Source organism: Rana temporaria, chromosome 9 (assembly GCF_905171775.1).
Source record: "Rana temporaria chromosome 9, aRanTem1.1, whole genome shotgun sequence".
NCBI classification, from domain to species: Eukaryota; Metazoa; Chordata; class Amphibia; order Anura; family Ranidae; genus Rana; species Rana temporaria.
The window spans coordinates 146,565,779-146,854,136 of NC_053497.1; the positions used below are offsets into that span (position 1 = coordinate 146,565,779).

At 44.2% G+C, this 288,358-nt stretch overlaps 3 protein-coding genes and 1 non-coding gene across 27 annotated transcripts in view; 2 read left to right on the forward strand and 2 right to left on the reverse strand.

Annotated features, from left to right (window-relative positions):
* Positions 1–9,856: 9,856 nt before the first annotated feature.
* TRNAR-UCU lies at positions 9,857–9,947 on the forward strand. The gene is given in 2 exon segments: positions 9,857–9,893; positions 9,912–9,947. It is a non-coding gene; the product is annotated as a tRNA-Arg (tRNA).
* An 8,029-nt stretch (positions 9,948–17,976) lies between these two features.
* On the reverse strand, positions 17,977–46,079 carry SWI5 (SWI5 homologous recombination repair protein). Its single transcript, XM_040325282.1, has 6 exons — positions 45,735–46,079; positions 40,440–40,645; positions 36,909–36,957; positions 26,581–26,702; positions 21,610–21,704; positions 17,977–18,315 (listed from the first exon to the last, which is right to left on the reverse strand). Exons 1-6 carry the CDS (start codon positions 46,077–46,079, stop codon positions 18,251–18,253), a joined length of 882 nt encoding a protein of 293 aa, XP_040181216.1. The 3' UTR covers positions 17,977–18,250.
* Positions 46,080–46,318: 239 nt separating this feature from the next.
* Positions 46,319–165,151, forward strand: GOLGA2 (golgin A2). Of its 8 annotated transcripts, none has more exons than XM_040324772.1 (28): positions 46,319–46,421; positions 69,100–69,216; positions 76,498–76,578; positions 94,048–94,155; positions 96,820–96,863; positions 99,802–99,865; positions 102,845–102,901; positions 104,777–104,857; positions 107,681–107,719; positions 109,064–109,126; positions 109,235–109,328; positions 111,784–111,890; positions 118,860–118,918; positions 119,004–119,145; positions 119,564–119,653; positions 121,892–121,999; positions 129,584–129,671; positions 129,754–130,100; positions 138,292–138,405; positions 138,489–138,713; positions 139,009–139,108; positions 139,714–139,802; positions 141,800–141,956; positions 147,783–147,850; positions 151,041–151,143; positions 154,972–155,078; positions 155,162–155,318; positions 162,803–165,151. In XM_040324772.1, exons 1-28 carry the CDS (start codon positions 46,377–46,379, stop codon positions 163,051–163,053), a joined length of 3,105 nt encoding a protein of 1,034 aa, XP_040180706.1. In that variant the 5' UTR covers positions 46,319–46,376; the 3' UTR covers positions 163,054–165,151. The 8 variants fall into 8 exon arrangements, with proteins under 8 accessions (XP_040180706.1, XP_040180708.1, XP_040180707.1 ...); XM_040324774.1 differs by having other exon boundaries at positions 129,757–130,100; XM_040324773.1 differs by having other exon boundaries at positions 96,823–96,863.
* Positions 165,152–191,526: 26,375 nt separating this feature from the next.
* The window catches only part of DNM1 (dynamin 1), a 226,670-nt gene continuing 129,838 nt past the window's right edge, over positions 191,527–288,358 (reverse strand). For 5 of the 17 annotated variants that reach the window (XM_040324782.1, XM_040324796.1, XM_040324797.1 and 2 more), the window contains exons 12-23: positions 281,704–281,790; positions 279,528–279,598; positions 277,003–277,054; positions 272,437–272,448; positions 258,333–258,446; positions 244,276–244,385; positions 236,959–237,070; positions 232,985–232,996; positions 230,870–231,040; positions 225,544–225,785; positions 222,969–223,184; positions 191,527–194,643 (exon numbers count right to left, since the gene is read on the reverse strand). In XM_040324782.1, the coding sequence (XP_040180716.1) occupies positions 194,574–194,643; positions 222,969–223,184; positions 225,544–225,785; positions 230,870–231,040; positions 232,985–232,996; positions 236,959–237,070; positions 244,276–244,385; positions 258,333–258,446; positions 272,437–272,448; positions 277,003–277,054; positions 279,528–279,598; positions 281,704–281,790 (1,269 nt within the window). In that variant the 3' untranslated portion in view covers positions 191,527–194,573. Of the gene's footprint in view, positions 194,644–204,900; positions 204,938–220,947; positions 220,994–222,968; positions 223,185–225,543; positions 225,786–230,869; positions 231,041–232,984; positions 232,997–236,958; positions 237,071–244,275; positions 244,386–258,332; positions 258,447–262,952; positions 262,965–272,436; positions 272,449–277,002; positions 277,055–279,527; positions 279,599–281,703; positions 281,791–288,358 lie in introns of those variants that run through there. The other 12 variants (XM_040324788.1, XM_040324787.1, XM_040324791.1 and 9 more) reach the window with 11 other exon arrangements.

Here is a 288,358-nt window from a genome sequence, read left to right on the forward strand (position 1 = left end):
CACGGCTTCCCCGTGCTTCACTGTGGCGGCTGCATCGATCAAGTCATCCCTTTTATAGGGAGACTCGATCGATGACGTCAGACCTACAGCCACACCAGTTGTAAACACACTAGCCTAACTCCTTCAGCGCCCCCTGTGGTTAACTCCCAAACTGCAACTGTCATTTTCACAATAAAGAATGCAATTTAAATGCATTTTTTGCTGTGAAAATGACAATGGTCCCAAAAATGTGTCAAAATTGTCCGAAGTGTCCGCCATAATGTCGCAGTCATGAAAAAAAAAACGCTGATCGCCGCCATTAGTAGTAAAAAATGTTTTTTAAAAAATGCAATAAAAATATCCCCTATTTTGTAAACGCTATAAATTTTGCGCAAACCAAATCGATAAACGCTTATCGCATTTTTTTTTTACCAAAAATATGTAGAAGAATACGTATCGGACTAAACTGAGGGAAAAAAATTATTTATATATGTTTTTGGGGGATATTTATTACAGCAAAAAGTAAAAAATATAGCATTTTTTTCAAAATTGTCGCTCTATTTTTGTTTATAGCGCAAAAAATAAAAAACCGCAGAGGTGATCAAATACCACCAAAAGAAAGCTCTATTTGTGGGGAAAAAAGGACGCCAATTTTGTTTGGGAGCCACATCGCACGACCGCGCAATTGTCTGTAAAAGTGACGCAGTGCCGAATCGCAAAACCTGGCTTGGGCATTTAGCTGCCTAAAGGTTCGGGTTAACCGGTTATTGAATAAAATAAACAACTTTAATGAACAGAAAGTAAAAAGAAAAAACACATACTTAGCAGTCCAAGAAGTCCAGCTCTGTCCCAAGCCCAAGCCACCATCTTGGATTTGGGAGCTGGCTGTGAATTCCTGATTAGTCATAGCCAGCCCCCTTTTGCCCATTCATGATATGCACCAACTGGGGACTAGACTCGAGCTTTATGAGATGTATTACAGGAGGCAGCAGACGGGAAGTCAGACACAGCCCAAAGTCATCCTCATCTGACCAAAGAATGAGGAAGTGGGGGCAAGTACCTTCTGGAAAAGAGAAAAAAAACATCCACATTTTTAAAAGTGAGAGGGGAGGGCATGGACTAGGATAAAAGGTGACTGAAGATCTGCTTTAAAAGCCAACTTCAACCACTTAAATGTTTCTCTATATAACTATTTGTACTTAACTTGAAACCATAGTTAATATAAATTATACATAAAAGCTAACTCCACCTTTTGGACCGTGTTTCATGTTACACACATATTTCGGGTTTAGCATGAAACATGGTCAGAGTCCACAGCCCCTGATTCCAAAGAGTCTACATCCATGATCAACTGGTCATAGTTGCAATGCTTTGCAATTCAAATGCAAAAAAAAATGCACATTTTTGCTTATTGCTTTTTATTTTGCAAAATGTTGAATTCTCCTTTAATCTGCTAAAGCAGGGGTGCCTAACCAGTGGCCCGCGGAGCCCTCTGATGTGGCCCGCAACCTCCTGCTCTGGGATGGAATGGAATAGAATAGAATACGGTTACTAAAGGTCAGTTTATTACTAAAATCACAGGGTATATATGGGCATATATGTTCTTACATAGTTAGTCAGGCTGAAAAAAGACACAAGTCCATCCAGTTCAACCACAAAAAATAAACAAACAAAATAAAAAAACACAATACAATCCCATACACCCAACTCCATACCCACAGTTGATCCAGAGGAAGGCAAAAAACCCCAGCAGAGCATGATCCAATTTGCTACAGCAGGGGAAAAAATTCCTTCCTGATCCCCCGAGAGGCAATCGGATTTACCCTGGATCAACTTTACCTACAAATCTTAGTACTCAGTTATTTTATGTACATTTAGGAAAGAATCCAGGCCTTTCTTAAAGCAATCTACTGAGCTGGCCAGAACCACCTCTGGAGGGAGTCTGGTTCCACATTTTCACAGCTCTTACTGTGAAAAAACCTTTCCGTATTTGGAGGTGAAATCTCTTGTCCTCTAGACGTAAAGAGTGCCCTCTTGTCCCCAGTGTTGACCGTAAAGTGAATAACTCAACACCAAGTCCACTGTATGGACCTCTTATATATATTTGTACATGTTGATCATATCCCCCCTTATTCTCCTCTTCTCAAGAGTGAATAAATTCAGTTCCTCTAATCTTTCCTCATAGCTGAGCTCCTCCATGCCTCTTATCAGTTTGGTTGCCCTTCTCTGCACTTTCTCCAGTTCCCCGATATCCTTTTTGAGAACTGGTGCCCAAAACTGAACTGCATATTCCAGATGAGGTCTTACTAATGATTTGTACAGGGGCAAAATGATATCTCTGTCTCTGGAGTCCATACCTCTCTTAATACAAGAAAGGACTTTGCTCGCTTTGGAAACCGCAGCTTGGCATTGCATGTTATTATTGAGCTTATGATCAACTAAAACCCCCAGATCCTTCTCCATTACAGATCCCCCAGTTGTACTCCCCCTAGTATGTATGATGCATGCATATTCTTAGCCCCCAAGTGCATAACTTTACATTTATCAACATTAAACCTCATCTGCCACTCAGTCGCCCAATTAGACAGAGCATTGAGGTCGACTTGTAAATTGGCGACATCCTGCAAGGACGTTATTCCACTGCATAGCTTGGTGTCATCTACAAAGACAGAAATGTTACTTTTGATCTCAGACCCAATATCATTTATAAATATATTGAAAAGTAAGGGTCTGCAGTGGTTACTGGGCTGCTTTCAAACTGATTGTAGGTAAACTGCTCTGCACCTGTCAATGAGCCATAGACTTCTTGTCAGAAACCATGAATCAGACCGAGACAGAAGTACAGTTAAATCACGCTTGTTTAATAATACTAATAAAAAGATAAACAGAGTAAGCGTAGTCAAAACATATAAAACAATATATGCTATCATATAATATATTAGGCAGCGCTTCAAAAAATACAGTGCCTTGCGAAAGTATTCGGCCCCCTTGAACTTTGCAACCTTTTGCCACATTTCAGGCTTCAAACATAAAGATATAAAACTGTAATTTTTTTGAAGAATCAACAAGTGGGACACAATCATGAAGTGGAACGAAATTTATTGGATATTTCAAACTTTAAAAAAAAATAAAAAACGGAAAAATTAGGCGTGCAAAATTATTCATCCCCTTTACTTTCAGTGTAGCAAACTCTCTCCAGAAGTTCAGTGAGGATCTCTGAATGATCCAATGTTGACCTAAATGACTAATGATTATAAATAGAATCCACCTGTGTGTAATCAAGTCTCCGTATAAATGCACCTGCACTGTGATAGTCTCAGAGGTCCGTTTAAAGCGCAGAGAGCATCATGGAGAACAAGGAACACACCAGGCAGGTCCGAGATACTGTTGTGGAGAAGTTTAAAGCCGAATTTGGATACAAAAAGATTTCCCAAGCTTTAAACATCCCAAAGGGGCACTGTGCAAGTGATAATATTGAAATGGAAGGAGTATCAGACCACTGCAAATCCACGAAGACCTGGCCGTCCCTCTAAACTTTCAGCTCATACAAGGAGAAGACTGATCAGAGATGCAGCCAAGAGGCCCATGATCACTCTGGATGAACTGCAGAGATCTACAGCTGAGGTGGGAGACTCTGTCCACAGGACAACAATCAGTCCCTGTATACTGCACAACTCTGGCCTTTATGGAAGAGTGGCAAGAAGAAAGCCATTTCTTAAAGATATCCATAAAAAGTGTTGTTTAAAGTTTGCCACAAGCCACCTGGGAGACACGCCAAACATGTGGAAGAAGGTGCTCTGGTCAGATGAAACCAAAATCGAACTTTGGCAACAATGCAAAACAGCTCATCACCCTGAACACACCATCCCCACTGTCAAACATGGTGGTGGCAGCATCATGGTTTGGGCCTGCTTTTCTTCAGCAGGGACAGGGAAGATGGTTAAAATTGATGGGAAGATGGATGGAGCCAAATACAGGACCATTCTGGAAGAAAACCTGATGGAGTCTGCAAAAGACCCGAGACTGGGGCCCCGTACAGACGAGCGGACAGTCCGATGAAAACGGTCCGCCGGACCGTTTTCATCGGACATGTCCGCTCGGAGATTTTGGTCTGATGGCTGTACACACCATCAAACCGAAATCCGCGCGGACAGACAGCGTGGTGACGTGGCGGTGACGTTGACGTTGCCACGTCACCAAACCAGGAAGTAAAATACTTCCACGCAAGCGTCGAATCCATTCGACGGCGCATGCGCCGTTCGTTAGGCGCGTTATTTACGTGGGGTCACGATTAATTTAAATACAACACGCCCACAACCTGCCTACTTTGAATTACGCGCGCTTACGCCGGCCCATTTACTCTACGCCGCCGTAACTTAGGACGCAAGTGCTTTGTGAATACTGCACTTGCCTCCCTACGTGAATCTGGGCCTGAATGTGACTGAAAAGTACTAAAAAATTATTGACACATGTAGCGCTACTCCCTCAGGAGCCGCTGGTTGTTGTTGGGATCGGCATATTAAGTTACCTTTCAGTGTTGTCTAGGGGTGTAAGTTGATCAGTAGAGTAGCTTAGAGTAGTGAGCGAATGTCCAGTCATTGAATAAAGGTTTTCAAATGCTTTCCAGGCCCAACATGGCCAACATCAACATGAGGTATAGCAAGAAGGTTGATGAAGCAGAAGAGAACTTTGCAGTATCAGGCCTGGATATGAACCGAACAATCCTGCTCTCAGTAGTATCAATCGCAATTCGTCGCCACTCTAGCCAGAGTGGGTGAAGTGCCCCCGGACAGACTCCTGTCATGAGCCTGGCAGCCAAAGTGTCACTTTAGGTTACTGGGAGGAACAGGCCTCTGCCACAGGCTTAGTAATTAAATGAACTGAATAGATTGAGCGAATCCTCCCAGTAGATTAACCACTTCCCGACCTCCTCATGTACATTTACGTCGGCAGAATGGCACGGACAGGCACAATCACGTACCTGTACGTCCTCTGCTAGACGTGGGTGGGGGGTCCAATCAGGACCCCCCCCCCCCCGGTACATGCGGAGGTCGGGTCCGCTCGGGGAGCGATCCGGGACGACGGCGCGGCTAATTGTTTATAGCCGCTCCGTCACGATCGCTCCCTGGAGCTGAAGAACGGGGAGAGCCGTGAATAAACACGGCTTCCCCGTGCTTCACTGTGGCGGCGCATCGATCGGGTGATCCCCTTTATAGGGGAGATCCGATCGATGACGTCAGTCCTACAGCCACACCCCCCTACACTAGTAAACACATGCACAGTGATCCCTAAATGTTACAGCGCCCCCTGTGTTTTTTTTTTTTTTTTGAAAAATATTTTTATTGGAGATTTTTATACACATTAAACATCACATTTTAGACAAGACTAGACACAGACAGCTCAACCTCATACGACTCTTAAGGAGAGGTAGTTGGTACAACAGAGGGATAATATCATCTACCGTGCAAACATGTTAAATAGGCTGAAACCTGCAGTGAACGGCATATAGATACAGGGGGGGAGAATGGGAAAAAGGAGGTGTCACATCTCAAACCCTCAACCCGCAGTCTCGGATTCTTCCACCCAGACCCGCCATACCTTATCAAATTTCAGCGGGCAACCGCGATTGGCATACGTGTCTTTGTATAAGGGTAAGCTGGCATTCACCAGGCGCCGCCACTGCGCAAGGGACGGGGGCGAGGGCTTCTTCCAATGCATAGCTATGTTCTTGCGGGCATAAAAAAGCAACAGGCTCACCAGGGTACGTCTAGCTGAGGATCGGACAACATTCTCAATTATGCCCAGGAGGCATACCTCCATAGTGAAAGGAAGTGATGTGCCAGCAATCCTGTTGGTCAGTTCCAGCACAGCCTCCCAATAGTGCATCACCTCTGGGCACCGCCAGAAAATATGGGGGAAGTCGCCCGGGGAGGCGTCGCAGCGCCAGCACTTCTGTGAGTGTGAAGGGTTCATCTTGTGTAACCTGTAGGGGGTGAAGTATGCTCTATGCACTATTTTGTATTGGACCAATCTATCACGAACAGACACCAACGTAGTGAAGGGAAGGTCCCATATGTCATCCCAGTCGTCCGTATCTAGCGTGGGGATGTCCCTCTGCCACCTGGCTCGCAGCCCGTCCAGGGGAGGGAGGGACACAAAGAGTAGGTAGGAGTATAGGTGTGATGTGGGCTTTACACAACAATTAAATCTGAGTGTCCTCTCCAGCTCCGACTGGGCCACGATACAGGAGGACGAAGGGAACTGCGCCGAAAAAGCATGTGAAAGTTGGAGGTACCTGAAACAGTAGTGAGTGGGCAGGTTGAACTCAGATGAGAGCTCGGCAAAGGACTTCAACGTGTTCTGCGACACAATGTGGGAGATCAGTTTTACGCCGTGCTTCGACCACGCGAGGGGATCTAACAACCTATAGAGGTGATTCAGGGAGGGGTTTTTCCAGATTGGGGCGTTAGGTGAAATTTCAGTGGGCTTGCATTTTTCGATGGCTAGGCCGGTCCGCCATGCCCTCAGGGTGGTAAGCATGGAGGGAGTGAGAGAGTATGGCGCACGGGGGCCCCGAAACAGCAAGAGCTGGAGGGCCTCCAGCGAGCCAACCACCGACGCCTCGAGAGCAGTGGAAGTGTTGGTGCCATCCGGCCGCAGCCACCAGGCCGCCGTTACCAGTTGGGCGGCGAGGTAGTACTTGTAGCAATCAGGAAATGCCATCCCACCCTGCGTTCTCGGCCTCATTAAGGTGGATAGTTTGTACCTCGGCGGGGAGGACCCCCAGATAAAGGAAGAAAAGAGTTGGTTCAGTTTGGCAAAAAAGGCCCTAGGCACCCACTGCGGCGAATGACGAAAAAGATAAAGAAGTTTGGGAACTATTTTCATTTTAAGCAGGTTCACCCTCCCCCAGACCGATAGAGGGAGGTTGCCCCAGGCTTTAAACTTGGATTGGGCGTCCACCAGAACCGGAGTAAGATTAAGGGGGACAAAGTCAGAAGCCGAGGTTGAAATATGTACCCCCAAGTATTTGAACGTGTCCACCCAGCAAAGGGGGTTATCAGGGGGGGATGTGGATCTGGCCGCCTGGTCTATCGGGAACAGGAGAGATTTGGACCAATTCACTTTGAGCCCGGTGACCGGGGCAAAGGTGTCCAGAACAGACAAAGCGCCTTGCAGGGAGGGGCCTGCGTCATTTAGGAAAAGCAACATATCGTCGGCGTATAGGGCCACCCTCTCCTCTAACATACCTACCCTGAGCCCCTTAATATGGAGGGATGTGCGAAGAGCCTCTGCCACAGGTTCGATGGCAAGGGCAAATAGGGCCGGGGAAAGGGGGCAGCCTTGCCTAGTACCACGAGAAAGCTGGAAGGGAACAGAAACTCCACCGCCCAAACGCACCGACGAAGTGGGGGCCCTGTAAATTACCTGCAGCCAAGTTATAAAAAGCAAGGGGAATCCCATCCGACGCAGGGTCTCCCATAGGAAGGGCCACTCGACCGTGTCGAAGGCCTTTTCCACGTCCAATGAGGCCACAGTCCTCGTTCCGGTGTTTAGGTGCTGGGTGTGAATGTTTGTAAAAAGCCTCCTAAGATTGACGTCCGTAGACCTTTTGGGCATGAACCCCGTCTGGTCAGAGGCGCCCCCTGTGTTTAACTCCCAAACTGCAACTGTCATTTTCACAATAAACAATGCAATTTAAATGCATTTTTTGCTGTGAAAATGACAATGGTCCCAAAAATGTGTCAAAATTGTCCGAAGTGTCCGCCATAATGTCGCAGTCACGAAAAAAAACGCTGATCGCCGCCATTACTAGTAAAAAAAATAAAAAAAATAAAAATGCAAAAAAACTATCCCCTATTTTGTAAACGCTATAAATTTTGCGCAAACCAACCGATAAATGATTATTGCGATTTTTTTTTACCAAAAATAGGTAGAAGAATACGTATCGGCCTAAACTGAGGAAATTTTTTTATATATATATATATATATATATATATATATATATATATATATATATATATATATATATATATATATATATATATATATATATATATATGTTTTTGGGGGATATTTATTACAGCAAAAAGTAAAAAATATTGATTTTTTTTTAAAATTGTCGCTCTATTTTTGATTATAGCGCAAAAAATAAAAACCGCAGAGGTGATCAAATACCACCAAAAGAAAGCTCTATTTGTGGGGAAAAAAGGACGCCAATTTTGTTTGGGAGCCACGTCGCACGACCGCGCAATTGTCTGTTAAAGCGACGCAGTCCCAAACTGTAAAAAACCCTTGGGTCTTTAGCCAGCATATTGGTCCGGGGCTTAAGTGGTTAAGTTGAGGTCACCGGGTGACAGTTAAAGGGTCACTAAAGGAAAAACATTTTTTTGCTGAAATGACTGTTTATTGGGTATAGAGACATAAAAGTTAACTGATTCCTTTTAAAAATGATTAAAAATGTAATTTAGTCTATCATATAATGTGCCTCTAGTTTCACTTTCGGTTTTAAAGGACATACATGAAGTTCCGGGTGAGAGGTGAGTCGGGAAGACTCACAGAACAAAAACAAACAAATCCAGGGCAGTGTTTTGTTTTTAAAATAAATCTGATTGGTTCTGAGGAGTTTTAGACACACAGTAATGACAGCTTAGACCACCGTGAAAAGCTCCCAGTACCATGGTTATAAGGAAACGGGCAACTAGGAAGTGTGGAGATCACAGCAGAATTACATCAACTTCAAAGCAAAAACGAACAATGAGGACATGAAACCAGTACTGCAGTAAGGTAAAGGAAGCTATTTAGCTAAAAAAAAAAAATCCTTTAGTGACCCTTTAAAGCGTACCTGTCAATGTCCCGGTCACCAGATCCCTGATGGTTCGTTCAAGCCCTATTGGACAACCTGCCTCCGGGTTCTCCTCATGCCGATCCCCCAATCGAGCGGCATCCAGCCTGGGAACCTTTCAATAGAACTGGGGACCCAGTATGTCACTGGGGCCCCTGTCAGCAACATGGAACTCCGCTCTATAGATCCTCACGTGTCATGCTGGGTATTGCAGGATCTGTAGATCCTCACGTGTCATGCTGGGTATTGCAGGCTCTGTAGATCCTCACGTGTCATGCTCGGTATTGGAGGCTCTGTAGATCCTCACGTGTCATGCTCGGTATTGGAGGCTCTGTAGATCCTCACGTGTCATGCTGGGTATTGCAGGCTCTGTAGCTCCTCAGGTGTCATGCTGGGTATTGCAGGCTCTGTAGATCCTCAGGTGTCATGCTGGGTATTGCAGGCTCTGTAGATCCTCAGGTGTCATGCTGGGTATTGCAGGCTCTGTAGCTCCTCAGGTGTCATGCAGGCTCTGTAGATCCTCAGGTGTCATGCTGGGTATTGCAAGCTCTGTAGCTCCTCAGGTGTCATGCTGGGTATTGCAGGCTCTGTAGCTCCTCAGGTGTCATGCTGGGTATTGCAGGCTCTGTAGATCCTCACGTGTCATGCTGGGTATTGCAGGCTCTGTAGATCCTCACGTGTCATGCTGGGTATTGCAGGCTCTGTAGATCCTCACGTGTCATGCTGGGTATTGCAGGCTCTGTAGCTCCTCAGGTGTCATGCTGGGTATTGCAGGCTCTGTAGATCCTCAGTTATGTATTGCAGGCTCTCTAGATCCTAAGTTATCATGTATTGTAGGCTCTGTAGATCCTCAGTTGTCATGTATTGCAGACTCTGTAGACTGATCTTTAGACTGCTCTGTAGATCCTCAGTTGTCGTGTATTGCAGGGTCTGTAGACTGCTCTGTAGATCCTCAGGTGTCATTTATTATAGGCTCTATATATCCTTAGCTGCCATGTTTTGGAAGCTCTGTAGACTGACACAACATACAGCGGCTCTGTGGCGCAATGGATAGCGCATTGGACTTCTAGAGAGGATGAGTGAAGACATTCAAAGGTTGTGGGTTCGAGTCCCACCAGAGTCGACTTTTACCAAAACTTCTCATCATGTTCTCAGGAGTGAAATCATAAATCCCGACATGACAGACTCGCATCCGCTTTCTTCTCTGTGTAGATCGGCCGGTTGTATGTAATAATAATGAATATAATTGTGTAATATGAGTATAACTTCCTACCCACAGACTGCACTCACTGCTGCGGCTCCTATTACATGTGTGAGTTGGGAAACCTGCTGCCTGTCTCTTTGTAGTGCTATATCGATGAGAAGGATCGGACCCGATGCGTCCATACATTGCATTGATCGGATCCCCCTCTGATCACACTTCCACGTGTTACACTCACTCTGCTAAAACAAACTTTCAGTGACGTCACTGCCCTCTACTCGCTTGTGTGCACCACCGCCATCTAATGGCGTCTGTTAGGAACTACCGCACAGAGGAGAACCATTTATTTCCTTATCATACAACCATAATGGGATCATAATCAGCAAGGGTGACTTGATGTGATGTGACTTTACTAACCCTCTGTCTGCCACTTGGCTACCAATGCAATAATGCCAGGGCATAGAAAAAATAAATAAAATAGAACTACAAGCGAGTCAGCACTAAGGTCCTCAGTTTAAACCACAAAACAAAGGCATATCTGAGCGTTGGAGATCACGCAGAATCGCGCCGATTCCCAAAAAGCTTTGCAAAACTGACAGATCGCATTCATTTTCAATGGCACCTAAACGCGGGATAAATCACCCATCAGACGCGTCTGCACAAGGATCTCTAGACCTGGCCACGAACCTCTGCACCTTGAGATTGAGTCGAGAAGCCAGGAGATCCACGTCTGGAGTGCCCCACCTCCGGCAAAGGAGTTGAAACACCTCCGGATGTAGCGACCATTCCCCCTGATCCAGCATCTGGTGGCAGATGCACCCTGGCGGCTGCCAATGAGGAAGGACCTTCTGTCTCAAGGTCCCATACTTCATGCTGCTTTAGTCGCTGGCTTAACGGCATGGTCAGATTTCAGCCTTGGCTGTTTTCTTTTAAACGACCCTTGGTGACACACTCGCTGGTAGGTACTTTTGTGCAGGGGATTCGACATGTGCTTCCCCCAATTAGACCACCGCTTCCTATGCGGCATCGGAGGTCGCTCACATCTTGCGGTGGGCGGAAAGGAGCGTACTGGCACTGTCAGCCGTTTACATTCTGGGCGTAGAAAACTGGCAGGCGGATTACCTAAGTTGTCAGATGCTGGATCAGGGGGAATGGTCGCTACATCCGGAGGTGTTTCAACTCCTTTGCCGGAGGTTGGGCACACCGGACGTGGATCTCCTGGCTTCTAGACTCAATCGCAAGGTGTCGAGGTTCGTGGCCAGGTCCAGAAAACCTTGGGCAGACGTGTTGGTGGCCCCGTGGGGTCATTAATCGGCTAATTTATGCCTTTCCCCCACTGAAGTTGCTTCCTCGTCTACTCCGCAGAGTAGAGGCCGAGGGGATCCCGGTAATTCCAATCGTTCCGGATTGGCCCCGATACGCCAACCTCGTGCGCCTGGTGGCGGATGCATCCTGACGGCTGCCAATGAAGGAGGACCTTCTGTCTCAAAGTCCCATACTTCATCCTGCTTTACAGTCGCTGGCTGCTTTAACAGGATGGCTATTGAAAGCCAGGTACTAAGGGACCGAGGTCTGTCGGATTCGGTCATTTCAACCATGCTAAGTGCACGAAAGTCTTCTTCGCAGAAGATCTACCATCGTACTTGGAAGGCCTACATCTCCATGTGTGAGGAGATGGAGTGGCATCCACGGACGGATTCGGTTTCCAGGGTCCTGCTGTTTTTACAGCATGGAGTGGATCTGAGACTTGCCTTAAGCACCATTAAGGGTCAGATTTCAGCCTTGGCTGTTTTCTTTTAAACGACCCCCTCGTTGGTAGGTACTTTTGTGCAGGGGGTTCGACATGTGCTTCCCCCAATTAGACCACCGCTTCCTCCATGGGATTTGAATCTGGTGCTCTCGGCTCTTCAGGAGCCTCCTGTTGAGATCAGAGAAATTACTTTCTTGACGCGATCTCAGAAAGTGTCTTTTCTAGTAGCCATTACATCTGTCAGACGTGTTTCTGAGTTGGCGGTCTTGTCTTGCAAGTCTCCATACTTGATACTCCACAAGCATAAGGTGGTGCTACGCCTGCAGCCTTCTTTTCTTCAGAGGGTAGTTTCAGCTTTTCACTTGAATGAGGACATTGTACTTCCGTCCTTGTGTCCTCGACCGTCTCATCCTAAAGAGGCTGCGCTACATACCTTGGATGTGGTACGTGCTCTGCGGGTGTACCTGTCTGCCACGGCTTCGTTCTGGAGGTCGGACTCACTGTTTGTGGCAGAAGGGCCTGGCGGTCTTGCCAGCCACCATTTCTCGGTGGATCAGGCAGACCGTCATCCAGGCCTACGCCCTTAAGGGGCGGGCGCCTCCTTTCTATGTCATAGCGCATTCCACCAGGGCAATTGGTGCTTCCTGGGCTTCCCGACATCAAGCGTCTGTTTCACAGGTGTGTAAAGCGGCGACTTGGTCATCCGTTCACACTTTTTCCAAATTTTACAAGGTTGATGTGAGTGCATCTTCAGATGCTTCCTTCGGCCGCAAGGTTTTGCAGGCGGCTGTTTTTCTGACACTGCTTGGGGACGTCCCAAATGTCAAGATTTAAGGAGCTGTGTCCGTCCATGGACTAAAAGTGAAAAATAGGATTTTTTTGTACTCACCGTAAAATCCTTCTCTCTGTCGTCCATGGACGGACACAGCACCCACCCCTCCTTTTTAAGTTTGTACTGCTTTTTGACGAACTGAGCTGCATGCTGCAGGGTGAGGGGTTATGACCGGAGGGACTGCCCCCTGGATGGGGCTGTTCAACTCTGTTAAAGTTACATGTTTTAAGATAACTAACATGTTCTGCCTAGTCCTCTCCTATGAACAGAAACATAACCCAAATGTCAAGATATAAGGCGCTGTGTGCGTCCATGGACGACAGAGAAAAGGATTTTACGGTGAGTACAAAAAATCCTATTTTTATTGTCAAAGCTTAATTGAACAAGCTTAGAATCTGACCAGATTCTGAGTGTTCCAGTTTTAGTAAATCTCCCTCTTTAAGTCCTGTAATTTGAGAGGGCAGTGCCTCTATGGATCAGACTGTTTTTTTCAGCACAGCCCACAGATGCTGAATTGGACTGAGAGCTGGAGGCCAAGTCAACACCTCAAACTCATTATGTTCATCAGACCAGGCAACCTTCTTCCATTACTCCATGGTGCTGATGTTCATGTACCCATTAGAAGTGCTTTTGGCTGTGGACACGGATAATCCTGGGCAACCTGACCATGCGCCAGCCTTCGCTCCACATGTGCATCAATGAGCCTTGGCTGCCCATGACCCTGTCACCGGTTCACTTTCCTTCCTTGAACGACTTTTGGTAGGTTCTGACCACTGCAGACTGGGAACATCCCACAAGAGCTGTAGTTTTGGATTTGCGCTGACCCTGTCCTCTATTACAGTTTATGTGGCTAAAATCCCAACACTTGTCCATTTAATTCTACTTTCAACACATCAAATTTAGGGACAACATGTTACTTGCTGCCTAATACAGTGGAACATTGGATTACGAGCATAATCTATTCCAGGAGAATGCTTGTAATCTAAAACACTTGCATAACAAAGCGAGTTTCCCCATAATTCGTTCTGCATTGACTTCTATTGCATGCAATACCGCATGAGGCCAGAGGTGGGGGGGGGGGAGCGCTGGAGAGACTCAAATACTCTGAGACAGCTCAGCTGCACTCGGAAAGGGCTTGAAAACAAAAATTATTTAAAAGTATTTCCAAACGGCTCCAAATGTCGCAGAACGGCTCCGAGTGTCAGTGGCGCCCCTGCACCTCTGGCCAAATGCGGTACTGCACACCGCACAGGCTTAAATCCTGCTTTTGCGAGACAAAACTCACAAAGATTGTCAGCATGATATAAATACTTGAAATAAATTCAAGTTTTCTTTTAAAAATACATACAAAGACACAGAACTTCTAATTTGTCAAATAAATCATGTCTCGGTCCCGGTTCACATAGGTGCGATACGGGAACCCTGCGAATCCACTGGGGGTTCCCACATCGCACCTAACTCACAAGGCAGTTCACACTGCCATATGCAAACTGCTGGGAGTGTCAATATAATGTTAATGAAACCCCCATTTCACTTCACATATCGCACTGCGAACTGACAGTTTAGACAGGAATCGGATACCATGGGTGTCAACACCCATGGCATCCGATTCCGGTGCAGACCAAAAAATGGGTCCTGTGCGAGTTTGGTCTGAATGCGATGCAAATTCAGCCATACTATCTGTATGGCCGAAATGGTATTGCATGCGATTTGCAGTGCAGAGTGAAACACATGTGATCTCGCACAGCACAACAGTGTGAACCCAGCCTCAACTTCAATAAGGAAATTTCCTCTGCAATATGTCTGCATCTAGAATGTTGAAGGAGAGGCTGCATCCACCAGTCATTCAGAGGTTGGGTAAAGCCTTACTTCCTTAAAAGGGTTGTAAAGGTACAATTTATTTTCCTAAATAGCTTCCTTTACCTTAGTGCAGTCCTCCTTCACTTACCTCATCCTTCCATTTTGCTTTTAAATGTCCTTATTTCTTCTGAGAAATCCTCACTTCCTCTTCTTCTGTCTACAACTCCACACAGTAATGCAAGGCTTTCTCCCTGGTGTGAAGTGTTGTGGTCGCCCCCTCCCTTGGACTACAGGAGAGTCAGGACGCCCACTAACAAACAGCTCCTTTCTCTATCTGCAACGTAGAGAGCGTCCTGACTCTCCTGTAGTCCAAGGGAGGGGGCGAGCACGACACTCCACACCAGAGAAAAAGCCTTGCATTACAAAAAAAATTGTACCTTTACAACCCCTTTCAGCAGAAGAAATCAATCAATTGCCAGTTAATCACCATGGCCAGAGCAATCTCCCCTGCCCTCTATTGCATTCTGACAGCAGCTGTGTGAAGACCCAGACAGTGGCTGCATCTGATGTCACTTTTTGGGCTAACAATTTTCCACCCGGCTCCTTCACCTTTGTAGGTATATATATTTTTTTAATTTCTGGCTCGGTTTGCGAGTGTTGTCTCACAAAACTAGCAGGATTCAAGCCTCTGCATTTGTCCAGAGGTGCGGGGGCCCCGGAGCCGTTCAGAAATACTTCTAAACACATTCAGAAATACTCTGTTCCCGAGCCTTTCCGGGGGTTTTCAGAGGGAAGTCAAACGATCTCAGAGTATTTCCGAGTCTCTCCGGCGCCCCCCCCACCTCTGGCCGCATGCGGTATTGCATGCCATAGAAGTCAATGTGGAACTAATTATTTTAGTTTCCATTGACTTCTATGTGGAAACTTGCTTTGATTTGCGAGTGCTTTGGATTACAAGGATTCTCCTGGAACGGATTATGCTCGTAATCCAAGATTCCACTGTAATCTGCTTTATTTATGCATTTCCATGTGCAATACTTGAAGACTATGCTTACTCTATATGAAATGCAGTAACGGTAGGACTCTAGGTAAGGGTGTGTATGTGGGTGGACAACATCATCTCTTTTTAAGGCGGAAGAGATGGGTGTGCATTTGCATATTTATTTTTGTGATATTACATGATACATTTTAGTCATTTCAACTTGGGTAGGAAGTGATGCTCTGGGTGGTGCTCAGGCCCCCCCCCCCCCCAATTTCCTCTTTACATAGCTGTAGCCCGAGATGCTGGAGGGTACATTCTCCGAGTTCTAAAACTAAACTACAAACTGCATTTACCCTGACCACCACAGGAGGCGCTGATGTAGAATACAAAGCCAAATTCTTATTTGCAATGTTACAGCCACAGCTAGATGGCAGCCAACAATTTACTGAATTTATCCCTCGCCTCGACAGACTGGGGTAAAAAAAAATGCCAATAGGTAGCACCAAAGGTCAGGACTAGTGCGGCCTAAAGAACAGTACTTGAATAAACATGGGTAGCACATAAAAACGAAAACTTTTGCTTCTCTAGGACTGAAAGTAAAGGGTAACCTCTATAGGCGGGCACACCCTAAACATCCTGTACGGTGCCAATTCCCCTGCTTCCTCTCTCCCCTCTCCAGTGCTGCCAGCTTTCCTCCTCTTCTCACAGGAGTGGGGAAGGGGCTGGTAAATATTAAATTAACCAGCACCTTCATTTTCTGAATGAACACAAGTGATCAGTACCAGTCACGCCTGTCTTCATTCTTACCTGATGAAAAGTAAAACTAGGTTGGCTGCAGAAAAAGGGAATCTGAGTCCTCAGTTTCTTTCTCTGTCTCAAAAGTGAGACATCAGGGGCCTGTTTAGACCCTTGATATTTCACCAAAGCCCAACAACGGTGCTCCTTGAAAAAAAAAAAAAAAAAAAAAAATGTATGTAAAAAAAACAAAAACAAAAAACAAAAACTTGTAAAAAATAATAATAAACAACTACTGACAGTCTCCTTCTCTGCCAATATACAGTACGTGCTGGGGTGCACACTCTAATGCTATAGGCTTCACCACACCAATGGTAACCTCCCCAATATAATACAGACAGCAAAAAAAAAAAAAAACACTTCTCAACCCATCTAAAAAACATTTTCCTGGTGCATCATGGCTGCATACAATGGGGGTGAAGACACATTCCATTGCATGATACCAGGAAAGAAAATTATGGAAAGGCGAGTATACAATTTTCTATTTTTCTGGTGCATCATGGCAGCATACAATGGGTTGTTGCTCCGCCCCCATTGTATGTTGCCATGAAGATGCACCAGGAAAGAAAAATTACGAAAAGGCGATTATACAATTTTCTGTTTTCCTTCACGTTCCTTTGACTCCCAAATTCCCCAAAACATGTTAGGTTCAAACATACTCTGCACCCAGACGAACTAGCATTGGTTCAATGTTCCTTAAAGTGGTTGTAAACCCTTATTTTTCACTTTCACTTTAATAAGGCTTACTTGTAGGTATAAAGAATATCTCCTAAACCTGTACGGTTTAGGAGATATTCCCCTCGCAATGTGCCGCTGATTGCAGCGGCGCATGCGCAGGGGGAATCCACGGTGAAAGATCCGGCAGCCGCGCGGGAGTGACGTCATCGCTGCTCACAGCGCTGGAGCGGCGATACCCGGAAGACATGCCGGAGCAAGATGACATCTCGCTCGGCGTGGACCAGGTAAGTGTTCTTCACCTCGTTCCGAGGTAAGTATTTCATAATCAGCTATTATGCGGTGCATACTAGCTCATTATGGCTTTTGCCTTGCAGGTTTAAAAAATAAATAAAAATAAATTATATATGCGGTTTACAACCGCTTTAACCACTTGCCGACCACCGCACGACTATTTAAGTCGACAACATGGCACGGGCAGATTGGCGTACAGGTACATCCCTTTAAATCTGCCGCCCAGCAGCATATTTTTGGGGGAGATTTATTATAGCAAAAAATTTAAAATGTCGAATTTTTTCTCAAAATTGTTGCTCTTTTTTTGTTTATAGCGCAAAAAAATAAAACAACGCAGAGGTGATCAAATACCACCAAAAGAAAGCTCTATTTGTGGGGGAAAAAAAGGGTGCCAATTGTGTTTGGGAGCCACGTCGCACGACCGCGCAATTGTCAGTTAAAGCGACGCAGTGCCGAATCGCAAAAAGTGGCCTGGTCTTTGACCACCAAAATGGTCCGGGGCTGATTGCCATACATACCCATGCATTTCTATGGCTAAGAACCTAGCTTTATTCATCTCTGGCCTACCCTAGCAAGGATGGTTTCCGAGTCGACATGGATTTAAAATATATGGTCACACCACCAAAGGTCTTTAGGGCCATAAGGTTTTCGTGTCTTCACAATCACTGCTGTGAGTTAGACATTTCAAATTGTGTTCATAGAGGGTTTTAAATTATTACACTAAGAAATTGCAGGTCAATGTATCAAAATTAATGACATTTGACCCAACACACCTCAATGCAAGGAGTTGGTAGGAGTACCAGCGGGATTCTCATGACTTTGCTGCAAATACCAGAAATGGTTGTTGTATTTTTATCAAGCGCATAAATCACAGGGTTCCAAATTGCAATAAAGAAAAAAAAAAAAAAAACGTTTATATAACGAATAAAGCATTGTAGATTTGAACCGGGTCCAGCAGCATCTTCTTTTTAAAACGCATCAAAAACAAACACCTCGTCTTCAAACAAACCAAATGGAGGTAGAAAACTTGAAAGTCGTTTTTTTAATGAAATCCACAATGGGCAGCAGAATGGAGAATGAAAATCCTGAGGTTGTCTTCAGTCTTCCAAGTCCAAGCCAAACTCTGAATACAGGTCTTTGGTGGTTATGCCACGGACAACAGCTGTTCACAGGGAAGAAATAAACTGATATCATGAACCTAAAAAGGATACTAAATACACATTTTATTTACATTGTCCCTTCTATTTCTGCATGTGGATGATGGCACTGTAATTATTTTCTAATTGATATACAGCCGTCACATGCCCCAGCTTTTTCCCAGCCTGTCTGCAGGGAAATATAAGCAGAAGGAGTCTCTGGGGGGGGGGGGGGGAAGAAAATTAAAGAAAAAGAAAAAAGAAGAAAGAAAGAAAGAATTATAGAAAGAAAGAAAGAAAGAATGATAGAAAGAAAGAAAGAAAGAATGAAAGAAAGAAAGAAAGAAAGAAAGAAAAAGAAAGAAAGAAAGAAAGAAAGAAAGAAAGAAAGAAAGAATTATATATACCGTATTTATCGGCGTATACCGCGCACTTTTTTCCCCTTAAAAAAAAAAAGGGGGGAAATCGTGGGTGCGCGATATACGCCGATACCCGCGCTCAGTTTGAATGCCTGCGCCGACATATACCTAGTGCAGTACACTCGGCTACTTTCGGCCATGCTTGGCTTCGCTCGTGCTCACGCATAAACGTCACAGAGCGTGAGCACGAGCGAAGCCGAGCCTGGCCGAATGTAGCCGAGTGTACTGCACTCGGTATATGTCGGCGCAGGCATTCAAACTGAGCGCGGAAAGGGGCGATTCGACGGGGGGAGATAGCGCGGGAGAAGCCGGGAGGACACCACCGAAGCCACAGATGGACGCCGCGCAAGACACCAAAACTAAGTACTAAAATGTTTTTTTACAGAAAAAGCAGGAGTTCACCCATAAAACAATTTTTCCCCTTAGATGGATGCTAGATGGATGCTCGTTTTCTCTAGGGGAATCGGCTAGTTGTTTTAAAATATGAGCTGTACTTACCGTTTTCGAGATGCATCTTCTCCGTCGCTTCCGGGTATGGGTCTTCGGGAGCGGGCGTTCCTTCTTGATTGACAGCCTTCCGAGAGGCTTCCGACGGTCGCATCCATCGCGTCACTAGTAGCCGAAAGAAGCCGAACGTCGGTGCGGCTCTATACTGCGCCTGCACACCGACGTTCGGCTTCTTTCGGAAAATCGTGACGCGATGGATGGGACCGTCGGAAGCATCTCGGAAGACTGTCAATCAAAATAGGAATGCCCATACCCGGAAGCGGCGGAGAAGATGCATCTCGTAAACGGTAAGTACAGCTCATATTTTAAAACAACTAGCCGATTCCCCTAGACAAAACGAGCATCAATCTAAGGGGAAAATGTGTCATGTACGGGTGAACCCCCGCTTTAAAAAAAAAAAAGTGTGGGGGTCACCAAATAATCGATTACCAGGCCCTTCAGGTCTGGTAAGGATATTAAGGGGAACCCCCGCAAAAAAAAAAAAAAAAGTGGGGTTCCCCCCAAATATCCATTTGAGACCTTTTCAGGTCTGGTGTGGATTTTAAGGGGAACTCGACCCCAAATAAAAAAAAAAAATGGCGTGGAGTTCCCCCAAAAATCCACACCAAACTCTTTATCCAAGCATGTTAACCTGGCAGGTCGCAGGAAAAGAGGGGGGACGAAAGAGCGCAACTCCTGAACCGTACCAGGCCACATGCCCTCAACATTGGGAGGATGCTTTGGGGGTCTGCAGCATCAACCAGGTTTTTTGCAGAATACAGAAAACAAATCTCATAGTGACCGAGTGGATATGTACAGAATATAATACACAATTTATTGATATATTTTTATAATGTGGGTTTAGTGACACTTTAAACAGATGGGACACCCTAATGGCTCGTTCACACTAAACTTAATGTGGCAATAAGCACTAAAATGCACAGTAGCACATCACCCATTAACTTTAAATAGCACCCCAACATATGTCCAGGAACACACCTGCGTTATAGCACATCACAATGCAACATTGCAAAAAAAAACAAGCAGCGGGACCTAAATGTGAACGTGCTGTCGGCTTCCTGAAGGTAATAGTGGTAGAGCATGCCCTTGCAATGAGCGTGGGCTGAACAAGAGAAATCTAATACAGCCTTTCTCAATTTTTTTACCCCAGAGGAACCCTGAAAAAAAAAAAAAAATTCAGGTCTAGGGGAACCCCTGATAAAACCAAGTCATTGGGGGTCAGTGGGAACAATGCCCCTTACTTTGGTGTTCAGTGAGAAGAACGCCCCTTTTTTACAGCGGTGGTAAAAATGGCCCCCTTAGGCCCTGTACACACCAGAGGATATCCGCTGGAAACGGTCCACTGGACCGTTCCCAGCGGATAAATCCTCTGGCGGATTTGGATCTGATGGCTGTACTCACCATCAGATCGAAATCCGCGCGGAATACATCCGCGGTGACGTGTCGCGCCGTCGCCGCGACGACGACACGGCGACGTGCGCGACGCTGGAAGGTAATTACTTCCACGTATGCGCCGAATCATTACGACGCATGCGATGGAGGGGAGCGGACGGACAGATCCGGTGAGTCTGTACCGACGACCGGATCAGTCCGCTGGACTGGATACCAGCGGATAAATTTCTTAGCATGCTAAGAAATTTTTATCCGCTGGAAATCCGTCGGCTGGAGAAATCTCCGCCGAAAAATGTCCGCTAGGCCGTACACACGACCGGATTTGTCTGCTGGAACTGATCTGCGGATCAATCCCAGCGGATAGATCCGGTCGTGTGTACGGGGCCTTACAGATAGTTATAAAGTTCATTGGTGTGATACCACTGGCTCCTCCAAGTGGGCATTGGCTCAGAACTATGTCCAACAGGAGGTAAATCAGCCAGCCACAGCTCAAGGAACCCCTAGCCACCCTTAGCCACCACGGAACCCTGGTTGAGAATGGCTGATCTAATAGGTTCTCCTATCCACACTGTGTAACCCCTACCAGCTATTGTATTCAGGCAGCTGCAGCACATGCAGGGCTCTAAAAGCACTCAGGCTTTCACATTGGGATTGCAGATGTGTATGGCAGCTGGTCCAACAGAAGACGGCCATGCATGCTGGAAAACCAACAGCCGACCGTCTCCTGATCACCCCCTTCATCCAATTGCTGAGAGCGCTTGCTGGAGTGTTCTGGTGGGGAAGTCCCCCTGTCAGAATACAATAGAACAGCAGAGGCGATTGTTGTACCAACATCAGATTGTTAGTACAGCGTCTCCAACCAGTGCGGTCAGTTTTTTTATTTGTTCAACCCAACAAAACTAGCGGTGTGTACCCGGATTTACTCTTTACTCGCAGTCTAACCCAACACAAGCAGTAGCCGACCTTATAAGGTTTTTAAACTTCTCACAGTAAAATTCTTACCCAAGTGGCCCAACAACATCTGTCCGGTATCTTTTAACTCATTGTATTCATGAAGGAGAGTGATATGCTTGTCCAATTCTGCTAGACTGTAGCCTCTGCAAGAAATAAAAATAATTAAAAACAAAAAAAATGCTTTCTTACCAATTCTTAGATGTCATGGCCACATTTTTTTCCCTTTATTTTCACCTGGTGATGCAGCCAGTAAGTCTGTTTTTCCAAAAGAACAAGCTCTCTTGCAGCTGTAGTCGAGACAAACCATTTAATACCGACAGGGGTGCCAACAGTGATCAGCTTCTATGTTATTTTTTTCTGTAAATCCTTTATCCCAAAAAGGGAAAAACTTTTTTTTGGCCATTACTGCATAAAAATGTGTGAGCTACAGTGTGGCTTCATTTTGTAAGTGTATTTAAATCTGCTAGTACGTCTACAACTCCCCTCCCCAAGACTGACAATGAGGTTGTCCAAAGGTGCCCTGTGCTCCTCCATCCAGCGGGGGGCTCTATTCACACCAATGCCTTTTTATATGCTTTAAAAGGAAAAGCTGTAATTTTCGTAATTGGAAAGGTTCAGACTTTTTAAGTGCAAAACGCTTTTTTTGTGTGTTTTTGGTTCAATAGACTTTAATGAAGAAGTTGCAGAACAGCATGTTGTGCAGTTTACCACAATTTGCGTTTTTTTAATCACTTAAGGACTGGAAAGGTTTTCCCTCTTAACCACTTGGGATCCGCACTATGGACGAAAGACGTCCACAGCGCGGCTCTCAAGTGCCAAATGGACGTCTTTGGACGTCCTATTGTTGTCATTCCCTGTGCGCGCCGCTGGGGGTGCGCAGCGGAGAAACAACGTGCCCGGCGCATCGCTCAGGAGCCGATGCGTGTACCTGGCGTCCGTGATGTCCGCCAGACACCCGCGATCGTCGGTGACACAGCAGGGACGTGGAGCTCTGTGTGTAAACACAGAGCTCCACGTGCTGTCAGGGAGAGAGGAGACCGATCTGTGTCCCTTGTACATAGGGACACAGCATCGGTCACCTCCCTCCCCCCACACAGTAAGAACACAATGAGGGAATACATTTAACCCCTTCCTCACCCCCTAGTGTTAACCCCTTCACTGCCAGTCACATTTATACAGTAATTAGTGCATTTTTATAGCACTGATCGCTGTATAAATGTGAACGGTCCCAAAATTGTGTCAAAAGTGTCCGATACGTCCGCCGCAATATCGCAGGCCTGACAAAAAAAATAAATAAAAAAAAAAATCGCAGATCGTCGCCATTACTAGTAAAAAAAAAAAATCATAAATCTATCCCCTATTTTGTAGGCGCGATAACTTTTGCGCAAACCAATCAATATACGCTTATTGCGATTTTTTTAAACAAAAATATGTAGAAGAATTACGTATCGGCCTAAACCGAGGGAAATTTTTATTTTTTTTAAAAAAATTGGATATTATTATAACAAAAAGTAAAAAATAGTGTTTTTTTTTCAAAATTTTCTGTTTCTTTATGTTTATAGCGCAAAAAATAAAAATCGCAGAGGTGATCAAATACCACCAAAAGAAAGCTCTATTTGTGGGAAAAAAAATGAAAAAAATATAATTTGGGTACAGTGTTGTATGACCGCGCAATTGTCATTCAAAATGCGTCAGCGCTGAAAGCTGAAAATTGGTCTGGGCACGAAGGGAGTGCCCAGTAATGAAGTGGTTAATGACCAGGCCATTTTTTGCGATACGGCACTGTGTCGCTTTAACAGACAAGTCGTGCGACTCTGTACCCAAACAAAATTGACGTCCTTTTTTTCCCACAAATAGAGCTTTCTTTTGGTGGTATTTGATCACCTCTGCGGTGTTTAGTTTTTGCGCTATAAACATAAAAACAAACAAAAAAAACAACCATTTAAAAAAATGCGATTAAATATGCAAAAAAAGAATTCTTCATCAGTTTAGGCCAATATGTATTCTACATATTTTTGTTAAAAAAACAAAAACAATAAGCGTATATCGATTGGTTTGCGCAGAAGTTATAGCGTCTACAAAATAGGCGATAGATTTCTGGCATTTTTATTATACTTTTTTTTTTTTTTAACTTATATAGGCGGTGATCAGCGATTTTTAGCCGGACTGGAACATTTCAGCAGACAGATCGGAAACTTTATTCGAACCATTGATATTTATACAGCGATCAGAGCTAACAATATCCACTGATCGCTGTATAAATGTCACTGGCAGGAAAGGGGTTAACACTAGGGGGAAATCAAGGGGTTAAATGTGTTCCCTAGGGAGGTGTTTCTAACTGTGGGAGGAGCGTAGTGACTGGAGGAGGAGACAGATCGCTTAATCACTAGGAACAGCAGATCTGTCTCTCCTCCCCTGACAGAATGGGGATCTGTCTGTTTACATTGACAGATCCCTGTTCTGCCTCTCTCAGGAGCAATCGCGGGTGGCCAGCGGACATTGTGGCCGCCGGCCACACACATCGGCTCCAGCGTCGCAGGCGCACATGCCCCCTAGTGGTCTTAAAGCGAACAAAGTACAATGACGGCAATTCGCCCAGGAGAGCAAAACTGCCGCAGTAAAACAGCAGCTTTTAATCTGTCCAACAACAAATTTGCCCCCAAAAAATACCAGAAAATGCAAAACACAAATCACGGTGAAAATGCGGAAAGAACAGCAAAAAGCACTGCAGAAACGCTGAAAAGCAACGTGCACAGATGTGAATATAGCCTAATATAGGAAGGATGTTACTGGCCAGGTCAAAAAACTGAAGGAAACAAAAAAGCAAAAGAAAACAAAACAAATGCAGCCACCCCGTCTAATGATTGGTAAACTGCAATATATTTCTTTTTTAGTTTTGGTTTTAATATAACTTTAAAGCATATCTAAAGAGAAAGCCTTTCATTTTGATTATAGAAAGGAATTGTTAGGTTCATGGTCAGAATGTCTTGTTGAGGGGATTTACCATCACTTCCTGTTCCAAAGCTAAAAAAGGAAACAAATAAAATTCCCCTCTTAGACAGTTATCACTGGAACAGGTGTTCCCAAGATCATTCCCCATCTCCTGTTCTTGCAACAGCTGGTAAATTCAGGATTTGCCATCGCGTCCCGTCTGGGGACAATGGTCAACCGGGCAAACCTTCCCAGCAGGAGCACAAACTGGCAGAGGTTCCAACAATTCCACAGGCTATGCAAAAAAAAAAAAGTGATCAGGCAGTCCTTTACAGCCCCTCTTCCAGGGTTTCAAATGGTTGTAAACCTCAAACATGAAATATGAACAAAGCATATACCTCTATAGTGTGTACTTGTCTCTATCCAGAGCAAAAAAAAGCGTAATTTCTGTCTACTGCCAGCATGAATCACTTCTGGACAAGCTTTCCTGACACCCAGAGAAAAATGGTGACAGGGGAGGGAGCTCCAGCTGTTTGACAGCCTCAGCTCTGTTCCTGTGTGCTAGGAGGGCGTGTCCATTCCATCCAATCAGCTATCTGAACTCTGCAGTATGTAATGTCGGCTCTCTGTCCCCCTTTTTTTCTGGCTCCTCAGACAAGCTTTATACATTCTGCACTTTAAGGCCCCTTTCACACTTGCGGACCCTATGTCTGCTTTTTCATCCATCCGCATGTGAATGAAAAAGGGACATACATTGGTCCCTATGAGATCGCGGGTGTCAGCCTATGAACATCCGCTGAAACCCGATCTCGCCCGCCTCCGCATTCCTCCGATCCTGTAGACGGAGGAAAACCCTATTTTTCCATCCATCTGCAGAGCGGATCGGATGAACACGGACAGACGGTCTGTGTTCATCCGATCCCCCTATAGGAGAGCGGAGAAAAGACAGGGTGGTCCCTACACAGTGTGCGGGGATCGCCCTGTCATGCGCCGGCTCAGCGGGAATCAACGGAGCGATCCCCGCTGAGCAAACGGAGGTTCACGGGGCGGATCATTACTAATCCGCCCCGTGTGAAAGGGCCCTAAAACAGGGCTCGACAAATCCTGGGCGCCAGGTCGCCATGGCGACTAGAAATAGGGTCCTGGCGACTTGGCTTGGAAGGGGGGGCAAAAAAGCAGGCGCCATCTGGTGGTGGCCGTTGGTATTACAAGTTATTACCACCAGATGTGTAAGCTGGCGCCATCTGGTGGTGGCCGTTGGTATTACAAGTTAAGCATTACAAGTTAAACAGCAATTCTAATGTCATTTTTCACTATTTTTACTGCCATCTTCTTCCCTCTAATTAGAACCCCCAAACATTGTATATATTTTTTATCCTAACACCCTAAAGAATAAAATGGCGATCGTTGCAATACTTTCTGTCACGCCGTATTTGCGCAGCGGTCTTACAATCGCACTTTTTTGGGAAAAAATTACACTTTTTTTAATTAAAAAATAAGACAACAGTAAAGTTATCCCCATTTTTTTTAATATTATGAAAGATAATGTTACGCCGAGTAAATTGATACCCAACATGTCACGCTTCAAAATTGCGTCCGCTCGTGGAATGCCGACAAACTTTTACCCTTTAAAATCTTCATAGGCGACGTTTAAAAAAATCTACAGGTTGCATGTTTTGAGTTACAGAGGAGGTCTAGGTCTAGAATTATTGCTCTCGCTCTACCAATCGCGGCGATACCTTGTGTGGTTTGAACACCGTTTACATATGCGGGCGCTGCTCACATATGTGTTCGCTTCTGCGCGCAAGCTTGTCGGGACGGGGTGCGTTTCCTGGCTCCTAACTTTTTTAGCTGGCTCCTAGATGCCAAGCAAATTTGTCAACCCCTGCCCTAAAAGATGTAGAGAAAAGAAGACTGCAGATAAAAAGGCACTACTTATTTAGGAGGATTTGTTTTATCTCTGTATCACCTGAGGCTAGTCACTTCACTGGGTATATGTAAGGGTTTACAACCATTTTAAAAAGGGACATGGGTTAAAAGTATTACCGATAAAATAAAAGAGTAATGCAGCTTTGTATACAAACATACTCGGCCTCGAGCTGTGCCATTTCTTTATCCAGAGAGGCCTCTTTTTCCTCAAGTTCCGAGATGGCATTTCCCAAAGCGTCTTCATCGCCTGCAGGTGACTGGCTGATATTAGGTTGCTGAACCTGTTGGAATACAAGACAGAGGAAAAGTACAGAAACAAAAAAAAAAGAAGCTTTTATATAATCTGGGCAACAATAGAAGTCTTGTCTATAGAAACCAATCAGCTTTTAGGTGTAGAGAGTTTAGGATAGAATAAAACAAAGATAAAACATTAACCGCTATAGCCAAGACATCCAAGTTTTAGTGTATGCTCACTAAATACATATGGTTTACTTCATTAACCACTTAAGCAGCTAAATGCCCAGGCCAGGTTTTGCGATTCGGCACTGCGTCGCTTTAACAGACAATTGCGCTGTCGTGCGACGTGGCTCCCAAACAAAATTGGCGCCCTTTTTTCCCCACAAATAGAGCTTTCTTTTGGTGGTATTTGATCACCTCTGCAGTTTTTATTTTTTGCGCTATAAACAAAAATAGAGCGACAATTTTGAAAAAAATGCATTTTTTTTTACTTTTTGCTGTAATAAATATCCCCCAAAAACATATATATATAACATTTTTATTTTCCTCAGTTTAGGCCGATACGTATTCTTCTACCTATTTTTGGTAAAAAAAAAAAAAAATCGCAATAAGTGTTTATCGATTGGTTTGCGCAAAATTTATAGCGTTTACAAAATAGGGGATAGTTTTATTGCATTTTTTTTTTTTTTTACTACTAATGGCGGCGATCAGTGATTTTTTTCGTGACTGCGACATTATGCCGGACACTTCGGACAATTTTGACACATTTTTGGGACCATTGTCATTTTCACAGCAAAAAATGCATTTAAATTGCATTGTTTACTGTGAAAATGACAGTTGCAGTTTGGGAGTTAACCACAAGGGGGCGCTGAAGGAGTTAGGGTTCACCTAGTGTGTGTTTACAACTGTAGGGGGGTGTGGCTGTAGGACAGACGTCATCGATCGAGTCTCCCTATAAAAGGGATCACTCGATCGATACGCCGCCACAGTGAAGCACGGGGAAGCCGTGTTTACATACGGCTCTCCCCGTTCTTCAGCTCCGGGGAGCGATTCCGAGGGGGCGGCTAGAAACTAATATCCGCGCCGTCATCCCGGATCGCTCCCCGAGGATTTCCGACCGCCTGGGGGGGGGGGGGGGGGGGGGTCCCGATCGGAACAAACAAAAATAAATTCCTGCATCCACACAGGAGAGGTGAGAATCCTCCCCTGCCAGGACATTATATTCTAATGACGGGGACTCTCCGCTGTCAGAATACAGTGATCAGAGCTGCAACCGATTGAGTGCAAGCCTTTCGATCAAAGGTGGCTTTCCAGGGGATCCATTTGGCTTCTGTCAAGCAGAGGGGGCTACACACAGATTGAAGTTTGGCTGCTACCTGCTGAACCAGCCACATTTTGTGATCTTTTTGCACCCAGCCTAAGACAGAAACAATGATTTGCAAACATTCTTAAAGCGGAGGTCCACACAAAAAATGAACCTCCGCTTTTTGGAACCCTATGCCCCCCCCCCCCCACCACCTGTGTCACATTTCCCTTCTTTCAGGGGAAGGTGCAGATACCTGTATAATACAGGCATTTGCACCCAGTTCCGGGAAAAGACTGTCGCTGTCTTCTGGGAAACACACTGGTCCCAGGAGACAGCGGGGACCAGTTAGGGCACGGATTGCGCATGCGCAGTAGGGAACCGGGCAGTGAAGCCGCAACGCTTCAGTTCCCGATTCCCTCACCGAGGATGGCGGCGGGGGCAGCCGAGAGACTGCTCGGCCTCGGCTGCTGACATCACGGGCACGCTGGACAGGCATATACATAAAATATCAACAGAGGTTCATTAGCACAGTTTATAATGTAAAAATAAGCACTACAAAATGTATCTTCCCTATTTAAAACAATGTAGCACTTCTGCACTTGTCTGTGCAACTTGCTTTCTTTTAGACCCCTGTCACACTGGGGCGTTTTTCTGGCTTTTTTAAGGTGCTTTGGCGTTAAAAAAAAGCCTGTAAAGCGCCTGAAAGAAGCCTCATCTGCAATCCCAATGTGAAAGACTAAGTGCTTTCAGAGCCCTTTCACACTGCCAGCGCCCGAAAAACACTGGTAAAGCGCCGCTAAGACCCCTATCACACTGGGGCGGTTTTCAGGCGCTTTGGCATTAAAAAAAAAAAGAAAGCTTACAGCTATGTGCAAAACCCCTTGCTGCCACCAATGCATGACATAATGACATACAGCGGTGGCAGCAAAAGGGTCAAACTAAACCAACATAAAAAAAAAACATTAAAAGAACAAATTCTCCCCCTAGTCTACTTTCACATAGCCCCACTGGGGCGTCGGCGGCAAAGCATCGCTATTTTTAGCGGCACTTTACAGCCATTTTTGCAGAGCTTTTCGGCCTCTAGTAGGGTGCTTTTAACTCCCGTTAGTGTCCGAAAAAAAGAGATTTTTAATACAGCTTACCTGTAAAATCTTTTTCTTGGAGTACATCACGGGACACAGAGCGGCATTCATTACTATATGGGTTATATGGAGTACCTTCAGGTGTAGACACTGGCAATCTCAAACAGGAAATGCCCCTCCCTATATAACCCCCTCCCATAGGAGGAGTACCTCAGTTTTGTAGCAAGCAGTATGCCTCCCAAAATGGTCCTCAAAAAAGAGGGGTGGGAGCTCTGTGTCCCGTGATGTACTCCAAGAAAAAGATTTTACAGGTAAGCTGTATTAAAAATCTCTTTTTCTTTATCGTACATCACGGGACACAGAGCGGCATTCATTACTATATGGGATGTCCCAAAGCAATGCTTACAATGAGGGGAGGGAGAACATCTCCAAGACAAAAGCATTTAATTTAGAGATATACTCAAATCATAATAAATCCAACTTAGTTGAGAAAAATAATTTTAAATTTTAAATTTAACTCAAAAAAGAGGAGCCCCCGGAATCCGAGGGTCTCAAACTGCAGCCTGCAGCACTGCCTGCCCGAAGGCAGTATCAGTATTCCTTCTTACGTCCAACTTGTAGAATTTTGTAAACGTGTGGACAGAAGACCAGGTTGCCGCCTTGCAAACTTGAGCCATAGAGATCTGGTGGTGTGCTGCCCAGGAGGCGCCCATGGCTCTAGTAGAATGAGCCTTTAATGATACTGGAGGAGGCAACCCTTTCAAGCCGTAGGCCTGAGTGATTAATTGCTTAATCCACCTAGAAATGGTGGACTTTGCAGCTGCCTGCCCCTTCTTGGGCCCATCCGGTAGAATGAACAGCACATCTGTTTTCCGGATCTTCTTTGTAGCTTTAAGATAGGCCTTCATGGCCCTGACAATATCCAAGGTATGCAGCAACCCTTCCTTTCTGGAAGTAGGTTTAGGGAAGAAGGATGGTAATACCAAATCCTGGTTCAAATGAAAACTGGATATGACCTTCGGTAGGAAGGAAGGATGAGGGCGGAGAACGACCCTGTCCTTATGAAAAACAAGATATGGTTCCTTACAGGATAAGGCCGCTAGCTCCGAAACTCTTCTTGCGGAAACTATGGCAACCAAAAATACTAACTTCCTTGTCAGTAGAACCAAAGGAATTTCAGCCAACGGCTCAAACGGTTGTTTCTGTAAACTTGACAGAACAAGATTTAAATCCCACGGACAAAGCGGGGATTTAACTGGAGGTCTAATACGTAAGACCCCTTGAAGGAAGGTCTTAACCAGCGAGTGGGTGGCCAGCGGCCGCTGAAACCACACTGACAGAGCAGAAATCTGTCCTTTGATTGTGCTTAATGCCAATCCTTTATCCACTCCTAGCTGGAGAAAACTTAATACTCTATCGATGGTAAATTTGCGAGAAAAGCCATCGCTTGGACTCACACCAGCCTACATAGGCCTTCCAGACCCTGTAATAAATCACCCTAGAGACCGGTTTCCTGGCTCTGATTAGGGTAGAGACTACTTTCTGAGACAGACCTCTACCCCTGAGAATCAGGGATTCAGCTTCCAGGCCGTCAAATTTAGATGCCGTAAGGCAGGGTGGAGGATCGGACCTTGCGATAGCAGGTCTGGCCGTAGAGGAAGAGTCCAAGGGTCTCCCACTACCATCTTTAGGATGAGTGAGTACCATGCCCTTCTGGGCCATGCTGGAGCTACCAGGATGACTGGTATGTGTTCCACCCGGATCCTGCGCAGCAGGCGGGGTAGTAACTGGAGCGGGGGAAACGCATAAAGAAGTTTGAACTGATGCCAAGGGCAAACCAACGCATCGGTTCCGCAGGCCATCGGATCCCTTGAGCGGGATATGAACCTGTCTAGTTTCTTGTTGAGTCTCGATGCCATGATATCCACGTCCGGCACTCCCCATCTTTGGCAGAGTGCTTGAAAGACTTGTGGATGCAGAGACCATTCCCCCGGCCATAGAGTCTGGCGGCTTAAGAAGTCCGCCTGAAAGTTGTCCACTCCTGGAATGAATATTGCCGATATGCAGGGCACATGCGCCTCTGCCCATAGGAGAATCAAGCTCACCTCTCTCTGAGCGGCTTGACTCCTGGTTCCCCCTTGGTGATTTATGTATGCCACGGCCGTGGCATTGTCTGATTGAATTCTCACCGGGAACCCCTGCAATTTTGACGTCCAAGCCCTGAGGGCTAGTCGAGCAGCTCTGAGCTCCAAGATGTTGATGGGCAACTGCTTCTCTGGCTTTGCCCAAGTACCTTGGCGAGTGCAACCATCCAAAATTGCTCCCCAGCCCGTCAGGCTGGCGTCTGTGGTCACTATCTTTCAAGCCACTGGGCTGAAAGACTTCCCCTTCAGTAGATTCTGAGGGTCTAACCACCAACACAGACTTTGTCGGACTCTTGATAAGAGCGGCAACGGGATATCCAAGGCCTGTGGCCTTCTGCTCCATGCTGACAGGATGGCTGCCTGTAGGATGCGAGTGTGGCTCTGGGCGTATGGTACCGCCTCGAACGTGGCCACCATCTTGCCTAGTAACCTCATACATAGGCGAATAGTCGGTTCTTTCTTGCTTAGAACCAGTAGGATTAATTCCTTGATGGCTTTTACCTTCCTCAGAGGTAGGAACACTCCTTGTTGTTCTGTGTCTAATCTCATGCCGAGATATTCCAACTGCCTTGTGGGCTGGAAAGCTGACTTTTCTCGATTTAGGACCCAGCCGAACCTCTCGAGGTATCGGACCGTGAGGGCCACTGCTCGCTCCAAGCCGGGAGACGAGTGGTCTATGACTAGGAGGTCGTCCAGGTATGCTAGGATCGTGACCCCTTGGATCCTTAGCTTGGCTAGGATCGGAGCTAGGACCTTCGTGAACACCCGGGGGGCCGTAGCCAACCCGAAGGGAAGCGCCACGAATTGGAAGTGACGCGAAGCCACCATGAAGCGTAGATATCTTTGATGTGGCTGATAAATTGGAACATGAAGGTAGGCATCCTTTATGTCTATGGACGCCATGAAGTCGTCCTTCTGGAGTGTGGCAGCTGCTGACCGCACGGATTCCATCCGAAATGAGCGGATCTTTAGATATGCATTTACCATCTTTAGGTCCAAAATTGGCCTGACATCTCCATTGGGGATGATGAATAGGTTGGAGTAGAAACCCAGCCCCTGTTCCAGGACTGGCCGGAATCCGAGGCGGATCGTTTGGAATCCTCGACTCCTGGAAATGAGGAGGAGGAAACCTTAGGAAATCTAATTTGTAGCCTGTGGCCACGGAAGACCGTACCCACTCGTCGGGAATGCTGGCTTCCCAAATCTCTGAAAAGAGTCGCAGCCTTCCCCCCACCTTCGTGGGTGGGGGCGCCCCTTCATAAGGTTGGCTTGGGGGCTGGTTTTGCTGGTTTGCGAAACCACTGCCTTTTGCCTCTAACAGCCTGTCCTTGTGATTTGCTGTTGAAGCCGAAGTTTGCTTTTGCAGGAGGCCGTCGATACTGCTTGGCATTAGAGGGCCCCTGCCCAGGGGAATACTGTCGTTTAAACGCAGGCCCCTGAACCTTCTTCTTAGTTGGCAAGAGAGTACTCTTGCCGTTTGAAATGGTCTGAATGTATTTATCTAGGTCTTCTCCGAAGAGTCGTCCTCCATGGAAGGGGAACCCTACCAGGAGCTTCTTGCATGGGGGCTCAGCCTCCCAGCTTTTTAACCATAAGAGTCTTCTCATATGGATAAGGGATAACGATAAACGTGACGCTTGCTGGATAGAATCCTTGATTGCGTCTACCGTAAAACATATGGCCTTAGGGACATCCGAAAATTCTTCTGCCTGCTGGGCAGGAATAAGTTTAAGCATCTGCTTAAATTGATCCGATAATGCTTGAGCGACCCCAATCGCAGCCACAGCTGGCTGTACTACTGCCCCTGCAGTAGTGAAGGAGTTCTTAAGTAGTGCTTCCAAGCGCTTATCAACTGGATCCTTAAACACCTGTATGTTTTCTACAGGGCATGTTAACGATTTGTTAACACATGAGATGGCTGCGTCCACTGCAGGAGTAGCCCATCTTTTGGAAAATTTTTCTTCCATAGGATATAGGACAGAGAACTTCTTAGGTGGTAAGAAGATCTTATCTGGCTTGTTCCAATCTTGGAACAAAACTCCCTCTAATAGAGGATGGATCGGAAACACAGCATTGCTTTGAGGCGCCCTCAGTGAGCCCAAAGCTGAAACCGTCGATACCTGGAGATCTGGTACTGGCAAGTTGAATGCCCTATGGACCAAGTCCGACAATCCTTGAATCCACCAGCTCTCCCTCAGGGAGACTGCCCCAGACTCCTCTGTATCCGGATCTTCGATCCCTGAACCTACTTGGTCCTTGTCCAAGAGGTCGTCCAATTCCCCTGAGGAAAGGACCTCCTCTTCCGAGGGTCCGCGCTCGGGCGACGGAGATCTATTCCGCTTACTGCCCCGCATAGCTGCGGCTATCATTTTACCCATGCTTTTCTGCATCTCTTTTAAAGAGGTGAGTAATATCTCCTCCGTGACCATCTTAGGGTTGGACTGACCCGCGTCAGCTCCAGCCCCAGATCCCGATGGCCCCAAGGCTCCCTGTGGGGAAAGCAGCGGCATAGCATTGTCCGAGACCTCAGACTCTCTGGCGGAATCCCCACCTCTTGTACCCTTGTTTTTTGATGCCATGGTACAATACCGAGGTACACCTGCTACTTATTGGTACCTGGGACTTATAAATAGTTAAATGCCCAAACACCTGTTTGGGGGATAAAAAATGCTTCCTCTCCCCTAGATGACACTTTTTTTTTTTTTTTTTTTCAAATCTAGGAAAGAAAAAACATTCTGTCCCCCTGAGTAGTATTGCAAGAAAAACTATGAGATGGAAAAGAAACAGCCTATTTCTAGGCTTGAAAACAGTCTTTCTGAAGACTGCAATATTCTTTCTGGCCACTGTGTGTCCTCGGCGCCCCGTGCTTGCCGTTCTGGTCTTTCCTCCTCAGTTCCAAAGTATTGAATGAGCTATATGGAACAAACAAGGAAGGGCCGCCCCTTCCTTAAGCCACTGACCCGCCCTTCCCCCCCAGCAATCTCAAACAGGAAATGCCCCTCCCGACAGGGGGGGGGGGTGGGGTTGGGAGGAAGGGACCTCTCTGCTCCAGAGGTCGGCGTTTTGCCTGCTTTGCAGGCCGTGAGGAGGAAGACTGAATGGAGCATCGCCTGGAGGCTTGCAGGTAAGCACAGCTCTCTGACACACACATATACTTTTATATCACACAGGCCCCACTCAATGCTTTTCCAACACTACAAGGGAGGTCACATCTTATGGGGAATAATACATATAGAGCCATCCTATCTTTATGATATGTGACTAGTTTGCCAGATGCAGTGCATAACTTTAGGCATGTCCCCTGTGACCCCCCAGAAAAAACCTGCTAAGAACCAAGTTCCGCAAGTTTTCCCCTCACTTACCTGCTCCATGCCGCAGGACTTTGCCAAGCAAGAGGCCCAATCTTCCCCCATCTCGGTGGGGATGTCTAGACCTTCAGGCCCTGGGTTCCTATGAAGGATCCACTGTCCTGGGCCCATATAGCACTCTGGCAACAGAAACATTAGGCACCCAAAGGTTTCTAAGTTCTGGGCCCAGGGTCCAGCTCTCTAAAAAGAAAAGCATTATGGGCTATACCCCAAGGGTTTGGGGTCCGGTTACTGACCACTTTAGCGCTGAGGCTTTTTTGGACAGAACCGGTTAGCTCACCTAATCCCAAGGATGTGGAGGCAAGCTAAACCATGACTAACACCTAAGACACTGGCGGAAAAACTGAGGTACTCCTCCTATGGGAGGGGGTTATATAGGGAGGGGCATTTCCTGTTTGAGATTGCCAGTGTCTACACCTGAAGGTACTCCATATAACCCATATAGTAATGAATGCCGCTCTGTGTCCCGTGATGTACGATAAAGAAAGTATTAGAAGTGCCCGCAAAGCGCCGCTACAACGGCACTTTCCATTGATTTAAATTTGGATCATTATGTTCTCCTGGCAGGGACAGCTTTCCACGACCCCTGCAGGGAGAACATAATAGCTCTGTGGAATGGAATCCCCTATCAACTATTAGAGGTTGACCGATATATCGGCCGATATTCGGCCATTTTGGAGAAATCGGCATCGGACGATTATTATCCAAATATGGCCGATATTTACACATCTGCATCTGTGTCAGCAGAGTGTGGAGAGTTCCTCCTCCCTTCTCCACACTGTCTACAGAGCAGCGCCGCGTGTGTGAAACATTCAGGAGAGAGAGAGAAGGGAGCTGTCATTAGCAAGGTCTGATGTCGGGGTGGGCGGGACCCAGCTTTCCAACACCAGCCAATGGGATGAGGTCTGGGCGGACAGCTACATGTATGTGGCCCTGCCCCTTTATTTAACGGCCCGATCATTGGCTGGATAGCTGCTGGTGCCCGCCCACCCCGGGTCCCCCCCACCTCCGACATCACGCTAAATCTGAGCTCCTCACTCCATACAGTTTCACATGGTGCTGCAGAGAGTAGCTTCACACAGCTACATTATCGGCTGTGAAACCTGCCAATGCCATCCAGTGCCAACTAGTGCCACCTGCCAATGCCAACTAGTGCCACCTGCCAATGCCATCCAGTACCACCTGTCAATGCTATCCAGTGCCACCTGTCAATGCTATCCAGTGCTATCCAGTGCCACCTGCCAATGCCAACTAGTGCCACCTGCCAGTGCCACCAGCTAGTGCCCTCCAGTGCCAACTAGTGCCATCCAGTGCCACCTGCCAGTGCAAACCAGTGCCACCTGCCAATCATTACCATCCAGTGCCATCTGCCAGTCAGTACCAACCAGTTCCACCTGCCAATGCCATTCAGTGCCACGTGCCATCCAGTGCCAGCTGCCAATGACAACCAGTGCCATCTGCCAGTGCCAACTATTGCCATCCAGTGCCACCTGCCAGTGCCAACTGCCAGTGCCAATTAGTGCCACCTGCCAGTGCCAATTAGTGCCACCTGCCAGTGCCACGTGCCAATCAGTGACATCTGCCAGTGCCAACCAGTGCCACCTGCCAATACTAAATAGGCAGGTGGCAGATGGTCCCAAAAATGTGTCAAAAGTGTCCGATGTGTCCGTCATAATGTCGCAGTCACGAAAAAAAAAGAAAAAAGGGAAGGATGATCACCGCCATTCCTAGTAAAAAAAATAAATAAAAAATTAACAAAAATGCCATAAAACTATCCCCTATTTTGTAAACGCTATAACTTTTGCGCAAACCAAGCAATAAACGCTTATTGCGATTTTTTTACCAAAAATATGTAGAAGAATACGTATCGGCCTAAACTGAGGGAAAAAAAAAGTTTTTCTATATATTTTTTGGGGATATTTATTATAGCAAAAAGTAAAAAATATTGTTTTTTTTTCAAAATTGTCGCTCTATTTTTGTTTATCGCGCGCAAAAAAAAAATACTGCAGAGGTGATCAAATACCACCAAAAGAAAGCTCTATTTGTGGGAAAAAAAGGACGCCAATTTTGTTTGGGAGCCACGTCGCACGACCGCGCAATTGTCAGTTAAAGCGACGCAGTGCGGAATCGCAAAAAGAGGCCAGGTCCTTTACTTGCATAATGGTCCGGGGCTTAAGTGGTTCAAAAACCCCAAAAATGAATCTCAAATCTCCATTGGATAGCCTATACATTAGGATTATTCACCATTTCCACGCAGTAAAAAAAAAAAAAAAAAAATTCAGTTCTGGAGTATCAATATATGAAGAGAATTATAGAAAATATTTATATATCAGTCTAATATAGAACTTACTGGTGACTTGAACACAGCATTGACATTTTTTCGGTTTCCCAGCGGCGTCCTAGATGAAAAACAGATATAAAATGTGATAAGTGTCATGGTGACAACTGAATATATATTTTTTCCAAAATGTACTGAAAAAAAAAAAAGTGACTATGTAATTGACCAGAGTTAGGCTTTACAGACTAAATTCACTTTTTGTTACAACTTATTTTGGGTATAACCCCTCCCTCAAACCCCCCCCCCCCCAAATTTCAAACTCAACATGGCTGTGTGGGGCTCCTCCCATAGAGCCGCGTCATTCATTCACAGGAATCTGTGAATGAAGAAACTACAAATCCCATCTGCCACAGCAGACAGCTTGAAGTTATCATTGGACATTGAGGGCTCTGATGAATGCCTTCATAGTCCATTGACTTTTCTTCCAGCTTTTCCATACAGCTGGAGGAAGAGTCTGCAGGAGCCGGACATTGCACCTGCGATCCACTAAACACGGGTACAATGCTTTGCAGGCTCCTGGGGGGGGGAACAAAAAATAGAATTAAAAATGCACTTTTTTTGCACATAAAACATGCCGGCGCAACAGGTTTCAAAATCACAAAAAATACCGTATTTATCGGGGTATTGCGCTCTCCGGCGTATAGCGCGCACCTCTAATGTGGACCCGCATTCCTGTAAAAAAAAAAAAAAAAACATTTTAGTACTTACAGTTTTGTTGTCTTGCGCGGCGGCCTCGTCGGGTCCGTCTGCGGCTTCGGTGGTGTCCTCCTCGTCGTGTCCGGCGTCCTTCTGCGGCCATCGTGGTGTCCTCCCTGCTCGATCCCCGCTTAGTTTGAACCACTGCGCCGGCATATATCGAGCGCAGTACACTCGGGCAGGCTCGGCTCCTCTCGCGGTCACGTCCTGTGCGTCCTGTACATCCAGGACGTGACCGCGAGAGGAGCCGAGCCTGCCCGACTATACCCGAGTGTACTGTGCTCGGTATATGCCGGCGCAGTGGTTCAAACTCGGCGCGGGAAGCGGGTATCGGCGTATATCGCGAACCCACGATTTTGCCCTGATTTTCAGGGCAAAAAAGTGTGCGGTATACGCCGATAAATACGGTAAGTATTTTGACCCTTGATGAAGTCTGTACAATAATAAAAAAAAAAGCTTAAAGTGTCACTAAAGGCAAAACTTTTTTAAAAGTTTGGATAGGGTGGAGAGGGAATATATTCATTCCTGTCTGTGCCCCCGTTAGGGAGATTCAGCCTCTTGATTACCATAAAAGTAAAAGAAAACCTCAAAGTTTGGGTTGTCACCAGAACACAATGGAGGGGAAATCTTTCAGTGGGGACACCCTGAATTCCCTCACTTTGGAGAGATTTCCTCTCACTTCCTGTTTTGGCTATGGGACAGGAAGTGAAGGGGTATCTCCACAAAAGGGACACAGATGGGAAAAATAACTATTCAAAGAAAAAAAAATGCTTTTAGTGACGCCTTAAAGTGGACGTTTACCCTAAAGGTCATCTTGTGCTGCTCTGCCTCCTCCCTCTCTTACACATGGACATTATTATATGTGTACGTAGAAGCTGCACTTCTGCTTTTCCCTCTCCGCAGATGTGCCACAGGACATAAAGCGAATGTATATTGTATACCTGCAGATTAAAATGTTATTTTATTTTTTAAAACCTGTAAGGCAAAAGGCATAGGGCTAGATTCAGTAACACTTACGACGGGCGTATCAGTAGATACGCCGTCGTAAGTCCGAATCCCCGCCGTCCCAACTTTAAGCGTATGCTCAAACTGAGACACGCTTAAATGTTGCTAAGATACGACCGGCGTAAGTCTCCTACCCTGTCGTATCTTAGGGTGCATATTTACGCTGGCCGCTAGGTGGCGCTTCCGCTGATTTCCGCGTAGAATATGCAAATGAGCTAGATACGCCGATTCAGAAACGTACGTGCGCCCGGCGGATTTTTTTTACGTAAGGCTTTTTCCGGCGTAAAGTTATGCCTGCTATATTGTAAGCTCTAACGAGCAGGGCCCTCTGACCCCTCCTGTATTGAATTGTATTGTGACTGTACTGTCTTCCCTGATGTAAAGCGCTGCGCAAACTGTTGGCGCTATATAAATCCTGTATAATAATAATAATAATAATAATATTATGAGGCACAGCCAATGTTAAGTATAGACGTCGGGACAGCGTTGAATTGTACGTTGTTTACGTTGTTTGCGCAAGTCGTTCGCGAATAGGGCTTAGCGTAAATTACGTTCACGTCAAAAGCATTGACCATTTGCGACGTGATTAGGAGCATGTGCACTGGGATACGTTCACGGATGGCGCATGCGCCATTCGTTAGAGACGTCATTTACGTGGGGTCATGTTTTATTTACATAAAACACGCCCACCTCTTCACAATTTGAATTAGGCGCGCTTACGCCGGCAGATTTACGCTACGCCGCCGTAACTTAGGGTGCAGGTTCGTGGTGAATATAGAACCTGCCTCACTAAGTTACGGCGGCGTAGCGTATCTGAGATACGCTACGCCCGCACAAAGTTATGGCGGGCTATCTGAATCTAGCCCATAATGAGCTAGTATGCATGGCATACTAGCTCATTATGAAATACTTACCTTAGAAAGAGGCGTTGGCGGGTGATCCCGGTCCATGCTGAGGGAGATGACATTTTCCCTCGGCGTGTCTTCCAGGTATCACGGCTCCGGCGCTGTGAGTGGCCGAAGCCACGATGTTGTCCCTCCCACGCATGCGCACGGGAGACTTCTTTCCGGCAAGGTCCAGCAGCATCAGTCGGGCATTCAGAGTGCATGCGCCGCTGACGTCAGCAGCTGCATGCAAAGGGAACATCTCCGACCTAAACCGTACAAGTTTAGGAGATATTCTTTTTATCTACAAGTAAGCCTTATTATAGGCTCATCTGTAGGAAAAAGTAAAAAAAAAAAAAAGGGGTATACAACCGTTTTAAAACCAGAGAGAGCCCTGTGGCACATCTATGCCTGTGCCCAGATTCCCTGGCTGTCAATGCACATACAAAGACTGCTACCAGAGAACCCCGAATCCTTTATTGTCTTTACAGGTCTGTGGAAAACCCCCTGCATGTTCACAGATGCACCCAGGGAACCCCAAAGGCTGGGCAGAGCCCATGGAGTACATCTGCAATAATGGCAAGGCGGGGGGAGGGGCACAGAGCCTATACAGCACAGGTGTCAAAGTGGCAGCTCGCCAGCTGTTGCAGAACTACGTGAGGCATTGCCAGGCTGACAGCGGCAGCATGACTCCCACAGGCAGAGGAATGATGGGACTTGTAGTTCTCCACCAGATGGATGGCCGCCAATCAGCTTACACACACACACACATATATATATATATATATATATATATATATATATATATATATATATATATATATTTTTTATATATATGCAGACATAAATATAACTATACATAAAGAACAAATCAGGTTCTAGAGAAGTGATCACCCCCTATGACTGATACTCCCCAGGATCCACCATTCATGTATTACAGTCTCCCTCCCCATCTCACCTGCGGAGACTGCCCCTGGGTCTGGGGGTGAGGAAGCAGGTCTGTCTGGGAGTCCCCGCAGAATCCTCCCTCTTAGGGGCCCCTGTGCTCCGGGGAGACTCCAGCCTGCAGCTCTGGGGCGACACACTGCTCTGATCACACGAGGGGCACCATGGCAGAACACAGCACCCTCCGATCACAGGCAGCCTCTGGGAGAAGGTACGACTCTGTCAGCTGACCGGTCACATGACTCGCCGGCCCACATGATCAGGCCTGGCATCTGTCAGGATGTGTGATCCGCTCACTGCCAGTACTTGTGTACACAGTGCTGCTGGTGTATACCCTCTGTGATCAATCATATACCAAGCATCTGCTACAGTAAATAAAGTGCAATTAAAGACAAAACTTTAGTTTTGTTTAAAGTGGAGAAAGATTAGAACAGGTTTTTCTGTTGTCTAGGGCTCCATCAGAGAGGTTTTTCCTCACTTCCTGTTTCGGGGACAATGTTTTACCTGACAGGAAGTGAGAGAAACACTTCAATGGACAGAAAACTGTCAGGGGTCCTAGTGTTTCGTACTTATAGCTGACCTTCGCCCTCTACATTGAGTTTCTCACACCCCCCCTCATACACATAGATAATGTTATTATTTACTTATACTGTATATTTTTTAGATAATAATTGTCTTGGGGACCCCCACCCCCTCTTCCTGGTTTCTCACCTGAGAGAGACCTCATTCTCACGGGTTGTATGAATGCGTACCCTGTGTGAGGGCCGTGTCTACCTGCACAAGGGTGCCATCTTTTTGTTCAGGTCGAATCTGAACACTTTAGCGTAAGATGACCAGATTTTTATAATGAAATCCGGGGACATATTTTTTCTTTACTAGTAATAACAGCAATCAGCGACTCTCTGCCCGTCGCACAGCCTCTCAAGTATCACTCTTCGGGCCTCGGCTACTACTGAATGGGGAGCGGAGGAAGATAACTCCGCCAGGGAAGGCAAGGAGATAGGCAGGTGGCTGGCCAGGATTTGAGCCAAGGCAGAAGAACATGCGAGCAAAGCTGAATGGGCATGCGCCCGAAACTGAAGAAATATTCCCTCCGCTCCGACCAGCACATGATCATCAGAAGGGGGCACAGATAATGGGAAAAATACGCCCCCCTATGCTAGTAGGCACGGCAGAGCGGGGGGGGGGGGGTGTAATTCTAATTTTTTTATTTTAATGAAATTGCCCGTGCCCCCTATTAAATCCAATCTGGGGACAAAACCAGGGACAGACTTGTGTCCTCAATCAGGGGACTGTCCCCTGAAACTGGGGATGTCTGGTCACCCTACTTTAGCGGTGCAGCCAATTTTTTTTCCGTAGTATACACTATAGGATTATAAATGACCTGGGACACCTTTGGGTGTAAATAATGTGTGTAAATATAAAAAAAAAATCACAAAAATAAAAATGCATGCTAACAAAAGCACCATGCATTTTGATGCAGCGGCATTAAAAAATAAAATTAAAAAAAGTCCCATGCACTTTGGTGCTATTCAGGGGTGGCAGGCAGTTCATTCTCGAATTAATAGGCTGTTCTGCAGCAAGGCACATACTCTGTGCGTGTAAATAAAATAAAAAATCACAAAAATGCATGCTTACAAAAGGACCATGCATTTTTTTTGAGAATCGTGAGAGAATCGTGATCTTCATTCTAAGCAAAAGAATTGTGATTCTCATTTTTCCCAGAATCGTGCAGCTCTACTGCCTTTAGGAATTAATATGAGAAACACCAGCAAATCTATTGACGTAGCTTTAGGTGCACACTGTACAGAGGACACAGACAGTACACCACGTGAAAATACTGCAGCTAGCACAATCACCTGCCTGCCTGTCACTGTCAGTATATTAGGAAGAGCTGATCTAGCTAAACTCAATACAGTGTATAAATATATATACAACACCTGGGATGCATATATATCCTCTACACACTGAAAACAGTCTGATAGATTTTTTCATCAGATATCCGATGAAGCTGACTTTCATCAGTCTTGCCTACACACCATCAGTTAAAAAACGATCATGTCAGAACACGGTGACGTAAAACACAACGTGCTCAGAAAAATGAAGTTCAATGCTTCCGAGCATGCGTCGACTTGATTCTGAGCATGCATTGATTTTTAACCGATGGATTTCCCCACAGACGATCGTTTTTTTAACCATCAGATATATTTAAAACAGGTTCTAAGTTTTTTCATCGATGGGAAAAAACTGATGGGGCCCACACACAATCGGTTTGCCTGATGAAAACGGACAATTTTCATCAGACGAACCGATCGTGTGTACGCGGCATAACTGACTAGCCTGCCTGCCTGCTCTATCTAACTCCAAAAAATGACATTCTCTCTCTCTCTCTGTAAACCACCAACACACTACACAAGGCCGACTTCCAGGCAGCATTATATAGTGTGGGGCGTGTACTAAACCCCCTGAGCCATAATTGGCCAAAGCCACCCTGGCTTTAGCCAATTATGGCTCTCCGTTTTTTTGCGGGCTGTAATTTGCCAAGCATGCGGGTCATAGTGCATGCTTGGCCAATCATCAGCCAGCAATGCACTGCAAAGCCGCAGTGAATTATGGGCCGTGACACGCCACTCAAATTTGGTGCGAACGGCCCAAAACTTTCGTAATTCGACGAACGATCGAACATACGATGTTCGAGTCGAATATGAGTTTGACTCGAACACAAAGCTCATCCTTAGTAAGGACTGATTTCCTGCAGTGACATCATTGTGTGGACTTTGGAAGCATCTACTTCCAGGGGCTAATGCCCCGTACACACCATCACTTTATGTGATGAAAAAAAACGACATTTTCTGTGAAGTTAAAAATGACGTTTTTGAAACTTCAATTTTCAAAGACGAAGTTGCCTACACACCATCGTTTTTCTCACAATGCTCTAGCAAAGCGAGGTTACGTTCTCACCACTTTTTCCATTGAAGCTCGCTTCATAAGTAGCTTCTGGGCATGCACGGGTGAAAAAACTTCGTTTTAAACGACGTTTTTTGCTACACACGGTCAATTTCTGTGAAGCATGCTTCAATTTTTTTTGGTCGTTTTTTACAAGACATAAAATGACGTTTTCCCACACACACGGTCAATTAAAGTGACGTTTTTAAAAACGTCGTTTTTTTTCATCACATAAAGTGATGGTGTGTACGGGGCATAAGGCTCCACACACACTGGGCTTAAAAAAACTTCTGTTCTTTGTGGAGTAAAAAACTCCCCAACTGGACTCAATGGGGCAGATCCACAAAGAGTACGCCGGCGTATCTACTGATACGCCGGCGTACTTTCAAATTTCCCGCGTCGTATCTTTGTTTTGAATCCTCAAAACAAGATACGACGGCATCTGGGTTAGATCCGACAGGCGTACGTCTACATACGCCTTCGGATCTTAGATGCAATTCTTCGGCGTCCGCTGGGTGGCGTTCCCGTCGAGTATGCAAATTAGCTATTTCCGATTAGCTATTAGCTATTTCCTATTTACGATCCACAAACGTACGAGCGGCCGTCACATTCTTTTATGTCGTCTCTAGTCGGCTTTTCCCGGTGTATAGTTAAAGCTGCTATATGGTGGCGTACTCAATGTTAAGTATGGCCGTCGTTCCCGCGTATAATTAAAAAAAAAAAATTAGTTTGCGTAAGGCCTCGTACACACCAGCGGACAGTCCGATGAAAACGGTCCGCTGGGAGATTTCGGTCTGATGGTTGTACACACCATCAAACCGAAATCCACGTGGACAGACAGCGCGGTGACGTGTCTGCGCCGTCTCCGCGACGATGACGCGGCGACGCTGGAAGGTCAATGCTTCCACGCATGCGTCAAATCACTTTGACGCATGCGAGGGATGGCGGCCGATCGGACATGTACGGTGAGTCTGTACAGACGACATGTCCGGCGGACAGGCTTCCAGCGGACATGTTTCTTAGCATGCTAAGAAACATTTGTCCGCTGCAAAACAGTCAGCTGGACAAATGTCCGCTGGAAACCTGTCCGGTCGGCCGTACACACGACCGAACATGTCTGCTGAAACTGGTCTGCGGACATGTTTGGTCGTGTGTACAGCCGACTGGACCGGATTCCCGGCCGAGCAGACTTTTTCCAGCGGACAAATGTTTCTTAGCATGCTAAGAAACATGTCCGCCGGAAGCCTGTCCGTCGGACATGTTCGGTCGTCTGTACAGACGCATGCGTGGAAGCATTGAACTTCCAGGGCCGCGCACGTCGCCGCGTCATCGTCGCGGACACGTCAGAGCATATCGTGTACGCGCGGATTTCTGTCTCATGGTGTGTACAACCATCAGACAGAAATCTCCGAGGGGACATGTCCGCTGAAAACGGTCCGGCGGACCGTTTTCAGCGGACTGTCCCCTCGTCTGTACGGGGCCTTAGTCGGGATGGACGTAATTTATGTCCATGTCAAAACAATGACGTCCTTGCGACGTCATTTAGCGCAATGCACGGCGGGAAATTTAGGGACGGGGCATGCGCAGTTCGTTCGGCGCGGGGACGCGCTTCATTTAAATGAAACACGCCCCCTACTCGCCGCATTTGAATTGCGCGCCATTACGCCGCGAGAGATACACTACGCCGCCGTAACTTACGGCGCAAATTCTTTGTGGATTCGAAGCTGGGAACAGTAAGTTACAGCGGCGTAGCGTATCTCACATACGCTGCGCCCATGCAATTGTTTGTGAATCTGCCCCAAAAGGAACAATCTGAAATGGGAAAAAAGTTTTGCCTTTAGTTCTACTTTAATCTAGAATTATTGTTATTGCACCTCTGTAATCAGAGATATGCCAGTTCTCAGTGTGCCCCTCCAGCTATCATGTAGAGGGATTTGCTTGGCACTGACTTTGCTGGTAAGGCAGGGTCATTATTGGCTATACTAGCTACACAAATATGGCTGGCATGACCCATGGGGTCTTAGACATAATTCAGCAGCAGTTATTATATATAAATATGATTTGTCCAGATGTCATGACAGGCTGGATCTTGTAGTACATTGTACAGATGACATGCTGGGTTTTGTAGTGCATTGTAAAGATGACATGCGGGATTTTGTAGTACATTGTACAGATGACAGGCTGGGTTTTGTAGTACATTGTACAGATGACAGGCTGGGTTTTGTAGTACATTGTATAAATGACATGCTGGGTTTTGTAGTGCATTGTATAGATGACATGCTGGGTTTTGTAGTGCATTGTATAGATGACATGCTGGATTTTGTAGTGCATTGTACAGATGACATGCTGGGTTTTGTAGTACATTGTACAGATGACATGCTGGATCTTGTACAGATGACATGCTGGATCTTGTAGTACATTGTACAGATGACATGCTGGATCTTGTACAGATGACATGCTGGATCTTGTAGTACATTGTACAGATGACATGCTGGATCTTGTAGTACATTGTACAGATGACATGCTGGATCTTGTAGTACATTGTACAGATGACATGCTGGATCTTGTAGTACATTGTACAAATGACATGCTGGATCTTGTAGTACATTGTACAGATGACATGCTGGATCTTGTTGTACAGATGACATGCTGGATCTTGTAGTACATTGTACAGATGACATGCTGGATCTTGTTGTACAGATGACATGCTGGATCTTGTAGTACATTGTACAAATGACATGCTGGGGTTTGTAGTTCTCCAGTTACTGGTAGCCACCCATCCCGGATCCCGGTGATTGCTCTCACTGCTGTGGAATCCTCTGACATAAAAGTGAGTGATAATATTTCTGATGACAGCTGAGGACTGTTCCCGCCCCCCTTCCACCCTGCCCCGCCCCTTTCATCCCCGCCCCCTGGGACGGTCCAGCTGGCAGTGACGTCTCGCGGAGCGCAGCTCGCGGTGTATTGTGGGGAGGCGGTGACGTGTTCCCCGGCCGGACCCAGGATGGCTGACGATAGACAGCACAAGCTGGCGGCGGCCCGGAGGAAGGTAAACACCACACGGGGGGTCCGGGGGTGTCACTGTATGTCAGACTAAAATTAGAGAGGCCGGGGGGAGGAGAGGAGACACGGCCGGGGGAGGACAGGGGCGCTGTGTGCGGACTGGGGCCGGGTGACAGCACAGGACAGGGAATGGGCGGACACGCAGGACATAGGCAGAGAGACGGGACATGGGATAGAGAGACAGGCCAGAGAGACAAGACCTGGGATAGAGAGACAGGTCAGAGAGACAAGACGTGGGATAGAGAGACGGGTCATAGAGACAAGACGTGGGATAGAGAGACAGGTCAGAGAGACGGGACATGGGATAGAGAGACAGGTCACAGAGACAAGACGTGGGATAGAGAGACAGGTCACAGAGACAAGACGTGGGATAGAGAGACAGGTCACAGAGACAAGACGTGGGATAGAGAGACAGGTCACAGAGACAAGACGTGGGATAGAGAGACAGGTCAGAGAGACAAGACGTGGGATAGAGAGACAGGCCACAGAGACAAGACGTGGGATAGAGAGACAGGTCACCGAGACAAGACGTGGGATAGAGAGAGACAGGTCAGAGAGACAAGACGTGGGATAGAGAGACAGGTCAGAGAGACAAGACGTGGGATAGAGAGACAGGTCAGAGAGACAAGACGTGGGATAGAGAGACAGGTCATAGAGACAAGACGTGGGATAGAGAGACAGGTCAGAGAGACAAGACGTGGGATAGAGAGACGGGTCAGAGAGACAAGACGTGGGATAGAGAGACGGGTCAGAGAGACAAGACCTGGGATAGAGAGACGGGTCAGAGAGACAAGACGTGGGATAGAGAGACGGGTCAGAGAGACAAGACGTGGGATAGAGAGACGGGTCAGAGAGACAAGACGTGGGATAGAGAGACGGGTCAGAGAGACAAGACGTGGGATAGAGAGACGGGTCAGAGAGACAAGACCTGGGATAGAGAGACGGGTCAGAGAGACAAGACCTGGGATAGAAAGACGGGTGATGGAGACGGGACCTGGGACATGGAGATGGGACCTGGGACAGAGAGACGGGTGATGGGACCTGGGACAGAGAGAGGTGATGGAGACAGGACCTGGGACAGAGACAGGTGATGGAGACAGGACCCGGGACAGAGACAGGTGATGGAGACAGGACCCGGGACAGAGACAGGTGATGGAGACAGGACCCGGGACAGAGACAGGTGATGGAGACAGGACCCGGGACAGAGACAGGTGATGGAGACAGGACCCGGGACAGAGAGACGGGTCAGGCACACAGCACAGATACACAAGACATGGGATAGAGAGGCAGAGATATAGAATACAGGATGTGGGGTAAAGTGACAGGCTATGGGACAGAGAAATAAAGGGATCAGGGGGATACAATGCAGGGGGATGTTGATAATTCAGGGGGAAAGGACACGGAGCATAGACATGAGAGGGGGATATATGAAACAGGAAAACATGACATGACAGAGAAATGCAGGGAGATGTAGGTGACAGCACAGGGCAGAGATATGCAGGGAGTTCATGGTGACAGGACATTGAGCAGAGGAATGTAGGGGTCCAGGGAGTGATGGAATGCAGGAAGACGCAGGGAAGAGAAATACAGAGGCGTGGGAGTGGCAGCACACAGGGCTGAGAGATGTGGGGAATTTGGGGTAACAGGACAAAGAGCAAAGAAATGTGGGGGAGGGGGTGTGGGAGGATTACTGCAGACAGGGGTTGAGGAACAGGGAAATATGGATGATAGGACACAGAGCAAAGGAATCCAGAGGTGGCAACACCCAGGGCAGAGAGATGTAAGAAATTTGGGGTGACAGGACATGGAGCAAAGAAATGTGGAAAGGGGGTGTAAGTGGAGACAGGTACAGAACAGACAAAATACAGGGAGATGGGGGTGACAGGACATGGGAAGAAGGAATGTGGGGAGATGGGGGTGACATGACATGGGAAGAAGGAATGTGGGGAGATGGGGGTGACATGACAAGAAGGAATGAGGGGAGATGGGGGTGACATGACATGGGAAGAAGGAATGTGGGGAGATGGGGGTGACGAGACATGGGAAGAAGGAATGTGGGGAGATGGGGGTGACGAGACATGGGAAGAAGGAATGTGGGGAGATGGGGGTGACGAGACATGGGAAGAAGGAATGTGGGGAGATGGGGGTGACGGGACATGGGGAGATGGGGGTGACGGGACATGGGGAGATGGGGGTGACGGGACATGGGGAGATGGGGGTGACGGGACATGGGGAGATGGGGGTGACGGGGCATGGGGAGATGGGGGTGACGGGGCATGGGAAGAAGGAATGTGGGGAGATGGGGGTGACGGGACATGGGAAGAAGGAATGAGGGGAGATGGGGGTGACGGGACATGGGAAGAAGGAATGAGGGGAGATGGGGGTGACGGGACATGGGAAGAAGGAATGAGGGGAGATGGGGGTGACGGGACATGGGAAGAAGGAATGTGGGGAGATGGGGGTGACGGGACATGGGAAGAAGGAATGAGGGGAGATGGGGGTGACGGGACATGGGAAGAAGGAATGAGGGGAGATGGGGGTGACGGGACATGGGAAGAAGGAATGAGGGGAGATGGGGGTGACGGGACATGGGAAGAAGGAATGAGGGGAGATGGGGGTGACGGGACATGGGAAGAAGGAATGAGGGGAGATGGGGGTGACGGGACATGGGAAGAAGGAATGAGGGGAGATGGGGGTGACGGGACATGGGAAGAAGGAATGTGGGGAGATGGGGGTGACGGGACATGGGAAGAAGGAATGAGGGGAGATGGGGGTGACGGGACATGGGAAGAAGGAATGTGGGGAGATGCGGGTGACGGGACATGGGAAGAAGGAATGTGGGGAGATGCGGGTGACGGGACATGGGAAGAAGGAATGAGGGGAGATGGGGGTGACGGGACATGGGAAGAAGGAATGAGGGGAGATGGGGGTGACGGGACATGGGAAGAAGGAATGAGGGGAGATGGGGGTGACGGGACATGGGAAGAAGGAATGAGGGGAGATGGGGGTGACGGGACATGGGAAGAAGGAATGAGGGGAGATGGGGGTGACGGGACATGGGAAGAAGGAATGTGGGGAGATGGGGGTGACGGGACATGGGAAGAAGGAATGAGGGGAGATGGGGGTGACGGGACATGGGAAGAAGGAATGAGGGGAGATGGGGGTGACGGGACATGGGAAGAAGGAATGAGGGGAGATGGGGGTGACGGGACATGGGAAGAAGGAATGAGGGGAGATGGGGGTGACGGGACATGGGAAGAAGGAATGTGGGGAGATGGGGGTGACGGGACATGGGAAGAAGGAATGAGGGGAGATGGGGGTGACGGGACATGGGAAGAAGGAATGAGGGGAGATGGGGGTGACGGGACATGGGAAGAAGGAATGTGGGGAGATGGGGGTGACAGGACACTAAGCTCCCCTAAACATTCATGGTGGTATTTGTATATCGTCCTTCAGATGCTTCAAAACACCCCCCTCCTTTTCCATGTAGGACAGTTTCACTTGGGCTTCAGCTTGTATAAGAGATGTGCGATCAGCAAGCTTTGTTAAACGTTTTAAAGTACCAATCAGACCCAATATTTGAATGTTGAATGCAGATCTTAATAGGTGTCCTGAAAGTCACTTTAAAAAAGCTGCTAGCAGGCTTCAGCACTACTTGAAGCTGGTTTAAAGTAAGGTGACCAGATTTTTAAAATGAAATCTAGGGACATATTTATTTTTATTTTTTAATGGCAAATTGCACAGGACTGCATAATCCGGCCATGAATCGGGCAACAAAACCGGGGACTGTCCCCGGAAACCGGGGATGTCTGGTCACCCTAGTTTAAAGGGGTTGTAAAGGTTTATTTTTTATTTTCTAAATGGGTTCCTTTAACCACTTAAGACCTGGACCAAAATGCAGGTAAAGGACCTGGCCAGTTTTTGCGATTCGGCACTGCGTTGCTTTAACAGACAATTGCGCGGTCGTGCAACGTGGCTTCCAAACAAAATTGGCGTCCTTTTTTCCCCACAAATAGAGCTTTCTTTTGGTGGTATTTGATCACATCTGCGGTTTTTATTTTTTGCGCTATAAACAAAAATAGAGCGACAATTTTGAAAAAAAATCAATATTTTTTTCTTTTTTGCTGTAATATATATCCCCCAAAAATATATAAAAACAACTTTTTTTTGCCCTCAGTTTAGGCTGATACGTTTTCTTCTATCCTATTTTTGTTAAAAAAAAATCGAAATAAGCGTTTATCGATTTTGGTTTGCGCAAAATTTATAGTGTTTTACAAATAGGGGATATTTTTATTGCATTTTTATTAATATTTTTTTTTTTTTTACTACTAATGGTGGCGACAATATGGCGGACACATGACAATTTTGACACATTTGACACAATTGTCATTTTCATAGCAAAAAATGCTAGAAAAATGCATTGTTTGCTGTGAAAATGACAATTGTAGTTTGGGAGTTAACCACTAGGGGGTGCTGAAGGGGTTAAGTGTGACCTGATATGTGTTTCTAACTGTAGGGGGGTGTGGCTGTAGGTGTGACGTCATTGATTGTGAATCCCTATATAAGAGGGATCACACGATCGATGACAGCGCCACAGTGAAGAACGGGGAAGCTGTGTTTACACACAGCTCTCCCCGTTCTTCAGCTCCGGGGACCGATCGCGGGACTCCAGCGGCGATCGGGGGCCGCGGTCACAGAGCTTCGGACCGGGTCGCTCGCCCGTGACCCATGGCTGGGCACTTAAAGAGGACGTACAGGTACGTGCATGTGCCCAGCCGTGCCATTCTGCTGACGTATATTTGCAGGAGGCGGTCCTTAAGTGGTTAAGCTAGTGCATTGTTGGTTCACTTACCCTTTCCTTCCATTTCCCTTCTGAATGTTATTTTCTTTGTTTTTTTTACTTCCTGTTTCTCCTCAGTAAGCTTGCCCCCATCACCCGAGCCGTTCTGGCTGGGGGTTAGTTAGCCAGAATAGCTTACTGAGGAGAAACAGAAAGTGAGAAATTTAGAAGGGAAATCGAAGGAAAAGGTTAGTGAACCAACAATGCACTAGCTTAAAGGAACCTATTTAGAAAATAAAAAACAAACCTTTACAACCCCTTTAAAGTCAGCACTCCCATTAGGATCTGTGTATAACATTTTCCAAACGGGAGCTGAAGGGCGCTTTAAAGGCTTAGAGAAAGCTGCTTGAAGCTTGCTGAATGTTTAATAAAAGCTTGCTGTTCATGTTTCTCTATACAAACTGAAGCTGGTGTAAAAGAGACCAAACTGTGGGGACGGAACACTACTGGTCCTGATATGCATATTTAGACTTCTTTTCAAAGGTCTACACTGAAACCCTTCATCCCTCCACGATAGTGTCCAGTCAGAGAGTATTTGAGCCTCGGGGGTTGGGCAGACTGGAGCTCAGTTCAGAATTGTTCCTATTCTATTTGGCAGTATTTCTCGAGTCGTCTTCCAGGACGGCACCTTGAGAGTAGACTGGCTTCACCTGACAGGAAACACAATCAAAAAGAGGTTTAAAAACCCCGCCCCTCCCCGTGCACCTCAGTTCATGATTGTGTTTCCCCCAGCGAAACGTTTTTTTGTTTTCTAAAAAGACCTAAGGCCTGGGGCTGGTGGTCCCCCTCTTGGAAGGTGAGCCATGGGTCCTGGGAGGCCTTGAGCTCAGTGAGGCTATTGCCTGTCCAGAGGGTCTCCCCGTATTGAGGGGGGGGGGAGCTGAAGGAAAACTTTGTTTTGGAAACCCCCCCCTGCTAGGTGTATCTGGGATAGTGGCTACCTCAGAACACCTAGGTGGCTGGAATCCCTCTCTCCCGAGCGTCTTCCTACCTGCTGGGCCGGGTAAAGACGCATCTCCGCGCTGTGGACTCGGCTGCTGTTCTCCCAGGCTCGTTTCTCGGTGGAGCCAGCATTTCGACGCTGCATCAATGGCGGCGCATGGTGATGACGCACTTCCAGTTCCGGTCTTCACCAAAATGGCGGCCGCCATCGGCGTTAGCTCACACGCACGGAGCGCAGCAGGGGAGAGAGTGGCGCCCGATTCGACGGTGCCATGGAGCGTGAGGACCGCCCGGCACTAACCGCTGCTGCAGAGGATCCACCAGGGGTGAGTCTAACTCCAGAAACTTCATTGGGGCACTTGGACTGGGTCCTTATTCCCCACACACCCCCCTTCCCTTCCCCTACTCCTTTTGTATTAAAGCCTCTGTCTTTTACTTTCAGGGGAAGAGGTTATTGCCCAGGGGGAGGCTTCTAGTGTTTCTGCTAAACATACATCTAAAGCTAAAAGATGTGGGAATTGTAGCATTAAGCTAGCCACAGACTATTCCAAGCTTTTGTGTGCTAAGTGCATTCAAAAGCTCACAGGGAAGGAAACTTCGCTAATAATGAAAGAATTCCTGATGGTTCAGTCAGAGATGCTTTCCACATTAAAAGAGTTTAAGGAAGTCTTAAAAACCAAAGAACCTGATCCCCTAGCAGCTGGACCCTCCTCACAGGAAAGCTTATCCACCTCGGCTCCAAAATTGTTGAGGGCTAGGGACGTTCTTCTGTCAGACTCTGAGGATTCAGAGGCTCAGGAAGAAGGTCTCATTGATAGCCAGACAGATGAGGAGGATGAAGATGCTAGATCAGGCAAATTCATTTTTTCAGCGGATTACATGGGTGGTTTACTGGCGGCTATCTATACCTCTGAGGGGATTCAGCAGCCGGCCGAACTAGTGTCAGCACAGGATAAGATGTACCAGGGTTTGGCTAAACCCCAGCCAAAGGTTATCCCAGTTCACCAATCTCTTCAGGACTTGGTTCTAAGAGAATGGGCTGAACCTGAAAAGAAGTTACTAAGGTACAAAACCTGGAAAAGGCGCTGTCCCTTTAAGGAGGAACTAGAAAACAAATTTTTCAAAGTCCCTAAACTAGACGCTTCCCTAGCTCAACTGTCTAGACAGTCTGACCTTTCCTTTGAGGATGCTGGGAATTTAAAGGATTCACTAGACAGACGGGCAGAGACCTCCCTTCGCAGGGCCTGGGAGGCTAATGCGGCAGCCCTTGGGCCCGCCCTGGCCTCATCCTGCATTGCCAGGAATACGGATACCTGGCTATCCAGGATGTTGGAACATATCCCGCAGACTTCAAAGTTTAAGGATGTCCGAGATTCCCTTAGAGTCATAGGTAGCGCTGTCGCTTATCTAGCAGACGCATCAATTGAGTCCGCTCGAGCCTCTGCTAAAACGGGCGCTCTTATTAACGCCTCAAGAAGGGCACTATGGCTCAAAACATGGGAAGGAGATTTGGCCTCCAAATCCCGTCTCTGTGCCCTGCCCTTTGAGGGATCCCTCCTCTTTGGGACAGGTTTAGACCAGGCTCTAACTAGGGCCTCAGAAAAGGGTAAACGGTTCCCTCCCAAACCTAAACAAAATAGGAGGAGATTTTTTCGAGGCCCCCAGAATAAAAACCGACCTTCAGACCGAAGAGCGGCCTTTAATAGGAGGTGGATCACAGGAAAGGATAAACCAAAAGGGGGAATCCTTTTCCCTGATCCTAAACCCGCTGGGAAAGACTCCAAGTGACTCGAGAGTCGGGGGAAGGCTCTCCCGATTTCTTCCAGCTTGGGAAAGCATAACACGGAGTCCTCATATTTTTCAGATAGTGAAGGAAGGCTACAGATTGGAATTCCGTCATCTTCCCCCACCAATTTTCCTCCTCACTCATTTACCCCAAAATCCCCTCAAAGCGGCAAGCCTTCTAGGGAATGTGTCAGACCTAGCACAACAGAGGGTCATAGTCCCAGTTCCGGTAGACCAACAGGGTCAGGGGGTGTACTCTCACATCTTCGTAGTACCAAAACCCTCGGGAAAATTCCGTCTAATCATCAACTTAAAACCCCTGAATACTTATCTCCTCTACAAGAGGTTCCGCATGGAGAACATTTACAGTCTCAAAGGACTTCTTTTAGAAGGGGTATTTATGATAACCATAGACCTGAAGGACGCCTACCTCCATGTCCCCATTTACCAGGACCATCAAAGATTCCTGAGATTCGCCATTGTTTCCCCTCAGGGGATCCAACACTGGCAATTCACTGCTCTTCCCTTTGGGCTTGCCTCCAGCCCAAGAGTTTTCACGAAGGTGCTAGCAGAGGTGGTCGCCTTTCTACATCTGAAGGGCATCTCCCTTGTTCCCTACCTCGACGATCTGCTGCTGTTCAATCCCAGTCGAGCACTTCTTCTCACGGACCTGACCACCGTCCTGACTACACTGGAATCCTTAGGATGGATTATAAACAGAGAAAAATCTTCTCTCCTCCCAGAACAGAGAAAGATCTATCTGGGATTCTTAATAGATTCCTTAGAGAAAAAGCTTCTCCTACCAGTAGACAAGGTCCAGAGACTCATCTCAGTGGTCAGGTCTGTCAGGGGAACAGCAGATATTTCACTCAGGGAGATCATGAGGTTGTTGGGACTTATGACCTCATGCATCCCAGCAGTTCCGTGGGCCCAGCTCCACTACAGGCCACTACAGGCCTTCCTCCTCTCCTCCTGGGACGGGAAGGAAACATCCCTAGACTCCAGGGTCTCCATTCCAGAGTCGGTAAAGAACACTCTAGAGTGGTGGCTCATTCCTCGGAACTTGGGAAGAGGCCTTCAGTGGAACCAGTCAAACCCCCTCAGGATAACCACGGATGCCAGCTCCTGGGGATGGGGAGCCCACATGGAGGGCCTACAGGCCCAGGGTTCCTGGGATCGACACCAAAGGGAGTCGTCTTCCAACTTCCGAGAATTATCAGCGGTCGGAAGAGCCTTGGAAGCGTTCGAGGAGAGAATCCTGAACCAGGAAATACAAATTCTCTCCGACAACGCGACCACGGTGGCGTTTCTGAACCATCAGGGAGGCACCAGGTCCCGTTCGCTCCTAAGATTGTCCCTAGAAATTCTAGGCTGGGCAGAACAGAGTGTCCGCTCCCTGTCAGCAGTTCACATCAGGGGAGTCCTAAACCTAGAAGCAGACTTTCTAAGCCGCCAACCCATTCTCCAGGGAGAGTGGGAACTAAGTCAGGAGGTCTTCGATTTGGTATGTCATCATTTCGGCATCCCAGAAATGGACCTCTTTGCTCACAGGAGGAACAAGAAGATAGAAAGGTTCTTCTCCCTCTCCCGGGATCAGGGATCGGAGGGTGTGGACGCGTTGGCCCAGGCCTGGACATTTTACCTAGCCTATGCCTTCCCTCCCCTGAATCTGATCCCGAGGGTATTGCAAAAACTGAGTCGTTCACAAGGGAAGCTGATCCTGATCGCTCCCTGGTGGCCCAAAAGATCTTGGTTTCCAATATTAGAACAGTGGTCAGTACTTCCTCCCCTCCCTCTCCCGGTCCAGGTGGACCTTCTGCGGCAAGGGCCGATCTTTCATCCAGAGCCAGGCTTTTTCAGTCTGACGGCCTGGTACTTGAGAGGTGGAACCTGCAGCGGAAGGGTTGCTCAGAGAAGGTAATAGATACCCTCTTAGCGAGTCGTAAGGAAGTTACCAGGAAGATCTATGCCAAGACCTGGGGAGTGTTTTCACGCTGGTGCGCGGCAAGACAAGCTCCACTACCCGAAATATCAGTTATCTTGGAGTTCCTTCAGGAAGGGGTAGATCTAGGTCTAGCTACGAGAACCCTAAGAGTACAGGTTGCCGCCTTGTCCTACTTTTTAGACAAGAGGCTGGCTCTGGATCCTCTTATTAAGAGGTTCCTGACGGCCAGGGATAGGTTGTCTCCTATACAGATATCCAGAGTTCCCCCTTGGGACCTCTCCCTGGTGTTAGACCAGCTATCCAAACCTCCGTTTGAACCGATAGACAGCATTCCGGTTAGGCTGTTAGTATTTAAATTCTCCTTTCTTTTGGCCATCACCACGGCTAAAAGAATAGGAGACATGCAAGCGCTCTCAATCAAAGAGCCTTATTTTCGTTTATTCGAGGACAGGGTAATCCTAAGTCAGGATCCCCTGTACCTACCTAAGGTGGCAACGAAGTTTCATAGGTCACAAGAAGTTATACTTCCTTCTTTTTGCGCAAACCCACAGAATGAAAGAGAACGAACCTTTCATTGTTTGGATGTAAGACGCTGTTTGTTAATTTATTTAGAAAGGGTGAGCGAGTTCAGACGCTCATCACACTTGCTAATCAACTTTTCAGGACAGAAAAAGGGTTGCCAAGCATCTAGAGCCTCCATATCTAGATGGATAAGACAGGCAATTTCAATAGCATACAGTAAGGCTGGCAAAACAGTACCTAAAGTGAAGGCACATTCCACGAGATCTATAGCAACCTCCTGGGCAGAGAGAGCAGGAGTTTCAGTGGAACAAATCTGTAGATCAGCAACGTGGTCAAGCCAGAACACCTTTCTAAAACACTACCGAGTGGAACTCCTGTCACCCCAAGACTTGACGTTTGGCAGAAGAGTCCTGCAGGCAGTGGTCCCACCCTAAGGTAGGCCTGAGGGTTACTTGCTTATCTCTCAAGGTGCCGTCCTGGAAGACGACTCGAGAAAATACCAGTTACTCACCGGTAGCTGTTTTTCTATGAGTCTTACAGGACGGCAGGCCTATTTCCCACCCTGATGACTTTGTATGGTTTGTATTTTCATATACTGGTTCCCGTGCTCTTATGGTGGTTACTTTATCACGAACTGAGGTGCACGGGGAGGGGCGGGGTTTTTAAACCTCTTTTTGATTGTGTTTCCTGTCAGGTGAAGCCAGTCTACTCTCAAGGTGCCGTCCTGTAAGACTCATAGAAAAACAGCTACCGGTGAGTAACTGGTATTTTTCTGTATATATTAGAAATAGGAAGGCTTACCTTAGAAGCTCATGCACACAGGGCGTTCAATTTTCTCCTCTGAATGCCCTTTACTCCTGACAGGAAAAAGCGGCTTATAAAACCTAAAGTCCTTTCCATTGGCCAGAATATTAAAGGTGTTGTAAAGGTTTTTTTTTTTTTTAAATAACAAACATGTTATTCTTACCTCCTCTGTGTAAGGGTTTTGCACAGAATGGTCCGGATTTTCCTCTTCTGGGGTCCCCCAGCGGCGCTCCTGGCTCCTCCCTGTATTAAGTGCCCCTTCGGGAGACCTGCATTCCAAGGGGACACCCGAACAGGCGTGCTCCCGAGTCCTGCTGCTACCTCCATTGACGCAGACAGACTCCTGCTCCCGAGTCACTGGACTTGATTGACAGCAGCGGGAGCCAATGGCTGTGCTGCTATAAATCTATCCAATGAGGACCAGAGACAGTTGATGACACAATCGGGTTCAGGTAAGCAAAAGGGGGGGCTCTGGGGGCTGAAGGTTTTTCACCTTAAATACTGTGCCGGCCGGTAATTGAGGCCGCGGCTTTGCAGCCTTCTGCAGGCTTATGATTCCTTCTGTGATCTGGCGCCATCTTGTGGTGGCCATTGGTATGACAAGACAACCAGCAATGCTAATGGAGCTTCCCCTGTCTGTTTTCACTGCCATCTCCTTCCCTCTAATTGGAACCCCCAAACATTTTATATATATATATATATATAGATAGAGAGAGAGAGAGAGAGAGATATTTTATTCTAACACCCTAGAGAATAAAATGGCGGTCATTGAAATATTTTCTGTCACATGGTATTTGCGCAGCGGTCTTACAAGCGCACTTTTTTTGGGAAAAAATACACCTTTTTTTATTAAAAAATAAGACGCCAGTAAAGTTAGCCCAATTTTTCACACTTCAAAATTGCGTCCGCTCGTGGAATGGCGACAAACTTTTACTCTTTAAAATCTCCATAGGCGACATTTAAAAAATTCTACAGATTGCGTGTTTTGAGTTAGAGGAGGTCTAGAGCTAGAATTATTGCTCTCGCTCTACCAATCGCGGCAATACCTCACATGTGTGGTTTGAACACCGTTTTCATATGTGGCGCTACTCATGTATGCGTTCATTTTTGCGTACGAGCTTGGCGGGACAGGGCGCGTACCTTGAATGGTTTTTCTGACGGAATTCCACTCAAGCTTGGCTTGCGTACACACAGTGACGTACAATACTACAGCAAGTCGAGAAAATTAAGTTCAGTGCTTCCAAGCATGCGTCAGAATTTTGCGCGTCGGATTTGCTACAGACGATCGGCTCTCAATCTTTTGTTGGCGGAAATTCCGACCGCAAAAGTCCGATGGAGCATACACACAGTCGTAATTTCCGTTCAAAAGCTCACATCGGACTTTTGCTGTTGGAATTTCTGATCGTGTGTACAGGGCATTAGAGTTTCAATTTGTATGCAATCAGGCATGCCCTTGCACTCCATGGTTTGGGTAAATCTGAAGACACAAATCTGCAGAAAATCTATTAGTGTGTATGGGGCTTTAGATATAAAAGGTCATGCTTGAATATTCTATAACGGGCGCTTTGGCAGGTTTTTTGTAAGTTGACTTTACATATATTGTTACATAGATGGCAGGGCTGTATAAAGACACTGATCCATCCAGTTTAACCTGAGTATGTGTGACATACTTATAACAAAGTGACTGTTCATAAAGGCAAATTTGTGAAAGATCTGTACATACAAACATTTGTTACTGTGAGATCTGCCTTTCTATCCATACAAGTCAGTGGGAATAAAGTTGGATGCTGCTCTGGTGGAGGCCCAGCTGTTTTCTATGGGGTAGATGTTACACGTTCCTCCCGTTTTTTATAGAGTGGAACATGTAACGTGTTCCCAATGCTGCAGCCGCTGCCTGATTTCCACCCCCCTACTGTGACAGCTGTATAGGGAGAAGTTTCCCTTACCAGCTGTCACTTTTTAAAATCAATGTAGCCATGTGGGTCATCCATTTGTATGTGAATGAACTTCAAGCCCCCACATCCTTTGTGGCTGTCGGCGTGTAATTCTCAATAAAGTACCATGGTAGTTCATTAATTCTTCCTGTCAGTGTATCCGCTTCCCCTTACGGGATGACCTGCATGGCACCAGCATCAGCACCGATCTGCTGATTGCGTGTGCAATGCTTTATAGCAGGGGTGCCCAACCAGTGGCCTGGGGGGCCACATGTGGCCCGCGGAGCCCTCTGATGTGGCCCGTGATCTCCTGCTTTGGGATAGCAGGTTCACAAGTCCAGATCGCAGGTTGCCGTCCCGTGTGAAAGCAACCTTGGGCCCATTTCACATGATCGGTTCAACCCACACGGACCCTCCATTCATCGCTATGTAGAGGCAGATGTAAACAGACTTGTGTCCATTTGCACTCCCCTACTTCCAATCCACAAAAAAAAAAAAAAAAAAGAATGTGATCGATCTATTCCCTTCCATCTGGTTGGATTGGATGGGAGGGCCCACAGAGTAGAGTGTGATGTGTCCGTGTCTGCTCTGCATATACAGAGCAGACACAGATTCTGTCTTCCCTCCACTCCACGTATTGTGGCCCACCACCAGTTACCAAGTCACTTATGTGGCCCTCCCTCTTCAAAAGCTTGGGCATCCCTGCTTTATAGGCTCAAAAAATTATAATGATAAATGCACATTTTTTTTTTTACCTGCAAAAAAATGTGCATTTATTGTTTTGTTTTAGAAAAGTGATGATATCCACATCTAGAGAGATGGCTAGGAATGTGTGTTTTTTGTTGCCTATTTCGTATTGACCTTTATTTGTTGGAATCGTGTTTTAATTGTTGAGCTATGAAAATGATTGAGCTAGTTTAGTCCCCAAACATAATACATATGGGCAATTTATAACAAAGGAGGAAACTTTTTAGATGAAGAATGTTCACATAAAACTTTTGCCTCGTGTGCAGATTTGCTTTGGTGGGATTATAGTTTCTTTATTGCGGACTTGATACAATTCCTCTTTTGTCCTTTTTAAAGAATGCCGTGTTTCTTGTCCTCACACTAGGAAAAGCACTGACTTGAGAAATGTATCCGGTCAGTGTATGAGATTGGTGGTGACAGCGATGTCGCTCCCTGTGGCTTGTTCCTTTACTTGTTACTGTTATTCTCCCTCCAACCACGAATCGAGGAGCTCAGTTGGCGAAGACTAAAAAGTAACTTCTGGAAGTTTACTTACAGCAGAGATACTCCAGGGAATTCATAAAGTGATGTGGATGCTCTTTAGACTTCCCTCGCTGCTTTTCCTGTAGGGATTGGGTACATAAATCGGATGGATGGGGTGGCACTGAGGCTGGAGTATTCATAACACGGGCACCCCCATCATCCGTGCATGATTGGTCCCTAGTCAGCTCTGCAGCCAACAGCATGCGAACAACTGATGACACATCCCTGGCCCCAGTTAGTTACCAGTGACTTGTTGTTAAGGTTCCCCTAACAAGCTGGTTCCTCTAAGGCAGGGGTGCCCAACCAGTGGCCCGGGGGCCACATGTTGCCCGCGGAGCCCTCTGATGTGGCCCGCGACCTCCTGCTCTGGGTTGGCAGAACCGACATCCCAGAGCATCAAGTGTTCTGAATGAAGCCAGCAGTAGGGCAGTGTGAAAGCTGCCTTAAGCCCTTTTCACACAATTGGTCCGACCCAGTCGGACCCTCCATTCACCTTTTAATGTGAATTGCTAAAAAAATAAACAAAAAATAAAAAGGGGATCCGTCCCCTTCCATCTGGGTGGATCGGAGGGCCTGTAGGGTAGAGTGGGCTGTGTCCGTGTCCTCTCTACATATGCAGAGTGCACATGGACCTGTCATCCACCCGCTCCGCATATTGTGGCCCGCGACCGGTTACCAAGTCGCTTAAGTGGCCCTCACTCTTCAAAAGGTTGGGCATCCCTGCTCTAAGGACTGCGCAGGCGCAATCCTTGCCGACGGAAATCTCTGAACCTCGGCCGGCATCCAGGCTCATTCTTTAACATCCCTGTGGATTGGAGGATGTTAAAAAAAAGAGCCAGGAGGCCGAGCGAAGCGAGGACGTGAGGCCGACTGGCCACTTTCCTCAAATTCCACGTCACCCTGGATGCCGGGCCGAGGTTCGGAGATTTCCGTCGGCAAGGATTGCGCCTGTGCAGTCCTTACAGGAACCAGCTCGTTAGTCGGAACCAGATCACCGGCAGTTACATTTCCCAGCTGAATGTAAACAAAAGGATATGGATGATGGTTCATGTCCTACCCAGATATCGCCACGACCATATTTTGATGATGTCCGCTAGCATTCTGCCCCTTTTTGTTTACTTTCAGCTGCCAGACAGGAAATATCCCAGCTGGCAGCTGAATGGGGTCATGGATTTTTCATCATCTGCTATGACATTGGTGACTGCTGGCATCCTAGCAGATGTCAATACTTGTACTGGAAGCTGTCACAGCAGTACTTCCCAGCACATATGCCCAACTCCGAGCACTGGCATCTTTCTATACACAACTCAGAGTTGGTCTTAAAGCGGTTGTAAACCTGGAGACTTTTTTTTTTTTTTTTTTCTAAACCTGTAAGGCAAATGCATAATGAGCTAGTATGCATTGCATACTAGCTCATTAAGAAATACTTACCTTAGAACGAGGTGTCGGCAGGTGATCTCAGTCCACGTCGAGGGAGCTGACATTTTTCCCCTCGGCGTGTCTTCCGGGTATTGCGGCTCCGGCGCTGTGAGTGGCCGGTGCCGCGATGTCCTGTGCGTGGGAGACTTATTTCGGGCAAGGTCTGGCAGCGTCTGCTGGACCTTCAGCCGGGCACTCGGAGTAAGCCTTATAATAGGCTTAACTGTAGGTAAAAGTGAAAAAAAAAATACTTTACTACCGCCTTAATTACTGCTAGTTGGATTCTAAAGGTATAACCTTTAGTTTCCAGAACCAGTTGGAGCCATAGCAACACCTTCTAAAAGTGGTGGTAGTATGAACCACCTGAATCGGGTGTATGAGTTGGTGCTGGTATAGACACTAGCACACAGCTTTCATGAATTCGGCACAGGCCATGTTAAAGGGGCCATACCACCAGAAAAATGCCATTGATTTATTGAATTCCTTCCCCCCACTGAGATAAGAGACAAGTCGTTGCGTTGAATTTGGGGGAAAAAAAGCAAATGTCAAATATTTGGTTCAAAGTTCTTGTTTTCCGTTTTCTCATCTTTAATTTAATTTGCATCTCAGTGGATTTTAAGGGGAACCCCGTACGCCGAAAAAAACGGCGTGGAGGTCCCCCCCAAAATTCATACCAGATCCTTATCCGAGCACGCTGCCCGGTCGGTCTGGAAAGGGGGTGGGGACGAGGAAGCGCCCCCCCCCTCCTGAACCGTACCAGGCCGCATGCCCTCATCATGGGGGGTGGGTGCACTGTGTCCCCATGTTGATGGGGGACAAGGGCCTCTTCCCAACAACCCTGGCCGTTGGTTGTCGGGCTTTGCGGGCAGGGAGCTTATCAGAATCCGGGAGCCCCCTTTTAATAAGGGTGCCCCTAGATCCCCGGCCCCCCTGCACTAGGTAAATGAGTATTGGGTACACAGTACCCCTACCCATTCACCTGGAAGAAATAATAAAAAAAAAACATACTACACAGGTTTTAAAAGTCATTTATTAGGCAGCTCCGGGGGTCTTCTTCTGACTTCGGGGGTCTCTTCTGCTCTCCGGTGCCTTCTTTCTTCTGCCGGGTTTCTCCGCTATATTCTTTCAGCTCTTTTACTAGCGGGGGCCCGGTCTTCCGCAAAGTCTTCTTCTTTCTTCTCTTCTTCGATATTGACACAACGCTTCCTCCCGCTGTAATGGCGGGTGTGCAACGATTTATATAGGCCTCTTATGACGTCACAGGCCCATCATGCTCCGGGTGGTGACTTAAGGGGGCGGGGTCACCGGGTGATATCCTCCCCCTTATGTCGTCACCACCCGGAGCAAGATGGGACAGTGATGTCATAAGAGGCCTATATAAATCGTTGCGCACTCGGCATTACAGCGGGAGGAAGCGTTGTGTCAACATCGAAGAAGAGAAGAAGGAAGAAGACTTTGCGGAAGACCGGGCCCCCGCTAGTAATAGAGCTGCAAGAAGATAGAGGAGAAGCCCGGCAGAAGAAAGAAGGCACCAGAGAGCAGAAGAGACCCCAGAGCTGCCTTATAAATGACTGTGTAGTGTGTGTAGTGTGTGTAGTGTGTGTAGTGTGTGTGTGTGTGTGTGTGTGTGTGTGTGTGTTTTTTTGAAAAAAAAAATGTTTTCCTCCAGGTGAATGGGTAGGTGTACGATGTACCCCATATTCATTCACCTAGGGTGGGGGGGGCCGGGATCTGGGGGCAATCTTATTAAAGGGGGCTCCCGGATTCCGATAAGCTCACCGCCCGCAAACCCCAACAACCAACGGCCAGGGTTGTCGGGAAGAGGCCCTTGTCCCCATCAACATGGGGACACTGTGCTTTGGGGTGGGGGGGACGCAGGGTGCTCCAAAGCACCCCCCCCCATGTTGAGGGCATGCGGCCTGGTACGGTTCAGGTGGGGGGCGCTCGCTCGTCCCCACCCCCTTTCCTGACCAACCGGGCTGCGTGCTCGGATAAGGGTCTGGTACGGATTTTGGGGGGGACCCCCACGCCGTTTTTTCGGTGTACGGGGTTTCCCTTAAAATCCATAGCAGACCTAAGGGCCTGGTATGCTGGTATGGTATGCTCTTGGAGGGGAACCCATGCCGTTTTTTTATTTAAACTTTGACGTGGAGTTCCTCTTCATTATTCATACCAGACACAGTGCCTGGTATTGGCAGGGATCCAAGTCAGATCCCCGTTCAATATCGTGCCGCAGCTAAAAGCACTGTACAAATGCATCTGATCGCTGAATTTCAATAGACAATAAACTCGATTTTAACTGCGGCAGAACAGTCGTCCGTGTGAAAGGGGCCTAAAGGATAGACCCATTTGGTTTGTATTCACTAATCTGAATTGTGTATTCCCAGAGGAATTCATTAGATAGTGGAGTGTAACTATTGTAAATTGTGTCCAAAGAAACTTTTGTTGTGTCCTTTTGTATTACGTTCTCATAGGTTACTTTTGTTTTGGTATTGTATTGTATTGGGCTTTTACACTTTTATATGGAATATATGGTGTGCTTTCAAATATTTATATTGTTTAACTTTTGATATGACTTTTGATACAACGTGCACATTTTGCATTCTACCTTTTTTGTGTTATTGTATTCAGCATAGTGATTTGTAGATTAGCAGATGGTTTCTCAGGGAGGCTCAGTGTGATTGTTCTCTCATATCTGAGATAAGATAACGGCCACGCGGGGGAACATATTGTCTCAGTTGGCCGGCTTGCATTGTGACAAAAAGCACAACATCATGTAACACTGCAAAGCAGGAAGCGGAGTCTGCTTATGTAGTGAGCAAATATGACTGACTCCCATGTATATACAGCATTACAGGAACAAAAATTGTTTCTGGACAGCCGCACTCTGAACAAGTTGTAGCCTTTATTAACCACTTAAGACCCGGACCTTTAGGCAGCTAAATGCCCAGGCCAGGTTTTGCGATTCGGCACTGCGTCGCTTTAACAGACAATTGCGCGGTCGTGCGACGTGGCTCCCAAACAAAATTGGTGTCCTTTTTTCCCCACAAATAGAGCTTTCTTTTGGTGGTATTTGATCACCTCTGCGGTTTTTATTTTTTTACGCTATAAACAAAAATAGAGCGACAATTTTGAAAAAAATGCTATATTTTTTACTGTAATAAATATCCCCCAAAAACATATATAACATTTTTTTTCTCCGTTTAGGTTGATACGTATTCTTCTACATATTTTTGGTAAAAAAAATCGCAATAAGCGTTTATCGATTGGTTTGCGCAAAATTTATAGCGTTTACAAAATAGGGGATATTTTTATTGCATTTTTATTAATAATTTTTTTTTACTACTAATGGCGGCGATCAGTGTTTTTTTTCGTGACTGCGACATTATGGCGGACACTTCGGACAATTTTGACACATTTTTGGGACCATTGTCATTTTCACAGCAAAAAATGCATTTAAATTGCATTCTTTATTGTGAAAATGACAGTTGCAGTTTGGAAGTTAACCACAGGGGGCGCTGAACGTGTTAGGCTTCAGCTAGTGTGTGTTTACAACAGTAGGGGGGTGTGGCTGTAGGACTGATGTCATCGATTGTGTCTCCCCTATAAAGGGGATCACTCGATCGATGCGCCGCCACAGTGAAGCACGGGGAAGCCGTGTTTACGTACGGCTCTCCCCATTCTTCAGCTCCGGGGAGCGATCGCGACGGAGCGGCTATAAACGAATAGCCGCGCCGTCGTCCCGGATCGCTCCCAGAGGTAAGCCGCACGCAGCGGAGGGGGTCCCGATCGGATCCCCGACCCGCGGAAAGGCAAGGACGTATATATACGCCCATCTGCCTGTCTGTGCCATTTTGCGGACGTAAATAGTCGTGCGGCGGGCGTTAAGTGGTTAAAAAAAAACAGCACTACAAGTCACAGCAACATAAAATAAAACCCGACTGCTGACGCGTTTCGCACTGAAACTAGTGCTTCGTCATAGCTATGACTAAGCACTAGTTTCAGTGTGAAATGCGTCAGCAGTCTGGTTTTATTTTATGTTGCTGTGACTTGTAGTGCTGTCCTTTTTTTTAATAAAGGCTACAATTTGTTCAGAGTGCGGCTGTCCAGAAACAATTTTTGTTCCTGCTTTGCGAAGTGCATTGCCTGCACCCGAGTTGTCTGCAATGGAGGATATTCATCTGGGTTCCCACCTAGAGCGGCTATTCCCTTTCCCTATATACAGCATTACAAATTATACATAGGGGGGGGGGATTTTAAAAGATGAACATGTTAAAGCTGAAGTTTTGGTATGGCAGTTTGTATATAGTTGCGTTGGTCTCATTTGGACAAACATAGGTTGGCTTGTTCCATACCTGTAGGATCCCTGTGGAAGCTGGAAATCGTACAGTAGGTTCAACTGCTATAGGGATTGCTGCGTGCGTCTGGATGCTGTGGCTACATAGTGAACACATCACCACCCCGCTTCTCCTCCTCCCAACAGAGAACACTTTGGGAGTTTTTTACGAAAGGCAAATCCACTTTGCACTATAAGTGCAGTCGCTGTAGATCTGAGGGGGACATGCAAGGAAAATAAACGCATTTTGGCTTGCACATGATTGAATAATTAAATCAGCAGAGCTTCCCCTCATTACAGATCTTCCCCTTAGATTTACAGCGACTGCACTTCCAAGTGCACTTTCAGTTCAATTTCACGTGCACTTTGCACTTGTAGTGCAAAGTGGATTTGCCTTTCGTAAATGATCCCCACTGTATTCAAAGTGTTCTGTGAACTGCACACATGCCAACAGTTAGACCAAGCTGAACAATGTAACGGTTGTTATACTTAAAGCCTTACTAAACCCACAAAAGCCATGGCGACTAGAAATAGGGTCCTGGCGACTTGGCTTGGAAGGGGGGCAAAAAAAAATATTTTTTTTTGTGAGCTGGCGTCATCTGGTGGTGAGCCGTTGGTATTACAAGTTACTACCACCAGATGTGTAAGCTGGCGCCATCTGGTGGTGGCTGTTGGTATTACAAGTTAAACAGCAATTCTAATGTAATTTTTCACTATTTTCACTGCCATCTTCTTCCCTCTAATTGGAACCCCCAAACATTATATATATTTTTTATCCTAACACTTTAGAGAATAAAATGGCGGTCGTTGCAATACTTTCTGTCACGCCGTATTTGCCCAGCGGTCTTACAAGTGCACTTGTTTGGGAAAAAATTACACTTTTTTTAAGTAAAAAATAAGACAACAGTAAAGTTATCCCCATTTTTTTTAATACTATGAAAGATAATGTTACGCCGAGTAAATTGATACCCAACATGTCACGCTTCAAAATTACGTCCGCTCGTGGAATGGCGACAAACTTTTACCCTTTAAAATCTCCATAGGCGACGTTTAAAAAATTCTACAGGTTGCATGTTTTGAGTTACAGAGGAGGTCTAGGGCTAGAATTATTGCTCTCGCTCTACCAATCGCGGCAATACCTCACGTGTGCGGTTTGAACACTGTTTACATATGCGGGCGCTGCTCACGTATGTGTTCGCTTCTGCGCGCAAGCTCGTCGGGACGGGGCGCGTTTTCTGGCTCCTAACTTTTTTAGCTGGCTCCTAGATTCCAAGCACATTTGTCAACCCCTGCACAAAAGTAAAATCAGTGTGTGTGTGTGTGTGTGTGTGTGTATGCAGCAAAGCACGCTTGTTATACTCACCGTGGAATCTAAGAGGGGTTCATCCTCTGCATTGTGTAAAAAGCCTGTTTGATCCTGTCTTCTCTGATCCTCCCCTTCCACTGTCCCCAATCCATCTGCTGATAGAAAAGAGCCTTGGAGGCACTCTGTACATGCTCAGTTTGGTGTGTATTGCTAGAGTGTTTTTTGGGAGGGTGCATGTGATCAGCACAGGGCCAATCAGCACTGTCCAGATAGAGAGGGTCAGGGGTCGTGCAGCCTCATAGGACAGTCAGAGGAGGATGAAACTCCTACAAGCTTTAACAAGACTGCTATATACTGCTGATAAGAAAAGATATTTACGGTAGCTGTTTATATTTACAAAAATAATTGCTTTTCCATGTTCTGCGTACTGTAGGAGCCCAGTTATGGTGAATGCAGGGTCCTGGGTTTAGTAGCGCTTTAAACTTCTCTAATGCATTTTGGACAGAGAATGGTTATAACCTCTGTCAGATTGTTTTCCACCATCTATGTCCCATTGTGGAGATCCCATAGCCAAATGGAAAGTGACAGGATATTCCTGCAAATGAAGGGAATTCATTGGGGATCCCCCAGGTCACCAGAAATGGTGTCCCCCCTATATTGCTTTTCTGGGGACGACCCAAAATATGGGATTTTCTTTTACTTTCACTTTCAATAATGGCAAACAAGACACAGAGAGGGTGAATCTCCCTAACAGGCACAGACAGCAATACAAACTGACGGGTGTTCTAATCCCTCTCCACTCTATCCAAAACTAAAACCCCTTGGGTCTTTAGGCAGCATATTGGTCCGGGGCTTAAGTGGTTAAAGGGCCGGGAGGCAATCAATGGGAAGTGGTTAAAACAATCTACTGAGCTGGTTCTTGAGGGAGCCTTTTCCATATTTTACAGCTCTTGCTGTGTCCCAATCCTTGCCCCGCCGCCAAAGCTGCATATGTAATGGAAAGCGGGAGCAGCAGTTGAAAAAGGAGCACCAGTATGTACTATTCAGGTTATCTAGAGTTGCACAGGTTTTTTTTAGAAAATGTTGCTAAACGTGAACTTTTACTTTAAGTGGCTACATCAAAGTACATGTCCATAACATTGGGGAAGAGGGGACCAAATAATGAGGGGATGGGACTCATCTCTGAATTACTAAAAAAAAAAAATGATTAAAATTTGATTTTATCTACATTATTGAATTTTAAATTGACTGACATGTGGGAATAACATTGTCGGGGTTTTTTTTTTTTTTTTTTTGTATTCCCACTTCAGAAAACTCTGTCAAGAGACTTATTCTGATTTTCGTTCATTAAGATTGTGTCTAATTTCAGTTTCTCATTATTGTGGCTTTACAAATATTTAATTTCTTCTACTTACAAAGTGTGCATCTTTTATTGTTAAAATCTTAAGTACCGTTACTCACAGTGGTTGTACCTTCATTCCATGTTTTTACTATACACAATCGGCATAAACATGTAATTTCACTGTAGTCTGTCTCTAAATTGTGCTCTGATGTTTTCCTAGCTAAAGGAGTTCCAGCAGAAGACGACCCCTCCAGCACCTGCAGGCGGCAAGAAGAAGAAAAAGGGGAAAGAGTCGAACAGCCATCCGGATACCCCAAATCGCCTCTCTCCAGATCCAGTAGGTTTAATGAAGGCCTATAATGTCTGCATATCTGTGTCGTTTCTTTATCTCTACCATTCAAAACCTGATTCCCTTTTTACTACATAAGTGTAGTTTTACACTCTAAGCAGTAAAGGTAAATAAAGCCCCCTCACATGCAAACATTGTTCTCTCATACTCCTGTCTTCATAAACTGAGATATTGGTAGCATGCATTCAGCATGGTGTTCACTTCAACATGAACCCGTGGCTCTCATAGATTGTAATGGGGCATTTTTTTTTGTTTTTATTTATAATTTTTTATTTTATCTGGTGTTTTTTTACATGTGTCATACATCAAAGAAGCAAATGGGGAACCTTTTAGAATGTTAAAGTATCCTAAGTCTCCTCCTCCTTACCTGACAAATCCACTGGAAGCCGCTGCACACTGTCCTGGGAGTGTCTGCCCGGTTGCACTGCAGTAAAGTAACATCAGTAAATAAATGGAAAATAGTAGTGGCACAAGGTGTCTTAAAGAGGAAGTAGATCCTGATGGTTTTACTTCTTCTTTGTTCCCTGCAAAGTAAAAGCATAATGGGCTAGTATGCATCGCATACTAGCCCGTTATGTGCCATTTACCTGCAAAAGAAGCCTGCGATGTCACCGCTGTGTAATCGTGTCCATCTCCAACCCCTCTTCCTTCTGGGGCCATGGACTCCGACTCTGCTATTGGCCGGAGTCGTGTGACATCACTCCCATGCGCATGGGCGTGGTAGCCAACGGTCAAGGCACAAGCACTATAGAAACGGTACAATCGCGCTCTTTCTTCAGTGCGCATGCGCCAATGGTGTCGGCGCCAGCGTATATGGCGACCATCTCCTAAACCGTAGAGGTTTGCTAACAATTGTGAACAGGCAGGCTCTTTATTGTAGAAAAAACTTGCAATGCCACCGTCATCTCCACTAAGGAAAACCGGCAGTGAAGCCTTTTGGCTTCACAGACGGTTCCCTGCTGCGCTTTCTGATTGTCGCGGAGGAAGGAGGAGGGGGCTACCTTCCGAGGGATGGTGCAGCGACTCTGTCTCCCGGGAGTGGGGACAGGGACCTGTTAAACAGATGTGGCATCGGAGGAGGGGAGGAAGCAAATAAACGGAAGTTCCACTTTTGGGTAAAATTCCGCTTAAATTATTTAGCAAACTTTTGCCACCATAACACATGGGGCTTTGCCACATACGCATATCCAGTTTTCCTGCCCCAGCTTTACTGGTTGACTTATTCATATAGGGATTTTGTTTGCACATCTGACAGCCTGCTAGGAAATGTGTTGTAGCAAATGCATAAAACACAGACCCTTGAGGTTGAAGTATAACTGAAGGCAACATTTTTTTTTTCTCTTTTAGTTTAGACAGAGTGGAGAGGGATTAGAACCCCTGACAGTTTTTATTGCTGTCTGTGGCGGTGACCCCCCCCCCCCCCATTCATCCATCCTCTATTTGTCCTGTTTACTATTTTCATTGAAAGCAAAAGAAAATCCCACATTTTGGCTTGCCCACAGAAAAGTAATAGATTGAACACATGGTTCTGGTGACCAGGAGGGACCAAAGGGATTCCCTTAATTTGCAGGGACTTCCTTTCACTTCCTGTCTTGGCTATACGCCCACAAAAGGCGATTCTCCCCAATGGGATACAGTGTACAATTTTGACATGCTTGGGGTGTTACATTGTCATTGGCACAGCCAATCAAGATGGCTGAAGATTCTGAACCTAAAAGACCAGGCAACGTTGTTGCCATAAGCGACAGCAAAACACTTAGATTTGTTTGCATCTTAAATTTCACTGAAAACTACACGTCCATCAATGACTACCCTGTAACTCACTGCAGAATGAACAGCTTTGTAACCCTATTACTGGAAATGTAAAAATAATTGATCTACTGGATGATCAATAGGTAATACGACTGTTGCAGGGAGGACATGGAACATCCAATTGCTGTTAAAGCAGGTTTAGAAATTGGTCACTGCAGTCAAGGGGACCCAGTAGGTATTAAAGGGGTTTTCCAGCCATTTTTTTAGTTTATTAAAAGTCAGCAGCTACAAAAAGTGTAGCTGCTGGCTTTTAATAAACTGACACTTACCTGCTGCGTCTTCATTCTTACTGTGGGCACCCAGCAGTGACAGCTTTCGGCTTCACGGCCGGGCACCCACTGCGCATGCGCGAAAGGCGGCGCGCATGCGCGAGCGGCGTGGCGCCGTCCGATTGGACAGGCGCTCGCCTACAGGGAGGGGCTGTGAAAAGGCGATTAAGCTAATCGCCTTTCCAGCCCCTCGGCGGAAGGAGGAAGTGGGACAGGAAGTCCCCTTCTCCTGAAGCCCCCCCCCCCCCAAAAAAAATTACATGCCAAATGTGGCATGTAAGGGGGCGAGGAGTGGGTTAAGCGGAGGTCCATTTTTAGGGTGGAACTCCTCTTTAAGCTGTGCAGCTTTGTAAAATGTTCATTAAATGTGTAATACCTGTAGGCCATTTAGGTCCCCTATGAAGCCTGGACTGAAAACTCCCAGTTAGCAACCCCCACACCCTGTCTTGTAGCTACATGGGTCTGACCATAACATAACCATAACATTTTAACAAGCTGCATAGATTTTTAATACCTACTGATGCCCTTTGCTTGCATAGGTGTGTTTTTTTTTTTTCTGGAAAAGGTAAACTTGGCCTTTGAACCTCTGCAAAAAAATGTTTTGAAATTGGGCCTCAGGAATTTTTAGACATAATGTGCTATTGTGCACAGCAAATTGGCACATAAGTGCAGGCTTACCTGGCTAGTGATCCCCCCTCCAGTGCTGCACTGTCAGGACCTCCATTGGTCATGGGCGCTGCTATATTCTCCTGGTCTTTCTTCTAGGTTTAACTCTTCAGCCACTTGAATGACCGGGACACAGTGATGTCACTACTGCGGATGCAGTTTCATCATCATCATCATGACACAGAGCTGTGCCATTAGTGTATATTGAGCTGTGCGTGCACGGCTCAAAGTGTACACAAATGCTAACAGGCAGGGAAAAGGAGTTATGACAGAAGAGACTAATGGGATCTCTTCTGTCATTAAAATTCTACACCTCAGTGCTTTTTTATTTTATTCTAGGTTCAACTCCACATTAATGCTGGCGAAAGACTGCAACAAAAATGTAATTTTCAATGTTGCTCATAACTATACTTTATTTTTGGTAAAAAACAACAAAGCTAAAAAGTCTGACACTTCATGAAGTAGAAAACGACAATGCTTCTGCTACTGACGTTTTACTGGCAAGTCAACACGTCCCATACTACTACTACTACGTAACTGATCAGAGTAAGAACTATTGTCGTCTACGTTTTGTTGTAAAATCCCTTTAAGAGATGATGTGCTTTGAGTTGTGTGCTTTGAGTTGTAGGCTTTTATTTGTTGTAACACGAAATACCGGTTTGCTAGATGTCCTGTTCAAATCTGTTTCTGGAGATTAGAGTAGGACGTGACACATGTCAGTAGAGAAAAGCCCACTTATTTTCTCAGGAGACTGTCATTGGTACCTACCTGCCAGTTATAGATCCGGAGAAGAACCACTTCCAAGGATTTCTGAAGTTTACCATTCATAGTCCTCTCTATTGATCTTCTGGTCTCTTTTTGCCTCTTGATTGGCAGCTTTCTGCAGCATCGCCCAAAATTTTATGTATGGGAATGATAAATGAAGAGACTGAGCAGGTTTTCGGACTAGCTCATAGATTGTCTACTGGGGAGCAGTGAAGTACAGTATAACCCAAATGCTAGAGACAAGGCAGAGGAACGGGTTTTACTGGGTATAATTGTAGTATTCTATAGTATATTTACAAAAATGATCGGATCACACAAATACAAACCTGACTTGCTCCCCACCCCTTTCTCTTCTGTGTCTGTGTGTGTGTGTGTGTGTGTGTGTGTGTGTGTGTGTGTGTGTGTGTGTGTGTGTGTGTATGTATGTATGTGTGTATATATATATATATATATATATATATATATATGTATGTATGTGTATATATATATATATATATATATATATATATATATATATATATATATATGTATATAAAAAAAAAAAAAAAAAAATTCTCTCCTGCCTGTGCCTTCTGCATGGCAGTGTATATTTGCCTCCACTTATAATTGAACCTATGTGCATCAGAATTATTGTCTGCATTGTTTTGAAAGAGATCAAGAAGCACTTTTTAGTCCATGTTAACCACTTCCAGACCTTAGGTGTTTTTCAGATTTGGTGTTTGCAAGACTAAAACAGTTTTTTCTGCTAGAAAATTACTTAAAACCCCCAAACATTATATATATTTTTTTTCTAACACCCTAGAGAATAAAATAGTGGTCATTCCAATACTTTTTGTCACACCGTATTTGCGCAGCGGTCTTACAAGCGCACTTTTTTTGGAAAAAAATCACTTTTTTGAATTAAAAAATAAGACAACAATAAATTTGGCCCAATTTTTTTATATTGTGAAAGATAATGTTACGCCGAGTAAAATGATGCCCAACATGTCACGCTTAAAAATTGCGCCCGCTCGTGGCATGGCGTCAAACTTTTACCCTTAAAAATCTCGATAGGCGATGTTTAAAAAATTCTAGAGATTGCATTTTTTGAGCTACAGAGTAGCTCTAGGGCTATAATTATTGCTCCCGCTCTAACGATCGCGGCGATACCTCACTTGTGTGATTTGAACACCGTTTTCATATGCGGGCGCTACTCGCGTATGCGTTCGCTTCTGCGCGCGAGCTCGTCGGGACGGGGCGCTTTAAAAATTTTTTTTTTTTGTTTTCTTATTTATTTTTATTTATTTTATTATTTTTTACACTGATAAAAAATAAATAATAATTTGATCACTTTTATTCCTATTACAAGGAATGTAAACATCCCTTGTAATAGAAAAAAGCATGACAGGTCCTCTTAAATATGAGATCTGGGGTCAAAAAGACCTCGGATCTCATATTTGGGCTTAAATGCAAAAAATAAAAAAAAAATAAAAAATGTCATTTTTTCAAATGACCAAAAAAAAAATTTGTCTCTTTAAGAGGCTGGGCGGGACTGACGTTTTGACGTCACTTCCGCCCAGCCGAGCTATGGGGACGGGCGAAGGAGATTTTTCCTTCAGTCTCGTCCCCGCTCACCAGCCGACAGCACCCGTTCGCCTCCGCCGCTACCGACGGCTCCGGTAAGCGGTGGAGGGAGGGGGGGGGGGAGGGGTTAAAGGGGCCCTCTCCCGCCACAGATAACGGCGATCTCGCGGTGAATCCGCCGCGGAGACCGCCATTATCGGATTCCAGACCGCGCACACTAAAGATTGATACCTCGATTGTGGCAGCAGCTGCTGCCGTTACCGAGATATCAATCTTTAAAAATAGGACGTACATCGTCGCGCGCAGGTCTGGAAGTGGTTAATAAGGGTTTTTAACTGTGTCGGTCCCTTTTTGATATCACCCTCCTTTTTGAATTTCCTGATCTTCCTTGTGGATACTTTTTCCATCTGCAATCTTCATCATTCGATCCACTAGTGTCACCGATGGAAGAAGAAAACATAAACTTGAATATATTTATTAAATAATAAAGACTCACTCACAAAGTGAACATCATTCATCTTTGGCTTCTGACGTCACTTCTTTTCTCCTACCTACGCGTTTCGGCCAGTGGATCAATAAGAAGCGCACAATGTCTTGATTATAAATGAATACTAAAACCTTTTAGAGATTATAAACCCCTTTCTCCATTGAACCACCTCTTGTGTTTACATCTTAAAGGGAAAGGAAAGCATTATTACATATTGATCGACTGTTACTAATACCAAACCGATCCTAGATGATGTTATACGTTCCCTAAATATTAGCTGTTTTAGTATTATTCATTTATTACTACATCTAGTGTTCAAATTGTTTAAGTGCAGCTTTAGGTTTTCCTATATTAACCTTTTATTGGCATTCGGCAGACAGTTTTGACCTTGACCAAATTTCCTTCAAACATTTAGTAAATAAGCTGCTTTTTAGGGCTGCAACTAACGATGATTATTTAAATAATCGATTAGTTGGCCGATTTATTGTTTCGATTAATCGGATAATGGCTTTAAAAAATAAAATAAAATTTGCATTTAAAAAAATATTTTGGGCCAATTTGTTGTTGGGCAGATTACAAAACACAAATTGCCGCAAAAACACATTACATGCTTTTCTGCAGCTTCTCCATTGAAGTATATTGAACCAAAAAAAAATAGCACCGTTTTGCGTTTAAAAAGTCCTTCCCTTTCCAAATACGCAGCAGCTGAAAAATAATCATGGATGTGAACGTGTCCCATAGGAAAACATGTAAATGAACTGTAATGTTTCTGCAAAAAGCACCAAAAAACAGAGGTGTGAACCCAGGCCTGAGATGGGGTTTAAAAAATACTGTATTTATTGCGGTATAACGCGCTCCCGCGTATACCGCACACCCCTAAAGTGGCCCCCAATCCTGTGGAAAAAACGTTTTTTTTTTTTTTTTTTGTGCTTACAGTTTTGGTGTCTTGCGCGGCAGCCTCGTCGGGTCCGGCGTCCTTCTGCGGCTTCGGGTGTCCTCTTCGGCGGGTCCGGCGTCCTTCTGCAGCGTCCTCCCCGCTCGTTTCCCACGCCGAGTTTGAATACTGCGCCGACATATACCGAGCGCAGTACACTCGTGTATCGTCGGGCAGGCTCGGCAACTGTCGCACTGACGTCCTGTACGCTCAGGACGTCAGTGCGAGAGGCGCCGAGACTGCCCGAAGATACCCGAGTGTACTGCGCTCGGTATATGCCGGCGCAGTATTCAAACTCGTGGCGGGAAAGCGGGTATCGGCGTATATCGCGCACCCAGTACAAAAAGAGCAAATAATCGAAAGTAATATTTACAGTAGCGATTTGCTTTTTTGTACTATAAAGGGCTAACTTTAGTTATTTTAACTCCATTATGTTACTGGCCGATTAATCGATTATGAAAATTGTAATTGATTAATTTCATAATCGATTAGTTTCCGCCCTACTGCTTTTACAAAGCTGAATGCAGTGGGTAGAATGCTATCTGCATCAACACTTTTTTTTTTTTTTTTCTGTAACGTTTTACTCGGTAGATAAAAAAGGACAGCTGCTGTGCTTTGGTGACTGCTTTGTACTTGTTCCTCTCCCTCGCTACTATTTTAGAAGATAGTTTCTTGAAATATGGATTGCTAGATTTTGTTAAAAATTAAATAGCTTTCTCCTTTCTGCTTATCTGTCTTTCCCTTCTTTCTCTGTTTTCCTTTGCTGCGGTCAGATTGAGGCCATTTTGAAGGGGCTGGTATCAGATCTTCATAGAACCAATGGGGTATCCATCCCCACACTGGCCGATATGAAGGTGAGCTTTTATTTGGGGTTCTGGCTTTCTGCTTTTAGTAGCTTTGCTTGTGCTTTTGTGCTTCTGATTTTGCTGGCTGTTTTTTGTTTTCATTTTGCACTTTTCATTTTGCACTTTTCATTTTGCACTTTTCATTTTGCACTTTTCATTTGCATTGGGGACTGTTTACCATCAAATAACAGTCTACATCAGGGATATGCAATTAGCGGACCTCCAGCTTTTGCAAAACTACAATTCCCATCATGCCTCTGACATCCACAAGCATGACACCCAAGGACAGAGTCTTGCTATGCCTCATGGGACTTGTAGTTCTGCAACAGCTGGAGGTCCGCTAATTGCATATCCCTGGTCTACATGCTTGTATCAAATTTAGTATGGTGAAGTCAAAGCGCTAAATACATAAAACGGTGTGTTTACCTTCCAAAGGATTGGTATTTCTGTCTATACAGTCCTAAGATTTACACCTCTCCATTCAAGCACAATCCTGTCTGGCAGGGGAGAAGACCTGATTTTTCTTTGCTGTAGTTCAATAGCAGTGACAGGTCTTGTCCCTCCCCCAGCCTGTGACTGGACAGTGAAGGAGAAGCAGCAGACTGTTGAGCCCATCTCTTTTCAGTATTGTTAATAATAAGCAGTGCAGAAAAACTCAGGAGGATCTGCATGCAGAAATCGGTACAGTATTCCACTAAAACTATCTGTAATATTTTTCTGACTTTTACAATATTTTTATTGAAAGTTTCACACAATAAAAAGAACATGCAACAGGTACACACGTTGATAATAACAGTGAGCAGTGGCGACTGGTGTCCCGCACTTCTTACCCCATCTAGGTCGTGTGTGGCGTCACCTGGTGTCTCCTCTTCGGCTTTCCAGAAGCTTCCCCTGCGTCTCCTCTTACCTCTTCTCTCCTCCAATACGAGCGCTCCTCCTCTCAGCCAATCGGGTCTCAGGACCCGCTTCCTGATTGGCAGGGAGGAGAATCAGGAAGACAATAGCGAATATTAATTTGCTATTGTCACACAAGCGGGTGGGCTCGGGGCACAATGCTCTGCACCTCGAGCCCAGTCTTTTTTAAAGCCAAGTAGAGCTTCAGGTTCCAATCATGTGCTTCTAAAAAAACAAAAAGCCATTAAAATCCATGCGTCCAGAGCCCTGCATGTAGATTAGGGGGCAGGCGCATGGATTAGGAGGGCGGTATTCCTGCGCCCTGTATGGACAGACGGTGAGTTAAACCCTATACCTAACATATTTCTGTCTCTATAGCAAACAAGATCTTTATTTTTTCCCACCATGTTGGTTATTACTTTTACTTTTTATGTGAATATTCATTTGCGTATCCACTTCTTTTCTTTGAATTGACTGTGTAATGGGCAGTATTATATTATTTAAAACCACGCAGTTTCAGGTCCTCACGTAACAATTACAATATACAAACTTTCCTTGTTGGTGATCCAGCTTATTCTTTTCTTTTTATACAGATATAGCCAAATGTTACCTTTTTACGTTGTTCTAAATTCAATGTTTTTTACCTTTTTAATACATTCTCTGCATTTTTTTATAAATACCCCCCCCCCCCCAAAAAAAATAACTTACCTGGCTCCTGTCACTGTTCCAGGGCTGTCGGTTTCCCCTATGCAGGAGAGCAGTGCTGGAGCACAGCAGAGTAATTGGCTCTTGCCGGTGTCAGTCAAACTCCTTGTTTGAGGAGGGAGGTGGGGGCTGGCTTACCTGTGCCCTGTCTATGGATGTGCCCAGCTCGGTAGCACTCGCACATAGGTGCCGTCTTAACACCTAGCATACTGGTGGTGGTGATGAAATTTCACCAAAAGAAAGCTCTATTTTTTCATATGGGTACAGTGCTGTGTGACAGTGCAATTGCTATTCAAAGTGCGACAGAGCTGAACGGTGAAAATTGGCCTGGGCAGGAAGTGGGTGAAAGTGCCCAAGTAGGCAAGTGGTTAAAAAGAAAAAAATATAAGCCTTTCGTATAACTTGTACCCCCTTCCTTACCAGGTAATTTAAGCGATGCAGCACTGCGTTGCTTTAACTGACAATTCCGCGGACATGCGACATGTTTTTTTTTTATTTTTTTTTCACAAATCGCTCTCTTTTGGTGGTATTTGATCACCTCTGTGGTTTTTATTTTGTGTTATAACCCAAAATAATATATTTTACTTTCTGTTATAAAACGCATCCTATAAAAAAATCTATGTAGGCCATTATGTAGTCTGCTACATATTTTTGGAAAAAAAAAAAAAAAATCCCAGTGAGCGTATATTGATTGGTTTGCGCAAAAATTATACCATCTACAAATGATGGGGTAGATTTATGGACTTTTTATTTTTTACTAGTAATGTCGGTGAGCGGCAATTTTTGTGGGACTGCGACATTGCGGCAGACAAATCTGACACTGAGTGACCCTTTTTGGGGACCAGTGATACCAATAGTGTTCAGTGCTGTATAAATGACACTGGCAGGGAAGCGTTTAGCATCAGGGGTGATCAATGGGGTTAAGTGAGTGCTTTCTAACTGGGGGGGGGGGGGGAATGCTGACTTGAGGAAAGCAGAGATCCGTGTTTCTGCTTGGCGGAAACGCAAGATCTTAATTGTCCTCCCTCACAGAACGGCGGTCTGCCTTGTTTACACTCGGCAGACTGCTGTTCTGTCTCTACTTTGAACGATTGGCTGGTCCCGGCGGCCATCGCAGGCGCGCCCCAGAGCCGACAACAGCGATCATTTACAAGTACGTGATTTTACACTTTAGGGCCTCACTGCCACGGTAAATGTACGTATTGTAAGGGAGGGTTATCACCCCTGTCTGTTTTTTTTTTTTTTTGCCATCTGTGTCCCATTGGGGAGATTTAACCTTCACTTCCTGTCCCATAAACAGACAGGAAGTGAGAGAAAATTCCTTGAGGACCCCCAGAACTAGTGTCCCCATTGGAAAATGTCCCCCATGTTTTTTGGAGACAATGAAAACTTAATAGGTGTTCTAATCCCTTCTCTCTATCCACAAAATGCTGTTTGTTTGGGTTTATATATACACTTTAAGTAATAGTTTGTAATTTAGATTAAGCATCACATTTATTTCAGTTCTCTCTGGATTGATAGCCTTGTGTTGAACACAAATGCCTAGATGTCTGGTGAGAATAGATTTAGGAACAATGAGACGGTGTACATACCCTGACCACTTACACCATGGGCAGCCAAAACCTGCAGAGTGTGCCTGAGTAGGATTATTGGTTTCTTCTGCTCTCTGTACTTGGCATGGGTGCCTGCCAGAAGGATTTTATCTGTCACTGGCTTTTCATGACTGATCCTGCCATTTGCTGGTTTGCTCCACTGAAATAGCCCTGGGAGGATATAAAGCTTGTTTCAAATCAAGCATATCGGTGTCACTTCTGTTCAAACAGTTGTCACAAGCAGCAAGCGGACATTCCTACAGTTCCTGTGCAGATAATGACGATGCTCTCTGGGCCTTCTGTACTGAGGGGGTCTGTTTTATTTAATGTTTTCACCCAAGATTCGCCCATTTTTACTGTAAGAATCAATTAGAAATATGGATGAGTGTTGGATGGAAACATTGCTAGCCCTCTGATACCTGCCCAGCTCTGATATACATGGAAGCCATTCAGCTGAATTTTTTAGAGGATACTGTTGAAAGCTTGCTGTGGCTTACAGTGGCTTCCCAGTAGATTTACTAATTGAAGACCTTAAAGTGGATGTAAACTCGAAATTTTTTATTTATTTTTTGCTGTCACAATGTAGAGTATAAGATTTCCTATCATCTGTGCTCAGTCTTGGCACAAAGAGTTAATCCAGCTCTGAGCAATACTCCTTTTTTTTCTTTCTTCTTTTTTTAGTGAGATAAACGGACAAACAGGAGAAAACTTTTGTCTGTTCCGCCCCCTTGCTGTGAGTGACAGGTTATTTACATATCTCATGCACTAGCCTGAGACGGGCATTATTTTTTAATTCCCACCCCCAGTCCTTTTCTGAAGTCATGTGGTTACTTTTCTAGATTTTTGACTGGATGTTAGTGATCATAGCAGAATTTAGTGTAAGAAATAAATAGAAATAAATGCATGTTGACAAGGGGAGTGTAGAGGTGGGCGGGGAGTCTACTGACATCACGGCTCCACCCACCGAGATCCAGACAACAAACCCACCCACAGAATGCAGTTTTTCAGTTCTTATAACAGACAGAGGGGAGACATTTGACAGGTAAGGATACATGCAGGAGGCATCTATATCCTTATAGATCAGCACTATGACAGTAGCTAAGAAAGGATGAGAGTCGGTTTACATCCACTTTTTAAAGCGGAGCCCCACCCAAAAGTTGAACTTCTGCTTTAAGCACTCCTCGTCCCCTTAAATGCCACATTTGGTATGTCATTTTTTGGGGGAGGGGGGTTGATTGGGTACCTGGTTTTGGCAGGTACTTCCTGTCCCACTTCCTCCTTCCACTTCCCCCTTCCCTCCCTCTCTGCAATCTTCTGGGACACGTCGCAGGGTCCCAAAAGATTTCCTGGCCACTAGTGCCTCGTTTCTACTGAGCAGAACGGTTCGGGTCGGTACAGTTAGAATGGTCCGGTCTATTCTGGTGAGCGTTTCCACTGCAAGTCGCACCGTCGGGGGCCATACAGGGTTTAGAAAAAATGGCTAGCGTGTAGCTTCTGACTTTTAATAAACTGAAAGAAAAGACTGGAACTCCGCTCGTATCTAAATTCAAGTACAAACATGTAATATATTGCTGCTTACCTGTCCTTGGGTAAGCTACCTGGTAATCCTGCAGATAACACTTCCTGTCTGAGTGACTACACTCAGTGTCCTGGTTGTCACCCAGGCTGGGATTTAAACATGTCTGCCTTTGTTCCTCATCTTCATTACCTGGGAGTGATGGGTTTAGTAGTTTGCACAAGAAGAATATCATGGTTTGTAGGGTTGTCCCGATACCACTTTTTTAGGACCGAGTACAAGTACCGATACTTTTTTTCATGTACTCGCCGATACCGAATACCAATACTTTTTTTAAATGTGTCCCCAAATACAGCCATGTCCCCCCACATATTCCAGCCATGTCCCCCCACATATTCCAGCCATGTCCCCCCACATATTCCAGCCATGTCCCCCCACATATTCCAGCCATGTCCCCCCACATATTCCAGCCATGTCCCCCCACATATTCCAGCCATGTCCCCCCACATATTCCAGCCATGTCCCCCCACATATTCCAGCCATGTCCCCCCACATATTCCAGCCATGTCCCCCCACATATTCCAGCCATGTCCCCCCCACATATTCCAGCCATGTCCCCCCCACATATTCCAGCCATGTCCCCCCCACATATTCCAGCCATGTCCCCCCCACATATTCCAGCCATGTCCCCCCCCACATATTCCAGCCATGTCCCCCCCACATATTCCAGCCATGTCCCCCCCCCACATATTCCAGCCATGTCCCCCCCCACATATTCCAGCCATGTCCCCCCCCCCACATATTCCAGCCATGTCCCCCCCCCCCACATATTCCAGCCATGTCCCCCCCCCACATATTCCAGCCATGTCCCCCCCCACATATTCCAGCCATGTCCCCCCCCACATATTCCAGCCATGTCCCCCCCCACATATTCCAGCCATGTCCCCCCCCCCACATATTCCAGCCATGTCCCCCCCCACATATTCCAGCCATGTCCCCCCCCCCACATATTCCAGCCATGTCCCCCCCCCACATATTCCAGCCATGTCCCCCCCCCACATATTCCAGCCATGTCCCCCCCCCACATATTCCAGCCATGTCCCCCCCCCACATATTCCAGCCATGTCCCCCCCCACATATTCCAGCCATGTCCCCCCCCACATATTCCAGCCATGTCCCCCCCCACATATTCCAGCCATGTCCCCCCCACATATTCCAGCCATGTCCCCCCACACATTCCAGCCATGTCCCCCCACACATTCCAGCCATGTCCCCCCCACACATTCCAGCCATGTCCCCCCCACACATTCCAGCCATGTCCCCCCACACCTGGATGATGCCGCACGTGCCGCCGTTAATCAGCGTGCGGGGAACAGCTTTCGTTTGAATAGCTGTATCCCCGCCGCGTATAGACACTCCCCCTTGCACGGTGATTAACGGCGGCGGCTTTGCGGTTTGCGGCGGGGGGACGACGACGACAAGTATTCTATTTTAGTATCAGGGGTATTTGCGGGAGTACAAGTACTCCCGCAAATACTCGGTATCGGTCCCGATACTGATACTGGTATCGGTATCGGGACAACCCTAATTGTTTGTTTTCTTTTCAGCTCACAGGAAGTGACCAGGACACTATTTCTGGCAAGATCAACAGGTATTTCCTGTACTTGCTGAAAATGTTCTTGGCCTGAAAAATGGAAACGAATACAGCTACATCATCTCAGGGCTGGTAAGCTGCAATATGTTACATGTTTGTTATCTTCTAATGCTCAGTACACATTGGCTGAAAATCGGAACTGGGCAACTTGCAGTCTGTGTTCACCGCTGTTTTCTACAGAAGCTGGTCTAATGGGCATGCTGGTAAACCAGAATTTGATCAGCGCTCACAGCCATTGGCTGCAAGCGCTGATCGGTGTATTCTGGTGGGGGGAGAGAGAGATGGTAGTCCCCCTGTCTGAATACAATGTCCAGGCATCAAAATTGCTTGTGTTGATGCAGCAATCTGTTTTTTCTTTTCTTTTTTCATTCATTGTGTACCCAGCTTAACTCTTCCTGGAAACCAGTCTGGAAAGCTGAAGAAAATGGCATGTAGATGGCGTCTGTTTCACAGGTGTGTGAGATCCTTCCCTTTCATCCTATGTTCTCACAACTCCCTAACTAGTCAAACAGGAACTTCTCACCGATACGCACGTGAGTCACTGCTGACTCCTGACACGTCGCTCGCTGCTGCAGGAGAAGGATGACTTCATTATGAAGAGCGCCTTCTATTTCCAAGTCTAAAGATCTCAGCAAAGGCAAGAAAACGCCCATTTACTGGATATTCATCCTTCTAAATGTCTGAGTTATAAAGTGGACTGTGTTCAGACACGCACCTTCAGTGCTTGGTGGAGTCTTTGGTCCGTGCTTCAAGGAATATCCATCTGTGGCAAAGCTGAATTGTAGGGTTAAAATCCTAATCCCAGGATCCCAATAACGTGTCTCCACACCTATATATCCTGCCTTGCTCTTAAAAGGGTTGTAAAGGAAATATTTTTTTTTCATAATAAGCATCCTTTACCTGCAGACATTCCTCTTTTCACTTCCTCATTGTTCGCTTTTGCTCAGAAGTCACTCTATTTCTTCTCTGTTTACTTCCTGCTTGTCTGATTTTACTGAACACCGTGATGGGAGGCTTTACTGCGGTGGTCAGTAACGTGCTCACCCCCTCCTGGGAACTACATCTGTGCGGCAGGACACTCTCTATGTGTTAGAGACTTCAAGGAGGTGCGACTTTCTGGGTGTGCCGCAATGCATACTGGGAAATGTAGTTCTTGCATGAACGAGTGCCGCAAACCAGGAAGTGAATGAGAGAACAGAAACTAGAATGCCGGAGGTGATATAGATGAAGGAATTTAATAGGTATTTACTCGTTTTTTAACAGAATCATTACACTATTCTGTCTGTCTACCTTGCAGACATTAAATTTAGGCAAAACATTTTTTTCCTTTAGTGACCCTTTAAGCCTCATACACACGACCGGATTATTCCAACGGGAATTGTGTGATGACAGGAAAATCCGACCGATCGTACGCTCCATTGGACAATTGGTTTTTCCACGGACAAATGTGGGATAGCATGCTTTAAAGCGGAGGTTCACCCTAAAAACTATTTTCTAACATTACATTGAGCTCACTCTCGACAATGACAGTATGCCGTTTTTTTTTTTTTTGCTATACATACCTCGTATAGCTATTTCTTTATCGTACATCACGGGACACAGAGCGGCATATTCATTACTATATGGGTTATATGGAGTACCTTCAGGTGTTGACACTGGCAATCTCAAACAGGAAATGCCCCTCCCTATATAACCCCCTCCCATAGGAGGAGTACCTCAGTTTTTACGCCAGTGTCTTAGGTGTTGGTCATGGTTTAGCTTGCCTCCGCATCCTTGGGATTAGGTGAGCTACCGGTTCTGTCCAAAGGCCTCAGCGCTAAAGTGGTCAGTAACCGGACCCCAAACCCTTGGGGTATAGCCCATAATGCTTTTCTTTTTAGAGAGCTGGACCCTGGGCCCAGAACTTAGAAACCTTTGGGTGCCTAATGTTTCTGTTGCCAGAGTGCTATATGGGCCCAGGACAGTGGATCCTTCATAGGAACCCAGGGCCTGAAGGTCTAGACATCCCCACGGAGATGGGGGAAGATTGGGCCTCTTGCTTGGCAAAGTCCTGCGGCATGGAGCAGGTAAGTGAGGGGAAAACTTGCGGAACTTGGTTCTTAGCAGGTTTTTTTCTGGGGGGTCACAGGGGACATGCCTAAAGTTATGCGCTGCATCTGGCAAACTAGTCACATATCTTAATGATAGGATGGCTCTATGTGTATTATTCCCCATAAGAAGTGACCTCCCTTGTAGTGTTGGAAAAGCATTGAGTGGGGCCTGTGTGATATAAAGTGTATGTGTGTGTCAGAGCTGTGCTTACCTGCAAGCCTCCAGGCGATGCTCCATCAGTCTTCCTCCTCAGAGCCTGCAAGCAGGCAAAACGCTGACCTCCTCGTGGTTCCAGGCTGGAGCAGAGAGGCTCCCTTCCCCCCAACCCCCCCCCTATCGGAGGGCGCGCGCGTTCGCGTGTTATAGGCGCAATTCGCGCCGTTTAGCTGAGGGGGGAAGGGCGGGTCAGTGGTTTAAGGAAGGGGCGGCCCTTCCTTTTTTCGTTCCAAACAGCTCATTCTATATATTGGAACTGGGGAGGAAAGACCAGAGCGGCAGCACGGGGCGCCGAGGACACACAGTGGCCAGAAAGGATATTGCAGTCTTCAGAAGACTGTTTTCAAGCCTAGAAATAGGCTGTTTCTTTTCCATCTCATAGTTTTTCTTGCAATACTACTCAGGGGGACAGAATGCTTTTTCTTTCCTGGATTTGAAACAAAAACAAAAAAAAAAAAAAAGATGAAAAAAGTCATCTAGGGGAGAGGAAGCATTTTTTATCCCCCAAACAGGTGTTTGGGCAATTAACTTTTATAGTTCCAAATACCAATAGGTAGCAGGTGTACCTCGGTATTGTACCATGGCATCCGGGTCAGAGGGTACAAGAGGTGGGGATTCCCCCAGAGAGTCTGAGGTCTCGGACAAAGCTATGCCGCTGCTTTCCCCACAGGGAGCCTTGGGGCCATCGGGATCTGGGGCTGGAGCTGGCGCGGGTCAGTCCAACCCTAAGATGGTCACGGACGAGGTATTACTCACCTCTTTAAGAGAGATGGAGAAAAGAATGGGAAAAATTATAGCCACAGCTATGCGGGGCAGTAAACGGATTAGATCTCCGTCGCCCGAGCGCGGACCCTCAGAAGAGGAGGTCCTTTCCTCAGGGGAATTGGACGACCTCTTGGACAAGGACCAAGTAGGTTCAGGGATCGAAGATCCGGATACAGAGGAGTCTGGAGCAGTCTCCCAAGGGGAGAGCTGGTGGATTCAAGCCTTAACGGACTTGGTCCATAATGCATTCAACTTGCCAGTACCAGATCTCCAGGTATCTACGGTTTCAGCTTTGGGCTCACTGAGGGCGCCTCAAAGCAATGCAGTATTTCCGATCCACCCTCTACTAGAGGGAGTTTTGTTCCAAGATTGGAACAAGCCAGATAAAATCTTCTTACCACCTAAAAGATTCTCTGCCCTATATCCTATGGAAGATAAATTTTCCAAGAAATGGGCTACTCCTGCAGTGGACGCAGCCATCTCATGTATTAACAAATCATTAACATGCCCTGTAGAAAACATACAGGTATTCAAGGATCCAGTTGATAAGGATCAAGGATCCAGCTGTGGCTGCGATTGGGGTTGCTCAAGCATTATCGGATCAAGTTAAGCAGATGCTTAAACTTATTCCTGCCCAGCAGGCAGAAGAATTTTCGGATGTCCCTAGGGCCATATGTTTTACAGTAGACGCAATTAAGGATTCTATCCAGCAAGCGTCACGTTTATCGTTATCCCTTATCCATATGAGAAGACTCTTATGGTTAAAAAGCTGGGAGGCCGAGCCCCCATGCAAGAAGCTCCTGGTAGGGTTCCCCTTCCATGGAGGACGACTCTTCGGAGAAGACCTAGATAAATACATTCAAACCATTTCAAATGGCAAAAGTACTCTCTTGCCAACTAAGAGGAAGTTTCAGGGGCCTGCGTTTAAACGACAGTACTCCCCTGGGCAGGAGCCCTCTAATGCCAAACAGTATCGACGGCCTCCTGCGAAAGCAAACTTCGGCTTCAACAGCAAATCACAAGGACAGGCTGCTAGAGGCAGAAAGCAGTGGGTTCGCAAACCAGCAAAACCAGCCCCCAAGCCGACCTTATGAAGGGGCGCCCCCACCCACGAAGGTGGGGGGAAGGCTGCGACTCTTTTCAGAGGTTTGGGAAGCCAGCATTCCCGACGAGTGGGTACGGTCTTCCGTGGCCACGGGCTACAAATTAGATTTCCTAAGGTTTCCTCCTCTTCATTTCCAGGAGTCGAGGATTCCAAACGATCCGGAGAAAGGAGCCGCATTAATGTCGGCATTAAATCATCTACTTTCCCAGGAAGTAATTGTAGAGGTACCAGTCCTGGAACAGGGGCTAGGTTTCTACTCCAACCTATTCATCATCCCGAAGTCCAATGGAGATGTCAGGCCAATTTTGGACCTAAAGATGGTAAATACATACCTAAACATCCGCTCATTTCGGATGGAATCCGTGCGGTCAGCAGCTACCACACTCCAAAAGGACGACTTCATGGCGTCCATAGACATAAAGGATGCCTACCTTCATCTTCCAATTTATCAGCCACATCAAAAATATCTACGCTTCATGGTGGCTTCGCGTCACTTCCAATTCGTGGCGCTTCCCTTCGGGTTGGCTACGGCCCCCCGGGTGTTCACGAAGGTCCTAGCTCCAATCCTAGCCAAACTAAGGATCCAAGGGGTCACGATCCTAGCATACCTGGACGACCTCCTAGTCATAGATCACTCGTCTCCCGGCTTGGAGCGAGCAGTGGCCCTCACGGTCCAATACCTCGAGAAGTTCGGCTGGGTCCTAAATCGAGAAAAGTCAGCTTTCCTGCCCACAAGGCAGTTGGAATATCTCGGCATGAGATTAGACACAGAACAACAAAGAGTGTTTTTACCTCTGAGGAAGGTCAAAGCCATCAAGGAATTAATCCTACTGGTTCTAAGCAAGAAGGAACCGACTATTCGCCTATGTATGAGGTTACTAGGCAAGATGGTGGCCACATTCGAGGCGGTACCATACGCCCAGAGCCACACTCGCATCCTGCAGGCAGCCATCCTGTCAGCATGGAGCAGAAGGCCACAGGCCTTGGATATCCCGTTGCCGCTCTCATCAAGAGTCCGACAAAGTCTGTGTTGGTGGTTAGACCCTCAGAATCTACTGAAGGGGAAGTCTTTCAGCCCAGTGGCTTGGAAGATAGTGACCACAGACGCCAGCCTGACGGGCTGGGGAGCAATTTTGGATGGTTGCACTCGCCAGGGTACTTGGGCAACGCCAGAGAAGCAGTTGCCCATCAACATCTTGGAGCTCAGAGCTGCTCGACTAGCCCTCAGGGCTTGGACGTCAAAATTGCAGGGGTTCCCGGTGAGAATTCAATCAGACAATGCCACGGCCGTGGCATACATAAATCACCAAGGGGGAACCAGGAGTCAAGCCGCTCAGAGAGAGGTGAGCTTGATTCTCCTATGGGCAGAGGCTCATGTGCCCTGCATATCGGCAATATTCATTCCAGGAGTGGACAACTTTCAGGCGGACTTCTTAAGCCGCCAGACTCTATTGCCGGGGGAATGGTCTCTGCATCCACAAATCTTTCAAGCACTCTGCCAAAGATGGGGAGTGCCGGACGTGGATATCATGGCATCGAGACTCAACAAGAAGCTAGACAGGTTCATGTCCCGCTCAAGGGATCCGATGGCCTGCGGAACCGATGCGTTGGTTTGCCCTTGGCATCAGTTCAAACTTCTTTATGCGTTTCCCCCGCTCCAGTTACTACCCCGCCTGCTGCGCAGGATCCGGGTGGAGCACATACCAGTCATCCTGGTAGCTCCAGCATGGCCCAGAAGGGCATGGTACTCACTAATCTTAAGGATGGTAGTGGGAGACCCTTGGACTCTTCCTCTACGGCCAGACCTGCTATCGCAAGGTCCGATCCTCCACCCTGCCTTACGGCATCTAAATTTGACGGCCTGGAAGCTGAATCCCTGATTCTCAGAGGTAGAGGTCTGTCTCAGAAAGTAATCTCTACCCTAATCAGAGCCAGGAAACCGGTCTCTAGGGTGATTTATTACAGGGTCTGGAAGGCCTATGTAGGCTGGTGTGAGTCCAAGCGATGGCTTTCTCGCAAATTCACCATTGATAGAGTTTTAAGTTTTCTCCAGCTAGGAGTGGATAAAGGATTGGCATTAAGCACAATCAAAGGACAGATTTCTGCTCTGTCAGTGTGGTTTCAGCGGCCGCTGGACACCCACTCGCTGGTTAAGACCTTCCTTCAAGGGGTCTTACGTATTAAACCTCCAGTTAAATCCCCGCTTTGCCCGTGGGATTTAAACCTTGTTCTGTCAAGTTTACAGAAACAACCGTTTGAGCCGTTGGCTGAAATTCCTTTGGTTTTACTGACAAGGAAGTTAGTATTTTTGGTCGCCATAGTTTCCGCAAGAAGAGTATCGGAACTGGCGGCCTTATCCTGTAAGGAACCATATCTTATTTTTCATAAGGACAGGGTTGTTCTCTGCCCTCATCCTTCCTTCCTACCGAAGGTTGTATCCAGTTTTCATTTGAACCAGGATTTGGTATTACCATCCTTCTTCCCTAAACCTACTTCCAGAAAGGAAGGGTTGCTGCATACCTTGGATATCGTCAGGGCCATGAAGGCCTATCTTAAAGCTACAAAGAAGATCCGGAAAACAGATGTGCTGTTCATATTACCGGATGGGCCCAAGAAGGGGCAGGCAGCTGCAAAGTCCACCATTCTAGGTGGATTAAGCAATTAATCACTCAGGCCTATGGCTTGAAAGGGTTGCCTCCTCCAGTATCATTAAAGGCTCATTCTACTAGGGCCATGGGCGCCTCCTGGGCAGCACACCACCAGATCTCTATGGCTCAAGTTTGCAAGGCGGCAACCTGGTCTTCTGTCCACACGTTTACAAAATTCTACCAGTTGGACGTAAGAAGGAATACTGATACAGCCTTTGGGCAGGCAGTGCTGCAGGCTGCAGTTTGAGACCCTCGGATTCCGGGGGCTCCTCTTTTTTGAGTTAAATTTAAAATTTAAGATTATTTTTCTCAACTAAGTTGGATTTATTATGATTTGAGTATTTCTCTAAATTAAATCCTAATTTAGTAATGAATATGCCGCTCTGTGTCCCGTGATGTACGATAAAGAAAAAGGGATTTTTAATACAGCTTACCTGTAAAATCCTTTTCTTGGAGTACATCACGGGACACAGAGCTCCCACCCCTCTTTTTGGGGACCATTTTGGGAGGCATACTGCTTGCTACAAAACTGAGGTACTCCTCCTATGGGAGGGGGTTATATAGGGAGGGGCATTTCCTGTTTGAGATTGCCAGTGTCCATCACCTGAAGGTACTCCATATAACCCATATAGTAATGAATATGCCGCTCTGTGTCCCGTGATGTACTCCAAGAAAAGGATTTTACAGGTAAGCTGTATTAAAAATCCCTTTTTTCTTCCCCCTGGCTTCCGGGTAGTGAATCCCGCGGGTCAGTTCGTTTAGAAGAGCGTGATGACGTCGGGACGCAGGGTGTGGCCTGCATCCCGACGTCATCACGCTCTTCTAAACGAACTGACCCAGGAAAAGGAACCAAAGAGGACGCAGAGATCCCGTTTTTATACCGCACATGGTGCACTTTATTGGGCTTGTTTTCCCCCGAATACCTGTAAGTGCAATATATTTCTTTTATATTAAACTTGTTTTGCAAAGCTGCACTATGGGCCCCTTTCTCTCTTTTTGCATTTGAGACCTCCACTCGTTTTGATTGATTGCATCTGATCCGAGGCAGCTCCAGCACACAGTCGTTTGGGTGACTTTAAAATAACCCGTGCTTAGTCTGACCGCCGTTTGTGGTCAGTATGTCTGGTAAGGAGATTATACTTCTGTCACTCGGGTGTACCCTTGGTGGAAGGTGGTGCCAATATTAGAATACTCTCCATTGGAAGACTTTTTGGAGTTCACTTTTCACAAATGTTTTTCCAGATATTTGGGATTTCTCTATGGACATTTAATACTGTTTTTATTTGAGTTTAAAGTCATCATTTTTTATATTTTTGTACTAATTGTATTTTCACTCATTTATTTATTTTCACGGGTAGTCAATATTAGATGGTCACGATACATCTTATATTTATTTTATATAGCCATCCTTGGCACGCGGTAGTTGGTACTGCATTACTCTCTTGTTTTTATTTGTATATATTTTTATTTGTCAGTATCATTTTTTCTGATTTATACATTTATATTCATCACAGCCAATCATGTTCACACCAATTGGTTTATAGTGTTTGTCACACACTATTTATTCACTTATTTATAATTTTGGATTATCGGAATTTTCATGTATATTGGTTTTGCGCTGTACCTCACTTTTTACCAATGATAGGTAATCGCTCTAGCAGTTTCGTTTTAAAGGTTAGAATTTCTCATGTTATGCAGCTATTGGTTATGTCCCATTGGGGAGGTGCTTCCTTACTGGAGATTTACGCTCTAAAGCCCGGTACACGCGATCGGATTTTCTGAGGACAAAGCGTAGGACTTTTGTCCAGCGAGCGTTAGCCATGAACTTGTATTGCAAACAAACTGCAAAGAATTGTCGGCCAACAAACGTGAAACTACGTGGTTTTTCAGCTCTTTAGCGCCACCCTTTGGGCAACTTCTGCTAATGTTGTGTTATGGTGAGCATTGCTTCTGAGCATGCGTGTTTGTACTTTGGAGTCTTGTCCGACGGACTTGTGTACACATGATCAGAAAATCCGACTACACACAATTGTTGGCAGACAATATAAACCACTTAAGATCCAGACCATTATGCAGGTTAAGGACCTTGCCCTTTTTGCGATTCGGCACTGCATCGCTTTAACTGACAATTGCGCGGTCGTGCGACGTGGCTCCCAAACAAAATTGGCGTCCTTTTTTTCCCACAAATAGAGCTTTCTTTTGGTGGTATTTGATCACCTCTGTGGTTTTTATTTTTTGCGCTATAAACAAAAATAAAGCGACAATTTTGAAAAAAATTCAATATTTTTTACTTTTTGCTATAATAAATATCCCCCAAAAATATATAAAAAAAATGTTTCCTCAGTTTAAGCCGATACGTATTCTTCTACCTATGTTTGGTAAAAAAAAATTGCAATAAGCGTTTATTGATTGGTTTGCGCAAAAGTTATAGCGTTTACAAAATAATGGATAATTTTATGGCATTTTTATAAAAAAATGTTTTACTAGTAATGGCGGCGATCAGCGTTTTTTTTTTTCTTGTGACTGCGACATTATAGGTGTGGCTGTAGGTGTGACATCGCTGATCGTCGTTTCCTAAAACAGGGAACAGACGATCAGTGACACTGTCACACAGAAGAACAGGGAAGGTGTGTTTACACACACACCTCCCTGTTCTTCAGCTCCTGTGACCGATCGGGTCCCGCGGTCACGGAGGTTCGGACCGGTTCGCGCGCGCAACCCACGGCTGTGCAGGAGGTGGTCCTTAAGTGGTTAAAGCAATGCTATCCAACATTTGTTGGCGGAAAATCCGACAACAATTGTCCGATGGAGCATACAAACGGTCGGATTTTCCGACAACAGCCTGTCATCACACAATTCCCATTGGATAATCCGATCGTGTGTGTGAAGCTTAAGTCTTCACTACTTTGGGCCCATTGACATCTACCCAGGTTTGTGTTAAGGCAGCTTGTTCTGTTGAATGGGCTTCCAGTACACTGCAGTGAACCTAAAAACCAACATGGACTTTTCTTTCTAATGCAGTGCACCATAATGCACAGTAGTGCATCAGAGAATCGTTGCCTTAGTGTGTTGGTGCGTCATTGAAATTAAAGAAAACACAAGGCCCTCCTGTGCGCATAACCCAGGAGTGCCCAACCTTTTGAGAAGCGAGGGCCACTTAAGCGGCTTGGTAACCGGTCACGGGCCACAATGAGCGGCGCCGGTGGATGACCTGCTCGTGTCAACTCTGCATATGGAAAGAGGACACAGACACAGCCCACTCTACTCTATGGGCCCTCTGATCCAATCCGCCCAAATGGAAGGGACACAAGACCGTTTACATCACTGCTCCATAGGGATAAATGGAGGGTTGGACCAATCGCGTGAAAGAGGCCCAAGGCTGCTTTCACACTGATGCGCTGCAGTTTACCCGAACCGTGGGTGCAGCTCAGTGCACCTGTGGCTTTCCTATGGGTAAGCTGCACTTTGCTGTAGAATTCTCCAGGCAAAGTGCATTTGGGATTTGGCCTATGACCGGAGACAGTGCTATACAGGAAGCATCAGTTTATGTGGCTCTGCTGCGCAGCCGCTTGCTTGTGCTACTGCTGGCTTCATTCACAAAACTGATGCTCTGGGATGGCTGGACGGCGACCTGCAATCTGGGCTTGCCGACCCACCATCCCTGAGCAGGAGGTTGCGGGCCACATCAGAGGGCTACGCAGGCCACATGTGACACCTGGGCCACTGGTTGGGCACCCCTGGCATAGCCCATCTAAATTAGCTAGGTAGGAGACAGTTGAAATATTGCTGCCCATTGTATGAGCCCTTCCCACCAGTTCTGACCCGGAACCACTTCTGGTCTGTAAATGTAGTTTATCAGTGCTAATATACGTTTTTTTCCTTTTTTTTTTTTTTTTCTTCTTTTTTCCATCTATATGCAAAATGGGCATTTCTAGAACAGGAAAAATTGCATTGCTGTAGCCTCCCTTACTGACCTGGAGATGTTTAGTTGCGTATACATGTATGTCTTACTGTAGAGATATTGGATTGTAAGCTCCACTGGGGCAGGGCCCAACCAGACTAATGCAAATTTATCAGCTCTGTGTAAATGTAAAGAAAAAAAAAAAAGTTAATGCAGCTTTTTAAGCGAGGTAATGAATTTTCAAGGTAACGGCTTGTGTATTTTACTATTTGGTTTGTTTTATAATGTTTTATGTCTGTACATTCTCATTGTTGTCTTCTAATTTAAAACTGTCTTGTCTTTGTGTAAAGAGATCATCTACACCACTAATCCATGTTGTGTACCCCGACAGGTGATCTTGGAGCAAGATGTTGCTCACGATGTTGAAATCCTAACAGAGGATGTCTACGATAATTCTAATACCCCAACCGAAACCCAATTTGATAACCCACTGGCTGAGGTGTGCAGCAGCCACACGCTGCCCTGTCTGAGTAGTGCTAATTCTAGTAGCAATATTTCTAAATCCTATTTCTCTCCAACTATCTTGGCCCCCTAAAAAATAAATCCTCTGTTTTGGCTGTGGAATTGTAGAATTTGCTTTGTATTGTGGACTATCTTTTTACCTCCGCTCATACCTGTTCAAATGGAAAAGGACAAGGCCTTGCTTTCCATAACACACAGACAAGCACACAGACACTGTAGGCAAATACAAAATGGATGATCAACTGTTTACATCCACAAGCCCATAGGAATTAATTGCTGTCTGGCACGTCCTTGTAAGGCCCCTTTCACACTGGGGCGGGAGCCGCCGTGGCGGTATAGCGGCGCTATACCGTCGGATTTGCCACGTGATTCGGCCGCTAGCGGTGCAGTATTAACCCCCTCTAGCGGCTGATAAAGGGTTAATACCACCCGCAATGCGTCTCTGCAGAAGCGCATTGCGGGCGGTATTGCCGCGGTTTCCCATTTTAAATGGGAAGGAGCGGTATACACGCCGCTCCTCTCACCGATCCAAAGATGCTGCTGGCTTCCCATCCGTTCCAATTCTGGCACTTCACTCCTACATGTAAAAATCTTCATCTTTTTTTTGTTCCTCTTAAAAATGACTCGGAACCCCCAAACTTTTTATTTTATTTTTATTTTTTTTAGCAGAGACCCTAAGGAATAAAATGGTAGGCGTTTTTTTATGTTGAACAGGATTTGCACAGCGTTTTTTCAAGTGCCTTTTTTTTTGGGGCGAGAAAAAAGGTTTCATGAATTTAAAAAAATAGCAGTAACGTTAGCCCAATTTTCGTAGTATAATGTGAAAGATGATGTTACGCCAAGTAAATGGATATCTAACATGTCATGCCTTTAAAATTGCGCACACTCGTGGTGCCAAACTTTGGTACTTAAAAAATGTTGGTACTTAAAGCAGAGGTTCACCGCTAAATTGCTATTTTTACCCTTAGATGATGCTCATTTTGTCTAGGGGAATCGGCTAGTTGTTTTAAAATCAAAGCAGTACTTACCTTTTTAGAGAGCGATCTTCTCCGCCACTTCCGGGTATGGGCTGCGGGACTGGGCGTTCCTTCTTGATTGACAGTCTTCCGACAGGCTTCCGACGGTCGCATCCATCGCGTCACGATTTTCCAAAAGTAGCCGAACGTCGGTGCGCAGGCGCAGTATAGAGCCGCACCGACGTTCGGCTTCTTTCGGCTACTAGTGACGCGATGGATGCGACCGTCGGAAGCCTGTCAATCAAGAAGGAACGCCCAGTCCCGAAGACCATACCCGGAAGTGGCGTAGAAGATCGCCCTCTACAACGGTAAGTACTGCTCGGGTTTTAAAACAAATAGCCCATTCCCCTAGACTAAATGAGCATCCATCTAAGGGTAAAAAAACATTTATGGGAGAACCCCCTCTTTAAGTTTAGAGTTACAGAGGAGGTCTTGGGTTAGAATTGTTGACTTTGCTCTAACGCACTCAGCGATACCTCATGTGTGATTTGAACATTGTTTACATATGTGGGCGCGACTTGTGTATGTGTTCACATCTGTGAACCTGGGGACGAGCGTTTTTTTAAATAAAAACATATTTTTTTCATTACTTACATTTTTACTTAATTATTATTATTTTTTTTCACTTTATCTTTTTAAAAAAATGTTTATTTTTTGATCACTTTTATTCCTATTACTAGGAATGTAAACATCCCTTGTAATAGGAATAATGCATGACAGGTCTTCTTTATGGAGAGATGTGGGGTCAATAAGACCCCATAGTCTTTCCAGCTTGAAGGAGAGATGAGATAAAAAATAAAAATAAACACTCGGCCTTTCCAGCTGCATCCTCGGCTTTACTTCCGCCGGCCCGGACATGACCTCATAACGTCACGCCTGGGCCCCTGAGGGTCATAGAGATGACTGGGGACCATCTGGTCACCAGAAGTCTCTTTGGTATACTTCCGGCGGCGAACAATTTTTCTCCGGTTGGCCGATGGCATGGGCAAGCTGGGAGAAGCACCAGAGGGCAGCAGGAGAAAGGGGGGCCCCCTTCCTCCACCTGTAAGAATGATTGTTCTGTTGCACAGAATCGCAGTTGAAGAAGATATCTGGATGATGGCTGTAGCTGCACCCGTCATTCAGATCTCCCCACTCAAACGCCAGGACGTCGTATGACAGCCTATGGGTGGCAAGTGGGTAATGGGAACCTTGCTGCTTTTACATTCACTTGCTCTTTGAGTTATCTGGATGCGATTTTATGTTCCCTCATTTTGGAGTAAACTGCAGAACATGTGATGAAAAGCGGTAGTATTGGGACTTTGAAAGTGTCAGACTGATGTTTGGAAACGTATGAACGCTCTCTGAATAAGCAGATACACCCAGTACAACGCAATTTCATGTTCCAGCCAATTATGGTGTTTGTTTTGGCATGAAGTAGGTGATGTGTATTTCCTGTTTCTTGTATCATCCTCTGCCATTGGCAGTCCTCTCTGCTTATAGCATGCTGCTCTGCTTTGTGGTGGCTGGGAATAGATAATTTGCTGGTACTGTCATTTCTCCTTTTCTGGGTTTTGCTTTCCTGATCTTTTTGATTTTTCTTTTGCTTCCTCGCTTTTGGTGATTCCCGTTTTCTTGTTCTTCAGCAGAATGACTACGATGGTCCAAAGGTGACATCAGATGGACACAGGTAAGTGTTTTCTTCCCAGTATGGGTCCTGCATTACATGATTTTAAAATGAGTTCCTCTGTAATTCTGGAGGATATAACAAAATCCCAGAGGCATCTTCTTGTATGTTTCAGTAGATTATGATTTGATGTTGGCTTATGGCTGTAAAGTGAAAATTGTACAAACAAATGGCAACCCTAGCTTTTACAGCAAGGAGAATATGGAAGGGCGACGCATTTAAAAAAAAAAAAAAAATTCCCAGCTCACTTGCCAGCCTGCAACAAACTGAATTAACCCTAACAGTTCACGGTAAAACCAAAGGGTTTAGTTTGCACATATTTGCAAATATATGTGTAAGCCGCAGAGGTCACGGCACCTTGGTGTACTGCAGTCCTTACTCTATAAAGTTTGAGAGTCTCCTGGTTTGGATCATATATCATAATAATATACAGTATATAAGGGTAGGTGTGCCTGGAGGATGCCCTCGCCTCCTTTAACCATAATCCTCCCCGCATATAGCAGAATGACGGCCAGGCGGGGCATCAGTTATCCTGACTGGGTGTCATATGACGTCCAGCAGAATAAGCCGCTCCTGCGTGCAGCGTGGTGATTGGTAGTGCGGTGTGTCACTGGACACACTGCATCTCATAACTTGGTAACAAGCCTATGACATAGACTCTTTACCATCGGCCCTCCTCTACTCGCACCATGTCAGCGCAAATAGAAGAAAAGCCGGATAACAGAACTTCCTGGTTACAATTTGATCAGCTGTGCTTGGACACATCGAAACCAGGATGTTCTGTCATCTGGCTTTTCTTCTATTCGCGCTGACAAGGTGCGAGTAGAGGGCGGCCGATCTGCGGCTCTCCTGATATGGGGGGGGGGGGGGGGGTATCTGCGCTGATAATCGGTGCATCGATTTATCAGAGCAGACCCGTTAAGGGTGCCAACCCGAGCCCACCAGGGATGGCAACAGTGCCCATCAGTGCAATCTATCATTGTCCAGCAGTGCCCACCAGTTCTGCCTATCAGTGTCCATCATCAATGAAGCCTCATCAGTGCCCGTCAGTGAAGGAGAAAAACAAGAGGAAAGATTATTTATTATTATTATTATTATTATTATTATTATTATTATTATTATTGATTAGATACCACCAAAAGAAAGGTCTATTTGTGGGAAGAAAATTATAAAAAAAAATCCCTTGTCCCCACTGTATTACAGCTTTTTGTTTTGAGACTGTACTGTCCTTTAGGTTCAGACATTGGACTATTAAATAATGGACAAAGTCTTGGTGTTATTAGGAATCAACAAGGCCGTCCTTACCATGCAGGAATTAAATTTGTTGGGCGCTCTCTGCATTAGTGGAGTCATTTGCAGTTATGAACAGCTATAAACACTTGAAAGGGTTGGTCCATGAGCATCTTTGTACACTTAAAGGGTTGGTCCTCACCAGGGCCGATCCACCCTATAGGCTCACTATGCAAGCTGCGAAGGGCCCCCAAATTACTAGAGGCCCCGCCTGGTGAGAAGTCATTTTCGCCCCCTCACCCCGCTTCTCAACTCGCTGGCTGCATGGGAGAAGAGGTAAGAAGTCAGCACCCCCTGCTTCTCAATTTAATGTAAGATGTCATTTCCGACAGCAGAACACCCCCTCCCCCGCTTCTCAACTTTCTTTAATGTGACATGTCACGGTCGTCCGCGCCCCCCGCTTCTCATCTTTAATGTGCCATGTCATTTTGCTTAGGGCCCCAAGGAGGTCAGGATCGGCACGGGTCCTCACAAATGTGTAGGAGTTCTTTATTTCTCTTTTCCTGTAATGCAGGCTTCCTCCTACTGCAGAGGGATGCATTAGGCTTCCTCCTACTGCAGAGGGATGCATTAGGCTTCCTCCTACTGCAGAGGGATGCATTAGGCTTCATGTACACTTCTGCTGATAAACGGACGTTTAGGAGCAGTTGGTCTTTTTTTTCAGCTTCCCCTGAACTTTCCTCTGTTATCTTATCATTACATGTACACAGGGTCGTTTATAGTCGTTTCTAGGCAAAAACATGCATTCAGGATTGATGTTCAGAGGCATTTGAAATACCAAATGCCTGCAACGGCTTGTAAACGTGGTAACTCGTGTTTATTCATGTTTCGTTTACAGGCGTTTTTAATGGAGAAACATTTTTGACCGTTTTCAATGAAAAAAACGCGTCTAAACACGGCATGTAAATGCAGCACAATGGACATTTTTTAAAGGGGAGTTCCAGCCGTTTTTTATGTTTATTAAAAGTCAGCAGCTACAAAAAGTGTAGCTGCTGGCTTTGAATAAACACACTTGCTTGTTCCACTGTCCAGCACCGCGCCGCCCTGGAGCTTCGCTCCACTCCCCCCGCCTTCTCTGCCGGCGCCTCCTTTTTTACTGTGGGCACCCAGCCGTAACAGCTTTCGGCTTCACGGCCGGGCACTCACTGCGCATGCGTGAATGGCGCCTATGGCCCTCAAATCACATCAGTCGGACCAAAGTAGTGCAGGGACTACTTTCAAGTCACTACGATTTGAAGTCGCACAGATATGAATGGTACTAATTGGAAATCATGGGGTACAACTTGTCATGCAAATTTGCAGTCGCAGGGAAAGTCACAGAAGTGTTAAAGGGGGCTTAGTGTTAGTCTGAATTCCCTATAATGTATTTGGGAAAAAATCCTATTATAAGCGTGAGTCCCATTACAATTGCAGCAGCGGTTGGGAGATACGGGGAGTAGGTTTGTGAAGATCTCTTCAGTGGGGTCACCAAAAACCTGTTGAGTCAACCAGAATCTCCCAAAACTGATTTGGGTGACTGCACTGTAAAAAAACTGCTTGTTGTCCCAATAGCAGGAAAATAATTTCTTGCAGTAAACTGCATTATTATTATTATTATTATTATTAGGTGGAAAAGACTATGCCTGTGCTTATAACGTGTACTATTTACTAGGTTTGTCTCATCAACGGACAGTCTGCGACAGCTTTCCGAACAACTGAATGGACTCGTGTCACAAGTAGGTAAACCTTCCGTTTCCATCCAGAGAACATAAAGTGCTATGTTGCATATGTTGTGCTTGCATGCTAAAGGCCAGTCGAGCCGTGCTCAACTTTTCATGGGATTTTAGAAATCTGAAATAAGGACACATTGGGGGTGATTTACAAAAGGCAAATCCACTTTGCACTACAAGTGCAAACTACAAGTGCACTTGAAATTGCACTTGGAAGTGCATTCGCTGTAAATTTGAGGTTTATGTTATCTGCTACAACTTTGCATGTAGAAATGTTTTGCTTGCACACATTTTTGGTTGAATAACGGTTTATTGAAGGTCTTCAATTGCTCACATACAAAAATGTATAAGATTGCTATAACGCAGGGGTCTCCAAACATTTTAAACAAAGGGCCGGTTTATTGTCCTTCAGACTCTTGGAGGGCCGGACTTTGGCCAGCAGGAGTGGAAATTTTCCTGGCATCATTGTTAGTAAACACGTAGTATTGGGGGGAGGAATAGTGGCCCATTGCTGGTATCATAGGGAGGAATAGTACTCTATTAGTTGTGTCAATGGGAGAAATGGTGCTCCATTGTCGGTGTCAGATGGCAGAATAGTGTCTTGTATCAGTGGGAGGGATAGTGCCCCAAGGGCCGGATAAAGGCAAGCAAAGGGCCGCATCCGGCCCTCGGGCCGCAGTTTGGAGACCACTGCTATAACGTAACAAACGCATACAAATACAGAATATCTAGGATTGAAACCATATCAAAAATATACCATAACCTTGCAACAAGTGGGGTGCTAGAAAACCATATGTAGAAGGGGAGAGGAAGATTCAGAAAAATGTTCAAAGAAACGGCAAAGGGAATGAACCAATTATTTCGCTACTAGGCCTCGGAAAGTGTAAGAATCACTAAAGACCCCCTGGAACGTCCAAGTGGTGCACACCTCATCGGGACTGAGACCGTTTTAGGCGACCAGAGTTTCCATTGGGTTGCACACATTTTTAGCTGTGAATAAAGCACGAGTTTGTAAAGTTCCAGGAAGGATTAGAATCCCTGTTGTGTTTGAGCCCAGGTTCACACTGAGCTGCGGGAATGAAGCCGTGCGAGTTCAGCTAAAATCGCACAATTTCACTCCCGCGTTTCGGCCACAATTTCAGACACATCTGTGCGGGTTTCTACACAGATGTCAATGTAAATGTAAATTGCAGTCCAAAATCACAAAAAGTAGTACAGAAATTACTTTTTACGATTAGGCCGGTGCCATTGCCGGCAATTTGACATGTCAAATTTCACCAATGTGAACCAAGGCTTACTCGTATGTGGGGCTCTCTTTAACCCCTTAACGCCCGCCGCACGCATGTTTACGTCCGCACAATGGCACGGACAGGCAGATGGGCGTATATATACGTCCTTGCCTTCTAGCGGGTGGGGGGTCCGATCGGGACCCCCTCCGCTGCGTGCGGATCCCCTCGGGGAGCGATCCGGGACGTCGGCGCGGCTATTCGTTTATAGCCGCTCCGTCGCGATCGCTCCCCGGAGCTGAAGAACGGGGAGAGCCGTATGTAAACACGGCTTCCCCGTGCTTCACTGTGGCGGCGTATCGATCGAGTGATCCCTTATATAAGGGAGACTCGATCGATGACGTCAGTCCTACAGCCACACCCCCCTACAGTTGTAAACACACACTAGGTGAACCCCAACTCCTACAGCGCCCCCTGTGGTTACCAAACTGCAACTGTCATTTTCACAATAAACAATGCAATTTAAATGCATTTTTTGCTGTGAAAATGACAATGGTCCCAAAAATGTGTCAAAATTGTCCGAAGTGTCGCATAATGTCGCAGTCACGATAAAATCGCCAAACCAATCGAAAAACGCTTATTGCGATTTTTTTTTATTTTTTATTTTTTCCAAAAATAGGTAGAAGAATACGTATCGGCCTAAACTGAGGGAAAAAAAATTTTTTATATATGTTTTTGGGGGATATTTATTATAGCAAAAAGTAAAAAATATTGCATTTTTTTTCAAAATTGTCGCTCTATTTTTGTTTATAGCGCAAAAAATTAAAACCGCAGAGGTGATCAAATACCACCAAAAGAAAGCTCTATTTGTGGGGAAAAAAGGACGCTAATTTTGTTTGGGAGCCACGTCGCACGACCGCGCAATTGTCTGTTAAAGCGACGCAGTGCCGAATCTCAAAACCTGGCCTGGGCATTTAGCTGCAAAATGGTCCGGGGCTTAAGTGGTTAAGAGAATTCCCTCATTTGGTGTCCTAGTGACAATGGTTTTAGGAAGTGAGGGGGAAATTTCCAACTTCAATGTAGATACAAATTATTTTATTGGTAGAGTAGAGGAAGGCTAGAACTCCTGACCAAGCAAAATGTAATATTGGGACCCATATTGATTCCAGCCACGTTACAGCTTCAGTCTGGACATCGTTGTAGGTAAGTGCAGGGTGTCATAGTGCCGTACTTGGTGAATGCAGGGCACCATGGACCCATCCCAAAGTCCTCAGTCCTGAAAGAACATCTAGTGGTGGAAATGAATTATTGAAGAGGAGGTTGTATCGTGGGCTTTTTAAAGCAAGCCCACGTGAAAATTGAAAGACGGAGCTCAGAATAGTAAAAAATAAATCTTGGATTAAAATAAATAAAAAGATTATTTTTGGTAGCCAGGAGTGCTTTCATCTAGAGCTGGTCTTCTCTCTTTCAGTGAATGCAGTAGTTTGCAGTATCAGCAACAGCTTTACTACTACAAAAAACTTCAACTGTATGCAGTACTAGCCCTTACGCATGTTCAATTAGACATGGCTAACCAAACTTTATGCATGCAATATGAATAATATATAAACTTTTAGAGTAAGTTGCAATATTATGATTGTTTTTGTTACTAAAAGCAAAGTAAAAATTACCCTCTGACTATTTTTTTTTTTTTTTTTTTTTTGGGTATGTGTGATCCCAAAACCTTTGCTCTGACCCGAAAATATAATTTATTTTTCAGAGTAATTCCTATATGAATGGGGAGAACACCATCTCAGCCACGAGTCCAGAATTGGAAGTAAGTTTCTCCTAGTTAGCTGTGGTAATGCATGCTTGTCGGATGTCATAAATTCCACGGGGGGGGGGGTTATAATAAATGGAGATATATCTATCTATCTATCTATCTATCTATCTATCTATCTATCTATCTATCTATCTATCTATCTATCTATCTATCTATCTATCTATGTGTGCATCCAGGAAAGTATTCACAGCACTTCACATTTTATGTTGGTCTTTTTCCAAGATGGCTTTAATTTTATTATTTTCCTCTAAAATCCTACCTACAATACCCCATAATGACAATGTGAAAGAAGTTTGTTTAAAATCTTTGCAAATTTATTAAAAATTAAAAAAATCCCATGTACATAAGTATTCCCAGCCTTTGCTCAATACTTTGTTGAAGCACCTTTGGCACCAATTACAGTTTTTATTTTAGTATGATGCTACAAGATTGGCACACCTATTTTGGGCAGTTTCTCCCATTCTTCTTTGCAGCACCTCTCAGTCCATCAGGTTGGATAGGGAGCGTCGGTGCAAAGTTATTATCAGATCTCTCCAGAGATGTTCAATCAGATTCATGTCTGGGCTCTGGCTGGGCTATTCAATGACATTCACAAAGTTGCCCTGTAGCCACTCCCTTGCCATCTTGGCTGTGTACTTAGGGTCTTTGTCCTGTTTGAAGATAAACCTTTGCCCCAGTCCGAGGTCCAGAGCAGGTTTTTATCAGGGATGTCTCTGTACATTGCTGCATTCATCTTTCCCTCAATCCTGACTAGTCTCCCAGTTCCTGCCACTGAAAAACATCCCCACCGCATGATGCTGCCACCACCATGCTTCACTGTAGAGATGGAATTAGCTAGGTGATGAGCAATGTCTGGTTTCCTCCAGAGATGACCCTTTTTTTTTCAGGCCAACAAGTTTAATTATAGTTTCATCAGACCAGAGAATTTTGTTTCTTGGTCTGAGAGTTCTTCAGGTCCCTTCCCCAGATCTGTGCCTCAATACAATCCTGTCTCGGAGGTCTACAGACAATTCTTTGGACGTCATGGCTTGGTTAACTGTGGCACCTTATATAGACAGGTGTGTGCCTTTACAAATTGTGTCCAATCATTTGAATTTGCCACAGGTGGACTCCAGTCAAGTTGTATAAACATCTCAAGTGTGGTCAGTGCAAATAGAAGCTCAATTTTGAGTGAACACTGTCCCATTGTAGACCACGCCCCTCCAAAATAACAGGGATCCAGCACCATGCTTCACAATTGGGATGGGATGTTCTCTTTTTATAGGCCTTGTTTATGCCTCTCCATACTGAGCTCTGGATATATACTGTGTATGTATGTATGTATGTATATATGTATGTGTGTGTATGTATATATATATATATATATATATATATATATATATATATATATATAGTTTAGTTTTGATTTCATCGCTTTAATTTAAAAAAACTGAAATTCAGAGGCTTCTTTAGGGTTTTTTATTTGATTTTGATTTTTTTTTTTGCGAGTTGTGTTGTGGCACTGATACAGCAAAAATGGCTAACATTTTAGAAATTGTGCCAAGTGTATGTAAACTTATGAGCACAACTGTATATGGAGGTCCAGAACTGTGTGTAGGCAAAGCTATTGGGGATGGGAAAGGAGCAGAAAATACATCCACGCTATCCAAAAACAAACATAATTCCACAATTTAGGGCAAGAGTCATTAACCTAACCTAAAGTTGCAGCCATGGCACCTAAAGTTCATGGTCTTAATCCTTTGAAAGGTAGGATTGAATAATTAACAGTGTTGTCCTCTCTTATAATGCCCATATCTATAACTTTTTTTTTTTATTCTCCTTTCCTTTTATCAATCTGTCCTCTCTCCTTTGTATATGCATGCGCCGCAGTCTCGTTTCCAGGATTTGTCTGCTGCCTTGGACTCCAGTAATATAACAAACAAACAGCTCAGTGCAAAGATGGATGAACTGGTAAGAGAAGAGCGATGCTAACACATAGAGTCCTATATTGTGTACTGCTCTCTATTGTGTACTGCTCTCTGTGCTCTCTATTGTGTACTGCTCTCTGTGCGCTATATTGTGTACTGCTCTCTGTGTGCTATATCATGTGCTGACTCTCCACACTGCTGTTTGGTTGAGTCACTTTGGTCTTTCCCCCTTTTGCATGCGTATGACATTGGTCTTGTATTACTAATGTCCTTGTATAAGTTGTCTATAGAGCATGCTTAGTGGTACAGCTGTTATCGGTCACATGGAGACATGCACCTAACGCTTAGCTTTATGTGTATTTTACTGTACAAAACGCGGTGTGTTTTACTTATTGATTTTTTTTTTAAAATGCGGTTTTACATTTGGCGTATGTTAGTATTTTTTTCAGTCAATGTACAGACATCTTTATTTCACCTCAATTTGAATTTTTGCGATAAAGCTCTTTGTAAAATCTTAGTACACCGCCGTGCTAAGTACGGTATATAGTAGTGCAGCAACAAGATCCATTGTTCTGAAGTCTCCCATGTGATCTCCTACCGCTGCTGCTTGCTTTTGTACCTATGTGCTCCTCAGTGAACCAGGCTGGGCCAGGCAGGAACAATTTCTAGGGAGGAACTTTATAGTGCTGCATCTTTACACCGGACTGAATTATTTACATCAAAAATAAGCAGTAAAGAATAGGTTTCGGTGGAATCCTTTGTAGACCTCAGTTGCGTTATAATATATTAAACGACTAACGGTTTCCAAATTAGGCCCCTTTCACACGGGGCGGATCAGAAATGATCCGCCCTGTGCACCTCCGCTTGCTCAGCGGGGATCGCTCCGTTGATCCCCCGCTGAGCCGGCGGATGACAGGGCGGTCCCCGCACACTGTGCATGGACCGCCCTGTCTTTTCTCCGCTCTCCTCTATGGGGGGATCGGATGAACACGAACCGTCTGTCCGTGTTCACCCGATCCGCAGACGGATGGAAAAGCAGCTTTTTCCTCCGTCACACTTTGGCGGGTCGGATGTCAGCTTGCATGTCATCGCTGACATCCACGGCTCCATAGAGGAGCACAGAGCGCCCGTTCAGGTCCGCATAAAAAACTGGCAGGCGGACCTGAACGGGCCTGCCCGTGTGAAAGAGCCCTTACAGTAATAAACCCACCCCCCCCCCCCCCCATAAAAGCAATATTAAGTCAGAAAATAACTAGCAATCATGGGTATACCTAGCAATCATGGGTATTTAGGGTATTATTACGGGAGTGTTTAACAGATACAATGTGAATCGCTACATCATAGCTGGCATGTAAAATGTTATGCATTGACAAAATATAACTGCACTAAAAAAAGGCTAGGCAAATTTCTGGAGCAGCGAGCATGTAAAGGATACAAGACGAAAAAATATTAGCTAGATAGAGATTTAAAAAAAAAAAATATATATATATATATATATATATATATATATATATAGAGATAGATAGATAGATAGATAGATAGATAGATAGATAGATAGATAGATAGATAGATAGATATATTCCCCCAAATCAATTTAATGAAAAGTTTTCTATTTTTAGTATTCCTAAACCCACAACTGTAAAATCTGTCTATATTTGCAGTAAAGCATGCTTGTTATTAAGGATGGGTTCATGGGTGTTTGCAACTCCACGTGCCTGCGCCCACCAGGAAGCTTACACTGGGCAGTGCTAATCACAGGCAGTGAAACATTTCCGATCTGTGCAGCCACGGACCGGCAAATGTCTCGCTGGCTGTGATTGGCGCTGCACAGTGTAAGCTTCCTGGTGGTCTCAGGCACGTGGAGTTACACACGCCTGAGCCCATTCTTGTTATACTCACTGTGGAACCTAACAGGTTAATCCTCTGCATTGTGAAAAAAGGCGTTTTGATCCTGTCTTCTCTATTCCTCCCCTTCTTCCACAGTCCCCAAACCTTCTCCTGATAGAACAGAACCTTGGGGGCAAGCTGCACATGCTCCGTTCGGTGTGTATTGCTAGGGAGTTTTTTTCTTTTCTTGGGAGAGTGCATGTGGTCAGCACAGGGCCAATCAGCACTGTCCAGACAGAAGGTCGGGGGTCCTGCAGCCTCATGGGACAATCTGGGGAGAATGAAAGCTCCTCCTACAAGTTTTAACCAGACACTGATAGAAGTCACAAGACTGCTTTATACTGCTAAGAAATATATATTTTATTTAGCAGTTTATATTTACTAATACTATTGCATTTCCATATTCTGTGTACTGTGGGAGACCAGAAATAGCAAATGCAGGGTCCTGGGTTTAGTAAAAATGTACAAAAAAGAGCACATGTGTATCCAGGTACATAAAAGACTTCAACAGCAACTTCACATCTTCACACATCGCAGGTTATCCTGCTCCTTGTTAACATATACGAGTGTGAAAGACTTTGGCAGGATATAAACCTATGATATATAGGCTACCAGGCAACCTAAAGAAACAAACAATCCTCCACATAAGATTATCAGTTCAATTAGTTGCTCCTTGCTACTGACACGTACCATATCTCTTAGTCTCATATAACTTAGTTAGCACAGATTTTACAGGTAATCCTACAAATTGTGATTGGCTGTCACAGTTGGGAGCCAATCACCAAAGGCGTGTCTGCCTGGGGTTGATTCAGTGAAAGAATTTAGTACTTCATACAGGAAGCCTCCAAATTTAAATAACACGTAAAATGGCATATTGCAGGTTCTGTATCAGACCACTGATTAGCTGGCTAGTGTGCTGCTTCACATCATAACTGCTGGACTTGTTTTTTATTCATTTATTCTGTTTTGTCTGAATTAGAATCAACAAAAGCAAGATGTTATGGAGAAATTGGACAAGGTAAAACAAATTTCTTGTAAAAAATAAATTAATCTCTCGCTCTGTGTCTGTGTGTGTCGTTGTGTCTGTGTGTGTCGTTGTGTCTGTGTGTGTCGTTGTGTCTGTGTGTGTCGTTGTGTGTGTGTCGTGTCTGTGTGTGTCTTTGTGTGTCTCTCGCTGTGTCTGTGTCTTGTTGTGTGTCTGTGTGTGTCGTTTGTGTGTGTGTGTGTCTTTGTGTGTCTCGCTGTGTCTCGTTGTGTCTGTGTGTGTGTGTGTCTCGGTGTGTGTGTGTGTGTCTCGTTGTGTGTGTGTGTGTGTGTGTGTGTGTGTCTCGTGTGTGTGTGTGTGTGTGTGTGTCTCGTGTGTGTGTGTCTCGTGTGTGTGTGTGTGTGTGTGTGTCTCGTGTGTGTGTGTGTGTCTCGTGTGTGTGTGTGTGTGTGTGTCTCGTGTGTGTGTGTGTGTGTCTCGTGTGTGTGTCTCGTGTGTGTGTGTGTGTGTCTCGTGTGTGTGTGTGTGTGTGTGTGTGTCTCGTGTGTGTGTGTGTGTCTCGTGTGTGTGTGTGTGTGTGTGTGTGTGTGTGTCTCGTTGTGTGTGTGTGTGTGTCTCGTGGTGTGTGTGTCTCGTTGTGTGTGTGTGTGTGTGTCTCGTGGTGTGTGTGTCTCGTTGTGTGTGTGTGTGTGTGTGTCTCGTGGTGTGTGTGTCTCGTGGTGTGTGTGTCTCGTTGTGTGTGTCTGTGTCTCGTTGTGTGTGTGTGTGTGTCTCGTTGTGTCTGTGTGTGTGTGTGTCTCGTTGTGTGTGTGTGTGTGTGTGTCTCGTTGTGTCTGTGTGTGTGTGTGTGTGTGTGTGTGTCTCGTTGTGTCTGTGTGTGTGTGTGTGTGTCTCGTTGTGTCTGTGTGTGTGTGTCTCGTTGTGTCTGTGTGTGTGGCTCGTTGTGTCTGTGTGTGTCTCGTGGTGTGTGTCTGTGTGTCTCGTGGTGTGTGTGTGTGTGTGTCTCGTTGTGTGTGTGTGTGTGTGTGTCTCGTTGTGTGTGTGTGTGTGTGTGTGTGTGTGTGTGTGTCTCGTTGTGTGTGTGTGTGTGTGTGTGTGTCTCGTTGTGTGTGTGTGTGTCTCGTTGTGTCTGTGTGTGTCTCGTGTGTGTGTGTGTGTGTGTGTGTGTGTGTCTCGTTGTGTCTGTGTGTCTCGTTGTGTCTGTGTGTCTCGTTGTGTGTGTGTGTGTGTGTGTGTGTGTGTGTCTCGTTGTGTCTGTTTTGTGTGTCTGTGTGTGTCTGTGTGTGTGTGTGTGTGTCTGTCTGTGTGTCTGTCTACACACTGTTTTTATTTTTTATTTTTTTTATGAAGTTGCAAATCCTGTTTTGTTTCCTCCAGGAACGAAAGGAGTTTGAGCAGAAGTTTTCGAAGGAGCAAGGTGCGCTGCGAGAGCAGCTGCAGGTGAGAAGCCTAACATAAGGGCGGATCTTGTTTTATGTTTCCCCAAAGAATTTAAATGTCATCAATTTCCCACCATTTTTATTAAATGTAATGAATGTTTGTTCACAGGTTCACATCCAGACAATTGGAATTTTGGTATCGGAAAAGTCTGAGTTGCAGACCGCCCTCTCGTTTACACAGCAGGCAGCACGTCAGAAAGGAGGTATGTGTCCTCTAATTGTTAACTTTACGCCAGCCCTTAAAGCGGAACTTCAGTCTTTTTTTTTTTACTTTCCATCTATTAAATCTTCTGCCCTTGTTTTAACTTCAGATAGCAAATCATTTTTTTTTCTGCCAGTAAATACCTTATGCAGCCCACTTTCTGTTTCTTGTCTGGTCATTAGCTTAGGCTTATGACATCATGCACAGCTCTCTCTCTCTCCCTTGTGAGAGTTTGCTAGTATGGGAGGTGGGATGAGTCGTACAAGGGCCAATGTGAGCTGCAGAGCTGGAGGTGTGCCTCTGTGTAAATCCAGGAAGTGAACAGGCAGGAGCTTCAGCTGCCCACAGTTAAAATGGCTGCAGCCAGACTTGGTGGAGGGAGATTTCTGCAGCATATTTGCCAAGTACAAAAAAAACCTCTCTAGAAATACACTGAGCATGTGCAGCCTGACTCCAAAGACTCTGGGGAGTATCTGTGCATACATGATCAAGCAGTTTTTTTATGCAATGCAGAGGATTAAACCCCTTATGTTCCACAGTGAGTATAACAAGCAGGCTTTTCTGCATATACAGACTGATTTTAGGGCACTTTCACACTGAGGCAGTGGGGATGGTAAAGCGGCGCTAGTTTTAGCGGCGCTAGTTTTAGCGGCGCTTTGCCACTGCTAGCAGTGCGCTTTTAACCAACCCCCCCCCACCTAAGGGGGTTAAAAGCGATGCCGTCTAAGCGCTTTGCAGGCACTTCAGCAGCGCTGCCTGTTAATTTCAATGAGCAGGGGCAGTGGAGGAGCGGCGTATACACCGCTCCCGCATCGCCCCAATGATGATGCTTGCAGGACTGTTTTTTTCGTCCTGCAAGTGCACTGCTCCTGTGTGAAAGCACTCAGGCTTTCACACTGGAGTGACAGGACAGACACTCAGCAGGCGCATTTTAAAACGCCTCTAAAGCGCCTCCGCTGGAAAGTGGCCTTACTGTTGTGGGTTTACTAACACTTAAAGGAGACAGAAAACCTTATTAAGCAAAGTTTCTGCTGGTGCACTACACTCAATATAATGCTTAAAGCTGAATATATACTTATATTTTGCCTTCCCTGGTTCCACTATAAACCGTGATATCTTAAAATAAAATATTTTAATATGAATACCTCATCACTCAGATGTAGTCATCTACCAAACACTGGAAAAATGGATAGCAGGATACAACACACAAAGGCAGCGCTCAATGGGAATAACATTAAAACTTTTATAGTCTTCAAGTAGGTAACAAAATAAATATTGCACTGGAGATAAAATCGATGTAGCTACATAAACTGTAAAAATGGTGCGAGTAATACCAAATGGTACCAAAAGCAGTCATAAAAACATGTAGCCAAGTATGATACTGGTATAAAAATGTGTACAATGATACCACTGCTGAATCCAGATGAGGAGAGGTTAACATCAGTCCGTCGGCATGTAGATGTCCCGTGAAGGGAACTATCACAACTCCCAGTGGATGGTTGTAGAATCCCAGGTTGATAGAGGGAAGTGTAACAGCCCTTGCGTGTGGCACATAGTAAGGTCCCACTGGCATGCAGATATGAAGGCACAGCAAAGGAGCCCTTCAGATGGACACGGCAAGCCCCGCCGATGTCCGTGACGCTACTGGATCTCCGACGGAACTCCCTGAAGGCCCAGAAGCCGGCGGAGAGGTGAGTACCAATCAAAAGAATTTTGATCGATCAAAAAAATTAAAGATTAATCGATGAATTAATAGTTAATTTCCACAGCCCTATTTTTTTATATATTTTTGGGGGATATTTATTATAGCAAAAATTAAAAAATATTGAATTTTTTTCAAAATTGTCGCTCTATTTTTGTTTATAGCGCAAAAAGTAAAAACAGCAGAGGTGATCAAATCCCACCAAAAGAAAGCTCTATTTGTGGGGGAAAAAAGGACGCCAATTTTGTTTGGGAGCCACGTCGCACGACCACGCAATTGTCAGTTAAAGCGACGCAGTGCCGAATCACAAAAAGGGGCCTGGTCCTTTTCCTGCATTTTGGTCCGGGGCTTAAGTGGTTAATAAACACGGTGCTGTGCATGTAAAGAGGTACGATATAATCTCTGGAAGATGAAAAGCTGTGTTGATTATGTGATAGAGATGCAATCAGTGCAGTTTGCGAAGTAACATCTGAAATGGGCTCTATTCTCTTCTGCTAAGAAGCAATGATGTATCGAACAGTTATGTATATGCCTCAGAGATGAGACCCTTATTACTGGCCACTTGGGCCAGAGCATCAAATCGAGGAGAAGGCAAGTCAGAGAAAGGGAGTATCGTGATTGTAATGCAAGTTCTGATGGAACCTTTTCTGATCTGGTTCACAGAGTTCCTGAAAGGATTACATTGTTTTATGATCATTACTATGATTATTTTGTGAGCTGTGGTTGTATTTATTATTTCTTTATTTTCTTATAGCGGAGGTGGAGGATCTTGTCATGCGGTTACAGTCCACCCGACAGAGAGTAACAGAGCTGGAACGGACACTGTCCTCCCTCTCTTCTCAGCAGAAACAGCTAGAAAAGGTAATCATGGGATCACAATACACACTAGGAATAAAGAACACATTTCTATTGATCTTGTTTTACTGTTTTGACTGTGTTCCCTTGGATTAATTTCATTGCAGAGTGATAGCCTGCAGCAACTATAACAATCAACCAGATTAGTTGAGGAAAGTTAATTTCTGATGGTGTGAGTTAGGAGTTACTGCAGGCTCCCTGTTGATAATTGTATGTCTTGCCATTTTATCAGTGGCAAGTGATTAAAGGTCCTGATGTAAAGCGCTGCGCAAACTGTTGGCGCTATATAAATCCTGTTTAATAATAATAAAAAAAATAATAAAGGCATCAAGATTCTTGCCCCAAAATGCACCAGTCACAATTAGAAGTATCGTATATACACTCGAGTATAAGCCTAGTTTTTCAGCCCTTTTTTTAGGGCTAAAAATACCCTCCTCTGCTTATACTCAAGTCAGTATACCTGAAAGGCTGCGAGCGTCCATTGTTTAAAAGTCGCGGCTTCCCCCTGGTCCCTTCCGTGATAGGTGTTTCCCAGCAGACACTGTGTTCAGTGTTACGCCTATCACGGACGTTCTCTTGTCCGAGGATAAAAGATGTCCGTGATTGGTGGAACACAGTGTCTGCTGGGAAACGGAGTTCGAGGATGAGAAGACGCCCATGATAGGCTGCTGGGAAACCCCTATCATGGAATGGGACCAGGAGAAGACCGTGACTTTTTTTTTTTTTTTTTTTGTATAATCTTTATTTTAATTTTTCAAAACGGAAGACAAAAATAAAAATATAAAAAAAATTGGAACATAAACAGTGTGACTTTGCAACAAAACCACGATAAGCTGGGGGGAGGGAGGGGAATTTAAGAGGGGTAAAGGAGCCTGGGGGGGGGGGGGGGGGGACAACAAACATACATATATGGAGGAAAGAGAAGGGTATTGAGGGGAGGGAAGGGAAGGGCGTTAGAGTACAGTATTGGCGTAATCTAAGCATAAGCATCTATAACATCTTGCTAGGGAGAACTGCAAGCCGCCACGTGTGAGACCGTGACTTTTAAACAATGAATGGACGCCCGCAGCCTGTCAAGAATTTCAGGTACACTGACTCAGGTACACTGACTCAGGTACGCTGACTCAGGTACGCTGACTCAGGTACGCTGACTCAGGTACGCTGACTCAGGTACGCTGACTCAGGTACGCTGACTCAGGTACGCTGACTCAGGTACGCTGACTCAGGTACGCTGACTCAGGTACGCTGACTCAGGTACGCTGACTCAGGTACGCTGACTCAGGTACGCTGACTCAGGTACGCTGACTCAGGTACGCTGACTCAGGTACGCTGACTCAGGTACGCTGACTCAGGTACGCTGACTCAGGTACGCTGACTCAGGTACGCTGACTCAGGTACGCTGACTCAGGTACACTGACTCAGGTACACTGACAAAGGTACACTGACAAAGGTACACTGACAAAGGTACACTGACTTGGGCGCAGTGAGGCGTGCAAATGGGCATTGTTGACCCTCTTTTCCGCTTGCGGTAGCTGCTGCATATTCACCCTAGGCTTATACTCGAGTCAATACGTTTTCCCAGTTTTTTGGGGTAAAATTGGGTACCTTGGCTTATACTCGAGTATATACGTTAATCGTCACATTTTTAACTCGCAGTGGACCTTATTTCTTTTAAAGATTTCCTTCCCTCAATCTGCTTATAAATTTTCTCTCCACGATGCTCCACACTGGACATAGATTAACCACTTGACCTTCAGAAGGTTTTTTACCCCCTTCATGACTAGCGCATTTTTTGCTATTCAGCACTGCGCTTCTTTAATTTCAATTGTGCGGTCATGCAACACTGTACCCAAATAAAATCGTAATCATTTTTTTCACACACGGCTTTCTTTTGGTGGTATTCGATCACCACTGTTGTTTTTTTTTTTTTTTGCGATATAAACAAAAAAATCTGAAAAACAATATTTTCTCCTACATTTCTTTGGTTAAAAAAACAACAAATCCCAATAAAGTGTATATTTGTTTGTGTGAAAGTTATAACATCTACAAACTATGGTGTGTGTGTATACTGCAATTTACACAGCTATAAGACACTATACTGTAATGGCGGTGATTAGCAACTTATAGTGTGGCTGTCATAAGGTGGCAGGCATTCTTGAGCTAACTGACACTGGCTGGAAGGGACACTAACACACTGCTAATTACACTAATCAGTGGTAATACTGTGCACCGACACTGTACTAATGACACTGGCTGGGAAGGGGTTAACATCTAGGGGCAATTAAGGGATAACTGTGTGACTAACAATCTATAATGTGTGTCATATTTGATGCTTTTACTTTTCTATCTGGCTGTTGTTTTCTCCCTGCTTTTGAAGGGAGAATAAACAGCCAGATCACAGTTCAGAGCGCTGTGTTTTTGTGAACATGGAACTTTGTGTGATTGGCCGCAGCCGATCAGCTGACTTCAGCAAAAATCGTTGGCTGAAATCGGCTCAGGCTTGTGCTTTTTCCAGACGCCAAACCCGGAAGCAAGCAGTGTACGTTGTTTAGCCTGCCTGTGCCGCTCTACTGTGGACAGGTGGCAAGTGGTTAAAGTCGTTTTCATTTTGATTGGAGGGAGGGTTTTTTTTCCTCCCTGTGTGTCCCATTGGAGAAATTTTACATTCACTTCCCTTCACTCGTTCTATAGCCAAAACAAGAAGTCAGACAACCCCTCATTGTAGCCAGAACTAGTGTCCCAATTGTAAGATTTCCCTCTATTACTCTTCTGGGGGCAACCAAAATTTTGGATTTTTTTTTTCACTTTCTGTGATGATGGTAAACGGAACAAATGAGAATTAATTCTCCCTAACAAGATGGCCATAAAAAAGGGGTTTAAAACTAAATATGGAATAATGGCCTTGCTATAGGTGTAGGTCATTTATATACCTTATGAAGCCTGACTGGAATACTCACTCTCAGTACTTCCAGGACGTTTCTAAGTGAGGCCTAGTCATCACAGCTCACCTCCACCATCACAGGAGTGAGCTCTTTCTCTGATTCAAACCCCCTCACACACTCTCTCTTCCTTGATGCAGTAGCATTTCAAAGCTCACTCCTGTAATGGTGGAGGTGAGCTGTGACGACTAGGCCTCACCTAGCAATGTCTTGGGAGTATTCCAGTCAGGCTTCATAAGGTATGGAAATGGCCTACGCCTATAGGGCCTAGGGTTGCCACCTCATCCCTTTAAAACCGAACACATATTAATTACACAGGTTCTGTGGTTGATTAAGGTGGTAATTAAACTCACTTGGTGCCTTATCTGCATTAAATTAGCCTCAGAACCTGTGTAATTAATGTGTTCTGTTTTAAAGGGATGAGGTGGCAACCCTAATAGGGCCTTATTCAACTTCAGTCAGAGCTGCACAGTTTGTTTTTATCTACAGATACCCCTTCTATGCAGTGGAAGTTTTGTGGTGAAGGTGAACTAACCCTTTAAATCCTTTCACACTCAATACAAATGTAAAAAAATGTTTTACCTTTTTAGATGCACTTTAATAAATGGCCATGAAATGTATTGCTGCGAATGTCTGTAAATGGTGTCGCTGACCGCTCAGGTTCCCACCGATGAAAAGTAATCTGTGTGGTTCATGATCATGTGATCAATATCCCTGCGGCTTCATTTGGAGAAGAAAATAGAAGCTTTTAGGCCCCTTTCACATAATCGGCCAGCTCGGATCCGCCTGTCCGTTTTTCTGGTGGATCCGAGTGGGCCACCCATTGACCTCTATGGGCAGGTGAATATCAGCGGAGATGTGTCAGCTGACACCCGCCTGCAATCCGAGCCAACAAGATCCGCTCAAAACAGACGAATGGCGATAATGTCTATTTTTCAATTGATCTGCCATAGAGAACAGCGGGGCTCTGTCAGGTCCTTCTCTGCACAGATGGACCCGTCATCCACCTGCTCAGCGGAGATCAACGGAGCGATCCCTAGCTGAGCTGGTGCAGTCTGTCCAGTGGATCTGCTCCTATGTGAAAGGGGCCTTAGCCAAGAGATGAAAACGGCCACCTTCAGAATTCGGGGGGATTTGTAGTGAAATATGTTTGGTCCTTATCTGATACAATTACTGTAATAAAGTGTTTGCAACAATAAAGCAATTTTTATTGTTAGTAGGAAATGGTTAAAGCAGATGATGAAAATTAAAGGTCATTTTTACTAAAAGCACTCGCCGCTCAGTCATATTGCCTGTAAAATGTCTATTAAAAAAAAAATCTGTTTGGTGGAAACAAAATACCATGGCCCATGAGTTGCAGGTGAGCCCACAATGCCTCATGGATGTCTACCTCAAAAGCTGTACATCAAAATCCAGAGAGTATGTAATCCTATATGCTGGAATGCATTTTTGCCCAGCTTAGCTTTCCCTGGAGGCAGCAATGAGTCATGTTGACTTCAATGAATCAAAGGAGAAATACTAACAGACAATATATATATTTTTTCCTTTTTTAATATTTATCCTTGTGTATTGAGAACACAAAAAGTTAATACATATGGATAAACATGGATCCTAAAATGCCACACGCTTTTGTTTTAGAGTACATATACAATAATATCTGTTCCAAGTGTCCAACCGTACACTAATTGAATTTCCACAACTTATGCAAGTCAATAATTCCAATATAGATAAGGGAACATAACCGCAAGCAAGGTGCCCCCCCCTTTTTTTATACATGTTTTTCGAATGGCTCTTGTTCAGGATGGAACGATGAAATACTAGATGTTCAAAAATGTTATTTAGAAGGGTGTTCTTCGTACAAAAAAAATTGTGTGTATGGGGGGGGACATCCCCCCTGTAGCCAAAAAGTATATGGGTGGGGGAGACATCCCCCCCAGTAGCCAAAAAGTCCTATTACTGTTCATTAAGAAAGGTTTCAGGAAGGTATATGGTATACCTTGTGTACATAAGGTATATGTATGTTAAAGAAACTATGTGAATAATGAATAGTCAAGTAATATATCTCTATACAACCATACAAGCTCAGTGTGTAAATAACGAATGGCAGCCGTTTGCGTTATTATGGTGTGCAGTGGCTGAGATTTTTCTCTATTTGTTCTGTGGATTATATGGAGTAAGGGCGGGCTCCTAGCCTGACCTGCACCCTTGGTGAAACACACTGAATGGGGCATATAGATGCCGGAGCAGAGACCCTAAAGTCGGTTTGGGTTCATATGTATGATACTTACCATAAACCTACCTGATACTCGCCAGATACTGATAGGTTATTAGGACTTTCTGGCTTCTACGGGGAATTTTTTCCACCTTCCTGCATCATTCTTGCTATCACGTAGGGGGCTAGTAGGGCCCTATGAGATAAAAAATTTAATGACAGTTTTTCTTAAAGTGGAACTTTCCCCCTTAACTTGATATAAAAATGATGTTCTTTAGCAAGTAACATACATTCCACATTAATAATTATGTTGCCAAAATTGTGTGCTGTAAAGTGCCTCCAGCATTGCCCCTGTTTCTTCTTGCTGGAGGCCACCATTTTGCTGAAGCCCAAAGCCCCAGCAGTAAATCATAAAGCGGAACTAAACCCATCTCTTTGGGCGCCTTTTCACACTAGTGCGACTAGTCCTTCAATTAGGGACTGCAAAGACAAGTCGTATCCCACGATATCCAATGATTACCATTCATATCTGTGCGACTTCAAAGCAGTCCCTGCGCTACTTTGGCCCGACTTAGATGCGTCTTGAGGTCCATAGACCTCAAACATTACACAGGCAATGCTTCAAGTCGTGTGATTTTCAGGTCCATGCAAGTGTGAAAAGGGCCTTACCAGTTTAAAAAAAGTTACATTCCTGGATTGCCGGGAATGTAACTATCAGATTTGCTTGTGTTATCAACCAAACTGTCAATCCATTAAATAGCTGGTGTCATAACTGATCACATGTGCAGCACCATGGCAGTTGCAGATTAGATTACAGAAGCTGCTTCCTTGGTTGTAAAGGAGAAGAGGGTTTAATTCTGGTTTAAAGGGGTTGTAAAGGTAAAAAAAAAAATCCCTAAATGGCTTCCTTTACCTTAGTGCAGTCCTCCTTCACTTACCTCATCCTTCCATTTTGCTTTTAAATGTCCTTATTTCTTCTGAGAAATCCTCACTTCCTGTTCTTCTGTCTGTAACTCCACACAGTAATGCGACGCTTTCTCCCTGGTGTGGAGAAAGCCTCTTGAGGGGGGAGGGGGCGAGCAGGCAAATCAGGACACTCTCTACTTTGCAGATAAAGAAGCTGTGTGTTAGTGGGCGTCCTGACATTCCTGCTTGCCCCCTCCCCCCTCAAGAGGCTTTCTCCACACCAGGGAGAAAGCCTTGCATTACTGTGTGGAGTTACAGACAGAAGAACAGGAAGTGAGGATTTCTCAGAAGAAATAAGGACATTTAAAAGCAAAATGGAAGGATGAGGTAAGTGAAGGAGGACAGCACCAAGGTAAAGGAAGCTATTTAGGGAATTTTTTTTTACCTTTACAACCCCTTTAATGCTGTCAGCTGATCAGCCTCTACAAACTTGGCAGTGCCTAAAAATGCCTAAAGTGATCTATCGGGACTTAATTTTCTAAAAAAAGTTTAAATGAGACAATATGTCTCTCCTGTACGCCATTCGCTTCTTCCCTGGCCAAAGCAGCCAGGGAAAAGACAAAACGGTTGCTGGATCACTTCCATCTGAGAGCTACCAGTTGGCTTGTCAGATTTACATACACTAGCAACTGCTTTAGGCTCCCCAACCCCACCACTGCCACCTGTGCATGACACATTCTTGTGGCATTAAAGCAGGCCGCAATTTATCCTCTGGGATGACGGTTGTATAGTACTTTCCAGTAGGTACCAAAATAATGACTAGTATTTGTAGCATAAACTGTGCAGTATTTCTAGGTTGTTTCTAGGTGATGGCCTGGCCATTTTTTGTAAACTTTAACGTCTGCCTCTGCTTTTCAGCTTAATAAAGAATTGGAGAAAGGCCGTGACAACCTGCGACTTGAATCTTTGAAGAACGGGTAAGTCCTTTCTTGTGCTTCAGCCTGGACTCTGAAGAGGTTTAGAGGTCAGCCTTGTCATGCTTGTCCTTATCTTCTCGTACAGTAAGAGCAGTGATGAGCTGAAGCAGCAGAATTCTGAATTGTCGGAGAAACTGAATGCACTGCTCTCCGAGAATGCCGCCACCAAGTTGGAGCTGGGAGATCTACACAAGAAGCTTGAAATGGCCGAACTTATGATTCAGCAGGTAAGCTTTAATGCAACCAGATTGTTTCTTGTGGTAGAAATACATGTTGATGCCTGGAATTGGACTTTTGACTCTTAGATAGGTGGTCCTTTGCCACAGTTTACATTGTTGAGGCGGCCCGTGTTGACCTGTGGTCACGAAAGTTCCAGTTCATCAGTATAGAAGTCTATACCCCTGTTTTCTTCTGCGAGTGGTGCTCCCCCATGTCACTAAATGGAGCTATACCAAGCAGAGCTTCACCTATTTTAGCTGATTTACTAAAGGATTTGAGAATTTTTAAGCAATACATTTTGTAAATTTTCACATCAGTTATCCAATTAAATAAATAAATAGATGATATCACTAAACTGGAAACTGTGGGTTTTTATTTATTTTTTAACATTTGGCCCAGATTACTTTCGTTTTTTTTTTTTTTAAGTTTTCTAATCAGACGGGGACACCGGATGCAAATCAACATCTTCTGATGGCCCTGGAAGAAAGAGACCAACTGGGTACCCAGCTAGCACAGGTAACCTTTTGTTTGAATATGACCACTGGCTGAATACTGAATTCCTAGATACAAAATATTCTCCGCAATTCTCTCTGCTTGCAACAACTTTGTCCATATAGCCATCAGGATTATACAACTAGTCTCTTGTGTAACTAGTGCCAATATTCCAGAAAGGGCAGCTACTGTACATTACTGTTATCAATTTATTATAAATGTAGATGCATTTGTTTTATAGAAAAGAATTCAGTCCACTCTAAATTTAGTTATTGATTTATCCACTGTTTATGCAGAAGAAAGCTCTACAGCTTAAAGTGGAGGTTCACCCTAAAAACTGATTTTTAACATTAGACTAAGCATAGTAAGGGCATTTACTTTCGGCAGGTCTTCTTTTTTTTTTCTCCGTAAATACCTTTATATTCTGATTTGGTCAAGGGCTTCCGCGTTCTGATGACTCCAGGACTGGGCGTTCCTATCCCTGCCTCAGGGTTCCGATGACTGCGGGACTGGGCGTTCCTATCCTTCGGTTCGATGATTGACGGCTTGTGAAACAGGTGACCTGTCGCACAACGCACGTCACCAGATTTCCGGAAATAGCCGAGCTGCGAGTCGGCACTATACGGCGCCTGCGCCCGCCGTGTAGAGCTGACTGCGCAGGCGCCGTATAGTGCCGACTCGCAGCTCGGCTATTTTCCGACATCTGGTGACGCCTGTTGTACGACAGGTCACCTGTTTCACAAGCCGTCAATCATCGAATCGAAGGATAGGAACGCCCAGTCCCGCAGTCATCGGAACCCGGAAGCCCTGGACAAAAACAGAATATAAAGGTATGTACGGAGAAAAAAATAAAATTACCTGTTGAAAGTAAATGCCCTTACTATGCTGTCTCTGCTAGATGTAATGTTAAAATCTTTTTTTTTTTTTTTTTTTTTTTTGAGTGAACCCCCGCTTTAAGGCTCCATGCATACTGAAGCTCATAAACGGAAGTTTTTGGGAGTTTGGTCTTGTTTTTTTTTTTCAACAGCCCATTAACTCCCCTCTGTTATCCTGTGTAAATGTACACATGGGCGTTCTTGTTAAAAAAAAAAAAATGTACACATGGGCGTTTATCAGCAGTGGAGTTTATGGGCTGTTGTCTGAATGCCCTATAATCGCGTTCAGGAGCTGATGTCGATAAACGCTCAAATGTGGCTCACCAGTGTTTTTTAAAGTTTCTTTATCCATTGAAAAATAAAAGAATTTTTTTTGTTAAAAAAACAAGCTAATAACTGCTATGCATGGAGCCTAAAGGAGTTGTAAAGGCAGAAGTTTTTTTTTATCTTAACGCATTCTATGCATTAAGATAAAAAGAATTGTATGTAGCAGCCTCCCCAGCACTCCCTAATGCTTACCTGAGCCCCTATCACTGTCCAGCAATGTCCACAAGTCCCTCGGATGCCTGACACTCTCCCTCCTGATTGGCTTAGACAAAGCAGTGGTGCCATTTGGCTCTCGTGGCTGTCAATCAGTCAGTTTGCCAATTAGGAGAGAGGGGGAGTGGCTGCACCGCAGCTCTGTGTCTGATTGAACAAGCTGCTTGCTGTGGGGGTCTCCTGAGAGGGAGGGGCCAGGAGCTGTGAAGAGGGACCCGAGAAGAGGATGATCTGAGCTGCCTTTTGCAAAACCACTGAACAGAGGAGGCAAGTATAAACTTTACTATCGCTTTAAAATGAAGCTCTTGTCGTTTTATTTTTAAGACTCATTTACTCTTGCAGCAACCTTTTGCTGCCCCTCCTAAAAGGAGTCTGCAGTGGACTACTTTTCAGATGGTATTTGACTAGTAGCTGGGAGGTGATATGTTGCCTCCTCACCCTCTGAGTCAACCCACGGCAAAGGGGATTTGTTCAGTGGCGGTGCTGCCTTCTGAAAATGATGGGGTAGAATTTTGGCATTTTTCAACCCCCTCCAGCCACTCTATTGGGTTCAAAATGTAACCTCAACAGATTTGCTTCAGTCGATAAGGGTAGAGTAAGCTAGGAAATGGATGTTCTGCCCAAGCAGTGGTGCTCAAAGCTCTTTGCAGTGGCGCTCACTAGACTCAAAACCCTTTACAGTTGATCAAATGATCTCTTTTCCAATTAGAACTCTGATCTTGTGACCAAACTCCTGGATTTTGAGCATGTAGCCAGGAATGAGGAAGGCCAAGTACAGCATTTCTGCAGTAAAGTGTTTTTTTTTTTTGTTTTGTTTTTTAATCGGTCTTTTGCTCTTCATCCATAGATGTCAGATTCTCTTCAACAGTTGAGGGCAGAACGAGACCAGTATGTGGAAAAACTGAAAGAAGAGGGTACTGTCTGGCAAGATAGAGTCCGGCAGCTGTCTGAGCAGGTGAGTTATATTTTGTGAATGTGGTGTATTTCCGCGCCAAAATAATGAAGTAAAAATCAATAATCACAAAGTGAAATAATTACTTATAGTGAAAAGCAGCTCCTCTGTAACAAAATATAGGAATATTGTGCAATGTGATCGGGATGTGGAAGAGGGCGCTAGTGAATACTATTCCAAATAATTGGTATGCCCTCAGTGGGACAAGCCCAATGGAGTACCTGAATGGATTATATTAGATAAAATTAAACACTCCAGTGAACAAAAACCATGCAAGAGTTAAATCTCTCCTACACAAAGTGCAGCGATTAAGTGACAATTGGTGATGCAACACCTCAGTGTTGGAAGATAAATGTAAATTATGTACGAAATATATTAAATATTGGTGTTACCAATGAGTAGAACAATAGATAATGAGTTAAACAATAGAAAATAAAAAATATATATACGTGTCTCTTGAGTGACACCTCAAAACCAATTAGAAGTCAATTAGAAAACACAGTCCATATGTGATTGCCTCCACAAGTGAATTCAATCCGAAGAATCATGCAAAAAAATCTTCTGTGATACTGCAGCCACCACCATATACTGGAACTTCACCCGATGTGCTATGGACAAGGGACATGCTTACCAGAAAGCGTAAGCGTAATTAAAAATTTAAAAAGTGGGTTGTTAGGGCTGAGCAGGTCTAAGTGCCTGCACACTATACACCACCGTTCAGACTGCTGCGATCATATGGTCAAATGATGTTCAGGATTCCAACCACAAAATAAACAGGAGATAGCTATAGTGCATTAACGTTTTAATGTAAAATCATGACAATATAAAAGGCTGAGTGGCCCCTTACTTGTGAGGGTGCCTGTCCGGCACTAGGACTGCATGCGTCTTTAAATGGGACCTGGTGGATGTCTCGCAGGTTCCTGGGTGTAGACAGTGTGTTGGTTGCTGCAGAGCGATAGCGCGGGATCAGCTGGTGAGCGGGGATGCCAGACAAGCCTCCTTATAGTTATATTTTGGCTTGAAATACCCCTCTGACCCCCTTATCTGTGAACATTACACCAGCTTGTTTCCTGGTGATCGTTAATTCAAGCAAAATGCCTGCAGAAATGTTTTGTTGGTTTGATAGTCAAGATTGTTGAAAGTAGGGTTGCACCGATGCCACTTTTTTTTTTTTTTTTTTTCATTATAACGATATGTAACGATACAAATTGCTAATTACTGTAGTCAACAATGATGGTGATTACTATAATGGAAGGTTGGTATTGGAATATTCATCTCCCGATGTCCCAGACCAGCCTACCCCTAATGGGTTCAAGCTGTAGGCATGAAATGGACATCAAGTTAAATCTATAGTTGTGTCCACTTATGATAGAAAAGGCAATATTGAAGAAAAGTGGAAAAAAATGAGACTATGGGCTCTTTCACACGTCCTGTCAGTTTCTTTTGTCCGCTCCGTCGGCTCAGCGGGGATCCCCGCTGAGCTGTCGGCGGATAGGGCGGTCCCCACACACAGTGCAGGGACCGCCCTGTCTCAGTTCCGCTCTGCCCTATGGGGAACCGGATGCAGACGGACCGTCTGTCCGTCTGCATCAGTTCCGTTCCGCCGGACGGAAGAAAAATAGGGTTTTCTTCCGTCCGAAAACCGGATCCCGACGGATCCGCTAACGGACGCGTTCCCATAGGGATTCATTACAAGTCCGTTAACGGACTTGTAATGAACGGACAGGCGGAACGGACATGTGAAAGGGGCCTAAGCCAAAACTAGACTCCAATGAGTGTTCAGGCTGAGGGTCAAAGTTACAAGTTACATTCCTTTAAGTATTTAGATGTTCTAGGGTGAGAGAACCAGGTGTGCCGTGTTTTCTTTTTTTTTTTAGTAGTTCTTATATGCTGGCAACTCGAATTGTGCTGATATTACCGTCGCTAGATTAGGTGCATCAATCGGTGTTAATTTTGGCAACTAATTTCGTTTTAGTCTTAGGAATAAAATGCCATTTTAGTTTTGGTCCCATTTTAGTATTCTGCAATTGTTTTAGTCGTATTTAGTCGACTAAATCTCCAGGACATTTTAGTGGACTAAAACTTGTTTTAGTCATCTAAAATCAAATTTGTGTAGTTAAATTGTAATGCATTATTTAAGCATTTCTCTACAATTTCCAAACTCATTATATACTGCTGGAGTGAAAAATCGAATATGTTATTATTTATGGTATTGAGGTATGAACACGCACTACCGACCAGTGTTCATTTTGAAGTAACATTTCGATTTCGTATTTGTCTTTTGACTAAAATGCCATTTTAGTTTTAGTCCTATTTTAGTCATCTCAATTGTTTAGTCGTATTTTGGTGGACTAAAATGGTAATAAGTTAGTCGACTAAAATGTTTTAGTCGACAAAATTAACACTGGCATCAATGGATTTCAACATATTGGTTATTGTGAGCCTTGCTGCTATTAAATATGAACCACGATTGTTCTATATGTTATGGGATATAAATCAAGATTTAAAGGGTCACTAAAGGAATTTTATTTTTTAGCTAAATAGCTTCCTTTACCTTACTGCAGTCCTGGTTTCATGTCCTCATTGTTCGTTTTTTCTTTGATGTTGCTGTAATTCCTCTCTGTTCTGGACACTTCCTGGTTGTCTGTTTCCTGATCACCACAGTACTGGGAGATTTCTCACTGTGGTGACTAATCAAGGAGGTGTGATTACTGTGTGTCTAAAACCCCACAGCACCAATCCAGTTTCGTTTTACAATTCATCTCTGCCCTCTATTGGCTCTTTGTCTCTGTACATGAGAGAACCAGGAAACAACAGCAAAAACAAACTAAACTGTAGGCACATTATATGATTGTTTTTTATCTATTTTTAATCATTTTTAAAAGGAATCAGTTAACTATTATGTCTCTATACCCTGTAAACAGTCATTTCAGCTAAAAAATGTTTTTCCTTTAGTGACTCTTTAAGCCCAATAAGGCTGTAGCAGGAGTAGGCCTGGATAGGTTCCCTGTAATATCTGCTATGAAAGATGCTACTGATTTCCAAAAGCTTTGCAAGCTTTTACAGCTCCATAAAATGTGCAGAAGGTTGCTGGTTTGTTCATTACATCTCCAACAATATGTCAGATGGGTATATTTTTGACAGTTTGTATGAAGTAAAATACAATATATTTATTATTTTTTGCGCGTTGTCCCAATGTTGGATACACAAGGAGGTTTTACTGGATATTTTTATGGCTTTCCTCCATTGAAGTGAATTCTTGATCTAAGTCTTTCTCCCACTTTATCATATGAGCGTTTTTAATTTGAATTAGAAGTCAATAGTTCATAGAAAAGGGAAATTCCTTTCCTTTCCAATACCAGAAGTAAAGAGGGCGTTCGATCGATTATGTATTTTGCTGATCAAGTTCAGCTTCCTTCTGGTGCCGTCGGGTGCTTGTCTCCCCTTGACAAAGCCTACTTGATTAGGACGTATTGGGGAGGGTGTTATATTTACTAGTCTGTTGGCCAAAATCTTTGCCTACATTTTTAAATCTGAATTTAATAATGATATAGGTCTGTAATTTGACAGATGTTTGCCTGGTTTTGGTAATGCAATTATTATGGCTTCTAATAGTTCTTTTGAGAAACAGGGTTAAAAGCGTTTGTAAGGTAAGGAACTAGAATTTCCGTGGAAAGCTTTAAAATACCCCCCTGATAGGCCATCAGATCTTGGAGATTTTTTAGGAGCTCTTTCATGACCTTTTAGAGTTTCTTTAGTTATTGGTTTGAGTTTCTCTCGGGATTTACCGTATTTATCGCGGTATAACGCACTCCCGCGTATACCACGCACCCCTAAAGTTGCCCCCGAAATTCCTGTAAAAAAAAATGTTATATGATTTCATTACTTACAGTTTTGGTGTCTTTCCATCGTCCGGTCCGGCGTCCGTCTGTGGCCTCGATGGTGTCCTCCCGGCTTCTCCAGCGCGCGCCTCAAGTTGAGTCCCTGCTTCCCGCGCTCAGTTCGAACGCCTCTGCCGACATATACCGAGTGCAGTACATTCGGCCAGGCTCGGCGTCGCTCGCGCTCACGCTCTGTGACGTTTATGCGTGAGCGAAGCCGAGCCTGGCCGAATGTACCCGAGTGTACTGCACTCGGTATATGTCGGCGCAGGATTTCAAACTGAGCGCGGGAAGTGGCTATCGGCGTATATCGCCCACCCATGATTTTCCCCTTATTTTAAGGGGAAAATAGTGCGCGATATACGCCGATAAATACGGTAGGTTCAATATTTGGCAGATTTACATTATTTTAAAATTCTGTTACGCTATTGGTGGTAGGTTGGGCGGTGTCTTCTTGAGGATTGTGCTACCCTACCTGAGGTATGATGGGATAGTTCATGAATTTTGTTTTTATGTTGATGCTGACGTAGTTGAGAGGCTAATAATTTACCTGATTTGTTGCCTATATTTTTTTTTTTTTGTCATGATCTGCAATAACAGATCGGAGTTCAGATCTTGGGTTATTAAGCTAGAGATCTAGATTTGTGTCTGGGGGGGGGGGGTGTAATTCTTCCAGTTTGGTTATATCTTTTAATAATTTATTTATGGTACTAAGGAGGGGACGGTGCCAGTTTTTTTTTTTAATTTTAAAATTTTTAACCTTTTAAATATTTATTACATTTTTTTTTATCAGCCCTATTGGGGGGCTTTGGTGAGATATCAGGCCCCCAATTTTTCTCTTTTTGAGACAGGGACTGAGGACACAGATTCCCCAATCCTTTTCTCTGCAGCCTCAGCTGCGCTGAAAATGAATGGCCAGAAGACAGCAGCTCCGGTTCATTCATAAACTGAAACATTATAAACACCGTTTACAATGCTCAGTGACCGTTATGGACAGTCCGTGATCATGAACTCTGTTCATTTAGAAAAGGCAGGAGTCGGTAAATGACAGATTTACCAGCTCCTTCCTCCACACTGACAGATCCAGAGCGGGACAGTCGAGACGATCGGTGTGGGCAGTTACAGGCAACGATCTCCCTGTATAGCTTTCAGTAAAGCAGCCAACAGCCGCTAGAGGGAGAGGAGGCTGTCGGCTGCTTTATTGAAAGCTAGTCAGGGAGATCGATGCCTCTAACTGCCCGCACCGATCATCTGTGAGGCTGCCCGGCCCCCCCTGCTGGGCTGAGGACACAGGTATCGGATTAGGCATCGAAGCATTTGCACAAATACACGTACTCATGCAAATGCTCAGTATCACTACCGATACTAGTATGGGTATCTTGCAACCCTAGTTGAAAGGCTAAAACTTCGGCTTAGTTTATTTTGCCGTCTGACTCACTTTGAGATGTTTTCTTTTTTTTTTTGTTTCTAGGGATCATGGGTGCAATGCAGGGCCCCTGCAGACTCAAGATGGCTGTCTGCCCGTATCTCGTATGGTCACGCAGTTACTGTATTGGCATATAACACTTTTTCACCCTGCAAATTGGTTGCAAATAGCGAGTGCGTGTTATACGCCAATATTGCATTTTGGGCTGCCTCGGCGAGAACAGGGAGGGGGGCGGGACGAGAGCTGTCAGATTACATACAGCGAGAATCTCCCGTTTACTCAGCGGTCTCTGTAATAGGAAGTCCCGTCTCCTGGGCCGACATTGGACCAACGTTCTGTCTTCATAGAAGCCGGTCCAAGAGGTGGGATTTTGTATTAACCACTTACGGACCCCCCACTGTATATATACGTCCTCTTTTTAAACATGGATATCTCAGTAACGGCAGCAGCTGCTGCCACAACTGAGATATCCATGTTTTCAGCTGGCGGCCGTGTAAACGATAACGGCGGTCTCCGCGGCGGTGGCGGGAGAGGGGGCCCCCCCCTCCCGCCGCTTTTCCGCGCCCTCCGCCGCTTACCGGAGCCGTCGGTAGCGGCGGAGGAGATCCGATGCTGCCGCCTGGAGAGTGAGGACTTGAGTGAGGGCAAGATGGCCCCCACCCGTCCTCATAGCTCTGCTGGGCGGAAGTGACGTCAAAACGTCAGTCCCGCCCAGCCTCTTAAAGAGACAATTTTTTTTCTGTCATTTTTTTAAATGACAAATTTTCCTTTTTTTTTTTTTTTTTTTGCATTTAAGCCTAAATATGAGATCTGAGGTCTTTTTGACCCCAGATCTCATATTTAAGAGGACCTGTCATGCTTTTTTCTATTACAAGGGATGTTTACATTCCTTGTAATAGGAATAAAAGTGATCATTTTTTTTTTTTTTTATATTTTAGTGTAAAAAATAATAAAATCAATAAAATTAAATAAGAAAAAAAAAAAAAATTTTTTTTAAAGCGCCCCGTCCTGACGAGCTCGCGCGCAGAAGCGAACGCATACGTGAGTAGCGCCCGCATATGAAAACGGTGTTCAAATCACACAAGTGAGGTATCGCCGCGATCGTTAGAGCGAGAGCAATAATTATAGCCCTAGAGCTACTCTGTAGCTCAAAAAATGCAACTTATAGAATTTTTTAAACGTCGCCTATCTAGATTTTTAAGGGTAAAAGTTTGACGCCATGCCACGAGCGGGCGCAATTTTAAAGCGTGACATGTTGGGTATCATTTTACTCGGCGTAACATTATCTTTCACAATATATAAAAAAATTGGGCCAAATTTATTGTTGTCTTACTTTTTAATTCAAAAAAGTGAATTTTTTCCAAAAAAAGTGCGCTTGTAAGACTGCTGCGCAAATACGGTGTGACAAAAAGTATTGCAATGACCGCCATTTTATTCTCTAGGGTGTTAGAAAAAAAAATATATATAATGTTTGGGGGTTTTAAGTAATTTTCTAGCAGAAAAAAATGTTTTAGTCTTGCAAACACCAAATCTGAAAAACACCTGAGGTCTTTAAGAGGCCGCTGAGTAAACAGGAGATTCTCGCTGTATGTAATCTGATGGCACTCATCCCGCCCCCCTCCCTGAGATCGGCTGCATTCATGGGGCAATGGGGAGTCTGCAGATGGGCATTAATCAAGCTGTATTGATGGGCAATTGTGAGGCTGCAGATGGGCATTGATCAAGCTGCATTAATGGGCAATTGTGTGGCTACAGATGGGCATTAATTAAGCTGCATTGATGGGCAATTTTGAGGCTGCAGATGGACATTGATCAGGCTGCATTGATGGGCACTGACCATTATTTTGCTTCAAAGTTCTTTCTTTAAAATTTCATTTTCTTTTTCCTAAAACTTCCCTCTTAAAATGAAGGTGCGTGTTATTCACCTGTGTGTTATATGCCGATAAATATGGTACTTTAGAGCAGGAACAATCTACGAACCAAGAAGACGCTCACCGCTGCCCTCACAGTTCCTTGAGAACTACAAGCCATCAGCCGCAATGGCTGATAGTAGTTGTAGTTCATTCATTCACAGGAAAACTAGCAGGGAAGATTGGCGGAATTGGTCACAGGAGCTGGAAAATATTACATGCTCCACCCTAAATACAGGCAAAACATGTAATGTGTTGCAAAAGTTGAACATCTTTATTATTCATAAATATGCTTTGCCTTCCATGCTTGTATGTGTTGAATATTACCCTGGTTCTTAGTCAATTAATATTACTGTTTTTTTTTTACTAGCTACACACCCTCAGTCAAGAGAAGGAGAGCGCACGTGTCCAAGTTGAGCAGTTGGAGACCAGAGTGACAGAGCTGCTACTAGCATCAGGTACACAGTGATGTGAATACAGAGTCATTGGTACGGAGTTATTTTTGCAGATGACACAATTTATCTCTCTGCTATTTGACAGCAGCGGAACCAGCTGACACCGAGTCCCCTGTGATGCAGGGCCCTTCTGAAACAGAGCAGGCCCTTCAAAGAGAGGTGGAGAAGCTACAGCAAGAGTTTGAAGAGCTGCAGTCCAGGTACCAGGCCCTGGTGCAGGACAACAGCCAGCTGAGCCGCCTCAATCAGGAGCAGGAGGAGCGCCTGCTGGAGTTGGAGAAGACAGTAGAACGGCAGAATGAGGAAACCGTGGATAAGCAGCAGATCCTGGAAAACATGCAGAGTGACAAAGCCACCATCAGCCGAGCGCTGACCCAGAACAGGCAGCTGAAGGAGCAACTGGCTGAGTTCCAAAATGGATTTGTTAAACTGGTAAGATTCTTGCAGTTGCCAGACATTAAGGTTCTACTGGATGTATTTTGTTATTTTGTGGTAGACTGTATGCCGCAGAGAGGTAAGGAGGATTGTCCTTGTGTTTTTAGGTTAAGGTTTGATCAAAGTAATGTCAAATACTTCCCAGAAATGTATATGGTGACACTGTCTCCTTTTGTGTATGTATCTTGCTAAGGGCATATGTAACAGTCAAAACTGGAGAGAGAGACAGAACTCCTTACAGCTAAGGTTATCTGCTGTGTGTCATTACTTAAAGGATACCTCCACTTTCATGGGGAAAATCACTAATTAAAAAATAAATAGTTATAGATATATACGTACGTACTGGAATATATATACACGTGTGTGTATGTATGTATGTGTGTGTGTGTGTATATATATATATATATGTATATATATATATATATATATATATATATATATATATATATATATATATATATATATACACATACACACATACACACATACACACATACACACATACACACATACACACATACACACATATATATATATATATATATACACACATACACACATACACACATACACACACACACACACACACAGTTGTATGCAAAAGTTTAGGAACCTCTGACAATTTCCATGATTGTCATTTATAAATATTTGGGTGTTTTTGGATCAGCAATCAAATAACTGAAGGACACAGTAATATTTTAGTAGTGAAATTAGGTTTATTGGATTAACAGAAAATGCGCAATATGCATCAAAACTAGACAGGTGCATTAATTTGGGCACCCTTGTCATTTGTTGATTTGAATACCTGTAACTACTTGGCACTGATTAATTGGAACACACAATTGGTTTGGTGATCTCATTAAGCCTTAAACTTCATCCAATCATGAGAAAGGGTATTTAAGGTGGCCAATTGCAAGTTGTTGTTCTCTTTGACTCTTTGGCAACATGGGGGGGCCTCAAATCAACTCTCAAATGACCTGAAAACAAAGATTGTTCTACATTATGGTTTAGGGGAAGGCTACAAAAAGTTATCGCAGAGATATAAGCTGTCAGTGTCCACTGTGAGAAAATGGAAGACCACAGGCACAGTTCTTTTTAAGGCCAGAAGTGGTAGGCCACATAAAATATTGGAGAGGCAAAGGATGGTGAGAACGGTCAAAAACAGCCCACGGACCACCTCCAAAGACCTACAACATTAACTTGCTGCAGATGGTGTCACTGTGTATACTTCAACAATTCAGCACACTTTGCACAAGGAGAAGCTGTATGGGAGAGTAATGCGAAAGAAGCCTTTTCTGCACACTTGCCACAAACTGAGTCACTTGAGGTATGCAAACGCACATTTGGACAAGCCAGTTTCATTTTGGAATAAGCTGTGCTAATGCTGTGGACTGATGAAACAAAGATTGAGTTATTTGGTTATAACAAGGGGCGTTATGCATGGCGGTAAAACACAGCATTCCAAAAAAACACTTGCTACTCACAGTAAAATTTGGTGGAGGTTCCATCATGGTGTGGGGCTGTGGGGCTGTGTGGCCGGTTCCATCATGGTGTGGGGCTGTGGGGCTGTGTGGCTGGTTCCATCATGGTGTGTGGCCAGTGCCGGTACTGGGAATCTGGTTAAAGTTGGGGGTCGCATGGATTCCACTCAATATCAGCAGATTCTTGAGAATAATGTTGAGGATTCAGTCACAAAGTTGAAGTTTTTTGCCGGTGCTGGATATTTCAACAAGACAACGACCCGAAACACTGCTCAAAATCAAAAAGTACAATGTTCTGGAATGGCCATCCCAGTCTCCAGACCTGAATATCATTGAACATCTGCGGGGTGATTTGAAGTGGGCTGTCCATGCTCGGCAACCATCAAACTGAACTGGAGATGTTTTGTAAGGAGGAATGGTCCAAAATACATTCATCCAGAATCCAGACACTCATTACAGGCTATAGGAATCGTCTAGAGGCTGTTATTTCTGCTAAAGGAGGCTCTTCTAAATATTGATGAGATTTTTCTGTTGGGGTGCCCAAATTTATGCACCTGTCGAATTTCGTTTCTATGCATATTGTGCATTTTCTGTTAATCCAATAAACCTCATTTCACTACTGAAATATTACTGTGTTCTTCAGTTATTTGATAGATCAAAATGAAATTGCTGAGCCAAACACTCAAATATTTATAAATGACAATCATGGAAATTGTCAGGGGTTCCTAAACTTTTGCATAAAACGGTGTGTGTGTGTGTGTAATATATATATATATTGTATGAAAAGTCTACCACACCCCTGTTAAAATGTCAGGTTTCTGTGATGTAAAAAAAATTAGACAGATAAATTATTTCAGAACCTTTTCCACCTTTTTATGTGACCTATAAACTGTACAGCTCAGTTAAAGCGGATGTGCCACGGGAAAATAATATTAAAAGCCAGCAGCTACAAATACTGCAGCTGCTGACTTTTAATATTGGGACACTTGCCTGTCCTGGAGTCCAGCACCGATCGCAGCAGAGCACGAGCGATCGCTCGTCTCTCTGCTGCTCCCCCCGCCATCCACGCTCAGGGAACCAGGAAGTGAAGCGCTGCGGCTTCACTGCCCGGTTCCCTACGGCGCATGCGCGAGTCGCGTCGCGCCAGCCGATTGGCTCCCGCTGTGTGCTGGGAGCCGAGTGTTCCCAGCACACAACGGGCGACAGACGTCTGGCCGGAAGTGTCTTTAGACAGGTATCTGCACCCCCCTCCCCCCTGAAAGGTGTCAAATGTGACACCGGAGGGGGGGAGGGTTCCGATCAGCGGGACTCCACTTTAGGGTGGAGAACCGCTTTAAACAACAAACTGAAATCTTAGGTGGAGTGAAGTAAAATAATATGGTTGCATAAGTGTGTAAACCCTTACACTAATACTTTGTTGAAGCACCTTTTGATTTTATTACAGCACTCAGTCTTTTGGGGTATGAGTCTATCAGCATGGCACATCTTGACTTGGCAATATTTGCCCACTCTTCTTTGCCCGCTCCAAATCTGTCAGTTTGCGAGGACATCTCCTGTGCACAGCCCTCTTCAGATCACACCACAGATTTTCAATGGGATTCTGGTCTGGGCTCTGGCTTGGTCATTTCAAAACTTTAATCTTCTTCTGGTGAAGTCATTCATTTGTTGATTTGGATGTATGCTTTGGGTCGTTGTCTTGCTGAAAGATTAAGTTCCTCTTCGTGTTTAGCTTTCTAGAAGAAGCCTGAAGGTTTTGGGCCAACATTGACTGGTATTTGGAACTGTTCATAATTCCCTCTACCTTGACTAAGGCCCCTGTTCCAGCTGAAGAAAAACAGCCCCAAAGCATGATGCTGCCACCACCATGCTTCACTGTGGGTATGCTGTTCTTTTGGTGATGTGTAGTGTTTTTGCGACAAACATATATCTTTTGGAATTCTGGTCAAAAATGTCAACCTTGGTTTCATCAGACTATAACACATTTTCCCACATAATTTTGGGAGACTTCAGATGTGTTTTTGCAAAATTTAGCCGGGCTTTGATGTTTTTCTAAGAAAACGCTTCCATCTTGCCACTCTACCCCATAGCCCAGACATATGAAGAATAGGGGAGATTGTTGTCACATGTACCACATGGCCAGTACTTGCCAGATATTCCTGCAGCTCCTTTAATGTTGCTGTAGGCCTCTTGGCAGCCCCCCTGAACAATTTTCTTTGTCTTTTCATCAATTTTGGAGGGACATCAAGTTCTTGATAATGTCACTGTTGTGCCATATTTTCTCCACTTGATGATGACTCGTCAGTGTTCCAAGGTATATCTATTAGAAATTCTTTTGTACCCTTCTTCTGACTGATACAGCGATAACGATTCTTGACAATTAATCGTGCAGCTCTAGTGTTGATATACTTGGATATTAAGAGACTTTCTCTTTTTGGTACACTTATTGTGTTTTATGTATGTTATATTACTATTTTACTGAGACCAACCCATTTTATGGATGTTATCAATTAGGGCCCATTCACCGCTCACAAAACCGAAGTGGTTTAGTGTGCGGGCAGCTGTCTCTTTCGACTGCAGTGAGCTGGTGGTCGGGGGAAGATGTTATGTGCGTTTTATAGCATCACAGCTCCCCCCTTTTTTTTGTTGTAAACTTTGTTCGATGAGCACCAAAGTAACTCTTCATTCATGCCCCTACACAGCGGCACGTGGCTTATCTGCATTGTATCGCAGCTCGCTGCACCACAGTTCCGGCTATGTTGCAGTGTGAACAGGACACAAAAGCAATTGCTTTCTGTATGTCTTAACTGTGACTGGGGTCCTTCCATTGTGGAAAAACATAGTTTGTAGCAATCTGTTTCCTGATCATTGAGTCCGTATATGAATGTGTAACAATGTTGATTCATGTGCATTTGCACAGTTTTTGGCTGTATTATTACATAGCCACTGCAATGGAATCCCATGGAATTTGAGGTATTCTTAGGCCCCTTTCAGACGGACGGCTGTTTTGCCGCAGTTAAAAGCACTACAAATGTTTTGTGAAATTCAAGGCTCCAGGCACTGCGATTAGCTGCATTTGCACATTGTGATTACATGCGTTTACGTGCGTTTAACTGCGGCCGTGTTTAGCTGCGGTATTCATTTCCATAGCAACCCTTTTTTTTTTGGGGGGTCCCTTGAATTCTAAAATGCTGCTAGCCGCAGTTGACAAAAAAGACTGCGATTACCTGCGGTTATGTGCATATAGCTGCGCTACATCGCACCTGGACGCATTCAATTCTATTTTTTCTATTCGCACCAAACCGCATGTAACGCTGTGTGTGAATGGGGCCATAGGAAAACATTGTGTGCTTTTAGCTGCGGTAGAAAAATAGAAAATCCGCAGCTAAAAGCACCATTCTATCCCTCCGTCTGAAAGGGGCCTTACAGGTTGCACTGCAATTTACCTTTTTTACACACTGACATCAATGCCTGATTTCAATGAACCAAAACCTAAAGATACTGTCCCTCCTGTGTTTGCACAACACTAAGGCCTCAAGCCCATGGACCTGTTTACAGCCATTTTTATGAGCGTTTTTTGCAGCTTAAAAACGCCTCTCCATGTTAGCCTATGGCCTCATGCCCACCTTGACGTTTTAGAACTGTAAATGGCATAACCGTTTTTTAAGCTGCAAAAAAAAAAAAAAAAACAGGACCAGTGCGTTCTGAAGCTCAAGCGTTGGAGCTGTAAAGACGTCAGATGCTGGCAAAAGGTGTTAAACGCGATTTAACGAGGGTTAACGCTGTGTTAAGCCTTGTCCAGTTTCTTTCTCTATTCAAAATCAATGGTTCCCTATGGGAGCCCATTGATTTGAATAGAAGTCTCACTAGAAGTCTGATCAAGATGATCCAACTTGCGGTGTGACTTGTGTGCGGAGAATCTTTTAGGGGAACCCCGCAAAAATAAAAATAAAAAAACTGTGCAAAGTTCCCCCCCAAGACGATACCAGACCCTTGGGTCTGGTATGGATCTTGAGGGTAACCCCCACACCAAAAATAAATAAATGCTGTGGGGTTTCCCCCAAGATCCATACCAGACCCTTATCCAAGTATACAGCCTGGCAGGTCAGGAAAGGGGGGGGGCGAGCGTCTTTTATGACGTTATATGTAAAGTTAGGGATAGTGGCGCTGCCTAGTTAGACACCTGTCTAGTAGAAACCCTATGGATGATAAACCTGTTCCTAGGGCAGGGACAAGTATCAGGTAGCCCCAATGTGGGTACTCTAGTCCCTGGTAGACTGAGTAGGGCCGTGTGCAAGTGTGAGCCCCAATGTCCTATGGGGATAGGTGTGCACGGACTCTGTAGGCTGGCAAATACACTGGAGGTGATCTAGTGTTGTATAACATATGTTGGCAAATGTGCACTCTATGGGGCGGTGTAGTGCTAGTCAATGGGATGTGTATAGTACCCTTAGGTGGCAGTAAATATTCCTAGATGTCAGAAGGGAGGCATCTGCCTCTATACAACAACCGTAGCAGATACAAGTAAAAAATGAATAAATGAAAATAAAGCTGGTGCCTAGGCAATTGCCCTCTATGGGAAAAAGAGAGACAAGTATATAAGTATATAAAACACGTGTCTAAATCCGGCACCTGCAAAAACAAATCATACTAGATTGCTAATATCTATAATAGGAAATAAGGCATAAGTCCATGCAATAGTGGGTGGGTTCCAGATGCAGTGATAGTATGTGGGCTCCTGCCCCCTGTGGGAAAAAACCCAGCACTAATAGTGCAGTATATGATCTAGTAAGTTTACACTGTGAATAATGTCCATGGTCCTTAAATTTAAGGAAAAATGTTTACATATATAGTTCATCCGTGACCACTAGACCATGGTTTGTACTGGCAAAGACATATATACGTCTTTTATGACGTCACAGTCCCATCATGCCCCAGGGCTGTGCTGTCATAAGGGATGGGTTCGCCCCCCCCCCCATTCCTGACCTGCCGGGCTACATGCTCTGATAAGGGTCTGGTATGGATATTGGGGGACCCCCACGCATTTTTTTTGGGTGTGGGGGTCCCCCATAAGATCCATTACAGACCCAAAGGTCTGGTATCGTCTTGGGGGGGGGGGGGGGGGGGGATTTTTTTTTTTTTTTTTTTTTTTACATTTTTCCGGGGTTCCGCTTCAAGATTCTCAGAACACAAGTCGCACTGCAAGTTGGATCATCTTGATCCGACTTCTGGTTTGACCTCTATTCAAATCAATGAGCTCTCATAAGGAACCATTGATTTTTGAATAGAGAGAGAAAAACGCGACTGAAAGCTTGCGCGGCGAAACGTGCATTGAATTCAATGCGAAACGCAGAAAAAACGTTAACGCTGCTTTTTTCCTCACCGAGGATGGTGGCAGCAGCGGATAATAAATGAAAAAAATTCAATGCGCTACTGTGAGTATACAGTTGTGATAATAAAGCGGTGATCATAAATATAAATCTGATGCAGCTATATCTAAGAGTGTTCACATAACACAAAAATCAAAATATCAATAAACAAGTGATAAGCGCTTCAAATAGGTGATCGTGATCACGACAGAGGATAATTACAATAATAAGTGCACAAATACAATCAATAACTGCACTGTGATATGTGAAATGAATATCAACTGGGAATTGTTCCCAGTTGATATTCATTTCACATATCACAGTGCAGTTATTGATTGTATTTGTGCACTTATTATTGTAATTATCCTCTGTCGTGATCACGATCACCTATTTGAAGCGCTTATCACTTGTTTATTGATATGGTGGCAGCAGCAGCCGAGAGCCGAGCGACTGATAGGCACCGGCTGCCGACATTGTGGGCACCCTGGACAGGTTAGTGTCCATATATTAAAAGTCAGCAGTTGCAGTATTTGTAGCTGCTGGCTTTTTTTTTTTTTTAACCAAATTTATTATAACAATAAGTGCATACATGTTAGTACATACATCCAAAGTGTCAATGATATCATGAGGGTGTACAGTAAGCAGAATACAGACAGTTCAAAACTGGTGTCCTGAATAACAAACATATGGAAAAAAACAACAAAAACAGGAAGAGGGCAATATGTGGTGCCGACCATGTAGGTCACCTAGACCCACAACAACACACCCAGCCAGGGGTAAACCACCTATCTGGCAACACAGACTCAAGGCGCCTTACCTATAAGTATCGGAGTCTTGTAACCAACGATCCCATATTTTGTCATATTTGGCCGTGCATTCCCTGTTAATATACATTATTATTATTGACCCATCCAATTACGGGCAATAACCTTCCGCACCGAGAACAAGGTCTCATGCAGGAATGTCTTTGTATATTTGTCTATAGTATCTGGAAGCAGCTGCTGGCTTTTTAATTAATAAATATATATATATATATATATATATATATATATATATATATATATATATATATATATATAAAATTTTTTTTTTTTTTTTTTAAGGCGGACCTCCACTTTAAAGTAGAACTATAGGCAAAACTTTTTAGTTATTTTTTGTGCAGCAGAATTATGTTCACTAAGCTTTATGTGTAACATCCAAACACTGCGTCCCACATATTGTAGGCCACAAGGACACCTGATAAGTGGGAGTTATGTAGTGAGTTTTTTTTTTCACAGCTGTATAGTGGATTTTGTATAGTGTTTACTCAGTTCCCTGTTTGTTCTTTTATTTCTTACATAGACAAATGAAAACCTTGAACTCACAAATGGGCTGCAGAGTGAGCAGCATGTAAAGAAGGAATTGGCCAAGAGGCTGGGCCAGTTACAGGAAAGCTTGGGCGATTTTAAAGAGCAGGTGAGGCCGCCACCTGGAGAAGACTGTATGGAGCAATCTGCTTGGATCACAGGATTCACATTGTGACCATTTTTGTATTCCAGCTTGCTACAAGGGATCAAGAAGTTCAGCTGCTGACAACCCAGCGAGATGAGATCTCTGCCCATCTTCAGCAATATGTAGCAGCCTACCAGCAAGTATCCATAGAGAAGGAGGAAATCCAAAGGCAATATCTGTTGCAGGCTCAGCTCATGGACAGGTTGCAGCACGATGAGGTGCAGGGAAAAGTCAGTGTAGAAATGCACCTCAAGGAGCTACAGCACAGCAGAGTGAGTGTTCATTCATGGGAGATGCCTACCACTTTCCCACCTTCCTTAGTACATCAGTTTGTAAAGCTTCCTCCAAGAAGCTCTCGATGTAGTAAAAGAAACACTGTGGAATCCACTTTTCATATTGTATCTTAAAGTGAAGTAAAGTTCTACTTTTCTCAATGTGGGCATAGATTAAATTTGTCTTCCCACCTACACAATTCCTGTGGTGTTTTCAGAAAATAACTGATATGCCTAGGTTTGAGGTGGTGGGAAAGCACATGAAAGATAAGTGACATCTTGTTTTACTTTTCAGGAAAGTCTGGAACTTCTCACCAAAGAAAACCAGGAGCTCCGAGCTCAGGTGCTGCAGATTCGCAGTGACTCAGACAGCAGAGTTCTGAGTAGGATGGAAGGTTAGCGACATTGTCTGATAAGCATTAAATCCCAACTCTAGAGAAAACTTTATCTAGTGCTGGACAGAATGGAAAAGCGTTAGAACAATCTTTGTTGGGCAATGATTACAATACATCTCGATCTTAAAGCGGCCCTTCATTCATTTCTTTTTTACTTAACGTCCATTAAATCTTCTGCCCCAATCCCCACCCCTTTTTTTTCTGACAGTAAAATGCCTTCTACAGCCCACTTCCGTTTCTTGCCTGGTAAAAAGCCTAGGCTTATGACATCATGCACAGCTGTCTTGTGAGAGTTTGTGGAGGGGGGGGGGTCATAAGAGGGCCAATGAGAGCTGCATAGCTGAAGGTGTGCCTCTGTTTGTCTGCGTAAATCCAGGAAGTGAACAGGCAGCAGCTTCAACTGCCCACAGTTAAATGGCTGCAGCCAGACTTAGTGGAGGGAGATTTCTGCAGCATATTTGGCCAGTACAGAATCATAGTATATATAAAATAATATGCAAAGTGGGTGGAGGGAAGCTTCAGAATGGCAAATATTTTTTTATTACAAATTATACAAGCAGACTGCAGTTCTTCTTTAAGTTTTAACCATTCCTTTACTGCTGCAGGAGATGGTGTAGAGAGCATAGTGTATGAAGATGAGATGCCTAAGACATCACTGGATGTTCCTGAAGATTTTGAGACTCGGGAAGAGATGGTGAGTTCTGTTTTCCCTTTGTCTGTGTAGTGCGTGTCTGTTTTCATCAGAGAACGTTGCACAATTGCACTGTTACACATTATAAAAGCTGGTACTTTACCTGTGGCCGAGTTATGGAAAGACTAGTGGATAGTGAGAACAGAGTATAGAAACTCTATTCTTCTTCTATATCTATCTCGATATATAGAGATGGAGAGAGAGATTTATTATTGGAACTGAAGCACATTGTAATACTGACAAGGTCCGAAAAAAATGAGCACTTGTGACACACAGATATTAGCTGCCCTAAATTTAGGGCAGAGATTTCCCCTCTCCCTAATTATGCTGGCCATACACGGTTAGAAAATCGCTCGATTGTGCGACTTTCGAAGCGTTGGTGGTTATATTTAGATTCTCTAAATAATAATTTTGTGCCTGCAAACAAACCAATATTTGTTATAATTTCTGCTGATCGTATAATCGATTGAGGACAAATGTGCTGTTATCGATCGATATGTCAAATATTGGTTGGCATTTATTGATGGCGTTCTAGCATGCACGTTTAAATTGCAAATGTTTTTTTCCCAAATGATTTTCTTAACCATAGTATGGCCAGCATTTCCTATTACAGGAAATTAAGGTAAATCCTCCCTAGCGGGAAACAGATGGCAAAAAACCTTAAATGGGGATTAACCATTTCCTTCTCTATTTAAACTGAAAAATAGTGTCCTTGGGGAATTGGTATAGTCAGCTTTAGATTATCAGGGTTTTTTTCCCCGAAGTCTTCTCTATCATGAATGTGAATCTGTTTCATTAGACTGAAATTATTTCTACAGACCGAGCCCAGATTGGCCAGTGTAGTGAACTTGACAAAAGTCAGACCAGGTGGTGGATTGGCTCAGAACCGCATCTTCCATATTTGTGTGTGTCAGAATCCTCCATAAAGAAAGAGAGTTGCCTCTTGCTAGCAGGCATTGTGTTACTTGCTTTTCCTGGTATTGTACACCGGTTTTGGTTACCACAGGGTCCTCTTACTTAGTTTAGGGCAATTTCAATTGTGAATTCGGCCAAATGTCTGTTAAAAAAAAAAAAAAAAGCAGCTCTATAACTATTCTTCCCTCACTATACGTGGCTGAGGTATAATTGGACAGCCAACTCTCCTCCCTTAACAACTCATTGCGGCAGGCACAAGGACCTTTTTTTCAACTTTTATTGCAGGGAAGTTGGAGTAAAATGAAAATAAATGAAATAACATACAATCGGTATCCACCATATACAGTCCTAACACACTAGTCTAACTAGGAAAAGGGATTATAAACATCCCGGCAATGTTTCCGTTAGGCTGTCTCTCAGACCTCATGGTATAGTCCAAAGGAATTATGGGAAGCTATGGTTGCTTTAAGGGCGGATCCTTGATGATCCGCCCTGTGAACCTCCGCTTTCGCAGCAGGGATCTCTCCGCTGATCCCCGCTGAGCCGGCAAATGACAGGGTGATCCCCCGCACACTGTGCAGGGACCGCCCTGTCAGATCTCCGCTATCCCCTATGGGGGCATCGGATGAACAAGGACCGTTTGTCCGTGTTCACCCGATCCGTTCTGCATACAAATGGAAAAATAGGATTTTCCTCCGTCTGCAGAATCGGAGGATTGCGGACCCTGGTGAGATTAGGTGTCAGCGGATGTTCCTCCGCTGACACCGGCTATCTCATAGGGATCAATGTATGTCCCTTTTTTTATCCGTAAACGGATGGATGAAAAAGCGGTCATACGGTCCGCATGTGTGAAAGGGGCCTTGAGCAACAATCTCCATTTACCTTCAGTAAATTATTCAGATACTAAGTATGTAAAAGAGCCACTAGATGGCGATATTACAATTGTCTTTACATCTATTAGCATATTCAACAATTAAACAAAAGCACATAAACACTTGCTGAAGGCATGACAATAACTTTTTTTTGTCTTATTGCCAACATTTTTGTTGTCTTGAAGCCAATGTATGTGTGGTTTATGTCCACAGATGACATTCCTTTCTTCTGCTATCTCCAAGTTACATGGAGAGCGGGATGAGGTAGAGAGGCAGCTCATGGAGCAGAAGAGAACCTGTAAACAGCTCCTACAAGAGATATCTGAACTCCGGCAGCAGCAGCTGTCTCCTCCCCTCCATCACTCTACAGGTATTACACAGATGTTCTTTGAAAATAGGGCTACCTCTGTCATTTTTATGGGTTATTGTCTGCTTTATTACATTGGAAGTGGATATTAGAGTGTCTATATGTATTGCAGTTTGCTTTAAGTTTTCATTGGGGACATGGTGACTTATGGGGTAGTAGCTCCTCTCTTACGATAGTGGACACCAAGTTAAAGAGGACTTTAACTGTGGCAGTTGTGCCAAAATAGGGTACTCGGGGCCAAGGACTAGTCACTAGTATTGTAACAAAAACTAGGAAGAACGTGTGTGTGTGTGTGTGGGCAGCACAGTGGTGTAGTGGGTAGCACTCTCGCCTAGCAGTAAAAAGGGTTGATGGTTCGAATCCCAACCACTATACTACCTGCCTGGAGTTTGCATGTTCTCCCTGTGCCTGCTTGGGTTTCCTCCGGGTGCTCTGCTTTCCTCCCACACATGCTGATAGGTTAATTGGCTTCTGCCTAAATTGGCCCTAGTATATGAATGTGAGTTTAGGGACCTTAGATTGTAAGCTCCTTGAGGGTAGGGACTGATGTGAATGTACATTGTGGTGTCGCAATCCTTATTTTAAAGCATACCCAATTTCAGCTTGTAACGCTGCGGACAGACCCTCAGGGCAGGTATATATTCTTGCATGCTATGTTTGGAAGGTTTGAGGTGTTAATACTTGCATACGTCCCCCCTCCATTTCAATTTACAGTCATACAGGACGGTCTTGCATTCATGGCACATTATCCTACTGTTCCAGCTGTTTGGCTGGGTGACTTTAATATGGTCATTGACCCCTCAAAAGACAGATTGGACTCTTGAACATCGCCCCCCATGCCTTAACGAGGTTTGGCCACTTGATGGGTGAATTTGCCACAAATTCCCCACCCTTCCCGGCTACTCCTGCTTTTCCGCCTCCCACTCCACCATGTTGCGTATAGACTACATTTTTATTTTCTCCTCTCTGCTTCCGTGGCTGGCGGATGTGGGATATGGCACCCGTATTCTCTCTTCGTCTACGACATGGTGATATTTGGTTATCCGTCCTCCCTGACATAGAAACTATACAGGATGAACTGCACTTATTTTTTAACACCAATAGAAAATCGGCCCCTTGCGGAACGATATGGGAGTCATTTCAACTGCATGTCAAGATGCTGCTAAGGACTCGTGTCTCCAGATACAAGTCGTCCTCTAAATCAGTCCTACGACCAGCCGAAGCCCACTTAGAATAACTAGAACAGGCATTCCAGTTAAACCCTTCCTAGGACGCTGCCTCATTTGTGAAGGTACAATCTCGACTAGTCAACACCCTCCACTTTGAAAAAGCCAAACAGAAAATGTTCTGCAAACAAAGGATTTTCGAACATGGAAAATTGGCGGGCAGGTTGCTAGCTTATCTTGCGCACTTGGATCATAGGCCCCTGGTGGTGGTATCCTTTGTTGACCCCACTGGTCAACGGATTACCGATCCTGACCGAGTGGCTGGAGCATTCCATGCCGCCTTCTCCACCCTGTACGCCTCCACTTCCCAGTACACCCACGATGAGCTAGTATCTCTCCTACAATCTGTAAACGTTCCTTCGCTGTCCCATACTCAAGTTGCCCAACTGGAAGCCCCTATCGCTATTGAAGATATTGATGAGGCCATTTCGCACTTGGCCACAGCTAAGGCCCCTGGTACAGATGGCCTCCCATTAGAATTCTATTCCCAGTTTAGAGAGGTTTTGGCCCCCAAACTTCAGGAGCTATTCCAACACATTTTTGGTTCCTCCATCCTCCCACATTCAATGTGAGAAGCCTTGTCTGTTTTTGAATTTACAGGCCACCCATGACTCTGTAGGCTCCCATGTGATTGTCAGTCTTGACGCCGCCAAGAGTGCATTGGCAGGTATGGATTTGGCCCCAATTTTATCACTTGGATCAAATTGCTGTATCAGTCCCAGGTAGCCAGGGTTCAGGTGAATGGCAAGATCTCTGAACCCTTCTCATTGAGTAGAGGTATGCGTCGGGGGGGGGGGGGGGGGGTGTCCACTGTCTCCGTTGCTGTACCCTCTGGCGGTGGAACCCCTGGCGATAGCCATTAGTGAACATCCAGGCATAAGAGGCCTCGGGGCGGGACCCTTGGTTGAAATCATTAGCCTATATGCCGATGACATGCTGCTGTACTTGGAGGATGCGGGCCCCTCTTTATCAGCAGCCCTAAATCCCATTGAACGTTTCAGGGAATTCTCCGGTCTCCGGATCAATTGGGACAAATCACAGATCCTCCCCTAGACCGAGGTCCTCCGAACTTGGACCAAGCCCACCTCCCTTTTTATAAGAGCTACCAAAATTAAATACCTGGGTATTCAGGTCACACGCTCCCCCGAAGAATACGCCAAATTGAATATAGAACCCCTGTATGCATTAATTAGAACTAAAAACCCAAATTGGGCGCGTCTTCCCCATGGAGTCATGGGCCGCATCAACCTGATCAAGATGATCTTGTTGCCCAAACTCCTATACATTTTTTGGTACTCTCCAACTTACCTGCTGCTTTGGATATTTAAAATTGTGGACTCTATCCTCGACTCATTTGTCTGGGGAAACTCTCAGCATAAGGTATCTTGGCGAGTCATAAAAAAAAAAAAAAACACGAGCTGGGTGGTACTGCACTACCCGATCTCACGCTTATTTTCTCGCCTCCCAACTATCCATTTCTTTCACTTCGACAAGGAAGACAAACTTGGGTACCTGGGCCTAGCATGCTCCGCAGCGGCTACCCAAGTTGCACGCCCCTTTCAGATAATTTTCAGTGATACCCATAGTTCAACTAGACTAGGGGGCCAAAGGGGACTGGTTTATCACCACTGGAGGATCTGGATGCTGGCACTGCGCCGGTTGAGGGCTTCCCCCATTCATACCCACATGCCACTTTGGGGCAATTTTAACCTTTCCGAGCTACTCGCCCTGCCAGATATAGATCTCTGGATCAACCGGGGGTGATATATCTCCATCAGGTAATGGACAATGCAGGAGTTAAATCGTTTAAGGATCTTAAACTCGCCTTCGACCTGCCTAACTCTGTTCTTTCGCTTTCTCCAGCTCCGCCACGCACTGCAGTCCCAGTTTGGAAATTCTACACCTGATCTCACCTCTATATACTTTGTATACGTTGTATACGTTCTACTTGGTGAGGACACAAAAAAAAAAACTAACCTCCATTTGCTATTCCAGCTTTACCCTGCCTGTAGCGGCAGAATTGTCCAGCAAGTTGAGGGGCAGATGGGTGGCGGACATGGGGGAGCTGGAGGAGGATAAGTGGACGAATGCCTTGGCGGCCAGTAAATTGGTTTCTCCATGGCTGGCTGATAGACTCACTCATCTATACATATTCCACAGAGCCTACCTGACCCCAGCTCGTATAGCAAGATACAAACCTCAATGGGACCCCTCATGCCCAGAACCAAAGACCGCAATAGCTCTTTCTACCACTTGATCTGGTCTTGTCCGGCGATACGATCCTACTGGGAACAACTGGTCAAGTTCCTGCACGATGACATGGGCTCTCCCCTAACACTATGCCCCAAACAATGTCTATTGGGAATACTCCCTGAACATGAACATAACAGACCTCTTCACATTTTTATGCAAGAAACATTATTTGTAGCCAGGCTTCTGGCTGCGGTCTGGTACACTGACACTTCAGGGATGGTTGGCCACTTTTAACCAATGCCTACCCTACAAAAACATTATATACAAGCACAGAAACTGCCCAGCGAAATGCTACAGAATTTGGGACCGTTGGCTGGAATCCGCATCTACATTTACAGAACTAGATTTCTGAGCTGATTGAGCACTGCTACCATTAATAGGTAGAAGGCTCCTACAGCAACACACACGCTTCTCTCTAGTATATGTCAACGCTTGCTTGTGACTGTCCGACACTTGACCATGGCCAATGAATCTGTGTGTAGTGAGGGGGGCCAGTGTGTCCAGTGAGGCTTGAAGTGAAGTGTTGTAGACAGAAGTGGCTAGGTCGGTGCAGAGCAGGGGTGTGATTTTTTTCATGGAGGTGGTCAGTAGCAGAGAAAAGGGGTTGAGATGGTAGGTTTCTAGGGGTAACTGTTAGGTGAGTGGAGGAGAGAGGGAGAGGGTGAAACGAATAAGGTTAGTTATCAGAGAATGATTGTGGGGATTTCAAAAGAGAGAAAGTAGGGTAGCCAGGCAGAGAAGTCATCAAAGGTTGATACTGGTCCAGGGGGTCGGTAAATCGGCTATCTTTAGAGAAACTGGGGAGAAAAGACGAATGCAATGCGCCTCAAATGAGGAGAGTGCCAGAGAGGGGGGTGGGTGAAGTACCTGAAAGGTACTATGTGGGGCTAAAAGAATTCCAACACCCCCTCTTTTGCGTCCACTGGGTCTGGGGGAGTGATTCAAAAGAAGAACCTCCATGGAATAGGGCAGCAGAAGATGCAGTGTCGGATTCATGAAGCCAGGTTTCGGTAATAGCGAGTAGATTAAATGAGTTGGCGATAGAGATCATGGAGAGAGCCGAGTTTGTTAGAGCGGGCATTCCAAAGGCCACAAGAGAAAAGGATTCTGGTTATGGGAAGAAGAGAAATGGGAACTAGATTGTGTGCATTGCGGCTGCAGCCAGAGGATGTAGAGTAATGGGTGCGTTGAGTACAGTAAAATGAGGGAGGCCCAGGCTTTGGGGATACATCACCAGAGGTTAGGAAAAGCAGACGGGTGAGGGAGGTAATGTGGGAGTGAGATTTATATGAAGGGACATGCCCCAGTGTCCTGGAGTTTTTTCTGCATTTGGATTTTGCAGGAGTTGGTGAGTGCAGTTATAGGGAGAGGACATCACCAAATGTTACTCCAAATCTTCTGAACATAGCAGCAGTTGCCCCCTATCACGGTGCCAGGCTTGAGAAAGATCCCAACAATATTGAGCCTGCGCTTTTCCCATCCCCAGCCTAATGCTCCAGTGAGCACTGGAGGAGCAGAGCGGTGAGCAGTGACTGATTTTTCTCCAAACAGACGTAGCGCTGAGCAATTGGTGGTCATGTGATCACTTGGCTCTTGGGACAACTGCACTGTGACGCTGATGCTACAGAATGGAGGCAAATATGTAGTGTTTTTTTGTTTAACGTTTCCTTTACATCTCCTATAAGTGGCTATATTGATGCTTTAAATTGATAGACTGCTGGTTCAGGAAAGTAGAGGTTCTGCCACCTAATCATTTTTGTTGGAATTTGTGGTGGCTTCTGCTCCCAACATCTAGACCACATGTTCACTGTTCAAACAAATAGCCAGTGAGACTAAAAACGGCTCTCAACTACTCCCAAGTATATAAATGACTTTTCTGACTTCACTAGCTGCATGCTTGTTCCAATTTAGTTAGTCAAAGGTAATGGGCTGGAGACTGCCAGGTAAAAAGTCAGATCCCTCAGTACAGACTCCTTTACAGGCTGTAAATCACAGAACAGATTGTCATTTTAGAAGACTTTATTTACGTAAATCCACTCCTCACACACCCCACAGATCACCTTCAGCAATCTCCATTTTGCTCTCTATAGGAAAATTTGTTGTTTCCAAAGGTGTTTTTTTCACATCCCTCTCAACTTCTACATTTTATGACATCTTAATTGTACCTCACTGTGTAATTTCTTGTAGCCATAGCAGCTGTGGAGTTAATGTCTTTCTGTGTAACATGATGTTCTTTGTGTGGGTGAAAAATTACTACTTACAATAATGTGACTTATGATTTTGTGATGTAAATGTTCCAGCAGTAACTTTCTTCAATGTGACAGTATTTGTTGTCTGTTCTTGTTTACAGAGCTCAGTGTGGAGAGCGTCCCCCGAGAGGTGTATGATGCTCTACAGAGTGCTATGGAAAAGTTACAGGTATGAGCATCTCTGATCCCAATTCTGAAATTACCAATTGTATATTCTTTATATTATCACAGTATTCTCTTACAAAGTTCTCCAATGGCTTTAACCAGACCTTATATGCCCCTGTACAGCACTGTGGCCTTGCAGCACTGGGCTCCTAAGTTATATTCTGACCAGGAGTCCCGTGCATAAAATGTGTGTGATTTTGTTGTACTCCTCCAAACACATAGTCAGAGGCTTCTTGTATTTAAAAATCTGGCTGGTGAGTTATAAAGAGCATATACAAGACAAATACATATTTAATAGCTTGTAAAACAGAGTCTCTGAGTATGTTCTGTAGGAGGTGCTCTTAAAGTGTTCATAAACTATATTGTTGTGTGTCGTTATTGCATGTAAAAGTATGGTCTTTGACCGGCTTAACCTTTGTCATATATGTTTTCATTGTTGGTAAATATATGGTTGATTCTGCTTTTTCCTATTCTAAGTGACAACGCTATAGCAGGCAATCCTCCCTGACCGCCAGTATCTCTCTGTGTGCATGCTCTGCCAGATGCCTGTTTGGGAGCCATTCACTTCTGCCTTTCTGCTTTGGAAGCTGGCCCTTGTGATTCTATATCAGACTGTTGTGCTGCTCCAGCAGGTTGATGGACCTCTCCCCTGCTATTTGCCCCACCCAATAGCTGGTTTCAGGTTGTGGGGTCCCTCTAGCTGGGATGAGTTGCGAGCGCAAATTGATTCAGATTTTGACCAAATAGTTTTTTTTAGAATGTTTTTTCCATAGGACCGGCGCTCCGCGGACTAGGTCAAAGCTTGCGCCCTTTTCCCAGGATCGCAGCGAGCTGCCAGCAGGTTTTTTATATGCGAGGCCGCGGCTTCGGCCTTGTCCGCTGTCTTTTCCCAGGATTGCGGCAGACTAGGCCGAACCCGCAGCCTCGCCTAAAAACGTAGGACTTAGAAAAACTTGGTTCGCATCGAGCTCTATTCTCTAGGCACGTCCAAAGTCGCGGGCCAATTGCATTCTGGTTTTGAAGGGCCCGCCAGGTTATTTAGACATGTATATCTTTTGTGTCCCCCGACGATCTCCCAGCGCCAGGGCCACAAAAGATGTATATGCCTTGGAATGAAGCAGAGAGGAGGCGGGTCGAGCACCGCCGCCGTACACACACAGGAGAATTTCCTGTTTACGGGGGGCCTCTGTAATGGGAATTCCCGCGCTGCCATTGGACTGTTTTGTCAATCAAAGGAGGCGGGATTTTCTATTAAAGAGGCCCCTGTGTAAACAGGAGATTCTCCTGTAATTAATATTTGGCAATTGGTGGGTGCATTCCTGGCAATTGGCGGGTGCATTCCTGGCAATGGCATTCTTGGCGCGTGCCTTCCTGGCAATGGCGCGTGCATTCCTGGCAATGGCGCGTGCATTCCTGGCAATGGCGCGTGCATTCCTGGCAAATCGTGCGTGCATTCCTGGCAAATCGTGCGTGCATTCATGACAATGGTGGGTCTGCAGATGGGCACTTGTGAGGCTGCAGATAGGCACTGACCCTTATTTTGCTTCACAGTTCTTTTATTAAATGTTTTATATTTTTTTCCTGAAACTTCGCTCTTAAAGTGAAGGCGTGTGTTATACACCAATACATACAGTATATCTAAATAATACGCCCAAGCTCATCTCTTTACTCGCACACAGCCACAAAGGCAAGAGAATTCTTGTTTGGTGTGTATTAGTGCTCGGAGGAACACACTTGGACCGAATTTTAAAGGAGTTGTAAAGAAAAAAATGTTTTCACCTTAATGCAATCTATGCATTAAGGTGAAAAAACATCTGATGATGACCCCCCCCCCCCCCCCCCGAGCCCCCGTTTTACTTACCTGACCCCTCGAAAGTCCCGTGCTCGGTCCCGAGATCCTCTTTGCCACTCAGCCTGGCCGCTGATTGGCTAGAGCGCATGGATTGAGAGCAGCGCAGTCATTGGCTGGCGCTGCTGTCAATCACATCCAGTGATGCGGTGCGCCAAGGGGGGCAGGACTGAGTGATACAGTGAGCGTCTATGGCCGCTCGCTGTATCTCGGGAGCGTGCCCGCAAGGACTCATCACCATGCAAGCTCTCTCGCATGACTGTGATGAGTTCTTGCGGCGAGGATCAGAGACAGCCGCCGAGGGACCCCAGAAGACGTGGATCGGGGCCACTGTGTGCAAAACGATCTGCACGGTGGAGGTAAGTATAACATGTTTGTTATTTTAAAGAAAAAAAAAATCCTTTTAGTGACCCTTTAATGGTTCAAAGAATGTCAGGCAAAATGGTCGGCCCTCACACATGTTCACTACATCAAATATGGCCCCCTTTGAAAAAAGTTTGGACACCCCTGCTCTAGGGTCTCTGCTAAAACAATATATAGATAGATATAGATTTTATAATGTTTGAGGGTTATTAGAAATTTTCTAACAAAAAATACTGATTTTAACGTGTAAGCAATAAGCGTCGGATAAAGGTTTATTCTTTAAGTGGTTAAACTCGGGAAATGCTTTTTAAGATCGGGAGGGGGGGTTGAATCGCGTTTTTGATTTAACGATTAATCGTGTAGCTCTAGCATTTGCGCACATTATTTGAATGTCATTTAGAGACGACTGTTTTAAAGAGAAGGTCCAGCCTCCTTTAGAAAAAATAAATAAATCAAAGTCGGCAGATACAAATACTGTAGCTGCTGACTTTTAATATCGGGGTAACTTGCCTGTCCAGGGATCCCGCAATTTCAGCACCCCAGCAGATTTTTCCATAGGCCCTTGTGTGCCGCCACCGCCATTGCTTGTAATAGAAATCGGCAGTGAAGCCTTGTAGCTTCACAGCCAGTTCCCTACTGTGCATGCACGAAGGGCAAGAAGGGCTTGCCTAATTGGATATGAATTGGAAGGGTTGTTTAGGTAGGTCCTCATATTGCATCGTTTTGGTAAATCTAATGGAGGGTGGACAGACTTTACAATCCGATTTATAGCAATTATGGCCAGCTTTTGCAAAATAACAGTTAAAAATGTTAGCTTGATTCTATTATGAGACACTTGTGTGTTTGTGTGATGGTGATAGAATGCTGCTGAAGGATCGACTCCGTCACAATATATTGTAGTGGCTTTGAACAGTATGTGTGTTTCTGATTTCTTACTCTGTCCGGTAGATAAATTTCATTCTCTGCCTTTGTTTGGTCCCAGTTTCGATTCACCAGCCTGATGCAGGAGCGGGTGGAACTTAAAGAACGGGTGGAAGAGTTGGAACATCGCTGTATCCAGCTGTCGGGGGAGACGGACACAATTGGTTTGTGCTTGTTTTGCTTCTCTTTAATGAATAATGGGAGAGAGAGTAATTTATTATTTTCTTTTAGGGGAATTTCCAAAAAGAAACATGGAGGCTGCCGCTGAGACATTTCAATTTGTAAAGGCTTGTCATGTCATTGTCCTGCCAGTCCTGAGTCACAAACCCAGAGCAAGTAAAGAATATAAGTATTTCTTAAGTTTTGGCTCTGTGACCCAAAGCATTACAATGAAGCAGCTAGCTTTTAAAAAGAGAGCACAGCAATGGCCGCCTCCAGGAATATTGTGTGGTTGTTGGTGCTTGTCATTGCCTGTGCACCAATCTTCTTATATACTTAAATTCTTAACCAAACTTATACAATGTTATCTTTTAAGGGTTTCACAAAGGCTCAGCGGGGGATTGACTCACTGATCCCCGCCGTGCAGGAGGATGACAGGTCCGTCTCAGCTCTCTGTGCTGAGATGGACCTATCGGAGCCCCGCTCTCCTCTATGGAGAGATCGGATGAAAACGTACCACCTGTTCTGATCCTCAAGATGGATGGAAAATAATGTCACCATCCATCTGGATTTCAGGGACAGGATCGAATCGGATAGCAGCGGTTCTTGGCGGACATGTCACCGCTGATATGCAGCGCTCCATGGTAGTGAATGGAGGCTCCGATCAGGTCTGCCTGAGAAACTGACCCGCAGACCTGATCGAAAAACAGTGTGAAACGGGCCTAAGTGCACATAAACCTCAGTCATGGAATCTGAGCAAAGTACATATATCTGTAGTGTTTACCTATCTCTCTCCAAAGCTCTAAGGCAGGCCATACACAGTGTGAATTATTATTATACACAATTTATATGGAGCCAACAGTTTACGCAGCGCTTTACAATGTATAATGGGGGGGGGGGGACAGAACAATTACAGTACAATACAGAAGGTATAGGAGGGCCCTGCTAGTAGACTAGTAGAATTTACATTCTAAAGGGAGGGGGTGGTGGTACAAAAGGTAATCGCTGCGGAGAATGATTTGATGGGGGTGGCTCGGGGACAGTTGTTGGGTGGGTGTGGGATAGGCTTCCCTGAATAAATGAGTTTTCAGGGATCTCCTAAAGGTTGACAGGATAGCGGCTGATTGAACATATCAGGGCAGGGAGTTCAAGAGAATGGGAGAGGCTCTGGGGAAGTCCTGAAGGCGAGCATGGGAGGAGATAACAAGGGAGCTAGAGAGCAGGAGGTTCTGGGAGGAGCAGAGGCGACGATTTGGGCGATATCTGCAGATGAGGTTGGTGATGTAGATGGGGGCGATGTTGTGAATGGCCTTGTTTGTCATGGTTGGCATTTTGAATTTTACACAGTGGGGTAGGGGAAGCCAGTGAAGGGATTAGCAGAGAGGAGCAACAGTCACGGATCAGTTAGTGAGGTGTATTAGTCTAGCAGCAGGATTCATAATAGACTGAAGGGGGGATTGCCTGCTTAAGGGTAGGCCATTAAGGAGAGAGTTGCAGTAATCAAGGCGGGAAATAATCAAGGAGTGAATAAGTTGCTTTGTGGTGTCATTATGATCGAATTCTGGAGATGTTGCGGGGGTTAAGGCTGCAGGATTTAGCCAGTGGTTGGATGTGAGGACTGAAGGAGAAGTCAGAGTTGAGGATTATAGCCAGCACCCTGGCATGTGTGGAAGGACCAATGGTTGTGTTATTAATGGTGAAGTCATGGGGGGGGGGGACATGAAGGAGGAAATGTATCAAGCTCAGTTTTAGAAAGATTGAGGAAGTGGTGTGACATACATACCGATATGTCATTAACTAAGTTTGAGATCCGTGAGGAGAGGAGAGATAGCCATGGGAGGTTATCAACTGGCCCAGGGAAGAGGTATAGCTTGAGAATAGAAGGGGCCCAAGCACAGAGCCTTGTAGTACCCCAACAGGAAGAGGAGCGGAGGAGATGGAGTTGTGACACTGAAAATGCATTGAGATAGGTAGAACCAGGAATAAAGCAGAATCACAGAGGCTAAGGGAGTGTAATTTGCTGAGGAGCAGGTTGGTCAACTGTGTTGAAGGCAGCAGAGGTCTAAGAGTATGCGTATGGAGTAATGGCCATTGGTTTTAGCAGTTAGTAGGTCATTGGTGAGTTTTAGTAGGGCAGTTTCAATAGAATGTTGTGGGCAGAAGCTGGACTGTAGGGGTCGGGAAGGTTGTTGTATGTGAGGTAGCGACTCATTCGGTCATGGACAAGGCGTTCAATGAGCTTGGAGACAAACTGGAGCAGGGAGATGGGTCATAAGTTATTCAAACAGGTGGGGTCTAGTGAGTGTCTTTTAAGTATGGGGGTAACCAGTGCATGTTTAAGCTGGGAAAGAAAGGTGACGGAGGAGAGGGAGAGGTTGAAGATGTGGTTTAGGGAGTTGAGGATAGAGCGGGAAGGTGGTCGCAGTAATTGGAAAGGGACAGGGGACAGGTAGTGAGGTGAGCCATGAAGAGGAGTTTATCAACTTCATCTGTGGTAACTGGGAAAAAGGAGGAGAGTATTGAGTGTGGTGTTGGACCTGATGTGTTGGGAGGAATTTGAAAATTGGATATCTCTTTGCGAATTGTCAATTTTGCTTTTTGAAATGGTTGGCAATCTGTTGAGCGGTAAGCAAGTTGGTGGGGGGTGAAGTAAGGAATTAAGGGTAGAAAACAGTTGACGAGGTTTGGATGAGAGCGTTTTGATGAGAGTATTGTAATAGGTTTGTTTAGCAGTGTGGAGGCAGGAGTTGTATTTGAGAAGGGCAGATTTGTAGAGGGTAAAGTCTTTCAGGCTTTTCGATTTACGCCATGCTCGCTCAAGAGCACGGCTGAGTCTCTTGAGACTTCTGGTGTCGTGTGTTTGCCACTGTTGTGGCCGATGGGGCCTGGTTCTGCGTGTAAAAAGAAGCGCAAGTATGTCTAGGGAGGATGACAACGTAGTGTTGTAGATGGAAGTGGTTAGGTCTGGGCAGAACGGTGTGAATTTCTTTCCTGCAATCCTCTTTTTCTGCAGTGGTTCTCGACCCTTTCCTCAAGTACCCCCAACAGGCCATGTTTTGGGAATCTCTCTTAGATAAAATAGCTGTCCAAAATACCAAGCCATTGAGTCTGATTTAAAGCATCTGTGCAAGATAAAGGAAAACCTTCAAACATGGCCTGTTGGGGGTACTTGAGGACAAAGTTGAGAACCATTGTCTTTCCATATGTGAAGGTTAAATCTTTTCTTCCTCCAAACAGAATGCCCTCTGGTCCTTTTGTAATGACTTGAAATACATAATGCTATACCGCATTCACTATATGGACGACTTATGTATTTATATCCTCAATCTCATGGGAGAATAAATTCAGTTCAGCTAATCTTTCCTCATAGCTGAGCTACTCCATGCCTCTTATCAGTTTGGTTTCCCTTTTCTGATTTTGATATATAATAATTAATTATTTTTACAGTTAATGCATTTAATACAGGAGGGAACATATATGATATGTAGAGCATGATGCATTGTCCAATGACTTGTGTACTTCCTGCATGCAGAATACAAAAACTCAGTGAGGCATATTTCACTAAGCTACCTCAAATGTGTAGATGGGGAAGTCGAGGTGTTTTTTTTTTTTTTTCCGACTGGTTGAACAAAAAAAACTGTCTCAATGGCCAGCTTTACTCGGGTCTATGCAGAACGCAGATCATTCAGACTTCTTGGCCCAGCTTCTGCTCTTATCTAGAGGTCTCCAGCTGCAGCAGACCCTTCTCTTTTCATTTAAACTTGAAGTCACATCTCTGTGCTAATCCAAAAAAGACAGTGGCACTGTTATGAAATGATTATCTGTCTCTACAGGGGAATACATTGCACTTTATCAGAGTCAGAGAGCCATCCTGAAACAGCGTCACACAGAAAAGGAGGAGTACATAAGTCGACTAGCTCAGGACAAAGAGGAGATGAAGGTGAGGGATCCTGGCACTTGATTGTTTGCCCTCCCTGTACTGTACTATGTGTGTAATTGAACTCTGCGCTCTTCTCTGCCCAGGCCAAGTTACTGGAGCTGCAGGTTTTGGTCATGAGGCTGGTGGGTGAGAGGAATGACTGGTACAAGAAGTATGTAGAAGCAACAGGAGGTTTTAAAGACGTGGCTCCAGCTCTCAATACTGAAAAACCAATGGATCTGGGTGCAGCAGATGGGGAAGGTAAGACTGGATTCAAACTTCACCATATCTGTGAAACTGGTCTATAGAAATGTGATCAACAGCGGTTAAAAAATTTAGAAAATCTGAACATCCAAAGTGGGAAGCCATATTGGGGACCAGTAACCAAACGGCAACACAGATTATTTAAAGTGTGTATATTAAATGTTATCCAAATTCATTCATATAGAACAAATGTCAGCCCAAAACAAGTCCAGTATTATAATTTGAATGGCTTGGCAACATTTTTTAAATGCATTTTCCTCCTTGTCCATTGAGGGACACAGAATTTTGTTTTTAGGTTTGTTTTTTTTTGTTTTTTTTAAACATTGAACAGCGAGTGCTTTTATTTTACTTATTACATGAAAATAAAAAGTACAACGCAAAACAAACTGTGACATGTTACTTTACATTGAATAGCTTGCCCCCATGTTCTGGCTGGGGGTTAGTCAGCCAGAACAGGTTACTTTATTAAATAAAGAATTGATTAAAAAAAAACAAAAAACAGATCTGGTCTCATGTCAGTAGTATGTATGCATAGAATGAAAGTGCTGGATTGTAAAAAGTTTTTGTAAAAAGTGATTGGTCCATATTGCCAACAGAAGAAGCCTAAGGAGCATGCTGCAAAGTCAGCTCGCTCTCTGAATGTTCAGAGAAGTCCCTTTTTGTTTCTCAACTCCCTTACTGGAACCTTCCGAGGTTGGCAAGGTATGGCACGCACACAGATTAGAAGATTTTTGTCAAGCACTCTTGGGTCTTATGGATCAAGGGTGTCATTGCCCTTGTTCCCGTAGCCCAAGCTCCAAAGAGAGCATTCGTAGAATTTTGTATCACAAAGCACTGAAAGTCTTCATTCGGGCCAGGAATTCTGCATGACGTCTACCGAATGTCATTGCTTCCTTTCACCAGGGAGACTTTCGTGCTTCTGTGGACATAAAGGATGCTTACCCCATGTCCCTATCTTTCCAGCACATCCGTGATTCCTAAGCATTACAGTAGCAGCCATTCACGATTAGTTCATAAACCCTGCCATCTGCACCTCGGGTATTCGCCAAGGTTACATAGGTGAGGTTGAAAAAAGACACAAGTACATCAAGTCCAACATATGTGTGTGATTTATTTGTCAGTATTACCTTGTATATCCCTGTATTTTGTGGTCGTTTAGGTGCTTATCTAATAGTTTTTTTAAACTATCAATACCCCCTGCTGAGACCACCGCCTGTGGAAGGGCATGCCACATCCTTGCCGCTCTTACAGCAAAGAACCCTCTACATAGTTTTAGGTTAAACCTCTTTTCATTTTAATGAGTGGTCACGTGTCTTGTTAAACTCCCTTTCGCAAAAAAGTTTCTTCCCTATTGTGGGATCACCAGTATGGTATTTGTAAATTGAAATCATAATCCCCTCGCAAGTGTCTCTTCTCCAGATAGAATAAGTTAATCCCCTTTTTAATGCATGCCAATATTGTGTTTGCTTTGTTAGCAGCAGCTTGGCATTGCATGCCATTGCTGAACCGATCTTCTACTAGGACCCCCAGGTCCTCTTCCATCCTAGATCCCCCCCCCCCCCAGTGTATACATTGCATTAATATTTTTGCCACCCAAATGCATTGTTTTATATTTTTCTACATTGGCGTAGGTGAGAACTGTCCAGCCATCCAACTCTATTCTTTTGAGAGTCCTGGACCTTATGAGTAGCCTCTTTAGACCTTTCCAATGCAATATTTTGTCAACGCGGGTCGAGTTGATCAGATCTATAAACAGACCAATTCAGATATTGCTGAGTTCCAAGTTTTCTGGCTTAGTTGCTGAGGAAATACCATTCTTAAGACCGGGAAATGATTCCTTTTACCTTCTTTAGAAAGATATTCATGACACATTCCATATTCTATGGCTGGGAAGAAGTCCTAGGCACCCTGTCGGTGCGGGGGACTTGGTCAGAGGAGTCTCGTTTTCCTTCCTACCTCCTAGATCGTTTGATTTGGCTGTCTTCAGCATTGGAGCATTCTGCTGGAGGATCATCCAATCCAGATTCGGCTGAAAGTGGATTTTTCTGGATTAAACAGGAGGTTTGTCTCCAGGTACAGAGATCCACTAGTGGAAGCAGTAGGGTCAGTATACACGGTCCATTACATGGACCCAATTTTGTACACAAGCCTCTTTGACCTACAAAATGCCATGAGTCTTGATATGTCCTCCCTCTCTGTATCATGATCAAGGATCACTGGGTCACCTGTTTTACAAAACATGCAGTAGGCATGTGTCAGGTCCTCAAGGACCAGGTAAAACAGGGGCTGAGGGAGCTGCCTCCAGAACAAGTCAAATTGTCAGAATTTGCCTAAAGCCTTATGTTTTACAAAAGATGCTACGAGAGATTCAATTCAAGCATCTCATCTCACACTCCAGCTGGTGCATATGCACAGAATTCTTTGGCTAAAGCAATGGTCAGCAGAGGCACCATGCAAAAAGCATTTGGCTTGTTTTCCCTTCCATGACGAATGCCACTTTGGGGAAGATTTGAAAAATGATATCCAAAAGATATTGAGTGGAAAGACCACTCTATTACCAGAGAAGAAGAAAAACAAGCGACCTTGTTTTAAACATTCTCTCCCCGACTCCTGGTAAGTCTACCTCCAGCCAGTGGCGACTGCATTTTCCGCCAAGTCTAGTCAATATTCCAATCTCACACGTTCCTGAAAAAACGGCTCATAGAGGAAAAGTGGGTGCTGAAACGATCACCAGCTGAGCACTGTAACCATCAAACAAACATATTTGCCAGCACACCATGGATCGTAGATTACGTCCAAAAATGTAATGCAAAACAAACATCACAATAGTGCAACGTTTCGAGGTAACACAGGACCTCTTCGTCACTCGCCTGACGAAGAGGTCCTGTGTGACTTTGAAACGTTGCACTATTGTGATATTTGTTTTGCATTACATTTTTGAATGTAATCTACGATCCATGGTGTGCTGGCGAATATGTTTGGCATTTTCACCCAGCCACAAAGGCTAAAGAATACCAGGCCCAGAAGAACAGGAAGCTGTGGGGTTCAAAGGCCAAAAAGCAGACCCCCAATACCTCTTCATGAAGAGGCGCCCCCGCTCAGCCGAGTGGGGGGGACAGCTTCGTCAGTTTTCAGCGGCATGGCAGACAGAAATCCAGGACAAATGGGTAGTATCCACAGTATCCCTAGGGTACAAGCTGGAATTTCGAGAGATCCCATCTTCTCTGTTCCGAAGCTCAAGGATCCATTAAAAAGAGTGTCCTTCAAGGGATTGGATCACTTGCTGTCTCAAGGGGTGATCACAGAAGTACCCCTAAAAGAGCAAGGTTCAGGTTTTTATTCAAACCTCTTTGTGATCCCAAAACCAAACGGAGACGTCGGACCCATTCTGGATCTAAGATCTCTAAATCTATTCCTAAAGATTCGCCATTTCCGAATGGAAACTATTCAATCAGTGGTCGCCACCCTACAAGGTGGAGAATTCATGGCGTCAATAGACATCAGACGCATACTTACATGTGCCTATCCATCCCGCTCACCAAAAGTACTTAAGGTTTGCTGTAGAACATCGCCACTTCCAGGTTGTGGCTCTGCCCTTTGGTGTGGCTACCGCACCCCGGGTATATACAAAGGTGCTAGCCCCCTCTGTTGGCAAATCTGAGGGCACAGAGCATAGCGATAACAGCCTATCAAGGCGATCTACTCGTGATAGAGCAGTCAGAGGCAGGATTAGATCACGCTGTGCTCACCACAATAAGATACCTGGAGCATTTAGGATGGATTGTAAACTTACAAAAATCCTCTCTACAAGCCCAAAGAAGGGTAGAGTATTTGGGCATGAGCATAGTCACAGCCCAAAGCCAGGTATTCCTACCAGAGCCAAAGATCAAGTCGCTAAAGGACCTGATCCACAAGGTCAAGGCAAAGAAAAGACCGTCTATTTGCCTTTGCATGACGCTATTGGGGAAGATGGTAGCCTCCTTTGAGGCTGTTCCTTACTCCCAGTTTCATTTGAGACTACTTTAAGACAGTATTTTAGCCGGCTGGAACAGGAAGATCCAAGCTCTGGATTTACCCATGCGCCTGTCTTCACAGGTGCGCCAAAGCTTCAGTTGGTGGTTAAAGACCAAACACTTCTGGAAAGGAACATCCTTTCTCCCAGACACCTGGAAGGTGGTGTCTACGGATGCCAGCCTAATGGGCTGGGGAGCAGTGTTGGAAGAAGCTTCAGCCCAGGGAACCTGGGCCAAAACCAAAAGGAGCCTGCCCATCAACATACTGGAAATACGGGCAGTATACTTAGCCCTCAGAACCTAGACACACAGGTTACAGGGCCACCCAGTTCGGATTCAATCCGACAATGCTACTGTGGTAGCTTAAATCAATCACCAGGGAGGCCCCCGCAGTCAGGGCATTCAGAAAGAGGTGAATCAGATTTTGACATGGGCAGAAGAACATGTTCCTTGTCTCTCTGCAATCCATGGGTAGAAAACTGGCAAGCGGACTATCTAAGTCACCAGCAGCTGTCACCGGGAGAGAGGTGGCCTCTCCACCCCAAGATCTTTCAGGGCATATGCCAGAGATGGGGGACCCTGGATGTAGACCTGCTAGCTTCCAGGTTCAACAGGAAGTTGGACAACTTTGTGTCCAGGATGGGAGATCCTCTGGCCTACGGATCGGATGCTCTAAGAATTATGTTGAATCGGTTCTCACTGATCTATGCGTTTCCTCAGATCGCTCTCTTACACAGGCTACTTTGCAGGATCAAGAAGGAAAGAATTCCTGTAATCTTAGTGGCCCCAAATTGGCCCAGAAGACCCTGGTACACCGAAATTATAAAGATGGCAGTAGGAAAACCTGTCGCAAGGTCCAGTGTTCCATCCTTCCTTACAAAAGCTGAATTTGACGGTTTGGCTACTGAGACTCGCATTCTGAAGAAGCGAGGGATCTCAGGTCCAGTGCTTTCTACACTTAATACCAGAAAGCCAGCTTCCAGGCTTATCTACTATAAAGTCTGTTTCATGGTGTGAAACGAAAAAATGGAATCCTCAAAGATATGACTTGAGTAGGATTCTCGCCTTTTGCCAGCTAGGAGTTAATATGAAATTAGCCCTTAGAGCCGATATTTGACCCTTAAATCGTACTATCGGTCTTCTTTCAAAAACCATTGGCATCTCATTCCCTAGTTCGGGCTTTCATTCAGGGGGTACTGTGGATCAATCCGCCAGTCAAGTCTCCCTTGTGCCCATGGGATCTGAATTTAGTATTGTCTGTGTTGCAGAAGCAACCTTTTGAACCTATTTGACAGATTCCGCTGATTCTTTTAAGCAGGAAATTGGCCTTTTTGATTGCTATCTCTTCGGCTAGAAGAGTATCTGAATTAACAGCTCTTTCTTACAAAGAGCCTTATTTAGTTTGTCACAAAGACAAGATTGTACTACGACCCCATTCTGCCTTTTTACCTAAGGTGGTGTCGGATTTTCATTTAAATCAGGACATTGTTTTGCCTTCTTTTTTTCCGGATCTGCAGACAGCGAAGGAAAAATTATTGCACTCTCTAGACCTAGTGAGAGCAGTAAAGGTGTATCTGCAGGCAACCGCTCAGATACATAAAACGGATGTTTTGTTTATTTTGACAGATGGTCCCAAGAAGGGACAAGCGGCATCAAAATCCACTATCTCCAGGTGGATTCGACAGACCGTTATTCAAGCATATGGTTTAAAGAACAGAACTCCTCCTTTTTCTGTTAGGGCGCACTCTACCAGGGCGATAAGTGCTTCATGGGCAGTGCACCACCAGGCTTCGTTGGCTCAGATCTGCAAAGCTGCAACTTGATCTTCAGTACACACATTTTCCAAATTCTATCAAGTGGACGTCAAAGGACATGAGGATGAGTGAGTGGAGTATTGGCCATGTCTACATTGGAAGGATCCAAATGTATCTGGGTGGAGGCCACGTCAGGAGTGGTCACTTGTCATTTAAAAACATTATTCTTGCCAAAATCATCCAGATCTACAATAAATGTCTTCTTTTTTTTGTTTTGGGTCTCAGTATCCCATTTAATTAATCGATTTTTTTAACTCTGTAGAGAGTCTCAGGAATTCTTCCGATTCATTAAAGGGTTTAATGGTACTCCTGAGGTCTCTAATCTGAGCCTCCAACATTTAGATTTTCCTTTGTTTCCTGAGTAATAAGAACTCTAATAGTTCTAAACCCTTGCTAATGAAAAAGTTCCCCCACTTAATCATGGGCTCATCGTCCATAAGCCCATCATTAGGTGGGACATCCCACCTTAAGCGTCTCGGGATGATTTTAGCCACGAAATATTGTTTGAAGGAAACAATATCCCACCATGTTTTTACTTTCTTTTCAAAAATGTGCCTGAATTTTCTGAAAGTATCGGCTAATTCGTTTCCTTCTACAACAGTTTGACTTCTAAAAAAAGATATCATCAATTTTGATTTCTCTCTTCTATAAATACTGGAAAACTTCCATGGTAATGCAGCTAGCCTGTAGTATATTGAATGCAGTAAAACGGTAAAGAAAATCAGGCAGCGCAAAACCAGTCCTAACAACTGCAGCTGAACACTGGGGGTCAATATAAAAAAAAAGTCCTTAGATAAAACACGTATAAAAAGCAGTGCAGCGCTAAAAATGAATTAAGTCACATGAGCAAGTAAGTCCAAAGACTTAAGTCCCATTTTATCTAGTTGGGTCTCTAGTGTCAATTTTATATTTAGTGTGTATTTTATTGTCTATGTTTTATGATATGTGTTTTTGTAAACAGGTTAGGTGGTTGTGCTGATGTCTATTTCATTTAATCCATTTTGTTCCTTCCCTGCTCAATGCTGCAAAAGCCTTGATTTAAAAAAAATGGCTCCAAATAGAGAAGCCAACGATAAAAGAATGGATACAGAGAGTGGATTACATCTCTAAAATGGAGTACTTGTGCAGCAGGGACCAGGGAACGGAGGAAATATATAGATTAACCTGGAAGAAATGGACTGCGTTTAAACAAACGGAGAATTATGCAGTAGCTATGAAAGAAATGGACTAAGCCTGAAATAAGATAAGAAGGCGGAAATATCAGATCTGGGGGGGGGGGGGGGATAAACAATTATGGATATTTTAGTAAAGTTTGTTTTTTATGTATATGTATTTTTTGTATGGTGGAAACAACCTTTAACTCAATAAAAGAAACTAAATTATAAAAAAAAAGTAAAGTATTTTATATTAGAATAGATACCTTTTTTTGTTTTTTTTCTGTGTTTGGGGAGATCTCCCTTATTTGCATTGTTGCCAGGACAGGAAATAGTTTCCCTATCACAGGTAGAGACTGCAAAAAACTGTCCGATTATAATTATTAGTATTAGGCCTTGTTACAGACTATTAGGCCTCGTTACAGACTATTTAAGGAGAAATTTTACAGAACAGAATGCCAAATGTCACCGTAAACCTAATAATGACCTTGTCTTCACAGTGATGGAGGAAGTCAGCTTGGCTGAGGACTCTGAACAGGAGAAAGCTCAGATCTCATCTCCCCTTTCTACGACACAAGAAGGAGCACATACCACCCCCAGTTCCACTGACCCCACGGCGAAGCAGATCATGCAGCTCCTTCGTGAGATCCAGAACCCACAAGAACGCAGCAAATCCCTTCTTCACAACCCCTGCATCCCCTTCTTCTATCGCGTGGATGAGAACGATGAGGTCCGCATTATGGTGGTCTGAGATCACAGTCCCGCTTATCCAAACCACCACTTCTTCCATGCTGACTCCTCTCTGAACTGTGACTCATGACCTCCGGCTGCTCAGGAGGAGTGGTCACCTGGGGTTGGGTGGGGTGAGCAGGAGTGGTGGGTACTGCAGCTGAGAACTGGAACTGCCTTCCCTTACCATTGGTTTCTGGGAGGGTCTGATTCTTCCCTCCAAAACATGAAAAGGGGGGAAGTTTTCAGTATTCCTAATCATTTGCCCCAGTATATCTACCCCAAGGGACTGTAGTCCTGTTCGCACAGGCTGGCAGCATAAGAAGACTAGCATTATCCTTCGTTACTGTGCACTGCTTGTTTAATCTGTAGCTCCTTGGGTCAGATGAGTCTATGCCATCCAAATTCTTGCTTAATTTTTAAACTGCTCGAGCGCTAATTTATTAATAGTTTTTTTGTTTTTTGCTACAAGAAAGCTGTAAGGTATCCCTGCTACAAAGAAGAGGCAGGGCAAAGCTAGACAGTCTCAGGAGGAGTGACCAGACAATGGAAACAGTAAAATCGTAGACGGTCAAAGGAACTACTGCCTAGGAATGTTCACTTTGAGGGCAGTGGCAGGCCGTTACCCAGTGTTGTCCACGTTTTTACATGCTGCTTGGTAAATCTGTATGACGTGGTACAAGGATGTCCAAATGAAGGAGACGGGGATGTGTTTTTTTGGCGGTTCTTCTTGGTTGCTGTGGCCCTTACATTTTTTTTGGCTGCAGACCCCACCGTAGGTCAGGCACGTAGAGAGGTTTTATACTTGCATTTTAACATGGAAAATCTAATAATATACTAAGAGGGGCATATAAGTGATTCCTGAGCAGTTTGATTCAGGTGATGATTTAAGCGTCTATGACTTGATCGAAATAATTCCTTTTTGAATTTATTTTTTTCATTTGTTATGAAGCAGGATAAGCCAAACCAAAGTCTGTGGGTGATTGAGTAATCTGTGCAGTCAAGCTGACAAGTAAACCTTGGTGACAGCCGTTTTATGTGAGAATGCAGCCTATTTGCTGAGAACGAATTTTAAGGGGCAAAATCACCCAGATCTGATTGTTCAGTCGTTGGCTGAAGTTCAGTCATCTATTGGCTTCTTAGAACTATCTGAGGTGGTGGTGGCCTTGATTTGCTTTGCAGGATAGTTCCACCCACCTGCATGAAGAGCATGCTGTGTACAGAAGTCAGTGTTGGGGGGTTGAGCTGGGATTTGGGGGGGGGGGGGGCAACTGCCCTGAAAATTATAAAAAGCCTAAGGCAGATGATTAGCCAGTTGACAGTGACCCATTTGTGACCAATATTGTAATATTGGGCAATGGCATTAGTTCTTGGTTGTAGGTCTCACAACATGGCAGCCTATGAAGTGTTTATTTTCCAATAATGGGATGGCTGTGTGGGGTTTTTAATAAAGAGCCGAGATATGGACTCAAAGACAATTTTCTTTACTCTTAGGAATTTAGTAATACCGCTTAGCACTTTCAGAACACTTGTGTTCACAAATCTCATCCTTGCCAGGAAAAAACATTTAGGCCCGCCAATACATTTAATTTCTGAGCGTGCAGACACTACAATTGATTTTTTTGCCTCAAAAGTTACTCTTTGTTTTATCCATCTTCAACAACTTTGAATTGCAGTAAGAGGTTTAGATGACTGTGGGATAAAAAAAGGATTGGCAGCTCATCCTGTCGATCATGCTCTGTCCTGATAGTTTGCACAGGTAGCCTGGGTGGGTGGAGCTTGAATAGAATTCTCATATCTCTTCCTGAGTCCGGTTCGGAAACGGTTTCTGTATATAGTGTATGAGTGTAACATTTTTGTATATTCCTGGATCAGGCGCTGGACCTCTGCAGCATTTTCCGCTGCAAGGATCTTGTACTATAATATGATGGAGCTTCTATAGAAGCTGGTTTGTCATCTTGATTGGAGATTTATTAATAGGGGACAGGGGGGTTATTATAATTTATTAGGTGATACTTCACAGGTCAGGGGGCTGCACTTTCCATTCTGTTGCAAAATTGATTTCATCTTGTTGGAAATAAATTTTTGTTTTTCTGAATAAACCTATTCAGCAAATAAAATGTTGTGTTTTAATTGTGTGTTTTCCAAAGGTTTCATTTTGGGGGGGGATGGTTCACTTTTTTTTTCTTCTTTCTTCTTTTTTTCTTCTAAAATCCAGCTTATTTTGTTCCTCAGTTACACAAATTTTTTTTAAAACGAGGCCTACCTCATCTGTGGCTATATTTTGCAGATCACTTCAGAAACTTCCTGGTTGACAGACAGACAAGCCAGTACAACACAGGCAGGAGTTTACCAGCTGACCTCATTAGCACCTTCACCCATTAAAGCGGAGTTCCAACCACAATTGGCATTTTTTAAATGTATGTCCTTTCATCCTGCGTTTTTATAATATAAATCTGGTCACTTACTATTTTACAATCCGCCGCCGATCTGCATAGTTATTCAAAAAAGATAGTTTATAAAACTATATCTACACCGTTGTCATTTTGCTTGTGGGCATTGTGAATCCTACAAGCACTTACTTCCTGGAAGTCTTGGATGGGGAGTGATAATTGGACAGCGCACTGCATCCTGGGAAATGATGACACACATTTCCCAGGAGCATTAGAGGGAGATGATGTCAGAATCCTAGGTGGTTTCAAAGGCAGATTTCGTGGGACTGCATAGCGACAGGCATTTCCAGATGAGTAAAAAAAAATATTTTCTTTTTTTTCTTTTTTAGTCGTAAGCTACAGTTTAAAGCAAAATTGTTTTTTTGATGGAACCTCCACTTTAACTACGTTTTTACAGCACCCCGGCATTCCTCCATGTGTGCATTTGCTTGGCTTCCCTTGTGTCCCTTCAGACGTGCTCAGGCTACATGCTAAATTCCATGGGGACACATGCAGCCCATGGGACACCCCTTATGTAATGCAAGAGCCTGTCTGATTGGATAGATGGTGTCGTCCTATTATATAGTTTTGGTAAATATAAAGGAGATTGTATAATCAGATTGTATAGCCACATTTATCCACCTAAAATTACCTAGTTGCGCTTTCAGTGTTCATTGTTAACGGCACACCCAACACAGAAGCAAACGCACACTTTGCCACATGAAAAAACGGGTGACAAATGCAGTAAAAAAAAAACTTCAAAAACGTCCTACAAGCTACTTTGCCAGGTGTAGTGCAGCCCATTGAAATCACCGGGCTGTCCTATGTGTCTCGCTGGAAAAACAAGGCAAAAAACATGCGCTCCCACTACTTTAGGTCTGAATGGGGCCTGAAAGTGATGCATTTACACAAGAACAATGATGCTCTATTCACATCTGTGTGTTTCCAAACAAATTTCCTGTTTTATGCTGACGGCACTGCCTCTGCTGTACTCCCAAGCAGTGTTTTCAGTTCTATCCCTGCTGGACTACTAAACTGTACTCCTCCCTGCCCCCCTGTCCTTCACATACATGGATTCCTTTCCCAGCAAATCGGTACTGCTGCCTGCCCACACTGTAAGGAAAGCACTTTTGGGAGCTGTAGCTCTGGTTGCATGCCTAAATCAATAGAAACTGATCTGACAGCAACTGCTCCTGGAAAAACCTTACAAGATTGGTGATGTCCTAGGGAGTAACAAAAGCTGTTTACCACTATGGAAACAAGTAAAAAATAATATATATTATTGTGCTTTAGATGGGGAGAGGGGAGGTTTGGGGATGTAAAGTTGGCTCAGGCACTTACAAATCATTTAACCACTTTGCGCCCAAGGTACGTCATATGACGTCCTGCACGTTCAGTGGGGATATCTGAATGATGCCTGCAGCTACAGGCATCATTCAAAAGCCTGAATGGGTATTTCACCCGGAGGTAAAAGGAATGGGTATTTCACCCGGAGGTATTCAGGGAAATTTCAGCCCGCTGGGGAGTTCCGAACATAGACCTGTTTGCCTCTCGGAAGAATGCTCGGGTTTCTTCTCGCTTAACCCGCAAGATCAGCCTCTAGGGATAGACACTCTTCAAAATCCTTGGAATTTCAAACTGTACTATGCCTTCCCTCCAGTTCATCCGATTCCGTGGGTGGTGAAGAAGTTTCTTCAGGAACAGACAGAACTTGTATTGATTGCACCATACTGGCCTAAGAGAGCCTGGTTCTGTCCCCTGACGGGCCTAAAACAAGAACATTTCAAATGGGCGGCCTGGTTACTGAGGAGGACATCTTGAGATCAAAAATACTCTCAGATAAAGTGGTGGCAACGCTTCTGGGCGCCAGGAAGCCAAGCACCAGAGCCATCTACAGAAAGACCTGGAGGAAGTTTAACAGTTGGTGCACTGAAAATTGATACACTGACCATCCTTGAATTTTTACAGAAGGGGGCTGATAAAGGGTTGGCGCTCAGTACACTGAAGGTTCAGATAACACCGCTACAAGAGGACCCGTTGGTCTTTTGCTTTTGCAGGGCATTGGCAAAATACAAAAAGCCCAAGACACAAAAATGTCCCACGTGGGATTTCTCAGTTGTGCTCAGGGGGATCATCAAACCTCCCTTCGAGCCGCTACAAGATAAACCCTTATGCCTATTAACTTTTAAAACAGTTTTCCTCGTAGCCATCACAACGGCACATTCGATAGACAGTGCCTGTATTTCTCCTATCTAGGAGAGCATTTTCTGAAGATTCATGACGATCAAATTGTCCTTCAAAGAGATCCGGGATTTACTCCAAAAGTGACTTCAACTTTCCCAGGATATAGTCTTACCTTAGTTTTGCAGTTCACCAAACAGCAGCAAAGAGCAAGAACCAAGTCTTCTTGATGTCAGAAGGTGACTACTTCAATATTTAGAAATCACTAATGAATTCAGAACATCAGATGCTCCATTTGTCTTGTACGCAGGCCAACTGAAGGGCAAACAAGCATCCAAAAAAGACAATAGCCAGATGGATCAAGGCAGCCATACTAGAGTGCTACAGTGTTATGGAGATGATACCGCCAAAAGACCTAAAGGTTCACTCAAACAAGGGCTTCAGCAGCCTCATGGGCAGAAAAGGCAGGAGCCACTCCAGAACAAATCTGCAGGGCTGCAACCTGGTCAAGATTCTCGACCTTTGCACAGCATTAGACTGGATCTGATTTCCAGCCAGGACCAGACTTTTGGTAGGAAAGTCCTCCAAGCCGTTGTCCCACCCTAAATCTGGTGAGTTCATGGTTATCCTCTCAAGGGCTGACTTGGAAGAAGAGTTTGTTTCTTACCGGTAACTCTGTTTCCAGTAGTCTTCCAAGGCAGCACGATCCCATCCTAAAATGTCTAACCTTGTGGGGTTGTGTTGTGTATTATGTCATTTCAGATTCTGGCCTTTGGTTCTTGGGCATGACTGACCAGGGACCTGAGGAACCGCCTCTTTAAGGGGAGGAAAATTAATGGCAATATGTTTCCTGATTGTGAGGAGGAGCTCCATCTCTCAAGGGCTGCCTTGGAAGACTACTGGAAACAGATTTACCGGTAAGACACTAACTGCTTTTTTCAGCCGGTGATTCTGTGCACCATAAGAACGGTCATAGCGGCAGTTCCGTCGCTTGATTGTTCTTATAGGCGACGGGAGGGGACTTCCCCCCCCCCCCCCCTCCTGCCGCAACAATCCGGTGCTTCTCCGGGCTCTCCCGTGCCATCGGGGTCCCGGAGAAACAATCTGCCAGTGCCGGATGGGAAGCAAAGACAGTCAGATGGTCACTGGTCATCTCTGTGACCGTCGGAGGTCATAACGTCGTGGGTACCCAGAAGTAAACAAAGCCGCAATCGCGGCTCTTGGCATGAGATTGGTGAATTTTTTTTTCACGATCTCATGCTTTCCAGCCTGGAGGAGAGATGTGGGGTCTTATTGAATACTTTTATTAAATTGCCTGACTAATTCCAGCTTATTATACTGCTTTCAGGATCACTAATCAATAACAATACTTAACCAGTGCATGCCCATGGTTCCTACCTTCATAGCAACTAATAAAGATATCCAAAATATAAAAAAAATTTGGCCAAACTTAGACAGCCCTTCCTTTCTCTACTTTCTCTCCCTCACACACCGGGTCCAGCCACTAGTAAAAGCACCCATTGGCTTAGCTAAAGAAGGTGTTATAAAATTAATTTATTTGATCCATACATTATTCCTTCTTTTATTAAATGTTGCTAAATACTTTATGAACCATATTGGATGGGGTGCATATAATCTGTGGCTGAACCACTCTCGTCCGGACTGGTGCTGTGTTTTTTTTGTAACAAGTGAGTCCCGTTTGTTATTTATGTCCATGATAATTCATGTTTTTGATCATTCAAAAACATGAATTCTATTCTGTTTTGAATTCTATTTTGTTTCATTAAAGTTCCAAATAACTGCACTTTTTATATACCATTTTGATACTGGAATACATTCAAGTTGTATCATATTTTGGTGAAGATCATCATTTGCTGCTATAGGTAACCTTTTTTTAAATCGCTTTCCCTTAGGCCATTTCCCTTTCCCAGCCCTTTCCAATTTACCCTTTTGATTTATGCAGGAGATATGTTGAGACTCGGTAAGGGGATTCGATATTTCCTCTGGAGAAGAAAAAAGCTGAATTAGTGGCTTAATATTTCTTTCACAGCAGATTAGGTTGTATGCTATAACACTGCTACACTGGCAAGAACTGCTTTAGCGTGGATTTTTAAAAAACATTTTTTATTGCTTTGTATGTACTAGCATTAATTAGCTGAAGTGTTCCTTTATCATTTTCTGTTACATGCAAAAAAAAAAAAAAAAAATGCCCTCTAATAGTTTGGGGATCACCCTTTTCTTAGAGAGACCCTAAACCAGGGGTCTCCAAACTTTTAAAACTACGGGCCAGTTTATTGTCCTTCAGACTTTAGGAAGACCGGATTGTGGCCAGTGTGGGCAGAAAATGTCCCAGGTCTGGCATTAGTGACAATAAATATGGCCCCAGGGTTGGTGGTCAATAGAGGAGGACGAGTAATGCCCCCTATTAGTAGGAGGAATAGTATCCCATGATGGGTAGTGGAGGAAGAAACAGTGCCCTATTGTTGGTGTCCAAGGGCCGGATAAAGGCTAGCAAAGGGCCACATCTGGCCCTCGGGCCGCAGTTTGGAGACCCCTGCCCTAAACGCTTGGAATTTGTTTTTGAAATATCAGGAATATTAGTTTGAGAACTCGTACCACCTGCCTGTCCAAAGGAATTCAAGATTTATACCAGGAATAATATACAAAACATTTGATAGATGGAAAAAGTGGTCTTATGACTTACTGATGAAATCTTTGCATACAAAAGAAGATCTTATTCCATTTGAGATAAAGAAAACGTTGGCATTACTGAGGCTTCATTTCCACTGGCGTTTTTACAGCCACTTTTCTGAGCGTTTTTTACATCTTAAAAACGCCTGTCCATGTTATTCTATGGCATCATGCCCACATAGGCGTTTTTGAGCTGCAAATGGCATAGGCGTTTTTGAGCTGTAAAAAAAAACACAGGACCAGGGCGTTCTGAAGCTCCAGAGTAGAGCTGTAAAAACGCCAGCCGTTAAACGCGAAAACGCTCAAAAACGCGACACAATGTTTTTTTTTTACAAAATAAACATGGACAGGCGTTTTTAAACTGTAAAAAAGGCTAACAACAGTGGCTGTAAAAACGCCAGTGGAAATTAAGCCTTATAGTTTATATATCTCTTTTAGGCAAACAATTGATATATGGTGTGTGTGTGTGTGTGTGTGTGTGTGTATGTGTGTGTGTATATATATATATATATATATATATATATATATATATATATATATATATATATATATATATATATATATATATATATGTCTTGGACAAAAATATTGGCACCCCCTGCATTCCTGTCAGATAATGCACCACTTGGCCCTGAAAATTGTTGCAATTACAATGTTTAGACATTCTCATGTTTATTTCTGTTTGTATTGGTATGGCACAAAAAAAGAGGAGAAAAAAAGCCAAATCACACACGCAAAACTATATATATATATATATATATATATATATATATATATATATATATATATATATATATATATATATATATATATATATATATATATATATATATATATATATATATATATATACATAGACACACACACACACTGCCTTGAAAATGTATTCTTACCCCCTGAAATTTTCCTTGTTTTTGTCAAAAAGATACATTTATTTTTAATGCGATTTTTATGTGATAGACCAACACAAAGTGCCACATAATTGTGAAGTGGAAGAAAAATGATAAATGGATTTCACAATTATTTACAAATAAATATGTGAAAAGTGTGACGTGCATTGGTATTCAGCCCCCTGGGTTCAATACTTTGTAGAACCTCCTTTTCAGTGGAATTACAGCTGCAAGACTTTTTGGGTATGTCTCTTTGCACATCTAGAAAGTGAATTTTTTTTCCCATTCTTCTTCGCAAAATAGCTCAAGCTCTGTCAGATTGGATAGAGCGCGTCTGTGAACAGCAATTTTCAAGTCTTGCCACAGATTCTCAATATGATTTAGGTCTGGTCTTTGACTGGGCCATTCTATCACATAAATATGCTTTGATCCAAACTATTCCATTGTAGCTCTGGCTGTATGTTTAGGGTCGTTGTCCTGCTGGACCTCCACCCCAGTCTCAAGTCTTTTGCAGACTCTAACAGGTTTTTTTCTAAGATTGGTCCTGTAATTGGCTCCATCCATCTTCCCATCAACTCTGACCAGATTCCATGTCCCTGCTGAAGAAAATCATCCCCACAACATGATGCTGCCACCATCTTGTTTCACGGTGGGGATGGTGTGTTCAGGGTGATGTGCAGTGTTATTTTTCCACCACACAATAGCGTTTTGCTTTTAGGCCAAAAAATTTAATTTTGGTCTCATCTGACCAGAGCGGCGCCTTCCACGTGTTTGCTGTGTCCCCTCCCCCACATGGCTTCTCGCAAACTGCAAATAGGCCAGATTTGTGGAGAGCACAACTAATAGTAGTCCTGTGGACAAATTCTCCCACCTGAGCTGTGGATCTCTGCAACTCCTCCAGAGTTACCATGGGCCTCATGGTTGCTTCTCTGATTAATACTCTCCTTGCCCGGCCTGTCAGTTTAGGTGGACGGCCATGTCTTGGTAGGTTTGCAGTTGTGCCATACGCTTTCCATTTTCAGATGATGGATTGAACAGTGCTCCGTGAGATGTTCAAAGCTTGGGATATTTTTTTATAACCTATCCCTGTTTGAGGCTGGGTTCACACCATTGCGAATTCCCCGCATCCAATTCGCAATAGCAGGAGATTTTTTACCAGCTCTCTATGGAGCCGGTTTACATATCTCCACAGCAGGTCCAGTGCGTTTTGCAGAAAACCGCTGTGCATCTTTTGGTCTGTTTCAGCCCAAAATTCGGGCTAAATTCAGACCTGAAATGGTGAACCAGGACACACAAGACCCCTGCTGTGAGACAGATGCGGCGATGGTGTGAACCCTGCCTTAAACTTCTCCACAACTTTCCCTGACCTGTCTGGTGTGTCCCTTGGCCTTCGTGATGCTGTTTGTTCACTAAGGTACTCTAACAAACCTCTGAGGGCTTCACAGAACAGCTGTATTTATACTGAGATTAAATTACACACAGGGGGACTATTTACTAATTAGGTGACTTCTGAAGGCAATTGGTTCCACTAGATTTTAGTTTGGGGTATCAGAGTAAAGGAAGCTGAACACAAATGTATGCCGCACTTTTCAGATATTGATTTGAAAACCATTTATCATTTTCCTTCCACTTCACAATTATGTGCCACTTTGTGTTGGTCTATCACATTAAATCCAAATAAAAAACATTTTAGTTTTTGGTTGCAACATGACAAAATGTGGAAGAGGTATGAATACTTTTTCAAGGCACTGTACTCAATTATGTGCAAATGTTTTAGGCAGGTGTGAAACAAATGCTGTAAATTAGGAATGCTTTCAGAAATAGAAGTGGTAATGTCAATTAACAAAATGGAAAGACAGAACAGGAACAGACAAACCATCATCGCTTCCAGGACTCTTTTTTTTTTTTTTTCCTGCTCTCGATGACGATGGTTTTTAATGACATTGGCTGTATGTTTGCGGTCGTTGACCTGCTGCAGAATAAATTTGGGGCTAATCACCTGCCTCCCTGATAGTATGGCACAATGGATAAGTATATCAGTATAAGCCTATATTGCTAAAGCATTGTCATCTCCACCAGGCTTCACAGTTACCTGCAGATACTCATTATTATACCATTCTCCAGGCCTTCGGCAAACAAACTGCCTCCTGCTACAGCCAAATTTTTCACATTTTGACTCATCAGTCCAGAGCACCTGCTGCCTTTTCTCTGCAACCCAGTTCTCATGTTTTAGTGTATAGTTGAGTTACTTGTTTCCACATCGTAGGTATTGCTTTTTGACTGCAATTCACTTCTGACCAGACTTCTCCGAACCGTAGATGTGTGTACCTGGGTCCCACTTGTTTCATACTGTATACACCGATCGGCCATATCATTATTGTGTAATATTCAAATAGCCAGGTATAACTGAAGGCATTGGGGAGATTAACCTCTCTGTTTATCCTGTGTTCACCATAATCACTGAAAGTAAAAGAAAATCCCACCTTTTTAGTTGTCTCCAGATTATGAATAGATGGGAAATTGACTATGGGAGTGCAAGAAAATCTCCCCAATGGTACACAGATGGCAAAAAAAAGACAGGGGTTATAACCCTCCCTTGCAAAAAAATTTGCCTTAAAGTGTTACTAAACCCACAACAGTAAAATCAGTCTGTATATGCAGTAAAGCATGTTTGTTTTACTCACTGTGGAACCTAAGGGGTTAATCCTCTGCAATGTGTAGGCTGTTTGAACATGTCCGGATAAGACAGAGTCTTTGGAGTCAGGCTGCACCTGCTCAGTTTGGTGTGTATTGTTAGAGTTTTTTTGTTTTCTTGAGAGTGCATGTGATCAGCACAGGGCCTATCGGCACTGTCCAGACAGAGGGTCAGGGGTCCTGCATCCTGGTAGGACAGCTCAGTGCAGTATGAAAACTCCTCCAAGCTTTAACTAGTGCTCGGCTGACACTGTTAGAAGTCACAAGACTGCTATATACTGCTGGTGAGAAAAGATATTTGGCAGTTTATATTTACTAAAAATAATTGCATGTCCATGTTCTGTGTACTGTGGGAGACCAGATATAGTAAGTGTAGAGTCCTGGGTTTAATAACACTTTAAAGGAAATGTGTTATGACAGAAGCATAGCGGCTGTCCTTTTGAAATGTATTGTTTCCTGGTTCCCTTGCAAACCGATTGGCATCAAGTCTTTAAAGTCATCAACATGGAACAACCTTTCAGATCAGAATTTCAGACTTTCCAGAGATCCATACTTGTTCTAGGTCAGAGGCTCAGAAAGTACTAAAGACGGTGGATGTAGATTACAGCCAGACAGCTAGTATTTTTAACCACTACCCGACGGCCGTAAGACTTTATACTGCCGCGGGGTGGTTCTCAATCTCTAACAGGCCGTAAAAACACGGCCTGCGCGCGCATCCAGCGGCGCGCGCGTCCTCGCCGCATCGCTGAGATGCCGATGCGAGTGCCTGGCGGCCTTGATGTCCGCCAGGGACTCGCGATCGGCAGCTACAGGGACAAGATGTACACATTTAACCCCTTCCTCACCCCCTAGTGTTAACCCCTTCAATGCCAGTCACATTTATAAAGTAATCAATGCATATTTATAGCACTGATCGCTGTATAAATGTGAATGGCGCCAAAAATGTGTCAAAAGTGTCCGATTTGTCCGCCATAACGTCGCAGTCACGATAAAAATGCTGATCGCCGCCATTAGTAGTAAAATAAAAAATAATAATAATTCTGTCCCATATTTTGTAAGCGCAATAACTTTTGCGCAAACCAGATGCTTCTTGCGATTTTTTAAAAAAATTTTCCCCAAAAATATGTAGAAGAATACGTGTCGGCTAGACTGAGAAAAAAAATGTTTTTTTTTTTAAAAAATGGGCTATTTATTATAGCAACAAGTAAAAAATATTGTTTTTTTTTTCAAAATTGTTGCTCTATTTTTGTTTATAGCGCAAAAAATAAAAACCGCAGAGGCGATCAAATACCACCAAAAGAAAGCTCTATTTGTGGGGAAAAAAGGACGTCAATTTTGTTTGGGAGCCATGTCGCACGACCGCGCAATTGTCAGTTAAAGTGATGCAGTGCCACAAGCTGAAATTTCACCTGGTCAGGAAGGGGTATATGTGCCCAGTAAGCAAGTGGTTAAAAGTGATGCCATCAATAACAGCAATATTCATTACTGAAAGTGTTACTAAACGCACAATGGTAAAATCAGTCAGTATATGCAGTAAAGCATGCTTGTTATACTCACTGTGGAAACTGAGGGTTTAGTCCTGCACATTGTGTAAAAGGCTGTTCGATCCTGTCCATCTCCTCATAGTACAGAGCCTTGGGGGCACTCTGCACATGCTCAGTTTGGTGTGTATTGGTAGAGTTTTTTTGGGAGGGTGCATGTGATTGGCATGGGGCCAATCAGCACTGTCCAGACAGGCTCAGGGGGTCATAGTTACATAGTTAGTCAGGTTGAAAAAAGTCCATCTAGTTCAACCATAAAAAATAAAAAAATAAAAATAAAAAATATCGTACAATCCCATATACACAATTCTATAGCCACAGTTGGAAGGCAAAAAAAAAAAAACGGCAGAGCATGCTTCAATTTGCTACAGCAGGGTAAAAAAATTCCTTCCTGATCCCCCGAGAGGCAATCGGATTTTCCCCGGATCAACTTGGACTATAAATGTTAGTACCCAGTTATATTATGTACATTTAGGGAAAGTATCCAGGCCTTTCTTAAAGCAATCTACTGAGCTGGCCAGAAGGGTGAATGGGAGGTTCTGATTGGATCGGCCTGAAAAATGGATAGGCATACCCGATTGGATCAATTGTGTAAAAGGGGCCTAAGGCTGCTTTTACACTGATGCACTGCAGTTTACACGCACTGCGGGTGCAGCACAGTGCACCTGTTGCTTTCCTGCGGGTTAGCTGCACTTTGCCATAGACTTCTATTATATCCTGTAGGTGTGGTGCACTTTCTGGAAGCTCACCAAATCTCATGCATTTGGGAGTTTTGATGTGCTTTCGCACCAAACCCGTAGGTAATAGAAGTCTATGGCTCAGTGCAGGTAACCCGCAGATGCGCTGCGCTGCACCTGTGGATCATTTTGAAAGCAGCCCAGTAACCACTGCAGAACAGATATCTCCATATATACACTGTGATTTTAGTAATAAACGTACCTTTATTAATAATCGTCCATTTAGAATTCTCCCTTGCTACAAGTATTGCTGGCTGTTGCTGTCCCTGGCAGAGTGCAAATGGTATCATACCATGATCCTCTGGGATGTCGAGTTGGGAACCCACGACCTGGGCCAAAAAGCTTTGGCCATACTTGTAATTCGAGAAATATTTGACTACCACTTTTAAGGTGTCCAAAAAATTCTAGTATGGCAAATACTCATTTTATTGTCATTGAAAAGATTATGTAGAAATGACCAGGGACTTTACTTATCTGCATACATTTCTGCCTCATTGACACAGACTGTATAAATGTTGGGGTTCAGCATAACAGCCAGGCAAGTCAGCAATGACAAGTCTCTGCATCTCTTTTATAACAGGTTAACCTATTTATATGGTTTACATTGTCACCTGTCAGGAATTTTTGAAAACTTCTAAAATTACTGAGAGGTCAACTAAAAGCTGGATTCACACTGATGTGGGTCCCAGCAGGGGATCCAGTGCGTTCCTGTACACCAATAGTGCAAATCAGGTTCAGATTTTTGCTTGAATTCGTGCCTGAAACTGAGCCAAAGACGCACAGGACCCTTTTTCAATGCGGACCGCTGCCACCCCGGAGCTGTCTGAACGGGCTCCATTGAGAGCCGGTCACAGTCTCCTGTCATGCGAATTGGATGCAGGGAAATCAGCATCCAATTCACACAAGTGTAAACCAAGCCTAAAGCTGAACTCCAGGAACAAAATCTTTAATTTTAGCTACGTATATACTATGATTGTTTGAACCAAATGACTTTGCAAAACTCAGTTATGTAAAAGCAACAGACATTATCATTACCAGTAAATATCCGATTGCCTCTTGGGGATCAGGAAGAAATGGTTTCCACTCCTAGAGCAAATTGGATCATACTTTTTTTTTTTTTTTTTATTGTTGCCTCCCTCTGGATCAACTGTGACTATAGGATAGTTTGTGTATATACTGTACACTCACCAGCCACTTTATTAGGTCCACCTGTTCAATTTCTTGGTAACTGTAACGAGACCCTTGCTCGCTCGCTTCCGCTCTCCCGACACTCCTCTGCTACTATTGAGTCAGCTTGCAGATCGCAACGTCTGATGGTTCGGTCATCCAAGGCTCCGGGATCCGAACTACAGCTATGTGCCGTTCGGGATCCATTAGAACATACACCAGGCAGGCTGTATGTAAGTTCAAACAGGAAGACCTTTATTGGAAGTACACAACACACTTTTAAACAGAATTTTGAACATCCCACCCCCAACAATCGCTTTCCTATTGGTCAATTGTAAAGTACATGGAGTTCTCCTTCAGGTCCTCATAACCATGCAAATGAGGACTTGAAAATTAGTTCAGCAGGGATTGGTCCGATAGCTTGAATGGAGGGACTGTTATGTGTATTGAGACAGAAGCCCCAGGGGGCAATCAATGTACACAATAGCCAGATACAGAACAATGGGGCCGTCTGGAGCTTTAAGACAGGGAAGAAGACCCCCCCCCCCCCACTGTGTACCAGCTTTCAGGGAGGGACACTTCTGCATTCCAAGGTCCATGACAGTAACAAATTGCTCATCAGCCAATCACATGGCAGCAAGTTCAAACCGAGCATCAGAATGGGAAAGAGGGGATTTAGGGTGACTTTGAATGTGACATGGTTGTTGGTGCCAGATGGGCTGGTCTGAGTATTTCAAAAACTGTTGATCACGCACAACCATGTTTAAATTTACAGAGAATGGTCAGAAAAAAAAAATATTTAGTGAGTGGCAGTTGTGTGGATGAAAATGCCTTGTTGATGCCAGAGAAGATTGGGCAGACTGGTTTGACATGATAGATGGGCTACAACCAATGTTATAAGCAAGGTAAGCAGAATAAAGTGGCCGGTGAGTGTATATACAGTGAGGGGAAAATAGTATTTGATCCCCTGCTGATTTTGTACTTTTACCCACTGACAAAGAAATGATCAGTCTAATTTTAATGGTGGGTCTATTTTAACAGTGAGAGACAGAATAACAACAACAAAAAAAATATCCAAAAAAACGCATTTTAACCACTTCCATACAGGGCACCTTCAGCACTGTTGCACTTTGACAATTGCGCGGTCGTGCTACACTGTACCCAAACTAAATTTGTATAATTTTGTTCCCACAAATAGAGCTCAGCTTTTATTTGGTGGTATTTGATCACCTCTGGGATTTTTTTTTTCAACTAAAACAAATTAAAAAGACCGAAAATGTTTTGAAAAACAAATGCTTTTTTTTGTAAATAAGTACGTTTTCTCCTTCACTGATGGGGCTGCACTGACGGGCACTAATAAGGCAGCACTGATGGGCCCCGATGAGGTGGCACTGATGAGGTGGAATTGATGGGCACTAATATGCAGCACTGATAGGCAGCACTGATAGGTGGCATGGATGGGCACTGATAGGTGGCACAGATGGGCACTGATAGGTGGCACGGATGGGCGGAGTTACACAGTGACATCCCACGTGACCCCGGAAGCACGGGTGTTTCGCTATTTTTGAATTTTAAATTTATGCCGGCTTTTTTACCTGTAAACTTGCTCGTTTTACAACTTGCTCGTTTTTCGTGTGGAGATACCGAGGAGACTGGAGGATCTACCATAACCCCTGCAGAGGTTTATATCTGTAAACGTGAGTTTAGACCTTATATCTGAGGTCCAACGGTTCTGGTAAGGGTCCCCCCTTTACTACTCTGTGTGGCACGGGAGAAGACTGTATCGCTGTGGTGGTGGATGACAGTTTCACTTTACATCTGCAGACACATCTATCAGTGTTCACCTGAAGCTTTTGTTTTTCCTCCCTTGATTGGACTAATTTTTGATCTGAATGTTTGATCATCCCTTGTATATGTATGCCATCTGATATTGTTGTACCTACTGGCGGTTTCACCCTGGGACACTTTACGTTACACAATATTTTTCATTTTATTACCATATTTCTTTGTGTTTGCTCTTAGGCCTCGTACAGACGACCGAACATGTCTGCTGAAACTGGTCCGCGGACCAGTTTCAGCAGACATGTTCAGTCGTGTGTACAGCCGACCGGACAGGTTTCCAGCGGACATTTGTCCACCCGACCGTTTTCGAGCAGACAAATGTTTCTTAGTTTGTTAAGAAACATGTCCGCTGGAATCCTTTCCGTCGGACATGTTCGGTCGTCTGTACAGACTCACCGTACATGTCTGACCGGCCGCCATCCCTCGCTTGCGTCGAATCACTTCGTCGCATGCGTGGAAGCATTGACCTTCCAGCGTCGCGCACGTCGCTGCGTCATCGTCGCGGCAACAGCGCAGACACGTCACCGCGCTGTCTGTCCGCGCGGATTTCTGTCTGATGGTGTGTACAACCATCAGACAGAAATCTCCGAGGGGACATGTCCGCTGAAAACGGTCCGGCGGACCGTTTTCAGCGGACTGTCCCCTCGTCTGTACGAGGCCTTAGATGTCTAATTGACATGATTAGTGGTAATATTTTCACTAGCAGATGCTTTGCAATACAGACTATCTGCTGTTAAGTTGTTATATACACATTTTTTCACTCATGTGATATTAATGTTATTTGTCACTATTTTTGGTATCACTTAGCGCAATTATTTATTTCCGTTTTTTGTCTGTTTCATGATTATCACATGTTTCTGTTGCTGCTTAGACCTTTTATTTTCAATACTTGTTTAATCAATTTCACTTGATACTGATTAGCACAGGAGCAACCCCCCTATTTTCCAGGTGCCACGGATGTACTGTATTATATTGTACTTATGGATGGCAATCCGTGCCAAACAATAATACCTGCCAATCAGTGATGCCCATTGTGGGCACTGATTGGCATCCATTGTGGGCACTGATTGGCATCCATTGTGGTCTAGGGTGGCATACCTGGTGGTCTGGTGGCATCCCTGGTGGTCTAGTGTGGGCATCCTCGGGGGGGGGGGGGGCTCTGCTGATAATCGATCAACACAAACCCCCCCTGTCAGAGGAGCAGCCGATCGGCTGTCCTCTACTCGCGTCTGACAGACGCGAGTGAGGAAAAGCCGATAACCGGCTCTTCTTGTTTACATCGTGATCAGCCGTGATTGAACACGGCTGATCACATGGTAAAGAGTCTCCGTCAGAGACTCTTTACCTATATCGGTGTTGCAGGGTGTCAGACTGACACCCTGCAACTACGATCGCCGCGATGTGAGCCCCCTGGGGATGTCCAGTCAGGATATTGAAACCACTTTGCCGATGTCTTTTTGCAATAGGGCGGGCGGCAAGTGGTTAAAGAAGTTATACATTGATTTGCATTTTGAGTGAAATTGGTATTTGACCCCCTTCGCAAACCATGACTTAGTACTTGGCGGCAAAACCCTTGTTGGCAATCACAGAGGTCTTGTAGTAGACCACCTAGTTTGCACACATCTCAGGAGGGATTTAGTCCCTCTCCTCTTTGCAGATCCTCTACCAGGCATTAAGGTTTCAAGGCTGACGTTTGGGAACCTGAACCTTCAGCTCCCTCCACTTATTTTCTATGGGATTAAGGTCTAGAGACTGGCTAGGCCACTCCAGGACCCTAATTTGCTTCTTCTTGAGCTACTTTTTTGTTGCCTTGGCCATGTGTTTTGGGTCATTGTCATGCTGGAATACCCATTCTCAATGCCCTGGCTGAGGGAAGGAGGTTCTGCCGAAGATTTGATGGTACATGGCCCCTTTCATCTTCCCTTTGACACAGTGTCCTATTTGTCCTGTCTCCTTAGCAGAAAAACACCCCCAAAGCATAATGTTTCCACCTCCATGTTGAGATGGTCTTCTTGGGGTCATAGGCTGCATTCCTCTTCCTCCAAACACAGAGAGTCGAGTTTATTCCAAAGACCTCAATTTTGGTCTCATCTGACCACAACACTTTCACAAAGTTCTTCTCTGAATCATTCAGATGTTCAATAGCAAACTTCAGACGGGCCTGTACATGTGCTTTCTTGAGCAGGGGGACTTTGCGGGCGCTGCAGGATTTCAGTCCTTTACGGCATAGTGTGTTACTAATTGTTTTCTTGGTGACTATGGTCCCAGCTGCCTTGAAATCATTGACAAGAGTCTCCCGTTTAGTTCTGGGCTGATTTCTCACCGTTCACATGATCATTGAAACTACACAAGCTGAGATCTTGCATGGAGCCCCAGACCGAGGGAGATTGACAGTTATTTTGTGTTTCCTCCATTTGCAAATAATAACACCAACTGTTGTCACCCTCTCACCAAGCTGCTTGGCGATGGTCTTGTAGCCCATTCCAGCCTTGTAGGTCTGCAATCTTGTCCCTGACATCCTTGGGACAGCTCTTTGGCCATGGTTGAAAGATTGGAATCTGATTGCTTCTGTGGACAGGTGTCTTTTATAAAGGTAATAAACTGAGATTAGGAGCACTCCTTTTAAGAGAGTGCTCCTAATCTCAGTTCGTTACCTGTTTAGAAGAAACTTGGGAGCCAGAAATCTTGCTGATAGGGGATCAAATACTTATTTCAGTCATTATAATGCAAATCAATTTATAACTTTTTTGAAATGTGTTTTTCTGAATGTTTTTATTGTTATTCTGTCTCTTACCATTAAAATTATAGACTGATGATTTTTCAGTGGGCAACTGTACAAAATTAGCAAGGGGTCAAATACTTTTTCCCCTCACTGTATATATATTATTTATAAAGGTATATATTACTTTCTTTTTTTCCCCTTCTATTGGTTGAACTATATGGACTTGTGTCTTTTTTCAACCAGACTAACTATGTATGTGTAGCGCCCTGCTCCTGTTGAGTAGGCGCTATTTTCTAAATTTAGTTATCAAAGCGATAGTTTAGCTCCGATTTTCATGCCAAATTATGGGTCTCTGTTTCAGCTCGGCTGTGTTGCGCATCTTTCACCTGACTGTTGGTGTTTCTGTCACCAGGGGTCAAGTTTGGAAGTGCAATGGGTTGGGTGTATTGGGTGCCTCTTGCCCAGAGACCGCTCAGTGGCCGTGGTCTCCGCTGCTGTGCATTCTGGGGAGGGGTACGCAAGGGACAAACATTGTTCTGGCGGGGTCTTCCGATCCTGACCTGAGGGCCCTCCTGGCTGTATTAGCAACTTTTTGGTCTCGGGCCTGCTGGTCCGAGGCACCGCTACTGAAAGTGTCTGGGGGCCTACTAGTCCAGGGATTGTCCTGTGCTGTCTTCTCTGCAGGAAGAAGCTGAACAATTGAGGATTTAATTAGAGGACGCATCCTGGCCAATTTTACTCACAGTGCGGCCGGTTTGGCTGAAAGATCCTGGCACCGTGAGCTCTGTAATTTCTTTGAACTTTGCAAAGTGTGGTTGCATGGCCCTGTGGCAGAGGACCATGTAACGACTCAACGGCACTCATCAAGTCTGTGGCAGAGACTTTTGAGCGAGCTTCGCACCGGCTGCTAGGTCAGTGAGAGAGGCCTATCCGGTGGTCGCTGAATCCAGTGTGGGAACAGTTGTCCTCTGGATCCAAGATCATACCCGCAATCCGCAAAGCAAGGTACCTGAATCTTCCCTAACCCACTGTCCTTCTAAAGGAACTTGTTTAATAAAACGTTTGAAGAAAAGGAAACCAAGTGTTGGTGTGGACATTTGTAACTCTTCAAGAAGGACCCCTAGGACAAACATGTGAACAGTAAGGTAACGGCAGACCCAAAACTAAACCAGCAGCTCCCACGGTCTGGGATTTTAGTCAAATCTCTTCACGGTGCCAAAACCAAATGGAGATGTCAGACCCATCTTAGATCTCAAGGGTCTGAATCAGTTCTTAAATGTTCACACTTTTCACATGGAATCAATCCGGTCAGTAGTCTCCACCCTCGGGGGAGGAGAACTGCTTGCATCAATAGACATCAAGGACACATATCTGCATGTGCCTATTTTCCCCGCTCACCAGAGATTCCTGGCATTCGAAGTAGAACATCATCATCAGTTTGTAGTCTTACCCTTTGGTCTGGCAACTGCACCCCGGGTGTTTACAAAGGTTCTGGCCCACTCCTGGCTCAGGGCATAAAATCTGTAGCTTACCTGGACGATCTGCTGTTGATGGATTAATTGATAGACTGTTTGAACCAGTCTGTGGACAGCACGGTCAGGTTTCTTAGATACTTGGGTTGAATTCTCAATTTTGAGATCATCCCTGCGTCCAGTGAAATGGCTGGAGTACTTGGGTCTGGTCAAAGATACAGACCAAAGGAAAGTTTTTTTGCCTCAAGCAAAGGTCAGCGCTATAAAAGAACTGGTCCAGGTAGTCATGACAAAGAAAAGTCCCTCCATTCGTCATTGCATAAGGTTGCTAGGGAAGATGGTGGCTTCATTTGAGGCCGTTCCATATGCCCAATTTCATTCAAGACTGTTACAAAACAGTATCCTTTCCGCTTGTAACAAGAATATAAAAGCTCTCAATATGCCAATGTGTCTCACCCCTGGGCTGCATCGGAGCCTCAGTTGGTGGTTGATGTCCGGAAATCTGCAGAAGGGGAAGTCTTTCGTTCCTGTGGCCTGGGAGGTGGTAACAGATGCCAGCCTTTCAGGTTTGGGAGCATTTCCATTACAAACGCTAGTTTTACCAGAACGAGTGCTCCCGTCTCATAACTTGCTTCTGAGCATGCACGTTTTTTTTCCGTCATTAAAGCCTACACACGACCATTTTTCACGACGTGAAAAATTAGAGCACGTTTTAAATTTTTAATGGCCATTTTTCACGTTGAGAAAAATGCTCTGGAGTCTACACTCGATTGTTTTTAATGACCAATTTAAAAAATTGCATTTTTTTCGTCATAAAAAATGGTCGTGTATACGCGGCATAAGGATTGGCATCCTCGAAAGTATGTCATAAGTAGGATTCTTGCCTTTCTACAGTTGGGCGTAGAGATGAAGCTGGGTCCGAGTACTCTCAAGGGCCAGGTCTCGGCCTTGTCGGTATTGTTTCAAAGACCACTGGCTACACACTCATTGGTCCGTGCTTTCGTAAAAGGAGTAACATGGATCAACCCGCCAGTTAGGTCACCATGGTGTCCATGGGACTTGAATTTGGTTCTGTTGGCATTGCAGAAGCAGCCTTTTGAACCTTTACGCCATATTCCCTTAGTCCTTTTAACAAGGAAATAGATTTTTTTTTTCTAGCGGCTATATCCTCTGCTAGAAGGGTATCAGAATTGGCTGCTCTTTCTTGAAAAGAGCCATATTTGATTATTCATAAGGACAAGCAAGAGGTAGTGTTACGTCCTCATCCAACCTTTCTACCTAAAGTGGTGTCAGGTTTTCATTTGAACCAAGATGTGGTTCTCCCTGCATTTTTTCCAGAACCTCATTCTGCAGAAGAGAAGTCATTACATTCCTTGGATGTAGTGAGAGCAGTTAAAGTCTATCTTAAAGCGACTGCTCAGATTAAAAAAACTGATGTTTTGTTTGTACTGCCAGAAGTCCCCAGGAACGGGCAGGCAGCATCAAAATTTACTATTTCCAAGTAGATTCGACAAGTCATTTTTCAGGCTTATGGTTTGAAAGGGAGAGTTCCGCCTTTTCAAATTAGAGCGCAATTACCAGAGCAGTTAGTGCTTCATGGGCAGTGCATCACCAAGCCTCTATGACTTAGATCTGCAAGGCTGCAACTTGGTCTTCGGTACATACATTCACTAGATTTTATCAAGTGGATGTAAAAAGGCATGGGGATATCGCCTTTGGGCGCAGTGTGCCGCAGGCAGCAGTATAGGTCCAGGTCCTCACGTCTGATGGAGCCCTGCTTTATTTTGTCTCCCTCCCCTCAAGGAACATTGCTTTGGGACATCCCATATAGTTATTACTATCCAGCTTTGTGTCCCGTGATGTACGAAAAAGAAAATAGGATTTTTTTAACAGCTTACCTGTAAAATCCTTTTCTTCAGGTACATAACGGGACACAGAGCTCCCGCCCCTCTTCTTGGGATACTTCTTGCTTTGCTACAAAAAATGAGGTACTCCCTGTATGAGAGGGGGTTAAATAGGGGAGGGGACTTCCTGTCTAAAGGTGTGCAAGTGTCCATCACATGAAGGTGGCCTATAACCCATATAGTTATTACTATCCAGCTCTGTGTCCCGTAATGTACTCGAAGAAAAGGATTTTACTGGTAAGCTGTCATAAAAATCCTATTTTCTTTATAGTACATCACGGGACACAGAGCGGCATATTCATTACTATATGGGTTATATGGAGTACCTTCAGGTGATGGACACTGGCAATCTCAAAAACAGGAAGTGCCCCTCCCTATATAACCCCCTTCCATAGGAGGAGTACCTCAGTTTTTACGCCAGTGTCTTAGGTGTTGGTCATGGTTTAGCTTGCCTTCACATCCTTGGGATTAAGGTGGGCTAACCGGTTCTGTCCAAAGGCCTCAGTGCTAAAGTGGTCAGCAACCGGACCCCAAACCATTGGGGTATAGCCCATAATGCTTTCTGTCACAGAGAGCTGGACTCTGGGCCCAGAACTTAGAAACCTTTGGGGGCCTAATGTTTCTGTTGCCAGGGTGCTATATGGGCCCAGGACAGTGGATCCTTCATAGGAACCCAGGGCCTGAAGGTCTAGACGCCCCACGGAGATGGGGGAAGATTGGACCTCTTGCTGTGCAAAGTCCTGCGGCATGGAGCAGGTAAGTGAAGGGAAAACTTGCGGAACTTGGTTCGCAGCAGGTTTTGTCTGGGGGAAGGTCACAGCGGGACATGCCTATGGTTTATGCGCTGCATCTGGCAAGGTGAGTCACATATCTTAAGGTAGGATGACTCTATATGTGTATATCCCCATAATTGTGACCTCCCTGGTAGTATTGCAACTGGTGCTAGTAGCATTGAAAAGGGCCTGTGTGTATAGTGACAATTCTCTTTAAGAGAAGCCCCTGGGAATCTATTGAGGTTTCTTATGTAAAGAGTGAATGCTCTTACCTGCAAGCCTGCTCAGAGAGGTCCAGGCGGTTGCTGCAGAAAAGAAATGCCGCTCTGTGGATCCTGGCCTGGACGGCAGGATCAGCCTCTGACCTCCTCGTGTGGGCCTCCCCCCCCCCCCCCCCCCCCCGCCGGCGGGCGCGCGCGCGCGTCCCCGTGATATGGGCGCAATTTTGCGCCGTTTTTCTGAAGGGGAAGGGCGGGCCCGTAGGTAAAAGGAAGGGGCGGCCCTTCCAAAAGAGTTCCTAGCTCAGTGATGTGTGGAACTGAGAGAGGAAAGACCAGAGCGGCAGAGTGGGGCGCCGAGGACACACAGTGGCCAAAGAAGAGTATTACAGTCTTCAAAAAAGACTGACTTTCACCCTAAAGATAGGGTTTCTTTTTCTTTTTCTTTTCAGCAGTTTTTTATTGGCAAATACTACTAAAGGGGGACAGAATGGTTTTTCTTTCTTTGGTTTAAAAAAAAAAAAAAAAAAAAAGAAACAAACCAAGATTAATAAGGAAAGGCATTTTTTTCCCCAGAAAGGGTTTGTGGGCAACAACTATTTATTTTCCCAAACACCATTAAGTAGCGGGCGTACCTCGGTATTGTACCATGGCATCTGGTTCGGAGGGTACAAAAGGTGGGGATTCCCCCAGAGGGTCCGGGGTCTCGGACAAAGTCTTACCGCTACTTTCCCCAGAAGGAGCCTTGGTGAGACCATCGGGATCTGGGGCTGGAGCTGGCACGGGTCAGTCCAACCCTAGGGTGGTCACGGACGAGGTACTGTCCACCTCTCTAAAGGAGATGGAAAAAAGAATGGAAAAAATGATAGCCAAGGCTATGCGGGGCAGAAAACGGAATAGATCTCCGCCGCCCGAGCGTGAACCCTCAGATGAGGAGGTCCCTTCCGCAGAGGAATGGGAAGACCTCTTGGACAAGGACCAAGTAGGTTCAGGGATCGAGGATCCGGGTACGGAGGGGTCTGGCGCAGCCTCCCAAGGGGAGAGCTGGTGGGTTCAAGTTTTAACAGACTTGGTCCATAGGACGTTCAACTTGCCAGTACCAGATCTCCAAGTATCAACGGTCTCAGCTTTGGGCTCACTAAGAGCGCCTCAAACCAATGCGGTTTTTCCGATCCATCCTCTACTAGAGGAAGTTATGTTCCAAGATTGGGCCAAGCCAGATAGAATCTTTGTACCACCAAAGAGATTCTCTGCCTTATATCCTATGGAAGAGAAATTTTCCAAGAGATGGGCAGCCCCGGCTGTAGACGCAGCCATCTCATGTGTTAACAAGTCTTTAACATGCCCTGTAGAAAACATACAGGTGTTCAAGGATCCGGTTGATAAACGCTTGGAAACGCTACTTAAAACCTCCTTCACTACTGCAAGGGCAGTAGTGCAGCCAGCTGTGGCTGCAATTGGGGTTGCGCAAGCATTATCGGATCAAGCTAAGCAGATGCTTAAACTTATTCCTGCCCAGCAGGCAGAAGAATTTTCGGACGTCCCTAGGGCCATACGCTTTACGGTAGATGCGATTAAGGATTCGATCCAGCAAGCGTCACGTCTATCATTATCCCTTATCCATATGAGAAGACTCTTATGGTTAAAGAGCTGGGAGGCAGAGCCCCCATGCAAGAAGCTCCTGGTAGGGTTCCCCTTCCATGGAGGACGACTCTTCGGAGAAGACCTGGACAAATACATCCAGACCATTTCAAGCGGAAAAAGTAATTCCCGACAAATGGGTACGGTCCTCCGTGGCTACAGGCTACAAACTAGACTTCCTCCTCCTCATTTTCAGGAGTCAAGAGTACCAAACGATCCGAAGAAGAGAGCCGCATTAATAGCGGCATTGAATCATCTACTCTCTCAGGAGGTAATAGTAGAGGTACCAGTCCAAGAACAGGGGCTAGGTTTCTACTCCAACCTATTCATTATCCCAAAGCCCAACGGCGATGTCAGGCCAATTTTGGACTTAAAAATGGTGAATGCATACCTAAAGGTCCGCTCATTTCGGATGGAATCCGTGCGGTCAGCAGTTGCCGCACTCCAGAAGGACGATTTTATGGCATCCATAGACATAAAGGATGCTTACCTTCATGTTCCAGTTTACCAGCCACATCAAAGATTTCTACGCTTCTCGGTGGCTCTACATCATTTCCAATTCATGGCGCTTCCCTTCGGGTTGGCTACGGCCCCCCGGGTGTTCACGAAGGTCCTAGCTCCAATCCTAGCCAATCTAAGGATTCAAGGGGTCACAATCCTAGCATACCTGGACGACCTCCTAGTCATAGATCACTCGTCTCCTGGCTTGGAACGAGCAGTGGCCCTCACAGTTCAGTACCTCGAGAGGTTCGGCTGGGTCCTAAATCGAGAAAAATCAGCATTCCAGCCCACAAGGCAGTTGGAATATCTCGGCATGAGATTAGACACAGAACAACAGAGGGTGTTTCTGCCTCTGATAAAAGTCAAAGCCATCAAGGAATTAATTCTACTGGTTCTAAGCAAAAAGGAACCAACTGTTCGCCTATGTATGCGGTTACTAGGCAAGATGGTGGCCACATTCGAGGCGGTACCGTACGCCCAGAGCCACACTCGCATCCTGCAGGCAGCCATCCTGTCAGCCTGGAGCAGGAGGCCACAGGCCTTAGATATCCCTTTGCCGCTCTCATCAAGAGTCCGACAAAGTCTGTGTTGGTGGTTAGACCCTCAGAATCTACTGAAGGGGAAGTCTTTCAGCCCAGTGGCTTGGAAGATAGTAACCACAGACGCCAGCCTAACAGGCTGGGGAGCAATTTTGGATGGTTGCACTCGCCAAGGCACCTGGGCAAAGCCAGAGAAGCAGTTGCCCATCAACATCTTGGAGCTCAGAGCTGCTCGACTAGCCCTCAGGGCTTGGACGTCCAAGTTGCAGGGGTTCCCGGTGAGAATTCAATCGGACAATGCCACGGCAGTGGCATACATAAATCACCAAGGGGGAACCAAGAGTCAAGCCGCTCAGAGAGAGGTGAGCTTGATTCTCCTATGGGCAGAAGCTCATGTGCCCTGCATATCGGCGATATTCATTCCAGGAGTGGACAACCTTCAGGCGCACTTTTTAAGTCGCCAGACTCTGTTGCCGGGGGAATGGTCTCTACATCCACAGGTCTTTCAGACACTCTGCCAGAGATGGGGAGTGCCGGACGTGGACGTCATGGCATCAAGACTCAACAAGAAACTAGACAGGTTCATATCCCGCTCAAGGGATCCGATGGCATGCGGAACCGATGCGCTGGTTTGCCCTTGGCATCAGTTCAGACTACTTTATGTATTTCCCCCGCTCCAGTTACTACCCCGCCTGCTGCGCAGGATCAGGGTGGAGCACAAACCAGTCATCCTGGTAGCTCCAGCATGGCCCAGAAGGGCATGGTATTCACTAATCCTAAAGATGGTAGTGGGAGACCCTTGGACTCTTCCTCTACGGCCAGACCTGCTATCGCAAGGTCCGATCCTCCACCCTGCCTTACGGCATCTAAATTTGACGGCCTGGAAGCTGAATCCCTGATTCTCAGGGGTAGAGGTCTGTCTCAGAAAGTAATCTCTACCCTAATCAGAGCCAGGAAACCGGTCTCTAGGGTGATTTATTACAGGGTCTGGAAGGCCTATGTAGGCTGGTGTGAGTCCAAGCGATGGCTTTCTCGCAAGTTTACCATCGATAGAGTATTAAGTTTTCTCCAGCTAGGAGTGGATAAAGGACTGGCATTAAGCACAATCAAAGGACAGATTTCAGCTTTGTCAGTGTGGTTTCAGCGGCCGCTGGCCACCCACTCGCTAGTTAAGACCTTCCTTCAAGGGGTCTTGCGTATTAATCCTCCAGTTAAATCCCCGCTTTGTCCGTGGGATCTAAATCTTGTTCTGTCAAGTTTACAGAAACAACCTTTTGAGCCGTTGGCTGAAATTCCTTTGGTTTTACTGACAAGGAAGTTAGTATTTTTGGTCGCCATAGTTTCCGCCAGAAGAGTATCGGAACTGGCAGCCTTATCCTGTAAGGAACCGTATCTTATTTTTCATAAGGACAGGGTCGTTCTCCGCCCTCATCCTTCCTTCCTACCAAAGGTTATATCCAGTTTTCATCTAAACCAGGATTTGGTATTACCATCCTTCTTTCCTAAACCTACTTCCAGAAAGGAAGGGTTGCTGCATACCTTGGATATTGTCAGGGCCATGAAGGCCTATCTTAAAGCTACAGAGAAGATCCGGAAAACAGATGTGTTGTTCATTTTACCGGATGGGCCCAAGAAGGGGCAGGCAGCTGCAAAATCCACCATCTCGAGGTGGATTAAACAGTTAATCACTCAGGCCTACGGCTTGAAAGGGTTGCCTCCTCCGTTATCATTAAAGGCTCATTCTACTAGGGCCATGGGCGCCTCCTGGGCAGCACACCACCAGATCTCTATGGCTCAAGTTTGCAAGGCGGCAACCTGGTCTTCTGTCCACACGTTTACAAAATTCTACCAGTTGGACGTAAGAAGGAATACGGATACAGCCTTTGGGCAGGCAGTGCTGCAGGCTGCAGTTTGAGACCCTCGGATTCCGGGGGGCTCCCTTTTGAGTTAAATTTAAAAAATTTATTTTTTCTCAACTAAGTTGGATTTATTATGATTTGAGTATATCTCTAAATTAAATCCTTTTGTCTTAGGAAGATGTTCTCCCTCCCCTCATTGTAAGCATTGCTTTGGGACATCCCATATAGTAATGAATATGCCGCTCTGTGTCCCGTGATGTACGATAAAGAAAAAGAGATTTTTAATACAGCTTACCTGTAAAATCTTTTTCTTGGAGTACATCACGGGACACAGAGCTCCCACCCCTCTTTTGGGGACCATTTTGGGAGGCATACTGCTTGCTACAAAACTGAGGTACTCCTCCTATGGATGGGAGGGGGTTATATAGGGAGGGGCACTTCCTGTTTTTGAGATTGCCAGTGTCCATCACCTGAAGGTACTCCATATAACCCATATAGTAATGAATATGCCGCTCTGTGTCCCGTGATGTACTCCAAGAAAAAGATTTTACAGGTAAGCTGTATTAAAAATCTCTTTATTATTTGTTTAGCTCAGATTGCAGATCTGAAAAGAAAAAAAAACTTTGATCAGTGTAACCTAATACCTTGACATTTGGTGTTTCTTTTATGAAATAAGAAAACTGAGACTTTGTTTTTTACAGAAACATATTTTATTCAACGCTCTGACAAGTATCACAGCTAAACACCAGCACCAAGAATCTTTCCCCACACCAAGCTCCTTTTCATGCAGAGATACAGAACCAGCTGCCAACTGACATCCAATCACTTCCCTGGCATCTTTGTTCTACTAAAGACTGAGAATCACATGGAAGCACAATGGCTTACATATCTCCAAGGTGTATATTTAAGATCTCATATATATATATATATTTAGAATTATTTATAATATATTTATATAAGGATATGCCACTACCACAAACATACGTTCCTTAACGTAACAGAAGATGATATTTGAGATTGTTTTATTCATACCAATAATCACATTTGAGATGCGTGTATCACAACCATTGTACAACAGAAGAGACAGTGTGGGAAGTGTCACACTCCAAGACAGAACAAGCTAGGAAGCAGGCAACGGTTTGAGCCCAGGGAGGCTTTACAGATCATAGTGAGGCTTAGGACTCTCTGGCCTTGATGGGCTAACTCCAGCGGCTCTAATTGCAGTCAAGGAAAGAAAGAAAGGGTAGGAAAAAGATCAGTTAAACATAGCTCAGCTTTAAAGGGTACAATATTCAACAGCTAACGTGTAACGTCATCGGAAAAGATGCCTTTTACAGCCCATAGTAAAGAGAACTAGTCACCACGTGGCTTATGATGAGAGCTGAATATTCAATCCTAAATTACTATTGTGCAGGCTTACTCTCTGTAACCTATCTCCTTATTTAGGTTTATTTACAGAGACCCTGTAAGGAAAATAAAATGTAAAGTTCTCTGAAATACAAGAACTATTATTCTTGTCTCTTACGTGGGCCTCTTTTCCAGCACTGTGGTCTCTGTAAGACTCTTCAGCATTCAACACTTTAGAGAGTTTGGGATGCCTGTGTCTCTGTAACGCATTATACCCCCTTACTTGGACTCCTACATCACTGCTGTGTTCTGTAGTGACATAGTGGTTCGAAGATGGAACCACAGTGTGTGGGGGTGCATCCGCCAACCCAAGAAAAAGTGAATGCCCAAGAGTCTTACAGAGGCTAGAAAGGAGTAGGTAGGAGACAGAGACCATTGTAGACTTGAGAATAAGAGCTCTTTCATTACTGGCAACTACATTAAGGATTTTTTTTTTTCAAGAAGGTTCTCATGGCAGGTTTTCATGAAGGCTGACTCTTCATCTTAAGAGGGCAGAGGTCACCGGACAGTGGCTGCCCTGTCAACTGCTTGACCTCATGCACTGTTTCTCCACACCTCTGAGAGTGTCAAATAACCAATTTTTGTAGTTAAGAGGAATGTAAACAACTACAGGTTTGTGTTCTCTGATACTGTTATGATTACTCAGAAACTGTAAGAAAGTATGACAGAACAGAAACGGTCAAATCTCAGGTGACCTCAGATTCTTAAGCTGAAAGGTCAGACTCAAAGTAACAAGAGGTTAACAGAGAAGGCAAACATAAATCTTGCATATGGAAGACTGCGCAGTTATAATAACTAAAGATGGAAAATTCAGATTCTGGCATAAGCCAGCTGTGGCTGGTTCTCTTTAAGCTGCCCATGTGTGGACTTCTCCATCTTGATTCCTGGATAAATAAATAACTGGAATAAATATCAGAATTGGTGGCCAAATGTCATAGAGGGTCTAAAATGACCACCATCTGCTTATACTTGGCCATGTATGGATTCCTTTATAGAAACAGAAGTCTGTTGCCTGTACCAACCAACCAAGTGTCATAGCAGCTAGAATCTGGCTTCTATGGGCAAAAGCTTGTCTTCATAAAGGAATCCAACAGTAGTTAAATTACCATGTATAACAATTTTTAGTACTTTACTAACTCCTAAAATACATTCAAATTACCAGAAAGACTGATAAAATAATTATTAGTTATCAGGAGAGGGATTTGTGATTTGTAACTGATCCCCACCTCAGGCCTACTACACTGGAAACAATGTGGCAGGAGGGGGGTTTATATGATTATAAAGTCTGTTGGAAAGAAAAGTATAAGCCAGGTAAACATTGGTAAAATCCCAGAAACATGATATTCACAGATGTTTAGCTCTCTTTTGGAAATGTAGAATCTTGGCGACTGCAAATTTCCACTATTTTCCATAATGGAGAGCCTGGCCCTATCTCTCTGGGTATAGGCCAACAGTGAAGCATGGCCGTGGACAGGTCTAGGCTCTTGAACATGGCAGATAATGAAAATACGCAAAGCATTGAGGGTTTCTGGGTTCTCTAATTATTGATAGCAAAACTGGCACCTGGAAGTGCAAATTGTTCAAATATTTGGCGATTCACCAACTTTTACCCGACATCAGAATGAATAATGTGGGGAATGAGGAGGCATTGTGTGATAACACACAGATAAAGGTATAATGAAAGTGCAGACTATCTTTTGACATAAAGATATACTAAACTCATGTACATTCCTAATATTACATATTTATTTTCAATTGTGTCTCTTTCAGGTCCAGGTAGAGATTCTGCAGACTGAGTCAGCCAGAAGCCTACCAATCCAGTAGGGCTTAGTAGCTGCAGTATAAAGCTGAGCTAGGCTACAACATGGCTGCCTCCATTGCATAGCAGACAAGTACACTTTGAACAGTAAGCAAAAGTATGAAATTCAAATTTATTTGTTTTTGCCTGCTAGTTATACTATTTTCAATGACAATATTTAAAAAAGACATAAAATAAAGCGTACATCAGAATAACATGAGACAGAATGAGGTGAATCCGTTTCAGAAGCTGGTGGAACAATGGGCAGTGGCATTTGGGAAAAGCAAGAAAAATAAAATCTATATATATATTTGACCAGACATTTCAGGTGTTTTAACATCACAATATGGTGCGGCAAGGGACAATACTACACATCTGTACAATACAATACATAGTGACACTGAGCCAGTGTTTACAACACAGTGAAGTAGAGGGGACGTTTTCACCATGCCTGGAAGAGGTGTGATGGGGGAGGGGGCTGGGAGAAAGGGTGGTAGGGAGAAAGCTGTATTCGGCAGCCAGGCCTCCATTAATTAATCTATGAGGGACGGGTCGGCAGGTCGGATAATGGTGGGTCGTGTAGGTGAAGCGGGAGCCTTCCTGCTGGATGAAAGAAGAAATAAAAACAGACAAGAAAACACAGAGCATGATTAGCATCATTCATGATGTGGAACAGTCAGCCCAAAATTCCTTGTCAACTGGAGCCATTTTTGTTTCATATATTTTACATTGATACCTTGACTAATGCTACAATTTTGATCTGAGTCAAAATGGCTTTCTGACGGAAAAAATACATAACAATTTTAGTGGTAGCTCATCTTAAATGTTAAGCTGTGATTCAAAATGGCCGCTGAGGTCTAATAATGCCTATCAAGCTTAGTACCACGAGCAGGGCCTGCATATGAGGGCTTTTTAAGAATTTGGGGCTTTTTGTTTACACCTAAAGGCAAAACTTTTAAAAATTTTGGATACAAGGGAGGGTTATAACTTTCATCAGTTTTTTTTTTTTTTTTTTTTTTGCCATCTGTGTCTCGCTGGCGAGATTCCCTTCACTTCATGTCCCCCATAGCCAAAACAGGAAAGTGGGCGGAAATCCCTCCAAAGTGAGGGAATCCTGGTGGGTCACCAGAAATAGTGTCCCCATTGAAGGCTTTCCTTTTTATTAGTGTTTTGTTGTTAACCCAAAATGTGGGGATTTTCTTTTACTTTCACGTTTGAGAATGGTAAACAGGACAAATGGAGAGGGTGAATCTCCCTAATGGGGACACAGACAGCAATAAAACCTAACAAGTGTTGTAATCCCTCTCTACGTTTAAAGCGGTGTTTCACCCTGCAGAACAACATTTTAGCATACAATTTGGCATAGTAGCGCGAGCTACAGTATGCCTGTCTTAATTTTTTTATCCCCGTACTCACTGTGTAATCGTACATAGAAGAATCCGACTGCCCGCAGGGAATGGGCGTTCCTTTCAAGAGGGAGGGTGATTGACGGCCGGCTCTGGCACGTCACGCGCCCCGAAGACAGCCGGAGTAGGTCTCGGCTCTTCACGGCGCCTGCGCACAGACTATGCGCAGGCGCCGTGAAGAGCCAAGCCTATTTCGGCTATTTCCGGAGAAGCGTGACGCGCCAGAGCCGGCCGTCAATCACCTTCCGTCTGGATTGGAACGCCCATTCCCCGTGGGCAGTCGGATTCTTCTATGTACGATTACACTGTGAATATGGGGATAAAAAAATTAAGACAGGCATACTGTGCCGAATTTTATGATAGAAGAAAAAAAATATTTTTTTTTTTTATAGGGTGAACCCCCGCTTTAAGCCAAGTTTGAGGACTGTCTTAAAACAGGTCAAAGTACAATTAAAGTGTACCTAAACCCAAAACCTAAATTTGATATATTGCAGACTTTGATTATGGTGACTCCATTAGTTGTCTATTTTAACCACTTAAGACCCGGACCAAAATGCAGTCCTTAAGTGGTTAAGGCTCTTTTTGTCCTTTATTTTTACCTGGTAACCCTACAGATAATACAGTGGGGTTGATATACTAAAACTGGAGAGTGCAAAATCTGGTGCAGCTCTACATAGAAACCTTCCAGGTTAATTTTTTTATTTTCAGTCAAAGCTTAAAACAGAGCTACACCCAAAAAGGAAAAACCAGCTTTGAGAACTCATCCCCCTTCCCTATTTGGCATGTCATTTTGGGGGGGGGGGGGGGGTAGTTTTGACAGGTACCGGCTCCCACTTCTGCTTGAAATGCCTAGGTCAGTGATGGCGAACCTTGGCACCCCAGATGTTTTGGAACTATATTTCCCATGATGCTCAACTACACTGCAGAGTGCAAGAGCATTGTGGGAAATGTAGTTCCAAAACATCTGGGGTGCCAAGGTTTGCCATCACTGGCCTAGGTGATCCGAGTGGAAGTTCTCCTCTCCCCCTCCCTCCCTGCAGTCTTCTGGGACACGTCACAGGCCCCAGAAGACTGTCGGACCATTCAACAGGAGCAGTGCAACTTGCGCTCCCAGCTGTGAGTCTGCAAGCTGTCACAGCCCACAATTGAAATGCCGGTGTTCTGTCAAAATAGCAAACTCGTCAATCTCCAACTACGTCACTTCCGGTGACTCTCCAGCAGCAGATTTCGACGAGTTGGCTCTACTGGCAATGCGTGGGCATGCAGCCGACAGAATAACAGAAACCCCTGGCAGCTGTTGGAGAACTTGACGAGTTTTCCTTGGATCTAACAATTGCCACAGTGCGCATGCGCAAGGTACGTCACTAACCTTTTTTGAAAACTCATCGAGTTGGAGATTTTGACGAGTTTGCTATTTTTCGACAGAACACCAGCGACGGGGAGCGGAGCGACGGTTTCGGTGACCACATTGCTGGGACAGGTGTGTGTTTATTAAAAGTCAGCAGCTACACTTTTTGTAGCTGCTGACTTTTAATAAACACAAAAATTACTGGAGCTCCTCTTTAATTGAACAAGCTGAATTTAGAAGCGGATAGGCTACCATGCACAGCTGCACCAGATTTTACACTCCCCAGTTTTAGTAAATCACCCCACTTCCTTTTTCTGGGTGACTACCCTCACTTATCTACTGTATCAATGTAGTGAGCCCTGGCTGTTACCCAAGCTGGACTTCAAACATGGCTCTCTTCTTTCCATTTAAAGGGGGTGATGGGGATTAGTAGCTTACAAATAATATAATATTGTTTTATGCTTTCAGGTTAGCTCACAGGACGTAACAAGGACACAGCCTTTCTGACAAGATCAACAGGTATTTTCTGTAGTTGCTTAAAATGTTCTTGCGTTTAGATATGCTTTAAATACCAGATTTTGCTAGTCAATACAGGCACTTTCACACTGATGCCCTTGTGATGCCTTCCCGATGACTCACAAAGTAAGGTGCGTTTTTGGTTCGCTTTTGTAAAACTGCATTAAAGATGCAGCATGCAGGACTGTTCAACGTGCAGCACGCCTGCAGTGTGAACAGTTGCATAGTATTTAATGGGGAATAGTTTTCATGGGCATTTGTTGCCCTGGAATGGAATTGCAAAAGCATACCAGTGTTGGGCCACCATAGGAAAATAATAAAACCTTTTGATTAAAAATAAGTCACACGTCTTATCTGACAGGAACAGAAGCGGTGGCATTAAAAAGGTAACAGAAGGGAGAATGTCCAATGTCCAAAAAAGCTCTTTATACAACCGCATAGAAGGTCATAATACTAGATGAGACATATTTTCAGACTTGGTGCCCTTGGTACCTGCAGCTTGGGCATTGGTCATGCTGTGGCTTTCTGTCCCCTTCCTGTGTAGTGCACCAAAGAATACTACAGGTGATTTGATCAAAGGAAGCCTCTAATATTATACCAGCTAGAAAAGTCTAAAAACTACTTGTGGCATTTAGATAATTTGTAGTGTCAAAGTCTTGTGATATTTCTCTTCTCCAGATGTAGTCTTAAAGTCTAACTCCAGATAAAATTATGTTTTTAGTTTTGGATGAAGGGGAAGTAGTTCACATCTCTAGTAGGTTTTTATTTACATCTGTTACCCCATTAAGCATTTTTTCCTTCACTTCCTATCCCTGTGACACCTGATGGGGGAGATGCAGGTATTGCATAGAAAGGAAGGCAAAGAAAGCACTAAGAACATTGACAGAAGTTCTATCCCTTATACCTCTATAAGAACTGCCAGAGGCACTACTCTGCCCCACTCTTTCCAAAACAAGATACCTGGAGTTGGCCTTTTACAGTTTTTGAATTATCTCAAAAACTGCATATATATTGGACTGAGAAGGCCAAAACCTTTAAGCTATACCACCTCAGGTGAAATTACTTGACTAATGCTACTTTTGTCTCAACACAAATGGCCGGTTAACTTCAAGAGCGCTTTACGCTTGTCAGGTTTAGGTGGGCTGACTGTGAATAACACAGAGCAAGCACAACATCACTTGTCACTTCTAATAAAGGCATGCAGCAACTAACACAAAAGGTGTATTTAATATGAAATAACATAATGTTTAAAGGGAACGTTCATGGCAGGAATGAGACATGAAGGATAAGAAGCTGGGAGGAGATCAGCATGAGCCATAATGGGTTTCTTAGGTGAGTGAAAACCAGTCCGAGTTGCCAGGCACAATTATTATTCAGACAAGCAGAACACACCAATACTCAAAAGTAATGGGAAGAAAATGAGGAGTGAAGATCGGGAAAAAAAAAGGAGAAAGGAAGGAGGGTGGACATTTTAGGAACAGCCAGGAATAATAGCCATCAATGGTGAAGGTTTAAAGCAGAAGTCCGCCCACCCGTGAAAAAATTAAAAGCCAGCAGCTACGCATACTGCAGCTGCTCACTATTATTAATAGGACACTTACCTGTCTTGGAGTCCAGCGATGTCGGCACCGCAGGTGATGTTTCCATCAGCTGTTGGGTGCTGCCACCACAGTTGCCATTAAGGGAACCTGGCAGTACAGCATTACAGCTCTCCTACTGGCCCAGCGGCAGGAGAAGGAGGAGGGAAGAAGAGGGAGCCGAGACGCTGACGTAAATTCGCCATGGCCCAGTCTCCCGAAAGTGGCATCCAACCCAAGACCACCTTTCAGAGGACAGCCTAATTCTACATATTCAAAATCATGTTATAACTTTATTTTAACGTTACATAGAAGGTGAAAAGACCCCCATCTCAGTAAACATTCCTTTTGAAAGATAGCAAAGAAAGTGCAGTTTGAGGTGAGGAAAAAAAAAAAGATTAGCAAATTACTAAAGATGACCATTGATAACTCATCTACTATATTCTGCTAGGGAAGCCTCAGAGCAGTTGCTTAGTACCTGCTTAATGTTTTTATTGTACCCTTTGTTCAATGTCACTCAACGACTTTCACAATTGTACATACTTTTGAGAGTATACTATACACTGGCCAGATTAACCCGAATGGGGGTGTGATCGGATCCCACCTGCTCTAGTTGTTGTAAGGATCATGGGGATTTGATACATCTCTTATGGAGATGCCCAAAGTTACATTTATATTGGAAAAAGGTTATAGGCACCGGGTTTTCCAGGTTGAGATTCCAGACAATGCCTATTAGGTATCCTAGATAACCTCCCTGTGGAGGACATTCCTAGACAGGCTATTGCCAGGGCTCTCTTTCAGGCCCGTAAATTAATTCTGAGGCATTCGAAATCCACGGACTCTCCCTTGTTTACCAACACTGTGGTAGAGGGGGGAAATTCAATTAATTATGGTCCTCCTGGCTTAATGTTACGGGCTTAGTCCTGGTGGACCTTGTTATGGACCGTATACTTTAACAGCTGAAAAGATACCAATCAATGTAGTTGGAGGTTCCATAGTTGTGGTTTTGAAGCAATATACTATTGTGTGTATTAGGAAATTGTTTGAAAGTGTAAGTAAGATGAAGCTCAATGCAGACAGTGTGGTGAACATTGACTTAAATCCATGTATGTTAATATCTGCAGTCCTTATATACTTACTTTGCTCTGGACTATGTATGTTTTTATTTATTTTGCTAAAAAAATACTTTTGTTTGAGAAAAAATATGTGTATTGTTAAAAATGTTCACATTATTGTCAAAGCATTTTTAGTGCTACTATTTCATGTAGTTCTTGTGGTTTAGGCACTACCTCAGGGGCTGGTGTAAGCGATGGAGGACTTTAACTTAAAGTGTTGCTAAACACACAATAGTAAAATCAGTCTGTATATGCAGTAACGCATGCTTGTTCTACTCACTGTGAAACCTAAGGGGTTAATCCTGCACATTGTGTAAAAAGGCTATTTGATCCGGTCCATCCCCTGATAGTACAGAGCCTTGGGGGCACTCAGCACATGCTCAGTTTGGTAAGAGTTTAGAACTCCCCTGTCAGTTGTATTAGTCTATCTTGTGAGTGGGTAACTGAGGGATGGATATCCCCTTAAAATCCCCCCAGTACTCTGGGGTTAGCGGAAGGTTAGGTTATGCTATTTTTCTTTGCTACGGGAATAATGGCTAGGCCTGATGGGCATCAGTGCTGCATAATATAATACTGTGACTTTTGAAAGGCTTAACTTTGTTAGATTTTTTTTTTATTCCTGTCTGTGCCATTTTCCTGGTGACCACTGGGATAGAAAATAATTGGAAGTCCAAAATTTACACTTGTCACCAGATCAAGAAAAGATACAATAGAGTACAATAGAGACGCTTGTTCTGTGACAACGTCTTTCACCTCTTGTGTCTCTAGGACAGGACATAAACTGGTAAAGAACCTGACAGAGGTTTAATGCTTCCCAAAACAATCTAAAACTAAATTTTTTTTTTTTTTTTAAGCTAGGTATACACGTATAATTTTTTTTCATCCAACCAGTGGGTTGAACAAAAAAAACTTCACATATCTCTTTTCCAGCACTATTTTATTCTGACGATGTGGACTCCTCCCCTGGAATACACAGATCAGTGCTACAGTCATTGGCTGCATACTTGCATACTTTTTTCAGCAGAAGTCGGGGTCAATTGATCGGCTTCTGTTGAACAGACATTGGTACATGTACTGAAATTCAGCTGGTTCCTGCTGAACCAGCTGAATTTTGGTTTATACTGTATATACAAAGCTTTATCTCCTTTTGCTTTTTCTCTTTGTAAAGAGTAGTATTGCAGAAAGGTTAACAATGTTATGGTACTATTATGTTTGCATTATTCACTGATATAATCAATCTTTAGTATTTAGTAATTTGCCCCACCCCCATTTGAGGCTCTACGTATGGCATTGGTCTCTGCGCCCCGCTTATGCTTTAGGCACACTGAAGCTCAAAAACTGCAGCTTTTGGGAGTTTGGGCTTTCTTTTTTTTTTTTAACAGCTCATAAACTCCCCTCTTTTATCCTGTGTGTTCATGCACACATTGTTGTTTTTGGACGTTCATCAGCAGTGGAGTTTATGGGCTGTTGTCTGAATGCCCTAAAATTGCATTCAGGAGCTGTTTTCCTGACCACAAAAAATGCTTAAAAACGTTAAACATCAATAAACGCTCAAAAACGTGGCTCACCAGCGTTTTATTTTTTTTCAATGGATCAAAAACATTAAACTTTTAAATGATGTGAAATAAAAATATTGAACTTTTATAAAATTAGTGTGTATGTGCCTATAAAATTCATATTTTTACTACATTTCCTATGCATTAGAATAACATTTAGTGAAAATGGGAGTAAGTATTTAGAACACATTTGCATAATTGAAGTATAGGGGCGTTATAAGCTTACTAGGTGTTGGACCAATAAATATAGCCTATATATATATATATATATATATATATATATGGCCCAATTGGCCATTTCCCCTCCCAGGTTTCATGTTCTCGTGTTACAAGGTCTCAGGTGTGAATGGGGAGCAGGTGTGTTATATGTGGTGTGATCACTCTCTCATACTGGTGGTCAATGGAAGTTCAACATGGCACCTCATGGCAAAGAACTCTCCGAGGATCTGAAAAAAATAATTGTTGCTCTACATAAAGATGGCCTAGGCCATGGGTGCTCAACCTGTGGCTCTCCAGCTGTTGCGGAACTACAATTCCCATGAGGCATTGCAAGCCGCTGACAGGTACAAGCATGTCTCCCAAAGGCTGAGGCATTATGGGAATTGTAGTTTTGCAACAGCTGGAGAGCCACAGGTTGAGCACCCATGGCCTAGGCTATAAGAAGATTAATAAGACCCTGAAACTGAGCTGCAACATGATGGCCAAGACCATACAGTGGTTACTAGGACAGGTTCCACTCAGAACAGGCTTTGCCATGGTCGACCAAAGAAGTTGAGTGCACGTGCTCAGCGTCATATACAGAGGTTGTCTTTGGGAAATAGACGTATGAGTGCTGTCAGCATTGCTGCAGAGGTTGAAGGGTGGGGTATCAGCCTGTCAGTGCTTAGACCATATGCCGCACATGGCATCAAATTGGTCTGCATGGCTGTCATCCCAGAAGGAAGCCTTTTCTAAAGATGATGCACAAGAAAGCCTGCAGTTTGCTGAAGACAAGCAGACTAAGGAATGTCCTGCGGTCTGATGAGACCAAGATAAACGTATTTGGTTCAGATGGTGTCAAGCGTGTGTGGCGACAACCAGGTGAGGAGTACAAAGACAAGTGTCTCTTTACTGCATTCAAGCATGGTGGTGGGTGTGTCATGATCTGGGGCTGCATGAGTGCTGCTGGCACTGGGGAGCTACAGATCATTGATGGAACTATGAATGCCAACATGTACTGTGACATACTGAAGCAGAGAATGATCCCCTCCCTGGGGCGTAGGGCAGTATTCCAACATAACGACACCTAACACACCTCCAAGATGACTACTGCCTTGCTAAAGAAGCTGAGGGTAAAGGTGATGGGCTGACCAAGCATGTCTCCAGACCTAAATCCTATTGAGCATCTATGGGGCATCCTCAAACGGAAGGTGGAGGAGCGCAAGGTCTCTAACATCCACCAGCTCTGTGATGTCATCATGGAGGAGTGGAAAAGGACACCAGTGGCAACCTGTGAAGCTCTAGTGAACTCCATGCCCAAGAGAGTTAAGGCAGTGCTGGAAAATAATCATGGCCACACAAAATATTGACAATTTGGGCCCAATTTGGACATTTTCACTTAAGGGTGTACTCGCTTTTGTTGCCAGCGGTTTAGACATTAATGTCTGTGTCTTGAGTTATTTGTTATGCACTCACTACTTTACACTGTAGCAAAGTTTAATGTCTAGTGTTGTCACATGAAAAGATAGAATAAAATATTTTTAAAAAATGTGAGGGGTGTATATATACAATGCTCAAAAAAATTGAAGGAACACTTTTGAACCAGAACTCCTGGGATATTGATCTGGTCAGTTAAGTAGCAGAGGGGCAGGGGTGTATACAGAGGGGGTTGTTGATCAGTTTCGACCTCCAAAACAGGAATATTTTTTCAGGTGGAGGTGTCTGACATTTTTTTTTCTCTACTCCATCTTTTCTGACTGTTTTTCACTAGTTTTGCGTTTGGCTAGGGTCAGTTTCACTACTGGTAGCATGAGGCGATACTTGGACCCTATAAAGGTTGCACAGGCTGTCCAAATCCTCCAGGATGGCACATCAATATGTGTCATTGCCAGAAGGTTTGCTGTGTCTCCCAGCACAGTCTCAAGAGCATGGAGGAGATTCCAGGAGAAAGGCAGTTACTCTAGGAGAGCTGGACAGAGCCGTACTAGGTCCTTAACCCATCAGCAGGACTGGCATCTGCTCCTTTGTGGAGGATGAAGAAATTGATACCATTGAATGGCCCCCACGCTCACCTAACCTAAATCCAAAAGAACACCTCTGGGACATTATGTTTCGGTCCATCCGGTGCCGCCAGGTTGCACTTCAGTCTGTTCAGGAGCTCAGTGATGCTCTGGTCCAGATCTGGGAGTAAATACCCCAGGACACCATCCGTCGTCTCATTAGGAGCACGCCCTAATGTTGTCAGGCATGCATACAAGCACTTGGGGGCCATACAAACTACTGAGGACCATTTTGAGTTGTTGCATTGAAATATTTCAGCAAAAAAAATTTTTCACTTTGATTTTCGGGGGGTCTTAGAATTCAGCCCCTGTAGGTGGATAATTTTAATTTCCATCAAATGATGTGCCATCCTTTCATTTCTAACACATTACCCAGTCCATATCACTATAGAAATCCAGCATGAGATTTTTGTCCATTGAGATCTGATATGTTTTCAAAGTGTTCCTTCAATTTTTTAGAGCTGTGTGTGTATGTATGTATGTATGTATGTGTATATATATATATATATATAAAACCATAGTGCAAAGAGGATCGATGTGTTGTAACCCACAGCAATCAGATTTGGGCTTTTAAGAGTTACTGCCAGTAAAAACATTAAAGAAATATGGTTAGCGGTTGCCAAAGTATGCTGCATTTTGCACACTGCTGTTTGCTTACTAAACAAAACAAATTACCTTAATACTGTAGAGGGGAAGGGATTGGAAACTGGAAACCATTACAGTCACGCATTTCAGTACTTTGTGGCATTTCTGAAACATTCATTATGACAGACAAACTTGTTTCTATACCAGTTACTTCAGTTGTCCAGCCAATTGGTGTTAGTCAATGAAAAAAACAGCACAGCGCCATGGTTGTCAGTTACTCTTGCATTACTGATTTTCTAACACCACTATTAGAAATAATTATAATATACATTGGTTTAAACCTGGATCTGAAGTAGCTGGTAAGTAATGCTACAAACAAAACTGCCTGGCAACAGGGCAAGAAACAGTAAATGGGTGGGAACATGTGCACCACACACATGAAGATCACGACTAAGGAGAGTAGGCACACAGGTCACATGACTGGAAATGCGTGACATACCGTGATGAGTATTCCTCATGGGTCACTGATAGTTATTCTGAAAAATAACATGAAGTCAGAGGCTAAGAGCAGCCACAGCCAAAAGCATGTAAGGGGCACATATGCACACACAGAATTATGGCTGTGCACATATATATAGATATATACAAGCATACATCAACACACAGCCGCACCTTGACTGTTTTAGGTAATCAAAATGCAAACCAGTTCATGCATAAAACACACACATACATCCCAATCAGACTTTAAAAAGTCATACATGAAGAAAATACATATATGTGAACAGGTGTATGGTAATTAGAAGGCAGATGCAAGATAATTCACCTACTTCTGTACATGGCATTGTTGCATCTGCAAATAAGCTTCAACTGACTTGCTACTTTGGGCATCTTTGGGCATTCAGCCTTACTGAATAGGACTGAGAAGACTTTGATAACACCGTTTATAGGGAAATACTGTGCAGCATGGCCCAGTAACTAATTAAAATCTGCTTAACAGCACTACACTTTTGATTGGTTGCTGCACAGTATCACATTTTTAAATAAGCATGCCTCCCTTTTCAACTGACCACATACATAGCCCCTCAGTAGTCAGAAATAGTCAAGCTTTTATTCTACAACTGTCTTTTATTTTCCAGTGGAGGTTTAAATCTGGTTGCTGGAAGTGATAAACATTTTGTAAGTGATAAACCTTGGTAAATAAAGTGCCATGAGAGCACACATTGCAGTTTATTCCCTCTAGCTTGTGAGGTATCAATTTACTAAGCACTTAAGATAACTGATCATCACACATACAGAATATATGTACACATAAATAGTCATGCAGATTTAATGTTTAGGTGTACAGGTATTTCTATGTCTATAAAAAAAAAAAGATGACATGGCACACAAAATAATGTGATTGACCTGGTACAAAATTAACCCATAAATAGACATTCACACAAGGTTATACAAAATATCACTGCACCTTTGTAATCCTTCAGGAATCACCTTTCAATTGCAGATAAAATCCATTACTGTTGAGGACTAGTAAAAATGTACTTTTCAGCAGTGTTACTAAAACACATGTACTAGTCGGCACATGCAACAGTCCTGCCAGAAGTAGATTGAATGGGGACTTTAGGTATCGGAGGAATTTTTTATTCCTGAAATGTTCTTCAATCAAATACCCTTTAACATTGGATACAATGGTATGTCACAAAGAAAATGTAGTGAAAGAAAATCACTGTCCTACTTTTTAGTATTTATGACCATTTTAGGGTATTTTGGAAGGGTGAGATAAAGTACTATTAAGATAGACTATATGGCTTGACCATCACATTTATATAAATTAATTGGGCACCCTATTCCAAAATCATGGGCATTAATATGGTGTTGTGCACCTTTTGTGACTATAACCACCTCCACCTCCCTCTTGTGGGAGAGGTTTTCATAAGATTTTAGAGTGTGTCTGTGGGAATTTTGTTTGAGTCAAAGGAGCATTTCAGAGATTAGTTACTGATGCTTAGTAAAAAGACTTGACTTGCAATGTGTGTTCCAATCCAGCACAAAGTTCTTCAGGAGAGTTAAGGACAGGGTTCAGTGTAAGCCACTTGGTTTCCTGCAAATTAAACTTCTCAAACCGATAGGTAGATTCAGGTATGGGCGCGCTAATTTGCGGCGGCGTAGCCTAGCGTGTTTACACTACGCTGCCTTAAAGCGGGGGTTCACCCTATTAAAAAAAAAAAATAATTTTTTTTTTATTCTAGCATTACATTCGGCATCGTAGCGCGAGCTACAGTATGCCGGTCTTACATTTTTTATCCCCGTACTCACTGTGCTATTCCACATTGAAGATTCCGGGGAATGGGCGTTCCTATGGAGAGAGAAGGTGATTGACGGCCGGCCCTGGCACGTCACGCTTCTCCGGAAATAGCCAAAATAGGCTTGGCTCTTCACGGCGCCTGTGCGCAGGCGCCGTGAAGAGCCGAGACCTACTCCGGCTGTCTTCGGGGAGCGTAACGTGCCAGAGCCGGCCGTCAATCATCCTCCCTAGAAAATAAAAAGGGGGTCAGCATATATCAGGGGAGGACAATTCCTCTCCGAATATAGGGATTTTTATGTGAGGTGTGTTGCTCTTAATATCTAAGGTAGGCGCACAAAACACAAGGTTTTTAGTAGTATCAAAAATAATTTAATTATATAAATATAAAATATCATATTTCATACAGTTATTGACATAATAAGATATATATGATCAAAACCACATTTTCATGATAAACAAGGTAAAGGGGAGACAGGTTATTTAAAGGAAAGTTGATGCGAGTTTGCCAACTAGTTTCGCACTAGATGTGCTTCGTCAGGGCTTGCATAATATTCCTGTTCCTTTAATACATGTAGTGGTCTGTGTATGACATAAAGATTCATCATTAATACAGATATAATACAGTAATTTAATATCTTAAACTTTCAAAAAATGTGTATGTTTAACACGTGTATATACAAAAAGAATATAGTGCGCTTACCACTTCCGTTAAAAAGCTCTGAGAACCGGGCAGAGAAACCTGCCTGAGGATCAGCGAAGGAGCACCTGATGCAGTTTAGGAGATTAGCTAATCCACTTGTAATCAATGGAAGCCAGATCCACTTGATTTTAGCAGGTGCGGACAATGAAATGTTTGTGAGGAGTTCACCACAAGGAGGAAAAGATACAGATAACAAGTCGTTGTATTTATATCTTTCCTAAAGAAAGAAAAAGAAAAAGAAAAGAAAAAAGAGATAGAAGATTGAAAAGATAATGAGAGATATCGAAAAATATTTGTATATGTATATATTTTGTATAGATAAAGTAAATGTCTATACATTTAATAATTACAGAAAGAATGTCCAAGGAATACTTAATGGAAATTTTACCTCAATAGTAGCAAGGTTAAACTTAATGCTGCCAGAGGGGTCCAACGGGGTTCCCAATAGATTTCCAAAAGATTCTACAATTAAAAAGTAAGTATATATATATATATATCAAAAAATCCCATAATTAGATAGATAAAAACAGTGCCTATGACAAAAGGTCATAATAAGGCAACTGTCTGTTTATAGGAAAATGGAGAGGTAAAGGAGGGTTTTTTACCTTAAGTGACCAGCGGTAGAGATAATATAGTGATGTGTCCTGTTGTAATCAAGGGATATAATGCCTCAGTTGTATTAAAATTAGAGGTAATACTAAAAATGGTCCGGGAATAGTACCATATATTTCCACTTAATTTCTATAAATAGATAAAGAAGAAAAATTTGTATATTAGAATAGTGTATGTGGCTAAATAGCCTAAGTGGAGCACTAAGTCTTTGGACCAAAGAGTAATTACCTTTGCTGGGTAGTAACAGCATAAGGATGGGTGAGTCAGTATGCTAGCGTCTCGCATGTGATTGTGTTGTCCTCCCTTCAGCCATCCAGGTCAGCGTCTGACATGTGTATCGTCAGCGCTGACTTTAATAGCAACATTTCTACCGGAAGTGAAAAGAGTCAATGCTGACCCCTGGCATCACTTCCGGTCCACGTGTCCCAAGGCAATAGCGCGCGCAGGTCTTGCGTTCCAGCATGATGACGTAAGCTGGAGCGCATAAGGAAGAGACATATCCTAGCTGTCTCTTACCAGCCAAAGGCGAACGATTGACTGGATGTGCGCGCGCGTCCCATCTGTTGATACTGACGGGAAAGAGAGGCGTCTGAAAGACCGCGCCCCCTATGCTGGGACCTGTGATTGGCCGCACCACGCTTGTGTGGAGTCCAACCTCCCTCTGCACCAGGAAGCCCCCTGCATATTGAGTCGCACGATTCAGAGCTCAGAAGACGGAAATAATAATTTGATAAAAATTATTAAGTAAAGCATGTACAATGTATAATTTTTATCAAATTATTATTTCCGTCTTCTGAGCTCTGAATCGTGCGACTCAATATGCAGGGGGCTTCCTGGTGCAGAGGGAGGTTGGACTCCACACAAGCGTGGTGCGGCCAATCACAGGTCCCAGCATAGGGGGCGCGGTCTTTCAGACGCCTCTATTTCCCGTCAGTATCAACAGATGGGACGCGCGCGCACATCCAGTCAATCGTTCGCCTTTGGCTGGTAAGAGACAGCTAGGATATGTCTCTTCCTTATGCGCTCCAGCTTACGTCATCATGCTGGAACGCAAGACCTGCGCGCGCTATTGCCTTGGGACACGTGGACCGGAAGTGATGCCAGGGGTCAGCATTGACTCTTTTCACTTCCGGTAGAAATGTTGCTATTAAAGTCAGCGCTGACGATACACATGTCAGACGCTGACCTGGATGGCTGAAGGGAGGACAACACAATCACATGCGAGACGCTAGCATACTGACTCACCCATCCTTATGCTGTTACTACCCAGCAAAGGTAATTACTCTTTGGTCCAAAGACTTAGTGCTCCACTTAGGCTATTTAGCCACATACACTATTCTAATATACTAATTTTTCTTCTTTATCTATTTATAGAAATTAAGTGGAAATATATGGTACTATTCCCGGACCATTTTTAGTATTACCTCTAATTTTAATACAACTGAGGCATTATATCCCTTGATTACAACAGGACACATCACTATATTATCTCTACCGCTGGTCACTTAAGGTAAAAAACCCTCCTTTACCTCTCCATTTTCCTATAAACAGACAGTTGCCTTATTATGACCTTTTGTCATAGGCACTGTTTTTATCTATCTAATTATGGGATTTTTTGATATATATATATATACTTACTTTTTAATTGTAGAATCTTTTGGAAATCTATTGGGAACCCCGTTGGACCCCTCTGGCAGCATTAAGTTTAACCTTGCTACTATTGAGGTAAAATTTCCATTAAGCATTCCTTGGACATTCTTTCTGTAATTATTAAATGTATAGACATTTACTTTATCTATACAAAATATATACATATACAAATATTTTTCGATATCTCTCATTATCTTTTCAATCTTCTATCTCTTTTTTCTTTTCTTTTTCTTTTTCTTTCTTTAGGAAAGATATAAATACAACGACTTGTTATCTGTATCTTTTCCTCCTTGTGGTGAACTCCTCACAAACATTTCATTGTCCGCACCTGCTAAAATCAAGTGGATCTGGCTTCCATTGATTACAAGTGGATTAGCTAATCTCCTAAACTGCATCAGGTGCTCCTTCGCTGATCCTCAGGCAGGTTTCTCTGCCCGGTTCTCAGAGCTTTTTAACGGAAGTGGTAAGCGCACTATATTCTTTTTGTATATACATGTGTTAAACATACACATTTTTTGAAAGTTTAAGATATTAAATTACTGTATTATATCTGTATTAATGATGAATCTTTATGTCATACACAGACCACTACATGTATTAAAGGAACAGGAATATTATGCAAGCCCTGACGAAGCACATCTAGTGCGAAACTAGTTGGCAAACTCGCATCAACTTTCCTTTAAATAACCTGTCTCCCCTTTACCTTGTTTATCATGAAAATGTGGTTTTGATCATATATATCTTATTATGTCAATAACTGTATGAAATATGATATTTTATATTTATATAAATAAATTATTTTTGATACTACTAAAAACCTTGTGTTTTGTGCGCCTACCTTAGATATTAAGAGCAACACACCTCACATAAAAATCCCTATATTCGGAGAGGAATTGTCCTCCCCTGATATATGCTGACCCCCTTTTTATTTTCTACAAACCTTGATGGGATTGTGAGTGACTGTTGCTCAAGAGGAAGTCATTCATTCACTTACACACTTGTTTTTTCAATCATCCTCCCTCTCCATAGGCACGCCCATTCCCCGCGGGAGTCGGAATCTTCAATGTGCAATAGCACAGTGAGTACGGGGATAAAAAATGTAAGACTGGCATACTGTAGCTCGCGCTACGATGCCGAATGTAATGCTAGAATGATGTTAAGGAGGGTGAACCACCGCTTTAAGTAAGAGAGGCAAGTACATGATTCTCAAAGCACTTGCCTCCTTACTTAGGGCAGCGTAGTGTAAACGTGGCGGGCGTAAGGGCGCTTAATTCAAATGGGTTGGAGGGGGGCGTGTTTAATGGCAATGATGCTTGACCTCACGTTTTTGAAGTTTTTTGGCTACTGCGCATTGCGCCGGGCGACTACATTTCCCAGTGTGCATTGCGGTTACGTACGCCGCACGGGCCTATTGATTTTGACGTAAATCCCGATTCGCGGACGACTTACGCAAACGACGTTAAAATTTTGAATCTCGCGGCGGGAACGGCGGTCATACTTTAACATTGTTATTCCACTTAGGAGGCCTAAAGTTATTCCACCTATTAAGGCCTTACGGAAACGGCGTAAAACGACTGCGGCGGCCGGGCGTACGTTCGTGAATCGGCGTACAAACTGATTTACATAATCTACGCCGAACGCAATGGAAGCGCCACCTAGCGGCCATCCGAAAAATTGCAATCTAAGATAGAACGGCGCAAGCCGTCCTATCTTAGATATGTTTAAGCGTATCTCTGTTAGAATCTACGCTGACGTATGTTTAAACGTATGCTCAGAGTTAGGCCGGCTTATCTACTGATAGGTAGATCAGCCTAACTCTTACTGAATCTACCCAAGAGTCTTTATTGAGCCAGCTTTGTAGACAGTAGCACATGCTCAGAGGTGACTCTCTAATTAGGCGGTCGCCTAAGGCCTCACACTCACAGTGGCCTCCTAATGTGTCTAGTTAAGAGCCGCCTCTGAGGCTGGTAGCAAGGATTCCTCCACTGTCAGCACAGTGCCATGTCCCTACCAGTCTGTTGTACAACCCGCTGAAATTCACCAGTGAGAGATCTACACGATTCGTACCCTGTGGAGAAATAGTGGGCTGCGATCTGAACTCTTTGACCGAGGGACGGGAGCTCACTGACCGCTCCAGATAAGTCACCGCTCAGCAGAACCAGTGCCACCACTGATAGTTCCCCATCCCCTGTATTTCCTCCCACACGGTCAGGAGAGGATAGCTGCTTCTGCTCCTCCGCATGGCTGGATCTGTGTTGGGGTGGGTCGCGCCCTCTCGGGCAACACCTACTGCCGTGGGTATTGTCCCTGGGCAGGGTTGACAAGCATCAGTTCAAAAAAGCTGTCAGGGCAGGCGAGCTGGCTGGCTGCACTTGTGAAGCTCAACAGTGCCTTTGACATTCTTCCGGAGAAGCCAGCACCCGTCCCCCTCTCTCCAGCCACAGGAGAGAGATATCAATTTGTTTCACCTTCTCCTGCCCCTCTCCTCTGTGTCTGCAGGAAATTTGAAACTGCGCGTGACAGGTCCATCTGGCTTTATGATTGTGGCTGTCTGAGCCCGCAGACTGAGGTAAGAGAGCTCTACACTATCATTAGACTTCCCCCCCCATCTAGAACTTAGGGACAAATAAACTCTGACATAAGGGGGCACTTCACCAGGTTTTGTCATAAGGGGACACTTCACTGAGTTCTGACATAAGGGGGCACTCCGCCAGGTTCTGATGTAAGATGGCACTCCGGTTCTAGTATAGGGGGGGGGGGCACTCCACCAGGTTCTGATGTAAGGGGGTCATTGTGCCAGGTTCTGATGTAATAGGGTCATTGTGCCAGGTTCTGATGTAAGGTGGTTATTGTGCCAGGTTCTGATACTTAAAGAAATAGTGGACTGAGACACAGTGTGCACTTTGCAGGCAGTACAAAAAAGAGAGGCAGCAGCAGGGAGATAAGCACACACCACAGCTAAACAGTAAGGCTCGGTTTCCACTTTTGCGACTTGAGACTGCAATGTCGCATGACAAGTCTTACCCCATGATCTCCAATGAGTACCGTTCATATCTGTCCGACTTCAAGTTGCAGCGAGTTCAAAATAGTCCCTGCACTACTTAGGTCCCACTTTGATGCGACTTGAGTTCCAGGACCTCAAGAATACACAGGCATTGCTTCAAGTCGCATCAAAATCGCGGCAAAAATTTGCCGTAAAATCTCTGCAAAAAATTACCGCAAAATCGCGTGACTTTGGGGGTTGCAATAGTGGAAACAGAGCCTAAAGAGAGAGAGGTAGGACAGGGTCCAGATTACATTGAAAGACAGAAATCACCCTGAGAAGAAAGGAGGCTTGAACCCTCAGAACCACCTTGTCCCTAGGAAGAACTAGGAATTACTCCTTACAAGAGGAGGCTGCTGATTTTGAGATCTATCTTACTGATACTGTAATAGCCACGAGAAAAGCCACCTTACAAGTAAGATCAGCCAAAGGAATATTTAGAATTGGCTTATACGAAGACTTCTGAAGAGCTGACAAGAATAGATTAAGATCCTGCGAGGACACTATGGATCAAATGGGGTGTTGCTTTCCCTGAGAAAAGGGTCTTAAGGAGTGAATGGCCATCAGTCTCTGAAAGAGAATAGCCAAGCAGGATAAATTCCATGGCATAACATCAGTAGAGAGGTCATCCTTTGCCTGAGGAAATTTCCAAAAAACGAACAAATGCTGGAAATGGGAGGGATTATACTGGCTTTCCCACAATACTGGTGTCCAATCAGCTGTAGGTGGCTGCAGATAACCCCATGGTTAACACTTAAAGGAATCTGTGTCCTGACCTGTACGATTAAGAAATATTGCGCCATACCTGTGGGTCATTTGTGTCACCTTGAAGCTTATCTGAAAAACTACCATACAGTTATTAAGACAGGGTCGCCAACTCAGAAACCCGTCTAACAGATGTAATGGCCATTAGAAAGGCAACTTTCTGGGAAAGTGTCAGGAGAGGAATCTCTCTGATGTTCTCAAAGGGAGGTTCCTGAAGTGTCGAGGTAGTGGTGGTCGAACCGGAGGAGCCACATGTCGAACCCCTTGAACAAAAGTGCCCACTAGTGAGTGAGTCGCCAAGGGTCGTTAAAAGAAAACAGCCAAGGCTGAAATCTGCCCCTTGCCTAAGGCAAGTTTTTGATCCACGCCACGCTGCAAAAACAGCAGGATCCTAGAAACTGAATATACCTTCCACGTGCCATGGTAAATCTTCTGAGAAGAAGACTGCCGTGCCCTCAACAGCCACGCCGTTAAAGCCAGCGACTGTAAAGCAGGATGAAGAATGGGACCTTGTGACAGAAGGTCTTCTCGCAAGGGCAGTCGCCAAGGAGCATCCGCCACTAGTCTTACCAGGTCGGTGTACCAGGGACGCCAAGGCCAATCTGGGGCAATTGGGATCATCGGGGGACCACTTCTGTCTTCCGCTCTGTGAAGCAAACAAGGAAGCAGTTTCAGCGGGGGAAAGGCATAAATCAGCCTAGAAGCGTGGGGCTTCTAATGCATCAGTCGTGTACGCCCAAGGATCTCTTGACCTGGCCACAAACCTCAACACCTTTTGATTAAGTCGAGAAGCCAGGAGATCTACGTCTGGCTCGCTCCATCTCAGGCAAAGGAGGTGAAATACATCCGGGTGTATTGACCATTCTCCTTGTTCCAGCATCTGGGGACTGAGGTAGTCCACTTGCCAGTCTTCTACCCCCGGAATGTATACGGCCAATACAGCCTTTACACTCCTCTCTGCCCACCGCAAGATGTGAGCGAGCTCTGAAGCTGCCGCCGCGCTTCTTATTCCTCCTTGATGGTTGAAATACGCCACCACCATGGCATTGTCCGACTGGATCCTGATCGGATGCCCCTGTAGCCTCTGTGACTATGAGGAGAGGCACTGCCTGATCGCCCTGAGTTCCAGAACATTGATCGGCAGGCGAGATTCTTCCTGTGTCCAGCGACCCTGTGTCGACTGAACACCCCAAACTCCGCCCCAACCGGTCAGGCTGGCGTCCGTCGTGATCACCGTCCAGTGAAAGGGAAAGAGTGACTTTCCGGACTGAAGAGCCGGAGATCTCAACCACCAGACCAGAGAAGCCATGACCTGTTGGCTCACCCAGATTTGACAATCCAGGGACAACGGGGATCTGTCCGATTTGGACAGAATCTCCTTCTGCAAAGCTCGAGTGTGGAATTGAGCATACAGTACCGCCTCGAAGGAGGCTACCATTAGACCCAAGACTCGCATGCAAAATCTGAGCGACAACCATTTGCAGGATGCCAACAGCTGCACCACAGTTCGAAGAGTCTGCAACTTTTCCAAAGGGAGAAAAACCCTCACCTTTGAGGAGTCTAGAATCACACCCAGATATTCTAGGTGCTGAGTCGGTACCAGCACCGACTTCTGGAAGTTTAGTACCCAGCCAGTCTGACTGGCAATCGCCACATCCTCCTCTAATTCTGAGCTTGAAGAAGATCATCCAAGTATAAACATATACCTTCATATGTTGTTCCTATGTGATGAGCTTCTAAAAACATTGTCAGAGCCATTGCAAGCACAGGCAAGTGATTACCTCATCACAAACACAGTGATGTCAGGGATGTCTTAATAGCATCATGGGCCCCTTGGCAAAGTAATGCTCTGGGGCCCCTACAAAGATGACAGTGCAGGTAAACAGACATTAAGTAGGTAGGAGGCAGACTGCCTCCCCTTTACATCTATCACTTTCAGTGCCATCATGGGGCCCCCAATTTCGGGGGAGCGTGGGCTAAAGGACCAGCTGCTTTTGGGAAAGTGCAGGGGCCCCCCCATGCAGCTGGGGCCCCTGGGCAGTGCCCAGGCGTGTCCTCTCATTAAGACAGCCCTGAGTGATGTCATCACTAAGCCAGTAGCGTCAAATACAAGGCAAAAAGCACATGAGTTCAAAAGGAATCATTAAAACAAATGAGGCAATTTAGAGCCTTAGCATAATTAATATTTCAGTGGGTCGTTGGGAATAAAAGTAAAATGTCATGGTTACCTCTTTGTGGTGTAATCAACCTTTTTTTTGTGGTGGTGCCTCAAGCTGCCATTATCTATTTGTCTGGGTTACAAAAAAGATGTGGCTGCTATGAAACTCAACATAGCAAATTTTATGTCCCTACACCAATGGAGACATGTTAAGATTCAACTTCCTCCTGTAATGCAAACTATAAAAGGTACTCTACCAATAGCTGGAACAGTGGCTTAGAGGGAGGGAATGGAAAATATGAGAAAATAAAAAAGTAAGTTCCAAGTTACATGTGTGCAAAGTTTCATCATCACAGAACTTGAACACAAAACCCCTAAAGGGATTTGTGACAGGAAATGTCACCATGATGTCACTGATGGTCTAGGAGTGAATAATGAACCTCATTCTATATACAAGATACAGGAGAATACAGGAGAAAGGCAAAAAGTATTGAGAACCTGACAATCTGAGTAGCTGAAACAGAAATAATATCAATATGACCTTGAAAGGTACTTCCATAATAGAAGTCTGCAATACAGGGCATTATTCTTTGTTAAAGGGTAATTTCACCTTCACAGAAAATATGTAAGGTGAACTTACACTGGACCCTCTCCCCCTCATCCCCCTCCTACTGTACCTGAAGCCGCTAGGAGACATCGGGTTGCCGCTTCGGTCCGGGGACCAGTGTAAGTTACCCTTACAGATTTTCTGTAAAGGTGAACTTACACTTTAAAGTAATTACAGCCTAAACACTTTATTTTAGATAGAGTGGGGAAGCAGTAAATCCCTGTCAGGTTCTGTTGCTGTTTGGGATGCTGTTAGAGAGATTTCCCCTTACCTTTTCCCCAGATGGGAAGAGAAGGAAAATTTCCAACAATAGCACAGACAGAAGTTAAAGCAGTATTAAACTCTAAACCAAAAATGTATTGCAGCTTACCAATCCTTAGATTTTGTGGCTGCATTCGTTTTCTTTGGCTTCTTTTCACCTCTGTTTTACCTGGTGATCTGACCAGTAACACACCTTGGCCTGGATTCACGTAGAGCGGCGCATCTTTATGCGGGCGTAGCGCATCTCATATGCGCTACGCCGACGTAAAGTAGAGAGGCAAGAACAGTATTCACAAAGCACTCGCTCCCAACGTTGCGCCGGCGTAGCGTAAATTCCTAGGCGTAAGCCCGCCTAATTCAAAGTAGGTGGACGGTGGGCGTGATCCATTTAAATGAACCGTGACCCCATGCAAATGATGGGCCGAACGAACGGCGCATGCGCCGTCCCGTGGACGCTTCTCAGTACGCATGCAAGATACGTCGAATCACTGAACGTAACCTACGCCCAGCCCTATTCACGTACTACTACGTAAACGACGTAAAATGCGACGGCTGTTCCCTGGTCCATACCTTAACATGACTTACCCCTGCTTTATGATTCTTACCTTTACGCCACACGAATTACTTACGTAAACCGCGTATATGAATGCGCCGGGCGCAAGTACGTTCGGGAATCGGCGTATCTCCCTCATTTGCATATTCGAATCGTAAATCAATGGAAGCGCCCCTTGCGGCCAGTGTAAATATGCGCCGACGATACGACGGCGTAGGAAACTTACGTCGGTCGGATGAAGCCTAATTTCAGGCGTATCTATTTCTATGGGCACGGCGCATAGTTACGAAGGTGCACATTTACACTTACGCGGCGTATCTCGAGATACGCCGCGTAAGTGCTACGTGAATCCAGGCCCTTCTGTATTAGAGTGCCTCCACTCTGGATGAGGGAACAAAGGGGGCAGATTTGGTCATCAGTCCCAGGTGGAGGGGAGTGTTGGATGTACTAGTAGAATTAAATACACTAACAAGTTGAAGCCAAATGCCAGCTAATTATTTATAAGCAGTTACAGCTTACTTTTGGTATAAAGGTTTTTCCAAAATAAATAAAACCTGACCATTGTAATCACCCGTGTAACTGCAAGAGAGCTTGTTCTTTTGTAAAACAACAGACTTATGCCACATACACACGATTGGGTTTTTGCCCGGCCAAATCACATCGGAATTTCATCGGGAAAAAATAGAACATGTTCTATATCTAAACTCCGATGGAATTCATCGTAATTCCCGATTAAAAAAACTCAGATGGGGCTGTACACGATCGGAAAATCCGATTGAAAAAGTCCATCGGAAATTCCGATCGTGTGTACGGGGCATAAGTGGTTGACTCACCAGATGAAAATATAAGAAAGCATAAAAAAAGAAAATAAATGCTGCCATCACATCTAAGAATTGTTATGCTGCAATATAATAAATGTTTGCTTTTGGGTTTTGTACTGCTTTAAAATTATTTTTAAAGGTAAGTGGGGGGGGGGGGGGGGCTGAATTACAAATCCAACTCAAATTTTTTCCTCATGCCAAAGTTTGTTCGCATTATACCATCCCATCAGATCAGATCCAGGTGACAGAACGAGGACCAAGTGATCAGACTGGACTCTAAAGTTACCCCTAGAGGGAGCTGCCTGCCAAGGGATTCTCATTTCAAATCTTGCTGGGAACAATTTCCATGCTCATCCATTACACTGGGCTTGGCGAGACTTGGGAGGGAGATGTAACTTTTGAAAGCAAAAGCTGCAGCCACTGCCATATATCAGAAGGGAAGGTACAGGAAAGGTATATAGAATAGAGAAGATGCAGTATAAAATGAGTCATTAATGAAAGGAGGATGCAATGAGGAAAGCAAATGGGTGAGGCGGCATGGATACTGTGACACACAATGCGCCAACATGCATAGAAATGATCATGACATCTTGTGATATGAAAAATGCTCCCCGCTTTATATACCAAACAGAATTTAAGATCTGAGAAACATTGTCACAGTTTAACTGGCTTTAGGAAACCACAGATATAAATATTACACATTTCTGACGTTTTTATACAGTGAAATTGTACCTATTAACATTACCCAGAGAGACCTGATGGCTAAACTGATAAACAGTACACATAGTAAATTTAATTGTGGCCATTGATGAAGCAATTGACAAGGCATCTGCCACTTGTGGAAGTGATTCTTCTATGAATGAGCATTAGGGTCAACACCACTTTAAGTAGCATTTTGATGTCCTCCATCCATCACTCATCTCGTTTGTACACACATGATGCTTTCTTGTGTTGTTTACTAAGAGTCTATAGAAGCAGGAGGGAGAAAATGACCACGGGGAAAGGCAAGATCTTTTAACAGAACTAATGGCAGTAGGAAGGAGAATGGGTCTACATGGCAAACCCTACATGGCAAACCCATCTCTTGTCATCAATAATAGGTGTTATAATGCTCTCACATAATAAGATCAGCCCTTCAGCTGGAGCCATGGAAGATTACTCAAGCAGTAGGACAACCTGCGGAAGATCTTTTTTCTACTAACGTAATCATATCATACCTCCTGTACTCAGCCCCGGGGAGGGTTCTTTACTGTCCAGCTCTAAACACTAAAACATATTTTTGTAAATTACCATTCATATTATTAAGAGATAATTATGACTAACAATTTGGAATTTGTTCTAATTCCTTTCTGTAGCACCATTGAAGGACACTGCAGGAAACCCTACACTTGTTACAGGGCAGAAGCAGTCATTTTGTGCATAAATATTTGTAAGCAATCAGTTCACTAGGATCCACTTGTAGTGCAGAGTGGATTTCCCCTTAGTCAATCAATCCCATTGTTCTGAAGAAAAAGACAGAGAGACTGCCCTGGTGGGAGAGGTAGACACTGCCCTGGTTGGGAGGATTAAGAAGCTGCTCTGGAGAGAGAGGACAGAGAGACTGCCCTGGAAAAAAAGGATGGAGAGACTGCCCTGGAGAGAGAAATACACCTCCCTGGTTAGAAGAATAGAAAGACTACACTAAAGAGGAGGATGGAAAGACTGCCCTGGGGAGAGGGACTGCTCTGTAAAAATAAGAAGCAGCCTGCCATGGATAAAGCAAAAAGAAAAAAAAACAAATGTCCTGAATTAAGAGAGAGAGGGAAAACATAAAGATATGTCCCTGAGAGAAAACTAGCCCTGGAAAGAAATAGACTGCCCTGGGAGAAGACAGAAGGGGTAATTTACTGAAGCTGGAACACACATAATCTAGAGCAGCTGAGCATGGCACCCAGTCAACTTCTATCATAGCTTGTTCAGTTAAAGTGGTTGTAAAGAGAAGTGACTGGCCTTCGGTGATACACGGTGAAACAAATCCTCTTACGTAAGTTGTACCTGTCTATCTGCAGTCTTCTCTACATACGTTCAAAGTGCTGAATAAGCTTGTCCGAAAGTTCAGTAAAAAGGGAGCGGAGAGCTGAAGTTACACTCTGCAGAGCTCAGTGAGGAGAGCTCTGTGAGCTGATTGGAGGGAAGAGACCCACCCTTCACACAAGAACAGAGCCGAGGCTGCCAATCTGCTGGAGTTCCCTCCCCTGTCACCATGTTTCATTTGGTGTCAGGAAAACTTGTCAGAAGTGACTCCTGATGATAGCAGAGGAACGAAGAGATATGAAATATGAACAAAGCATATGAGGTTTACAACCACTTTAAGTTTGAAAATGATTGGTTGCCTTGCACAGCTTTCCAATTCTGTCTACTTTTCTTAGTAAATTTCATTCTGAGATTGCTCTTCAAGAGAGAGAGACATGCAGACTGTACTGAAGAGAGAGAGAGAGAAAAAAGAAACTTCCACATAACTCATCACTCATGTTGGGGTCCTGACCTAATCAAATAGTAGCAATGGTGGAGCCAGACATCTCTAATTCAGAAATGTTGGACAACACATCACTGATACATTCCAGAATGGGAGTGTTGTGTAGTCTTGTACCTTTTTATAAACAGTCTAAAAAGCAGCATTGTCACAAAATATATGGGCATGCAGTAGCAATGCCATTTTTTGTACATGCCCAGTTGTATGCTGTTACAGGTGTCTGTTGAAGGTTCCCACAATTCAAGGCAGACCATTGATGATTCATCATGGGAGGAAGCTTGTTGATATACCTGCTTCTGGGATAATGTCTTTCCTGGATCCTAGTAAACTGACGTCGCATGTTTGTACATAATGCTGCAAGCAGTTTACATTAAATTTTATCTATAACTGCCACGGTTTCAAAAGCGTGTGAATGATGTAAGAAGTCTTTTCATACAGGGTTAGCTGTGTATTTTGAACGGAATGGTACGTTAATATAATGGTGTTCGACAATTCACATTTGGTAAAATGTGAGGACTGCAAGCAAAGAAATAGGAATTTAACTTGGGTGAACCATTCCTACCTGCTTTCATCATGGGACTACAGTAAGTGGCCACCTTCACGATTTCCTTTAATAAACAAAGGAAGCTTAATCATTAAAAAACGTGAGTCTGACACAACTATTGATTAAAGGGTCAGCCCGACCAAAAGTGATACTACAGTTTTGGGTAGATGCTGTCAAGTTGAAATGCCCACTAGCTACTAACAACCAAAGATTGACAAATTAAATGTAGATTTTAGAAGCCAGTTAATTCAATTTATAAGCCTGTATATCTATTATTCTAGAAGTTTGCCTTACATTATACAGAAAAGTCTCCAAAAAGTTAGATGCCCAACCCTGCTTACAACTAGGGAAACATTTTATGACCCAGCATAAACCAAGATAAACTGTGGATCATACATATTTGTTGAAGGTAAGATTCAGCCAATCCACCCTCCAGCTTCTGGTCACCATTTTTGAGACCCCTATAGCTCCAAATCCTCGCCCTTCACTATACTACTCCTTTCTAAATATGGAATTAGTCCAAATATGGGCAGTTGTATAACAAAGGATACAGGGCAGCCATAAGAATAGGCACCATGCAAGTCCAAATAAGGGCAGTTTTGTCAGTAAGGATGCAGGGCAGCCATAATGCTAGCACCAAGCAAGGCCAATTATGGGTGGTTGTGTCACTAAGGATGCACAGCAGCAATAAGGGCTGACACCATGCAGGGCCAATTATGGGTGGTTGTGTCACTAAGGATGCACAGCAGCAATAAGGGCTGACACCATGCAGGGCCAATTATGGGTGGTTATGTCACTAAGGATGTAGGGCTGACACAATGCAAGGCCAATTATGGGTGGTTATGTCACTAAGGATGTAGGGCAGCCATAAGGTGCAGGCACCATGCCATCTTATTAAACAAAGGGTACTGATTGGTTAATTCATCTGGTGACCAGAGATCCTGAGTGAGAAGCAAAGTTCCCCCAATAAGGAGCAAGGGCTCTTCAACTGGTAAAAAATAACTTGTGTGTTTTTTTTTAGAAGTTTACTTCCCCTTGCTAAAGCTTGGCCCTCTGAGGTGAATTTGGGCCCCTGCAAAGTGAGGTGGTCTTCTAAGCAGAAGAAAAGGGACTCCATTGTGTATGGAGCTTTTTCATAGTCCTTGAAAATTCAATTAGGTAATCAGATTCAGCCGTGTTCATCAGTTTTGGATGGTCTGACCCTTTAACTGTATACTCTTCTATTAGGAAAGTCTGAAAGCATGCACTGTCTGAAATAAGAAATGTGGAACAAAGACATTCTGAAAGTGTTAAATGCTTCCATAGTAGAGTCCACAGTCCTGTCAGATAGGACAGCATCAGGACCGTAAGTGTGATTCTCTGTACTATGAGAACCTAAGCTCTGCTTTCTTAGAGAGCGACAAGCCTTCTATTTAAACCAATCCCATACTATGAAAGCATTTAACACACTTAACCTGGGCCTTGCGGAAGTGTAGAGTTAAAAGGGAATCACAGCAGTTAATATGGTTAAAGGGCCACTAAACCTAAAACAAAAGTTGCCTTTTGTAAACAAGATATTGAACATATTGGAGATTCCATGCCTTTTCAGAATTTCAGATATTTCTGCCTGAAATATCATAATTGTATGTGTGCAGCCATATCAGGCTGTGAGCGGCTGAGAAGATGCTGACTGCAGTGTCCTCCAATAGGAATGCTGGATAGGAAGTCAGCTGTTTTATGTAAAATCATACAGCTTCAATTGGTTAGTTAATAAAACTTTTATATAAACCAACACATGTTTTAGATTTAGTGACATATTATTGATAAATTAGTGATGTATCCATGACCAGGCCCAGAAAATAGTAATTTTATGTACTACTGTATTTTCAGTTTAATTACAATTTAAATGCCAGAAGACTATTGAGCCCTAAACTCTTCTTTAACACCTAGTCATGGGTCCTAAAATCTGGATCTGAACAAACCATTTTTTCTAAGTGTGATAAAAATGAAGGTCTTAGTACTTGGGTTCATCCCATCCATCACATTTTAGACAGACTTACCTAGGGACACCAGGAGGGGCACGGTTAGGTCTTGAAGGAATCTGAGGGGGAGGACCGAATGGATCAGGGGAAGCCCCAGGCCTTGAGGGGACTGGTGGTGCACTACCAAGTGTGGTGCCAGGTGGTGGTGGTCCTGGAGCTGGTCCTCGAGAGCCAGGTCTGGCTGGGGGAACAGCAGGTGCTCTCCTCTGTGGGGTAGGACTACACGTGGGAGACCTAAAGTAGAACAAGCAATATCAGTTTAAGTGGTAGTAGATGGGATAAGCTTAGTAATGGTTAAATACATACTTTTTACTGAGGAAGATATTGAGACTATCATTGTTGACCCATTTCTAAAAAATGCTGGTTGCCTGGCTGCCATGATTCAATAACATTAATGTTTTCTGAGCCAATGATCAGACATGCACAGAGATCAGGGAAGTGGAATCAAAACGCCTGATCTGCATACTTGTTCTGGGTATATAAACTATTGATGCAACATGACAGCCAGGCAACTGGCCTTTTCACAAGGTTTTTTACTTCCTCAGTACAGGTTTTTCTTAAATTTGGTGGGACACTGTAGGGATGGGTAGCAAAGAGAAGACTGGATGGTGTCTACAGTTTAAGTAAGAACTCTAGACGAAACCTAAAGCTTAAAGTGGAAATCCGGTCAAAACCTAACTAAGCCCAATTCTCAGGGTGGTCCGGTCATGTGATCTCCCCAGCAGCCAGCTTCAGATGAGAGGGGGGAGCAGCAGCAATGGCTGCAGAGCCTGGGCTGTAATGTCCCCCATAGACTTACTATGGGGCATCCTTGGTTAGCTGTTCCTCCTCTCTCCTAAAGCTGGTGCTGGAAGCCAATTATGTAACTGGCCAAAAGCACCCTGAGACTAGGTATGTATAAATATCTTTCCTTTACATGGTAGTCAGTATAGGGGCTTAACATTTGGGTGGGAACAGGTTTAAGCTTAGTGAGATTTTGACCGGACTTATGCCGCATACACACAACCGTTTTTTCCTGTCATGCAAAAAAACAAAGTTTTTCTCGACGTGATTCCTCTCAAGCCTGCCTTGCATACACATGTTCATGAAAAAAACGCTGGAGCAAAGCGCAGTGACGTACAACACGTATGATGGCACTATAAAGGGGACGTTCCATTCAAATGGCGCCACCCTTTGGGCTGCTTTTGCTGATCCTCGTGTTAATAAAAGTTTGGTGAGAGACGATTCGCGGTTTTCAGCCTCGTGCTTTTCAGTCCGTTACAGCATGACGCATGTGCTATCTCCATTACGAACGCTAGTTTTACCAGAACGAGCGCTCCCGTCTCATACTTGATTCTGAGCATGCACGTTTTTTTTTTCCCCTGGGAAAAGCATACACACGAGCGGTTTTCGCGACGAGAAAAAGAACGACAGGAAAAACGAAGAGAAAAAATAGAGCAGGTTCTAATTTTTTTGCGGGCAATTTTCTCGTCGAGAAAACTGCTATGCAGCATACACACGACCGGTTTTCACGACCAAAAAAATGGCAGTTTTCTCGTCTATAGTTACCCCTGCTAATATGAGGCGTACTCAATGTTAAGTATGGCCGTCGTTCCCGCCTCGCATTTTAAATTTTTTAAGTCGTTCGCGAATAGGGATTTGCGTAGAATGACGTCACCGTCTTAAACATTGGCTTGTTCCGGTTTTATTTCGAGCATGCGCACTGGGATACCCCCACGGACGGCGCATGCGCCTCTCTAAAAAAACGTTGTTTACGTCGGGTCACGACGTATTTACATAAAACACGCCCCCATTACATCCATTTGAAGTTACGGCGGCATAGTGTATCTTAGATACGCTACGCCCGGCGGTAATATGCGCCGCTGTACGTGGATCTGCCCCACAACATCTACCCTTGCAATGGGCCTTCCCTCCACCCAGCATTCAAGGGTTTATGGGCCTCCCCTTTTGTTTCCCCCTTTGAAAAAAGGGGAAACATGTTTACTGGTATCTAATTTTAATTTCTGCAAGTTGTCGTGTAAGAAAAAAAGAATGTTCCAAAAAATAAAGTTGAGCTGTAGCAGGAAGTAAATTCCACCCATCCTTGGTGGGTTTCAAACCACATTCCAGCCACTGCACACAGCGCAACTTCCTCCAACAGTAAACCTCTCCTCTATCAACAATTTATAACAAATAAAAGAGCAGATAATTTACATTTTACAGGAACAGGAAGGATAAAGAACCTGATGTTATGTAAGTTTATTGGTAAATTTTATCTTGATAGTTGTCCCTTAAATGCATTTGATCCATCGATTAGCTGTCACAAAACTGACAATAGTGTCTCTGGGAAAATGCACTCTGACAGATACCAACCATTATAGTTAGACGCTAGGCCAGGCATGCCATGATACAGGGATCTGCACAAGAGACCCAATAGTTGAATATGCAGTACCTACTATAGTGAAATTTATTTACCAAATGTTGTTGCTAGCCCGCAAAGATTCCACAGTAAATGGTGATGGTGGTCAATTTTAATTTGAAGCCCTTTAGGTAATATGTGTTGTGACACTTGCCGTTAGTTCTTGACTTTCCAGGTTATTTTCTGTCTGCTTACCTCCGTCCTGTTGCTACGTTCTGCACCTGTAGCCAAGAATCATCCACAGGCGGAGGCATAGGGGTGCTGGTTGTTGTTACGTTGATATCTCCAATAATACTTAAGGCTTCTTTCAGAGCATGATACATGCGCAGCATCTCATCCCTGTGCTGTGCCTGTTCTGGTGATTCCTCCATCAAAGTATTCTGATCACCACATGAGTACAAATTGGCTAGAAGCTCAGAATGGATAAAATCCTTTGTCTAAAAACAACAACATAAATGAAAATAAATAATGAATAGTGCCACTTTCTTGTTTCTACTTGTAGAGAATTTGGGTAGGCCTCAGCAGATGTTACATACGGTAGCTGTTGCCTACCCAAAATGAAGAAATTGGAAGAGATTGCCATTTACTTTTGTGCATACTTCTTTGGAGGTGAAAAGATCTTGGACAAAAAGAGGGGTAAGGGAGATCTGTGCTTCCTTCATTTTCTCAATGTATTAAAGTTGTGGGTAGCTTGCAAGAGTGGAGTCAAGTCATGCCTTCTAGAGAATTAGACTTTGCCTACTTCGTGAAGGAAAACAAAAGGAAGACTAGCCTATGGGAGAGTGATTGTAAGCTCTAACGAGCAGGGCCCTCTGATCCCTCCTGTATTGAATTGTATTGTGACTGTACTGTCTTCCCTGATGTAAAGCGCTGCGCAAACTGTTGGCGCTATATAAATCCTGTATAATAATAATCAGGACTGGGAGTTATTTTCCCACTTACCGCTATAATATGTAGTGCTGCTGACCCTAAGTACTGTGTACTTGCCTATTCAGAAATCATGGGTATTTTATAGCTCCCTGCTTCTTGTTCAGGCCTGTGATAATTTGTCAGTGTGTTTCGCAGAGAGGAAACTTTCAGCACAAACTTCCTTTGGTGTCTCTGAGATGCCACATGAATGAATACCAGGAGCCACAAAGGAAGCTATAAGATGTGAAAGGTGTCTCAGAAAACCCTATGGGGGAAATTTATTAAAGCTGCTGCGCCACTCTTCTGGCATTATTCCCTCTTGTTAATATATTGCGCTAACTTCATGAAACATTTGCATCACTTTTGGATCCTACAGCGACAGATTTTGCAAAAGTGCAATCTAAAAGTGGCGCAACATGAACCAAATTCAAATACAAGACAGGCACATAAATTTGACGCATTCTTCACCACTTTTTAGAATGCACACTTTCACAAAATCTACCTTCTCCAGTCTAAGAATCGCAGTCTTTTAGGAACACCCACCTTTCACCATGCTGACTGATCACTGTGGCACCATGGCACACTTTGCATGATTTACCTTCTTCAATCTGCAGAAAGGGCTACTTGGTTGAAATATTCCACAGGCCAAAGGTTTGCAGTCCTACCTTGAGTGTGACAATGATGTTCTGCAGTGCTAAGTGACAGCTGAGCTTGCCAAACCAAACCCGTTAAACCCTCTAGAACTGCAATGGTAGCAACTAAACTGTATGGAAGTATACAGGATTACAGTTGAAGTTACCATTATTACCACTTCCCAAAGAACAACATTTACCACTGCTACTATCTTACTGAACAACATCAAACGTATTGCTGATGTACAGGCAAGCTTTATGGTTTTTAAAAATAAAACACATTTTGTATATTTTGCAATGCATATACAGTGAGGGCAAAAAGTATTTGCTCTCCTGATGATTTTGTACGTTTGCCCACTGACAAAAAAATTATCAGGCTATAATTTTAATGTTAGGTTTATTTTAAAAGTAAGAAACAGGGGCCTGCTCCCATGTTTCTCTCCTTCTCTCATGTTTCTCTCCTTCTCTTTTCTCTTGTTTGTTATCTAGATGGCCCAGGAGAATTAAGAGTATATGCTGCAGTATAGATTTATTTTTGTATTTAAGTATATGTTAGAGGATAGATCCATTCATGTACCTATATGTATTTTTTATGTATTTATGTGTATTTTGAGAATGTTTTGTATTTTTATGAATGACTTGCAAATTGTTTTGTAAGATTTTTATTTGTAAAAACGTAAACTATTTAAAAACAAAAACCATAAGAAACAGAATAACAAAAACATCAAGAAAAACACATTTAAAAAAAGTTTATTTTCATTTTATTGAGTGAAATAAGTATTTGATCCCCTATCAATCAGAATATTTCTGGCTCCCAGGTGTCTTCTATATAGGTAACAAGCTGAGATTAGAAGCACTCTCTTAAAGTAAGTGCTCCTACTCTCAGCTTGTTACCTGTATAAAAGACGCCTGTCCACTGAAGCAATCAATCAGATTCCAATCCCTTCACCATGACCAAGACCAAGGACGTCAGGGACAAGATTGCAGACCTACACAAGGCTAGAATGGGCTACAAAACCATCGCCAAGCAGCTTGGTGAGAGGGTGACAACAGTTGGTGTGCTTATTCCACAAATGGAAGACACACAAAATAACTGTCAATCTCCCTCGGTCTGGGGCTCCATACAAGATCTCACCTCATGGAGTTTCAATGATCATGAGAACTAGGGTTGTCACGATACCGATACTAGTATCGGTACCGATTCCGAGTATTTGCGGGAGTACTTGCACTCCCGCAAATACCCCCGATACCGAAAAAGAATACTTGCACCCCCCGCCGCCGCCGCCGTATCCCGCCGCCGTTACGCCGCATCCCCGCTACCGCCGACTGGGTAATAGGGGCGGGGAACATTACAGCTTTCATTTGAATAGCTGTAATGATTCACGCCGCGCTGCGTATAGACACTCCCCCTTGCTCGGGTGAACTGTCCAATCCCGAGCAAGGGGGAGTGTCTATACGCGGCGCGAATCATTACAGCTATTCAAATGAAAGCTGTAATGTTCCCCGCGTGTATTAACCAGTCGGCGGCAGCGGGATGCAGGTAAGGGGGACATGGCTGTATATGGGGGGGAGACATGGCTGCATATGGGGGACATGGCTGGATATGGGGGGGGGGAACATGGCTGGATATGGGGGGGGGACATGGCTGGATATGGGGGGGGACATGGCTGGATATGGGGGGGGGGACATGGCTGGATATGGGGGGGGGACATGGCTGCATATGGGGGGGGGACATGGCTGCATATGGGGGGGACATGGCTGCATATGGGGGGGACATGGCTGCATATGGGGGGGACATGGATGCATCTGTGGGGGGACATGGCTGCATTTGGGGACACATTTAAAAAAAAGTATCGGTATTCGGTATCGGCGAGTACTTGAAAAAAAGTATCGGTACTTGTACTCAGTCCTAAAAAAGTGGTATCAGGACAACCCTAATGAGAACGGTGAGGAATCTGCCCAGAACTACATGGGAGAATCTTGTCAATGATCTCAAGGCAGCTGGGACCATAGTCACCAAGAAAACAATTAGTAACACACTACGCATAAAGGACTGAAATCCTGCAGTGCCCACAAGGTCCCCCTGCTCAGGAAAGCACATGTACAGGCCCGTCTGAAGTTTGCCAATAAACATCTGAATGAATTTAGAGGAGAACTGGGTGAAAGTGTTGTGGTCAGATGAGACCAAAATCTAGCTTTTTGGCATCAACTCAACTTGCTGTGTTTGGAGGAGGAATGCTGCCTATGACCCCAAAAACACAATCCCCCACCATCAAACATGGAGGTGGAAACATTATGCTTAGGGGTGTTTTTCTTCTAAGGGGACAGGACAACTTCACTGCATCAAAGGGATGATGGACGGGGCAATGTACCGTCAAATGTTGTGTGAGAACCTCCTTCCCTCAGCCAGGGCATTGAAAATGGGTCATGGATGGGTATTCCACCATGGAAATTACCCAAAACGCATGGCAAAGGCAACAAAGGAATGGCTCAAGAAAAAGTACGTTAAGGTCCTGGACTCCAGACCTTAATCCCAGAGAAAATTTGTGAAGGGAGCTGAAGTTTCCAGTTACCATTAGCCTCGAAACCTTAATGACTTGGAGAGGATCTTTAAAGAGGAGTGGGACAAAATCCCTCCTGAGATGTGTGCAAACCTGGTGACCATCTACAAGAAACATCTGGCCTCTGATTGCCAAAAAGGGTTTTGCCCCAAAGTACTAAGTAATGTTTTGCGAAGGGGCCAAATACTTATTTCACTCATTAAAATGCAAATCAATTTAGAACTTTTTTTAAATGCTTTTTTTCTGGATTTTTTTTTGTTATTCTCTCTCTCACTGTTAAAATAAACCAACCATTAAAATTATAGACTGATAATTATTTTGTCAGTGGGCAAACATACAAAATCAGCAGTGGATCAAATACTTTTTTCCCTCACTGTACAATTCCCCATGTTCTATATCGGGGATATGCAATTAGCGGACCTCCAGCTGTTGCAGAACTACAAATCCCATGAGGCATAGCAAGGCTCTGACAGCCACGAGCATGACACCCAGAGGCAAAGGCATGATGGGATTTGTAGTTTTGCAACATCTGGAGGTCCGCTAATTGCATATCCCTGTTCTATATCTTTGAAAACATAGTACAGAAAAATTCCAATTGATCTGCCAGAAATCCAGTGAACTTTCTGTAATGACCTGACAATGCTTTCCCCTGCTGCACCTAACTCCAAAGCATTGTTGTCTGCCCTGCTTTCTGGACTTTTTAGAACACCTCCCCCTATGTTATAGAGATGGAGACTGGACGGTCTTCTGTAGTCTGTAAGAGAAAAACTCAGACAGGCCTAACAATGCTGCTTGGTATTTCAGGGCAGCAGGGGTAAAGTTGCCAATGTACTACTGGAAGTTAGGAGACCACTGAATTTGTGGCAGGATTAGAAAGTATTTATCTGTACTTGTAGCTTTTTTTAAAAGAGAAGTATGACTTTCTAAAAAAACAACAGCATTTATACCCAACTAAGTGTATTTCTGTCCCCTGCTGACTCTGTAGTAAGAACTGAGGGATCAAACACCACTGATTGCTCAGTTCTCCCCCTCCGCTCTGAGCAGAGAGCCAGTCAGCAGCTCTCTGCTCTTTCCCTAGTGCTCACTGGAGTGCTGGGTTGTGGAGGGGGCGGGGGCTGGCTCAGGCTCTTGATCACTGAGAGGCTAAGCCAGGTGCCGATCCAGGCCTGGACTGGCTCTGTGACATTAGCTGGACAGCCGGATTCAGCCCACTGTTGGCTGAAAATGGGTCATAGGGGTGCAGAATAAACTGCACTCCTGTGATCCACTGGAGAAGTATAACTAAAAAACAAAAACATTGGCTATACTTCATCTTTAAAGAAAACAAAACAAGGGAAAATGTGTATGTATTGCAGAGATTAACTGAATGGATTCCTTTATATATTTTACATACCCCAAAGACACTATATGTATACTTACATTGTTGATCATAAGATGCATTATGGTTTTAGGCATCAAGTCCCGAATGGTCTTATTGACTATAGCCATGTAGGAATCCACAAGATTACGGATAGTTTCCACCTGCCTTTCCAACTGAGGGTCCATTGAATGCATAAAGCTGTCAGATCCATTCTCCTCCGACTCACTAGACTGCAAAGCCAAGAGAAACAAAAAAGAAGATATACAATGCTTAAGATGGAGTTTGGCAGAGTCCTACATGACGGCGTCCATGGCATAGTCTGTTACTGACACTGAACTGAAACAGCCAGGCAACCAGTGAGCCAGAAGGAATCTTCCACATTGTTGGGTGATTATCTTTTAAAGTCTTGGCAGTTTGGAAGACTTTCGTACCCTGTAAGTTTCATCTGCTTGTAATAAGTAAGATCTTGAGTGGACATTTAGTTTAAAGTGGAAAATTAGCCAAAATCAGTTTGGATAAAGATGGGGGAAGCACTGGAATCTTTGTCAAGGTTTAACTGCTTTGTCCCTAATGGGGAGATTTACTTCCTGTTACTTCCTGTCCCAATGAGAGTGACTTAAAGGGTAGGTTCACCTTTACAGAAAAATCTGTGAGGTGAACTTACACTGCACCCTCTCCTCATCCCCCCTGCTGACCTGGAGTCCAGAGTTCACCTGCTAGGAGACACTTAGTATAGTCGCCTTACTGGTCCGGGGCTTAGAAATCCCCTTGGCTTAATCTCCTAAACCTACCTCGTAAGGGGGAGCATTCTAATTGGTCGATGCCGTCACATGAGCAGCGCCGACCAATCAGAACCCACATAGCCCAAGCTGTCACCGCAGGCGAAGAGGAGAGAAAGTCAATGGAATTTCAAATCCCCGAACCTGTAAAGTGGCGATACTATCTGTCAGAAGGGGAGATCGCCAGCTTCAGGTACTGCGGAACCAGGTGCGATGGAAAGGGCGAACTTACACTTTAAAGTGTAATTCCAGGATCGATCTAAACTTAAACCTGCTCCCATCCCTTCCTAACTCCTAGAAGGAAGATTATACTTATACTTGCCAGTTCTCAGAGCGCTCTGGTATGGTCACGTGATATACTCAGTGGTCAGCTTTGGGGAAGAGGAAAGAGCGGGGACAATGTCCGGAATGTCTGGGTGGTGATGTCATCTATAGGCTTACTATGGGGCATTCATTGCTGGCCTACCCTCCTTTGTCCCCTGCTGGGAGTCGATCACATGACCAGACCAGAGCTCTCTCAGAATAGGCAAGTATAAATTGTCTTCTTTCTACAGGGTAGATAGTATAGGAGTTAGGAGGGGGTGGGAGCATGAAGCTTAGTTAGATCAGTTCTGAAATTTTTTCATTGGATTCTATGCAGAGCTTCAACAAATTTGCACCCTCCAGTTTTAGTAAATCAACCCCACAGAATTCAATGAACGCTTGTTTTAGGCTGGGTTTCCCTGCATCCAATTTGCATGACAGGAGAGTGTGGCCAGCTCTCAATGGAGCTCTGGGGCGGCCACAGTCCACATTTAAAAAGAGCCCTGTGCGTCTTTAGCTACAATTCAGGTGCGAATTCAGGCAAAAATTCGAACCTGATTCGCACCTGAATCGGTGAACAGGGACGCACTGGACCCCATGCTGTAAACCGCGGCCGCAGCATATGTGAACCCAACCTTAAAGGTCTTTTGCTGATTTTTAAGAATATGTTAATGCTTTACTGTCCATTGTCTGGGCACATGTCCTCTTTAAGACTGAAACATGAACCCTAGAAGGAAATATGAATCCAAAAGAGGGACAATGGGGAAGATTGATCTCCCAGGTCCTACCTGTGCTGTTTCACTTCACTATTTCATGTCAGGCATGCAAAATAAAAAGAATGTTAATGGAGAGAGTTTGGGAGAGAGTCAGAACCAGGAGGGAAAAGGGGGAGAGACCCCAAATTAAAAGTTCTGACCAGACTCGGAGACAGACTAAACTGAGGATATAAAAAAAAATGATGAGGGAAGACAGTAGCCACCCCTTAAAACATCCATCCGGGGCCACTCATGGGAGAAGAAGAAAGGAAAGTGAGGTTGTTAAAGAAGCAGGAAGGAGTATCAGAACTCCTCTGGAGCCGACTGCACCACTTACTTTATCCTTGTCCTTTGAGGCCAGATTGAGCCACAACACAATAAAATAAAACACACAAAAAGGGGACAAAATAGAAAAACACCAAAATTAGTGGTTAGGGAGAAATCCCTGACTCTTGTTTTTATAAAATGATGACACAGGAAATGTGAGAAAAAGTGTGAAGACTAGCGAGAAATGGCCAATGGCTTAAAATATTAGGCTACTGCAAAATGGCATCTCAAGGAAGGTAACTATGAGATGGCAATCTGGGAGCAAATGCAGTCATCATCTCATTAGCAATCATGACCAGCATGTATTATATATTCTCTTATAGTCCCAGGCCAATTTCATTACTACCCAATGTATGATGGCATAAGAGAAATGGTCTGCTTTTTCTTCTAACCTTTAATATCTAAATACACTATATTGTCAAAAGTTTGTGGACATCAGACCATCACACTTATATGAGTTTGCTTAATAATAATATGGAACTGATCATCTCTGCCCTTTGCAGCTTATGTACACTATATAGACACCTGGCCATCGCACTTATGAGTGTGTTGGACATTCCCAAACCATAAGCATGAATATGGAGTTGCTGCCCCTTCCTGGTTTTAAACAGCTTCCACTCTTCTGGGAAGGTTTTCTGCATGGGTTCAGGATGTGTCTGTGGGAATATGTTCAGGCAAAAGAGCATTTTTAGGTCAGGTACTAATGTTAAACAAGGGAATTGGCATGCCAGTCTATCCATTGGCATTCAGTAGGGTTGTGGTCAGGTCTTTGTGCAGGCCACTCCACCTCCTCCACACCAAATGCATCAAACTTTGTCTTCATGGAACTCACTTTGTGCACAGGGGCATAGTCATACTGCAACAAAAAAGGCCCTTCCCCAAACTGTTATGCCCCGTACACAGGGGCTAAATGTCAGGAGACAACAGCCATTGCAAAAAAAATGGCCGACATTTGGCCCATGCTGGAAAATCAGCAGCCGATGGACTCCCGATCAACGTTTTCAGCCAATGGCAGGGAGCACTGATAGGAGTGTACTGGCGGGGGAATGTCCTCCTGTCAGAACACAACAGCTCAGCAGGGGAGGTCGCTGAACTAACCTTGCATGGTTAGTACAGTGGCTCCGACTGGAGCTGTCAGTTTTTATTTGTGCAACCCAGCGGTTGTACTGTAGTGTGTACCTGGCTTTACCACAATTGTGGAAGGTACAATTGTCTAAAATGTATTTGCATGCTGTAGCAATAGCAGTGCCCTTAACTGGAAACACCTTAATTCAGTAATTTCAAGGGGTATCCACATACATGTGGGAACATAGTAGGTGTGATGGTCAGGTGTCCGCAAACCTTTGGTCATATATTGTGTGAGGCATTATTGTTTAAAAATAGACTTGCTATTTACTTTTAATTTATGCAGCATAGAGGGACGTTTTAGCTGTCTCCATATGATCTGTTTCACAGTGGAGTAGTTCTAATATTACTGTTTTTTGGGGTGGTTTTTAAGTTAGGTTCTCTTTAGAGGAATATAAGGTTGGAACCGAGTTTGGAGAGTATTTTTCAAATGACAGATTAAAGTCATGTAGCTATAGTGCAACCCTTTACTCCTCATTAATGTGTGCTCTTTATCATAAAAAGTTTCTTGATCTCCAACTTGAATGGCTCCTTGCTCTGTTGTCAAGAGACACCTCACATAACCTCATACTTATTGTCGTTTAAAATCAATTAGTATTTTAGCAAAAACCAGTGCAATTTTTTTTGTTAGTGGTCAGTCTAAAAATAGCAATCAATTATTTAGCATGCAGTAGATAAAACGGCTTTGTGCAAAAAAAAAAAAAAAAATTGGAAAAGCGAAAACATAATTTTCCAGTTGTATATTTTGGTAGTGAGAATATTAATGATTTGTGTGGGTTCTTAATTACAAAAAAAGATATAAATAATTGGTATTTGGATAAGAATACGGTTCTTGTAACTCCAAGAGGTCAATAAATAAGCAGCAAGCGTTGAGGCAAAAGCATAAGTGCATAAACAAATGACCAGTAACAAAATGGACCAGTAACCAACCATTCAGGGACACAGACAAATAACATATTGTGCCATGTCTTCTTGGATTGTCTGATATTCAGTACTATAATTTAATTAAAAGGGGTTGTAAAGGAAAAAAAGTTTTTTCATAATAAGCATCCTTTACCTGCAGACATTCCTCTTTTCACTTCCTCATTGTTCATTTTTGCTCAGAAGTTGCTCTATTTCTTCTCTGTTCTGTTCACTTCCTGCTTGTCTGATTGTTACTCACCACCGTGAAGGGGGGCTTTACTGCGGTGGTCAGTGACGTGCTCATCCCCTCCTGGGAACTACATCTGTGCGGCAGGACGCTCTCTACGTGTTAGAGACTTCAAGGAGGTGTGAATTACTGGACGTGCCGCAATGCATACTGGGAAATGTAGTTCTTACATGAACGAGCGCCGCAAACCAGGAAGTGAATGAGAGAACAGAAACTAGAACGCTGGAGGTATGGAGCTATAGATGAATGAATTTAATAGGTATTTACTCGTTTTTTAACAGAATCATAACACTATTCTGTCTGTCTACCTTGCAGACATAAATTTTAGACAAATTTTTGTTTTCCTTTACAACTCCTTTAACAGGGCTGGATTAACTGTTCAGTACAGTAGGCTTCTGCATATAGGCCGCAGAGGTAAATACACACAATGTCACAATGTTCTAGACCAGGGTAGGCCCAGTAAATTAAAAATATGTTCTTTGAAAAAAGAATGTTATTAGTTCCATAGGCCCCAGTGATGGAAATTAATTAAAGTGACCCTGTCACTATACAAATATATGCAACAAATCTTTTCCCGTAAAAAAAAAAAAAAAAAAAAAAAAATGGAAATATATACCTCTGCCTGATGCTGCAAAATGATCTCCCAATGTTCACTGGAAAACTGGCTTTTCCAGACGTGTAAATCTCCAGGATTCCTGCAGCTCTCAGTGGTTTCTCCTTCTGACCTTCATATCTTTATTGTATCCTTTATTTGGAGGAGGGTAGAGGAAGGAACCACTGTGACCTGCAGGGGACAGAGGAGAGTGACACTGTCGGAGGTATGGGTTTCCCAGCATACTTAGGGGGATGATTTTACAGCATCAAGTTCAGCAGGGCAAGAATGGAAAAGGTAAGTACCGTATATATCAGTGTATAAGTGTCATTTTTACCAACGGGGGGTGGGAATGGGGTGGTCCGCCCTGGGTGTCACACATTGGGGGGGGGGGGGGGGGGGGGGGTGTGTCAGGCCACACTGCCTCTCCTGGCCCTGGAACAGCGTTGCCAGCATAGTCTAAAGTTAGGAACAAATCATGCAAGACCCTTCTCATACACTGCTCCTCATGTGTCAGTGTCATTGTAAAATTATGCCTCTAAATACCTCATTAGTTCCGTCCTTTCCAGCCGCTCTTCTACTCTTGCTCCTTCTCCAAGTGTAACTTTAGATTGGAAGAGTAGAGCGGTCACGTGACCATCCATAAAACATCAGTAGGAAGCAGTCATGTGACCAGGTCAAAGAAAGAATGGCACTAATGAGGTATTTAGAGGCTTCAGTTTGCAATGACACTGACACAGGAGGAGCAGTTTTTTTTTTAATTTGTAGACTATGCTGGCAGTGCTGTCCCAGGAGACCGGGGGTCTGTGTACTGTGCAGGGGGGGGGGGGGGGTGTAATGTACAGAGGGTCTGTGTAATGTTCATGGGGCTGTGGAAAGTTTTTTCCTGAAACTCCCCTCTTAAAATTAGGGTGCTTTTTTATACGCTCCGGTGCGTGTTATACGCCAATAAATATTACTGGCTATTTACAGTCTTCAATAAAGGAAAGCTTTGCTTTGTATGTTTTGTATTGAGACAAAGTTGCTTTAAAGCAAAGTCCTTAGGACTTCAACTAAAGCAGCATGGAATTAAATATGTCACCAACCAGGTGGCCCTGTTATTTAGTCTGGTACATACCACAGCTCTCTCAGGATAGACACCAGCACGTAAGAAAGATGCCTTCCAACTGTCCACTTCTTCCTGAGTCTCGCAGGCCAGCTCCAACTGACGGTAATCCTTGTAAACATTCCTGGAAACAGCATAGACCACAAAGATCATCCTCTAGAAGTAGTAATACTGATTCTCATCTATTGACATATTGGATAGGGTGGGAGAAAGGTAAAAAAAAACCTCTCTCAGTTTTTTGTCTTGATACCTTACTGGGGAGATTTACCTTTACTTCCTGGAAAGGCAACAGGAAGTAAGAAGGAATTTTTTCAAAGTATGGGGATATTTATTCATAGACAGTTGTCACTAGAACAAGTGTTTCCTTTGAAAGATTTTCCCCTCAACCCTTTTTCTTGTTAAATTGTAAAGTTTTTGTATTTCCCTTCTCTCTCTGGCCCGCTGACAGTGGTCAGCAGAACGAATAAAGACAAAACAGAAGCACAACCAACAATAAAAAAACTGACAGAGGTCTTAAGCCTTCCTATTTTGTCCAAGACAAAAAACGATTTGACATGGTAAACCATGCATGAGACAGGACACCCACTAACAGTATAAGAAGATTTGTTCTGCTCTTTTATTCATCAAGGTAATAATTAAACAGTTTACAGGCTTTGTACAGCAAGTAGAGATTTACACATCCTAAAAAAAAGAAAAAACGGCTTATCTGAGCCACTAAACTAAACTCAGGGAGCCCACTGGTGATACAAGATTGTTCACTAGTACAATGTTGCACTGAAATGTTTAACTCGTACTTTGCACTTAACCGGCTTCTGTAGCTGATACTCGGTACGAACTGTTCGCTACCTCACGAGAGGACACATAACTGGTCAAACATTGTCAAATATGTTAAAGCGGGAGTTCACCCAATTCGTTTTTTTTTTCTCTTTTCCCCTTAGATTCCTGCTCGTTTTGTCTAGGGGAATCGGCTATTTGTTTTAAAATATGAGCCGTACTTACCGTTTTCGAGATGCATCTTCTCCGTCGCTTCCGGGTATGGGTCTTCGGGAGCGGGCGTTCCTTCTTGATTGACAGTCTTCCGAGAGGCTTCCGACGGTCGCATCCATCGCGTCACTAGTAGCCGAAAGAAGCCGAACGTCGGTGCGGCTCTATACTGCGCCTGCGCACCGACGTTCGGCTTCTTTCGGAAAATCGTGACGCGATGGATGCGACCGTCGGAAGCCTCTCGGAAGACTGTCAATCAAGAAGGAACGCCCAGTCCCGCAGCCCATACCCGGAAGACGCGGAGAAGATGCATCTCGTAAACGGTAAGTACAGGTCATATTTTAAAACAACTAGCCGATTCCCCTAGACAAAACGAGCAGGAATCCTAAGGGGAAAATGTGTTCTCTATGGGTGAACCTCCGCTTTAATGACCACTCCTCTAGATGTTGCTTTCGAGAATGGTCCTGCATGTATGTGTGTATTGAAAATTTTCTGAATAAAACTGTTATTGATAAAAAAATAAAAAATAAATAAACTCAGGGCAGTTCAGAACTAACAGAGTGGTCCTTAATAGGTTCACCAAAATTAGGCAGCACATGCAGGTTTTAGTATTCTTTCAGCACTTAATCGTTTCACCCAGCAGCAGGCACCCACAGCAGAGAGAGCCCTGAGCATCAGGCAGCAGCTCACATCTACCTGTGCACAGCTGATTAACAGTGAGGTATGGCTAACAGGAAATATGTAGACCTAGGACTAGAGGCTTTATGCTACCCAAAAACTCTACAAAGCTCTAGCACGCTGAACAAGACATGAAAAAAGGGCCAACACAAACCATCTAAAGCTTGCCATAAATATTAGAAGATAATTGAATCTAACAATTTGGAGATTTCTCTCAATCCAGCAGTAGGTATAAACAAAAATAGTTTTGAGTGGCATTCACATTTATGCTGAATAAGAGGGTTGAGAATTAGAGATTTTGAATTTCTTACATGGGTATGGAGGGAAAGAGTAGAACCCCTCCGACAACCCTAGATAAATCCAGGGGAATAGCAATCGGACAAGATTCTCAAACCTGTCCAAACAATGTAATGCCTGCAGAATCTGCTTCTGCCACCATAAAGCTGGATAGTTACCTCATTCGACATTTCCATGTGTATGGGCCCCATGCATGACTTCTGGCCAGCCAAAGTTTGAACAAGCAATAAATCAGTCAGGTCAGTATGCTGATCACTTTTGTTCCTCCCTGAAGTAGGCAATGGCACCAGTCTGAAATCTCTGTATATTGTGATCGTTCAGGTGCTTATCTAATAGTTTTTTGAAACTCTTGATGCTCCCTGCTGAAACCACCGCCTGTGGAAGTGAATTCCACATCCTTGCCACTCTTATAGTAATAAACCCTCTACACAGTCTAAGGTAAACCTCTTTTCTTTTAATCTTAATGAGTGGCCACGTATCCTATTAAACTCCCTTCCACGGAAAAGTTTTATCCCTATTGTGGGGTCACCAGTATGGTATTTGTAAATTGAAATCATATCCCCTCTCAAACATCTCTTCTCCAGAGAGAATAAGTGCTTGTAACCTTTCTTCGTAACTAATATCCTCCAGATCCTTTATTAGCTTTGTTGCTTCTCTGTACTCGCTCCATTTCCAGTACATCCTTTCTGAGGACTGGTGCCCAGAACTGGACAGCTTACTCCAGGTGTGGCCGGACCAGAGTCTTGTAGAGTGGGCAAATTATAATTTTATCTCTGGAGTTAATCCTCTTTTTAATGCAAGCCAATATTCTGTTTGCTTTGTTAGCAGCACCTTGCTGAGCCCATCATTAACTTTTCCATCCTTGATTCCCCCAGAGGTTCTCCCCCCCAGTGAGTAGATTGCATTCATATTTTTTCCACCCAAATGCATTATTTTAAATTTTTCCACATTAAACCTAATTTGCCATGTAGTTGCCCACCCCATTAATTTGTTCAGATCTTCTTGCAAGGCTTCCACATCTTGCGGAGAAGTTATTGCCCTGCTTAGCTTAGTATTGTCAACAAATACAGAGATTGAAGCGTTGACCCCATCCTTCAGGCGCTAAAAGATTGATTGGAAAATTCAAGTGACTAATGTGATTCACTCTGTCCTCCCTTTTATACTGTTTATATACTTAAAGAATTTCATGGGATTTTGTTTTGTTTTCCTCCGCTATGTGTCTTTGCTGTTCTATCATAGCCGCCCCAATTGCACCCTTACATTTCTTGTTGCATTCTTTGTAAAGTCTGAATACTGATAATGATCCCTCAGCCTTGTATTTTTTGAAGGCCTTCTCCTTTGCTTTTATATGCATTTTTACATTGGAGTTAAGCCATTCAGGACTTTTGTTCGCTCTTTTAAATGTATTTCTCAATGGGATGCACTGGCTTATTTAATATGCTCTTAAAGAAAACCCATCTCACCTCCATGTTCTTTCTTCCTAAGATTTTATCCCAATTTATATCTTCTCACAAGATTCATAGTTTAGGAACGTTTGCTCTTTTGAAATTCAATGTCTTTGTATTCCCCTTATGTTTCCTATTTGTGTAATTTATACTGAAGCTAATTGACCTGTGATCGCAGTTTCCTAAATTACCCCTTATTATTTCCACATCCGTGATTAGGTCTGTATTGTTGGTAACTAGTAGGTCTAGTAACGTTTTTTTTCTAGTTCATGGGTGCTCAACCTGTGGCTCTCCAGCTGTTGCGGAACTACAATTCCCATGAGGCATTGCAAGCCGCTGACAGGTACAAGCATGTCTCCCAAAGGCTGAGGCATTATGGGAATTGTAGTTTTGGAACAGCTGGAGAGCCACAGGTTGAGCACCCATGTTCTAGTTGCTGTATCTACCATCTGACCCATGAAATTGTCCTGCAAGACATTAAGGAACTGCCAAGCCTTATACGAATGCACGATTCCGCCCAGTCTATATCTGGATAATTAACCACTTAAGGACCGCCTCATGTACATATACGTCAGCAGAATGGCGCAGGCACATCAACGTATATATACGTCCTCTGCTTGACGTGGGTCGGGGGTCCGATCGGGACCCCCCCCCCGGTACATGCGGCGGTCCCCGTGGCTTCAGGAGCGATCCGGGACGACGGCGCGGCTATTCGTTTATAGCCGCTCCGTCGCGATCGCTCCCCGGAGCTGAAGAACGGGGAGAGCCGTGTGTAAACACGGCTTCCCCGTGCTTCACTGTGTCGGCGCATCGATCGCGTCATTCCCTTTATAGGGAAGACACGATCAATGACGTCATTCCTACAGCCACACCCCCCTACACTAGTAAACACATACACAGTGATCCCTAAATGTTACAGCGCCCCCTGTGTTTAACTCCCAAACTGCAACTGTCATTTTCACAATAAAGAATGCAATTTAAATGCATTTTTTGCTGTGAAAATGACAATTGTCCCAAAAATGTGTCAAAATTGTCCGAAGTGTCCGCCATAATGTCGCAGTCACGAAAAAAATCGCTGATCGCAGGCCATTAGTAGTAAAAAAAAAAAAAAAAAAAAACTATCCCCTATTTTGTAAACACTATAAATTTTGCGCAAACCAACCGATAAACGATTATTGCGATTTTTTTTACCAAAAATAGGTAGAAGAATACGTATCGGCCTAAACTGAGGAAAAAAAATGTTATATATGTTTTTGGGGGATATTTATTATAGCAAAAAGTAAAAAATATTGAATTTTTTTCAAAATTTTTCGCTCTATTTTTGTTTATAGCGCAAAAAATAAAAACCGCAGAGGTGATCAAATAGCTCTATTTGTGGGGAAAAAAAGACGCCAATTTTGTTTGGGAGCCACGTCGCACGACCACGCAATTGTCTGTTAAAGCGACGCAGTCCCGAACTGTAAAAACCCCTTGGGTCTTTAGGCAGCATTTTGGTCCGGGGCTTAAGTGGTTAAAATCCCCCACTATGATGACATTTGCCATCCTTTCTGCTAATAGAAGTTGTGATAGGAGGTGCGCCTCCCCCTCCTCCCTCAGGTTAGGGGGCCTATAGCATACTCCCAGTATTATTTTCCCCTTCATTCATTTGGAGCTCTACACATAAGGATTCCACCTCCTCCCTAGCTCCCTTAATGATGTCATCTCTCACATTCACTTGTACATTATTCTTGATGTACAGACATACCCCTCCCCCTTTTTTACCCTCTCTATCCCTGTGATAAAGGGAATACTCTTGAATGGTTGCCAGCCAATCAGAGCTGTTTAACCAAGTCTCTGAAATGTAAACAAAATCTAAATCCTCCTTGTACAACAGTATCTCTAGTTCTCCCATCTTGTCCGCCTTATCACTTCTAAGCTGATGAAACTCAGATATACATCCACACTAAACCGAAGTCTACTTTGGCTGCTTCTCTTCTAACTGTATTTGTGATATAAAAACTTGGATAGCCCACAATTTCCTTCTGTGACAAGATTGAAGTCATGCTTATTGGCACCCCCCCCCCCCCCCATTAATTATGTAAAGCCAGTCCTAATAGCTTACCTATAGATGGCACTGTACGTGAACTTTAGTCTAAAATCTAGGGGTGATATTTGATGCTAATTTAACCTTTGATCCACATGTACAAAATGTTGTTAGAACATCTTTTTTCCACTTGAGAAACATTGCTCCGCTGCATACTTTGCCACCATCAGCTGAAAAGCTGATCCATACATTTGTGTTCTCATGACTTGATTACTGCAATGCTCTACTCACTGGTGTAAATCCACTATTAATCAACTTCAATATGTTTAAAATTCTGCAGCCAGAATCCTGACTCAGTCTGGTGCAAATTATCATATTGCCCCTATCCTGGAGTCCCTGCACTGGTTTCCTGTCAGGTTTCGCATAGACTTTAAGATCCTCTTGCTCACATATTAGGCTCTTCATGGCTTGCCACCCCATTATCTCTCTGAACTTTCATCAACTTACCTTACCCTTGTACCTCTTCTCATTAAATTCTGGTCTTCTCTGTGTCACCTCCACTCACCTATACTCGATGGGAGACAGAGCCTTCTCCTGCTATTCTCCAAAACTTTGAAATTCACTTTCAAAGAAAATCAGTCATCTTCCCTAAACTCATTCAAATCAAATCTAAAATTGTTTTTACACAAGCTTTCACTTAATTGTTCATTTTTGCCCTTAAAGCGGGAGTTCACCCGAAAAATAATTTTTAACATTAGATTGAGGCTCATTTTGTCAAGGGGAATCGGGTGTTTTTTTTATAATCAAAGCAGTACTTACCGTTTTAGAGATAGATCTTCTCCGCCGCTTCCGGGTATGGTCTTCGGGACTGGGCGTTCCTATTTGATTGACAGGCTTCCGACGGTCGCATACATCGCGTCACGAGTAGCCGAAAGAAGCCGAACGTCGGTGTGGCTCTATACGGCGCCTGCGCACCGACGTTCGTCCACTTTCGGAAAATCGTGAAGCAATGTATGCGACCGTCGGAAGCCTGTCAATCAAATAGGAACGCCCAGTCCCGCAGCCCATACCCGGAAGCGGCAGAGAAGATCTATCTCTAAAACGGTAAGTACTTCTTTCATCAGGTGTGGGATCCCTGGATTCGATACCTCACTAATGATGCCAGTGTGTGTGGGACTTAGTTATAAGTTTCAGTTCTGTGGTTTGGAAATGCCGATCCGTGGCTCCCCCCCCCTCTCCCTTTTCTTTCCCCTTTTACCCTCTTTCTTTCCTTTCTATCCCATTCTCTCTTCTTGACTTCTCTGTCTCGGCTACCTTGTTATATCTTTATTGGTATGACCGGATTAAGCCCATGTAGGGTTTCCTAGGCTTTGATATCCTCTTTCCCGGCTTATCCACATTGTACGATCGTTGTCGGTCAATGATTCGAAGCTGAGGGAAATATTTGTTCATAGATAATCTATGCATTCTCTATTGGATTTTGTATTTGTTTTTTTTTTTTTGTTTTTTTTGTTTATCCTTTGATGTTCTCCTGGTATTCCAACTGGGAGCTTAGGGCATCGGATCCCTCGGTATTGGAATTCCATATGCTGTTATGACTGTACAATGACCAGATATGTTTCTTGAATGTCTATACCATTTTATCCTTTCTAATAAAAAACATTGAAACATAAAACGGTAAGTACTGCTTCGATTTAAAAAAAAAACCACCCGATTCCCCTTGACAAAATGAGCCTCAATCTAATGTTAAAAATTAAGTTTTTGGGTGAACCTCCACTTTAATGTTATCTGTGTATTTCTTGTGTTTTCATTGTAAAGCGCTTTGAGAAGCTACCTTTAAAGATGCTATATATAATAAAGTTTGTTATTAATTATTATTACATCTAGACAAAAAACACTCACCTTTGTTCAGTATTGAACAGGGCAAAAATGTGTTTGCTGGACATAAATCCCTTTTCAATATCTCTCAGTTTTAGATTATCCAGGGGCAGCATGTACTTTTTCTCTTTCTCCTGTAGAGGGCAAACGATGCATAACATTAGAAATAAGGCACAGTGCATGTATGGCAATGTCCGGGAATGCAAAATAGATAAACAAAAGCTTGCAATTCATTTACTTATATTGGCAATAGTAAAAATTTGCATTTTTTGGTATTAAAGGCCTACACCATCCAAAAGGGAATTATCATACACTGCTTTCTTGGAGACTCTAGTGGAGTTGTATCTTCTTTCTCTGCCACAAGGCCACAAACAATATGCTTCTCTCCAGCAGCTAATTTTTTGAACATCAGACAGAATCCATCAGGGGAGTTGGACATTATCTCTCGACTTTTTAATGTGCAGCCGAGAGCACTGGTAGATATAGAACCCCAATTTCAAAACAAACTTATTTTTTCTTTTTTTCTTAAAATGGCACATTTTATCAGTTTAAACATTTAATATTTTCTGTTTCAATATGTTTTAATAAGGTTTTGAGTAGAATACAGGAACATATGCAGCTGTTCATCACAGTCAGCATTTGAGAATAGGTTGTTAATAACAATGGTCCTGAATGGAGGTAATTGACAATCGAGAACCCTGCCCTGGATACAACACATTTGACCACAATTACATAGAAGTTACCGTATGTTATTGTCGTACTCAAAAGAAAAGGGAGAAAGCTAAACAGGTAAATGTAAGTATCCTTTCACCCCTGAGCAGGCTGAGGGGTCAGTAGTGACACTAAATATAGTTCAGTCAGCAACTTATAACAGACCTATCTATATACCAATCTATCAGATAATATTTGAAAATCATTGCATTCTGTTTTTATGTAGATTTTACACAGTGTCCCAACTATTTTGGCATTGGGGCTGTATTTCACAGCAGAAATCCCTCTGAGATTTGACTTACCAACAGCTAAGAAAAACAAAAGTACACATTGTGGATTGTGTTGGCCTATAAAGGGCATGTTACATAGTAAGTCTGGTTGAAAAAAGACACAATTTCATCCAGTTCAACCTTCTTTGTCTACCCCTTTGCACTATTTACAAAAAAAAAAAAAAAAAAGGTGGTCACATCTATACATATTGGGGTGCCTAGATTCAACTGAATCACCACCTGCTAGACCAGGGGTCCACAACCTTTTGAAGAGCGAGGGCCACAATGAGAGGAGCGGGTGGATGGCATGGTCGTGTCGGATCTGCGGCTCTGATACTTTTTAGTGGATTGTATTGGAGGTAGAACACAAGTCGGTTTATGTCTGCCACTACTTGGAGCTGAATGGAGGGTCCAATTGGTCGGACCAAGTCTGCTTTCACACTGATGCGCTGTGGTTTACCCGCACCACGGGTACAACGCAGTGTACCTTTGGCTTTCCTACACTTTGCAATAAAATTCTATTATATTCTGCAGGTTTGGTGCACTTCCAGAAAGCTCACCAAACTTGCAGGTAATAACAGAAGTCTATGGCTCAGTGCAGGTAAACTGCTTTGCACCTGCGGATCAGTTTGAAAGCAGCCCAGTAACCACTGCAGAACAGATATGCCCATATATACACTGTGATTTTAGTAATAAACTGGCCTTTAATAACAGTATTCTATTCCATTCCATCCCAGAGAAGGAGGTCGCGGGCCACATCAGAGGGCTCCCCGGACCACTGGTTGGGCACCCCGTGCTAGACTTTTGCCCTGCTTGTTTAAAGCGGAACTCCAGTAATTTTTTCATCTTTCCATCTATTAAATCTTCTGTCCTTGTCGTTTTAACTTTTGATAGTAAAACATTTTTTTTTTCTGCCAGTACCTCATACAGCTCACTTTTGTTTCTTGTCTGGTAAAAAGCCTAGGCTTACGACATCATGCACAGCTCTCTCTCACTCTTGTGAGAGATTTACAGGAAGGGAGGGGGGTGAGTCATACAAGGGCCAATGAGAGCTGCAGAGATGAAGGTCTGCCTCTCTGTGTCTGTAAATCCAGGAAGTGAACAGGCAGCAGCTTCAGCTGCCCACAGTTAAAAGGATTACAGCCAGACTCAGTGGAGGGAGATTTCTGCAGCATATTTGGCAAGTAGAGAATCACAGTATATATAAAGTAATATGCAAAGTGGTTGGAGAGAAGCTTCAAAATGGCAAAGATGTTTTTATTACAAATTATGTGAGCAGACTGCAGTTCCTTTTTAAAGTAACGGTAACTAGCAAGGTGAAGGGGAAAATGTCAACCAGGATTTTAGGCCAAATCCATATATGCAGCATGTCAAACATGTGCAGTGATAAGTGAATCATGGCCACGGTGATCCATTTTCTGTAAACTGGTCCTGCCTTTTCCTACTTGCAGTTTTTCTAAAGAAATCAGTCAGCAGTTCCTCTTTTTTTGCACTTTTTCTAAAGAAATTCAAACAAATCAAAGCAGTTGGAGTTTCAGATTCCAAAAACTGCCTGACTTTTTGCCTGTTTCTTTTTAAAGCTGAACTCCAGTCAAAAAAAATATTGTAATATATATTTTACAATAGCCGCAAAGCATATAAATACACTATCTGTGCATTAAATGACTTTGCAAACACAGATGTCACCTTGTTAAATTAGTGGTGACATCATCAGTATGCTACACATAGCCTGTGCAGAGAGCAGAACTGTGGGAGGTACACAGCATGCTTTACCCACTACAGGCTGCCAGCAGAAAACTACAGGAGGGGCGGATACAAGACCAGTCACCCTGCACAAGAAGCCACAGAAGCAGTGCTCAGTCTTTATTACAATAAACTTTTGCACAGAGGCAATGTTAAGCACTGGATTGATGCACAAATCTGGGAAAAATACACATACCTCTTGTATTTAGACAATATTTGTTTATTTTGGAGCTCAGCTTCAAAAGCACACTGTTCCCTTTTCTTAATGAGAAAAAGATTGGTCTTATCACACAAAGAAACTTGGAAAATCTCTGAGTCCTTCTGACATTTAGAAGTTGTTAATATTACTTCCACGGAAGCACTTCATCACCCAATTATCACACTGGGTGCTCATACTGGTGCTGAAACAAGGTATATATGCCTCGTCCGCTTTCTGGGAGTAACACTCCTTTCAAATATATACGCTTTTGCGGGCTGCGTTTGCTCAGGCAAACAAATGGGCTGCCCTGCCCAAGCAAGCATGGGTAAAAGCGCTGAAAGTAAACATTAAAAATATTTGAATTTTCTGTGCTTCTGCCTTCAGTTCTTTGGGTGGTGACAAGGTCTCTAAAGTGATTGTTATTTTATTTATTTTTAAAGGAGACTACAAACATGTTATACTTACCTCCTCTATACAGTTGGTTTTGCACAGAGCAGCCTGGATCCTCCCCTTCTCGGGTCCCTCTTTGCTGCTCCTGGCCCCTCCCTCCTGTCGAGTGCCCCCACAGTAAGCAGTTTGCAATGGGGGCACCCGAGCCGATTTACAGCTCTATGTGTCTATCCAGACACAGAGCCCCCACCCGTCCCCTGATTGGTTAACTGACTGATTGACAGCCGTGGGAGCCAATGGCTCCGCTGATGTGTATCAGCCAATATAGAGGAGAATCCCGGACGGCTAACACTCGTGGACATCGCTGGAGAGAGATGGGGCTAAAATAAGTAATTAGGGGTTGCTGGGGAGGCTGCTACACAGGTTTATTATCTTAATGCAAAGAATACACTAAGAAAAAACCTTCTGCCTTTACCACACCTTTAAAGCGGTAGTTCACCCCCCCCGACACATTTTACCATCGAGACAGGCATTGTAGCGCGAGCTACAGTATGCCTGTCCCGATTTTTTTAACCCCGGACTCACCTTGTAATCGGACATCGTAGATTTCGGCTCCCGCGGGGAATGGGCGTGCCTATGGAGAGGGAGGATGATTGACGGCCGGCCCTGGCACGTCACTCTCCCCGAAGACAGCCGGAGTAGGTCTCGGCTCTTCACGGCGCCTGCGCACAGGCTATGCGCACGCGTCGTGAAGACCAAGCCTATTTTGGCTATTTCCGGAGAAGCGTGACGCGCCAGAGCCGGCCGTCAATCATCCTCCGTCTCCATAGGCACGCCCATTCCCCGGTATCTTCGATGTACGACTACAAGGTGAGTACGGGGGTAAAAAATTTGGGACAGGCATACTGTAGCTCGCGCTACAATGCCTGATTTTAAGGTAAAAGAAAAAAAAAAATTTTTTTTTTCGTCGATAGGGTGAACCCCCGCTTTAAGCTCCATATTTTGTACTGTACTTAGAAAAGAAAAAACATTTTCGCATGAGAGTGAAATGTGATCTCACAATTTGCAGACACAGGGCTGTATGGAAAAAGGGCTGGACGGCTCTAACCCTACACATGTTTTCAATTAACATTAGTGGCACATGGCCAATTGGTGCTCTACCCTTCTGGAAGAATATACTGGATTACGGAGCTGCAGTTGATATTTTATTCAGCAATGGATTTTCACAATTTTTAATGTCAAAGGAAAATTATGCTTTTGCTGAAAAAAAACCCACAATATATATAATCCTACAAAAAAAAAAAACATTTTGAAACATATAATATCTCACAATAGTGAGTACACCCCTTATATTTTTGTAAATATTTTATTATATCTTTTCATGTGACAACACTGAAGAAATGACACGTTTCTACAATATAAAGTAGTGAGTGTACAGCTTGTATAACAGTGTAAATTTGCTGTCCCCACAAAATAACAACACACAGCCCTTAATGTCTAAACTGCTGGCAACAAAAGTGAGTACACCCTTAAGTGAAAATGTCACAATTGGGCCCAATTAGCCATTTCCCTCTCCAGTGTCATGTGACTCGTTAGTGTTATAAGGTCTCAGGTGTAAATGGGGAGCAGGTGTGTTAAATTTGGTGTTATCGCTCTCACTCTCTTGGTTACTGGAAGTTTAACTTGGCACCTCATGACAATAAACTCGCTAAGACCCCTTTCACACTGAGGAGTTTTTCAGGCGGTACAGCGCTAAAAATAGCGCTGCTATACCGCCTGAAAAACTCCTGCCCAGCAACCTCAATGTGTAAGCCGGATGGCTTTCACACTGAGGCGATGTGCTGGCAGGAGAGAAAAAAATCTCCTGTCAGCAGCATCTTTGGAGCGGTGAGAGGAGCGGCGTGTATACCGCTCCTTCACTGCTCCTTCCCATTTAAAACAATGGGAAACCGCGGCAATACCGCCCGCAATGCGCCTCTGCAGAGGCGCATTGCGGGCGGTATTAACCCTTTATGGGCCGTTAGTGGGGGTTAATACCGCCCCGCTTTCGGCCCAATCCGGCGGAAAATCCGACGGTATAGCGCTGCTATTTTTAGCGGCGCTACACTGCCACCACGGCTCCCGCCCCAGTGTGAAAGGGGCCTAAGGATCTGAAAAAAAGAATTGTTGCTCTACATAAAGATGGCCTAGGCTATAAGAAGCAGCACAGTGGCCAAGACCATACAGCGGTTTAACAGGACAGGTTCCATTCAAACATGCCTCGCCATGGTCGACCAAAGAAGTTGATCGAGCATTTTAATCCTTTTTCTGTGGTTCAATAAAATCTACACTTAGATGGTGGCACCCCGTCTATTTATTGTTTTACAGTTCACAGAGGTTATCCATTGTTCTGCTAGAAGAGCCGCTGCCATGTTTAATTTACATTTTTAGCTTGTTGAACCACCCTACTTTGCTTTGTGCCATCTTAACTGTTTGCCCTCTGGAGACATTTCCAGGTATATTTGTTTTCCAGGGATTGTCCCCAGCAAATGAGGGTGGAGTCAACCATAGCATACCCTGGCCATGTTATAAGTTCAAAGTGTAAAACTGTAAGCATGCCAGCAAGTGCTGTAGATAACCTTCCATCCTTGGTGAGATATTGTACATCTACAGGGATGCTGAGATGCAAGTTTTCTGTACTTTATTTTTCTGCAAATAAATTATTTTATGTCCTGACAAAAAAAAAAAGCTAGAGGAAATCCCACTTTACCACAAGGGAGAAATACTTTTGGTTAGTGTGTGTGAAGCAAAGGCTGCTCCAAGATCTTCTGTGTGCTTCCCCTTTTGCTTTGCATCTAAGCCCTTGCCAGTCAGAAAACAATGAAACTTGGAAATCCTGTATGAGAGATTTACACGGAATGAAAAAATAACCTTCAGGTTTATGGTTGTGAGGGTCCAGAGAGTGGAGGATTGGGATTTTTTTTTAAGGAAATGCCACATGAGAAAACCAGCTGTTACATCTGTGAGTAATTGTGGGCAAGGCAGTTACAGGAATATATAAATGTGTCAGCAGATTTCCAGCCTCTAGTTTAGAACTTCAGAGCTAATAGTTACACTAGAGGACTATGTGAAAACCTAAAAAGAGGAAAAATCACTAAAAATAAACACAAAGGGTATTGTAGCTCACAGTCACAGCTGGAACATAACATGTAGCTACAAATGGTAAGTGTTGCAATGTACTGCAGAGCTTACAATTAAAGCTGGGCTCCATTAAACAGCTAAATACACAATGAAATCCATATAAAAGGAGCTGTTTCACCTGCCAAAGGATTTGTATTTCTGTTCAGCCAGTCATTTACACCGTTCTGCTCCAAAGCACAGCCAAGCTTGGTGACCTCACGTTCCTCTAGCGCAGTTAAGCAACCAAGGTAGGTCACCTCCCTTCCTGTGACCACATAGTGAACAAGCAGAAAAAGACTGATGATGTCATCTCTCTGCTTTCGCCTTCTGTCAGTGTGGTCTTTGTCAGATTCGCCCCAGGACTTTCCCTTTCTCTCCTAGTCTACTACAACTCTAGAGTGCTACTGTGCAGGGCATTAAAAGAGGTTAAAAAAAAATTGAAATTAAGTCAAATTCAGGTACTTATATAAGTTTCTTTAACCACTTAAGGACCGCTTAACGCCGATATACGTCGGCAGAATGGCACGGCTGGGCACAATCGCGTACCTGTACGTGATTGTTAAATGCCCAGTCATGGGCGCACGCCCGCGACCCGGTCCGAAGCTCCGTGGCCGCGGGACCCGATCGATGCCGGAGTCCCGCGATCGGTCCCCGGAGCTGAATAACGGGGGGAGGTGTGTGTAAACACAACTTCCCTGTTCTTCGTTGTGGCGCTGTCATTTATCGTCTGTTCCCTGGTATAGGGAAAGGCGATCAATGACGTCACACGTCCAGCCCCGCCCCTTACAGTTAGAAACACATATGAGGTCACACTAAACCCCTTCAGCGCCCCCCAGTGGTTAACTCCCAAACTGCAATTGTCATTTTCACAGTAAACAATGCCTTTTTATAGAATTTTTTTGCTGTGAAAATGACAATGGTCCCAAAAATGTGTCAAAATTGTCCGATGTGTCCGCCATAATGTCGCAGTCACGAAAAAAATCGCTGATCGGCGCCATTAGTAGTAAAAAAAACAAAAATTTTTTATAAAAATGCAATAAAACTATCCACTATTTTGCAAACGCTATACATTTTGCGCAAACCAATCGCTAAACGCTTATTGCGATTTTTGTTTACCAAAAATAGGTAGAAGAATACGTATCGGCCTAAACTGAGGAATTTTTTTTTTTATATATGTGTTTATAGCGCAAAAAATAAAAACCGCAGAGGTGATCAAATACCACCAAAAGAAAGCACTATTTGTGGGAAAAAAAGGATGCCAATTTTGTTTGGGAGCCACGTCGCACGACCGCGCAATTGTCAGTTAAAGCGACGCAAAAAGGGACCTGGTCCTTTACCTGCATTTTGGTCCGGATCTTAAGTGGTTAAGTGCCTGCATTAATTGTTGCTCCCTTTTATAGCAGCTCAAATTTCATCTTTAATACCTGCATGCAATATAGAGGCATTTCTTAAGACCTAACCAACCTGCAACATCTTCAAGCCTATTCATGTGATTCCCTGTTCACACAATACAGTTCTAATTTTAAGGTGTAATTCCACCTTCTGCCAAAGATAACACATAGATTCAGTGTTGGCATCAAATGTACTTAATTCTTATCTAAATGATTTTTTTTTAACTGTACGTCAAATTGGCTTCAAGCTGAAGAGCAGTATTAAAGTGTATGTAAACTCTAACAAGGTCATTTTCCTATTTGCGTCTTTGCTTGCTTTTGGTCTGTTTAATATACTTTTGAAAGGGTTTTGCAACTAGCAAAGGAAAGTTTGTAAAAAATAAAAACTTCAGCATCGTCAGCCACCAACTAGCATTTTTTGAGAGAATATTAAAAGAGATGTCCAGCCAAAGCTTGTTTGGCTGGACTTCTCCTATGGATCACAGGAGTGCAGTTTGTTTTGCACTCCTGTGACCCGTTTTCATCAGAGAGCGGGCTGTGACATCACAGAAGTCAGTTCAGTCTTCAAGACAATAAAGTCTGGATCTGCCAGGTGCCTGGACTGACACCTGGCTCAGCCTCTCAGCGATCGGCTGGAAGCCTGAGTCATCCACCCCCAGCCCCTCCTACAGCCCAGCACTCCAGTGAGCGCTGGGGGGGAGGGGCATAGCTGATAGCTGATGACTGACATTCTACAGCTCTCTACTGAAAACCGAGCGATCACTAGTGTTCGCTCACTTGTTCTCAGTACAGAGGCGCCAGGGGACAGATGCAGCTATAGTAGGATTCCTAAAAAAATATGAAAAAAAACTTTAACGTCAATAAGTACAACTGTGAAATCTTTATTTATTTACATGCATTTGTTGGTTTATACACCATCTTTAATTGGCATTTACATTTCAGAGGGCTCCTTGATGAGTTGTATGGGTTTTTAATTGGTTTTAGGGGTTAGGGTGTTAAGTCTTTTTTTTACAATGCTATATTAAATAAACGATACATACTTTTACATAAGCAGGGAAGCGGATTGCCTTTTTCGAGTGGTTTAGTACTACATTAAATTCCCGTAATTGTCATCTTACCAAAAATCAGCCATAGAGAGTTAAAGTATCTGAACTAGAAGGCAGTCAATTTATATTTCATGTTGTCATCAAAATAGGGAAGGCACTTGTGGCTGGAAAGAGAGCTTTTAAGGCAGCTTACAGTAGGGAGACAAAAAGAAAATCTAACTAATCTAACTATATGTCAGCAGACATTGTTATCCTGCATTTGACATGTTTGGAATACACGTCAAACACAGGGCAGCAAAATTTGATTGACTTTCAGTGAGATGTACACATGGCACTTCAGAGACTGTGCTTGACCTGCTTTGCACTGCGTTTCTTTGAATGCCCCATGTGCTATTGAGCCACATTTTAACTCCATATAAAGCAGGTCAAATTCAGGTATTTTCTTGTCAAACTCTGAGTTTGTCATTCAAATGCATGTACAGTGCATCCGGAAAGTATTTACAGTGCTTCACTTTTTCCACATTTTGTTATGTTGCAGCCTTATTCCAAAATGGATTAAATTCATTATTTTACTCAAAATTATACAAACAATACCCCATAACGACAATGTGAAAGAAGTTTGTTTGAAAACTTTGAAAATTTATTAAAAAGAAAAAAATCCCATGTACATACAGTAGGTGAACCCGATTTTGTGTCAATCTCGCTCTCTTTCTCGGCGAGATTGAGCACCTACGAGCCCCATCGCGGGAGCCAGCGCCGAGCTGGCTTGCCGCGATGGAGACAGAGCCGTCATAGAAGCGACGGGAGATCAGACTTGGATTCCCGCCAATTCTACACGTGTGCGGCGTTTGTTATGAATCCTGAGGGGGAAGTCCCCGCCGGATTTTAAATAAAAATCCGGCATGGGTCCCCCCCTCAGGAGCATACCGGGCCCTTAGGTCTGTTATGGGTTGTAAGGAGAGCCCCCCTACGCCGAAAAAAACGGCGTAGGGGGTCCCCCTACAATCCATACCAGACCCGTATCCAAAGCACGCTACCCGGCCAGCCAGGAAGGGAGTGGGGACGAGCGAGCGCCCCCCCCCCCCCTCCTGAGCCGTACCAGGCTGCATGCCCTCAACATGGGGGGGGTTGGGTGCTCTGGGGCAGGGGGGCGCACTGCGGCCCCCCCACCTCAGAGCACCCTGTCCCCATGTTGATGAGGACAGGGCCCCTTCCCGACAACCCTGGCCGTTGGTTGTCGGGGTATGCGGGCGGGAGGCTTATCGGAATCTGGGAGCCCCCTTTAATAAGGGGGCCCCCAGATACCGGCCCCCCACCCTAAGTGAATGAGTATGGGGTACATCGTACCCCTACCCATTCACCTGCAAGAAAAGTGGTAAAAACACAAATAAACCACACAGTGTATTAAAATATTTTATTTTTCTGCTCCGGAGGCCGCCCCCTGTCTTCTTTATTAGCTCTTTTACCAGGGGGGGCTTCTTCTTTGACGTCTTCGGGTGGGTGGGGGCCACCGTCTGGTTCTCTTCCACCGCCGGGGGGGGGGTGGCTTTTAAAAAAGCCCCCACCCCCCCGGCGGGTTTCCTCCGGCGTCTTCGGCGGGGCTCTTCTTCTTCCGCTATCCCGACGGGTCTTCTCAACTCTCCGGGGTTCTCCTTCTGTCTTCGCCGCTCTCCGTTGTTGACTCGGCGCACCCTGGTTCTTCGTCTCGCTGTCCGGTGTCTTCTTCCGTGCTGTACGTCTTCTCCTTCCGTGCTGTGATGAGTTCTTCTTCCGTGCTGTGACGTCATGTTCTTCACTTCTCTCCTTCTCCCGATGTTGACACGCCGGTCCTCCTCGCTGAAATGACGGATGCGCGCCTTGCATCGGACCTATATAGGCCTCACAGTCCCATCATGCTCTGTACCTACCCATGTGATACCTACCCACGTGGTAGGTATCACATGGGTAGGTACAGAGCATGATGGGACTGTGAGGCCTATATAGGTCCGATGCAAGGCGCGCATCCGTCATTTCAGCGAGGAGGACCGGCGTGTCAACATCGGGAGAAGGAGAGAAGTGAAGAACATGACGTCACAGCACGGAAGAAGAACTCATCACAGCACGGAAGGAGAAGACGTACAGCACGGAAGAAGACACCGGACAGCGAGACGAAGAACCGGGGTGCGCCGAGTCAACAACGGAGAGCGGCGAAGACAGAAGGAGAACCCCGGAGAGTTGAGAAGACCCGTCGGGATAGCGGAAGAAGAAGAGCCCCGCCGAAGACGCCGGAGGAAACCCGCCGGGGGGGTGGGGGCTTTTTTAAAAGCCACCCCCCCCGGCGGTGGAAGAGAACCAGACGGCGGCCCCCACCCACCCGAAGACGTCAAAGAAGAAGCCCCCCCTGGTAAAAGAGCTAATAAAGAAGACAGGGGGCGGCCTCCGGAGCAGAAAAATAAAATATTTTAATACACTGTGTGGTTTATTTGTGTTTTTACCACTTTTCTTGCAGGTGAATGGGTAGGGGTACGATGTACCCCATACTCATTCACTTAGGGTGGGGGGCCGGTATCTGGGGGCCCCCTTATTAAAGGGGGCTCCCAGATTCCGATAAGCCTCCCGCCCGCATACCCCGACAACCAACGGCCAGGGTTGTCGGGAAGGGGCCCTGTCCTCATCAACATGGGGACAGGGTGCTCTGAGGTGGGGGGGCCGCAGTGCGCCCCCCTGCCCCAGAGCACCCAACCCCCCCCATGTTGAGGGCATGCAGCCTGGTACGGCTCAGGAGGGGGGGGGCGCTCGCTCGTCCCCACTCCCTTCCTGGCTGGCCGGGTAGCGTGCTTTGGATACGGGTCTGGTATGGATTGTAGGGGGACCCCCTACGCCGTTTTTTTCGGCGTAGGGGGGCTCTCCTTACAACCCATAACAGACCTAAGGGCCCGGTATGCTCCTGAGGGGGGGACCCATGCCGGATTTTTATTTAAAATCCGGCGGGGACTTCCCCCTCAGGATTCATAACAAACGCCGCACACGTGTAGAATTGGCGGGAATCCAAGTCGGATCTCCCGTCGCTTCTATGACGCGCTTGCTGGGATGTGCTGTCACTATTCCAGTGAGTGGGAGATGTCGGCGAGATCTCGGCACCCTGTCGCCGAGTATCAGCGCGACGCTGTCGTGCTAAAAGCACAATATCACAAACACCTACTGTACACTAAGTATTCACAGGCTTTGCCTTGACACTCAAAATTGAGTTTAGGGGCATCCTGTTTCCACTGAGAATCCTTGAAATGTTTCTACAACTTGATTGGAGTCCACCTCAGTTGAGTGGACATGATTTGGAAAGGCACACATCTGTCTATGTAAGGTCCCACAGTTAACAGTACAGTGCACAAACCAAGCCATGAAGTCCAAGAAATGGTCTGTAGACCTCCGAGACAGGATTGTATTGAGGCACAGATCTGGGGAAGGGGGCAGAAACATGTCTACAGCATTAAAGGTCCCAATGAGCACAGTGGCCTCCACCAACCGTAAATGGAAGACGTTTTGAACCACCAGGACTCTTGATAGAGTGGGGTGCCTGGCCAAACAGAGAGATCGGAGGAGAAGAGCCTTAGTCAGGGAGGTGACCAAGAACCCGATGGTCACTCTGACGGAGCTTCAGCGTTTCTATATGGAGAGAGGAGAACTTTCCATAAGAACAACCATCTCTGCAGTACTCCACCAATCAAACCTGTATGGCAGCGTGGCCAGACGGAAGCCACTCAGTAAAAGGCACATGACAGACCACCTGGAGTTTGCCAAAAGGCACCTGAAGGACTCTCAGACCATGAGAAACAAAATTCTCCGTTCTGATGAAACAAAGATTGTACTCTTTGGCCTGAAAGGCAAGATTCATGTCTGGAGGAAAGCAGGCACCGCTCATCGCCTGGCCAATACCATCCCTACAGTGACAACATCAGGCTGTGGGGATATTTTTTGGTGGCAGGAACTGTAAGACTAGTCAGGATTGACTAGATCAGGGATATGCAATTAGCAGACCTCCAGCTGTTGCAAAACTACAAGTCCCATCATGCTTCTGACTCTGGTGTCATGCTTGTGGCTGTCAGAGTCTTGCTATGCCTCATGGGAATTGTAGTTCTGCAACAGCTGGAGGTCCGCTAATTGCATATCCCCGGACTAGATGATTGCAAGATGCATGCAGCAATGTACAGAGATATCCTTGATGAAAACCTGCTCCAGAACACTCTGGTCCTCAGACTGAGGCGAAGATTCATCTTCCAACAGGACAACGACCCTAAGTACATAGTCAAGATAGCAAGGGAGTGGCTACAGAACAACTCTGTAAATGTCCTTAAGTGGCCCAGCCAGAGCTTATGAACATATTATTTTGTTTTAATTTTTTATTTTTAATAAATTTGCAAAGAACTTCTTTCACGTTGTCATAATGGGGTATTGCTTGTAGAACTTTGAGGAAAATAATGAATGTAATCCATTTTGGAATAAGGCTGTAACATAACAAAATGTGGAGAAATTGAAGCGCTGTGAATACTTTCCAGATGCACTGTATTTACATTTGATTGACAAAAACACCCAGGGACATGAGCTGCCCATTGATGCAAATCTATAGTCCAATGAACAGGACGGAAGTGGGATGGTGATGATGAGAGCAGCAAATTTGAAATAGTGGTATCATTCTCTAGCTATAGGGTGTGTCAAATGTTTGTGATCCACAATAATTGGTGAACATGTTTTGGTTGCTATTTCTGCCATATCCTTACCTATCTGGAACACTAATGATTGACGGTTAAAAAAAGGAGAATCCTAGAATCAAACTAAATTCATGTAATGACCTAGTTGTAGTGGGTTTGTATGTGTGGTCTAGCCAAAAGGTCTTCACTTGTCCCATGCAAAGCACACTTGTTTTTAATCTATCCAGAGGAAATTAAGCTTTGGTAGAATTGACTGGTCTGGATAATATCCATGTCAGTCCACTGTCCCACCATGTCGAATGCATCATCTTCCGTGCCAAGGCTGGCACCAACTAACTGGTATGTAGAATTTTTTTATGTACAGTAATTCTTCTATTTTCACAGTTGGATCGTTAATTAAATATAATAAAAATCTAAGCAGAAGGCAAGAACAATACAGAAATCTAAAATATAGTTCAGGCATATATTTTATGAAGTGGAAGACATACCTCATCATCTTTGTACCAAGACATGTTCTCCGCTGTAAGGACAAACCAATATTCCTTTGCGCCGCCTTTCATTATACCAATGTTGTTAATGGTCAGCCACCCCTTCCGGATGACCTGTTCAACGAAAGGTGAACTTGTCACTGCAGGGAGACACAGGTACACTACAAACAACCACCCAGACCGTCATTTATCAGTACATCTGAGGAAGAAACTGCAGTCAACTGTCACCAACCGGATACTCCTCTTCCTTTTCCTAGAGCAACTCGAAGAGCAAAGGGAGCACTACTATTGACTATTATGGGCAACACTTACTTCCTGAAGCAGTTCTTCTCCCTGACACATTGATAAAATTAGGTTCTTTGTGTTTAGTGTTAGAGAGAATTCAAAATGACAAATTGTCTGCATGCATTGAACACATTAAGGTTACACAGCAACTTATCAAAACTAAAAAAATATATATATAATTTTACCTGCTCTCTATAAAAGCTGCCAGTAACATGTAGCAGATCAGATCAAGAAAAATAAAAGTATAGTATTGAAGCACGATGGCTTTCAGTGCTTCTGTATTCTGCCATTCAAAGCATGTTGATCCATAAGGTGAACAGAACTCAGCATCAATGGACCACAGCGTTCACAGAACATGGTGTGCAGAATGCAGAAGGCAAAGAAAATGGGTGTTCTGTTAACCTTACAAGCAGGACCACCCAAGTTCTATGCCCATATTGAACAGAAAAACACCTGTGTACACATACCCTAGAGAAACAGGTGTATGTGACAACAAGGTACCTTGGTCACTGGACCATGTGTCCACTGGGTTGTATCCGGTCAGTGTACACAGGTCAACAAAAGCATCATAACTCAACACATCTGAAAACAGACAGTACAGGAAAGCTACACACACACAAATACTGGCTATTATTACATTTTTATAAGTGTTAATGTGAAAGTCACTAGCAAGCCAAATTAAACCTGTCCAAACCTGGGCAATTCAAAAATGCATATGGTCTAGAAATGTAGTTGTAACTACCTTTAGTGAAAGCGGCATCTCAAAAAAATAAATAAAATCAGCAGATACAGACATAGGCAGCTGAAGTTAAATCCAAACCTTTAATTTTCCAGAAAATTTGGCTGCCCGCTCATAGCACCTGAATCCCTACTGGTCACATTAAAGGACCAATAGGAGAGCTGTGGTGGTGATGGAAGTGGCTAGCTCAACTTTAACAGGAAAAGCTAAGATTTGCATTGATAAAGAAAATAAATTATTATACTAATACTGTATATTTTACTAATAGTTAACCAACAATAATGGGGGACATATTATAGAATGTATTTTACTTTGCAGTAAAGTATTATTCTTAAAATTCTTCAGAATTTGTGGTTTGTAACAGCTATTAATACATTATCATGAAAAATGTTTGAGCCCTTCCTGCCCCATACTGGCAGCCCTTAAACTGGGTCTTAACACCAGGAGGCAGGGCGGACTTCCCGATCATGTGATCACTGTGATTGTCTCTAACAGTAATCATATGATCGGCAAACCACCCCCCCCCCCCATCAGAAAAAGAGACTTGGACTTGCTGGGAGCATACAGTGAGCACAGAAACCTTGGTAGCCATGGACATATATGTGTAACAGAAAAGGCCCAATCTGCCTTCTGTCTCCCATATGCAATATGTGGTTGGCAAGAGGTTACAGGAGGTTTTACATGTCAACTGTCTTAAAATGTTTGCTTTTTTTTTTAAAGATGCTGGGTTTTGGCACAGTCAATCATGTACGATTTCCACGGCCATGCTAATCTCTTCCTAAATTATATTTAATCTTCACTTTGACTTTGTAACTCTTTTCTTCTAAATAAACTTTCAAAACTGTTCATTGTGAGCCGAGGTTATTGATTTTCTTTATTAGTATGTAACTTTTGCCATATATATTCACTGATAATTTTGACATGCAGCTTCCACTCAAGTTTAGTAAACTCTGCTTACATATATTTAAAATTATGTTGTGAATCACCCAGGTTATGACACATTTACTTTAGTCTCTCTAAAGCTGGCAATGCACTATACAATCTGATTGTACAATCTCCCTTAGCGTTACCAAAACAATGTAATATGAAGACAAACCTAAACAATTGTGTTAATTAGAATTAAATCAGGCAGGCCATTATACTACATAGTTGACGGGAGACCTAAAGGAGAATATTTAATTAGACTGTACAGTGCATGGTCAGCTGATGATTTAGTTCACAGTCAAATAATAGATACAAGGTATAACAGGATCTGTGTTGCTGTCGACAATGATCATAAAAGAATTGTGTTGTTGAACAAATTTGACGTTTGTAAGAAGAAAAAAATAAATCTCCTCTCTTGTCATATAAGTTATGCCGCCACTGTAACTGACAGAAAAAAAAATGTCACTTTAATTTTAGCATTCAACATGTGTCTACAAAATTATTCTGATACATTTTCAATTCTATATTTTGTGCTTAAAAAACAGAAATGTTCAGTAAAACAAATTGACCATTTAGAGAGCAGTTTGCAATTAAACTGCTAAAAGCTGGGTCCTAACTGAGCTACCACACACCTCTGCTCTGCAGCATTTTATTACATAATATCAAATAATAATAAAAACGTTATAAATTAATTGTGCTGAACATTCTGACTGTTTAATTTATTCAACTAGCACATATTACAGGACATTTAGATAACCATGTGGCAGAGAGGAGATGCAAAACGGGCCACCCAAGTATCTGAACATCACACTATTATGAGGCCACATAAGGAAAAGTTAAGCGTGAAAGATGATGGGGTCATTACACTGTTTGAAGGCAGGAATGTGACAAGCTGTGGTTAGGAGATGCATGCACACACTTCAGGCAAAATCTGCAAACTCACTCGAAACACAAGAGCAAAACGCCGGCCATCTTGTTCAGTGCTCGGCCAGACCAGACAATGAAATGGCAGCAAGCCTTCGTCTGCTAAATAGGCAGCAAACATCATCATGTGCTCTGTCACTAAACAGAAAAAGCTTGCCAAAGCCAGTGATCTCATATCTGTAATTTGAACACTGCTCTCTTCCAGCGAAGCAGATAGAAAGGATGGAATTGCAGTCTGTGAGATGTTTAAGTCTAGGTCTTTCAAAGTTTTTCAGTGATCAAGCTGGTCATGAGATGAGGCCCATCTCCAATGTATACTGTATTTCCATAAAAAATATATGATTTTTATTAGGAGCTTCCTCATTTATGAGACTCTTCCAACTAAACCATTTTTGTTATGGTTTCATAATAATTGAAGGGCTGGGCACGTGGGCTACTTCAGTGAAATGTTGCCATTTTGGTGAAATTCACTGTCAATGGGAAAGAGGAAATTAAAGGAACTCTGCCTTGTGAGAATCATGTAGGCTACCATTGCAGACCCCTCCTTTAAAGAATAGTAGTTCCCTGGATGTCATGGAGATTGACTTCAATGCCTTTTGAATTGCTGGCCTGGAACAAATATAAAAATAAAGCACTCCTACACTTTTCTGACATTTGCATGGTAGCACTTTGGTAGTGCACTCATTAGGATGTGCCAGGTAATACATTTCCAATGGCTACCCAAGGGAATGCATATGCAATGTGTTGAACTGTGCTGCAAAAACAAATGGTGCATGTCCAATATTTTGGATGTTTTGGTGCGTTGGCAGCACATTTATTTGAACGGGCTACCTAAACACAATGTATGCAAAAATATGCATTAACTTGCATGCACTAACGCACACACCCACCAAGACACCGATGTGTAAATGTGACCTTACAGCATGCTTGTTCTGTGTCTGACCTAAAAGCACTTAAAGACTAGCTTCCCCTTTTGGATTCTGTTGCACACTACACCCATAGTAAGGGTGAAACATGTAACATGGTACTAAGCACCCCAAAAGCCCTAGTGTGACAACATGTGGGGGATCTTATGCAGCAGCTATCATTTTTTAATTCTGCACAGTGGAACCCCACACAGCTGCATCATCCTTTCACTGAGACCATTATTCTTGCTTGCCACCATGGCAGAAGGTCTTTTAGTTCTCAATGGCACAAGTGTGGTAACTACTACATTAATAGTTCATTGACATTACCTCCAGGGTGAAAGCCTGCACCTCAGTACAGGCACAAATTCAGAGGAAGAGTCTGCAGGAGCCTGTCCATTGCACCCACTGATAAAATATGGGTGTATGTATTTATTCATTCATTTGTTTTTGTAATAGGTGGACTTTTAGACCCAAGTCTTTAAGTCAGGCACCTAGCATTCAATTAAGCAGGCCAGCAATGGCAGTGCCTGTATCATTAAATGGCTCCTAAGGTTTACGAAAGCTCCATTCAACTGCCCTGGACCTTCTCTTTTGCTCCCCCCCCCCCAAAAAAAAACATTATAAGCCTAATTATTTTACTTATTTTTTACATACAGAAAAATAAACAGTAAAAATACCAAATAAAAAATAAAGCAACGATACACAAATAACGACCACTTTTAAAAAATAAAAAAACACAAACACAAAGAATACAAAAAAAAAGAAAGAACTAAACTACCCTAGTACACTGGAAAAACCTTAAACAAAAAAAAAGGGAACAAAAACTGTTGTTCAGATTACCTCAAATTCCATCTGTTTTTAGTCCACAGAGAAAAAGAAAAAATTGTTTTATTTGACCTCATAGTGTTGCACCTGACTTACCTCACACCAATATTACCTCATAGTGTTATACCTAACTTTTGCCTCATAGTCCTATTTTACTTCATAGTGTTATAGCCAACTTTTACCTCACACCCAATATTGCCTCATAGTGTTATACCTAACTTTTGCCTCATAGTCCTATTTTACTTCATAGTGTTATAGCCAACTTTTACCTCACACCCAATATCGCCTCATAGTGTTATACCCAACTTTTACCTCATAGTCCTTTTTTACTTCATAGTGTTATAGCCAACTTTTACCTCACACCCAATATTGCCTCATAGTGTTATACCTAACTTTTGCCTCACATTCATATTACTTTGAACCTGACTTGTACCTCACACTTATATTATCTAACAGGAAGTAATTCTGTAAAGCTGTTGCCAGTAGCAATCCATCTGATTTCACCATTACTTTATGGGAAAATATAAATTATATATACATGGGAAATACTTTTTTTCATTTTGGGTAATGTAAGGAATGGTCAAAACTAGAGATGAGAAAGCCTGAGGGAAAAAAAAAACAGAAAAATATATTTTTTTCAGTTTTTTCCAAAGCCGTTTTTTTGTTATTTTTCTGAAAAAAATAAGAGTGTGGAGTAAGTTATTTTACAGTGATAAATAATATTTCTTTATCGTTACATCACGGGACACAGAGCGGCATTCATTACTATATGGGTTATATGGAGTACCTTCAGGTGATGGACACTGGCAATCTCAAACAGGAAATGCCCCTCCCTATATAACCCCCTCCCATAGGAGGAGTACCTCAGTTTTTACGCCAGTGTCTTAGGTGTTGGTCATGGTTTAGCTTGCCTCCGCATCCTTGGGATTAGGTGAGCTAACCGGTTCTGTCCAAAGGCCTCAGCGCTAAAGTGGTCAGTAACCGGACCCCAAACCCTTGGGGTATAGCCCATAATGCTTTTCTTTTTAGAGAGCTGGACCCTGGGCCCAGAACTTAGAAACCTTTGGGTGCCTAATGTTTCTGTTGCCAGAGTGCTATATGGGCCCAGGACAGTGGATCCTTCATAGGAACCCAGGGCCTGAAGGTCTAGACATCCCCACAGAGATGGGGGAAGATTGGGCCTCTTGCTTGGCAAAGTCCTGCGGCATGGAGCAGGTAAGTGAGGGGAAAACTTGCGGAACTTGGTTCTTAGCAGGTTTTTTCTGGGGGGTCACAGGGGACATGCCTAAAGTTATGCGCTGCATCTGGCAAACTAGTCACATATCTTAATGATAGGATGGCTCTATGTGTATTTTTTCCCCATAAGAAGTGACCTCTCTTGTAGTGTTGGAAAAGCATTTGAGTAGGGCCTGTGTAATATAAAGTGTATGTGTGTGTCAGAGAGCTATGCTTACCTGCAAGCCTCCAGGCGATGCTCCATCAGTCTTCCTCCTCAGAGCCTGCAAAGCAGGCAAAACGCTGACCTCCTCGTGGTTCCAGCTGGAGCAGAGAGGCTCCCTTCCCCCCAACCCCCCCCCCCCTATCGGCGGGCGCGCGTTCACGTGTTATAGGCGCAATTCGCGCCGTTTAGCTGAGGGGGGAAGGGCGGGTCAGTGGTTTAAGGAAGGGGCGGCCCTTCCTTTTCGTTCCAAACAGCATTCGATACATTGGAACTGGGGAGGAAAGACCAGAGCGGCAGCACGGGGCGCCGAGGACACACAGTGGCCAAAAAGAATATTGCAGTCTTCAGAAGACTGTTTTCAAGCCTAGAAATAGGCTGTTTCTTTTCCATCTCATAGTTTTTCTTGCAATACTACTCAGGGGGACAGAATGATTTTTCTTTCCTGGATTTGAAACAAAAAAAAGTCATCTAGGGGAGAGGAAGCATTTTTTATCCCCCAAACAGGTGTTTGGGCAATTAACTTTTATAGTTCCAAGTACCAATAGGTAGCAGGTGTACCTCGGTATTGTACCATGGCATCCGGGTCAGAGGGTACAAGAGGTGGGGATTCCCCCAGAGAGTCTGAGGTCTCGGACAAAGCTATGCCGCTGCTTTCCCCACAGGGAGCCTTGGGGCCATCGGGATCTGGGGCTGGAGCTGGCGCGGGTCAGTCCAACCCTAAGATGGTCACGGACGAGGTATTACTCACCTCTTTAAGAGAGATGGAGAAAAGAATGGGAAAAATGATAGCCACAGCTATGCGGGGCAGTAAACGGATTAGATCTCCGTCGCCCGAGCGTGGACCCTCAGAAGAGGAGGTCCTTTCCTCAGGGGAATTGGACGATCTCTTGGACAAGGACCAAGTAGGTTCAGGGATCGAAGATCCGGATACAAAGGAGTCTGGAGCAGTCTCCCAAGGGGAGGGCTGGTGGATTTAGGCCTTAACGGACTTGGTCCATAATGCATTCAACTTGCCAGTACCAGATCTCCAGGTGTCGACGGTTTCAGCTTTGGGCTCACTGAGGGCGCCTCAAAGCAATGCAGTGTTTCCGATCCACCCTCTATTAGAGGGAGTTTTGTTCCAAGATTGGAACAAGCCAGATAAAATCTTCTTACCACCTAAAAGATTCTCTGCCCTATATCCTATGGAAGATAAATTTTCCAAGAAATGGGCTACTCCTGCAGTGGACGCAGCCATCTCATGTGTTAACAAGTCGTTAACATGCCCTGTAGAAAACATACAGGTATTCAAGGATCCAGTTGATAAACGCTTGGAAGCACTACTTAAGAACTCCTTCACTACGGCAGGGGCAGTAGTACAGCCAGCTGTGGCTGCGATTGGGATTGCTCAAGCATTATCGGATCAAATTAAGCAGATGCTTAAACTTATTCCTGCCCAGCAGGCAGAAGAATTTTCGGATGTCCCTAGGGCCATATGTTTTACAGTAGACGCAATTAAGGATTCTATCCAGCAAGCGTCACGTTTATCGTTATCCCTTATCCATATGAGAAGACTCTTATGGTTAAAGAGCTGGGAGGCCGAGCCCCCATGCAAGAAGCTCCTGGTAGGGTTTCCCTTCTATGGAGGACGACTCTTCGGAGAAGACCTAGATAAATACATTCAGACCATTTCAAACGGCAAAAGTACTCTCTTGCCAACTAAGAAGAAGTTTCAGGGGCCTGCGTTTAAACGACAGTACTCCCCTGGGCAGGGGCCCTCTAATGCCAAACAGTATCGACGGCCTTCTGCAAAAGCAAACTTCGGCTTCAACAGCAAGTCTCAAGGACAGGCTGCTAGAGGCAGAAAGCAGTGGTTTTGCAAACCAGCAAAACCAGCCCCCAAGCCCTTATGAAGGGGCGCCCCCACCCACGAAGGTGGGGGGAAGGCTGCGACTCTTTTCAGAGGTTTGGGAAGCCAGCATTCCCGACGAGTGGGTACGGCTACAAATTAGATTTCCTAAAGTTTCCTCCTCCTCATTTCCAGGAGTCGAGGATTCCAAACGATCCGGAGAAAGGAGCCGCTTTAATGTCGGCATTAAATCATCTACTTTCCCAGGAAGTAATAGTAGAGGTACCAGTCCTGGAACAGGGGCTAGGTTTCTACTCCAACCTATTCATCATCCCGAAGTCCAATGGAGATGTCAGGCCAATTTTGGACCTAAAGATGGTAAATGCATACCTAAAGATCCGCTCATTTCGGATGGAATCCGTGCGGTCAGCAGCTGCCACACTCCAAAAGGATGACTTCATGGCGTCCATAGACATAAAGGATGCCTACCTTCATGTTCCAATTTATCAGCCACATCAAAAATATCTACGCTTCATGGTGGCTTCGCGTCACTTCCAATTCGTGGCGCTTCCCTTCGGGTTGGCTACGGCCCCCCGGGTGTTCACGAAGGTCCTAGCTCCAATCCTAGCCAAACTAAGGATCCAAGGGGTCACGATCCTAGCATACCTGGACGACCTCCTAGTCATAGATCACTCGTCTCCCGGCTTGGAGCGAGCAGTGGCCCTCACGGTCCAATACCTCGAGAAGTTCGGCTGGGTCCTAAATCGAGAAAAGTCAGCTTTCCTGCCCACAAGGCAGTTGGAATATCTCGGCATGAGATTAGACACAGAACAACAAAGAGTGTTTCTACCTCTGAGGAAGGTCAAAGCCATCAAGGAATTAATCCTACTGATTCTAAGCAAAAAGGAACCGACTATTCGCCTATGTATGAGGTTACTAGGCAAGATGGTGGCCACATTCGAGGCGGTACCATTCGCCCAGAGTCACACTCGCATCCTGCAGGCAGCCATCCTGTCAGCATGGAGCAGAAGGCCACAGGCCTTGGATATCCCGTTGCCGCTCTCATCAAGAGTCCGACAAAGTCTGTGTTGGTGGTTAGACCCTCAGAACCTACTGAAGGGGAGATCTTTCAGCCCAGTGGCTTGGAAGATAGTGACCACAGACGCCAGCCTGACAGGCTGGGGAGCAATTTTGGATGGTTGCACTCGCCAAGGTACTTGGGCAAAGCTAGAGGAGCAGTTGCCCATCAACATCTTGGAGCTCAGAGCTGCTCGACTAGCCCTCAGGGCTTGGACGTCAAAATTGCAGGGGTTCCCGGTGAGAATTCAATCAGACAATGCCACGGCCGTGGCATACATAAATCACCAAGGGGGAACCAGGAGTCAAGCCGCTCAGAGAGAGGTGAGCTTGATTCTCCTATGGGCAGAGGCTCATGTGCCCTGCATATCGGCAATATTCATTCCCGGAGTGGACAACTTTCAGGCGGACTTCTTAAGCCGCCAGACTCTATGGCCGGGGGAATGGTCTCTGCATCCACAAATCTTTCAAGCACTCTGCCAAAAATGGGGAGTGCCGGACGTGGATGTCATGGCATCGAGACTCAACAAGAAGCTAGACAGGTTCATGTCCCGCTCAAGGGATCCGATGGCCTGCGGAACCGATGCGCTGGTTTGCCCTTGGCATCAGTTCAAACTTCTTTATGCGTTTCCCCCGCTTCAGTTACTACCCCGCCTGCTGCGCAGGATCAGGGTGGAGCACATACCAGTCATCCTGGTAGCTCCAGCATGGCCCAGAAGGGCATGGTACTCACTAATCCTAAAGATGGTAGTGGGAGACCCTTGGACTCTTCCTCTACGGCCAGACCTGCTATCGCAAGGTCCGATCCTCCACCCTGCCTTACGGCATCTAAATTTGACGGCCTGGAAGCTGAATCCCTGATTCTCAGGGGTAGAGGTCTGTCTCAGAAAGTAATCTCTACCCTAATCAGAGCCAGGAAACCGGTCTCTAGGGTGATTTATCACAGGGTCTGGAAGGCCTATGTAGGCTGGTGTGAGTCCAAGCTATGGCTTCCTCGCAAATTCACCATTGATAGAGCAGAAATCTGTCCTTTGATTGTGCTTAATGCCAATCCTTTATCCACTCCTAGCTGGAGAAAACTTAAAACTCTGTCAGTGTGGTTTCAGCGGCCGCTGGCCACCCACTCGCTGGTTAAGACCTTCCTTCAAGGGGTCTTACGTATTAAACCTCCAGTTAAATCCCCGCTTTGCCCGTGGGATTTAAACCTTGTTCTGTCAAGTTTACAGAAACAACCGTTTGAGCCGTTGGCTGAAATTCCTTTGGTTTTACTGACAAGGAAGTTAGTATTTTTGGTCGCCATAGTTTCCGCAAGAAGAGTATCGGAACTGGCGGCCTTATCCTGTAAGGAACCATATCTTATTTTTCATAAGGACAGGGTCGTTCTCCGCCCTCATCCTTCCTTCCTACCGAAGGTTATATCCAGTTTTCATTTGAACCAGGATTTGGTATTACCATCCTTCTTCCCTAAACCTACTTCCAGAAAGGAAGGGTTGCTGCATACCTTGGATATCGTCATGGCCATGAAGGCCTATCTTAAAGCTACAAAGAAGATCCGGAAAACAGATGTGCTGTTCATATTACCGGATGGGCCCAAGAAGGGGCAGGCAGCTGCAAAGTCCACCATTTCTAGGTGGATTAAGCAATTAATCACTCAGGCCTACGGCTTGAAAGGGTTGCCTCCTCCAGTATCATTAAAGGCTCATTCTACTAGGGCCATGGGCGCCTCCTGGGCAGCACACCACCAGATCTCTATGGCTCAAGTTTGCAAGGCGGCAACCTGGTCTTCTGTCCACACGTTTACAAAATTCTACCAGTTGGACGTAAGAAGGAATTCTGATACAGCCTTTGGGCAGGCAGTGCTGCAGGCTGCAGTTTGAGACCCTCGGATTCCGGGGGCTCCTCTTTTTTGAGTTAAATTTAAAATTTAAGATTATTTTTCTCAACTAAGTTGGATTTATTATGATTTGAGTATTTCTCTAAATTAAATCCTTTTGTCTTGGAGATGTTCTCCCTCCCCTCATTGTAAGCATTGCTTTGGGACATCCCATATAGTAATGAATGCCGCTCTGTGTCCCGTGATGTAACGATAAAGAAAAAGAGATTTTTAATACAGCTTACCTGTAAAATCTTTTTCTTGGAGTACATCACGGGACACAGAGCTCCCACCCCTCTTTTGAGGACCATTTTGGGAGGCATACTGCTTGCTACAAAACTGAGGTACTCCTCCTATGGGAGGGGGTTATAAAGGGAGGGGCATTTCCTGTTTGAGATTGCCAGTGTCCATCACCTGAAGGTACTCCATATAACCCATATAGTAATGAATGCCGCTCTGTGTCCCGTGATGTACTCCAAGAAAAAGATTTTACAGGTAAGCTGTATTAAAAATCTCTTTGTCTATGACATGGTATTCACACTATAGAACATGAACACCTTCATGAAAGATTCATGTAAAGTCTTAAATTATTGCAAGTTCTCTCAGGTGAAGCCAAGCAAATCCTCGAATACAATTCAAATAACACTATACTTCGCGATGTAGTTCTCAAACAAGAGAAATGTGTATTCCTGTCACTAGGGGGCACTGTAGGGGAAAGGCTCCAGTTTAATTTTCCTACAGTTGGGTGATTGTTGGGATACAGTAGATGATGGTTTCTGTCCTCCCAGGCCCTATTTCACAGGTAAGAGAGTACATTTGTATGACAAATTTGTTTATCTTTTTTAACCTTTAAATGATTCCTATTAGGCTAGGTTCACACATGTCCAGTGTGAATTTTCAGTTCAGCTGCGATTTAGATGGGGATCAGATGCAAATTTTAGGAGCCGTCGGCCACCGGCATCTTTGACAGTAGTTGGTTGTTAAGGAGCGGGTGACTCTTCAGCTCTCAGCTGTGGGGGGAGGGGACAAGGGCCTATTCCCCACAACCCTGGCCAATGGCTGTGGGGGTCTGAAGGCAAGGGGCTTATTGGATTCTGGAAACGCCCTTTAACAAGCCTGAGGCCTCCAAATCCCACCCCCCCCCCATGGGTGTATACTCTTATTTCAAGCATAATACTTTTATATACACTGCATTTCATGTTCCCGGTGTAAAAAAAAATCTTTCAGATTGTAAAACTAATCCACACTGACTATTTTTTTTTCTGAAAATTTCAATTTTCCCCCCCCCCCCCCTCCAAAAAAAAACAGGCTTCAAAATTTCTGGAAATTTTACATCTCTAGTCAAACCCACTCTTGTGTCCTGTTGGGGAGTTTCCCTGTCATTTTTTATCCTGGAGATGAAACAGGAAGCTAGTAGAAATCTGTCCAAATGAGGGGAAATCGCCATGTAGACAGTGTGAGCAGGTGTCACCATTAAAAGACCTCCTCTCTATCCCTGTTATTTTTGCAACTAAATTATGGATTTCACTTTACTTCCAGTGCCAGTGACAATGGTCATCAAAATAAATAGAGAAGGGGTGTCCCTCTTCACTTCTGTCTCTGATGATTGTCTAAGAAAGGATTTCCCCTGTTTTGAAGAGATCTCTGCTAACTTTCTGTTGGGTCTCAAGACAAGGAAGTGAAGAAAAATCTCCCCAACGGGACAAAGGTTGCCACCTTTTCTGGGAAAAAAACAGACCTTATGATGTATTTGCTATTAACAACATTGACAACAAGTAATCTTTGTAAAATAATGGCCAGATGGCAACCCTAAACACTGAGAGCAAAACAAATAAAAAAGTAGTCAATGCTGTAAATAGTTAGGCTGGCCATACACAGCTCAGATTTTGTCTTATTCCTGAGAATTGGCTGAAATTCAAGCAGTGGGTGATCCCATAAACACCACCAGGCCCAACAAACTTTGATAAGTTGAAAGATCGAGGCGGAAAAAAGTAAGCCAAACAGTGACTACAAAAAGATCATTTACACGTAGCTGCTCCTCTGAAAATAATATTTTGCCTCCTCACTGCACGTTTTATCCCTCAAAATTCTGCACTACCACGCCACCACCATGTGCATAGCAACTTGAACTGGTTGGGTTTGATGGCAGTTCCACTCGACAAAAATCGGCATGCTGTTTAATTTTTGCTGTGGCCGTGAAGCAAGGCATCTCAGGCCTGGCATGTGTACAGCCCTTGTTCAGGCAGTCAGGGGCAGTGAAACCATGGATCAACTGATTTTACCGTCCCCTGCCCGCTTGTGTGAATGAGTGCTGATATCTGGCAGTTGGGGATTCCATCATCTAAGTTATTTTGTGTGGACAGGGAAGTCTAGGAATTTCTCTCATTCAGCTTGCTGAACGTCTGACATTTTTACGTTAATGTCCAGTTTTACTCCTCATTCCGCTCTAAAGCTGGCTACACACTATACAACTTTTTATACAATTTTCTTGTACAACTTTCCTTTAGATTTACCAAAATCATATAAGATGAGGTTAAATAAAATTACTTTAAATTTGTATGCAATCAGGCAGGCCCACGCACTACATAGTTGAAGGTAAATCTAAAGGAAACTGAAACAAACCTGAGATTCTTCACTCTGTTGGAAGTGGGATTTTTTTATTGTATTATTGTGTCGGCCTCTCTTCCAGCTCTGTAAGGAAGGTCTGGATTTTGAAGTAATAACATGGCTGCCAAAATAGTGATGACAGCCTTATAGACTGCGACAAATAGAATTTATGAGGATGGCGTGGCTGCCGGTCAAGGTCTGGAGTGTTGACTCTCACACACAGTGTTAGTAGCAGGAAAGGAACAGGAGGAAGGGACATGAGGACACACAGGGGGAGACTGAGCAAGGCAGGAGGGTGCATCTGGGGCTCCTTAAAATTCCTTTCTAAGTGTTTCAGCCTGTGTATAGTAATCAGAGCTCGGTATAGTCTCCAGTGTTCTGTAAGGTAAATTGAGGATAAGCATGGCATGTTCAGAACAGATTACAGTAAGCCTGTGGCTATGCAGATGACCAGTTTTATATATTCTAAACCACTATATTATAAAAATAAAGTGTTTGCATCCTGAAATGTATTTTTGAATGCATTTTACAATATGGTGGCCTCTAAAGTGTATCACAGTTCTTCTAGGAGAAAGATTCATGATTTACTCTCTGTCTGTGATTAATGCCTGCAAAATGGCCGCCCTAATGCACTCTCGCTGCTTGGCACATCAGCCGCTGCCTGACTACTCACCAGGATCTCATCCTGCACAGGGTAACCATAGCAACAGCAGCAGAGTGGAGAGGAGAGAGAGGAGCAGAAGAAGAGGGATATACATTACTAGCAGCGCGGGTGCAGAACCAAATATGCCTTGCTGCAGATCCCACAGCCCGTGCATGACATCTGGCAGAGTCTCACCTCACACACACACATATAGGGCACACGTGCCAAGCCTGCGGTCCGCAATGTTGCACGGTACATGACCAGAGATTAATGACATGGACAGCCTGACGCTGCAGCTCGCCATCTAATTCTGTGCCAGCCATGTGATATGATCCAAATGGGCCTTACTGGATTACATAACAGATGCCAGCAGCAAACAGAAATGTTAAAGCAGGCCTACTGTAGATCACCATAACACTGTTGGTTTTGTGTGCCAAGAGGCTCTTTATACAGTATCAGTTAGTTGCCTTGTCCTGCCATGCAGCACCCTACTGAATGCATTTTCTGTGCTTTTCAGACTGGTAATTGTATCATTAGGCAGATCTGTTTATTTTAGCTGCTCGGAAGCATCAGGCAACTCATGCTTGGCATCCTATTTCCAAAAAAGCAAACATATAATCTGTCCCATCTACCCAAAAAAAGACAACACTGAAAAGCACAGAAAGCAGCAGCAATAGTAAATCAGTAAAGCCTGCAAGACAACATGATACAACTCAGGTTATACGTGACAGCCTGATAAACAGTTGAAAATACCAAATGGTTAGATTACACATTAACAGATTAATTAAAGGACAGGTGACGCTATGATACACATTTGCTTATAATTAAGGATCAAGATATATATATATATATTACATATAAAACGTTTATTAGCATATACAAATAAATACATGGGATGTAGCTGTTCTCTGCTGACCTCTTCTGTGTTTGTTAAAGCTTAACTCCAGTCAAATTTATTTTAGTTTTGGAAAGACTGCGAAAATACTAGACTTTAGTGTTTTATGCGATCTGTGACCTCATTGTGGCAGTAGGGCAAAAAGTGGAGTGAATGGTTGTCTTTGAGAAAGCGTTTTAATTGCTAAAGCATTCAAAAACCAAACCAGCACCAATAATTCAAAACTTACAAGAAAAAGTACCCCCTGAAACAAATGTCCGCATTACAAAAAGACTGTATAAAAAAATGGAAAATTACACACAATGTGTGTGTGTGAAGCTATCAGATTTTCCGACAACAATTGTGTGATGGCAGGGTTTTGTCCGAAATTCCAACCGTTTGTACGCTCCATCGGACTATTAGTTGCATATACAGTATGTTTATTTGGTGAATTATAATACATACATTGGTGGGAATTACCAAAGTTTTCCACGCAACATAATGGTGCAGGAAACTGACATAAGTGGCATGTGCCACATTAACAAAGTGGACAGACCCCACGGCCCATGGTGAAGTAGAAAATAGTTCAGGTTCTCTGCCTAAGTAACAAAATGCTTGGCAGCTTTCAATACAAAAAACTGCTGCAGATCCCCGTCAGATTAAATCTGGTACAGAAAGCGAACCCTCTCTCGGTAATCTGGTAGACAGCTTATATGCCTTTCAATTTTCTCAAAGGGAAACAGAGCAAGTGGCTGAAGCTCTCCTGCACTCTATGCCATGGTTGGTGTGGGTACGACATAGAAAACAGAGCGGGTCTACTCTGTTTTCTTACTTTACAGCATGTGCCACTCTTTAATTGCCATCATTATGTATATGCTTTACTGACCCAAGTTGGTGTCATCCAGAGCTGTTTGAGTTTCTTGATGGATGGTAACTTTATAAAGGAACTGGGGTATAGATACTCTTCCTTTTTTGGGGAGTGGTTGTATGGTTGTAATCTTTAAGTTAAATCGGTGGGATGTTGTACATTTCAATAGTGTCAAGGAACTTCTAATAAATGTTATTTATAATTTTTTCATACAATCTTTGTGGAATGGACATCTGTTTCAGGGGAATGTTTTCTTGTGGATTTTTACGTTGTTCTTGCTGTCTGGGTCCCCACTGAGATTTCTCACCACTTTCTGGACCACAAACACTACAGATAAAGGGGGGGAATTTTCCACAAACTGAGAGAAAATCACACTAATGAGGATAACCAACCCCCCAAAAAATAACCCTTGGTAGAGCTAGGTAAGGCTAATATCTCCACTGGATATTTATTGCTGTATGTGTTTTTCTTTCCCAGTGAACCCCCTCCCATACCTCTCTATATCTGTCCTGGCGTCATGGCACAAAAAGTGAGCCGAATTTCCCACTTTTTTGTAGGATATAAAAATAGGAATAAAGTGTTGCCTGGAGTTGGCCTTTAAAGAGGCTGTGAAGGTTTGTTTTTTATTTTCTAAATAGGTTCCTTTAAGCTAGTGCATTGTTGGTTCACTTACCTTTTGCTTCAATTTCCTGCTAAATGTTTTTTTTCTTTGTCTGAATTTCTCACTTCCTGTTTCTCCTCAGTAAGCTTTCCCCCCATCATCCGAGCCGTTCTGGATGGGGGTAAGTCAGCCAGAACAGCTTACTGAGGAGGAACAGGAAGTGAGAAATTCAGAGAAAGAAAACAAAGAAAAAATTTTTTTAGAAGGGAAATCAAAGGAAAAGGTAAGTGAACCAACAATGCACTAGCTTAAAGGAACCTATTTAGAAAACAAAAAATGAACCTTTACAACCCCTTTAATGCTAAACAACAATATCATTACAAAATTGTACGGAACTTCCAAGACCATCCCAGGATCCAGTGATCAAGGGGAACAGTAAGACACACATAGGTGTATTTAAACAACTCCATTTTCATACTGTTATTGAATTTCAATTCTTCACACATCTCCCCAAAGATATATACACACATGTCCATTCTCCTGTCAGATCCACACTGTGCGACCTGCGAGGGGTGACTGCTGCACAGTCTGCATTTGGCAGAATCATGGACTGGTGAGTTATAAAGCTGTGGGAGGGCTGGGAAACCTTAAGATAGCATTAAGCACAGTACAGTTATCCTTTAAGGCAGGGATATGCAATTAGCGGACCTCCAGCTGTTGCAAAACTACAAGTCCCATCATGCCGCTGCCTCTGGGTGTCATGCTTGTGGCTGTCAGAGTCTTGCTATGCCTCATGGGACTTTCAGTTCTGCAACAGCTGGAGTTTCGCTAATTGCATATCCCTGCTTTAAGGCATGGGGTTGCATTACAGAATGCTGACAAATATGTAGCAAGAACAATTTTAATATAAAAAATATATGCAGTTTTTTAAAAGCTAGCAAGCTGCGATTACAGCTATTTGACCTCTTTGGGCCAATCAGAAAAGCAATGAACCCCATATTTTTTAACAACAGACACCCCCCTTCCCTTCCGAAATTAGTCTATTTTTGCTATGATCAGTGCAGTGGGACCCCCTCCTCTCACACTCTTCCTGTGTATGACATAGCTAGGCAGTGCTTCAAATGAAGGGACCCGCTGCACTAATTATGGTTATAGCAGCTGGATTTATTGTTGATGCATGAGGCCCCGTACACACGACAGAGGAACTCGACGTGCTTGGCACGTCGAGTTCCTCGTCGAGTTTTGGGATGAAGCCGCCGAGGAGCTCGGCGGGCCGGCTTCTCCCATAGAAGAACGAGGACAACGAGAAAATAGAGAACATATTCTCTATTTTCTCGTCGAGTTCCTCGGCGGCTCCATCGAGCCAAAACTGTACAGACGACAGAGATTCTCGGCAGAATCCGGGTTTTGACCGAGTTTCTCGGCGAATTCTGCCGAGAATCTCTGTCGTGTGTACGAGGCCTGAGTCTTCCTCTCATACTCTCCTACTTTACAATAACTGCATAGAAGGAGTTTGAGATGGTCTTAATGGGATATGGGATGATAACCGTGAGGGCAGCAGGCTGGGGGGGGGGGGGGGGGGGGGTTGTCTGTTGGTAAGCCTGAGGCAGGTGCCCCATTATTTTAGTGTCTGCAAAAGCCTTTTGTTGGTTTATCACTCCACAGAATTGTGCTAGCTTCTGGCTGGTAACATAAGTGAGTCTATATGAAGTTTATAATGAGGGAAGCAGGCAATGCTACTTTTAGCTGAGTTAAAATGATTAAGGCCTCTTGCACACGGTACTGATGTTTGAGCTTCTGCTTTTTTGGACATCATTTCAGGTGTTTGTGTGCACAATACCTTTCTAGGTAAAATGCATTAATATTTATGCTCATATGCACGTATTTGTACACATATGTGCATATTTGCGTGCACTGGCACAAAATACGCAGATTTTCCTTTTTTTTTTTTTTTTATACTGAGGAATAGCCAGGCATAATGTAAACAATAGGCTACATTTTAGCTTACTGAGTTTTCTTTAAGCTGCAGTGTGCAAGAGGCCTAAAAAGAAAAGAATGATGATTTTTTTTTTTCCGATGCGAAGCCTTTCTATGATTTTTAAAATATATACTCTACTCATGCAATTTTATTGTATATGAAGAGAACATTTTGAGGAGATAAATATCAGGACATAAAAAATGACATAAAGCGATATTATCTGTATCAGCTGTATGTTTTGTTTATCCATATAGGGATGTATATGCCATACCCACCTGGTTTCCAGATGCTTTCTTCTTGTTCGTTTGGCTGCTCCTTTGCTGTGCACTATAATAAAGAGCACATTTTCTTGTCACATGAGCGAATGTTAAGTAACTGACTATATGATATCATGTTTACCCGATTATATACGATTGAAAGCGATTTTTCAGAAAATACCCAAAGCAAAAGGACAAATATAGTTTATAAGGTAAATCTGTATTTTATATATAAATAACAGTACAATGCAGCCCACAACCTACCTATAGCCCTAATACCAACAAAGAAAAAGAAAGGTGAGCAAACTTTTTTTTCTAAAAAAAGTTTTTGTCTGAAAAAGTATTTAAAAAAAAAAAAGCTGTCAAAGCCGTCATTTCTGTCTCTTAAACAAAAAAAATGTAACTGTAGAAATTGTTTCATTGCACTACAAGCTGTGATTAATCAATTCCTCTCACTAAAATCAGTTAAAAAAAACGGCAGCAAATGCTCACCACGCAACTGTTTGCAGCAGGACTTTTATAGGATCACAAGGCCAAAATCGCCCATGTGTGTTCAGCGCTACAGTTTTTCCATCCCATGTTTTTACCATTGTTTTAAGGGCATCTTAAGGAAATATATATTGTTTATATATTTTCTTCATTATGTTTAGGACAACAAAACAAAACCATTTGCTGAAAGTAGAAGAATCCTGTTGGCTGGGAGGAACAAATATTTAAAGTGTATGTCTACCCAAAATCAATATTTTTTTTCAGTATTATTGGTATCATGTCTCACTGTATACAGTATCCCTAACCTGTACTCACTGGCTGTATGCATATATGCCAGGGCTGGGCAGGTGGGCTTTAATGCTGAGCTGCTGCAACTATATGTCCATGGAGAACAGCTTTCTGTGCTGAGTGTGCGCTCTGCATGCTCTCAGCAGTGACTACAATGTCATTGTTTAAGGGATCCGGGAGCTTCCGATCATGTGACTGATGTAATAGTCAATTACAGTGGTCACATGATTGGGAAGCCCACCCACATCTTATGGCTTTTAGATTCTGGTAAAGGCCCAGGAGTGGCGGAAGTAAGGGGTTAAGCACATATATAATTTTGCAAACCTATTGCAAAGTTTCTTACCTGGAGATCTTGCCAGTAATAGCACTTCCTGTGTGTGGCTAATAATCCTAAACCACTGTCTTGCAATTAGCAGCAATGCTGTCTGCCTATCATTATGCACTCCTTCATTCAGTCTAAAGCCTGGTACACACAATCGGATTTTCCGCAGACAAAGCGTAGGACTTTTGTCCGAAGGGCGTTGGACAGAAACTTGTCTTGCATACAAACGGCAAAGAATTGTCGGCCAACAAACACAAAACAATTAGTTTTTTCAGCTCTTTAGTGCCACCCTTTGGGCAACTTCTGCTAATGTTGTGTTATGGTTAGCACTGCTTCTGAGCATGTGTGTTTGTACATTGGAATTTTTTTCCGAAGTACTTGTGTACACACGATCGGATAATCCAACACCACACATTTGTTGTCAGAAAATTTTAAACCATGCTATCCAACATTTGTTGGCTTAAAATCCGACAACAATTGTCCAATGGCGTGTACAAACTACAAACGGTCTGATTTTCCGACAACAGCCTGTCATCACACAAGTCCCGATGGAAAATACGATCGTGTGTACGGGCCTTTAGACTATGATGTTGTAGGATATCCTGCCCATCAGCCAGCTGAAGGAGTGCACATGGCAGACTGAGAACACTATTGCAGAGGCTTGGTATAGTCAGCCTGAAACAATAACTGCTACTACTGGCAAGATTTCCAGGTTAGAAACATTGCAACAGACCCCCCCCCCCCCCCCCCCCCTAAAAAAATAACTGGCTTAGAAGGGTTAGTTCACCTTTTCAGAAAGAATGAAAAATATAATGAACTCTATACACAATCACCACAAGACTCCCCCACCCCCAGCCAGTCCCTGTTGAACTTACCTCCATGGGTGATGAGCTGACATTGCCCATGCAGCTAGTATAGCTGTCCAGGGGTTTATAATCCCCACTCTTTTCTCTCTTCTTTCTGCAGCGCTTTCAGGACAGACCGAGCAATACTCTGTGCTAGTACTGACCAATCAGAATCTCTCAGATCTGTCTCAGAAGCCCTGCAGAAAGAAGGGGAAGAACAGCAAGTATTTCAAAACCCCCGGACCGCTGCACCGGCTGCGTGGGCACTGACAACTCATCACCCACAAAAGGGCCCGGGAGATGGGGAGGGAATTTTTTCTTTGAAAAGGTAAAAACTTACACCTTAGGAGCTTCTGGATCAACTGTGGGTATAGGATTGTATATATGGAGGTTTTTTTTTTTTTTTTCTTCTATTGGGTGAAATAGATGGACTTGATGAGGCATGATGCAAAACATTATAAAAATAGATTTTGGGTTTGCATACACTTTTTATTTAGCATTAGTTCGTAAATAATAAAATATATCCCTGCCATGAGGATGAGATTTCATAATATGACTAATATATTGTTGTATTTGTTGTTGGAACAATAGCCTCTTACTTAGCAAAGCCAATGAAATCTTCATGGTTAGTGTTCATGTAAGAAAGTTCTATGTCAATCAGCAGCATAACCTGTAAGAACAAAAGACAATACGCTTAATACATTGTACAGTACATGGTGCAGCAAAAAGAAAAATATACATATAGTTTGAGTTTTCTTTGGAAGAGACACTATAACCCACATACAAATTAACCACTTGCTTACTGGGCACTTTTACCCCCTTCCTGCCCAGGCCAATATTTTTTTCACACAAATAGAGCTTTCTTTTGGTGGTATTTAATCACCACTGGGTTTTTTTTTTCGAATGCATGAAGGTGAAAACCTTAAGGCTTTACAACCACTTTGAGTTTGAAGTATTAGTATAAAATACAAAACCCCAGCTTTTAAAAGCTTCTATTTAACTGCTCCCCATTGCACTGCATACAATTTAACATAGTTCACAATTTAAATACTTTTTTTCACACAGTTATTTAAGTGGTCACTTGACCGCAAAGCTCCATCTGCTGGGAGTAGTCTCCCAACCCTCCAACAATGCCTACAGCAATGAACATTGCAGATACAGTTGTGCTCATCCTGCCAGGGTATGTAAACTTATGAGCACAACTGTATGTATGGAATTTAGCCCCGTTGTTGACCTTGCACGTTGCACAGAGAAGCCAGGGCTTTGCAGTCATGTGATCACACAGAAAAACGGTATTTAAATTGCGATTTTTGGGGAGCAGTTGGGGAGAAGCGCTTATATAGTGGGGTGTTGTACAGCCTAAACTTCTACTTTAAGATTTTACAGTATATTTACCATGTACGTATAGCTGACTAAAAGCATCAGCTTTTGGAAGCTGATTTACTATTCATGAAGTAAAAAGGTTCTAAATAGCAGAGAGATTAGATTAACCAGTTAAGCCCCGGACCAATATGCAGCCTAAAGACCCAAGGTGTTTTTACAGTTCGGGACTGCGTCGCTTTAACAGACAATTGCGCGGTCGTGCGACGTGGCTCCCAAACAAAATTGGCGTCCTTTTTCCCCCCACAAATAGAGCTTTCTTTTGGTGGTATTTGATCACATCTGCGGTTTTTAGTTTTTGCGCTATAAACAAAAATAGAGCGACAATTTTGAAAAAAATGCAATATTTTTTACTTTTTGCTGTAATAAATATCCCCCAAAAACATATATAAAAACATTTTTTTTCCTCAGTTTAGGCCGATACGTATTCTTCTACCTATTTTTAGTAAAAAAAATCGCAATAAGCGTTTATCGATTGGTTTGCGCAAAATTTATAGCGTTTACAAAATAGGGGATAGTTTTATTGCATTTTTATAAAAAAAATTTTTTTACTACTAATGGCGGCGATCAGCAATTTTTTTCGTGACTGCGACATTATGGCGGACACTTCGGACAATTTTGACACATTTTTGGGACCATTGTCATTTTCACAGCAAAAAATGCATTTAAATTGCATTCTTTATTGTGAAAATGACAGTTGCAGTTTGGGAGTTAACCACAGGTGGCGCTGTAGGAGTTAGGGTGCACCTAGTATGTGTTTACAACTGTAGGGGGGTGTGGCTGTAGGAATGATGTCATCGATCGTGTCTTCCCTATAAAGGGAATGACGCGATCGATGCGCCGACACAGTGAAACACGGGGAAGCCGTGTTTACACACGGCTCTCCCCGTTCTTCAGCTCCGGGGAGCGATCGCGACGGAGCGGCTATAAACAAATAGCCGCGCCGTGGTCCCGGATCGCTCCCCGAGCGGACCCGACCTCCGCATGTAGCGGGGGGTCCCGATCGGACCCCCCACCCGCTAATAGGCAAGGACGTACATGTACGCCCATGTGCCTGTACGTGCCATATTGTGGACGTATATGTACATGCGGGGGTCGGGAACTGGTTAAACACGCTGCAAAGTAAGTCATATTGGAGAGACACGCCTCCTCCCATTTTTAAAAGGGCAGGACCACTGTTGTTCAGTTTTAAAAAGCCTGTCAACAAGTTCCCAGGCATTGCAAACTGAATGTAATGGAAGCACCCTGTACTAAATGTTTATTTGTAATATAAAGACTTGACATAAATCGTATGAATGAAACAAAATGAAAGAAGTGAAGTTCAAATTATAATTCCCCTAAAACATACCGAAAAATAGATGCAGGGTTCAAATACACCTTTTTCCGGCTACCCACCTGGTCTTTTGTCCTCCCCTCTCGCTCCCTAATGTATGTAGTGACGATCCGTTCCATCTCCTCCCGTAGGTGGGGATACTGGCTGAGCTGCAGGAGACAATTTACATCTGTGTGGGACAAAGCTAAAAACGACTGAATGGCTGAACATACTGTATACACATTTAATAATCTACAGTGAAAACAAGGCAAGCAACACACATCTTAAAAAAAAAAAAGGGATTAGGGTTACACATGGTGAAAATATTGCCTAAATGCAGCATGCAGAGTAGAAGCACAAAACACAAAAGATTACTTCATATTAAAAAAAATTTGAGTAAGCAGAGTAAACACATGGTCCGTTGCCATCAATATGAGTGCCATGTTTCTAAGACAAAGGGGGAAAGAACCTATCTGGTTGTTAAGGGCAATAGCGCCATATTTTGCCAGGCTTCCTTTGCAAGCTCATAATTTAACCTCAGACGTCCTGCCTTTGTCTGTAGAAAATATTTTGTCATCAAAGACAATAGGTCTCATTTTTAGTATATGTATTGACCTATCTCAATGCTAGTCCAGAGGGAAGAGGAAGTGAGCAGACAGCCCAGACTCAGCCTCTCTTCCTCTGCATGCTCCTGCATATGTGACAAGGGGGGCAGTGGTGGAATATGCAGTGGCAGAGTAGCCAGATGGCTGATAAATGCAGTGTCCCGGGTGCTGTGTGTCACAAAGTTGCAGTGTCTACAGTGTTGGAGTTCAGCATCAAGGTTGCAGTGGTATGGGTGCTGAATGACAGGGAGGTTCTGAGCCAGAGGAATACAGTGATATGGGTGCTGGGTAGCAGAGAAATGCAATGTCAGGGTGTAAAGCAGGGGTGTGAAACCCAAGGCTTGCAGAGAGTTTAGCATGTGGCCGGGATCCATCTGGAGGGACACCGACAATGCCATCTATCCATGATGTGAAACATGTTAGCTTTTTTGTCCCCTATGTCCACTTTTTACCATTGATTGCAGTGTTGCATGATTTTTTGGATGTTATACAGATTTGGATTTTATCCTTTGTTCATTTTGTTTCAATAAATCGCCTATCAGAGTGCGGCAGTCCAGGAAAATTTATTTTTTCCACGGATCAGCGCAGAGTCTGCACCTGTCAGTACTACAGAGCGGGAGCACAGCATACGTCGCAGGGCTTGGAGCGGTACCCTTTTCCAATGCCACAGTAGCCACGGTGGCCGACAGACAAGCCCGGCCCATGCCCATATGTAGGGACACTGGGGATGCCGTGTAAACATAGCAGCCATGGCAGCCTACATTGAGGAACTGTAGCAGCGGTTCCTCCTGCGGCTCTTAGCGAGTAGGTGTGGCTAATGACCCTGTTCACTATGACAGTTCGTTGGCAGCTGCACCTATTTGCGGCTCTCAACACAGGAAGCAATTACCTTTGGTGATCACTGCTGGAACAATTTGTCAGAGTCCAGGAGCAATCACTGCAGGTAATAGCTGACTGTGCAGAGAGTCGTGAATAGGTGCAGCCGCCAGCGACACTGTCGTTATAGTGACCGGGCCCGGCAGCTGCACCTACCCGCTGAGCCGCAGGAGGAACTGCTCATCAGCTCTACTTATTGTTAATTTATTGTATGTGTGGCCCAAGACAATTCCTCTTCTTCCAATATGGCCCAAAAAAGTCAAAGGGTTGGACGCTCCTGGTGTGATGTGTCAGAGTTCGTCATAAGCCTGAATACAAAAGCTGTATACTTGTAAGCCTGCTGGGAGGCTTCTCTGCATGAGCACCCTCTAATATGGTGTAGGCTCTTCGACCGCAATACCCACTGAAGGCGAGTGGGGTCATTAGGATTAAATTATTTAAAAGTATAGTTAACCTTTGGGCATCTTCAGTCCTATGTGTTGCGGTACATTTTACCATAATGATACCACAAGGCAGTCATTTAGAATGGCATGGTGGATCGCCAAAAGATTCCTAGGTTGCCGACGCTGTTTTTCTCCGACAGCTTCAGAGCGCGCAGGTTTAAGCTCTACCAATCTCTGCCTGTAGAGACAGCCCCCACCCATTGCATACCTGCAGCTACGGGGCAGGGAAAGACACTGCCCTACATCCTACAGACCTCTGGACACTGCCCTACATCCTACTGACTTCTGGACACTGCCCAACATCCTACTGACCTCTGGACACTGCCCAACATCCTACTGACCTCTGGACACTGCCCTACATACTACTGACTTTAGGACACTGCCACATATCCTACTGACCTCTGGACACTGCCCCACATCCTACTGACCTCTGGACACTGCCCTACATCCTACCGACCTCTGCACACTGCCCTACATCCTACTGACCTCTAGACACTGCCCCATATCCTACTGACCTCTGGACACTGCCCCACATCCTACTGACCTCTGTACACTGCCCTACAGCCTACAAACCTCTGTACACTTCCAAACATCCTGCACTGACCTCTGTATACTGCCCTACATCCTACTGACCTCTGTACACTGCCAAACATCCTACACTGACCTCTGTACACTGCCCTATATCCTACTGACCTCTGTACACTGCCCTACATCCTACTGACCTCTGTACACTGCCCTACATCCTACATTGACCTCTGTTCACTGTCCTACATCCAACTGACCTCTGTACACTGCCAAACATCCTACACTACATCCTACTGACCTTTTTACACTGCCAAAAATTCTACACTGACCTCTGTTGATTGCTTTACATACTAGTACTTACACTGGCCAGGAATCCAAGCAGACATCCAGGCCTGTCAAATAAATCAGCCTGTATTACCAGATGTTCTGCTTTCATGATGAATTCCAGCATCAGCCTTGTGGGGGGTAACCAATTACTCCCCGGGCAAAAAAAAAATTGTGAATGAAAGTGAATGCAGAGTTTCACACTAAAGCTAAATTTTAAGATAGGCTAAGTTTATATTTGTACAGTGACATTTGTATTGTGACACAATCGTATGAGATGTGCTAAGGAGCAGACCTGCACAGTTTGGTTTGGGTGAACAGCACTGAAAAATGGGCTTTGTGTAATTTTTACAAGTCCCGTTTCCATGGTATGGGAATCTATATGATCATTGCACAAACTCACCCCTGCTCACAAGCAAGTGGATCATCCAGATTTAACTGTTTCCCAAAACAGTTGCATTCAAGGCCTGCCTTGAATGATATCTATGATATTTGTTTGTGCTCCCAACCAAAATGGCAAGCCATCAAATGGCTGGTGTTATAATTGATCACATGCGAAACCTCAGCATCTGTTGATCAAACAGAGGCTAAGATGGCCGCTTCTTTGGCTGTAAAGGATAGGAGGGTTTAGTTTCGCTTTAAGGCCTTGTGCATACTGGACGTTAAAATAACGTTATAAAAACGGCAGTAGCTTTGCAGTGAGTTTTCAACTTTACTCAACGTTTTTGCAATAGCGTTTTTTAGCGTTTATTAGCGTTTTTCCGCGTTAACGTTCTTTCGCATTTTTTTTTTATGGATCAAAAACGTTAAAAAACGCTGGTGAGCAACATTTGTGAGCGTTTATCAACGTTTATCAGTGTTAGAGCGTTTTACAGCTGAAAAACGTCTCTCAGAACCCACTAGTTTATTTATTTATTTTTTACTGCTCAAAAACGCCACTACCCAAAACTGCTGATAACAGCCTATGTGTGCATGAACACATAAGATAACATGATGGAGAGTTTAATGACTGTACAAAAAAACGTCTACTGCCAAAAACAGCTGCTGTAAAAACGTCAAAAAACATCCATAGGTGGATTCAGAAAGAGTTAGGCCGGCGTATCAGTAGATACGCCGACCTAACTCGGAATCTGCACCATACTAAGTTTAAGGGTATTCTCAAACTGAGATACACTTAAACCTAGCTAAGATACGACAGCCTGCGCCGTCGTATCTTAGGGTGCAATATTTAGGCTGGCCGCTAGGTGGCGCTTCCATTGAGTTCGGCGTAGAATATGTAAATGACTAGATACGCCTATTCACGAACGTTCGTGCACCCGTCGCAGTAAAGATACGCCGTTTCCGTAAGAGATACGCCGCCTAAAGATAAAGATGCCCCCTAGGTGGCGTAGCCAATGTTAAGTATGGCCGTCGTTCCCGCGTCTAAATTTGAAAATTTTACGTCGTTTGTGTAAGTCGTCCGTGAATAGGGCTGGACGTATTTTACGTCCACGTCGAAACCAATACGTCCTTGCGGCGTACTTTGGCGCAATGCACACTGGGATATGTACAAGGACGGCGCATGCGCCGTTCGTAAAAAAAAAGGTCAATCACGTCAGGTCACCCCCCATTAACATAAAACGCGCCCCCCTCAGCCTAATTTGAATTAGGCACGTTTACGCCAGCCACATTTACGCTACGCCGCCGTAAGTTAGGAGGCAAGTACTTTGTGAATACAGTACTTGCCTCTCTGACTTAAGGCGGCGTAGCGTAAATACGATACGCTACGCCACCTTAAAGTTGCGGCAATCTACCTGAATCCAGCTACCATGTGCATGAGGCCTAGGAGCTAGGAGAAACTATTTCCAACTACAGGAAAAAATAAATAACTAGGTGTTAAAAGAGTATCTAAACCCCAAAACAAAAATATATGATATTTCAAGAGAGGTGGACTGTTAACAGTTTCAGTATCATAATTGGGAAATTACCGTATTTATCGGCGTATAACATGCACCCTAACTTTAAGAGGGAAGTTTCAGAAAAAAAACTTTCTACACCCCCCTACGTATAACACACATGCACAGTTTACCCTCTATTTTTAGGGTAAAAAAATTAGCGTTATACGCCAATAAATACAGTAATTATGTTGTACCCGTAAAGCAGAATCTGAGTGCTGCGGCTGCATTTGTAAAAATCTTTGAAGCATGCAGTGTGTCCTAGCTTCTATCCTAGCTGACTGGCAAGTCCTTAGAGTCCATTCATACCTGAGCGACAGGCGCGTTCGGCGGTAGCGGCGTATTTTGCCGCGATTATGAAACTTTCATATTTTTTTTTTTTTTAAAGTCTTCCCATTGCTGTCAATGGGAAAACGCCACTGTCGCCTGAAAAAAAGGGTCCGGGACTTTTTTTCAGGCGTCAGGCGTTCGGCGTCTATGAGATGTGAACCATCTCCATAGACAGCAATGGGAATTCTCCCCTTTAGCGGCAGAAGCGTCCGGCGTCGGGCGTTTTGTCGCTCAGGTGTGAATGCAGCCTTAGATGTGGTGGCTGAATTGCTTTGAACTTTTCAGGCAAATTCAGAACATTTTCAGCATGTACAGAAAATACATGCTGAAGGTACCAGAAATTCTGGGTCCTTGGGACTGATCTTCTCCTCCTAGTGCTTTTTATTGGCCAAAAAAAAAAAAAAACTAAAAAGGTTGAATACACATGTAAAGCACTTGAAAAATGCTGCTAAAATGCTCATATACGTGCACAAAAATGCTCACAAAAATATGTTTGAAAGTCACTCTGCTCAGGTGTGAAAGCAGTCTTATTCTCACTTAACCCTCATGCACACTGGATGTTTTTAATGCTGCTGTTTTTAGGGGTATCTAGTGGGATTTTTTCTGCCTGCACATACAGGCATTTAGAAGCATTAACCACCTAAATACTGGGCACTTTCGCCACCTTCCTTCCCAGAACAATTTTCAGCTTTCAGCGCTCTCACACTTTTGTTTGCACAAATAGAGCTTTCTTTTGGTGGTATTTATTCACGACTCCGTTTTTTATTTTTTGCGATATAAGCAAACAAAGAGTGGAAATTTAGAAAAAAAACAAAAAAACAATATTTTCTTTTTTCTATTTTAAAAGAAATCAAATAAAATCAAATTTTGTCAAAAATGTAAGCCAAATTGATTCTGCTACATGTTTTTGATAAAAAAAAATCCCATTAAGTGTATAATAATTGGTTTGTGTGATCACGGACATATGTACGCAAATGATCATGTACAGATGTGCGCGCAGGTGATTACGGACATACAGTATCATTGGGACATGTGATTTTACAGTTACATATGTGGGGGACAGGTGTTTTTACTATGTGGGGACATGTGTTGGGACATTCAGAAGGACAGAGCGCCCACTCGGCCGTATGGGAAGTAGTTAAATACACACTGCCAGTGTGTCCAGGAGCAGCAGTTTTTTGTCAGAAAAACTGCTTGGCGTGTTTAAACAAGTCTAAAAGCACATTTAGCACTTGAGCATTAATTGATTTCAATGGCCAAAATAAATTATTATTATTATAGCCAATTAAATTAACTAATGCCCAAGCACTTTACATGCCTAAACACAATGGCCCGGATTCAAGAAGCAATTGCGCCTGTGTAACCATAGGTTACACAGCGCAATTGCTTACTTGCCCCGGCGTTACGAATGCTCCTGATTCAGGAACATCGTAACGCCGACTGCAGCCTAAAATCTGCGTGGCATAAGGCTCTTATGCCACGCATATCTTAGGCTGCATTCTTGCGATGGCCGCTAGGGGGCGCTCCAATTGTGCTCAGTGTATAGTATGCAAATTGCATACTAACACCGATTCACAATGTTGCGCGAGCCCTGCGTACGCAATTTACGTCGTTTCCGTACGGCGTGTTTAGCGTAAGGCTGCCCCTTCTAATAGCAGGGGCAGCCAATGCTAAAGTATACCCGTCGTTCCCGCGTCGCGA

Coding starts and splice junctions, on each gene's coding strand:
- SWI5 (XM_040325282.1), bottom strand. CDS start 46,079: ATGTCATCTGTACAACAAGATCCAGCATGTCATCTGTACAATGTACTA. Junction 40,646..45,734: donor CAGCATGTCATCTGTACAAT/GTACTACAAAAC, acceptor GTCAGCTGACAG/AGTCGTACCTTCTCCCAGAG. Junction 18,316..21,609: donor GATGTTGTTGGGCCACTTGG/GTAAGAATTTTA, acceptor CCCTGTGAACAG/CTGTTGTCCGTGGCATAACC.
- GOLGA2 (XM_040324772.1), top strand. CDS start 46,377: ATGGCTGACGATAGACAGCACAAGCTGGCGGCGGCCCGGAGGAAG. Junction 119,146..119,563: donor CCGAACTTATGATTCAGCAG/GTAAGCTTTAAT, acceptor TTTTTTTTTAAG/TTTTCTAATCAGACGGGGAC. Junction 138,714..139,008: donor AGGAGCTACAGCACAGCAGA/GTGAGTGTTCAT, acceptor TTTACTTTTCAG/GAAAGTCTGGAACTTCTCAC.